The sequence below is a fragment of the Mustela erminea genome, chromosome 11 (assembly GCF_009829155.1).
Source record: "Mustela erminea isolate mMusErm1 chromosome 11, mMusErm1.Pri, whole genome shotgun sequence".
In the NCBI taxonomy this organism is placed as follows: domain Eukaryota; kingdom Metazoa; phylum Chordata; class Mammalia; order Carnivora; family Mustelidae; genus Mustela; species Mustela erminea.
The window spans coordinates 54,046,618-54,334,975 of NC_045624.1; the positions used below are offsets into that span (position 1 = coordinate 54,046,618).

The 288,358-nt window shown below is 35.9% G+C and overlaps 1 protein-coding gene and 1 long non-coding RNA gene across 3 annotated transcripts; one reads left to right on the forward strand and one right to left on the reverse strand.

Annotated features, from left to right (window-relative positions):
• Nucleotides 1-9,302: 9,302 nt before the first annotated feature.
• ABCB5 (ATP binding cassette subfamily B member 5) lies at nt 9,303-144,930 on the reverse strand. Its single transcript, XM_032304029.1, has 29 exons — nt 144,842-144,930; nt 122,238-122,352; nt 120,870-120,940; nt 118,444-118,498; nt 116,115-116,265; nt 111,795-111,849; nt 102,897-103,088; nt 102,640-102,811; nt 100,558-100,682; nt 100,300-100,477; nt 98,643-98,756; nt 98,228-98,338; nt 95,383-95,508; nt 93,793-93,996; nt 83,784-83,954; nt 66,003-66,164; nt 60,559-60,693; nt 56,191-56,334; nt 55,159-55,263; nt 54,686-54,763; nt 47,567-47,650; nt 38,091-38,294; nt 34,820-34,920; nt 33,801-33,941; nt 25,120-25,276; nt 22,023-22,220; nt 17,926-18,132; nt 11,787-11,933; nt 9,303-9,731 (listed from the first exon to the last, which is right to left on the reverse strand). Exons 3-29 carry the CDS (start codon nt 120,920-120,922, stop codon nt 9,534-9,536), a joined length of 3,768 nt encoding a protein of 1,255 aa, XP_032159920.1. The 5' UTR covers nt 120,923-120,940; nt 122,238-122,352; nt 144,842-144,930; the 3' UTR covers nt 9,303-9,533.
• Nucleotides 144,931-145,768: 838 nt separating this feature from the next.
• On the forward strand, nt 145,769-198,688 carry LOC116568570. Of its 2 annotated transcripts, XR_004276676.1 has the most exons (4): nt 145,769-145,875; nt 177,952-178,105; nt 181,631-181,756; nt 198,313-198,688. It is a non-coding gene; the product is annotated as an uncharacterized LOC116568570 (long non-coding RNA). The 2 variants fall into 2 exon arrangements; XR_004276677.1 differs by lacking the exon at nt 181,631-181,756.
• Nucleotides 198,689-288,358: the final 89,670 nt, after the last annotated feature.

A 288,358-nucleotide genomic window follows, 5' to 3' on the forward strand; every position in this document is an offset into this window, starting at 1 on the left:
AATTTAATTGGAATTTATACCTCTTTTTGTAGGTTTTCTGAGGATATGATGATGGATATTTTTCCCTTCCATTCCTAAGCTGCTGGCTAAGAGCATATTATATTTTTTATCATTTGAGTGGTTTCAAATATTTTTTTTTCTCTTTCTTTAGTTTTTTCTTTTTCTTTCTCACTTCCTTTTTTTCATTTTTGCTTCACAATTATCCAGAATGTTTTGGTAATCTAACAACTTCAGTCCTTTTCTGAGAGTCTTATCTTGACTTTGAAATGGTCAGAAAATATTTTAGCTGTGTATTATATTACTGTGATGTAGTAAAGTTGATCAAACAGAATACCTCCATTCAATAACAAACTTTACTTGGGTTATAAAGAATAGCATTCTATCATTTATACCTACAAAAACACAGATCAGTTTATTGGACTATTCTTTCCCTCAGTCTAATAATGTAACAGTAATTGCATTCATTATAATTTTTTTTTACATCTAATTATCTAACTTTTGCTTTTCTGAAATTTCAATGAACTTTAAATAGATCTTCAAGCAGTTAAAAAGAAAAACATTTTAGTATGATTAAACTGAACCTTGATAATTGACTATATGTCATTAAGAAAACATGCCCAACAAATTCAGTTACATTGGTGATTCAGTTAGCACATTTCCACATACATTATAATCAAAGATACTATGCTTTGTCCAAGAAGTGTGTCTCTTTAAAGTTTTTTTTTTTGTTTTGCTTAGAATTCTAGTATTTTTGCAATTTTGCCTATATAAAAAGCATCCAAATCCACAATACTTAGACATGTAAGTAAACACTAAAGAAAAAACAGATCTCATACCTTGGGCTGAATTCAGTGTTCTTCCAGTGGTGTGGATGTATAGAGTATTTTTAGGGTGTGGCTAGTTAGTTTTACTAGACTGTGTAACTCCTGCCCTAACTTTGGTTGGATCCTCACAATGACCCATTGTACTCCTGTGAGCAATGACTGCATATTCCATTCAGCTAGCCATCTTCCCAAATTAACAGTAGACAAAAGTCCTTGGGGCTGTGGTTGAGACTGTAGGCTCTATAGAGTTAGATAAGTGTATGAATCCTGGAGTCCAAGACTCAACAAGTTACTTATTTTCTTTAAACTTCAGTTTTCTTCTCTTTGAAGAGAGATAATATTAATAATAAATGCCATTATCATGTTGATACGAGGACTAATGAGATAATTAGTGCTTGTCCCGTACCTATGTGAAAAATTTAAAAAAATATTAGCTCATTAGAAGTAGTAGTTTAGAATGACTTTAGGAAAATTCAGAAGTGCACTGGGGCAGAAGTTTATGAAAGCTCATATATTGGCAGTATGAAGGATGCTGTTTTTATTTGCTAGCATTTAATGTTATTTAGTGGAAAGAGAATAAGGTTAAGAAAGTAGAACTTAGCATAAACTTCTATTTAATAAATCTAGTCTTAGGGTCAGAGGAAATAGCAGCAATAGCAGAATGCAGTAGCAAAAGAGAGAATGACAAACACATTGAAATCCTGGACTAGCAATGAGTAAAAGTAGTATGTTGTGATAGAAAAAGCACAGTGCTTGGAGGCCAGATATGTGAGTTTCTGCTCTCTCATCAATATATAATGATGATGATGTTGGACTGGATGTTTTTAGGGTCTTCTTTGAGCTGATAATGTAAATCTGAAAAATTGTCTTAGCTGTGGAATAAATGTTTATATAGGCTATTTAAATGTTTAAATAAATAGCCTCCCAAAGGTGACCACATCCTCATTCCTGTAACCTGTGAATGTCACAGTGGCTGGCTACCTTACATGTCAAAAGACTACCTACATGTCTGCAGATGTGATTAAGAATCTTGAGATGGGAACATTATCCTGGATTTTCTATGTGAGCCCAACAAAATCACAAGGGGCCTTATAAGAGAGGACGGTCAGAGATAAATGTGACAAAGGATGCCAGCGATCAGAGAGATGTAGGCAAATAACTTGGGAAGGTTCTAGAAGTTGGAAAAGAACAAGCGACAGATTTGTCCCCAGAGCCTACAGAGACTGATTTTAGACTTCTGACTGCAGAACTGTAAGATAGTAAATCTGTGTTGTTTTAACAACAGGTTTATGGTAATTTGTTATAGCAGCAATAGGAAACAAGCAATAGAAAAGTAATACAAGCTTTATCAGTGTGGTTTTGCTAAAACAAGGCAAATTGTATTACTTGAGGTACTATGTAGACGTATTTGGTGAACTATGGCAGCCTATGCCATATATATATATAAAACTACACCTTTTAGATGAGCTTGTTGGTTTATTTAATTTTGGAAATGTTTTGTTTTTTCAAAGATTTAATTCATTTGAGAGAGAGAGCACAGATGGGGGTGGGGAGGGGCAGAGGGAGAGGGTGAAGCAGACTCTCTGCTGAGCAGGGAGCTGGATATGGGGCTGGATCCTAAAACTCCGGGATCATGGCCTGAGCTAAAGGCATACACTTAACTGACTGAGCCACCCAGGTGCCCCAATAATTTGGTTCTTGAGTGTAAAATTCCAAATTCCTGTTCCTTGTGGGCCAGATTTCCCACAAGACTTTTATCTATGTTATAATACATTCCCTAGTCTTGAGGACTTCCTGGTCTTAGGAAAACACTGATTTCTGCTAGCCATGATTCATAGCCTAAACTTACTCAGACTGCCCTCAGTCCAAACCTGGCTAAGCATCCTTGCCCTCTGCTTGTCTTTTACCTTTGGGTTTGGATGCAGTTACAAGAGACAGGAATGAAGCACTAGTTTTGAAAGGGGTTGGGGAGTACCTATAAATACCTGGCCTAGAAAGTCCTAAATGCAGTGAAGGCAGCTGACCAGAGGTCAGGAGCCATCAGAGTCATTCTCTAAATGTTAGTATGTTACAGTAGCCCTGAGCCCTCATATTTTATCCTTTGTATCACCCTTCCTTCCTAGGAGAGAGAGCTAGCTGTTCAGTGAGTCTTAAAAAAAATGAAAGGTGGGGACACCTGGGTGGCTCAGTCGTTAAGCATCTGCTTTCAGCTCAGGTCATGATCCTAGGGTCCTGGGATCAAGTCCCGCATTGGGCTCCCTGCTTGGCGGGAGGCCTGCTTCTCCCTCTCCTACTCCCTCTGCTTGTGTTTTCTCTCTCGCTGTGTCTCTCTCTGTCAAATAAATAAATGAAATCTTAAAAAAAAAAAAAAAAGGAAGGTGAAGGTACCCATGGAATACAAACAAGTTAGCAAGGGTAAGGTATGGCACAGATGTTAGTGAAAAGAAAAAACACCATGTCACATCTGTTCTATAACTAACCCAACCGATCCACTTTATATCTTGCCTTTCCTCACAATAAGCTGTAGTGTGCTTTTATGTTAAGTCAACTTAGTTTTATGTTAAGTCAAATTAGGTCATAGCTAATAACCTGGTTTTTAGCTTACTGGATGTGTTAGTTTGTTTACACAGAATGCTTTGGATTTGACCTACTGTATGAAAGTATTTCCCATTACTGGCTACCTGTGTATTGTTTTAATTCTGAGCTCTTACTCCAAAAGGTTTGTGAGGTAGAATCATTGGTTGATTAGAAAGTTCACTCATAAGAACAAGACAAGGGAAGAAACTTGGAGAACTGACAGTGAAAGAATGAGGATAGAGGCATTGGGAGACAGTTTTCAAGCCTTTATTAATTTCTACCATTAATAATAATTACCAAATTATTTCAAAATTAAATAAATTAAAGCAACTCATGTACTATAATAAAAGACTAAAATTAATTAAAGTTAACTAAATTAAAATTAAAATTGTCATATGAATGGAAATAAAATATCTTTATGGACTTATACTAGCTTAAAGTAGAAGTAAACTATCCAGCAGGTCACCAATGCCTGAAAATACTCATGACAAGATGGCATGATGTGGTTGGTGAAGCAAAAACAATTTGCAGCCCACCAGGTCATCTTTTCAGTAAATGTGTGGGCCTCATTTTAGTACCAGTTATGTACACCTGCTTTGACAGTCTTCAAAAACTGAATCACGTAGTATTTATTGTACCTAAGGCACTGTAAGAAGATAATGCTTCTTAAATTTGCTGATTTGGTGCCTTGAATACTGGGGCATTCATTACTCAAAGCCCTTAAATCAAGTTGTGAACTATAAACCTAAACATATCATTATTTAATAATTAATTTATAAGAACTTTAATGAGTGATTTAAAATTTAGAATTATTTTTGAATTCTGAAGTACCTTTTTTTTTTAAAAGATAAAAGTCTCAATACCTAATTTAGCCTCTTTTTCAGATACAGAACACCTGCTTTAAGAAAAAAATGCTAGCCATCATCTGAGATTTTAGCAAAGCATAATCTCTTTGCTGGTGGAGAGTTCTGCCTGTATGTGGATGGCTGCTGACTGATCAGGCTGTGGTTGCTGAAGGTGGGGTGGCTGTGGCCATTTCTTAAAATAAGACAATAGTGATGTTTGCTGATTCAGTGGACTTCATTTTATGAACGATTTCTTTGTAGCACATGATGCTGTCTGATAGCATTTTACCCACAGAACTTCTTTCAGAATTGGAATCAATCCTCCCAAACCCTGATACTTTATCTAAAGCAATTCTTTAGTTTATGCAAAATATTTTAAAACTTTTCTTGTAATTTCAACAGTCTTTACAGCACTTTTACCAGGAGCGCTGGTACCTTTCAGGACCTTTACCTTCCATCTCAAGAAACTATTTTCTTTTCTTATCCAATTGAATAAATTCCTCATCCATTCAAGTTTTATCATAAGATTGCAGCAAATTCAATCCTATCTTCAGGATCCACGTCTAATTCTAGTTCTCTTTCTATTTCTACCACATCTGTAATTATTTCCTCCACTTAAGTCTTGAACCCCTCCACACCGTCCATGAGGGCTGGAATCAACTTCTGCCAAATTCCTGTTCATGTTGATATTTTGACCTCTTCCCATGTATCACAAATGTTCTTAATGGAAACTAGAATGGTGAGTTCTTTCCAGAAGATTTTCCATTTACTTTGCCCAGATTCATCAGAGGAATCACTATGTATGGCAGCTACAGCCTTATGAAATGTATTTCTTAAATAATTAGACTTGAAAGTTGAAATCACTCCTTGATCTATTGGGCTGCAGAGTAGATGCTATGTTAACAAACAAAAACAAATTCATCTTCTTGTACATCTCCATCAGAGCTCTTGGGTGGCTACGTGCATTGTCAGTGAGTGGTAATATTTTGAAAGGATTTTTTTTTTCCTGAGCAGTAGGTCTCAACAGTGGTCTTAAAATAGTCAGTAAACCATGTTTTAGATAGATGGTCTTGTCATCCAGGCTTTGCTATTCCACTTACGGAGCATAGGCAGAATAGATTTAGCATAATTCTTATGGGCCCTAGGATTTTCATAATGGCAGATGAGCACTAACTTCAACTTAAAGTCACCCATTAGCTTCATAAGCCTCTAACAAGGGGCAGTCTGTGAAGCCAGCCTGTGAAGACAGGCACTGACTTCTCTCTAGCCATGAAAGTCCTACATGGTGTGTTCTCGCAAAATAACACCGTTTCATTTACATTGAAAATCTGTTGTTTAGTAGATACTTTCATTAATTGTCTGAGCTAGATCTTCTAGTAGATAACTCGCTGCACAATCTTTATCAGCACAAGCTGTTTCACTTTGCCTTTTTTTTTTTTTTTTTTTTTTTTAGAGAGAGAGAGAGAAGGAGAGAGCAGGGGAAGGGTAGAAGGACAAGGAGAGAGAGAATCTTAAGCATGGAGCCCGGTGCAGGGCTTGATGTCATGACCCTGAAATCATGGCCTGAGCCAAAATCAAGAAGAGTCAGATGCTTAACTGACAGCCATCCAGACACCCCTCACGATGGAATTTTATGTTATAGAGATGGCTTCTTTTTCTTTAGTCTCATGAACCAATCTCTGCTAATTTCAAACTTCTTCTATAGCTTTGTTAGTCTTCATGAATTGAAGAGAGTTAGGATCTTGCTCTGGATTAGTCTTTGTTTTAAGGGAATATTGTAGCTGGTGTGATCTTCTATTCAGAATACTAAAATTAATTCCATAAGTCTGTTTCACTTTTCTTTTTTATCATCATTGGTGTGTTCATTGGAGTAGAACTTTTAATTGCCTTCAAGAACTTTTCCTTTGCATTCCCAGCTTGGCTAATTGGTGCAAGAGGCCCAACTTTTGGCCTATCTTAGCTTTCGACAAGTGTTCTTCACTAAGCTTAATCATTTCTAGCTTTTGGTTTAGAGTGAGACATGGGTGACTCTTCCTTTCACTTGACCACTTATGCCCATTGTAGGGTTATTGGCCCAATTTCAATATTGTATCTCAGGGAATAGAGGGGATTAAGGAGAGGGAAAGAGATGGGGGAATGGCCAGTAGGTGAGGCAGTTAGAACACACACACATCTATCAATAAATTCACCATCTTAATGCATGCAGTTTATGGTGATCCAAAACAATTACAATAGCAACATCGAAGATTACTGATCACAGATTATCATAACAAATATAATAATAGTAATGAAAAACTTTGAAATGTTTCAAGAGTTACAAAAATGTGATTCAGAGACAGGAAGTGGGCAAATGCTATTAAAAAGCGGTACCAAAAGACTTGCCAAATACAGGGGTGCCACAAATCTTCATCTTGTAAAAAATGCAATATCGAGGGGTGCCTGGCTAGTTCAGTTGGTAGAGCATATGACTCTTGATCTCAGGGTTATGAGTTCAAGGTCCACAGTAGGTGTGGAGCCTACTTTAAAAATTGAATTGTAGGGCGCCTGGGTGGCTCAGTGGGTTGAGCCTCTGCCTTCAACTCAGGTCATGATCTCAGGGTCTAGGATCGAGGCCCGCATCGGGCTCTCTGCTCAGTGGGGAGCCTGTTTCCCCCTCTCTCTCTGCCTGCCTCTCTGCCTACCTGTGACCTCGCTCTCTCTCTCTCTCAAATAAATAAATAAAATCTTTTAAAAAAAAATTGAATTGTAATACTGAAGTGCAGTAAAGCAAAACTCTATAAAATGAAGTATGCCTGTATTTGCTAATCCAGGAGGGATTACAGAATTGAAGCCAGAGGTTCTCTTGTTCTGAAGCTTTTAAGCATATCTATATAGTACTGTGCTTTTCCTCCTGCCCACCCTACTCTGGAAATGGAAACCACTAAGATCTCTATATCCATGTATAATAGCAAAGTAGGCATGACAGAAGACATCCCCAGGCATTTCTCTCCAAGAAAACATGCAAATGGCCAAGAGACACATGCAAAGATGCTCAATATCACCCAGCAACAGGGAAATACAAATTGAAACCAAAATGAGATACCACCTCACACTGGTCAGAATGGCTAAAGTTAACAACTCAGGAAACAACAGATGTTGGCAAGGATGTAGAGAAAGGGAAACCCTCTTACACTGTTGATAGGAATGCAAACTGGTGCAGACACTCTGGAAAACTATAGGCATGTTTCTCAAAGAGTTAAAAATAGAGCTACCCTATGACCCAGCAACCATGCTACTAGGTATTTACCCAAAGGATACAAGCATAATGATTTGAAGGGGCACATGCAACCCAATGTTTATAGCAGCAATATCCACAATAGCCAAAATATGGAAGAGTCCATATGTTCACTGACAGATGAATGATAAATGGATAAAGAAGAGGTGATCCTTGCGCGCGCGCGCACACACACACACACACACACACACACACACACACACACACACAGGAATATTACTCAGCCATCAAAAAGAATGAAATAGTGCCATTTGCTATGATGTGGATGGAACTAGAGGGTGTTATGCCAAGTAAAATAAGTCAGAGGAAGATAAATACAATCTGATTTCATTCATATGTGGAATTTAACAAACAAAACAGATGAATACAAGGGAAAGGAAGGAAAAGTAAGACAAAAACAGACAGGGAGGCAAATCATAAGAGACTCCTAACTGTAGGAAACAAACTGAGGGCTGCTGGAGGGGAGGGGATAGGCAGATGGGGTAACTGGGTGATGGGCATTAAGGAGGGCACTTGAAGTAATGATCACTGAGTGTTGTATGCAATTGATGAATCACTACATTCTACATCTAATTCTTCATCTAAATTCTGAAACTAATAATACAGGATACGTTAATTAAATTGAACTTAAAAAAAGGAGCCACAGGCTTTCATGCTAATGCTTCTAAATAATAAATCTGTTCTCAGTCCCCCGATTCCTATTTTTATTTTCCATTAAAAAAAAAGTGGCATAAGGGGTGCCGGGGTGGCTCAGGGGGTTAAGCCTCTGCCTTCAGTTCGGGTCATGGTCTTGGGGTCCTGGGATGGAGCCCTGCTTGGGCTCTCTGCTCAGTGGAGAGCCTGCTTCCCCCCTCTCTCTGCCTGCCTCTCTGTCTACTTGTGATTTCTGTCAAATAAATCAATAAAATCTTAAAAAAAAGTGGCATTAAAAAAGTGGCATATGCACAAATGGTTTTAGTTTTTTTCACAATATTTCTGATTATTGGTAGAATATACTTTAGAGAGGCTGGCTATGTCACTGTAAATGGAAGAAAATAAATTAAAAATAGAGATAATATCGCTAGGTGAAATTACATCTTTAAGTAAGTGGAAAATATGACTCAGTTTATCCATATTGTTTACACTGAAATTTTAGATAATATATTATATAAAGTACATGTAAGATTTAAACAAATTACTTGATTGAATAGAAGATGGCTTTTAAAGTTTTTCACCAGTAATAAAACCAGCTCTTATTTTAAGAAAGTGTTCATACACAAATATGCCTGTAATTTATTCTGCAAAACCTAAAGCTTAGAATAATGAGATATTCAGGATGGATCATGTGTAGCATTTTACCTATTGGTAAATTAGAAGATAACTATCTAATTCTGCCAGAAATTTTACATTGTAATCCTCTGTATCCTCCTAACAAAGGGATATAATAGAATTTTGGGAAACAGTGGATATTATATTAAAAGAAACATTGAGAGAGAGATTATGGGAGAAAGTCCTATGGTCTGAAGACTAGGATTTGCGCAAAATGGTTTGATATGTGTTACAAAATGCTGGAGGCTTCAAGTTAAAATCATTCTGCCTACAATGTCAGTCCAACTACATCTCTCTCTTTATTGAATCTTTCAATTTAGTTAATTGGATAATTTTTCTCTCTTGGAATATATCCCCAATTTTATTTTATTTATTTTTATTTTATTATTATTTTTTATTCCCAATTTATAGCCAAAGTTTACAGGAATATAGATTCATTTTGTAGTAAACTTCTTTACAAACACATGGGTCAGAACATTTTTACAAAGGAGGGATGCAGGCATTATCTCACATGAGTTCAGCAAATTTTGTTTCTTTTAAAAAAATCTGAAGAGAAGAAGTTGTGTACACAGAACATGTCTGTACTTGAATAGCATGATTCCAGGTATTGATACATGTAATAAAAGAGATCAAAGCATGCCAAATAATTACTAAGTATTTCTTTGCGTTACACAAAGATCAAAATATGTGCTAACTCCAACAGTATCACTGCACTGACTGTGCATTTACTAATTTAAAATACATATCTTGATTTCTCAGGAGTTCTTGATGAGTTCCCTTTTCCTTTATTTTCCCATTCTGCAGGACTACTATCAGATCAGCATTCTGTATTGTGGAGAGTCTGTGAGCAACCACTAGGCAAGTCCTTCCCTTTCTGGCATTATTGAGGGCATACTGAACCACCTGGAAGAGAAAAGGATCTGTGATTGCTAGCTTGACTTAGATGCAAATAAACTTACCCAAATGAAATTGATAAAAGTAACCTAATAACATTCTTTGTGTATTTGCTTATCCCCAAAGGCAACTGCTTTGCTTTGTGAAAAATTCACCATACTCAACAGAAATCTAGAAAAAGTAGTTATAGATATATTTAGACTTCTAATTAGAAAAGCTTTTGTGATAATGAATAAAAATGAGATGGTTGTCTGTATGTAAGTAGGTGGTTCCAAACTCAGAGTCAGAAAGTAGTATTTCCATATCTAAGTAGAATGCCTAATTTTTAAAAAATTTTTAAATTTTTTATTTTATTAACATATAATATATTATTAGCCCCAGGGGTACAGGTCTGTGAATCGCCAGGTTTACACACTTCACAGCATTCACCATAGCACATACCTTCCCCAGTGTCCATAACCCAACCACCCTCTCCCTTTCCCCCTCCCCCTGGCAACCCTCAGTTTGTTTTGTGAGATTAAGAATCTCTTATGGTTTGTCTCCCTCCCAATCCCATCTTGTTTCATTTATTCTTTTCCTGCCCCCCCAAACCCCCCATGTTGCTTCTCAACTTCCTCATATCAGGGAGATCATATGGTAGTTGTCTTCTCTGATTGACTTATTTCTAGAATGCCTAATTTACTTACTTCATTTCTTCTCATAGGATTTATTTATTTATTTTGGTAGAATTTGGCTTTAAAATTGTCCTGCCTAAAGTCTCAGCCATGATGGGTTATAATGTACAGAAGAAATGAGTGGAGGCTGAAAACCAGTATCTGTTGAATATATAAAATATTCATTCCAATGATTGATATCTAATATAAGTCCCTACAATAACCCCATAAGGTGGGGGATATTTTCATTTTTGTTTTGAATAAACTGAGATTTGAAAAGTCCAGGTCATTTGACCAAGGTCATAATGCTAATAATCAATGAATCCTGGATTACAGCTCAGGTATGCCTGATTCCAAAAATCATGTTTTTTTTCTTTTGTAACACACTGTCTACTTATAAGTCAAGAATGATAATCATCTACAAAAGCAATTGTGTGATGGTTAACCACATAAGCTCTTAGATCAGACACGCTCTATTAAAATTCAGAGAAGTTAGTTTTTTTCTAAGCCTTAGTGTGTTAACCTATAAAACACACATGGCTAATAAAATAAGCTAATTCATCAAGTTGTGAGGACTGAGATAATAGCATATGATGGACACTTAGTAAATTTTAAGTTACCATTCATTCAACCAATGTTCATTTAACAAGTAAGTGCTTACTGTGTGCAAGAAACTACTAGAGTACAAGGCATAACAAAACTAAACATCTGAAGGAGCTTGCAGTGTAGGTCTGTTGTCACATCTCTTTGCTTCCTTGTTTTCTTCTCAGAGCTGATTGTCTATAGAGGATGGAGTAACTAGCAGCCTCTCACATTGCAGTGTAGATTACTCTTTTTGTTGATTTTTTAAAAAAGATTTTATTTGTTTATTTGAAAGAGAGACAGTGAGAGAGAGCGCATGAGAGGGGAGAAGATCAGGGGGAGAAGCAGACTCCCTGTGGAGCTGGGAGCCCAATATGGGATTCGATCCCGGGATCCCGGGATCATGACCCGAGCTGAAGACAGTCGCCCAACCAACTGAGCCACCCAGACAGCCCTAGACTATTCTTTTATGCATGCAGATTGTCTTATTGATTTGTTTGGAATCATAAGAATAATAATAAAATGGGAGAGTTATTCTTCTTGGGCTTTTTCCTTGACTGCAGAAACATTTCAAGAATTGTGCCTTTACTGATAAATCATTTCAAATGAGAAAACCTTTCTAGAACATAAGACATCCTGTGCCCCAACTCCCTCCCACCTTCCCAACCAGTCTCTAACTTTTTTAAAAGGCCAAAACTTTAATTAGAACTTGTGACCCTCTGACTATAATTCTCTCCAGGTCTTTCTTGTCCCAAACTGACCTTGACTTCTTTCACAATACTCCACTCTCTTATTTGATATAATATTCTAAGAAATAAGAGAATGTTACCTTTTCACTCTCATTATCAAGGGCTGAAGTGGCCTCATCCAACAGTAAAATTTTTGGTTTCCGGAGAAGAGCCCTTGCAATAGCTAGTCTTTGTTTCTGGCCTCCAGAAAGCAGTGTTCCTTTCAGTCCAACTTGTGTGTTGTATTTCTATTACAGGAACATGCAATTAAGAAAGCAAGGCTTGGTTATTTAAATTAGCATGACAACTGTGGGCGAGAACCATCTAAATATTTCAAATTTTGCTACTCTAGAAAATTTGTGTCCCAACAAGTGCTGAAATCTATTCTTGGGCTTTGTTGCAAATAAATGCTAAACCAGCAGTAAACAGTACCATCTCATTTACATATCTACGCTGATCACAAACAGCAGACCTTTGCCATTATGCTTCTACAAAGAGATTGTTTGAATTAAAGCATAAGAAAAAAAATTACTGGCAAAGGAAAGTTCCCAGTAAACAGAAATCTTTTTGCATTAAATTCTATTACCTTCTATTTTCAGGTCAAAATGATTTAAAGTATATAAAAACAAGGAAATCACTGGGTTTCTTCACTCTGGCTCTCACCAGACCTCTATAGGCACATCTCTCTAGGGCCTGGGATTCTGTTCTCAGTCCTGCAGGTTATCTTCCTGGCAGTAAATTAAGCTAGCACCCAGAGACAGTCCGTTCATCTTTTCAGGCCATAATAGGGACATTTACCACTCCCAATGTTTCTACGGCCCTCCTACTTACTAATGACATTTTCTCCAGTGTTTTCCTCTACAGAAGAATAAAGAAACTGCTAGAGGAGTATCCTCAAGCTGTTGTAGTCTGCTATATCATGACCTGTCAGTTCAGTTTGTGCAAGCAGGCTCCCACTTGCTTTCTAGACTGTCCCATTGACTCTCTTCCCTCCAAGGTTTCACACTGCTTTCTAGTACCCCTTACCACTTGTCTAACAAATATATGCTACCGATATCCAGACAAGAATGTGTGGATGGATTGACTCCACTGGGAAAGCAAGTCTAATTATACAACCTTCTAAACGTGGATCCTTGTAGCAGCATCATAGCAAAGATGCAGCACGTGATTAATATACTGTTTATTTTGTCTTAGTGCCGTGCCTTAGAGAAGCTTGAATTAATTGCTTTTCCCTCCACATCTGACTGCCTTCAAGGGGCACCATTCGGGCAGAGTGGGTATCATGAGAGCCTGTGACACAGCCATATGATAAATGTGTCTACTTCATCTCAAAGTTCATTTTTCAATTCAAAATACACAGTTGTTACCTTTATATAAAACAATGGTGTCTGAGTTACTAAAGCCCAAGAGAAGTGTCTTCTCTGAGTGAATGCTCTCCAAAGAAAACAGACTTTATTTCCTCTGTGCTTTTATACAGGACTGCCAGCAAGCTGGGCCCCTGCCTTCTAACATACATTTTATTAAATTTGGACTCACAGGGCAGAATAATCAGGTAAAACTATTCCATTCATTTCCACATACCAAAAAGTTCCCATTCGAATGAGAGAATCCAACCTTAAACCAAAAATTGAGAGGATTGGGTGGAAATGATAATGGATTGTAACTCTTTCTGCCAGTCTACCTTCAATTGTACATGGATTATTCTAGTGTAGCTGAAGAAGACAACAATACTAGCTTATAAATCACTTTGCATTTCTTGGCCTTCTCTGGATTATAGGAAAATATTAGCACCAAGAATGAATCAGATGAAAATTAAGTCATTTTGTCCATCATTAAGCAGAACAGATTATAAATGTGAATATACACCTGTCTCAATACCAAATTAAAAACATTTGCAGGGGCGCCTGGGTGGCTCAGTGGGTTAGGCTGCTGCCTTCAGCTCGGGTCGTGATCTCAGGGTCCTGGGATCAAGTCCCGCATCGGGCTCTCTGCTCAGCAGGGGGCCTGCTTCCTTCCCCCTCTCTCTGCCTGCCTCTCTGCCTGCTTGTGATCTCTGTCTGTCAAATAAATAAATAAATAAAATCTTTAAAAAAGAAAAAAACAACATTTTCAGATACTTGAAGTAAAGGTTTTCATTTACTTTCATTTACTCTCTGCCTGAGGCAGGCAGAGAGGCAGGCTGAGGGAGAGGAAGGGAAGCAGGCTTCCTGCTGAGCAGAGAACCCCAAGTGGGGCTTGATCCCAGGACCTTGGGACCATGACTTGAGCCGAAGGCAGAGGTTTTAACCCACTGAGCCACCCAGGTGCCCCAAAGGTTTTCATTTTTTTAATTTAGAATTACAGGGACACCTGGGTGGTTCAGTTGGTTAAGCATCTGCCTTTGGCTCAGGTTATCATCAAACCTCACATCAGATTCCCTGCTCAGTGAAGAGCCTGCTTCTCTCTCTGCCCTCCCCTTGCTCATGCAGGCGCACTCATCTCTCAAATAAATAAATGAATAAAATATTTTTAAAAAAATGAACTACAGAGCTTCATTTTCGTGTTTAAAGAGTTTATTTATTTTTATGAGGGAGAGGGAAAAGCAGGCTCCTCACTACAGGGAGTCTGACTTGACTAACGGCTCAATCTCAGGCCCCTCAGACCCTGAGATCATGACCTGAGCCAATGCTTAACCAACTGAGCCACCCAGGCACTCCTCAGTCTCCTGTTTACTTATTTATTTTTAAGGATTTTAGTTATTTATTTGACAGAGAGAGAGAGCACAGCAGGGGCAGCTGCCGCAGAGGGAGAAGCAGACTCCCCTCTGAGCAGGGAGCCCGACATGGGGCTCAATCCTAGGACCCTGGGATTGTGACTCGAGCTGAAGGCAGACACCTAACTGCTGAACCATCCAGGTGCCCTCTCAGTCTCCTGTTTAAACTGAAAATCTAAATTAATTTTCTGACAAACACTGGGATGGATTGTGAGTGTCCTGAAATATGCAACCTATTTACAACATGCTCAGGGAACAATGGCTCTTCAATATGAACCTGGGGCTAAAAGCCAGTTGGGTTCTGGAAGGAACATCAAAGAGTCTCATCCTAAATCAACTGTATTCTAAGGAGTCCTTGAAGGCTCTGTGGAGGAATTTAGGATGGTTTCAGTGGTTGAAGTCTTATTCAAGGAGCCATGATATGGCTTGACTGAGACCTGAATCTACATCTGGTGAGTTTCTAAGAGGATCCTCAAGAGCAAGGCATGTTGCTGCAACTCCCTTCCTAGGTGGATATTTCTGGATGTCTGCGGATCACCTCCATGGCACATAGTATAGATGTGTTATCCAGAGCATACTCTAAATTAATGCCTTGCTATCACCTTCTGATATTGAGTTGCCAGGCAGGTCCAAAATCCCTTACCAGAAGCCCTCAGGGCTATATCTCTTCAAGAATTCTGTTTTGGGGGGACGCCTGCGTGGCTCAGTTGGTTAAGCAGCAGCCTTTGGCTCAGGTTGTGATCCCAGCGTCCTGGGATCGAGTCCCACATCGGGCTCCTTGCTTGGCAGGGAGTCTGCTTCTCCCTCTGCCTCTGCCTGCCACTCTGTCTGCCTGTGCTCGTTCCTGGATGGCTCACTTTGTTAAGCATCTGACTCCTGCTTTCAGCTCAGGTAATGATCTCAGTGTTGTGAGATCAAGCCCCTTGTTGGGCTCTGTGCTGGGCACAGAACCTGCTTAAGATTCTCTCTCCTGCTCTGCCCCTCCCTCCTGTTCTCTCTCTCTCTCTCAAAAAAAAAAAGCAAACAACCTTATTTATTTATTTAGTAATCTCTATATCCAGTATGGGTCTCGAACTTACAACCCTGAGATCAAGAGGCACATGCTCTACCAACTGAGCCAGCCAGGTGCCCCTCTTTGTTTGACTTTAGAAGAAAATTTACCACAAATTGTGTGTGCTATGTGTACTATATTTAGTATGTGGTAAATAATAACACCTTCAGAAGTTCTGGGGAAGCAAGTGGTAATCAAATATATGAATATTTGTGAAGAAATAGTTGATTACTCATTTTAAGTAGGATTAATAAAGACTACATATGGCTTTACATCATTTTGTTCACCAAATAAGTAAGCACAAAACATAACAAGATAAAGGATGTGTGTAAGGGATGGAGTTTAACAGCTTTTGGAAATTGGAACTGGACCTGCATTGCTCTCATCCAGAATGTTGTAAAACACCAAGGCTTGTCCTTTTAATGCGAATCTCTGCCATCACCACAAAGGCCACAGTGCCTCCTGGATGAGCAAAGAAAAGGCTGAGCTTCAGCAGCAGTTTTTTGTTTTAAAATCTGATCAGCTTATTTCTTTATCTAAAAAATATCTAGTGGTTTCCTATTTCCAATAAGACCGAGTCTAAACTCTTAGGCTAGTATATCAAAACCTTCACATTTAGTCTCTGCTCATGTTTTGGCCACTTCTCAATTCCTCAATTTATGCCTTATTTTCAGGATTTGAAATTTATTTCCTTCCAAACACCTAAAACTCTTTTACATGTGTATGTTTCCATGTGAGCTTATTTGTCTTCTAAATATGGATTTGTCTCCTCTCTGCCTGAGGAAATCCTACTCATTCTTCAAAACCTGGTTTAAAACAGCATCTTCTGTGTGATTTTCTCTGAGCTCCTAGAGAATTTGTCATTCTTTCCTTTGTATTCTCATCACACACTCTGTGTGCTTTTATTCCAGCGGGCTGACCAGTGTATCATACACTTTCTTGTTCACTTTTCATAGACAATCCTGAGCCATGTCTTGGCAATTCCACTTTTTCAATATCTTTTAAATCCTTTTCCTTGTTTTATTTCACATTATAATTACTAATCCAGGCATTCATAACACTGGAAATAGCTCCTAAGTCATCTCTCAACTTCCTGTCTTTTCCTCACTACAACAAATGGTCATTTACATTGCTGCTAGATGTGATGTCCAATGTCCTATTCCAAAATGATATTTTGGCGCCAGATTTCTTTATGGTTCTACATATATATATATATATATATATATATATATATATGTATACACACATATATATATGTAATGGTGATATGAAGGTAAACTACAGTTAAACTTAAGAACACTGAGAAACAAGTTATTCTTTCTTTCTTTTAGGAAATATCTTGGTTTTCAAAGTTTACTATAAAGTTAGCACAGTGAGTCTCTGCAAAATGTAGTTTGGGGTAAATTGGGAAATAGTACAACAAAAATAATGAAAGATCATAAACAATTTAAGAGTAAAAGTCAAATGGTATAAATATGTAGTAGGTGACAGGAGTGATGGGGACTCTTCTAAGTAAGATGGCCATGGAGGGTCTTAGCAAAGATGACATTACAATGAGCTTGAAATTTAAGGAGCTGGCTCTGCAAAGAGCCAGAGAAAGGGAGGTCCTGGCTGAAGAAACAGCAAGTGTAAATGTCCTGAGGTAGGGAAAAACTTAGTGTGTTCATGAGATAGGAAAAAGGACAACATGGCTGCAGCAGAATGAGTATATGGTGAGGAAGGAACTGCAGAGGCAAGCAGAACCAGATTGCAGAAAGCTTTGCCAGCCACATAAGACATCTGGACTTATTCTAAATGCAAAGGGATGCCATTAGGAAGTTTTAAGCAGGAAGGGACAGAATCTAATTTATGGGTTTTTTTTTTTAAGATTTTATTTATTTGACAGAGAGAGAGAGAGAGAGAGATCACAAGTAGGCAGAGAGGTAGGCAGAGAGAGGGGGAAGCAGGCTCCCTGCTGAGCAGAGAGCCTGATGCGGGGCTACATCCCAGGACCCTAGGATCATGACCTGAGCTGAAGCAGAGGCTTAATCCACTAAGCCACCCAGGCACCCCCTAATTTGTGTTTTTAAAAGCTCCCCCTAGTTACTGTGAGGAAGAAGCATTATAATGAGGCAGACTGGCAGCAGGAAGACAGACTAAGATGCTACCGGAGTTGTCCAGGGGCAGGGAGGATGATGGTGATATAGACAGGAGTAGAGTGTATATGTATATGGATAAAAGGTAAAGAATCAAAATAAGAAAACTAATTCAGTGAATAGTAATACAGTTTGGCTTGGAAAAAGTCATCACAGAAAAATGTCAATCTTTTTGCTTTTTACATATAACTTTATATTAGATGCTAGCAATAAATAAATAGTTTAATTTAAGTAGCACAAAATACAACAACTTAGGCTTACTTGGGAGCTTTGTAATTCAAGATTTCAGACATTTTTCTTACCTCAGGGAGACCTTCAATAAAAGAATGAATATTTGCTGCCTTTGCTACTTCTTTTATTTCTTCTAATGGCACAAAACGGCTGTTATCACCATAGGCAATGTTGTCGGCAATGCTACAGTTGAAGAGTACAGGCTCTTGAGAAACAATTGCTATTTGGGAACGGAGCCATTGTACATTCAATTCCTTCACATCAACACCATCAAATAGCTGTCAAAAGCAAAATGGAGAATGGTATGTGAAGATCCAACAACTATATCACGTTACAGTTCACTATATTCAAACATATACAAATTATAAGAAGGGTAGGAATTCAAACCACCTCACAATAAAATGCTATGCAGGGATGGATTGTAAATGATATTGTATAGAAGCAGAGTGTAACTGCCTAAAATGTCAACTCCTAAACTTACTTGACATTTCTACAAATGGCCACATAGTCTAGAGACTTGCCTGGGATCTACAGTAAAGCCTGGTGCTTTGTGTAACTTCTGCTGTAATAGGACCTCACTTTTTTTTTTTTTTTTTGAAGATTTTATTTATTTATTTAACACAGAGAGAGAGATCACAGTAGGCAGAGAGGCAGGCAGAGAGAGAGGGGGAAGCAGGCTCCCCATTAAGCAGAGAGCCTGATGCAGGGCTTGATCCCTGGACCCTGAGATCATGACCTAAGCTGAAGGCAGAGGCAGAGGCTTAACCCACTGAGCCACCCAGGTGCCCCAGGACCTCACTTTTTAAAGCCCAGAGAGAGAGAGAAGTTGTAGACTGATAGCAGTCCACATACAGAGAGGTATGTCATTTTGTACACAACTACGCCTATTCATGTGAACATGTAACAACATTCAGCTAGCATTTGATGAGCATACCTACTAGCTGATGGGGACTCTTCACGTACAAGGGAAATGGTACACACGATAAAACTCTTGCCCTCTTGCAGCTTATATTCTAGTGGAAACAGGCAGGCAAACACAGTAACAAATAACTCAAGAAAGAAAGTGTTGTGAAGACAGGGTAATGGAATTGAGATTGACTGAGGATGTGGGGGGATGTGGGAAGCAGGTTGGTAAATGCATTGTTTTCTACAGAGTAATCTAGGAAGGCCTACCTAAGGAAGAAGCATTTGGATTGAGACTTGAATGATAAGGAATCAGCAAAGTGATTAGAGCAAGAAAATTCCAAGCAGGGGAACAACAAGAACAAAGGCCATAAGTGAGTTTAAAGGACACAAAGAAGCCAGTGAGTCTGACACATAGTAGTCAAGGTGGGGAGTGACAGGAGAGGAGTTTGGAGAGAGGCAGAGACCAGATCATAAAGGACCAGGATTGATGGAATTGACTCTGTTTTATTCCAACTGTAGTAGGACATCATTGGAGGGTTTAAAGTAAGGGATGTGCTATATTATGTGTAAATAGATGATTGTTACCTAATTTTGGACTGTTAACTCATTGTTATCACTGGTAACAAGGGAACCATTCTGAATCATTTTATTTTGCAAAGAGTCATCGAGAATCTGTGATGGGAAAAAAAAAGTTACCTATAAATTGCAGAAGGAGGACTAATATGACAGTCTTTGACATTTAGGGGCTTAGGACTTTTTGTAGGGAGGAGGAGGCACAACAGGAAATTGTGTGTGTGTGTGTGTGTGTGTGTGTGTGTGTGTGTGTGTGTGAGATCTAGTGGTGGTTGCAGGGAGAGGATAATTGAAAAACTGAATTCAAGGAAGAGTAAGAAAGGTGCCAGGTGAGGAAAAGTCATTGGAATTCTAAGGAGAGAGAATTTGTGTTTTTTTTTTTTTTTTTTTTTTTTTGAGATCAGGATGCAGGACTTAATGGAGCTGATTTAAAAAGCTCTAAACATGCATAAAATTTTTGAGAGTTGGTGGGTGGAGAAGGCCGGTGGGAATAGTAGGAAGCCTGAATCAGGGTGGCAGAGGAAACTTATCTCTGTCTTAAACCAAGAGAATAAAGAAAGATTCTAGATAGAGATATTAGACCCCTCCTCCAACACCTGTATTCTAAAAGAATTCCATGTCTTGTAAGATCAAAATTTCTTTCTTTTTTAAAATTTCAAATTTGTAGACTTTTCATTTTTCTTCAATTTTAGAAAAAAAATTGAGTGTAGTTGACACACAATGTTACATTAGTTTCAGGTGTATAATCTAGTGATTCAACTTCTCTATACATTATGCTCTGCTCACCATAAGTGTGGCTACCATCTGTCACCATTCAAGTCTAGTACAATATTACTGGCCATATTTCCTATGTTGTGCTCTTTATTCTTGTGACTCATTCATTCCATAACTAGAAGTTTCTATCTCCCACTTACCCCCTTCATTCATTCTGTCCATTCCCCCCCTTCCCTCTGGCTACTATCAGTTTGTTCCTCTGTGTTTATAGGTCTAATCCTGCTAGTTTATTTGTTTATTCATTTGTTTTATTTTTTAGATTCTACATATGGGTGAACTCATATGGTGTTTGTCTTTCTCAGTCTGACTTATTTCCCTTGGCATAATAGCTTTAGGTCCATCTATGTTGTCACAAATGGCAAGATCTCATCCTTTTTTATGGCTGAGTAATATTCCATTACAGATAAATACACCACATCTTCCTTATCCATTTGTCTATCAAAGGATACTTAGTTTGCTTCCATATCTTGGTATTATAAATAATGCTGCAATAAACATAGTGGCACATATTTTCAAATTAGTGTTTTCATTTTCTTTGGATAAATATCCAGCAGTGGAATTTTTTGGATCATGTGGTATTTCTATTTATAATTATTTGAGGAAACTCCGTATTCTTTTCCACAGTGGTTGCACCAATTTATATCCCTACCAACAATGCATGAGGGTTCATTATTCTCCACATCCTTGCCAACATTTGTTATTTCTTGTCTTTTCAATTCTAGTCATTCTGACAGGTTTAAGGTGCTTTTGATTTTTATTTTCATGATGGTTAGTGATGTTGAACATCTTTTATGTGTCTCTTGGCCATCTGTATGCCTTCTTTGGAAAAATAGCTCTTCAGGTCCTCTTGCCCATTTTTAAATTGGATTTTTTTTTTCTTTTTGGTATTGAGTTGTAGAAATTCTTTATGTATTTTGGATATTAACCCTTTATTGAAGATACCATTTGCAAATATCTTCTCCCATTCAGTAGACTGCCTTTTTATTTTGTTGATGTTTTCCTTCACTGTGCAGAAGTATAATTTGATGTGGTCTCAAAGTTTATTTTTGCTTTCATTTCCCTTGCCTTAGGAGACATATTTAGAAAAATGTTGCTATAGCCAATGTCAGAGAAATTACTGCCTGTGTTCTCTTCTAGGACTGTTGTAGTTTCAGGTCTTACATGTATATATTTAATCTATTTTGAATTATTTTACATATGATATTAGAAAGTGGTCCAGTTTCATCCTTTTGCATGTAAATGCCCAATTTTCCTAGCACATTTATTGACTGTCTCTTCCCTATTGTATATTCTTTTCTCTTGTGTCGAAGGTTTGGCTTTATTTCGACTCTCTATTATCATCCATTGGTCTGTGTCTATTTTTGTGCCAATACCATACTGTTTTGATTATTATAACTTTGTAACATAACTTGAAACCTGGAATTGTGAGACCTCCAGCTTTGCTTTTCCTTTATAAGATTGTTTGGGCTATTCTGGGTCTTTTGTGGTTTCATATAAATTTTAAGATTGTTCTAGTTTTGTGAAAAATGCTGTTGGTGTTTTAATAGACATTGCATTAAATTCTTAGATTGTTTAGCGTAACACATATTTTAGCAATTTTTGGTCTTCCAATCCATGAGCATGGAATATCTTTCTACTTGTTTGTGTCGTCTTCAATTTAAGATCAAAATTTCTGCCACCATCATCACCGAAGAATCTTTGAGTCTTTGTATTTTGTATTTAGCTTCAAAGTCCTATCCATGATTTTTGTTATTGGTTTGCTTGCCCACTTAGTTAAGGGAGAGAGGTTTTTTTTCCCCCCTAAACTACTGCACTATTTGCCCTATTCAAACCAGTAAGAATGATTAAGCCCAAGAGAATGTTTAAAAATAGCATCACTAAACCCTAGATAAGCAGTATTTAAAATCAGTCTTACCACATGTCCTTTCACAGGGTCATAAAATCTCTGCAGAAGCTGGATAGAAGTGCTTTTTCCACAGCCACTGCTCCCAACAAATGCTACTGTCTTCCCTTTCTCAATATTGAGGGATAAGTCACAAAGGATGAGAACATCCTGGCGACATGGATAGAAAAAAGAGACTTCTCGAAACTCTATATTTCCTTCACATATATCCTGGGGAAAAAGTTGGCAGGGTTCAGAACTTAAAAAAAGATTGTAACACATTATAGCACATTGGCCAACTGTTTCCTGAAAATTACGCATGTTTCCATAACCATTTTATTTTAAACAATATTCCTCTCTATAGAGCTGCTGACTGCATAATCATTTCTGTCACTTTTGTTTAGATTTTTATATCTGTACTTCTTGTCATTTCTGGACCTCACTGAGTTCTAAAAAGCATTGGTTTCCTTTGGTTTCACTACATAGACATTGTCTAATCTGCAGACTAGCTGTTTGACCAAATGTTTTACATAACTGTATATATATATCTTTAAAATTTTAGTTTGTTTTACAGAACTTTAATGCTTAATTCAGAATAGCTGGGATCCTCATAAGCTATATGTATAAATGTTAATTTTGTAAGTTGGACATGGTTTTAGAGTTAATATACATTATGTTTTGAATTTGGGCTTATCTTTGTTTTCAATTTATCATTATTTGGCAGTGATGCCTAAACGTTAATTTTTCTCTCTATGCTTTAATTTCTTTTTTGTGTAAGTATTTGTAAACCAATATGTATATAAACCAGAGATGTTTATGAAAGACTTCCCAGAACTATTACTAAATGATTAACTTTCCCTGTATAGATTTGGCTCTAAGATTTTGGGGTTCTTTTTATCTTCATGTTTATCTGCCCTCATTCGGTTGAATTTTAAATAGGTTTAATAGTCACACTTAGCATCTTCTGAACCCAGCATACAGGTAGAAGGCAGGGGTAGGTGGAGGACAAGAGCATCAAAAAATGTTTGATAATGATACTCTGTTGTCAAAAGAAAGAAATGTTCGGATATACGCCAAAATGTTATGTGCTACAGTAGCTTATTTTTAGCTTATTCAGTGCTTTCTGCTTTTCCCCAAAATGAGTATTATTTATGCATAAATGTCTAACAAAATCAACCTGGAAGCTATAGTGCATTATTTTTGTGTATGCTCTGTGCCTTTGGAAAAGGCATAGAGAGATTTTACAGTAGTAGACTTTAATACACTTTAAAATTTATTTTTACTATTTTAAACATTTTTAAAAAAGATTATTTATTTGAGAGAGAAAAAGAGAGCATGAGCAAAGGGAGGGGGGAGAGGGAAAAGGAGAAAAAGACCCACCGCTGAGCAGGGAGCCTGACTTGGGGCTCAATCCCAAGATCACAACCTGAGCCGAAGGCAGACACTTAACTAAGCCACGCAGGCACCCTTATTTTAAACATTTATTATGGAAAATTTCAACCATCTACAAAAGTAGATAGAAAAATGTATTGATTACCTTCATATATTTTGTTTTCCCAGTTTTTAATTTTTAAAAGCACAGGGAATGATATTTAGAAATATTTGTATATTAAATAAAATGAGTAAATAAATTAATTTTACAGTTTTGGTAAGGAACATTTCCAATATTCCATGCCTTGTAATGTAATACAATGAAGACATTTATCTGTGAGATACTCAATCCCTTTACTATAATGCTCTGAAAGAAATGAGTTGCAATGTTATTATAGATCTAAATCTCAAGATTAAAAAAAAAAAAGTTTTCTATGTCCTTTACTTTCTAAAAGAAAATATGAAATCTTATTTTGACTATGATGCACCTTTGAGCATTGTATTTTGAGAATGTCAAGATCTGAGGCACCTGGGTGGCTCAGTGGGTTAAGCTACTGCCTTTGGCTCAGTTCATGATCCCAGGGTCCTGGGATCGAGCCCTGCATCGTGCTTTCTGCTCGGCAGGGAGCTTGTTTCCCTTCCTCTCTCTCTGCCTGCCTCTCTGCCTACTTGTGATCTCTGTCTGTCAAATAAATAAATCTTTAGAAAAAAAGAAGAGAGAGAATGTCAAGATCTTTTCAAAATCTGTAACTAAGGACTGGCATTCTTTTTAATAATTAGTAGCTTTAGAGATAACGTACTATTTTAGCTACCATACATATAAATCTACTGTTAAAATTTTAACAGGGAAATTATTTATTATTATTATTTTTAAAGATTTTATTTATTTATTTATTTGACAGAGAGAGAGAGAGAGAGATCACAAATAGACAGAGAGGCAGGCAGAGAGAGGAGGGAAGCAGGCTCCCTGCAGAGTGGAGAGCCCAACGGGGGGCTCAATCCCAGGACCTTGAGATTATGACCTGAGCCGAAGGCAAAGGCTTAACCCACTGAGCCACCCAGATGCCCCAAGAGGGAAATAATTTTAAATGAAAAGTTTCTTTTAACTATATACCTAATGGCTATTCTTCCTTTTAAATTTAAACGGTCTAGAAAAGTCTTAAAATTGGATATATATTTAATGCATAAGATACTATTAAGATGCTTGTTTTGAAATTACACAATCTCACTATTATTTATCTCTTAATATTCATGGTCTTTTAGAGTTAGTGGTTAAATATGTGTGTCTATGTATGTGTGAACTTAATAAATATAGTACCTTTTTCCCCCTCTTCTGATTGCAGATATATTTTCCATAAAATATGGTATCTGAAACAGCAGGCATTATTCATTTTGTATAAATTATCAAAGGAAAAAAAAGAATTAATGCCAATGCAAATCCTCATCCAAGACATCCAAGGCTGTCTCAATAAAATTAAATATATAAATAAATTCTTTGTTCAAGAACATTCTTAAGGCATCAGGCCAATAAACTAGAAGTATATTTTTTAATATAAAATATGTGTATGTTTTAGTAGCAGAGGTGAAAAGACCCCTTTCTCCCTTTGTAGCCATAACAGTTATTTTATACAAGTTTTTAATTCTTTAGAGCACTATCTTTTGCAAAGTTATCAAATAATGCCTTCATTTAAGTCTCTATATAAGAGTATTCATATGTATAATTAATAATTTGGACATTTAAAATCATAGTTGTGCTTACTGGTTTTTTCCCTTCTTGACTATAGCTGTCTATAGTTGGTTTCTTTTCCAGCAAAGCAAACAGATGTGCAGCCCCAGATTTGGCTCTCGAATATTCAGGTGCCAAAACAAGTGTTTCTCCAATGGCCATAGCTCCATATGCAATTGCAGTAAAAATTCTATCAAAAGATAAAGTATTTGAATTTTAGGTTCATTTCCAAACAATAGAACTCTAAAAAAGTAAAGGAAAAAGCAGGCACAGGAATATAAATAAACTTTTGGTCTAGACAACACCACTAATGTTGAAGTCCCAACAATGATATCTCTTTTGTTCGTTTGTTTGTAATTAATTAATTAATTTTAGAAAGAGAGACAGAGAGAGCGCAAGCAAGGGAAGGGGCAGAGGGAGAGAGAGAGGGAGAGAAATCTCAAGCTGATTCCTCAGTGGGTGCAGCGTCTGACCTGGGGCTCGATGCCATGACCCTGAAATCATGACTGGAACCAAAACCAAGAGTTGGATACTTAACTGAGCCACCCAGGTGCCCCAGTGATAATTTATAATTTTCTACCACACAGTGATAACCCCTAGCATTGTACACCAAAATAACCTTTGAAGCTCAGGTAATCTTAAAAGTTCCTCTTCCAATTAGAGACAAAGATCAAAGGCCCTAAACTAGTAATATAAAACTTAACCACCTTGATGTAAGGCTCACTTGCTTGGAGATCTGACAGAGAATTCAACAACCATAGGAAGGGTGAGTCTCTAGTAGTAAGATCTGAATTTACACAGGAAATATGAATAGGTATCCCTCCCTCTTTTTTGCATATAATGTAATTAGAACAGACAACTGATGCCAGATGATTGTTTATGTGCCTGAAGTGCTACATGATTTAAAGAGAGAGCAAAACATGGAGATTATATTTTGTTAAGGTCCTTGAAACAAAATCTGACTAAAATATACCTTAACAAGTCTGGAAGAAGAGCTTTGATCTTTTAGGTTTGCTATACAGATTATGCTCTCACTTTCAAAACATGTTTTAATTATAAAATAGTAAGTATGCAAATGATATCTGAAAGCACACTGAATATGCACAGATATGTGGCATATCATGTGGCCACGGTCAAATATTTTTCTCTCATTTTCATTTTAGCCATGGAAACATTTTAATAGAATAAAATATAATATATCTCCATAGCAGAACTAAAAGTATAATTCAGCTAAGACTGGACAAGTTCCAGTGGCAACATTTGTTTATTTATTATTGAAGTATAGCTAACATGCAATATTATATTAGTTTTAGGGATATAGCATAGTGATTCAACATTTTTTATACATTATAAAAGAATCACCACAGTAAATCTAGTTCCATCTGTCACCATATAAAGATGCTGTAATATTACTGGACTATATTCCCTGTGCTGTACTTTATATCCCCATGGCTTACTTACTTTATAACCAGCAGTTTGTATCTCATAGTCCTTTTTACCTATTTTGCCCATCCCCCTACCACTTTCCCCTTACTAACCAGTAAAAGGCTATCACAGATCCCAGTTGTTTGTTTGCCATGCTGGATCACAGCAAGGTAAACATGTCCTGGTCTCCTTGTGAGTTTCTCTGGAGATGGAACCTACCAATGGGTAGATGTTGATGCAATCTCTTCAGTGACCTAATCCTGAGTTGTCTTTTCAAAGGTCAAGCACAGTATAAAATATAAAAACCAGTTTACTTGTATGTCTGATGCTTTTTGTAGCCATTAGTTCTGTGATATCAAGACATTTTTATTACTAATGTTTATGAAAATAGTTTAAAGTCCAAAATGCCGTTCAAAATACTCAATATCCAATTATAAATATTAGAAGTGATTATTGAGTTTAGTAACACATCAGAAGTCTTTTTTTAAATACGAGTTAAAATCTAATTGAATTAGACTTAAGCCTCAGTCTGATCCAAGAGTCAGCAAGTGAGATGGGAAGATCATTGATTATGAGTCTGGAGACCTGGATTCTGGTCTCACAAAGATAGAGGCTTCTCAGAACAACAGAAAAAATACCTTCCTCCTCTGATTTCAGACATGACAAAATATCTACCTGTCCTAAACTTCCACCACAAAATTTATTTTGAATATTAAGGATAAATATACAGAGGACAATGTCTTTGTTAGGTCCCTCTCTTTTTAAAATAAGAGATTTTATTTATTTATTTATTTCAGAGAGAGAGAGAGAGAGAGAGAGAGATGGCAGAGGGAGGAGAAGAGGGAGAGGGAGAGAGAGAATCCCAAGCCTACTCTGTGCTCAACATGGAGCCCAATGTAGACCTCGGTCCCAGGACCCTGAGATCATGACCTAAGCTGAAATCAGGAGTTGAGTGCTCACCCGATGAGCCACCTGGGTGCCCCTCTTAAAATATCCTTCTCTTAAAATGGAAGTTTACTGAGATGGGGAGATGGGCCTTCCATGGAGAACTTGTATCTGTGAGAGATAAATGACTTTAAGGATGCACATTAGAGGAAGGAAAGTTTCGGTAGAGGAGGGAGAGTATTAGCTAAAAGCTCAGTGCTGTCTTTATTGTGTATGTGTTGAGGTGAGGGTAAGTCCAAAGGGGGATTGATACTAATGAGGATTATACCGAGGAATCTAATTTTGTGGTAAGGGAACTATCTGGGGGTTGAGTGAGGGACATTAATCTCTTACATATATAAATATATATATATTTTTTCCCAGGTGGGTTCTGTATAAACATAGGCTGATACTGGTCTGTTACAGAATGTGCCCTAGCTGATTCTGGTCCAATTACCTAAAATGAACTGAACTGCAGTTAATCTTTACTCAAAACCTATTTATTGCACAACAAATAGTACTGCAACTTTGTGGGTTGGCCAGGGTTGAGGCAGAATACTGGGCAGGAAGAGGTCTGGAAAGGATTTTCAGGTGCTGGGCTTTGATCTCCTTAGTTTTATGGGTTCTCTGTAGGTTCATGGGGCCATTGTCATTGGATCCTCACTACAATAATTCTTTCAAAGATGTCCAAGCAATGGGGGGAAATCCTCTTACCCTTCACTGCTGCTGAAATCGAACTGGAATTTTACAAATATTCTCTGTCTAGGAACAACACAAAAAAGTACAGAAACGAATGATCCTAGTTTTAACACAACTGATCCAAATAGGAATAGCCTGCATAGTTATTGGTTCACGTCTATTTGTCTTCCCTTAATCTTGCTTCCATACTCAGTTTGTATACCTTTGGTGACTTACTCTAAGAGTAAGTATACTGGGGGGTTCAGAGCTCTGAAGCCAGACCACTGGGACTACTTCCAAACTCCACTGTTTATTTACTAGCTGTGTGACCTTGGGCATGTTCTGTGCTTCTGTTTCCTTACTGGCAAACAGGAGATAAATAGGACTATCTATATCTTACAGACTGTTGTGAGAATTAAATATATTAATAATATAAAGTGCTTAGTACAGTGCTCAACAAATGTTTAAGTTATTATTATTACTCTTATGGAACTGAAAGTTAATGAGACACTTTCTGTTGGCAAATAAGCTCTCACACTTCTATAGAGATACATCAGCACACCAGGTCAGATCCCAACTTCTGAAGCCCACACTCAATAAGTTTCTTCTTTTTGACTAGAAAGCAGAGTATTTTTCCTCACAGAGGTGGCCATTATAACTGTACCCATACTCATACTCATACTCTTTTCCCCTAGAAAAGAGTGTTCCCCATAGAACACTCCAAAGATTCTTTTCTTCCCACCCTAAATCCTTTCCTCAACACATGAAAGAGAGAAAATACACAACTTATATTTATTTGGTACTTTGGGCTTTAGAGAATGTTTTCATATATATGAAACCACTTGATCGTCTAGGAGATAAGTAAGGCAGGAACTCTTATCCCTTCTTAATACAGCTTAGGGAAATTAAGCATTTGTTCAGGATCACACAGTTATAAACCTGCAGGACTGGGACCTGAACCTGCTTATTCACTGTACTTTCCTTACATGGTGTTCCTTCCAGTGGAAAGCTGGCCTGGACAATCTCCCCCTGCATGTCGGGCTTGTTACCACTTTGTTTCCCATTTTTAGAATCTTCGTAGAGCCCTCGATAATCAAATCCACCTTGTTTTTCTTCTTTAGATCCCTTCAGTGGTTGATCATTTATCTATTTCCTTATCTTGTCTCTTCTGGATAATCCTTGAGGTAGAGCTGGGCACAAATTGGGTGGCTGCCATGGCAGTGAACACTGAAAGAAGACTTTCCTGTTTTCCTTGTTTGGGCTAGTTAAGGCTTCTCTCCTAATTATAATGATGACACCCACAGTTCTTTCATGGCTGCTTGGCCTACCAGAGCATAAGATGGTGGTGGAGGCCTAGCTTGTCTCCTTCCATCCCTTAGCACTTCAAGGCATCAACCAACTATTAATATTCATTGAAAACCCACTTATGTTGAATATTATATGGCCAATAACCACATTTAATATTCAAAGTCCAAAGGATTTCTTGTCAAGAACTTTATTTTGATTTTTGGAGGACTAGGCCAAAACACATGAAATGTGTCATTCTGTCTCTCAGCAAGATTTCATTATTACTGTACTGAGGGTTGCCATGCCTGATTCTTTCTTACCTATCTGCTTCCTGCTAATGTATATAGCAAAGAAGGAAGAAACAGATAGAGGGAAGTTCTGAAGTGGAGGTATGGAAAGTTGCAAAAACCTCTGCTTGGACGCTAGTGGTTTCTGACCTGGATTGCAAAAGGCAAGTCAGCTGGAAAGTAACCTAAAGGTGCTAATGGAAAATCAGACAGGAGAAAATAAACTTATTTTGTATTTTTCAAAGTCTGTACATTTATAGTATACACTGAAATGTTTCCAGGGCTAATAGAGGCAGAGGGGGAGAATTTTACAACATACAGGTTTGTGAAAACTTAAAAGAAGAGAACTTCGGGGCACCTGGGTGGCTCAGTGGGTTAAAGCCTCTGCCTTCGGCTCAGGTCATGATCCCAGGGTCCTGGGATCCAGCCCCTAGTCTGGCTCTCTGCTCAGCAGGGAGCCTGCTTCCCCCTCTCTCTCTGCCTGACTCTCTGCCTACTTGTGATCTCTCTCTGTCAAATAAATAAATAAAATCTTGAAAAAAAAATTAAAAAAAAAGAAGAGATTTTCTAAATGCCTGCCCAGTACAGCAAGCCAGCAGAATGAAATGTTATCACCTTTTGAAATGCTTTATCTCAGAGAAACTCCTATAATAACAGAGATGAATAAAGACAGCTTCTACCAATATATGTTGCCTTTTTTTTTTTAAGAGGAAAAAAGCTAAGGCTGATAGTAGCCTTGCTGATAAACTGATATTATGAGCACATCAAAGGATTCTGCTGTTAAAATTGTGCATTTTCCTTTTCCAAAGCACACTGTCATTTCTGACAGAGACAGCCTACCCATTCCTGTAGCTATGAATCACGAAAATACATTCATATTTTTTTGGCTGAATAAAACACCTTTATTTTTTAAACAATAAATTAAAATATGACTTTGCCAATTTTAATATAATTCTGGGAAAGTTTCTGTTAGTGGCAAAAGAAAACCCTACGGTTTCAAGCGGGTATGGAGAGCAGCCTGGCATTTAGTTCCTATGCTCATATTTCTTAAAGTGTGATCCTCAGATTCTATGTCTCAGAATAATCTGGAGGTTTGTTAAAATGTAGATTCCTGGCCCTATATCAGATCTACAAATGTCTGGGTTAAGTTTGTGAGGTGAGACCTGGGTATTTGCACATTTAACCAGCTCTTTGATTGTTGAATTGGGAAACCACTGATTAGAGAACAGCACAAAGTTCTTTTTACCTAGAGAGGGTTCTAATAGAAGGAAGTTGTCTTTGTAAACGTCTTCCATTCGGCTAGTTGATTAGATAGAAAGCTGTCTATCACCCTAAATTCTGGAAGGCACCAAGTCTACTAGGCCAGGTATAATTGAGTGTGTCTAAAGGACCAATATAAAACATTCATGGTAGTTGGAGACTACAGTGAGCCTCTAGTTCAGACAGCTCCCGGTTTCTTCCTTTCCTCAGGGTACTGGGAAATACCAATGTGATATTGTTCATTAACCATTTAACCTTTGCCCTTATATTTATTAATAGTCCTACATATGTTTTCATAGCTAAAATGCTTATGTCTTCAGAAATAACTCTTTTTAATGAATTTAATGAAAAGAGATTCAGGAGGTATGGTAAGTTAGTAGGAAGAGTTTTTGTATTGGGGCCTTTTGATTCCCCTATATTTTAGGGTCATAAAATAACATTAGGCAAGTTACTTGTTTCATTTATGTTAAGATGATTCTTAACATAAATGAATCAGCCCAGCTCTGATGTTGGAAAACTAAGAAAGAATTGAAAAAAAATTTACAGAAGGTCTATGAAGGTTTTCTATAGAATAAATAATCATAATCATAATGACAATAATAATAAAAAAAGTCTGCTAACAAAGTGTCTGGCATCTTGAATTGTGACTGTGGGCAAGTTAGGTAACTTGAGTCTCAAATCTTTTTTATTTTTGTTTTTAAGTTTTTATTTAAGTAATCTCTACACCCAACATGGTGCTCGAACTCATGCTCCTAAGATCAAGAGTTGCATGCTCTTCCTTTTTTTTTTTTTTTTTTTTAAAGGCAGAGATCACAAGTAGGCAGAGAGGCAGGTGGGGGGAGGCAGGGAAGCAGGCTCTCCAGACAGACTCTTGCTGAGTGCAGAGCCCCTCATGATGTGGGGTTCCATCTCATGAGCCATGAGATCAGGACCTGAGCTGAAACCAAGTCAGATGTTTAACTGACTGAGCCACTCAGGTGCCCCATAAAGGTTTTTAAGTACGGTGAGAACTTATAAAATCATTAGACATCCTACATTAGTATAAATATATTTAATTGGCTAGCCTTCAACTAATACTAAAGACTAGTAACCCTGAAGAAACGAGACCCTAGAGTTTTAAAGATGGCTGCAGAAGGTTCAGAGCAAAATGAGGAAATTTGTTCTGAGTCAAACATTTGGCTTGCAAACAAACTTTTGGAATACAGTCAACTTGTAAGCTTGTGATTGCCTGTATCACATTAGAACCAAGGGAAAAAGTTGCTACTTTAGTGCAGGCTGGTGAGCTGAATAAATTACTATAAGTGATTCTACATTTGGCTTCTTGTTAATCTAAGTAGATTAGTTGTGTAATCAGAATGAAGCTCAGTACTACATGTCTTACTGTGGTTTATGTATTCATACAGGCAATACTGCACAATGTGTTAAGGTATAGGAAAACATAGAACAAGGAGCCTACAATTTCCGTTGAAATTTCAAATACAGATATTCCATTTTAGAAGGAAATCTGCTTCTAGGAAACTGCTAAGGGGACTTATAGTCAGATAAGATTCAGGAATACTGCATTGGTGAACTGTGGACTATTTTCTTCTGAGTGCCTAGCAAAAAACCTTCCCCCAGGAAGTTAATATTTAATAAATAAATAAATAATCACATGAATAGAAGCCAAAAATTATTGCAAGTTATTCTGAAATTAGTTGGCTTCAAATGACTTTAAAAAAAAAAAAATATTTTATGTATTTCTCTCAGAGAGAGCGAGTTAGCACGAGTGGGGAAGAGGGGCGGAGGGTGAAGTAGAAGTAGACTCCCCACTGAACAGAAAGCCCAATGTGGGGCTCTTTCCCAGGCCCCAGGATCATGACCTGAGCCAAAGGCAGATGCTCAACTGACTGAGCCATACAGGTGTCCAGGCTTCAAATGACTTTTTGTCATTTCCTCAAATTGAAAATATCCTCAAAGTACAACTGTGTGTCATCACTGAGGAATTCAAAAGAATGTGCCTGAGTCTTGGGAAGCAAACCCCAAAGGCGAATTCCCAACATATTTTGCCAAATGACAGCATGTTTGGAATAGGTGTAATCTCCCAAGTCAGTATTCTGAAGAGGCTGCTCCTTTCTTTGATGTGAATGTTTTAGTGGGCTTGTAAAAAAAAAACAAACATAGCATTACTTCTGGAGTCAAATATTGTATAGATTTCTCTAGCTCTAAATATTTAGCAGTGACATTTATGATACAGATTAGCAACGTTCTGTCATCTTAGAGGTTCAGAATTAACACTCAAAATTAATTTTTCTAATTTCAGAAGTTGAAGTTAGGTGTTTCTAGAAAGTAAGGCAACTTTCTACTATGCTCAAACTAATGCCTTAAGAAGAAACATCCTCTTTGGGATGCCATGACCAATTCCAAATGTGACTTTTCTAAAGGGAAGTACTCATTTGTATGTGTTTCTTCTGAAGCAATTTGCTTAGCAAAGAACTCAGCCTCACAAATGTATAGTCTTATATGATAATGCCATCTCCCCCCGTCCCCGGGGAGTTCCATGAAGTCTTAAAAATTCTTGAAGGAATGGATGACAATAAGGCATATTTTACCCCTACATTCCCACATTCTAGAAAACTGAAGTAGGGAGAAATTCATTTGCGAGTTTAACTCAGACTACTGATACTATATCAGTATTAGTTTACCAGATAGACGGCACTTAAAGATATTAAATACAAAATAATATTTAAAAACTTTCTCGGCATGTATTTCCCACATTATGTGATTTAAATGATCAATGAAGTATAAAGTAGGAATCTTTCTGGTTAATTTAAGTACATAACCCATTTACAGGATTTAAATATTTGCACAACTTACACGAACATGCCCTCTGGGGTCACTCGTCCAGCTTGAATTAAATAGCCTCCAAATCGAAAACCCACTGCATATGTGAAATATACAAAAGCATGGCTGAATGCATAACAGATTCCAAAGATCTGTGCTTTCTTCAAGGTATTTCTGAAATGCACAAAATTTACTAAGTAATGAGGCACAAGGTATAGCAAGTTCATTTAAATAAATGTAGAGTAATGAATACAGAAGACTAGACATATTATCATTTAAGGGATATACATTTTTCTAAGAAAAAAAGAGAAAGTGAGTGTTTTAAAATGAGAATTATTATAGAGAAAACAGATACTATGATGATTCTCTCTATAGTTCTATACTCTATAGTTCATTGCAACAAAATTTCCTCTGTGTAGGAATGGACAAGGTCTGTGAATGAACACCTAATGAAAGAGTTGAAGAGATTTGGTTTTGAAGTATTTAGAAATATTGTCTATTGTAACATTTCACTAGCACAATAAGTAGTGGAAATTAAAGGGTGGTACCAACCACAGGCATGAAAAGAGTACAAAGCTCTCTCTCTGATAAAGTAATGCAAATAGTATCACTAAGTAAATGTGATAAGGAGGACTGGTTTAAAATTAAAAGGAGTGATCACACTTGTCATATATACATTTATCTTAAAATGTGAACCATTTTAGCTATTCAATATAAAGGGCTAAGCAATCTTATTCTCTTTCTTGAATATGTTATATCCTCAATTTGGTTTCAGGAAAATAATAAAAATGTGCATAGTTAGTAGTAGTTCATACTACTAACTATAGTTAGTAGCAACATGGGAGGACTAAAATATTCTACCTGTGCTTGTTCTCAATTGCTTTTTCTAGTCTCCTCTTGATGAAGTCATATGAGAAATGATGATACACCATTATTAGGAAAGATTCCAGAGCAAATAAATTGGCAGGCAAACCACTGTAGTCATCCAGGAAGACTGCCTTTACAGGGACAGCTAAAGTTAGTTAATGAAGTCAGTATGAATCTACAATCACCTGTGTTGGATCTGAAGCGTCTTCTCATATGCTTGCTCAAAGGCTTTTTCTCTTGTTAATGACACTATAGTCCGAATATTTTCCACGGCTTCAGTTGCTATCTTATAAAATAGGATAGTAAAATAAAGAAATAAAATTAGTAATGGTTAAATTCTGGTTGTGAATTCCAGTCATTTATACAGGGGGCATATTAAGTATAGCATTAAGTCAATAAGTTTTCTTAGCTTCTTTTTTTCTTTACCAAAAACAAGATAGGAAAATAACATTTTAGGATAATAGGCTCAAGAAAAATTTATTTTGAAAAGATTTAGTCCACAGATCTAAATTCAGTCCCCTTGGAATCTTCACTGAATTTCTATTTAAACTGGTTCTGTAGGCAGAGAGATCAAACATTAGCATTATGTTCATATGTAATTATGCAAAGAAAGTACGAGATAATTCAAGAAGATAGTAGACAGAATCAAATAAATAATTGCACAAAATACAAAGAGCAACCAAAAAACCTCAGGAACACTGCAGTAAAGTAATATGGGTAAGGCTATTAAATGCTATATAAGTTACAGCCATTTCTCATTTTGATGTCTGTGAACTTAAAAAGATATTTAATTTAGGGTCACCTGGGTGGCTTAGTGGATTAAAGCCTCTGCCTTTGGCTCAGATCATGATCCTAGGGTCCTGGGATCGAGCCCCGTGTCAGGCTCTCTGCTCTGCAGGGAGCCTGCTTCCCCCTCTCTATTTGCCTCTATGCCTACTTGTGATCTCTGTCAAATAAATAAATAAAATCTTTAAAAAAAAAGATACTTAATTTAAATATAATTAATGCCTTTCTTTCTTCCTTCCCTTCTTTCTTTTTCTCTCTCTCTCCTTCCTTCCTTCCTCTTCTTTTCTTTCTTTCTGAGACAGAGAGAGAGCACGCACGAGTAGAGGGAAGGGCAAAGGGAGAGGGGGAGAGAGCAGATTCAAGCAGACTCCCTGCTGAGTGTCGAGCCTGACTTGGGCCTCAATCCTGGGATCCTAAGATCATGAGCTGAGCTGAAATCAAGAGTCGGCTACTTAACCGACTGAGCCACCCAGGTGCCCTAATGCTTTTCCATATTTCTATAATATTTGAAAAGACGGAATAATTACATGAGAAATGAAGGAGACTTTTGGCTTAGAATAACTTGTTGGACATGAGAACACATGTTGACTTGAAAGAGAAATTTCCTGCTTTCGCATTCTATTTCCATAGTGGCAGTGTAGACTGTGGGACAGAGGAAGACCTAGGTGGTCAACCAGTGTTATTTAAAGAATAACTTGGGTTACAGGAAAGAACCAGATTTCTGGATGGTGTGCAGGGCACCTGGATTCTGCTCTCAATTTTGACTGTGAGTTGTTCTAAATTCTCATTAATTTTAGAGTAAGCTCAAAGTAACCACCATTTGTAACATACACTGTAGTATGCAAGAAAAATGGGTAAAAATGCTAAAACCCTGAGAGAGAAAATGAGCAAAAAATCTTTGTGATCATTTTTCACAATGGAGAAAGGACTTAATATCATTATAGAATCTTAGAAAATAATCCTCTGTAAAAAACCAAAAAACTAATACAGTTATTTTAAGTATGAAAAGTAAAACAGTTGATGATTTGTCCAAATCTACACATGCAACTGAAGAAGGACCAATATGTTTTATTGGTCCTTATTCTAAGCTTTGGTGTTTGGTATGTAGATTAAAAGCTACTGAGAAAGAGACAGATTGTTTGATTACAGTTACTGACTGTATAGTCTGGGGTTATTCAAATAATCTAAAAAGGAAAAACTGAAGGACACATATAAAGGTTAAAGCTCATGATATAAAAATTAAGATGCATAAAAAATTAAGATGCATAAAATCCAATTAATCCCCATTAATTTGAAGGTTGTGATAATTTGCACCACAGGGAGGGCCAAACAACTTTTCACTGTCTCTGAGGCAAATATATGCTAAACAGTTCAGTCTGTAGTGCCCAAGCAGACATTCCAAGGGTCCTTATCTAGTCCAAGGAAGGTGGAAAGGTCCAAGGGTCACACAAACCAGATTTCAATGAGTCACATGCTTGGCATTCCAATTCCTGTCTAACTGTGATAGTCCCTGGATATAGATCAAAACTAGTAAAATCATTTTCAGACTCAGAGTGTGTTCACCCAAGTGATAAAAGTCTTTGAAAATATATCATGAGAGGAGCAGCTTAAAGACCTGTGGATGGATGGCTAAGAGAAGACTTGGCATTTACATGATGCAGTTTCCTCAAGGCTGCTAAAGGAAGGGGCTTTGGACCTCTACTGAGATGAAAGCCAAGAATGGTAGGATAGAAGGCCCCCAACAAACAGACAAACAGACAAACACCAGAACCAAAAATTGCCTACCATCCAAAGGCTATTCAAAGGTAGGGAGCCTGCTTGCCACTGAGGAAAAGGTTGGGTAAAAGATGGGACACTTGACAGGGATGTCATACAAGGGATTCCTTTTTTGGGTAACTGATTGGATCAAATGACACTTCTTTCAATTCTTAGATGTTATGAAACTACAACGCTAATGTTCCCTAAACTTCAAATATAATGATTATTTTTATAAATACGATTGTTCCTGAGAGACATTTTCCCAGTAATTAAAATGTTCATCTTGATCAGTATAAAGATGGTCCTTGTTTCTAAAATCTTATTTTAGGCACTATCAGAAACAGAAAATTGCCTTATATTCAATAACTCTTATTTCCTCTACATTTTGAGAAATAAAAATAACTAAAATTGTTTAAGAAAATTTAATTATTCAACAATCAGAGAATGTGGAATCATGATGTTAGCAATTTCCCTCCTGATAATGGCAATATGGCTGGCATTATTGAGTGCATACTATCTTCTAGACACTATTCTAAATGTCTTGCATATAAGAATGCTAAGTGTTTTGTGTAATACTTAGAAAAATCTGCAAGTGGTATTATTATTATTCCGACCTTACAGAGGAAGAAATTGAAGTCCAGAAAGGTTGACACAACTTGCTCATATCACACATTCGTTAGTGATAGAATCTAAAATGTAATTTCGCCAGTTTGACTCTAGAGCCTACACTCTAAATCACAAATCCTGTTATACTATAGCCTATTTACACCCCATCCTAAATTAGTCTGGATGCATTTCAATTCATATATACCTCTTTACAGGCACCTAAGAAAGTAAGTGCGCATACTATAAAAATGGCAACTCTTTGTTTTCCTCTTAAAATGTTATGATGGTAAAAAGTCTTTATTTTACCTTCCCAGCATGCTTAAGTTCTTGCTTATCCTTTTTGGCAAATCCAGTCATAGCTGTGGTTTCAATCATTCCTGTCAGAGCAAGTACTGGAGCAATACTCAAAATCAAGAGGGTCATCTCCCATCCATACATGAAGGAAATGATAACTGACAGTCCCATGTTAGTTGCATTTTGTGTTAAGACACCAATTCTTGAACCTGTTGCCTGTAACAAGACATATTTTGGGAAAAAAGTCAATTAATTTTAAATTTACAAGTATTCCTATTATAGTTTCTTACAAAACAAGGCAGGCTTTCTTTTTTAGGATTTATACTTACATTTTTTTTTAAATAGTGCTGCATATATATATTTTTTAAATTTTTCATTTTTTATAAGCATATATTTTTATCCCCAGGGGTACAGGTCTGTGAATCACCAGGTTTACACACTTCACAGCACTCACCAAAGCCCATACCCTCCCCAATGTCCATAATCCCACCCCCTTCTCCCAACCCTCCTCCCCCCATACTTACATTTTTACTTCGAACTTGTACTTAGAAATTAAATAATACCCATACTTAAAAAACTGTCCTCTACTAAGGAGTCATTATGCTTTTTCTATCTTATTTATTTTTTGAAAGATTATTTATTTGATACAGAGAGAAAGCACAGGAAGGGAGAGTGGCAAAGGGATAAGGGAGCCCGATGCAATGTGGGGCTTGATCCCAGGACTCTGTGATCATGACCTTAGTTGAAGGCAGACACTTACTGGACTGAGCCACCCAGGTGCCCTGCTTTGTCTGTCTATGTTGGATATTGTTTTTTGACATGTCCCTATCATTCTGTGAATATGTTCTTACTTTCTGACACAAAAAGATTCTCCGGGCTTTACTGCTGGAATCTATCATTTCTCCAAGGAGTCCTGGTTCCTTTTGGTGGATAATGGTATTTAAAAGTCAATATATGGTTTTAGTTGTGCTCATTATTAATGGCATATCAGTGGAAAAAACTGGGGAATGTGTGTGTGTGTATGTGTGTGTGTGTGCAGACGCAGACACAAACTGAAATCTGTATTTCTCTATTTATATGAATCATCAATTCACTTCGATACCTCCAATTCCAATCCAGCACCATGAAGTTATTTTCAGCTTTCTTCCTTCTCATATTTGTTATCCCCTTCTGCAACAGTGAGAAACTTGGCTCCCATTTTCTTTGATTTATTTATGTGATCAAACTCTCTGTGTGTAACCAATCTGATATCATGGCCCCTGCTTCTCCCCTGCATGGATACCTTTCTCCCTCTGCTCTGGCTAGGCTTTCCCACACCAGGCTGCCACCACACATGGACGTGCAACCCACCATATGTGGGCTCCAAAACCCAACATTCTACATTCTTTCTTCTACACTGATGGAGGGGCCGGCATTCTTAGTCACTATACCATAGTAGTGCTGAATCGAATGATTTATACGATTCATTAAGGTGTATACTTTGGATATCATTACTTTGTATTCCATTTTCTGCATTTTATTTGGTTTCACTAAGCAAAGATTTAAAGCATCATTATCAAGATTTATTGAAAAGGAGTTGGAAACATGGTATAAGGTAATTATATTTTGAAAAAAATCCCAAATAAGTAGAAATATCTTTATAACTATTTTATGAGAACTATATGTCTTATGAACCAACTTTCAGTGGGACACATGATAGTAATAAACTGAAATGTTAAATTCCTTTGGTGCTCAGATGAAAAAATGAGACTCCATTTACCTAGAAAAATAGCTATCATCAACAATATCAATTCACATTTTAAAAGATTTATTTTGTTATGATCATGAAAATATGACCATTGGAAAGGTTTAGATAATGTTAAAATTTACATCCTTCCAGACACTCAGATTAGGATTATTCTGTGTATGTAGCTTTGTATCCTGCTTTAATCCTTTTACATTACACTGCAAGCTTTTTCCTGGTGGTTAAATAGTCTTCAAAAAATACTTAGAATTTTTCACTTTTTCCAATTTTTCACTATTAAAAATAAAGATGTAATGAGCATCTTTGTGCAAAATCTTTATGCTTATCTTTTAATTCCTAATGTTAAATACCTAGACTAGAGTAATATGTTAAAGGGTACATACTCTTACATGCCTGATAGATATTATCAAATTGCTTCTCTAGAAGATTGTATCAGATTTCACTAAAGTACCCTCAAATTAGTATCATCATTAAAATAACAACAGTAGGGCACCTGGGTGGCTCAGTATGTTCAGTATCTGCCTTTGGTGTAGGTCATGATCCGGGGGTCCTGGGATCAAGTCTTGCCTATCAGGCTTCCTGCTGAATAGGGAGTCTGCTTCTCCCTCTACCCTTCCCCATCTGCTTGTAATCTCTCTCACACACTCTCTCTCAAATAAATAAGTAAAATTAAAACAACAACAACAACAATAAAAAGTCCTGTGTCCCCCAAGGCTCTGCCTTATTCCTAAAATATTTTTCTGGCTTCAGCTTCAAGACTCATTTGGTAATCTGTTATTTCCCTATTTCTCACTATTAAAGAAAATTCCAAAAAAGTAAAAACAAGTAGTAAGAGCAAAACCCAACAAACCATTAAATAATGACAACTAAGACAGGTAAACTATTTTAAGTGTCTAAGGGTATTATAAACTAATTCTAAGACCTGTGAGGCTGAAATAGGAATGTCATTTGCTACTTAATGCTGACTTACACTCTGACTCTTGAGAGCTGAAGGGTGATGCTGAAGAAACACGATATTGTATGTTATGGGATGAATTGTGTCTCTCCCTAACCCCAAATTCATATGTTGTGGTCCTGACTCCCAGCTCCTCAGAATGCCATTATATTTGGATATGAGGTCTTTAAAGATGTAATTAAGTTAAAATGAGGTCTCTGGTGTGAGCACTACTCCAATGTAACTTATGTCTTTAGGAGGAGGAGGTTTGAAGGCTCACGCATGGGAAAGACCATATGAGGACACAGCGAGAAGATAGCTGTTTATTTTATTATTATTATTATTTTTAATTTTTATTTATTTATTTGACAGAGAGAGAGATCACAAGTAGGCAGAGAGAGAGGAGGAAGCAGGGTCCCCACTGAGCAGAGAGCCTGATGTGGGGCTTGATCCCAGGACCCTGAGATCATGACCTGAGCTGAAGGCAGAGGCTTTAGCCCACTGAGCCACCCAGGCACCCCTATTATTATTATTTTTAAAGATATTATTTATTTATTTATTTATTTGACAGAGGTAACGAGAGAGGAAATATAAGCGGGGCAGTGACAGAGGGAGAAGTAGGCTAAATCCTGCTAAGCAGGGAGCCCGATGCAGGGCTTGATCCCAGGACCCTGGGATTATGACCTGAGCCAAAGGCAGATGCTACACAGACTGAGTCACCCAGGTGCCCTAGAGATAGCTATTTTTAAGTCAAGCATAGAGGACCCCAAATGAAACCAATCCTGCTGACACCTTGATCTAGGGATTCTCACAATCAGAACCTTGAGGAAATAAATTACTGTTGTGTAAGCCATCCAGTTTGTGATACTTTATTATGGCAGTCCTAGCAAATGAATATATTTACTTGTTCCTCTCTTCCCACCCCCTGCCTTTTGGTGATGGCAATAGGATAATAAGAATCTAAATATATTTTTCCTGTTCTAGGAAGAATTAACAGAAAATAATAAACATCTGGCCTTGAAAAATACTACAAGAACTAAAGGAAAACAGAAAATAGTCTTAAAGACCCGGAGGATAATGTACTTCTGGAAAGAATTTAGGACTGGAATCACAGGAAATTTTTTTTTAAAGATTTTGTTTATTTGACAGAATGAGAGAGAGAGAGAGAGAGAGAGAGAACGTAAGCAGGGGGAACAGTAGGCAGGGGGAGAGGGAGAAATAGGTTCCCTACTGAGTAAGGAGCCTGATGTGGGGCTTGATCCCAGGACCCTGGGATCATTACCTGAGCCAAAGGCAGCTGTTTAACCAACTGAGCCACCCAAGTGTCCTGGAATCACAGGAATTTTAAACTTCCTTAGATTCTTTAGCAACATGCACAAAGATATAAGTTTTTCTTGGAAACTAAGAGCAGACAGTCATGATTAAATAATTATTTAGATAACAATTTATGGATTATTATAGATTTAGGGATTATTATGGAGAGGAACTATGTCTTTGGCAATTTGCTAATGCAAATAATAAAACTTTTTTTAAAAAAGATTTTATTTATTTTATATAAAGAGAGAATGAGGTGGTGGGAGGGCACAGTGAGATGGAGAGTGTATTAAGCAGACTCCCTGCTAAGCGTGGAGCCCCATGCTGGGCTCAGTTCTCACAACACTGAAATCACGACCTGAGCTGAAACCAAGAGTCAGCCACTTAACCAACTGAGACACCTAAGCACTCCATGCATAAAAATTTTATAAGAAAATTATAGTGTACAAAGAGGAATGCCTAGTATTAAAAAATAAATGGAAGAGAACTCAGAATGCAACTGTAGAAATAAAATAAAATTCCATATGATAAGATTCCTGCTTATGGAGTAACAAGAAATGGATTTATCCTCCCACATAAAATCAGGGCAGAGATGGGAAACAAACAAGATGAGCCCAGTGACTGCTCCAGTTTGGCCCTTGAAAGAGCTCCCAGGCTGGAATATAGGGTGAGAAAACTGAGACAGAGCCCAACAGACTCCCTAAATTAAGTAGACAAAACAGAATCTGGGCCAGCTAAGGAAGCTAGAGTTTGTAGCACAGAACACCCGAGAAGGGAGATGCACACAGAAAGAGAAATCTGGATATCTGCAGAGGGTCTTCCTTGAATATTGAGCTGAGAGTGCTTGCTTGTGTGAGGGCTGGGAATGGTGCTCAGTCACACTGGAAAACTTAATTTCCAGCCAGGCTGGAAAACCTCATGCCCTCATGCCCTCAGGGCATTGGGTAGAGTATATAAGGGTCTTTCCTCAGTTGTAGACTCAGTCCTGCCTAACCAACTGTAAAATGAAGACCCAAATGATTGAACTGTTCCCAGGTAACTTAACTGAATCCCAGAACAAAACAAAAACATTTACACAAATGTAAAAATATCCAGCACCCAAAAATGTTATATTCACAATGTGCGATACCTCATCAAAATTTACTAGATACATAAAAAAGCAAAACAGGACCCATAATGGCATAAAAATCAATCAACTGAAACTGACCCAGAACTGACACAAAAGTTCAACTTAGTAAATGACAATAAAAGTTATCAATGGATAACATATATTCAAAAAGTTAAGAGAAAAGAACATATAGAAAAGACCCACATCAAAATTTTACAAATGCAAATTTCAGCGTCCATAAAGTTTTACTGGAGCATAGTCTCGCCCCTTTCTTTACGTAATATGAGTGGCTGTCTTAGAATTATGATAGAGTTGAGTAGTTGCTAGAGTTAGGGTTGCAATATAAAGACAGATCACTGGGGCGCCTGGGTGGCTCAGGGGCTTAAAGCCTCTGACTTTGGCTCTGGTCATAATCCCAGGGTCCTGGGATCAAGCCCTGCATTAGGCTCTCTGCTCGGCAGGGAGCCTGCTTCCTCCTCTCTCTCTGCCTGCCTCTCTGCCTACTTGTGTCTGTCAAATAAATAAACAAAATCTTAAAAAAAAAAAAATAAAGACAGATCACCTTTATATTGCTAACCCTAACCCTAACCCTACCCAACCCTAACTCTAACCCTAACCCATGTGCCACTGTCCTCACTTTATATTGCTGCTCAGTGTGCTACAAATCTGTGATGCAATTATAATTTGACAGCATTTAGTGCCACATGAATTGCTGTACTGTGACATTTTATCTTAGTTTTAAAAATTACCATTGTATATCCATCATCTAAAAATAAGAAAGGAAGAGAAAAGGAGACCTTGAATGTCCTGCTTTTAAGGCATAGTAGACCGTGGATAACTTTTTCTCATCAGATGCCACAGTGTTGTGTTTATTATAACCCTATATAGTACTACCAAATATACAAAATAGGTCAACATTTCCATAACAAGCACTTATCACAATATTCTTCATCCACAGGAAAGCAACATTCAGAAAACTTAGAAAATTTAAAATGGAATATCTCATTTAGTAGAATTTCTTCATAAAACTAAAAAGTGAAGATAAGTTGAAACCAAAGTAAGTTTCTGAGTGGCTCATTCATTAGCTAAGCAAAGAAAATCATTTATGAACAGTGAGTTTATTAAATCATGTTTAATTGGAGCAATGGAAGAAATGTGTTCAGCGAGCATAAACCTATATCAGACAATTAGCCCTTAGGTGAGAACAGTAGCTCAAAAAGTTGACAAGACTGCAGCAACACTGGTAGTCAATCAAAATCAGATATACTTTTTTGAATAGATTTCCCTGGCTCTTGATGGATTGATGTATGTTACTGATACTGCTCAATTGTTGGTTTTGAGGAGCCAATGCTGAATTTGAAGTGATTAAAAAATTGGCTGCTATAAATGGTCTGTGTGGATCAACTATAGGTTACAATATTTTCTAAGAAGTTAAATGAAAAGGAAGTCAGTATAACCAGAAGTGAAATCTGCTAAGATATATTACAACTAATGGTGATAAAAATAACTGTGGAGTAGAAAAAAAGGCTTACTTGGATAAATCTACAAAGTTTGTGAAAATGTAAAATGTTTATAACCTCAATTTAATCCTGTATTACTTACCAGCAAGTATTCTGTGGAAAATAATTTATCACACATTATTGGACCAGTATGGTCAGTGATGAAGTTCATTTAGTCCTATAGACTTAACCATCGTTGTTTCTATTTTTGTCAAAATTGGAAGCTGAATATCTTGACTTGTCTTACCACACAATAGTTTGAGGGTGTGTTTAATGGTGGTAATTTCACTGAAACATTCTGAGTTCAGGGCTGAAACTAAAATTTTCCTTTACAAATAGAATCACCTTTTACCATTATGGCTCTGGACATTACCTTTTGCTATAGACTTGATAATGTTTCTTAATGAATTCAACCTAAAATGGTAAGGCAAAACAGCAATTACATGCCAACCTTATAATGTGGTAGAGTCATTTTGACGATGACTAACATTGTTTGAATCACAAGTAATATCAAATTGTTTTATACACCTCCCATGTCAAAAAGTTAAATCAGGAAATGAAGTCACCACTATCTGGGCAATGATATTCTAGCTCTGGCTAGAATCCAATCAATTTATCTGGCTCTTGGAATTAAATGAAATTTTTATGATTTCTTGGGACAATATAATTATAGTTCTGATGAAAAGAGTTCTTGAAACTAACATTGTATCTGCCAGTGGTATAACAAGTGTACATCATGGCATGAATAACACAGTTTCTTGTGGGCAAAAATGAGGTAACACTTGTGGGTGATGAAAAAGGGTTGCTAAAATATACAGAACTAATACCTTATAGTTTTATGGAACCTAGTTTTCCAAAGAATCTAAAATGGCTTTGTATCCTTAATAACACTATATGTTACATAGAAAATAGTCTGTTGACAGATGTATGGCAATAAGCCATTACTTTGGGCTGAAATAATATCAGTTAAATCAGTTATATTCAATCAAGTATTTCAAGACTCATTTTGTTCTATGACTTTATTTCACTAACATGTTTTACTCATGACTCTCAAAGTTTCTTCTCTGAGTTTCTAAAAATGGCTAAATGTGTATATATTTTTTAGTCATTAGTAAAGGTTTTAAAGTAATATTTACTATTATTAAGGAGGTAAGTTATGAACATTTACCCTAATACATTTGATAAAATAAAATTTAACTGAAATTGCATGATGAAAAACTGAGATGGAATATGTCTTAAGTTGAAAAGATAGGAAATATGACCCTGAGTTATTATTTCCTAATTCATCTCTAGTGTGTTTTTGTGAGAAAATAAATAATGGACAAATAGGATTGGTAAATAACTCTTCCTTCAGTAGAAAGAGTATTCATTCAAGTTAGATATGAATCTGTCTTTATATTGCAAAGCAAGTGTTTATGTGAATTACATGCCAGTAAACATAGTCTCATTCATGGAAAATTTCTTTGCTTGTCCTGCTTTTTAAATCTGACAGCTTTAAAATCTCCCATTAGCATTTCAACCATTTGATCTTTAGCTATTATTTTTCATTCAATGAAAATGATCTGACTTGCCCAGAAATTATTATGAGACCAACATTTACAAATTCCAACAAGAAACTTTCTCCTGATCAAATGGTATTAGCCAGATGCTTGTAAGTAATCAGGCTGACAAATATTTTCATTCATTTTTCTCAATGAGAGACAACACTGTTTGTTAAAAACTGAATGTAAGGAGAGTGAGTTTGGTCTTTCAGTTCTATTTTTTTTTTTTTTTTTTGGCTGAAGTAAATACTTGCTAAAAGGGAAGATGTCATACAAGTCTAACATTGCTGCTAATAGGAATGCCTATTTACCTGGAATTTTTAAAAACTTAAATGATAGGTAGAAAGAGAAAAATATCAGCAAAGAAAATATTAGCAAAGAAAAAGTAGCACTACATCAAAAACTTAATATGTACTATATGCTGGCTAACGGAACATAATTTTAAAAAGTGGCAAATTTTGTGGAATGGAGATTCGACTGGAATTATAGGATTATTTCTCCATAAAGGAGTGAACCCCGTCATTCCTAAACCCAGAAATTATCATTCAGATAATTTTATTGTGCTATGGAAGATTAATGATATGCTCATTACTTGACTATTAAGTGAAATTTTATCCATCATTTTTTCCCAGTTATGCCAGTAAAATTGATCTCCTCAGCCCTATTTTAAAATTTAAATTAGGTCTAATAAATTTAGAACCTTGCCTTCCAAATAATGAAAAGGAGTTTTAGGAAGAAATGAAGATGAAGATCTCCTCCTGAGCCTTTTCTACATCGTAAAATTAGTTTTGCAAGCCATTATGGATGCTTGTGAATATTCACAAATGTAACCAACTTCTTCTATTCTCTGGTAAGACAAATCTATCCTTAGAAGGAAAAACTACACTTTCCTCTTTTATTAATACTTCTAAATTTTGTGTATGTTTTCATTTTGCTACCTTTTCATGTCTTACTATTCAGTTCTGAGCTCTTTAACTCATTCTTGGTATCTTCTTTGGTCCTCTGTTTATCCTATTATATGTGCCAAGTCTCCCCCCCCCTTTTTATTATTTTTTATGTGAGCATATAGTTGACATACAAAGTTACATTAGTTTCAGGGGTACAATGTGAAGATTCAATATTTTTTTTTGTTTTGTTAAAAACATCCAGAACTGAAAGCCTTCCTTATATCTTTCATTGAGAGCTGCCAGGTAGCCCTGAGACTTACCTGCTCTCCTTAAGGATGTGGGTCATCTTAGTATAGCTTACAAATATGCACAGATATCTGTGTGTTGCACACATACACACTACATGCATACACCACTTAAGAATAAAAGCAAAAAACTCCCCCAAGAAGCAATATACATACTCCTTGGATTTGTGCTATATCTATGGCTAATACTGTTGTCAAGGCTCCTGTGCTGTTTTCCTTATCATCAAACCAGGAAATATCCTAGAGAAAAAGGAGAATTAACATGTGGTTATCAAAAGAAACAAACCAAAACAAAAAAAATAAGTTATCAAAAAGGTTCTTTTCTGACTTGTGATTCTGTTGTAATAAGTCAGAAGGCATTTATCAGCCCCCACACCCCCACATACTTAATTCTTATAAATACCATGAATCAAATGACTTTTGTTTCTTACTTCATAAAGATTTGTAATTAGATACAATATGAAGAATGTAAGCCCAATAGCTTGGAACCATTACCAATGCTATAATATTGTACAATAATCAACATCAGAAATGGTCCTTTTGAACCATTTGTAGTTTGTAATTTTTACTCCATAAGTAATCTGTGAAGAGCAGACTATTTAAAAAGTTAATGCACAAAACAATTTAGAAATATTTCTAAACAAAACCAAATATTGTTAAAATGTCTATATTGTCCAAAGTAAGCTATACATTTAATGCAATCCCCAGCATTATTCATAGACCTGGAACAAACAATCCTAAAGTCTGTATGGAACTACAAAAGATTCCAAGTAGCCAAGGCAAACTTGAAAAATAAAAGCAAAGCTGGAGACATCACAATTCTGGACTTCAAGCTATATTATGGGATAATATAGTACTGGCATCAAGACAATATAGTACTGGCACAGAAACAGACATACAGATCAGTGGGACAGAACAGAAAAGCCCAGAAATGGACCCACAACTGTGTCAACTAATAATCTTTGACAAAGCAGAAAAGAATATCCAATGGAAAAAAATCTCTTCAACAAATGGTGTTAGAAAAACTGGACAGTGCCATGCAGAAGAATGAAACTGGAACACTTTATTACTGCATACACAAAAATAAATTCAAAATGGATGAAAGACCTAAATGTGAGACCAAAACCATCAAAATCTTAGAGAAGAATATAGGCAGCAACCTCTTTGACACTGACCATAGCAATTTCTTACCAGACACATCTCTGGAGACAAGGAAAACAAAAGCAAAAATGAATGATTGGGACTTCATCAAGATAAAAAGCTTCTGCACAGTGAAGGAAAAAACAAAACTAAAAGACAACTTATGGAATGAGAGAAGATATTTGCAAATAACAAATCTGATAAAGGGTTAATATCCAAAATCTATAAAGGATTGATCAAACTCAACACCCCCAAAATAAATAATCCAGTCAAGAAATGGGGAGAAGACATAAAGAGACATTTTTTTCCAAAGAAGACATACAGATGGCTAGCAAACACACAAAAAGATGCTCAGCATCACTCATCATCAGGGAAATACAAATCAAAATAATGATGAGATGCCTCCTCACACCTGTTGGAATGGCCAAAGTTAACAACGCAGGAGACAGCAGATATTGGTGAGGATGCAGAGGAAGGAGATACACACACACACACACACACACACACACACACACACACACAGGAATGTTACTAAGCCATCAAAAAGATGAAATCTTGGCATTTGCAATGATGGGGATGGAGCTATGGTGTATTATGCTAAGTGAAGTTAACAGAAAGACAAATACCACATAATTACACTTATATGTGAAATTTAAAAAACAAAACATATAAACATGGAGGGGAAAAAAAGAGAAGGAAGCAAACCATAAGAAACTCTTAAATATAAAGAACAAACTGAGTTGATGGAGGCTGGGGGATGGGCTAAATGGGTGATGGGTATTGGGGAGGGCACTTTCCATCTGCACTGGGAGTTATAAGTAAGGAATCATAAATTCTACACTGGAAACCAATTTTACCATACATGTTAACTAACAAATTTAAATAAAAACTTGAAATTAAAAAAAATATTTCCAAACCTTTCTGTCTAAACTGGAGATAAAATATATCTCCTCTTGAGGACCCACATAGGCAAGATTTCCTCTGACACTTCATATTACTTCCTAGATCTTATAAGCACTAGGCATTGTGAGAGGCTAAAGAGGCAAAGAGACCAATGTAAAACCCCTGTGGCCAAGAAGCATGCGATCTGAAGGAGGTAGTTTAAAAATATAAGCAATAAACCATAATGTGGTAGCCAATTTCATTTTCAATAGCAAATAGAGACAGCACTTCTTAGCCTCAGGAATTCTGATTTCCTTTTATTAGCTATTGAATGTTTCCTCCCACTCACTCAAACCCCTTATATCTCTTGTGGATTAAAATCATGTGGAGCCTGTCTCTGGAAAATGACTTATTTTTAGTAAATGAAGAACAAAAGAATTGTTGGCTTACAGCTCAGCCAGGGCCCTGACACTCAGGTTACGTGTTTCTGCCAACTAAGTAAACAGAAGCACAACAGAGAGAGGGCTGTGTTTGCATTAATCACACAGTTGTGTGAGAATAATTCTCCCATGGAGGAATATGGCAAGAGCAAGGGTGGGTACGACCCCAGTATGACAGCACTACTCTGTAAGCTCCTGCATTGGGAAGGTGGTCCAAAGAGTTGAAGATCCAAGATACCCGAAGGGCATCCTATAGAGATTTCAATTTGCACTACTAACCACCATTTTGAAAACACAACCCCACTCAAGAGCCTAAAATACTATGAATACACATCAGCAATGATAATAACTATAGCATTCTGGAACTGGAAGACATTACCTGTTTTTTTTTTATTGTATACTCAAAAAAATTAAGATAAACTTCATATTTTCCAATTATTTCTATTTTTCAACATGGCATGGAACACAAAGAAATTTTGGAACAATATAAAGTAAAAATCTAGAAAGAGTAATTTATTATGAAATATTACATTCTTGATTCTAGAGTAACTTGTATAATACACTAGGCATAGGATATATATGTGATGAGTCTTAGTCATTATCTGATGTTCAATCAGCAAGAGGTCCAAAATTACTTTCCAACAAGTCAGCAATGTGTACTCTAGGGACTGTATTCCAGCACAGACAATGTATGCTAAAACACTTAGGGTTTCTGGAGTATAGCTGGTGTTGAGTAAAAATTAGCTTCTTTTTTCCTTTCCTGATGGTAAAATGACTGTAAGATTATCAGTCTTCTGATACTATTAAATCCATTTTTCCCTGTCAATAATTATACTAGAAGCAAAAAAGAAAAAAAGAACAATAACACGTTGTGATGCATACATATTTGGTATGTATTTTCCCAATTAATCATAACTGTATGAGGTAGATATGACTATCCATATTTTTTTTTTTTAAAGATTTTATTTATTTATTTGACAGAGAGATCACAAGTCGGCGGAGAGTCAGGCAGAGAGAGAGAGAGAGAAACAGGCTCCCGCTGAGCAAAGAGCCCGATGCGGGACTCGATCCCAGGACACTGAGATCATGACCTGAGCCGAAGGCAGCGGCTTAATCCACTGAGCCACCCAGGCGCCCCGACTATCCATATTTTTAAAACAGATTCTATTATTTATTTGAGAGAGAGAGGTCAGCGGGAGAAGCCTGATGTAGGACTCGATCCTATGACTCCAGGATCATGACCTGAACCAAAGGCAGTCGCTTAACCAGCTGAGCCACCCAGGCACCCAACTATCCATATTTTATAAATGAGGATGCCAAGGTACAGAGGGATTAAATAACTTACCCAGGTCCATATAGCTTGCAAGTTCTGAGTCCAGGATTTGAACCTAGGCAACCAGATGCTAGAGTTTTTAATCCACTATTATGTTCTATCTCCCATTTAACTGAAGCATTATAGTTGAGTCTCATTACCTGTTTCTCTTGCATCAGGACTTGTTACCTCAAATCCTTTTGGAAGTAGCTTTTTGAGAGCCCCTTAGTGATCACCATTAATTCTATCATCTCTTAATTTAGAGACCCCCTGCAAAGAAGCCCTAGCCAATCTAATTTAAAGAGAAATAGGCAAAAATACTTATCTGTTCAGAAATCCAATCTTTAGGTCAATATTTATCATTAAGAAGTATAAACTTAGCTTTAAGAAATGAATTATTTACAACCACTGAAGTCAGCAACACTTAGGACATTCTTTTCAACTGGAAGGATGTCAAGTAATCAAATAAAATACAGATTTTATACCTACAAAAAGACCACACCTGATTCCATAAATACCTCTGCCTCAAATGAGGTTTCAAAATAGTTGTAAAAAAACAGTGCAAGTCTCAGCATGCTTTCTAAGCCTAAAAAGTCTTAGGACAAAAACCAGGTAATAAGAGTTAGGTATAAGTACGGATTAGGAGTCCCTTACTGTAGACAAAATTGAAACTGGGTAGGTATTTTTAAAGAAAAGGCCAAATACCCTACTCCTCTTTTCCTCCAGTTTGAAAAAGCAAAGATAAGCAAAAAGAATGCTAAAGCATGAAGAGAAAAAACAAACAATGAGATGACAGGGACTGAGTTGAATTTATAGGAATTTAATAACATATGCTAAATAGCACAGAGTCTCTGTGTGTGTGTGTTTCAATGTGTATGCTTTTTGAAGGATCAGAGTTTTTGGTTTATAAATTGGGGCATTCTTTTTTGTTGTTTTTTGTTTTTTTAGATTTTTTTGTAATTTATTTATTCGACAGAGAGGGGTCACAAGTAGGCAGAGAGACAGGCAGAAGGGAAGGGGGGGGAAGCAGGCTCCCCGCTGAGCAGAGAGGGCTACATCCCAGGACGCTGAGATTGTGACCCAAGTCAAAGGCAGAGGCCCAACCCACCGAGCCACTCAGGTGCCCCAAATTGGGGCATTCTTATGGGCAGAAGCTACTTTATCCAAGAATGTTACTGTCTAGCTATTCATGTGCCTAATGGTAGGCAGAGCATTAATGTCTAGTATTAACCCTAGGATATTGGATTCACAGTAATGACTGGTTAAACTGACTCCTGGACTTGGGACTCCACCAAAAGCACACTGTGAACCTTTAGAGACAAAGTTCAAAGCATGTTTGGAAAAGTTATATATATTCTTCTGTGCAAAACATTCAAACATTCAAGATACACTGTCAAAAGTCCCTGGAAATTGAAAAAAATAAATTTCCTTGAATGTAGAAAAACATAAATTCATACAGAAAAACAAAAATGAGCAGAAATTGTCAGTAAGTGTAAAATACAGTATTAATTATAATCCTACCCTAATTTCATCAAAGATTTGAGGAAAGAACATAAAGTATTCTAAAAAAAAAACCAAAATTAAAGTATAAGTTTAACTTGAGTGAGTCATACAGCCATTAAATGGTTTTATGATCCCTCGAGTATATTTTTGTTTTTCTCGATTAAGGAGAGTCTCCAATTATCTCTGACAGGCCTTTGAGCAGAGAATGCATCAAGTTGCTATGAGAAACCTAGCACTTGCTTTACTAAAGTTCCCTGAGAGCAAAAAGTCCTAGGAATTTTGTTACACAGCAGCCCTCTGAACATTACTGCTAAACATCATAAGATGTAAAAACTGGTTTTGACGACTCAGCTGGAGTGAGAGTAATTCTATTTTCTGACAAGAAATGACCTAGGCAGGAAGCTATTTGCTCCTGCACAAGGAGCTCTGGTGACATCAAGTGTGGTGAAGTTCCAAATGAAAACTGGTTTTCAGGGAACCCAATACACCTCACCCCCTTGAAAAAATTTTAGAAGTGCTGATCTGAGACATTCTTGCCATTTGCCCTCAAGATTTACTTCTCAAAGGGAGACAAACCATAGAAGGAAACAAACTGAGGGTTGGTGGAGGGGAGGCAGGTAGGAGGGATGGAGTGGCTGGGTGATAGTCACTGGGGAGGGCATGTGCTATAGTGAGTGCTATGAATTGTGTAAGCCTGATGAATCACAGAACTGTACTCCTGAAACAAATAATACATTATATGTTAATTAAAAAATAAAATTTACCCATTCAGAAACTATTAAAAACAAAAGATTCACTTCTCAAGATTATTACTTGATCTACCTAGTTTTAGTTATTTCACAGGTGTGATTGATCATCTGTGTGTGGCAGGCGAACCTGCCAGTGCCTGCTACCTGAATTCAGGACTTTTCTGATGAGGACAGGGACATTATTGGCTGCTTTCAGAAGCATGGGGTGAAAAAACTTAAGGTATGCACATGGATGAGCACTAGAGGAATTATCTCATCCTTTTAAAATATGTTCCCTGAGATACTGTAGCTCTTAATTCTTCTTCTCAGTTTTTATTTGGTCTTTCAATCTGATCCTAGAACACCACATCAAAAAAACCCACTACATTAAAAACAATAACAACAAAAAATGATTTGTCAGGGTGTCCGAGTGGCTCAGTGGGTTAAGCCTCTGCCTTTGGCTCAGGTCATGATCTCAAGGTCCTGGGATAGAGCCCCGCATTGGGCTCTCTGCTCAGCAGGGGGCCTGCTTCCTCCTCTCTCTGCCTGCCTCTCTGCCTACTTGTGATTTCTGTCGAATAAAAAGATAAAATCTTAAATAAAAAGATTTGTCAAGATAAATATAAGGAAAAAGGAATGGACTCTAAGTACTGTTTTCTATTATGTTATATTTTCTTTTTACTTTTTTTAAATAAGATTTTATATATTTATTTGATAGAGAGAGACATAGAGAGAGAGGGAACAGAAGCAGGGGGAGTGGGAGAGGAAGAAGCAGGTTTCCCACTGAGCAGAGAGCCTGATGAGGGGCTGGATCCCAGGACTCTGAGACCATGATCTGAGCCAAAGGCAGAGGCCCAACCCACTCAGCCACCCAGGCACCCCTGAAGTTGCTTCTATTAGAAAAATATACTGTAGGGACGCCTGGGTGGCTCAGTCAGTTAAGCCACTGCCTTTGGCTCAGGTCATGATCCCTGTGTCCTGGGACCGAGTCCCTCATCGGGCTCTCTGCTTGGCAGCCTGCTTCTCTCTCTGCCTCTGCCTGCTTGTGTGCTTGTGCTCGCTTGCTCTCTGACAAATAAATAAATAAAAATCTTTAAATATGTATATATATAGTAAGAACTTGATGTTAGATGCTGTTTAGAACACAAGAGGCACGCTCTTAGGGGTCAAAGAAAAGATTATGTCAAGAAATTGACTTGAAAAACTATAAGCTGGAATACTGAAAAATACATTTTAAATAAAATAAGGAAAAAATCAAATAAACACTGACCTGATATAACATGGCTTTAAATGCCAAATGTCTTAATCTCATGGTTAAAATTTCCCCTGCTCTGCCATAAAATAACCCCTGAAAAACAAAATCAAATTTATATTTATTCTTAATTCTCTTCTCTATTTCTTTGTAACATTTAGTCACTACATTACTTATTTATATTTTATTTATATTGCTGTTATTGTTATTATTTTTAACTCAGAGAGGATGACATAAAAAATAACCATGTTTGGGGTGCCTGGGTGGCTCAGTGGGTTAAAGCCTCTGCCTTCGGCTCAGGTCATGATCCCAGAGTCCTGGGATCGAGCCCCGCATCGGGCTCTCTGCTCAGCAGGGAGCCTGCTTCCTCCTCTCCTTCTCTCTGCCTGCCTCTCTGCCTACTTTTGATTTCTGTCTGTCAAATAAAATAAATAAAAAATCTTAAAAAAAAATAATCATGTTCAAGCTTGTTTAATTCATTAAAAACTTACCTGAATGAAATAACCGACAAAGCAAATAACACCCAAAATCACAAATATCATGGAATACATCTCAGCATCATGTTTTAATGAGGTTTTATCATCATTTTCAAATATCTGAAATGGAATAGATTTTTTATCAGGTGATTGGAAGAAAATATAAAAGAAAGAGAAAAAAACTGAAATATCTATCAGGAATTTTTGAATGGATTTCAACATAAGAATAAGATTATATATACATTTTTGGAATGTATAATGAAAAGAATGTATAATTAAAAGAAGTATACTATTATTCTATCCACTACATTCATTACATATGATAAAAAATGATTTGCTGTCAAATTTCTCACTTAAGCTATGTAAATATGAGATCAGGCAATGAGTCTTCTGCTATTATTATCACAATATATTTTCAAAGAAACCACCAGTTTGTTTGAATTACTATTTCTAATAATGGCTAATAATTTAGGTTTCTTAATATTCTTCTATTTAAGGTACTACCTACAATGTGAGACCTTTATATATGTCCCTAGAAATTGTTCCAAAAATCAGTAATTTTACATATACTGGCATCTATGTTGACAAAGCGTAGCTGTGCAAATCTGGGAGACTGAAGACTTAACATGACTGTGTTCTTGAATCCACCAACTCTCCTGAGTCCCTTGGCACAATCCTAAGCTCTTGTTATTTCCTTTCTTTGAGTTGGCTAGTAATAAAAAATGGCCATTGTTCGGACTAGTTGAAAGAAGAGTAGTTGTATTTGTCTATTTTATTGCTTCAGTGCTTTGGAATGCTGATACGGCACTGGAGTCAAAATTAGAAAACAAAGTAATTTCTTTACTGATTGCCCAGTCAAGACTTCACAATAGAGGCTGGCTTATCCCCTGAGAACATTAGTTAACCTTCCTATTGTGGATCCTACACTATGGGTGACACACTGCAAATCCCAGTTTCCCCATTACTAGGTCAAAGTACAACGGTTCTGTTCTCTTACGCTGTTTTGTTTAAAATTGTTAAAAATATTAGCAAATTAGCTTTACTTACAGTTACAATTTTTGCAAAGATGATGGAAAATACTGGATGAACAGCTCCATTTAGAACAGCAGCCAAGGTCCCCAGAACCACAGAAAGCCATTCAGACTTGATTAATTTAAAAATTCTGAATAGAGAAACTTCAGGAAGACTCGTCTATGAATAAAACACTTTGGTTAGAACTCCAGTTTGAGAGCATAATGAAACTTAGAGAGATTAACCAATTTTAAACAGATTTATAATGTAAAATATAAAATATAAAAATGGCAGAGTAAAAATATATTTTTAAAAGATTTCACTTTTTTATTTGACAGAGAGATCACAAGTAGGCAGAGAGGCAGGCAGAGAGAGAGGGGCAAGCAGGCTCCCCAGTGGCAGAGAGCCCAATGCAGGGCTTGATCCTAGGACCCTGAGATCATGACCTGAGTCAACGGCAGAGGCCTTAACCCACTGAGCCACCCAGGCACCCCTCCTACAGAATTTTGAATGCCATGTATTTTAGAGCTATAATGAGTTACTATAGTTTTCATACAATAGACTGTATATATTTAAAATGTACAACTTGGTAAGTTTAGATGTAACTATCCACCCATGAAACCATTATCACAGTTAAGATAATTAACATATGCATTATTTCCAGAAGTTTTCTACTGCCTTTTGTAATCCCCCTCTCCCACACCTCTCAGCTTCCAATCCTCTTCCCCTACAATCACTGACATGCTTTCTGTTACTACAGATTATTTTGGATTTTCTAAAATTTTATTTAAATGAAATCATGCTGTATGTATTCTTTTTCATCTGGCTTCTTTTGCTCAACATAATTACTTTGAGATTTATTCATAATATTGTATAAATTAACACTTCATTCATTTTTATTGCTGAGCAGTATTCCATTGTATGGCTATGCCAAAATTTATATATCCATTTACCTGTTGACATGTATTTGGATTTTGGGCTATTACAAATAAAACTGCTATGAATATTCATATTTAAGACTTTGTGTGCACATATGCTTTCATTTCTCTCAGGTAAAATACCCAGAGATAGAATAGCTGGATCAGGTAGTAAGTGTTTGTGTTCTTGAATTTTAAGAAATTGCCAAAGTGTTTTCCAAAGTGTTTAGCATTTCATATTACCCTCAGCAAAATGTGGAACAGTGGTAGCTTCACATCATTGCCAACACTTGCTACTGTCAGTCTTTTTAGATTTCACCATTCTAATAGGTGTGTCATGAAATCTCAATTACAAGTTTAATTTGCACTTCTCTAATGAATAACGACATTTGGCACTTTTTGTATGCTTGTTTCCTATATGTGCATCTTCTTTGGCAAAATGTATATTCAAATTTTTTGCCCATTTTTCATTTGGATTGCTAGTATTCTTTTTTTTTTTTTTTTAAGATTTTATTTATTTATTTGACAAAGAGAGAGAGATCACGAGTAAGCAGAGAAGCAGGCAGAGAGAGAGGGGGAAGCAGGCCCCCTGACGAGCAGAAAGCCCGATGTGGGGCTCGATCCCAAGACTCTGAGATCATGACCTGAGCCAAAGACAGAGGCTTAACCCACTGAGCCACCCAGGTACCCCAAGGATTGCTGGTATTCTTTTTGTGCTTTTGGAGTTCTTTTTATATTTCGGACACAGTTCTTTATCAGGTATGTGTCTTACAAATATTTTCTCCCAGATTTTGACCTATCTTTTCATCTCTTAAGAGTGTTTTACAAATAGCAAATGTCTTGGGGCACCTGGGTGGCTCAGTGGGTTAAGCCTCTGTCTTTGGCTCAGGTCATGATCTCAGAGTCTTGGGATCGAGCCCCACATCGGGCTTTCTGCTCGTCAGGGGGCCTGCTTGCCCCTCTCTCTCTGCCTGCTTCTCTGCTTACTCGTGATCTCTGTCAAATAAATAAATAAAGTCTTCAAAACAAAACAAATAGCAAAGGTCTTGATTTTGGTGAAGTCTAATCTATCACGTCTTTCTCTTTAAAGAATTGTGCTTTTGGTGTTGTATCTAGGAAATCTTTGCTAAATTCAAAGTCACAGAGATTTTCAACTGGATTTTCTTATGAAAGTTTTCTAACTTTAGGTTTTACAGTAAGGTCTGTAATCCATTTTGAGTTAGTTTTTATCTGTGATCTGAGGTATGGATTGAGGATGACTATTTTGCATATAGTTATATAGAGGTATAGCATCATTTCTTTTTTTTTTTTTTTTAAAGATTTTATTTATTTATTTGACAGACAAAGATCACAAGCAGGCAGAGAAGCAGGCAGAGAGAGAGGAGGAAGCAGGCTCCCTGCTGAGCAGAGAGACCGATGTGGGGCTCGATCCCAGGACTCTGGGATCATGACCTGAGCCGAAGGCAGAGGCTTTAACCCACTGAGCCACCCAGGTGCCCCGATAGCATCATTTCTTGAAAAGACTATACATTCACTATTGAATTGCCTTTGGACTTTTGTCTAACTACAATTAACCACTTATGTGTGGGTCTATTCTTAACTCTATTCTGTTCTATTGATCAAGTTGTTTATTTTTGTGCTAATAGCACATTATTTTGATTACTATAGCTGTATAAGGAATTGAAATTAGGTAGTATAAATCCTCAGATAGTACAAATCCTCCAACTTTGTTCTTTTTCAAAGTTGTTTTATTTTATCCTTTTGAATTTCCATTTAGAATTAGTTTGTCAAATTTTACACAAAAGCCTGCTGAAATATTGTTTGGTATTGCCTTGAACCTGTAGAACTGAAACTTCTTATTCACGTACATGGTATATTCCTCTATTTAGGTCTCCTTTCCTTTTCTTAGTGTGTATATATTTCCTTTCCTTTTCTTAGTGTGTATATATTTCAGTGTGTGGATCTTGTAATTTTTTAAATCAAATTTATCACCAAGTATTTCATATTTTATGATACTACTGTATATGATGTTATTTTTAAAATTTCAATTCCTATTTTTGATTTTTGCATATTGATCATATATTCTGCAACCTTGCTAAGCTCAGTTACATAAATAGTTGTTATTTCTGAATAAAGACTGTTTTATATCTTTCTTTCATATACAGATGCCTTTTATTTTTCTGGCCTTATTGCACAGGCTGGAACTTGGCACAATGTCGACTAGAAGTGGTGGAAGTGTACATCCTTGCCTTGCTCTTGATCTTAGTCTCTCACCATTGAGAATGATATTAGCTGTAATATTGCATATCAGTTAGGAACCTTAAAATAAAATATTTCCATTTATCACTGCTATATATATATCTATACACACACACATTATGGTCTACAAGGTGCTACAAATGTGGTCCCTGAATATCTCACACAGCTCTCTGCTCATCCCTTTCTTCTTAATCAATGTGACCCCCAACTCCAGGCCATTATATTAGCTATTCCCCTTATTTAAAATAATACCATCTCTGTTGTGGTTACTGATTTATTTCCTCTTGGGTCTAAATCCACCCTTTTGCCTTATAAACATTTTTCCTTTACCAGTTAGTAAGATGTCAAGCCTTGTATGTTAAGGGTACTGGAAAAATGTTGCACAAGGAGGGAATTTTTCTTCTCTTTCTGGTGGCTTTCTGAGAAGGCTCCTCCAGGATAAGCTTTTCTCTCTGCTGCTCTGCTTGCAGAGTTTTGTCAGAGTAGGTGCCTGCTGAGCACAGTTTTCTCCTATGTTTGGCCAGCAGATGCTTTCTCCAGCTCTTGGCTTGGCCAGGAGAGGTGTAACCAGGGGACCCAGGCAGCACTGGTCTGTGTTTTTGCCAAGTGACTAATGCTTGCACCTGCTTACACATGGAACTGTACTTGACTCCTGCAGAGGGCAACCTCTCCAGCTCCTGCTTCCAACAGTACCCTGTAGCTTCTCTTGTTACCCAGTAGGTTCTGGTATGCAACAGGACAGATTTCCAGCAAACTCCACCAGTGAGGTACCTTAGCAACTTCTCTGCTATCCACTGAACCAAAGCTGTGTCATCTGAACCAAGGCATGAATCTCAGCCTTGACAGGGGGAAAAAATGAGACTCTTCCTTGGATCTCTATTTTAACCTCAGTAGTGGTTGCTACTTTTATCTCCTACCTCTGCATTCCTTAAAGTTCTCTGAATTTTCACTAGCCAATTCCTGTTACACCTAAAGGAACTAGAAAAAGAAGAACAAGCCCATTCTTAAGAGTTTTCTTGACCCCAAAATGGCCTGTGACATATATGGTCTTGTTTGAGGGCCACTTTCTTAAAGCATCACAGTGATATTATAGTGAAATCTGGGAAAGACTTATGTTTTGTACACTTAGTGTTACAGTAACATTTTATCATAAATTCTAAATATTACAAGAATTAAATAAAAATTAATTGGAGAACATGTGAATAAAACTTAAACAATTACCCATTACCTCTTTATACTGGATGGATTCCTCAGACCTGTTAGGAAGGTCTGACTTGCTGCTCTTCACAGAGCACAGAGGAACGGAGTTGATACTTATTTCAGTAGACATTGATTCCATCTGTTCATCAGCTTTTTTAATATCCTTAAATGAAGAATATATGTTACTATTAGAACAATGTTTTCAAAATTCAGGACTTTTCTTAAGCACCCCTCTAAAACTGTATTGCCTTTGATACTGAAAGTGATATATTCTTGTGCAGCTCTCACTGAAGTTTTCAGGCTTGGTAGAGAGCTAGTAAGTCCAACTTTTACTAAAATATTAATGAATGACAAGAGCTTATTGTGGCTTCTTTTCCAAAGACCTGTACTTTAACTGGAAAAAACAATGCCTTAGTTCAAAACAATTATTCCATTAGTAGGGACAGATTTTAGTAAAAAGATCTTCATGAGGGAGATGACTCAAATGCTCTTTCTGACTCTGCTGCTACCTACAGCAGAGTAGCTACCTTTCCTACCCTTTTGTAGAACTTGTAAATCTATAACATATTGCTAGGCACTTAAATGTGATGCTAGCCCTGGGCCTGAGAGAGATCTCAGGAGGCAGGAACACTTTCCAGGCCAGCAACTCCTGCCCATTCCAAACTGTTCAGAAAGCAAAATCAGTAGGACCAGTTCCTAGAGAATAAAAATTCCCAGAGACATCAAGTTAACTTAAAAAGAAAACGAAACAAAACCCACCTACAACAAAAAACAACTGTTTAAATCACTGGATAGGATAAGTTCTTTTTTTTTTTTTTTTTTTTGATAAGTTGAAGTTCTAAATCAGATTGCTCTAAGTCTAGTTTTTGCTTTTCTTGCTATTTAGAGAAATGAGACCAAATTTAGTGAAATAAAGAAATTACACATTTCCTGCTCCTCTGAATGTGGTGTAAGTAAATCTGTGGCTTCTCCATGAAGAGACAGGATGGGAGACAAGACAGAAATGAGCAGATCGGTTTGGATGATGGTGTCCCAGACCGGGGTGGGGAGCGGAGACAAAAAGCCTTAGGTGGATTTAGATGCAAATGAGAATATGTACATGGAAGTCTTTTCAGTGACTGTGACTCTTTGACAAGCTTAACAACTGTTAATCAGGCATTTCAAAGTACAGTAAATTTTAACCAGCCTTATAGTATCCTAACATCTTTAATCAGACATTCTTCTATGCTATCACTTTCTCTTTTTTTCTATAAATTTCACTACCAAGAAATCCTTTATTTGGTTTTTTTTCAAGAGCTATTTCCTTTGTGGCAAGTTTAAAATAAAAATTTGACCTCTTCTCATAATAAATTTTTCTAAGAAGTTTCTTTAACAGGTCAAAGACAAGTTCTTTTCCTGCGAAGGCTGCTAGACAAAATAATGATGACAAGAAGTTTTGGTATGTATCTATCTCTACTTTGTTTTTATTTAATTTTCATGTGAAAAGTCACTAAAGGAATAGGTCTGAAAATAATCATGTATGACTAAAGGAGTAGGTCTGGAAATTATCATGTATGTTCAAGGTAAATAATTATAGCATTAATCTTCATGATTTCAACTTTCATAAAAAGTTTGACTGAATAATATTAGTATTAGTAATATAATAAAATTTAGTATGCCAACATAGATTCTAAGCACTTTACATGAATGACTCATTTAATATTCACTGTAATTCATAAATAACTTACTATTATTTTCCCCATGTTAAAGATTAGCAAACTGAGGCACAGAGAATTTAAATAACTCACCTAATGTCCTAAAACTGTTAAGTGGCAGAGTCATGATTTTCAAATTTATAATGTCTCCAGAGCCCATAATCCTAACCACTACTATTCTGTTTCCTGGAATTGATTCCCTTAGCAATATTAACTTCTTAGTACTTAGGTACACATGGATTCTAATAAACTGATTCATTTGGACACTATAGGCACAGCGGTAAATACGCACTTCTAGGGTTTCAGAAATGAGTTCCTGTCTATGGAGATATCATGGATGTTATATTTACTACGCAGTACCCAGAATATTGTAGTTGTTCATTGAATATTAAAATGGTATTGTTTTATCAGAATGAACATTATTTTAGGTAATGAGAGACTACTAATCCATTTAGAATAAGGCATTTTAAGTATTTATACATTTATATCACAAACACTCCATTTTTATTTTCCTTACACTGTGAAACTCTTTAATCTAAGACCTAATAATGGAGTTTTTGTTTAGTTATAATGAAAAATCAAGACATGTTACTTCAAAGAAAGATCTGAGTGTACTGGTTTTTTAAAAAAATTTCAAAATAGGGTTAATTTAACCATAGCTATTTTCTTCTATTATTATACTTTTTAGTTTGAAAATATTGAACTTCATAATTTCATAACTTATTAAGTCTACTCTGGAAAGAAAATCATGCAAATTCAACTGGCATATAACAGCTAACTTTAATTTTTAAAGTAAAATATGGCCTAATGTGAAATAAAATTAGAACTGGCAGTTTTTGAATCAATATAAGATTATATTTTCAAACTTTTTAAAGACTATTCCTGCTTTATAGCAGATGTTTAAAAATAACTTATTCTAGCATTGTGGAGAAAGCTAAGGTTTTAAATGTGAAGTTTTGAGTTTGATGATGAGAGGGAGGATCATAACTTTCTAAATTTTCTAATTTGTAAAAATTATTAAGTTTTAAATTTTAATTCCAGTATAGTTAACATACAGCTTTATATTAGTTTTACATGTACACTATTGTGAGTCAACAATTCTATACATTACTCAGTGTTGGTCATGATAAGTGTGTTCTTTAATCCCCATCACCTATTTAATTTACCCTCCCCTCCTCCCCCACCCACCTCCCCTTTGGTAACCATTAATTTGTTCTCTATAGTTGAAGACTCTCTTTCTTGGCTTCTCTTTCTCTCTTTTTCCCTTTGCTTATTTGTTTTGTTTCTTAAATTCCACATATAAGTGAAATGGTATTTGATTTTCTCTGACTGACCTATTTCACTGAGCATTATTCTCTCTATTTCCATCCATGTTGTTGCCAACGGCAAGATTTCATTATTTTTTATGGCTGAATAATATTCCACCACACACACACACACACACACACACACACACACACAACCCCACATTTTCTTTATCCATTTATCAATCAATGGACACTGGGTTTGCTTCCATAATTTGGCTATTGTAATAAAGCTGCAATAAACACAGGGGTGCATGTTTTCCTTTGAATTTGTGTTTTTTTTTTTTGTTTTGTTTTGTTTTTTTGCTAAATATTAAGTAGTGCAATTACTGGGTCAGAGGGTAATTCTATTTTTAACTTTCTGAGGACCTGCCATACAGTTTTCCACAGTGGCTCCACCAGTTTGCATTCTTATCAATAGTGCATGAAGTTTCCTTTTTCTCCACATTTTCACCAACATTTGTTTCTTGTGATTTTTATTTTAGCCATTCTGACACATGTGAGGTGATATCTTTTTTATAATCTTTTTTTTAAAGATTATTTATTTATTTATTTGAGAGAGAGAGTGAGAGAGAGAGAGAGAGAGCATGAGAGGGGAGAAGGTCAGAGGGAGAAGCAGACTCCCCGTGGAGCTGGGAGCCCGATGCGGGACTCGATCCCGGGACTCCGGGATCATGACCTGAGCCGAAGGCAGTCGCTCAACCAACTGAGCCACCCAGGCGCCCCTTTGTGAGGTGATATCTTATCATATTTTTGATTTGTATTTTCCTGATGATGAGTAATATTGAGCAGCTTTTCATGTTGGGCATCTGAATGTCTTCTTTGGATAAATGTCTACTTATATTTTCTGCCATTTTGAAATTGGATTTGTTTTTTTTCTCATGTTGAGTTATATAGGTCTTTTATATATGGAATAATAATATTAACATAAAAATGTAATCAGGGGGCGCCTGGGTGGCTCAGTGGGTTAAAACCTCTGCCTTTGGCTCGGGTCATGATCCCTGGGTCCTGGGATCGAGCCCCACATCGGGCTCTCTGCTCTGTGGGGAGCCTGCTTTCTCCTTTCTCTCTGCCTGCCTCTCTGCCTGCTTATGATCTCTGTCTGTCAAATAAATAATTAAAACCTTAAAAAAAATGTAATCAGAAAGTTGAAGAAGTAAAATAAACTGCAAAGTGGTGAGATTTGTTGTCTATACATGACCCCTTGAAAAGAAGACTGCCTTCCAGGTCAAGAGAAGACCTGGGCCAGAAAGAGGAAGTTAGCTACAGCCTAATTCCTACAATTTATATTAATGTGTCCTAATGAAAAAAGTATGTGAGATCACCCGGCATGCTGAAATGTGGATCTGAAAAAAAAGAATTTGCCAGAGTGCCTTCAGCTTTATCAGCATTATCATGCCTCCTTTTGATTGGCTAAATCTTTTGATTGATAAGCTTTCTAGTCTATCTGAGAGGGTGTGGTTTATATAACATACATTTTTATATATATCCTTTTATTCAGCAAACATTTATTGAATGCCTACTATGTGGCAGGCAATGCGTTAAGTGATTCTGATACAGTAAAGTAAGTCAGAGTAAAAAAAAAAAAAATAACTCTTCTGCCTGGTTTCTAAGAATCTCCATGATTTGGGGGTGCCTGGGTGGCTCAGTGGATTAAATCTTATGCCTCTGGCTCAGATCATGATCCCAGGGTCCTGGAATCAAGCCCTGCATCGGGCTCTCTGCTCAGCAGGGAGCCAGCTTCCCTTCCTTTCTCTCTGCCTACTTGTGATCTCTGTCAAATAAATAAATAAAATCTTAAAAAAAAAAAAAAAGAATTTCCATGATTTGCCTTTCTTTTTTTTTTTTTTTTTTGATTTGCCTTTCTAATACAACTGTTTTTGATTATGTTCCCAACATTCATTTTTACTTGTGGGAGGAAGGCTGGTTTTTCTGTTTGTTGCACACTAAGTTCCTTCTTACATCTGTGGTGCTTCTCCACCCAGAAAGACTTCTCTTTCTCTTCTAACTCCCACCTCTAGCCTTCAAGGCTTCTTCATGAAACCTTCCATGGGTAATGTAGCTTCCCTTCTCCCTACCAGTTTTGGTTATTTCTACATTTTGTAACATCCATATGCAGGATTCTGCATTTTGCCTCTGCAACTAAGTTTTCAGAGATTGTGTGTTAAATTTGTGTTCTAATGAGAAGATGACAGTATATAGAGTTAGACTGTTCTGGATCTGCCATGTACAAGCTTTGAAGCCTATTTGCAGTGCGCCCAGCAATTATTAGGTGCTATGTACCCATTAATTCTTTAATTTTCATATTATCTAGCACAATGCTGAAGATATTAATCACAGTGAATTTCTTCATTGAGGAATTCCTTGGTTGCTTTCTGAAAACCGAGATGATGATTCAGTAGTTCTGTGGTATGATCTCTGAAAAGTTAAAAAAAAAACCCCTGCTAACATAGCATTATATAACATAAACATACCTGTGACATTGCAAGTGAATAATATAGACCTTGGTTTGCTATTAGTTCAGCATGTGTTCCTTTTTCCACCACCATCCCATCTTTCAGAGTCACAATGAGATCTGCATTTCGAATAGTGGAAAGTCGGTGTGCTATGACAATTGTAGTCCGACGTTTGCTTGCCTACAAAAAAGTAAGTATAAAAAAATAAATAAGAAATTAATATAAATTACAAATTCTGCAATATTCAAGAAAGCCTATTGTAGTATATTTTTTTTAAAGATTTATTTATTTGAGAGAGAGAGAGAGAGAGAAAGGGTGCACACACAAGTAAGAGGGAGGGGCAGAGGAAGAAGGAGAGAGAAAATCTCAAGTAGACTCCCCACAGAGTGCAGAGCCTAACATGAGGCTTGATTTCACAACCCTGAGATCATGACTTGAGCCAACATCAACATCAGATGCTCAACCAGCTAAGCCACCCAGGTGCCCCTGTAGTATTATTTTCAATATCAAGGAAACTTATCTGTGCATATTGAAATTTGGACTTTAATAGATTAGGAAGGTGAATGAAAATGAGAATAAAAAGAAAATCTGAAAGTTAATTAGATTCTAATTTGGTGGACTTGTAAAATTACAGTATCTTGAACTAGACAGGAAACTAAAGATCATTTAATCTGAGCTATGTAATAATTGCCTGGCTATTAGTAACTAAAAGTGACTTAAACTCACTATTTTCTTCATCTCTAAAATGGGGCTATTACTTAACTAGTTGGGTATGAATTTAAGATAATACATATTTTTAACTTTTTCACAAGTTTCTTACAGATATGGAAAAGTACTTGTAAATGCATAGATCAGTGCATTTGACAAAAAAATACATCCAGATGCATAACATCCATTTTTTAAAAAGGTCATTACCAGTACTCTGAAACTCTCTTTAGGCTCTGTTCAATCACTGTCACTGTTTATCCACACCACTAGTGATAGGTAATCACTATCCTAACTTTAAACAGTATAGATTAGTTTTGATTTTCTGTTGTATTTTATGTAAGTGGGACCATGCAGTATATGCCCCTCTGTATCTGTGAATTTTTGTTCAACATTATGTTTTTTTGATATTCATCCATTTTGTTGTATTTAGTTGCAGATCATTCATTCATATTACTGAGCAAAATTCCATTTGTATATACCACAATTTATCCATACTATTGCTGATTGGCATTTGGGAAGTTCCAGGTTTTTTTCTGTTATGAATAGATTCCTATACACGTTTATTGGATGAAAATATATGCAGAGAATTCTACAAGTTACATACTAAGGAGAAGAACGGCCCAGTTTTTTTAGATTCTGCCAAACAGCTTTTTAAAGTGGTTGTCCCAATTTATAAACTCCCAAAATGCAGAAGAGTTATGGCTACTCTATTCTCACTAACACTTGGTACTTTTTGTCTTTGGTAGGTGTGTACTATCATATTGTGGCTTTATTTGGATTTCCCTGATGACTGATAAAGTTGAACAACTTTTTGTATGGCTGGTGATGATTTGGATATTCTCTGCTGTGAATTGTCAGGTTTTGCTTGGTTTTCTGTTGGAACTGTCTTATTCTTGTTAATTTTCAGGACTTATTTATATATTCTTTTTTGAGGACTTAGTCACATAATATTACAATGAAAAAATGCTCCACATCATTTGCCATCAGGGAACTACAAATCATAAACACAATGAGATACTACCTTATGCCAGTCAGAATGGCTAAAATTAACAAGGGAACAACAGGGAACAACAAATATTGGTGAGTATTTGGAGAAAGAAGCACCCTCTTACAAAAAATACTGATGTATTTATTACCTTGACTAATTGAATTTAAATTAAAAAAATAAAGAAAAGTTCCAGTGAAATCATATATATCATTCAGGTTCCAAATGGCAATAGAGAGGTGGTTAACTACCTCACTTAGGTACTCTACCTGGACTTTAATTTTTAAAATTATTTAGGGAAACAGGATTGGGGATAGAGATACTACAAATCATCAAAACTAGGCTTCTGGGGTGCCTGGGTGGCTCGGTGGGTTAAAAGCCTCTGCCTTTGGCCTGGGTCATGATCCCAGGATCCTGGAATCGAGCCCTGCGTCATGCTCTCTGCTCACTGGGGAGCCTGCTTCCCCCTGTCTCCCTCTGCCTGCCTCTTTGCCTACCTGCGATCTCTGTCAAGCAAATAAATAAAATCTTAAAAAAAACAAAACAAAACAACTAGACTTCTGCATTAAGCAGATATTGTTACTAATTTAGGTTTTTGAAATATAGTCATCTGTAAATATACATACACATGTAAAAATATATTTATGTCAAGAGTACATCCATGCATATATACATATTCAATGTAGGTATATACATTCCTGATGTGTCTGTGTATGTGTGTGTTTGTGTGTGTGTGTGTGTGTGTGCATGTATGCATGTTTTGTACTCAACCATGCCAACTAAGAATGTTATAATTTGGGTTAGTAAGGAGGAATGACACCTAAAGCTCAGAAGTGAGGGTAAGTCACTCTCAGTCAAAAGTTCCTCCTAGTCATGGTAGCAGTAGAGACCAGTTTCATGGTATATGAATTATTCAGTTGCTCAAGGCCCCATAGCTTAAAAGGGTCCCACTCTTGGTTTAGTGCTCTGCTGTTGTCATCTCGTAATTCCTGGTAATTTTTGATAAAGAGGCCCCACATTTTCATTTCTCACTGGGCTTCACAAACTACATATGTAGCTGGCCCTGACCACTGATAAAAGTAAAAAGATTTCCAAATAGGTGTACCTTTCCTGGTCTGTGTCAAGCATAGATATTAAGAGTCCTTAAAACAAGCAGATTTTAAAAAGGGGGAAAAAGGATAGTTTAACATCTTTCCAAGGTTGGATCTCTCCCTGTCATGACTCAATAACATTATAATAATGGGACTCTGTAATTATTATTCAAAGCATCTAAATGTGTATTATATTTAACCTACATCTCCTATCACACAGACTAGATAATACAGATAGTTGTTTCTACCTTCAGCAGCCCAATTTCATTCTTCTTTTCTAAAAGTATGAGATAATGAGATAATTTCATCAAATTTCCATTGATTTTTTAGATTGAAAGCAGAACATCACACTGCACGAATAGCTAAGGAAGTTTTATGAACTATAGACTAAGAAGACTCACGGTACAGGAACAGTCTACTGTTTCAATAACAATTCATACTATAGATACTCTGATATATATAATGATGCACATAACTATTGTATTACATGCTAATTAAGTACAAATAGTAAACAATCCCATATATAGTATATCATGTTTATAAAGGAAAACCCAATTTTTTCTTTTTTCTCTGGAGAGTTTACTTATTTATTTGACAGAGGGAAAGTCAGAGAACAAGAAGGAGGATCAGGAGATGGAAAGGGAGAAACCACACTGCCTGCTGAGTAGGGAGCCTGATGTGGGGCTCAATCCCACGACCCTGGGATCTTGACCTGAGCTGAAGGCAGATGCTTAAATGACTGAGCTACCCAGGCACAGCAGGAAAACCTAATTTTCAATAATTTCTTCATCATTTGTATTCTCTGGAATCACAAATCCTAGGTTTGAATCATTTTTCTGTCAATTTCTGGATTTGTGGTGTCAGACCAGATATTTAAACTCCGAGTCTTAGTTTCCTCATTTGTTAAATGGGGAAATATGTCACCTATATTTTAGGGTTATTGTGCAGATTAATGTTTTTAGTACCATGTCCCGCACATGGGAAGTTCTTAGGAAATAACTAATTTTTTTTTTTTTTTTTTAAAGGGAGAGATAGAGAGTACATGCACCTGGGGAGAAGGGGGAGTGGGAAGGGAAAGAGAGAATACTAAGCAGGCTCTACGATCAGCATGAAGTCCGATATGGGGCTCAATCTCATGACCCTGAGATCATGGCCCAAGACGAAATCAAGAGTCACACACTTAACAAACTGAGCCACCGAGGCACCCCATAAATAACTTATTTTAAATTATTAATCAAACATCTCCAAGCTGGAGACTCTTGAGTATTTATTGAGGGCAATTCCAAAGCCCTTGACAGAGAGAAGTAATGGGGGGGGGACAAAAAAAGAATTACAACATAAAGTAGTAAGTATACAACAGAAGCTATATAAAAATATTTAGCACAGACATAATTAACTGTTTAGTTGAATAGAGGAACATTGCCAAATAGATGATTTTTTGAGTAAAGTTTGGACAAAGGTTTGCCAAGTGGGAAAGAGAGAGGAGGGGCAATTATGACAGAGGCTATGGCAAGACCAGGCATTTGGGCCTAACAGAACATGGATTTCTGAAAAAATACTGAGGTTCAAATATAGCAGAGGTGTGTGAAGAATGGAAGGTCATGGGCCTAGGAATAGAATATTTGGGACTAGTTCATATAAAGCAATGCTAAGTAACATTTGTTCTCTTGTTGGAAGTTTCAGAATGGGGAAATTGTTTATATAAATAATATTTGCTCTTTACAAATTACCCAACACTCTGTATCTACATATGGATATAGGATTTTTAAGTCTTTCTCAGCACTTAAGATTCTATTTTTTTTTTCCCTAGAAGCCAATCTTACCATGTTTTTGAGATATAAGACATTGTAAAATGATCAAGGTAAAAATTATTATATGCTATAATGAATAAATATAGACATGATATTTTGAATTACTTTTGTTAATTTGTTTTTTTACTCAAGACAACTGAATATAAATATGTTAAATATTATATACATATATATGTGTATGTATATAATTTTAATTTCAGGTGACTCACACTAGCTTTATCTTTTTTTAGAAAAAGATTTATTTATTTATTTGAGAGGGAAAGAGCAAGTGAGCACAGAGGGAAAGGGAGAAGCAGACTCCCTGCTGAGCAGAGAGCCAAATGTGGGGCTCTATCTCAGAACCCTGAGATCCTGACCTGACCCAAAGGCAGACACTTAACCAACTGAGCCACCAGGCACCCCCAGTTTTGTTATCTTTAATAAAGAAATAGGAAGGCCATAAAATATCATCCATCAATGAGCTAAACAATATTACATATTAACTATTAACTACTGATGGCAAAAATAATTCTTTTGAAAATATATTTTAAAGAATGTTAGAGTGTAAATGTTCTATAACATTCCTCTGTTTGGTTTTGCTCACACAGTCCTATGAGCTGTCTGGGAAGATAGGTTTCTGAGAGATAGGAAAATTGGCACTCAGAGAAATTAATGGGTGCCAGTCCATATAGAGGGTAGGTGGCAATGCTACAACATAACTCAGGTTATTTTAATACTCTAAGTCCACAAACTCTGCTGCATCGTTGTGGCATGATGTGTTCCTATTAACGTGACTAAAGCCCTTTGCATTGACTGCTTACCATACCTTGCAAATTTTCTTTTCCCTGTATCTTGTACCAGCACTAAAGATAGGCCTTCATTTGGCAAGTGTATGTCTTTGTAACAGTTTTACACATGAACCAAGTATACCTATTTAAACTCCCTCTGTTGAAATGCAGATAATGATAAAAATTACTGATCTTTAAGAGTGGTCTTAGGGGCGCCTGGGTGGCTCAGTGGGTTAAGCCGCTGCCTTTGGCTCAGGTCATGATCTAAGGGTCCTGGGATCGAGCCCCACATTGGGCTCTCTGCTAAGCAGGGAGGCTGCTTCCCTCTCTCTCTGCCTACCTCTCTGTCTACTTGTGATCTCTCTCTGTCAAATAAATAAATAAAATCTTAAAAAAAAAGAGTGATCTTATAATATTGGGCATACATATCAAAAGAGCTATTTTTGATTATATAACATATACGTCATCTAAACAATATTTATTTATATACTTATTTTTGAAAGATTTTATTTATTTATTTGATAGAGATCACAAGTAGGCAGAGAGGCAGGCAGAGAGAGAAGGGGGGGAAGCAGGCTCCCTGCTGAGCAGAGAGCCCAATGTGGGGCTCCATCCCAGGACCCTGAGATCATGACCTGAGCTAAAGGCAGAGGCTTAATCCACTGAGCCACCCAGGCACCCTAAACAATATTTATAAATATACCCTCTGACAGTTTATTGTATATGATTTAAAAGATGGGTGGTTTCTAAATTTTATAAAAAATAAAAAAGTGATGTGCCTGGGTGGCTCAGTGGGTGAAGCCTCTGCCTTCGGTTCAGGTCGTGATCTCAGGTCCTGGGATGGAGCCCCACATTGGGCTCTCTGCTCAGCAGGGAGCCTGCTTCCATCCCCTCCCCCCCACCCCGTGTGCCTCTCTGCCTACTTGTGATCTGTATCTGTCAAATAAATAAATAAAATCTTAAAAAAAATTTTTTTTTTAAAAAGTGAGTATTTTGGAAAAGGATGATACCAAAGCAGTGCCTCAAAAAATGGAGTAAGTTGTATTAAAAAAAAAAAAAAAAGACAGACTTCTGTTTTCAACCCAAGAAGGACTATCAAGAATAAGATTTAAAAAATAAATAAAAATTTATTCCAATGGCTAACATTAAAATGCCTGGTTATCCCAAGTGCTGGCAAGTATGTGGACTAGCTGTAATTCTTATATATTACAGGAATATAAAAGGAAAATAATTTGGTAGTTCATTTGAAATTTAAACATACTCCTACCGTAAGGTCTGTCCATTTAAATCCTAGATATTTACCCAAGAGAAATAAAAGTGCATGCCCACAGAAGACTTACAAATGAATGTTCAGAGTAACTTTATATGTAATATCCAAAAACTGCAAACAAACTGAGTAACTTCAATGTGCATCAATACCAATCATTTCAAACAGTGGTACATCCATATAATGCAATACTATTCACCAATAAAGAGGAACTCTTGATACCTTTCACAAAATCAACAGGTCTGAAAACAAATATGCTGAGTGCAAGAAGTCAGGCAGGACAGAATTCATAATGTATGATTCTGTTTACACAAAGTTCTACAAAATACATGGTAATCTATACTGGCAGTTAACAAATTAGTAGTTGATAAGAGTGGGGCAGGGCGGGGAGAGGGAAGGTTGGAATGGAGTGTTTACAAAAGGCATGTGAAAATTTTGGGGAGTGATTTTTTCTCTATGTTGATTGTGGTGGTTTCATAGGTGTACATGTATGCCCAAACTTTTCTAATCATATACTTTCATATGTGCAGTTTAAGTCAGTTAAATCTCAAAAAAATCTGTTAAACAATGTCGAACAAAAGAAGCATCTGTATTTATAGCACCCAAGTTGGCCATTCTTGAAGTTCTCTAAGAATTCTGAATGGGATTGAGGCACTTTGATGAACATAATGCAAATGTAATGATAAAGTGGACTGAGGAGCAACTAACAGTATTGTAGGTAGGAAGATTTATTTTTCTTAATTGCTGCACGGTCTGATAATGTACACATAATTAATTGTTAATTGGCACTTACAAGCATATGTGAATTTCTCTAGGTTATATTTATGAGTAACATAGTCCTCAGAAAAGAGGTCAAAACACTAAAATGTTTAGTGCTTCCTTTATTTTTCAAATTGCCAAATATATAGACATTTTATTAAACTAACAAGTGAAAGATAATTGGGAAGAGAGTTTTCATTGTTTGCTTTTTGTTTTCCTCAGTTTCCTATTTACTTGTATGTGGTAATTCTAAGCCTTGCTATACAGAATCATCCTAATGAATGGTACAATAAAATTGGTAAAATGTTACTTTTTGGCTTTATTTTTATTTTTCCTATCTATCTATCTACTTATAAAATATTTTATTTGTTCACTTGACAGAGACAGAGATAGCGAGAGAGGGAACACAAACAGGACAAGTGGAGGAGGGAGAAGCTGCCTCCCAGGACCCTGGGATCATGACCCAAGTTGAAGGCAGATGCCCAATGACTGAGCAACCCAGGCGCCCCTGCTTTAGTTTTTTTTAAATAAACTTTATTTTAGAATAGTTTTAGATTTAGGGAAAATGTGCAAAGACTTCAGTATTCCTATATCCTGTACACAGTACCTCCCAGTGTCTACATCTGACATTTCTTTGATGCATTTGTTACAACAAATGAACCAGTATCAATACGTTAAACTCCATATGTTATTCAGATTTCCTTAATTTTTACTTATTATTCTTTTTCTGCTCTCAGATCCCCTTCTCAATACATTACATTTAACCATCTTGTCTCCTCAGGCTCCTCTTCGCTGTGACAATTTCTCAGATATTCCTTATTTTTTATGAACTTGATAGTTTTGAGGAATACCAGTCAGACACTCTAGAATGTCCCTCAGTCTGGATTTGTCTAATGTGCCTAGTTTTTAGAGATAACACATTCAGCCTATAGTAATCCCACTTTTCTCATTCAAACTTTAATTTTAACTGTATGCTGGGTCTTGGAGGCCCTAAGACTGGCCTCCAGAACCCTAAAGGGCAAGGAACATAGAATGGTGGTGTTGAGTAGGCAAGCATTAGGACTACTAGTACAAAGGTGAAAATACTCAGACACCCAGGCTCCTGGCTTATATCTCTCTCACTTATTCAATTACATTCCCTCAAGGTGACAAATGTTTTCTTTTCTTTTCTTTTTTTTTAAAGATTTTATTTATTTATTGACAGAGAGAGAGATCACAAGTAAGCAAAGAAGCAGGCAGAGAGAGAGGGGGAAGCAGGCTCCGCGGTAAGCAGATAGCCCGATGCAGGGCTTGATCCCAGGTCCCTGAGACCACGACCTGAGCTGAAGGCAGAGGCTTAACCCACTGAGCCCCTAAATGTTATTTTTCGAAAAGCAACCAGATCTCAAACCTTACTGATGAGGGTGTAAGATGTTGCAAATTAGCTGAATGATTTCACAATACTATTAAACACTTCTCAAAGCAAATTAATATGTATGAAATTTACTTAAAATATATAAAAGGGCACATATAACACAGATACTCTAAGGAGAATGTAGGGAAAAGGAAGTTGTAAAATCAATTAGGAGACTGCAATTAGAAAAGATTTGAGAATCATGTGCAGTCTTACAACATAATCAGAATTACAAAATTTCCTGATGCAGGTTGTATTTTCTAGACCTTCTTTTCTTCATGGGAGGCTCACTTCACAGGTATTTTTGTACACCTCAATTCTAATATTTCTTCACTTCTTAGCCATTACATATGGAACAAGTTTACTTATTTTGTAAAAGTTAATGCTATTGTCTGGCATCTGAAAACTGACAGTAAGGGATGACATTTCTGCAGTTGTGCCTTAGTGAGCACTGATGTTCCTGCAGACCGGAATGGACTGCATGTACCCATCTGTACCATCTTTACTCTGCCAGGCTTATGGTCCAAACTTAAATATTTGATTAATATATTTTATTACAGTTTAATATTTAATAATTTAATAATATTAATATATTTTATTATAGTTTAATCTATTATAGCATGAATTAGTGTCTGAGTCTTTCAAACCACAAAAAATGCCTAATACTTTAAAAGGTAAAAAACTAGGGGTCCCTGGCTGGCTCAGCCACTAGAGCATTTAACTCTTGATCTCGGGGTTGTAAATCTGAGTCCCACATTGGAAATAGAGGTTATTTTAAAAAATTACAAAATAAAAAGGGAAAAAACTATGCTTTGAAAAACTCATAACATGGGCTTCCAATTATCTTACACAATTAAGGTACTATGAAGTGCACTACAAAAATAGAGCTCCACTACCTCATCATAAATGAGACCTAAAACTGATGTACTAGCCATAGGAGACAACACTAATTGTTTCAGACTTAAAACATGGGAGAAATTTTGGAAATCAAGACTTTGTAGAAAACTTCTCAAAGAAATTTGAGCTGATGCTTTGGTTTTTGTTGTTGTTGTTGTTGTTTTAACAAGAAGTATTATAAAAATAAGGGAGGTAGTAGAATCCATTCCACTGATTTTTTCAGATGTCTCAGAGAAGATATAGTAGATTTTCAATATCTTTGTTGCTATTAGTTCTTCCAGAGAGTATCAAATTGAAAGAACTTCCTAGTATCTTCTCCCCTCCTTCATAGTTTAAACAAAGTTAAAAGCCAGACAATTAGGTATTTAACCAAAAAGAGGTCAACAGGAAGGTAGGTCTCTACTTGACACTTTGCTGGCATTTTTTTAGATTACTTTGTAATTCCATGCACAACAATAAATCACCAGGTAATTAGCTTGCACTTTGAAATAGAGGCTGTTTTAAAGCATCCCTCATGGAAATACTAGGGCAGAGATAAGGGCCTGAGGAGGCTAGCTAGGTTTTCACCAGTGGTGGTCATGTGCCTTGAGTAAAGGTTAGCAAGAGGAAAAGAAAGAACAATGTAAAACTGTGAGCATTTGAGAGGGTCTGAATTTGTGGGTCAATTAACAGGGGTAATATACTCTCTGTTGAAGCCTGTAAACTCAGAGTTCTCATGTCCCACAGTAAGCAAGGGGTGGGAAACCTATGGAAGGCAAGTTCCCACTGACTGCATCCTAGCAGGTTGGCTCAGGTGGATTTGGGGTCACTGATGACATATACTTCGTGACGTAATACAGTCTTGTCATCTTCAAATTCTTTTTTTTTTTTTTTAAGCTACAAAATCCTTTTATCAAATAAAAGCACATGTGGAAGCTTAACAGATTTAAATTAACCATACAAACTAATAGTTAGTTGCCATTTGAATTTTTGGAGTGGTGGTGCACAGCCTGCCCTGCTCAACCACCCTATGTCTCTACTTTCCTCCATTCCTCAAAAGGCTCCTGAAGGTGCGGCTGGGTGACTCAAGTAAGTTAGGCATCTGGCTTCGGCTGAGGTCATCACCTCAGGGTCCTGGGATTGAACCCTATGTTGGGCTCCCTGCTCAGTAGAGAGTCTGCTTCTCCCTCTGCCCTTCCCCTGCTTGTGCACTCTCTCTCTCTCTCTCTCTTAATTAATAAATAAAATCTTAAAAAAAAAAAAAAGAGGCTCCTGGAAAATGCTAGTACCCTAATACTCCAAGAACAGTCCAAAAAACCTCTTGTTACTGTTTTACAAATTTCTTCCCTTTGAGCTACTGAATTTTAATTGACCATCTGCTATAAAAAGGTCTTTATGGCAGTTTTAAGGAAACACAGCATTTTTGGTGTCTTAACTACCTTATGATGTTGAAAGTCAATTGGCTTGCCATTCTTCTGAGTCAACACTGGTTCCATAGTTGAACAATGTAGAATTACTGTAAGGCCACTTCACCTGTCTGAAATGCTTTCTCTTTTGTAAAACAGAGTGGGAAATAGCAAAATATCAGCCCCTTAGAAGCCATATTTAATAAGTGATTCACCTCCTACTCAAACCTCTTGTTTTCAGCTTGCAGGGATCTACTCATGTGAGAATATATATATATATACACACACACACACACACTAAGGTTAAGACTCTTTATGTAGAGTAAAACACATTCAAAATCTAAACTCTTTGATGAGATGAGGCCACATGTACTACTTAATTAGGAATATGGAACAGTACTCTATAGTACCATGTTTTCTTTTTATAACCTGAAATATCTCCATTCTCTCTTCTAAATAAGTTAACAAAGAAGTTAATAATTGATAATGATAAAATTATTCATAGCCATTTAATACCGTTCTCCTTCAGTTAACTTTATTAAGCAAATATCTGTGGAGAAATTACAACAAAAAATTAATGATAAAGTAGATGGTGGGCAAGAAGAGAAAATGCTACAATAATTAGCTCATCTTTCTTCCAGGAGGGAATAATATCTTATCTAGCCCAGAATACTGATGAACAAATAATATATTAGAAATATATTATTATATAACATAGATTATATATTAGAGATATATTATATAATATAGATATATTATGTAGATTATATGAGAGATATATTAGAGATATCTTATTTGGTAGCAATTAGAAAAATTAATATCTTATATAGAAGGTTTTCTTATTTATGGGGGAGGATGAGGCTTAGGAATAATTAAAATTTACAGAAATTACCAAGATAGTTATTGTATCATGGAAAAATATTTTGCTATATTTTTAAGACTTTTTATTATATTTTTTTAAGACTCTGAAATATCCTGCTGAGTAATAATGATTTAAAACCATTTGTGAAAGGAAAACCCATGAGCTATATACACAATAGGATCCAAATAAGCAGCTTAAGGGGACAATAGTGAGTCTATTATAAGCTGACATGGGAGCCTCAATTTGGGTATGGTTTGTTTCTTTCCCAAGGAGGCAATGTGGTTTCAGAAAAAGCCTAGTGTTTTCTTTTCCTGTTTTTTGTTTTGTTTTGTTTTTGTTTTTTTTTAACTCCAGTAAAATATATATAACATGAAATTTGCCATTCTAACTATTTTTAAGGGTTGGGTCCTCTTGGATCAGAGAGGTCAATTCCTTCTGTGTCATTATCCTTTTATATTCAGGCTTAGATTGCTATTCTTTTTCTTTTTCTAGTGGTAAAATACATATAAAATTTTAACCAGTTTCAACCATTTTAAAGTGTATAATTTATTGGTATTAAGTACATTCATATTGCTGTGCAACCATCACCACTATCTAACTCCAGAACTTTTCATCCCAGGGGGGAACTCTATACCTCTTTAAACAATAACTTCCCATTCCCCTCTTCCCTTAGACCCTGATAACCTCCATTTTACTTTCTGTCTATGAACATGCCTATTCTAAATATCTAATATAAATGTAATCACATAATATTTGTCCTTTTGCATCTGTTTTTCAGTTAGAATAGTATCTTTTAGGTTCATCCATGCTGCAGCATGTGTCAGAATTTCCTTCCCTTTTAAGACTGAGTACTATTCCATTGTATATACCTATATTTTGTTTATCCATTCATCTGTCAATGAGCATTTAAGTTGTTTCTACCTTTTGGCTATTGTGAATGATGCTGTTGTGAACACTAGTATATAAATATCTGTTTGAATTCCTTTTTTAAATTTTGTTGGGTATATACCCAGAGGTGGAATTGCTGGATCATATGGTAAGTCTATCTTTAATAAGGGGCTAGTTTTGGAGGGTGATCTGGATTAATATTTAGTTTAAGTTCCTAGCAGATGTATAATCTTGAGGCAATATAGCCCGGTGGCTATGTGAATGAGTTGAAGAAACATGTTTGGGTCCACATTTTGGCTTCATTGTTGCCTACCTGTTATTCAACCTCTCTGTGCTTCAGTGTGCAAATCTGTAAGATAGGAAAATAAGTGTTCATATCTTATTGGGGGCTCTTATAAGGATTATAAGGATTAGCTACTATCACCCATTTGTTCCTTTACTATACCTAAAATAATGACTCATGAATGGCCTCAGGGCACCTATAAACCCTTCAATATATACTATATGTAAATCTTGGTGTACAAGTGCATTTGTAGATTTTTCTGGGAGTTACAGTGATTTATTTTTCCCTTTCTTAGTCAGACTCAATGGGGACCTGAGCTCTCAAAGAGGAAGCACTATCCTAAAATAAATCAGTGGTCTATAATTTAACACCAAACCTAACAAATGTGAGCTTGATTAGGCAGGCTTATAAAGTGTTTCATGATGCTTTTAGAATGAGATAGTCTCTATGCTACCTTCATTCTTCTGGCTAAATTCTAGCCAAGGAAATCCCCTTGCAGAAATTCCCTTTCTGTTCTCAACTATTATAAAGTTGCTACAAATGGTTAAAGAAAGAAAGAAAGAGAGGAAGAAAGAAATGAATAAATCCCTAATTCTACATATAAAAAGATATTTAATTGAAAAAATGCACCAAATGCATAATAATTAACCTATTTTTAACTTTGGATGACCACTTCTTCGGGCTTAATTTAATAAAGTAGCCCACAGCTTAATGCAATATACCAATTTTCTTACTGTTCAGTTCTCCAAGTAATATAAATATGTTAAGGGGCCTCTGAGCAAGATCAGCAGAATGCATCACAGTGAGAAAGAACAGTAATGATAAAGAAAGCCCATGAGGGCAGCAACAAAGCAGCTCTGTCTCTTCAAAGAATAAAACTGTAATGGAAACCCTTCCCTCATAATTAGCAAAGGGTCTTTTTAAAGGTTCTCCATTGATGTGGTGTAGCTGACCCTCCCGTAGTAATAATTATCCCTAGATTTGCATACCACTTTTAACATTTCAAAGAGCTTTCACAGGCTTTATCCCAAAGTCAGTGTGGGCTTCCTCTGCTTCCCCAGGGGCCTACAGGTTTTTACTGCCATCCCTCCTCTACTGGGACTGAATGGAAGCCTGTTGCATTGGCATGCTGGGTCCAAACCAGTAGTAGAGTGGAACCACATAGCCTATAGCATAAATCTTTATTCACTGACTGCAGGTTCCCCTCATGAACAAGATAAGTGAAGCAAAACTACTTTGCAACAAGCCTAACTTAAGAAATCCAGAAAATAGGACTTCAGGCTTTGAAACTATTCTGTATCACACTCATACATTTAACAAATGCTTACTAGCTGTCTACCAAGGACCAGGCATCATTTTAGTGCTGGTGACACTGCAGTTAACCAGTCAAAGCCTTTGACACCACCGACTTTACATTCCAGTGATGAACAGAAAACAAAATAAACAAATACACACGCAGTTTGTTAGCTAATAAGTAGTGCTATGGCACTCTTTAAAGTTCAGGATGTGAGGTTCCAGAAGGAGTTTGGAAGCTGACTCCACAGAACCTTGTAGCTTATTATAAGGAATTTGGTTTTTACTCAGAGTCAGTCGTGAGTTAAGAAACCATAGGAGGATTTGAAACAGAACATGACATGTTCAGATTTACATTTTAGTAGCGTAACCTGAATGCTGTGTTAAAAACAGATTGCATGGGCATGGGCTGGGGCAAGAAGTTAGCTACTGCAATAATCTAAGTGAGGACAAGAGTGATAGATGCCTGATGCTCTTTTAGTCTAAACCCACCATCTGCTGCAGGAAACCACCGATTTGATTGATTTCTTTCTTTTTCCTTTTCTTTCTTTCTTTTAGATTTATTTGTTCTTATTTGGGAGAGAGAGAGTGCGTATGCAGGTGGTGGGGGGAATGGCACAGGGAGAGCAAGACAGAGAATCTTAAGCAGACTTTCCACTGGGTGGGGAGCCAATGTGGGGCTTGATCTCACACCTTGAGATCATGACCTGAACTGACAGCTTTTAGATCAGTGACTACTTTAGACTGCTTTAGATAAGATAACTAATCACTACAGATTAGTTTTACTGTTCTAGAACTTGATGTAAGTGAAAAGCAATGAGGGTAATGGGGAGGCTGGGTTGGGAGGAACAAGTGAAGGCTCCGTGTAGAGGGAGGTGGATACAGCATTCACCAACAAGAAGGGATACATTTTGTTGTTTCCTCTTTATTTGGTTAGTAGCTTACAAGATATTTGAGCTGTAAAAATCTGCTAACTATTGTAGTTTAGGCCATATTATGCAGCAGGTCTGAGGGTTCCTAGATGAGCAGAAATGAGATCTGCTGCAAGCCCTCCCTTGTTAAGTAGGGACCTCTCCAAAGGTTTGATTCCACAAGTGCGCTCTGTGTGGTATGTATACAGGACTCTCATGGCACTGGAGCTCTTGTTACCTTTACTATATTTTAATTCTTCTCTTTGCTATGAGTCATTTTCCAATCAACTGAGGCATATATAATTACTCAGTTTATTGTGCTACTTGTCACCCCATTTGTTACCATTTACCTCAAGACCAGCAAAACCTACTTAAAGAAGTTTCACACATACATCTCCACAATGTCAATAATCCCCTTACCTTTAAAAACTGAAAAACAATATAGTAAATGAATTTTTAAAAACTTAAATTCCCTCATAATTCTGCCATACAATTGGTATTTTTATACATGTTGTCTTCATTTTCGTGCACTGGTACACCTATTGTATATAACTGTATCATGGTTTACATTTTATGTTGCTCTCTTATTATGATATAGATTTCATTTTAACCAGTAGTAAAAAAAAATCTTTTATTAGTTTATAATGTTACCAAGCAACTATAATTTTAGAAGTTTGAGCAAGTTCTGATTGCCTGAAGTGATTAACACATTGGATGAAAAGGCAATGGGCACTTAACCTCTAAAAAACGGCTGGGGCCTATTATGATATGTTTTTAAAAATCTTATATATCTGTTAACTGTATCTCAATAAAATGTGACCCCTGGGTTTGCATGGCCTCCTCCCACCCCAGGCCGCGTCCTGTTAATAATAAAGCGAGCCTCAGAGACAGCAAAAAAAAAAAAAAAAAAAAAAAAAAAAAAAAAAAAAACTCTGAAGGGGACTCTTTCCAAGAGCAACCACAGCTGACCTCCTCACCTGAAACACCTGATGAGGAAACTGACCCAGCCAAATGAATGCAAAAACCCTTCTAATCCAGCCCATCCTACTAGTAGCTCTAACTCCATATCACACTCACTTGCAGTGGATCTGCTATCCTCTGTGTGTGTGTGTATGTGTGTGTGTGTGTGTGTGTGTGTGTGTGTGTGTGTGTGTTATTTTTAAGGAGAAAATAAAGTACAAATGTACTTTTTTTTTTCTTATAAAAATCTTATAAAAATCTTATATAAGTTAAAAGATGGTTATGTTAAGTATAATAAATTTTTGTACATTCAAGCCCTAAGGAACTAAACATCACCACTGAACACAATTTGAGTGCAACACACAAGCAACACACAGCACTCTTATTTTGGAGTGGAAACAAGGGTAAAAACTTACACAATCTGACTTGCAAGTAATAATAGTAACTAATAGATTATTTAATAAGCAGTGGAGACTCTGGTGGCCAGTATCCATTTCTGGTTGCACAAAGTTAACACTTAAAAAGAAAAAGCCTGTAATCTTTTTAGGCAGAAAAACACATTTTCAAACAAGCTCAAAGTAATATGTGTCATTAAGCCTTCTGAAGGGTCTGAAGGCCATGATTTTAAAAAGGGGTTGGAGACACCTGGGCAGCTCAGTCAGTTAAGAGTTTACTCTTAATTTCAGCTTGGGTCATGATCTCAGGGTCTTGAGATTGAGCCCTGTGTTGGGCTCCATGCTCAGCAGGAGTACCTGAGATTCTCTCTCTCCCTCTCCTGCCGCCTGTCCCCCTGCTCACTCTTTCTCTCTCAAGTGAATAAATAAATCTTTAAAAAAAAAAAAAAAAGTAAAAGTAGGGTTGCCCACTGCAAGTAGTATTCAATGGTTTTTCATATGGCAGTGATATGAAAAATTACTCCCCCAAATTTCTCTCCCAAATTACAATTACTCTCCCAAATGCAATGCAATTTGGTAAAGGACCATCCCTGCATTGTGGTCCTAAAGTATGTCAGCAGTAATCAGTAAGCAGGAGGTTAGTGTGAGGTTAGAAGGGTCCAGGGCTCTTAAAGGAGGATGGTTTAAGGGCAGGAAAACCAGACTGTATGCTTCTCCACTAGAGGTGAAATTAAGTTAAGAACTCTTTGGGGTTGTGCTAAAGAGGAAAAGTGGTCACAGAAGAGAACCCACAAGTGTGTAAAAAAGAGGCTAAGAGTTGAATTGGTTATAGCTCTGATGGTGGTAGTGGTGTGGGATCATTATGGGGAGGTGTAAAGTGCAGAGCTATTGGAAAAGAGGCATATATGGGATGACTGCTTGGATATCAGCTTCCTCTATGTTTTTAGCAGCAGCTATGGCATCTTCTTCTCTCGTCCAAATCACTTCCATCATGTAGAAGTTTTTACAAGGGTGAACACTCTGCATCAATATCTTAAAGATGGCTCTGAACTCAAGAAATAATCTACTGCAGAGCCATACTTTCTTGTGTTAAAAACAGTGTTGAACTAGGACTATGGATATAAGAAATGATCTGCTCACTTACCTTCTCCAGTGCAGCTTGAAAAACTGATTCACTTTCTGCATCTAGGGCAGATGTAGCCTCATCTAAAATGAGGATCTTTGGGTTTCGAACTAAAGCTCGAGCAATAGCGATTCTCTGTTTCTGTCCTCCACTCATTTGTGCTCCTTTTTCTCCTACCAAGGTATTAAATTTCTATTTGAAAAATCAGAAAAAGCACAAAACAAAAGACAGCATGATCAAGTCATTTGGACAGGAAATGATAATCACATATTATTACACATTATGTTTTAATATCAGCTTAATCACTACTTCAGCCTGGCTGCTTTTGACCTTTGATCTGTTCTTTGTAAAAACAAACAACTATTTGAAAAAAAGAGTCTAGTAAAGAGAGGACCTAAGAAAAATTTGGCTAGTACTAAAAGAAATGAGAATGGGACACCTGGAGGTTAAGTTTAAGTCTGCCTTTGGCTCAGGTCATGATCCCAGGGTCAAGGATCCCAGAATGGAGTTCCACATTGGGCTCCTTGCTCAGTGGGGAGCCTGCTTCTCTCTCTCTCCCTCTGCCTGCAGGTCTCCCTGCTTGTGCTCTCTCTCTGACAAATAAATAAAATCTAAAAAAAAAAAAAAAAAGGAAATGAGAATGTATGATTATGAAGGATTTTTAGGTGGATTAGTAATAATTTGAACCAATTTTCAAGTTTTTAAAGATAGTTTTAGAATGCACTGATATCTTTAAAAGAACCATAGTAATACAACTACATTCTTAACTATTTTTTTTTAAAGATTTTATTTAGTTATTTGACAGAGAGAGAGAAAGATCACAAGTAGGAAAGAGGCAGGTAGAGGGAGAGGGGGGAAGCAGGCTCCCCACTGAGCAGAGAGCCCCATGCAGGGCTCAATCTCAGGACCCTGAGATCATGACCCGAGCTGAAGATAGAGGCTTAACCCACTGAGCCACCCAGGGACCCCTACATTCATAACTATTATTTGAAAGGTTTACTAACAACTTAATATATTACCTACAATTTCCTTCCTGGATATTCTGAAAGAAGGTATGGGAAGATTAATGCAAAATCGAACTTCTCAAAATATTTTTCCATCTTGGAACACTTTTTAGGCCTTCTTTTGCTCATTTTTTTTTTTTCTGGGATATACATCTTTAACAGAGTAGATATCATTAGATATTTGAGGTTGGAGATAATTTCTAGAACTAACGAAACATAGTAATATTGTATTGGATTATGTCCATGACCCAAAGTTCATTTCTTCAAGGTTATAAATTTAAATAGTCTCTAAAACTTTGATTATTCTAGAGTCTGGCCTTCACATTAAAAAAAAAAACCACCATAAACCTTATTGAGAAATAATTTATACATAATAAAATGCACACATATAAGGATATGGTTCTATGAGATTTGACAAATGATTATAGCTATGTTATCACCACCCTAGTAAAGATACAGAATATTTCCATCACCTTAGAAGTTTCCCTCATTAATCTTTCCACTCCAAATCCTCACACTGGTTTGATTTTTATCACTATAAATTAATTTCACTAGTTCTAGAACTTCTAATGGATAGAATCATACAGTGCATGCCTTCTTTTGATTTATTTTTCAAGAACAATTTTAGGTTCAAAGTACAATTGGAAAGATGGTATAGAGATTTCCCATATACCTTTTACACACACATGCAATGTCCCCCATTCCACAGGATAGCCCCCCATCCAACATCCTCCACAAAAGTGGTACATTTGTTATAACTGATGAACCTACACTGACATATCATAATCACCCAAATCCATAGATAACATTAGTATTCACTCTTGGTGGTATACATTTTCTGAGTTTGGACAAATGCATAATGACATGTATCTGATTGTTGTAGTATCATACAGAGTATTTTCACTACCCTAAATATCTGTGCTCTGACTGTTCTTCTCCACCTCAAAGTCTGACAACCACTCATTTTTTTCACTATTTCCATAGTGTTGCCTTTTCAGGAACATCATATAATTGAAATCATACAGTATGTAGGTTTTTCAGACTGGTTTCTTCCACTTACACATTTAGGATTTTTCCATGACTTGACTGGTCATTCTTTTTTTTTTTTTTTAAAGATTTCATTTATTTATTTAACAGACAGAGATCACAAGTAGGCAGAGAGGCAGGCAGAGAGAGAAAAGCAGGCCCCCTGCCAAGCACAGAGCCCGATGTGGGGCTTCATCCCAGGACCCTGAGACTATGACCTGAGCTGAAGGCAGAGGCCTTAACCCACTGAGCCACCCAGGTGCCCCGACTGGTCATTCTTTTTAGCACTGAATAACATCCTATTGTCCGGACATATCACTGTTTATTTATCCATTCACCTACTGAAAGACATCTTGGTTGCTTCTAAGCTTTGGGGATACAAATAAAGGTGCCGTAAACATCTGTGTGTAGGTTTTTGTGTGAACCTAAGTTTTCAGCTCCTTTGGATGAATACCAAGGAGCATGATTAATAGGTAATATGATAAGACTATGTTTAGTTTTATAAGAAACCGACAAACTGTCTTTCTGAATCTCCATTCCATTTTATATTCCCACCGGCAATGAATGAAAGTTTTTGTTGCTCCACATCCTTGTCAGCATATGGTGTTGTCAGTGTTTTGGATTTTGGCTATTCTAAAAGGCATGTAGTTCTATCTCACTGTTTTATTTTGCATTTCCCTGATGACATTCGATGTGGTACATGTTTCACACACTTATTTGCCATCAGCATATCTCCTTTGGTGAAGCGTCTGTAAAGACGTTTGGTCAATTTTTAAATCAAGTTCGTTTCTTATTGAATTTTAAGATTTGTTTATATATTTTTGAATAGCAGTCCTTTATTGGATACATGTTTTGCAAATGCTTTCACCCAGTCTGTGGCTTATCTTCTCATGCTTTTAACATTGTCTTCTGCAGAACAGAAGTTTTAATTTTAATGAAGTTCAGCTTATCAAAGATTTCTTTCATGGTTTGTCCTTTTGATGTTGATTCTAAAAAGTCTTGCCATACCCAAGTCATCTTGGTTTTCTCCTCTGTTATCTCTAGAAGTTCTATGATTTTGCATTTCATATTTAGGTCTATGATTTATTTTGAGCTAATTTTTGTGAAAGGTATAAGGTCTCTTTCTATATTTATTTATTTATTTTTTACATGTGGATGTCCAGTTGTTCCATTTGGTCATTGAAATGAGCAATAACACATTATATGTGCTCTGTTCTATTGCTGTTGCTTTTTTGTCATATGCTAGTTGATTATGTTTATGTGAGTCTGTTTCTAAACTCTGTACTCTGTTCCGTTGATCGATTTGTTTAGTCTTTCACCAATACCACACTGTCTTGATTACTGTAACTTTATAGTAAGTTCTAAAGTTAGATAGTGTTGTCCTTTAACTTTGTTCTCTAATATTGTGTTGTTTGTTGTGGGTCTTTCATCTCTCCATATAGTTGTTAGAATTGGTCTGTTGATATCCACAGAATAACTTGCCAAGATTTTGATTGGAATTGCACTGAATCAATAGATCAAATTGGGATGAACTGACATCTAGGCAACATTGAGTCTTTCTCTCCACAAACATGGAATATCGCTCTATTTAAAAAATTCTTTGATTTCATTCATCAGTCATGTGGTTTTCTTTATATAGTTCTTATACATACTTTTTTAGATTTATACCTAAGTAATTCATTGTTTTGGATGCTAATATATATAGTATTTGTGCTTTTAATGTCATATTCCACTTGTTCATTGTTGATATATAGGAAAATCACATTTGTGTTTTAACCTTGTATCCTGCAACCATGCTATAATTGCAGTTTGTGCTTTTCAGTCTGTCTTACCTAGCATAATATTTCTGAGATTCATCCATAATGTACGGATCAGCAGTTCACTCCTATTTATTTCTGAGTAGTGCTTCCACAAAATTTGAATCTATCTTGGGTTACCAAATTCAACAGAAACAAAAACAAAAAATGATGGAGCTCAGTTAATTTTGATTTTCAGTTAACAGTGAATACCTCTTCTTTTTTGTCTTTGTTTTTTAAAGATGATTTATTTATTTATTTGACAGAGAGAGAAAGAGAGAGAGAGCGAGCACAAGTAAGCAGAGAGGCAGGCAGAGGGAGAGGGAGAAGCAGGCTCCCCAGTGAGCAGGAAGCCTGATGCGGGACTCGATCCCAGGACCCTGGGACCATGACCCGAGCCAAAGGCAGTTGCTTAACCAACTGAGCCACCCAGGCGCCCAACAGTGAATACTTCTTTAGCATAAGTATATCTCATACACTATTTAGGATATACTTATGCTAAAATAATTCATTGTTTATCTGAAATTCAAAATGTACTGAAAATCTTGTATTTCATCTAACTATCATATATCAATCACAATTTGCTTATCTATTCAACTGCTGATGAACATCTGAATTGTTTCCAACTTTTGAATAGTATGATAAAGCTCCTACAAACATTCATCTACATAATGTTCTTGTGGTCATATTTTCATTTCTTTTGGAAAAATATGTGGGAATTGAATGCTGAGTCATAAGTATATGTTTAACATTATAATAAAGTGGCAAATTTCTTTCTAAAATAACTGTACCAATTCATTTTATTCAGAATGAATGAGACTTAATTGCTTTACAGCCTCATCAAAAGTTATTACTGTTATTCTTTTTTAGTTTTGGCCATTCTAGCAAGTGTGGAATGGTATCTCACTGTGATTTTACTTTGAATTTCCCTGCTGACTAATGATGTTGAATATTTTTTGTCTGTATATTGTCTATTTCTTTTTGTGGGTGTTTGAGATATCTGTTCGAGTTTGTACATTTGTTTTATTATTGTGTTATAAGAGTTCTATCTATATCCTGGGTGTGTGTCCTTTGTCAGACTATGTATTGTGAATATTTTCTTTTACTCTCTCTTATCTTTTTACCTTCTAAATTGTGTATTTTAAAAGGTTTTAATTTCAATAAAGTCAATTTATTATTTTTTAGATACTAAATGCTCCCCTATCTAAAAATTCCTTGACTACTTCAAAATCGCAAAGGTTTTTCACCTAAGTTTTTATTTTTGAAGTTTGATACTTTAATTTTTTTTAAGATTAATTTATTTTTAGAGAGAGAATGTGAGTACAAGTGGGAAGAGGGGCAGAGGGAAAGAATCTCAAGCGGACTCCTTGCTGAGTGGTGAGCCTGACTTGGGGCTCAATTACATGCCCTGAGATAATGACCTCAGCTGAAATCAAGAGTTGGACACTCAACTGACTAAACCACCCAGACGCCCCTTGATAGTTTAAGTTTTTACATTTGACCTAAGATACATGTCAAATTAATAAGTGTTGGGGTGAGGTAAGGGCCACATTTAATTTGTTTTCCTCATATGGATATCCAATTTTTCCAGCACCATTTGTTAAAAAGACTTTCCTTTCCCCCAAACAAATTAATACTGGCCTTGTCAAAAATCATTTGGCTAGAGAAGTGTGGGTCTTTTTTCTGGGCACTATTCTCTTCTACTGATCTACATGTCCATTGCTGTGCCATTTCCAATGCCTTAATGGTTGTCTTAAAATTAGATATTTATGTCTTCCAGCTTTGCTGTTGTTGTTTTTTTTAAATAATTGTTTTCCCTTTCTGGGTCCTTTAAATTTTCAAATAAATTTTGGAATCAGCAGGTCAGTTTCTAGACACACAAAAAAAGACTACTGGGATTTTGACTTGTATAGCATCAAATTTTTCAGTTTTGGGAGAACACATATCTTTAAAAATACTGTATCTCTAAATCAATGAATAAGTTACATTCTCTTTATTTAGATCTTTAGTTTCTCTAAGAAATATTTTATATTTTTCATATAGATGATTTACACACACTTTAAATTTGTTCTATTTTTAATATTTTTTGATGTTATTCTGAATACCACTTTTATTTTCATTTGTAATTGTTGCCTCTATTTAGATATCTAGTCAACTTTTTTTATAGTTATAGGTCTTACTAAAATTATCTGCTTCTTTTTGAGTGAGCTTTGGTGGTGTCTTTCAATAAATTGACCCTCAACTAAGTTGTCAAATTCATAGGCATAGCTTTTCTCATACTAAACCTGTAATCTTTTAACCTCCTTGAGATCAATAATGGTACACTGTCTTTCATACCTGATATTGGGAATTTCTCTCCTCTATTTTGATTCTTTATCAGCCTTGCTATGGTTTTACTGATTTCATTAATCTTTTTAAGCAAACAAGTTTCGATTTTAATGATGTTTCTAATGTTTTTCTGTTTTTGCTTTCACGCAGTTTTGCTCTAATTTTAATTATTTCCCTTCCACTTGCTTTGGGTTCAACTTGCTCTTACTCTAGTTTCTCAAATTGGAAGCTTCACTTACAGATTTTGGATCTTTTTTTCTTTCTCAAAGAAGAATTAAGGCTATAAATTTCTCTTAAAGCAGTTCTTTAACTGTATTCTACAAGTACTGATAAATATCAGTTTCATTTTTATTTAGTTTAAAATAGTCATTAAGTTTCATTGAAACTTCCTCTTTCAGGGCGCCTGAGTGACTCAATGGGTTAAGCCTCTGCTTTCAGGTCATGGTCTCAGGGTCCTGGGACTGAGTCCTGCATTGGGCTCTCTGCTCAGCAGGGAGCCTACTTCCCCCTCTCTGTCTGTTTGCCTCTCTGCCTACTTGTAAACTCTTTCAAATAAAAAAACAAAATCTTTAAAAAACCCCAAAACTTCCTCTTTCAGTTCATAAATTATCTAAAAGTGAGTTATTTAATTTTCAAATACTTGTGATTTTCCAGCCTGTGGCCATACCACCCTGAATGTGCCCGATCTCATCAAATATCTGTGGATTTTCCATATATATTTCTGTTACTGATTTCTATACTTTATTTCTATTATGGTCTGAGAACATTTTTGTATGTTTTCTTTGAACTTGCGAAGTTTTTTTTTTTTTTTTTTTAATGGCCCAGAATATTGTTTATCTCAGTGAATCTTCCATGTGTACTTGAAAAGGACGTATTCTGCTGTTATTGGGTAGAGTGTCCTATAAATGTCAGTTAGAGCTAGCTGGTTGATAGCATTGTTCAGGTCATCTGATTACCTGAACTTACTGATTTTCTGCCTACTTGTTCTGTCAAGTACTGATGGCTTCAGTAAAATTGTGGGTTTTTCTTTTTCTCCTTTCAGGTCTAGCAGTTTTTGCTTCATGCATTTTGAAATTTTTAAGTGCATACACATTTAGAATATGATTTCTTGCTTATGGGTCATAGTTTCCTGTTTCTTTGGGTATCTATTTGTTGCAGAATATATACTGAATTCTGTGCACCTTATGTTGGAAAAACTATTGAATTTTATTTTCTTCTGAAAACAAAGTTGATTTTTGTTCTAGTAAGCAATTCAAATCCTGACTGATCATTTTGAACTTGTGTAATCCTGGTTTTATGCTTTGTTGGGTGAATCTGTAGAAAATCTTTAAACTTGGCAGGACCCAACCTGTAAGTTCTATCTCCTTTGGGGATCTTGTCATGGCTAGGTTTTAGAATTTGTTAGGGCAGGTCTAGAGTCAGCATACTCTAAGGTATGGTCTTTAATCTTAAGGTGTGACCTTTTTTGGTGTCTCAGCTATATGTCTGCGGTATTAAAAAGGTATAAATGTTATCGCTCCACTATGGCTGGGCTGTGCTTTCAAAATCCCCATCGCACTCCCTGACTTTTAGGATCTCTATTATACTCAAAGTTTTGTTGCAGTTGCTCTTTGATAATCCTTGGGAAGTCTTATCCTCAGCTAAGGATTGCCTACAGGGTGCCTACAGGGACTTCTATCCCCATACCTTAACTCTACAGCTCTTTCATTGCCTCTCCAGTTGCTTAAGCTGCTGTGAAATTCTATCTCTGCCTTCCAGTTTAGTGGAGTGCCCTGTTCTGTCTGGATTCTAGTTCACAGAGATGGGGTCAGAGATTTCTTCCTACGAGGAATGCTGCAACTTTATGGGCTTTCCTCATGAGTTTCCTTTCTCTCAGGGATCACGGTTTTGTGTTACCTCTTGTCCAATGCTTGGAAACAATTATCCTATGCCTAATATATTTTAACCAGTTTTATGGTTGATTATGGGAAAAGGCCTGGGAATATCAGTTAATCCTAATACATTAATTTAAAAATATGTGCATATCATAGAAGTAATGGCATTTATTTTTAGGCGCCAATTTCCCCAATTTTTCTATTGAGGACTTCTAGAAATCTTATTTATTACTGTGCTTATTATTTCTCTGGTCAATCATGGCTGTGTAATTTAGTTTCCATCATGATAAGCCAGTATCTTTAATTTGTTCTTTGGATTATTTCTTTAAGATTTACATAAAATTTATAGCAAGGGACATCTTTGTGTAAATACTGACCTTCTACTAAAGGCAAGTAGTAACTTACAGGGTATGAGTTAAGAGGTCCCAGAAAATTCCCTAATTCCAAGTGGGAAACTGAAGATCCTTGGTGTTTGAGGAAAGGAAGTCACTGAAAGTGCTAAAAGGTCAAAGAAAGGAAGTCTGTTTTCCCAAACTACAAGGCAAAGAATGATCTCAAGCCCTTAATGAGTTTGCTATTCCAATTATGACCCAAAATAATGGGGCATAAAAGATAATTAGTGACAAAAGTTTTTATTAAAAGAAAAAGAACAAAATTATTATGACTCATGGAGTATGGTTTGTAAAATATATCCACTGAAATAAACTTTTCTGTTACTGTTTCCTTTTGGTATAGTAGAATTTTATTCTGTATTTTATTTTTTAAAGATTTATTTATTTTAGTGAGAGAGAAAGGGAAATATGTACACGTGTAGGGCAAAGGAAGAGGGAGAGAGAGAGAGAGAGAAAATCTTTTTTTTTTTTTTTAAGATTTTATTTATTTATTTGACAGAGAGAGATTACAAGTAGGCAGAGAGAGAGAGGAGGAAGCAGGCTCCCTGCTGAGCAGAGAGCCCAATGCGGGACTCGATCCCAGGACCCTGAGATCATGACCTGAGCCGAAGGCAGCGGCTTAACCCACTGAGCCACCCAGCCGCCCGAGAGAGAGAAAATCTTAAGCAGACTCCCTGCTGAGCAGAGTCCACCACAGGGCTTGATCTCAGGACCCTGGGATCATGATTAGAGCTGTAATCAAGAGTTGGACGCTTACCTGACTGCACCACCCAGGCACCCCTTATTCTGTATTTTAATTTCAAATCTCATCCTTTTGTAATTTACAGAATGCTCCCCACAATAGTTTCAAGGTAATTTTGATGAATGAATACTTTGGGAAATGTAAATAAATGGTTTTATACCTATCAATTCTAAATACCCATTAGGATGTGATATAAACTAATATCAAGAGTTTTAGTTTATTATATCTCTTTCCAAATATGATTTACATCTGTTTTCCATTACTGGCTTCATGTGCCCCTTTTTTTTCTTTTTTAAAAATTTTTAATATATAATATATTACTTATAAAAAAAGTATAAAACTTATAAAACTGAGCAACCTTCAGTTTATTTTCTGAGCTTGTCTCTTATGGTCTGTCTCCCTCTCTGGTTTCAACCTATTTTATTTTTTCCTCTCCTACCCCATGATCCTCATGTGCTTCTAAAAAACAGTCGTAGTTTTTCTTTTGCCTCATCACAGAACCAATCTCCACACTGTCTGTGACATTCTCACTTTTAGCCACAAGATGGCCTTAAAAATCAACAATTTGCAGACACAGCAATTCTCAGTTTGGACTGATGATTTTGTCTCATATTTCTTTGTTATATATTCTTCATTTATTTTTCTTTTCCAGTTGCAGTGAGAACCAGTAAGAACTAAGTATGATTCAACGATGCATTTCTTCTGGTTGTTGCCATGCTTTCTCATTTTTAGATGTTTCATTTAGGACAATCCAACAGTTATTCACACTGCTCCTACTCTGTAGAAGTTATTGTTTTGTTATCTTATTTTTGGAATATTGCCCTGCTTTAGTTCTAAGTTAAGACCACAGGCTACATAGTGTACTTACATTGGGAAATGCCATTATAAAATCATAAGCATTTGCTTCTTTTGCTGCTTTCTCAACCTCTTCATCAGTCACTCCATTTCGTCCATATTTAATATTGTTATTAATGGTGGTTTCAAACAAAACAGGCTCTTGGCTGACAACTCCAATATGTTCTCGGTAATGGTGTACATTCAAAGTTCTGATATCATTCCCATCCACTGTGATCTGCCAAACCAAAGGAATGAATCATGTTGTGATGCCTTACACTGCATTGTGTTTAGAGTCTTTTTAGTAGTTCAAACCATAAGCTGAGGAGCAGGGTGTTTCAGGGATCAAAGACTTATTTTGATAAAATAATATAGTATGTATATTGTCAACACTTTTTCTGATAAATGGGAATGAATAAAATGTCAAAAACCTGGCTTAAAATCTTGTCAAACCACCTGAAAATCTTAACTCTAAGAAAAACAAATTAGTAGATACATGCTATAGGAGCCACAAATGTTATAATGTCAACACATGTAACAAACTTCAATTTTGTTATTTTAAGACTGATGTGATCTTTGCATATTTTTCTAAAACATGCACTTTTTCTAAAAAGTTTTATTTCCCATGTGGGGTTCAACTCACAACCCTGAGGCAAGAGTCACATGTTCTTCCAGGTGAGCCAGCCAGGTGACCCTAGGAAATTTCCTTTATTCTCTTTAACACCCCATTTCACTGCAAAAGGCAAAAATATCTTTTATTCATTTATATAAATAATAATAAATGAACACAGTCTTCCTCATAGATAGTATCATTACCCATTATTCCAAATATTCCAGTGGGAGGGTCAAGGTTTGATAATTAAAACTTACAGAGCCTATCTTTCTCACCAACTTTAGTATTCTCTCTGAGCATGGGTATTCTATGCTACTGTTTTGTGTATGGAATGCTTATCTAATAATCTAGTTATTTAATATTAGCATGAATACGTGAATCTAGTATGGTCCAAATTAAGACTTAGGAAGTCAAATTTAAATGAAACCAGGCTCTAGCAGGGTAGATTTTCTTTTAAATAGCCGAAAATTTTAAGAGAAGCATTAAGAATTATGCTTCCGTAACTATTGTAGTCTTATTCTCTATGCTATTTACAAGGGTAACAAAGCCAAGTGCAACATTATGGGTAATAGAAGAAAATGAGAGAGCATATTTTCTACAGATATTCTTCTGGGATATTTTGAGAAACTGATAATCTCATAAATTCTGAGTACTACAAATTATTTTTCTCCACAGCTTTCATCACCTTCTAACATACTATATGTTACTTATTTTATTTGTCAATCTCTTGTCATCAAGAGTGTAAACTTGATGAAGGCAGAGGATTTTATGCTTTGCTCATCAATATTCCCCAGGACCCAGAACACTGCCTAGCACACAGTAGGTGTTCAATAAATATTTTCTGAATGAATGGATATACAGGAAAGAAAATGAATTGGCTGAGAAAAGCCAATGTTAAAAATTAAAAACTGATATAGTTGTAAGCCCTCTGTTATAGGTGGTATTTCCTAATTTCATCATGTGATGAAATGATTGCTAGGTGCTACAAATGATTTTGCTAGGTGAACTTACAAAGCCATTGTCAGGATCATATAACCTTTGTAGAAGCTGGACTGTAGTACTCTTCCCACTGCCGCTGGGGCCAACCAAGGCCACAGTCTCTCCAGACTTGATTTTGAGATTCAGATCTTTCAGAATCTATTGGAAAGTAGGGAGAAAAATTCTATAAAAGTAGGTATGTGAAAACACGATTCCCATATTTTCAGAGATTTAATGTATAATTATAAACAGAAAATGAATTTTTCTGTGATACTTAAAAACAAATTTAGATCTTGTTTTCTTTCATGTACATGTATAATAAAAATTTACATAACTTTGAAAAATGATAAAAAAAACTGTTACCATCTCTATATAAAGAGGGGATCTAGATTAAGATTACTCATAGAATATTAACTAGCCACAGCAAACTGTTCATATTTTCAATTTATATCAATATAATAACTACCAAGTTAGTGAAAGCTTTTATCTTCTAATTTACAACAACTGAATGAAATCTTGCCAAATATTTTCATGAGCTACTTAAGGAAATTATTTCTTAAAAATGTGGGATGCCTGGGTGGCTCAGTGGGTTGAGCCGGTACCTTCGGCTCAGGTCATGATCCTGGGGTCCTGGGATTGAATCCCGCATTGGGCTCCATGTTCTGCGGGGAGTCTGCTTCTCTCTTTGCCTCTGCCTGCCACTCTGCCTGCTTGTGCACGCTCTCTCTCTCTCTCTCTGACTAATAAATGCATAAGTAAAATACTTTAAAAAAGATATATATATATATATATATTTAATATTACCACAAAATGTATTGCAATGTAAAACAACCAGGAAGATTCTCTAGGTGCTCCCATGAATGGGATTCCACCATTAGAAACCCTCCTTCTCTAGCAGATCTCATGGTGTAGCACTTTAAAATTTTTCTCAATCACTGAGAGTTGCTACCAGCTTTTAGTGTCCTACAGACCTTCAATGTGAGAGAAGCCTGACAAATAACTGCCCTATGAAAATGACAACAGCAAGCAAACCCTCACCTATTTTTGCTTGCATTTATATGTACTCAGCCAGAAAATATGGGAATCTCTCCTTGGACTCTCTCACTTTGATCTCCCCATTTGTAAAGAAACGGACCCTTTAAATAATCTAAACATAAAACTTTCAAAGGGCCAAGCAGGGAAGAATTGTGTAAAGGAGGTGAGAAACTGGGGACTCCTGGTGGGAGTACCTCCTCTGTATTTCAGTCTGGAGTTGGTTTCTGTTACTTTCCTTGGAAGAATCTGTGTTGTTGCTTTTTAAATATTTATTTATTTATTTATTTGTCAAGGAGACAGAGAGAGACACACAAGCAGGAGGAATGACGGGCAGAGGGAGAAGCAGGCTCCCTGCTGAGCCAGAAGCCTGAAGTGGAACTCCATCCCAGAAATCTGGGATCATAACCTGAACCAAAGGGAGCCACTTAACAGACTGAGCAGATCAGGCTTCCCAAGAATCTGTGTTTTGTTTATTTAAAAGTGGTAGACTCTTTCTTTAAAATTATTCATTCTTTAGCTTTAAAAAAGGGCTATATTTCAAAAAATTCACTTAAAAAGTTGTTTAAAACCCAGAGAGCACTTTACATTGCAATTTAATGGCAAACTGGTACTTAAGTCTTCAACAACCAACCCAAATGTAGTTGCAAATGCTGTGTTTATGTTAAGAAAAATGGTAGAAAACAACACTATTCCAGTAATGGTAATTAAGTAACAAAAATTTAAAAAAATAAAAAGCTTTGAAAAGAGAATTTCAATCAAAAAGAAAAATAAGAAAGTAAGGAGTAGACAGATCTTTTCTGGATGCAAATTTTGCAGGGGGTATGAGGGCATTTTAGACAGTATTAAAGGTTGATGGCATTAGTAATTTTTTATCAGTTTTACTTAAAATAGTCTCCTTCTTTTTTTTGAAGGTTTTATTTGTGAAATAATGAGCACAGAGGGAGGAGCAGAGAGGTAGAGGGACAAGGAGACTCCGTGCTGAGCATGGAGCCAACACGGGGGTCAATCTCAGAATCCTGAGATCATGATCTGAGCCAAAACCAAGAGTTGGACACTTAAAGGACTGAGTCACCCAATTGCCCTTGGTCTCCTTTTCCTACGACATAGGTATTTTGTTAGTAATTACTCTTTGCAATTTTTAGCTGTAACTACCTTTTTTGGATAAGTACACAAATAAAATGAAAAGAAAAAGAAAAGACTGATAAATATTTTCACAAGAACTTGTCAAAGTCTAAATGATGGAGGGTGGAAAAACTCTGTGCTGCAAGTGTGACTGCTCATACACGTGAGTGTGTATATGTATCTAAAAGTGAGGAAGAATTGTACCTGAAACACGAATGCTGGTGCAGTAGAGCTCTTAGGAAAGGGAGAAGGGAAAGGCACAACATGGGCATAGTTTCTTCAGGTTAGAGACTAGAAAGTTAATTTGAGTTATCTCTGTTGAATGTGATAATATTCAGGGATCACTGATAGGTGATGCCATCAATCCAAGACACTTTGGTGTGCTCCCAAATGCAGAGTAAAGGAATTTCAGGGAGTTGAAAATGTTTTAGTCAGTTGGATGTAGAAAAGAGGATGCAAAATATAACTAGCTCTTCAAGAGTTTTTGGTCCATTACTGATCCATCTTTCCTCCCCTTCCACTCTCTCCCTCTCCCGGCTTTGGCCTACTCTTTCCCTCCCTCCCTTCCTTTCTCTCTCTTTTTCTTTTTTCTTTATTTCTCTCTTTCTTTCCTGAAGTCTCAAAGAAAAGTAAAAATGATCCTAAATAATCTCTTAAGAAGAGATCTTGGCCAGGATAAGATAACATAAGACTGCACAATTCTATAATTAAATTAAGCTACCTTGACAGATGGTCTTGACGGATAACTGAAAGAGACATTGTTAAATTCCACAGTTCCTTCTATGCATTCTGGTTTATATCCTGTTGTTGAGAAGTTATCTATTGCAGGTTTCTTGGAAAAACAAGGAGAATGTTACAACTCTTCAATGGACTAATCTGACACTCTACATCCTAAAAACAGTGTAAAGACCGTTTTCTTTTACAATGTTTTCTTTTCTGCTTCAGAAGTATATTGAGTTAGACATGAAGATTTCAATAAAACACAATGTCATTTTAGAAAAGTTAAAACAATCTCTTTCCATAGCCAATTGTCCAACATGGATTTTGCCCATCTTTTAGTGAAATAAGTGTGTCAATTTTTTGGTTTCTTTCTTGTAGTAATGGTAGCTATCTTTCAAAGCAGTTTGAAGTCTTACCTTATCAATAACCTGGAAAATATGAAAGGCAGCTCCTCTGGCTATAGTGAAGGTTTCAAAATTAGGGGCTGCTGTTCCAATGCAGTAACTACTATGGATTACGCTAAAAAAAACCTATAGGAACAAGAAAATAATATTTACCCTCCTCAATTACATAAGAGAGACAACAGAATGAAATGTATATATGGTTGAGATCAAAGAGATATTAGAGAAGTAAGGTAGGAAGGAATGGAAGTTGTTGTCTAAATATAAAGGAAAGAATTTAATTCAAGTATGATAGCTTTTTCTTAAAGTGAAACAGCTTTTGATTATCCCATGAGTTTCTTATCACCTGCCAGGAAGTCTGAGTAGGAAAATCTGCTTACTATGGAGTGCTTACTGGTTGAGCGAGATGAGCTGCCTTTCCTCCTTGCTGACTGATCCCTTAAACTTTACAGAGAAGGATGTCACAGATTTCAGTAGCATAGAGGCATTATACTATTTCTGTTGAACTTCTCTGAATTCTTATATTATTGGACATCTTTCATTTTCAGACAGACACATATTTGCAAAAAATAAAATAAGGAAAGAACCTAAGTCAGGGCATTTTCCCTATCTTTCAAATGAGGAAGCTAAGGTTTAGCAAGTCATTTGCCCCAAGTCACACACAAATTGAGAAATAAGGATGTGCCCCAAATTCCTCATGCTCAAGTTTCATTTATATACAAGTTTTAATGATTAAAGTCTCAAATCCAAAAGGTAACTTTAGTTGACAGAAAAGAAATCTACATAGAATGGGAAGGCCAAATAAGAACTGAAGTATATAGACCAGATCAATTCAGTTCAGCAAGACAAATTGTTCTTAATCCTGAACTGAACTGTTTATTGTTGAAATTTGGGAGGATAAGTGAATAAATAAAAATTTAACATAAAACCCCTAAGAGTTAAAAAAAAAAAAACCCAACCCTCTAAATTGTGACATTGGACAGAGCTGCAGAGAGTCTGTCTTTAACATTACCATATGCTGAAGGACAGAGGAAGGGCAGGAGAGTTTAATCTACAAAATTTTTCAGAGGGAAGACATTCAACAAGGTTAATGTAGACTGCCATTTTACCTCAGCAAGTCTGAAAGGTAGAAGTCTCACTAGAGACTGGCCTTTTTAATTGCTGGATTAAGAAAACTCTGTATCCTAATAGGGAATTCATTAAGGATTCTTCTAAAAACATGGTGCTTTTAAAGATACACTGGATGAATAAATCCTGCCTTTAAAACTATAATTTAAAGCTATATACAAGTCTTTTTAAAAATATTTTTTAATTTTAATTTTTATTTATTTAATTTAATTTTTTTATTTTAAGACTTTATTTGTTTATTTAACAGAGAGAGAGATCACAACAGGCAGAGCAGCCGGTGGGGTGGTGGTGGGGAAACAGGCTCCTTGCTGAGCAGAGAGCCTGATGTGGGGCTCGATCCCAGGACCCTGAGATCATGACCTGAGCTGAAGGCGGAGGCTAACTCACTGAGCCACCCAGGCGCCCCTATACAAATCATTTGATGGAAACAAGTATTTATAAAAAACATTCATTTTTTGACATTCATTGTCATCCAAAGACAATTTTTACTAAGCTCTAGATAAGAAGACTATATAGGCCAGTTACCTTTGCTGTCAAGACTTACAGCAAGAACAGTTCCGATGGTATAATCAGATTCTCCACTAAGAATCAAAGAGGTTCCATACCAAAAACCAAGTCCATAGGTTCCATTCATAAAAAAGTACACGGCACCAAGAGAGAGTTTTGAAGCTATAGCTTTTCTTATGCCAATATCCTTTGCACATTTTAGATTCTGTGTATACCTTAAAAAGACAAAATGCAATGGAACAGACTTCGGGAAAACTAAAACCAAGCAAATATTGTCATAATTAAAGGAACAGACCTTTCAATTTCTTTTTCCTGGGCCCCAAAGGCTACAACTGTTCGGATTGATGACAAGACTTCTTCTGCCACAGCCCCAGCTTTGGAATAGGCATTTAATTCCTTAGTGGTCAATGAAATGATTATCTGTAATAAACCAGGACCACAGTTAACCAAAAAAATGATCCTGAGGCAGTAATGTACAGAGCATTTAATTCAGGTAGAATCTAGAACAGCAGACTTTTATTATTGAAAAGGTACTTAAGATCATTTGACCTAACTTCTCAGTTTACAAATTAGAAAAGCAACTGCCAGAGATATTAACTGACTTTTTAAAGTCTCACTGCAGGGAAAGAGTTTAGTCTGAAGTAATCTTCAATCTAAATTTCTACTCTGCCTTGTATAAGCAGAGCTTCACTGTTCTCTCCCTATATTTTTAAAACCTTAGAACCTGGGTACTTACATAAATAAAATTGGGAAAGACTTAATTTGGAGATGGGTATTAGGGACACAGTCCTTTTTGGGTGCACTTTGGAAACTAGTAAGCCTAATTCGACTTGATTTGTTATTACATAAAAAGCAAGTCTTCCGTAGGCTAAAGGTCACAGAGGCAGAAGAGGAAGATGATCCTGCGTATGTCTGGATTATGACCCCTGAAGCTATTACTGCATAATGCAGGCTACTAGTAAATCTTATATCTCTAACAGTAAGAGGTGAGATTTAAGAGACAGAGAAGAAGGAGTATATCATGCTTATTGATATTAGGCAGGTTTACCTGATTTTTAAAAATTTTTAAATCAGAATGTGCTTCTTTATTAAACATCTCACTTCCTACTCTTGTAATAGTAAAGGATTTCATTTAGTTTAGAACCACTGTTCAATGAAATGGAATAGAAGGAAAATTGACCTCTGAGCTATAAGTCTTTATTGCCTACTCACATAACAAATTTCATTTTCAAAACACATTCCATATAATTGGAGATGATTTTACATAAGACACACTTGGACAGTTGTTAAAGAAGTAGCATAAACTGAGTAATACTCATTATTTTCTGAATTCACGTGTATATCACTGGAAAGGAAGAAACACCTAGCAGTTCAGTTTAAGCTCTGAACACATAGTTGGCAATCTTCCTATTGAGAGGTTTCCTCATTTCAAATATGCTGGGGATGAAGATTTTTATAAGGGCTATAAGGTCAAGACTAGAAGTCTCATTAGATAAAGATTTCTTGCCTAAACATTGAAACCTGTTAGGGATTTATTCAGCCATAGAATTTTATTGCTGCAAATTCTTGTTTGGTTGAACTTGAATAGTGTTAGCAAATAAACTCAGTGAATTTTATAGCTTTGATTTCCATAAAGAACAATTAGCTTTGCAAAATAAAAACCTCATCCATCCCTAAGAATGCACTGTACCTCCAATCGAGATGATGGATATACACATTGGTAGAATTGCCAGACTTGATTTGGAGAGAGATACTGGGATATATTGGTTGTTTTTGTACTTAACAAAGAGCATTGGTTTCTAATCCAGGTTATAAATAGATTAATATTTTGTGATATACTCACAATAGTGCTAGAAATATAATTTAAAATGAAAATACATAATTTGTTTAAAAAATTGAAATAGATTTCTAAAGTACAAGAAGTAGACATTAGTAGACATTTGAATGTAATTTAAGAGCCTTATAAAAAATAAAAACTTGAAATGGCCGATATGAAAAACTGTTTATAATTTTAGGATTTTCTTATTTTGTTCTGATGAAATGAATTGCACACATTTATCTGGAAATTTAGAATGTGTAAGACTCTCTCATAATTCTCTATCTATGCTTTCATTTGAAGTTGCACTAGGCTACTAAATGAAGAGGAATTCTTTTAGTGTTAGTAAGATATTAAAATTAACCTCATTGTGGTCAAATAACTTGAAGGCAAAAAAAGTGATTAACAGTGAACAAAATCAAAAGTATTGGTGATGTTTAATATCCCTTTCCATTTTTAGATATAGGAAATGAATAGAAATGCCTTATTTAACAAATTTAGTAAATAACCTAGTTTATACTCCTGTTTCCAGTCAACGCTGCATTTAGCCATCTTGCCTACCCGAGAAAATATGGCTGCTGAAGCAATTATAAGTGGTGATGTGGAGAGAATCACCAGGGTGAGTTTCCAGCCCTTGACCAAACCAACTGCCAGGCCAATTGAAAAAGTAGATATGTTTTGAAACAACAGAGCAATCTTCTCTCCAATACCATCGCTGATTTTGTTGATGTCACTGAAACAAGTAAGTAAATGCAGTTAAGTCACTGATATAGAATATATGAAAACAAAGTCGATATACTACACATCAATCCTCTTACTTAGTCATGCGAGTGTTAAATTCACCAATGTCACAACCATCAAACCATTTGATGTCCTGTGCCAAAACTGAATGGAAAAATTGTTTTCGAATTCTTTTGGTCTGTCGTGCTGCTGTCATAACCCAAAAGGAAATCTGCATGTAGCCAAAAACCAAGGCAGTAACTCCTATTCCAGTATAATACAGAGTCAACCTGAAAAATGATTATTGGAAATATTAGTGAGACTCAAGTGCAGTTTTCCCCTTTGATAAAAAAAAATGAGATGTCATAATATTTGATTGAGAGAATTTGTGCTATAACCTATAAAATAAGTCAAAATAAATCTCCATGAGAAGTAAAGTACATTGAACACAAAATTCTAGGTTTCTCCAGTCTAGAGTGCGTCTCTCTTAATTAGTAGAAACTACTGTTTTATAACACTTGCTACTTATATCTTCTTTCAATAATTTTTAATACTTTCATTAGGAAAGTTACACTGAAGTAATTAAGATAGTTGTACATGGAATAGGTGGATGAAGAAATGATAGTAGTCTAGTACAAAATAGTTTAAAAAAAATATATATATATACTATTAAATACAAAATTCAACTTTAGGAATTTGCCCTAAGGAAATATGTAAAAAGATTAATCTAGCTGGATGGTCATGGTAGTTAGCAACAAAAAAGAAGAGCTGAAAACAATCTAACAGGAGACCAGATAAATGGAGTCATTTAAAAAATATATACTAGGTACCCACTATGTGTGGCATTTTAGAGATACAGTCATGAGCAAGATAAGGCCTTCCTTTATTTACATACTGGTGTAAGAATTTATATCCTGGTGGGAGGAGACAGACAATACACATAGAAAAATAATATTAGGTTGTTCTATGAGGGAAGTAAACAGAGCGATAAGTCACAGAATAACCAGTGAGTAAAAGGTGGGTTGGGAGAGCTAATATAGATAGAATGGTTAAGAAAAACTTTTTTGAGGAAGTAAAAGAGCTGGATTCCAAAAGGTAAAATGGAGCTAGCCATAAAAAGAGCAAGAAAAGCGAGAAAAATAATAGAGAAAAAGGAGAGAAAATAATAAGGTATCTGAGGCAGGAAAAACCTTAGCATATTACAGGAACAAAAGAACTCCAAAATGGTATGAAATGATTAGGTCAGAGAATTTAGCAAATATTGTAAGCAGCCGTGGTACATTGCATGTTTTAATTAATTAATTAATTTATTAAAAAGATTTTATTTATTTGACAGAGAGATCACAAGTAGGCAGAGAGGCAGGCAGAGAGAGAGAGAGGAGGAAGCAGGCTCCCTGCTGAGCAGAGAGCCCGATGTGGGACTCGATCCCAGGATCCTGTGATCATGACCTGAGCTAAAGGCAGAGGCTTTAATCCACTGAGCCACCCAGGTGCCCTGCACAGCTTTTATTTTAAGAAAAAAGGTAGACCATTGGAAAATTTAAGCATGGGATGCCCTTATCAGTTCAACTTTAAAAAAGATCAGTCTGGCTCCTCCATGAAGAATAAATGGAAGTGAAACAAACTGAAGCAGGAGTTTAGTTGGGAGGTTATTGCAATGGCCAGTGTGTGAGAAGGATAGGAATGTGGGCGAAAATGGTGGCAGCTGATGTACAGAGAAATGGACAGATTCTAATTTTGGAAATACAGCAAAATGAAATTGCCAATTTACTGACTGTGAGGAATGCAGGAAGGGGAGAAATTAAGGATAAGTCCTTAGATTTTGATTTGAGCGACTCGGTGAATGGTGTGCCATGTACAGCCATGGACAATGGGAAATGGAATAGATTTGTAAGAGCTATTATGTGTTTTGATTTAGATACATTAGGACCAAGGTGCCTATTAAACATCAAAGTGGGTTTTAAATAAGAAGCTGAAAATGAGAGGGGCGCCTGGGTGGCTCAGTGGGTTAAAGCCTTTGCCTTTGGCTCAGGTCATGATCCCAGAGTCCTGGGATCGAGCCCCACATCGGGCTCTCTGCTCTGCGGGGAGCCTACTTCCTCCTCTCTCTCTGCCTGCCTCTCTGCCTACTTGTGATCTCTGTCTGTCAAATAAATAAATAAAATCTTAAAAAAAAAAAGAAGCTGAAAATGAGAGTCTGAAATAGTTGGGCAGGGTCTAGGCTAGAGATGTAAATTTGAAAGTCATCAGCTTGTAGGTGGTAATTAAAACAAAGGGCGGACTGAGACTACCCACAGAGAAAGAAAATTAAGTGTAGATGAAAAAGATAGAGGACCAAGGAATCAGCTCAGGTACATGGTAGAGTTTGGGGTAAAGAGAAAGAATTGCAAAGCAAGCTGGAGAGTGGCCAACATGGTAGGTAGAAAGCCAGGAAAGTGAAGTATCAAGGAAAACACAGAAGAACATACAGTTGCTCCCCATTATTCCCAGTTTATGTGTTGGCAAATCTGCTTGGTCACTAAAGCTTATTTTAAACCCCCAAATAAATACTCAGATGTTTTCATTGTTACTCACGGACATGCATAGAGTATAAAAAATCTGAGCTGCCCAACAAAGATGTTCCCAGCTGAGGTTGAACAAGGCAACACTCAGCCTTCTTGTTTCAGCTTTCATACTGTGAACAAGTGCCATTTTTGTGGTCTATGTAGTGCCACATTTTTCTGATTTTTGTGTTTTTATTTAATTTTTGATGATTCCACTGTTTAAAGTGACTCCTAGGCAGCATGTTTAAGTGCTCTCTAGTATTCCTAAGTGTAAGAAAGCTGTGATGTGTCCTATGGAGAAAATATATGTGTTAGATAGGTGTCATTCTGGCATGAGTTATAGTGCTATTGACTCTGAATTCAATGTTAATGAATCAACAACATATATTAAATAAATTGTCTTTTTAAAAAATTATTTTATTAGCATATAATGTATCATTAGCCCCAGGGGTACAGGTCTGTGAATCATCAGGCTTACACATTTCACAGCACTCACCATAGTACATACCTTCCCCAATGTGCATAACCCAACCACCCTATACCTACCCCTCTACCCCCCAGCAACCCTCTGTTTTGTGAGATTACGAATCTCTTATGGTTTATCTCCCTCCAGATCCTATCTTGTTTCATTTTTTCCTTCCCTACTACCCCAACCCCCCCACCCTGCCTCTCAAATTCCTCATATCAGAGAGATCATATGATAATTGTTTTTTAAATAGGTTGTCTTTAAATGGAAATACACATAATTTGAGGTTTTGTGTTGAATGATGAAAATGTTGTGACCGACCATAGGGTCACTGGAACCTAACCCTGTATTTACCCTACTAACAATGGTTTAATATTTGCAAATTCAGTATTCATGACAACTTTAATAACTGTTGTAAATAATAAGAGTTGACTGTTTTCTAATGTTTACAATATTTTAAGAGGAAAATGGGTTATAAAAGCAAATCAAGAGAAGAAATGCAGGATCTGAACACTGAACTACATACACTGTTGATAGAAATTAAAGAAGATATAAATAAATGGAGAGGTAATCCATGTTCATGGAATGGAAGACTCAATGTTGTTAAGATGACAATATCCTCAAATTGATGTACAGATTCAACACAATCCCTATCAAAAGTCCCAGGAGATTTTTTGGCAGAAATTGGCAAGATGATCCCAAAACGTACATAGAAATGAAGAGAACTCAGAAGACCCAAGATAATTTTTAAGAACAAAGTTGGAGGACTTACAATTTCTGGTTTTATTTATTTATTTATTTCCTAAAATTGCACTAAGCCAGACAGTATGATACTGGCCTAAGAATAGATACAACAATAAATGTAGCAAAATTGAGAGAACAGAAACTAATCCTTATATTTGGACAATTGATTTTTAGCAAAGATGCCAATGAGAATAGGAGAAAGGAGAACAGACAATTTTTTCAAAGAACAGTGCCAGGACAAATGGATATAGCCATATTCAAAAAAAGTTAGAATCTTACCTCATAACAGTCACAAAAATAAACTCAAAATGGATCACAGACCTAAGTGTAAGAGCTAAAATATTCAAAGCCCTATAGAAACTGTAGGAGAAAATCTTCATGATCTTGGTTTAGACATAGAATTCTTAACATCCAAAGGCACAATCCATAAAAGAAAAACTTGATAAATTGTACATCACCATCAAAATTTAAAACTTCTGGGCTTCAAAAGAAACCTTTAATAAAATGAAAAGACTACCTACAGACTAGAAGAAAGTATCTGCCAATCACACGTAGGACAAAGAACTTACATCTAGAATTTATAAAATAGAATTCTCATAATTCTGTAATAAGACAAATGATGCAATTAAAAAATAGGCAAAATATTTAAACACATTTAACCAAAGAAAATATATGAATGCTTAAAAAGTAATGAAAATAGTGCTCACTATTAGTCACTGTAGAAATGCAAGTTAAAGCCATAATGTATCACTCCACCTACAACCATGATTATAATAAAAAAGACAGACAAAACCAAATGTTGACAAGGATATGGAGAAATTGGAATGCTTACACATTGTTGGTGAAAAAGCAAAATGGTATAGCCACTTTGGAAAACAGTTTGGTAGTTTCTTAAAAAGACGTTCATAACTTAACATATGACCTAGCAATTCCACCTCTAGGTATCTACCCAAGAGAAGTAGAAATGTATGCATACACAAAGACTTCTATATTGATGTTCACAGAAGCATTATTTATAAACAGCCCCAAACCAGAAACATTCAAATTTTCCATCAACTAGTGAACAGATAAATACTGCAGGTGTACCCCAGCAATGAATTACTACTAAGCAATTAAAGGAATAAATTACTGACACATGTTATAAAACGGATGAAACTCAAAAACATTATGCTAATAAGAAAAGAAGCCAGATACCCTACATTTTATGTGTTTCCACACACATACAAAGTCCAGGTGATGAAAATCTTTAGAGACAGAAAACAGGTAAATGGTTGCTTGGGGGCTGAGTGTGGGAATGGGGATTGACTACAAAAGAGGGATCTCTGCAGAGTAGTAGAAGTAGGCTAAAAATGGATTGTGGTGATGGTTGCACAACTCTGTCAGTTTACTGAAACTCATTGAATTGTACAGTTAAGACTTAGAGTTTTATGATAAGGAAATTATGCCTCAATAAAGCTATTAAAATCATGCAAACAGTATAATTCTAATTATATTAAAATTATATATGCATACACATACATGTAAAAAAGTTGTAATAATGTAAACTAAAACTAATGCTCATTATATATTAATGGCAGGATTATCAGTGATTTATTTTTCTTTGTGCCTTTTTACATGATTTACAATGAAACTATTAAGCATTTAATCAGAAAAAGTAGTTAAAATAATTTTACAGAAGAACTGATGCACTTTTTAAGAGATTATTTCTTAAAAACAAAGAAAGCAACACATTCAATTTATTTTGAAAGGAAGATACTATACTTACTAACCCTTCATTTATCCAGTAATCAGACATCCAAACTACCTGGGACCCAGGAAAAGAAACCTCAGTAGTCCCAAAAGAACAAACATCAGTAGTCCCAGAGCCCAAGTATTTTATTTTGCATCAGGAAATGAGACTACTTCACGGTCTAAGTCTTCTGATTCAAAACTGCTTGCAAATTAAGGCTGATTTGATGGCTTCACTTATTGAGCACTTATTTGTGTTAAATATTATGTCAAGCCCTTGACATCTGAGTTTTACTGAATCTTTAGGAAGTATTAACACCTCATGTCACATACGAAGAAACCAAAGCTTACAGAAGTTACCCAACAGCTTCTGTAGTTAAAAAGTGGCATAGCCCACGATCTGAATCCTGAATCCATGATCTGAATCCTGAATGTAAAATCTGAATCACTTTACCAGTATTTCTGAGGAAAAACATTTCTCAAGTAGATTTGGGAAACCCTGTATACCTAGCATCATTCTTCCTCGGAAACTGATAATATACAGGAACATAACAAAAAAAAATTTAAAAATGTAAGGAAATTGTTTAATTTTGTTCTTCAACTCAGTTCAATTGTCTCAGACCAATTAACTATGAACATCTATCTCCTTTTACAATATATCACCTATTAATAGTCCCACTGTACACAATTTGGGAATTATTCTAGGCCACTACATGGTGCAGCAGAAATTGGTATTGGCTGATATCCGATTTTATCTTCTTCCTAAATAACAGAACTTCCATTTTATTTGAAGTGGCAATATGCCCTGCTAAAACAGATGTGGTGATAGGACCAGTACAAAGACAGAGGGTGCCAAGTCCCCAGGTAGTCTGAACATAGACTACCTATGTTCAGATATTTTTAGGTGAGAGAAATAACTTCTATCATGGTTATACAACTATTATAATGGATTTTACATGAAATGCAACTGAACTAAATCTAATGCAACCATGGTCATATAGTTTGCCCCTTTAAAGTAGACTATGAAAGATGTATCAGAAGTAGTAGAAGGGAGGGAGCAAGTTGCTTAGAAGTTCATATGGATTTAATTAATTAACTCTTGAGGCAAGAGGAGGCATCATATTTACCAGCAATAATCTTGGTACTATTTAGTCATTATGATTTGGATTCAACAAGAAAATACTCAATTATTTTCAGAATTTTTGGTAAATAAAACAAGGACACAGGTTGAACATTAAAACGTTAAACTTAATGTTCAACCTGTATCCTTGCTTTATTTACCAAATACTCTGAAAATAGTTGAATATTTTCTTGTTGAATCCAAATCTGGGGGATTCAAAGGGGAGAAGGGTGGGGTGGGAGAGAAACAGGGTGATAGGTATTAAGGGCACATGCTGTGATAAACACTGGGTGTTATACTTAACTAATGAATCACTGAATACTATATCAAAAACGAATTATGTTCTATACAGTGGCTAACAGAACATAATAAAAAATAAAATAAAATGTTAAACTTACATAAAGCTATAAGTTATTGTCTTTGGAAAATAAAAGGTGGAATAAAATTCTTTGGTTCCTGATGATTATAGCTGAAAGAGGTATTACCTTTTCCTCATCAAAAAAAAAGATATAAAGCAATGATTCCCCAAAATGTTACATCAAAACATTAGTTTCACCAGCTGTTAGCAGGTGTTTGGGGAAAAAAATTGGGTTTTATACTCAAACAGGTTTAATAACTTGGAGTAAATGGAGTTTTACTACACTTATCTATACTGTATGTATCCAAGAGGAGGCTGTTATATACAGCATTTTCAAAACCCATTTGACCACGGAAACTTGTTTTCCTCATGTATTCCAAATATTGCAAAAAAGAACACCAGTTTGAGAAACAACAGCATAACAGATTTTATAGTATAAATGTTAAGAATTTTTTTGGTAGATTTTGTGACCTTCTAATAATTGTACATAGACATGCGTTTTCATTTTATTCTTTTTTTAATCTGTTTTTTTTTTAATGGATGTTCCTATATTTAAAAGTTCCAAACTTGGAACTTTGTAAGAAACTCAAAATTCATGATTATACATCAGAACCCCAGTTTGACATTGTAGAAACAGAATTCAGTGGAAGGAAATACACTGGATTTTAACCAGAAATTTTCAAAAGAGCCAATATAAGGAAATTCTATGTAAAGGTTGCTAAAAACCAGCTGTCTCTCAAAGAAAGCTGAGGCTCCAGCAAAGTACAACTGGAGAGGGCGCCGTTTACATTGCATAGAACAGTGCTGTACAATAAAACTTTCTGTGATGAAGAAAATGTTCTGTTATCAGTGATATACAAGATGGCACCAGCCAAATGTGACTACTGAACACTTGAAATGTGACTGGGAATGAGGAACTAAATACTTAGGTTTTATTGTTTTAATTGATTCAAATTTAAGTAACCATATGTAGCTGTGGCTAATATACTGGACAGTGCAGGTCAAGAATTATGGTCCAGAGAGCTTCACTGCAATGTTGTAAGTGTCCCTTGGGTTGTGCAACACGCAGGCTTCACTTTTTGGAGAAAAATGAGGGATCTCTTAGGTCTATAGCGAAAACTCTCATAATTTTAATGAGATATTATGAAAGTCCAGCGAATACAGTAATGCAGTTAAAGTGTTAATAAACTTAACACATGACAAAGGAAATGATACTGTTGAATACAGAAACTACAAAAACTGAATGTCCTTATAAATTACTTACTTCCGATTTTAAAATATTTATTTATTTATTTTACCTTAAAGATTTTATTTCTTTATTTAACAGAGAGAGAGAGAGAGACAGTGAGAGAGGTACTACAAGCAGGGGGAGAGGGAGAGGGAGAAGCAGGCTCCCCACTGAGCAGGGAGACCAATGCAGGGCTCAACCCCAGGACCCTGGGATCATGACCTGAGCCAAAGGCAGGCACTTAATGACTGAGCCACCAAGGCGCCCCCAGATTTTATCATTTTTAGTATGAATACAACATTACTTTAATAGTCTGAAAATTAGTCTCCAAAATTAGTCAATAAAACTTTATTATTTTAATTTTTAAAATTATTTTATTATTTTTAGTATTTGTTGCACATGACTCTTTGGTTTTTAAAGTGTATAGAAATAGCATTTTTCTATAAGGTTCATAAGGAAAATAATTTGGAAAAAAAGGAAAAACAAATTCTTTTGCCTTTAGGATATGTACCTTCAGTTCTAGAATGCAAAATTGGCCTAAAAATGCAAATTCCAAAATGAATTTTATTTTCATGAAAATTTTGTCAAATACAACTTAAAGCAAATGAGCCTACATATGAACCTTTCAAATTAAAGAAAAATTTATGTATATTTAATTTTTAAATAAAAATAATATATTTAAAGAAAAGGACTCATTTGCTTTAATCACTTACATGTGATATTCATCACCAAACCCCAGTTTCTTCCTTGTAAGTACTGAATAAAGCAGCATGCAATACACATGATATTAACATTTTTTTTGGACTTACTTAATCATATCTTCATTCAGCTTCTCTTGAGACTGAGTACAATTCTGGTAATTTGCTGTAAAACAGTGTTTTAAATTTTGAAAGCAATTAATTCATAATTGACCACACTGTTTCATACATAGCACTCCAAACCAAATATAATATATTCTCAAGAAAATGAACTTATTATCTTAGATTTATAATAATGTTAACTTTCTAATCTTTAAACTAAAATTTGAAATAGTAATCTCTGGTCTCTTTAATAATATGTCATGATATACCAATGATATCAATGTATTTATCTAAACCTTTACCAAACCTCTTTACATGTTTACCACATTTGACAGCCTACATAATGAAATTCAAAAAACCTGTTGAAGCCTTAAGCAAAATCAAAAATTATAATTCAAAGCAGTATCAGTTGCTATGTACTGACCATCCTATCTAAAGCTGGTAAGGGAATCTATTATAGAGCAGCTCTAACAAAAGGAATATTCCCAAGCATATTGACTTAGGGTTGCTAAGTTTCTTTTTCCTCCTCCTTTCACTCATTAATTTGGAGAGAAGGACATGGTTGGCAGTTAAGTATTTACTCAGTGAATTGGTGGCTCCATTTGTTTAATAAACAGAATCACGTCCTTAATCTTTCTATCATTAAAATATTAAAAATTAATAACTGGAGACAGGAGATCATCACATGAAGGATCCAGAGGTGGAAGTGATGGTTTTATTCTGCTCAAACAAGACTGGGACATTTGAAAGATTAGCCTTCAGGTGGAAAACAAGAGGATATAAATTAGTATTTAAAGTTAAATAGGACACAGAGGGGGTATAGTATATAAAAGCTAGGCTTATGTTTAAAAAAAAAAGAGTACAGGTTTAAAATTTTTTTTTATTAAATTCTATTTAATTAACATACAGTGTATTATTATTTTCAGGAGTAGAATTTAGAGATCATCAATTGCATATAACACCCAGTGCTCATTACATCAACTGCCCTCCTTTAATATCCATCACCCAGTTACCCCATTCCCCCACCCACCTCCTCTTCAGCAACCCTCAGTTTGTTTCCTATAGTTAAGAGTCTCTATGGGTTGTCTCCTTCTCTGTTTTTGTCTTATTTTTTCCTTCCCTTCCCCTATGTTTGTCTGTTTTTTTTTTTTTCCTTAAATTCCACATATGAGTGAAATCAGGTGGTATTTGTCTTTCTCTGACTGACTTATTTCACTTGGCATAACACCCTCTAGTTCCATCCATGTCATTGCAAATGGCAAGATTTCATTCTTTTTGATGATATATATATATTTATATATTTTTTTTCCCCCAATTCATCTGTTACTAGACATCTGGGCTCTTTCCATAGTTTGGCCTTTGTGGACATTACTGCTATAAACACTGGGATGCATGTACCCCTTTGAATCAGCACTTTTATATCCTTTGGGTAAATACCTAGTAGTGCAATTGCTGGGCCATAGGGTAGCTTTATTTTTAACTTTTTGAGGAACCTCCATGCTGTTTTCCACAGTGGCTGCACCAGATTGCGTTCCCACCTATAGTGTAAGAGAGTTCCAATTTCCTCCCCATTCTTGCCAACATCTGTTGTTTCCTGAATTGTTCATTTTAGCCATTCTGACCAGTGTGAGGGGGCATTAATGGTTTTGACTCATATTTCCCTGACTCCAAGTGATGTTGAGCATCTTTTCATGTGTCTGTTGGCCATTTGCATGTTTTCTATGGAGAAATCTCTCTTCATGTCTTCTGTCCCTTTCTTGACTGGATTTTTTAGTTTTGCGGTGTTGAATTTGATAAGTTCTTTATAGATTTTGGATACCAGCCCTTTATCTGATATGTCACTTTTGAGTATCTTCTCCCATTCAATAGATTGCCTTTTTGTTTTGTTGATTGTTTCCTTTGCTGTGCAAAAGCTTTTTATCCTGATGAAGTCCCAGTGGTTCATTTTTGCTTTTGTTTTCCTTGCTTCTGGAGACAGGTCTAGCAAGAAGTTGCTGCGAGTGAGGTCGAAGAGGCTGCTGCCTGTATCCTCCTCTAGGATTTTGATGGATTCTTGTCTCACATTTAGGTCTTTCATCCATTTTGAGTTTCTTTTTCTGTATGGTGTAAGAAAGTGGTCCAGTTTCATTCTTCTGCTTGTGACTGTCCAATTTTCCCAACACCGTTCGTTGAAGAGACCTTTTTCCATTGGACACTCTTTCCTGCTTTTCTGAAAGATTAGTTGACAATAGAGTTGAGGGTCCATTTCTTGGCTCTCTATTCTTTCCACTGATCTATGCATCTGTTTTTGTGCCAGTGCCCTACTGTCTTGATGGTTACAGCTTCGTAATATAGCTTGATGTCTAGAATTGTGATGCCTCCAGGTTTGGTTCTCTTTCATTTATTTATTTATTTATTTATTTATTCATTCATTCATTCATTCATTCATTCATTCATTTATTTATTTTCAGCATACCAGTATCATTATTTTTTCACGACACCCAGTGCTCCATGCAATCCGTGCCCTCTATAATACCCCCCACCTGGTACCCCGACCTCCCACCCCCCCGCCACTTCAAACCCCTCAGATTGTTTTTCAGAGGCCATAGTCTCTCATGATTCACCTCCCCTTCCAATTTACCCCAACCCCCTTCTCTCTAACGCCCCATGTCCTCCATGCTTTTTGTTATGCTCCACAAATAAGTGAAACCATATGATAATTGACTTTCTCTGCTTGACTTATTTCACTCAGTATAATCTCTTCCAGTCCCATCCATGTTGCTACAAAAGTTGGTTCTCTTTTTTTAACATTACTTTAGCTATTTGGGGTCTTTTCTAGTTCTACACAAATTTTAGGATTGTTTGTTCTAGGTCTGTGAAAAACACTGGTAGTATTTTGATAGGGATTATACTGAATATGTAGATTGTTCTAGGAAACAATGACATTTGAATAATATTTGTTCTTCAAATCCATGAGCATGGAATATTTTTTTATTTCTTTATGTATTCCCCAATTTCTTTCATAAGTGCTCTGTAGCATTTAGAGTACAGATATTTTACCTCCTTGGTTAGGTTTATTCCTAGGTATCTTACGGTTTTTGGTGCAATTGTATACACTGTCAGTGTATAGAAATACAACAGACTTCTGTGCAATGATTTTATATCCTTGACTTTGCTGAATTCTTCTATCAGTTCTAGAAATTTTTTGGTGAAGTCTTTCAGGTTTCCTACATGTCATCTGCAAAGAGTGAAAGTCTGATGTCTTCTCTGCTGATTTGGATACTTTTAATTTTTATTTATTTATTTATTTTGTCTGATTGCTGAGACTAGGACTTCCAGTGCTATGTTGAACAACAGTGGTGAGAGTGGACCATCCCAAGACAGTCCAGGTTTTAATGATACATTTACCTCAGTTATAATAAATAGCCACAGGGATTTTTCTACTGTGTTAATTGTGTTAATTTGGAGGAAAACATATAAAATCAGGGAGTTACTAAAATTTATAATATCCATCAGATAAAAAAAGACTATGGATACTTAGTATGTCAGTGCATAGAACTGCTGGGTTTACATCTAAAGAACGTTACCTTTAAGGACATGATCTTGAAATAGGATACAATGAAGGTAAGATATATGGAGGACGTTTATAATTATGGGAAAACAGAACCCCTTTTTCACCCACATCTGATTGCTAGATTTCCCTCCTATCTTTATTCAGGGTTTTTGTCTCCAGTACCATAATTTTCTGCATGTTCAGTTTGGCTTCCTTGCTGCATTACGTTCTACAATGCCATGCATATATACATACTATTAATGAAACTATTAATGACATACTATTAATGTCATTCTTGGCTGCTCCTTTTTAAAGGGTGAATTATAGATCAGTGCCCTGGAATGACCTGAGCTTTTGGTTAAATCATGTTATAATCATCACTTCTCATGAAAATTATTTTAATTTCCTAGAGAGAAAAGGTGAGGTATACTCAGTCTCAGATGATTTTTATATACCATGAGCAGTTCACTCCTGGGTCTCCAGCCTGCTGGCCCACCCTACAAATTCTGGACACGCAGCTGCCATAACGGCATGAACCAATTCCTTAAGATAAATTTCTTTTTCTCTGTCTCTATCTCTAGAAATATACACACACACACACACTCATATCTTACTGATTCTGTTTCTTTGACAAATTTTGGCTCTTTTGTCCCTAGTAACATAGAAGAATAAATGACTTATATACATATTATGTAGAAACTCTTTGATAATACAAAAATCTGTATTATGAGCTCTCTGTTTTATTTAAGGCTTTTATTTAAGGCCCAGAAATACAGAAAAGTAAATATTGTACTCACTTGTATTGGTTTTGCTTAGACACCCACTAATAAGGTCATCACTCATTTCTCCTAAAATCAGCGACATTAGAGGAAGACAGGCTCCATTCACCAGTGATGCCAGTAATCCCAAGATCATGAGTGTGATGTCCAGTCCATCAGCAAAGCGGAACTGAGGAAAACAAAACATGGTGGCATTATAGCTATGAAAAACAAAACCAAAATGAGCCTACGTTTTTGTCATCGAGTAAATGTTATTTTATAAATTAGGAGACTAAATAAATGTATAAAATTGTGGAAAGGTATTTGTAAATAAAGTAAAAAAAAAATCCCTGATCTTAAAGATTTACAATGCATTTTGAAGAAGTGTTGAAAAATATAAAGTAGCAAAATCAGTACAAATTATACATCTGTGACATCTCTGACACAGGTCAGATCAGATGTGGGTATGAATCAGAAACGTCCTTCCATTTGGCTGATTCTGAAAACACTGCACTGACAGTATCTTGGCTTATGGACAGCTGAACTTTAAACTCTCAACTCCTTAGGCGTATCAGCATCACAGCAATGATACAACTATGCGCAGTGAACAGTAACCATGTAGTAAAAATTAGTTCATCAAATGTAATATATCCTATTTTTCATTATTATTTTAAATTCATTGGATTTTTTTCTACCCAGGACAACATCTATTCTTTAAATAAGGGTTTATAACGATTTGCAAAGCTGTTTAGAATAGGAAGGAAATAACTGAAAGCCAAATACTTATTGCTTTATATTCTATTCTGTAGCAGATCCCAACAATTTCAAACGAAAACATGAACAAAATTTGAAAATATGGATTATTATCTTACTGAGAAGTCAAGATAAAACGTATAATGGTACTGAAATAAAATGAGATTTGTATAATAGCAAGACGAACTTAGTACATATTTTATGAGTTGAGACTGAAAAAAATTAATGTTTTTCCATTTATTCATGTGATTGCTAATAAATATTTACAAAGTAACTGCCAGAGTATTGTACTTGGTACTACAGAGAAGAGAGTATCTGCTTCTCTACCTTCCTCCAGAATAGTGTGTTATCTCTTTGATAAAGTTTGTCATGTTCTGCTATGTCCCACATTTTTTAGAACTTGATTTCTGAAAAAGCAGGTACTGTTTCATGTAAATTTCTAATGACACTGAGAGCCAGGCTAACACTGAGATTAGAGTAGGGAGAGGAGTTGTTTTGGGAACACATTCCTGAAAATGTTCCTTGAACATAATCCTGAAGAAATGCACTCATATACTTTTATATGTATAGGTTTTATAAAATATTTAGATAATTATTTTTATTTCAAAAGAATTTATACACTTCAAAAATAACAAAGCAACTTATATCAATGTATTCTCATTAGAAAATACTGAAATATAAACACAAAATAGTAAAAGTCACTCACAATTCCCCACCACTTGAAATAGCCTCTGACGGGTATTATGCTTAGCGAAATAAGTCAGTCGGAGAAAGAGAACTATCGTATGATCTCCCTGATATGAGGAAGTGGAGATGCAACATGGGGGTGTTTGGGGGATAGGAAAAGAATAAATGAAACAAGATGGGACTGGGAGGGAGACAAACCATAAGAGACTCTTAATCTCACAAAACAAACTGAGGGTTGCTGCGGGGGGGGGGGGGGGGGGGGTCGGGAGAGGGTGGAGGGGTTATGGACATTGGAGAGCGTATGTGCTATGGTGAGTGCTGTGAAATGTGTAAACCTGGCGATTCACAGACCTGTACCCCTGGGGCTAATAATACATTATATGTTTATAAAAAAATAAAAAAAATAGCTTCTGACAATACTTACGCATCACATACACGTACACACTTTTTTTGTTTTTTTGTTTTTTTTTTGCAAAATTGGGATCATTGTATAAATAAATACTGTGTTTCTTTTCTTATCTCTATTATGGGAATGTTGATTTGATTATATTTTTTCCTATTGGAAATCATATTTTGGTTAATAACTTTTTAAATTTCCCTTTACCCTCCAATAGATGTAAACTACCAATCATTTTAAGCACTACTGACAATTCCCTAAAGGTTTTGGATACACATGCTTTCTTTCTTTATTTTTTTTCTTTTATTTATTTTTTTCTTTTATTTATTTATTTGACAGATAGAGATCGCAAGTCGGCAGAGAGGCGGGCAGAGAGAGAGGATGAAGCAGGCTTCCTGCTCAGCAGAGAGCCTGAAGCGGGCTCCGTCCCAGAACACCCCGGATCATGACCTGAGCCAAAGGCAGCGGCTTAAACCCACCGAACCACCCAGGCGCCCAATACACATGCTTTCTTAAAGTGACTTTACTTACTATCTCAATAGGTCCAACAACTTGTTTTCTTACTTTGGGCAGTTCTTGTGGTTTTCTGGAAAATAAATGTTGAAAATGGAAAGGTTACAATGTGAATATAACTTCAAAATTTTCTAATTAAAATTGTTCTAAAGTATCAAATTTCACTCTTGATAGCAAATCTGCATAAACACTGAAATTTTAAAAATACACTTAATGATACATAGTACAAAGATTTGTATTATAATCAATGGGAAAGTAAGTTGTCACTGGCTGTCTCTACACTAGTTAGGGTAACAACTGAAGTCATACCTCTGAAGTAGAAATTTTTAAAATTGTGGTAAAATAAGGGTAACATAGAATTTACCCTCTTAACTAATTTTAAGTGTACAGTTCATTAGTATTAAGTACATTCATATTGTGCTACTATTACCACCATCCATCCACAGAACTCTTTTGAAAAACTGGCTCTGTATCATTAAACAATCCTCCTTCTTCTCTCTTGCCTTCAGCTTCAGGCAACTATCATTCTATTTTCTATCTCTGGGAATGTCTACCTTAGGTGCCTCATATAAGTGGAACCATACAGTATTTTTCTTCAATTCAATTCCATTAACATATAGTTAACATATAGCGTATTATTAATTTCAAGGGTAGAATTCAATGGTTCATCAGTTGCATACAACACTCAGTGCTCATTACATCAAGGGCCCTCCCTTAATGTCAATTACCAGTTGCCCCATCCCTTCACCCACCTCCCCTCCAGCAACCCTCAGTTTCTTATAGTTAAGAGTCTTTACGGATTGTCTCCTCCTCTGTTTTTGTCTTATATTATTTTTCCTTCCCTTCCCCTATGTTCATCTTTTTTGTTTCTTAAATTGCACATATGAGTGAAATCAGGTGGTATTTTTTCTTTCTCTGATTTATTTCACATAACACCCTCTAGTTCCATTCACCTCATTGCAACTGACAAGATTACATTCTTTTTGATGGATAAGTAATAGTCCAGTGTATGTGTGACACACATACACACAACCTCTTCTTTTTCCATTCATCTGCTGCTGGACTACTGGATTCTTTCCATAGTTAGGCTATTGTGGACATTACTGCTATAAACACTGGGGTACACATGCCCCTTCAAATCAGCACTTTCGTATTCTTTGGATAAATACCTAGTAGTGCAATTGCTGGGCCAAAAGGTAGCTCTGTTTTTAAGTTTTTGAGGAACCTCCATACTATCTTCCACAGTGGTTGCGCCAGCTTGCATTCCCATCAATAGCACATACACAAAAGATTCTTAAACATTAATGGAAGACTGGAGGTCATCAGATTAACTTTTATAAAAAATACATTATAGAAAGATGAACTTCTGACTCTTTTCTTCAGCTTTATAACATATTGTTCTGTCAGCTTTGGTAAATGACAAGTCACTTAATTTTATTCCTCTTGAGGTTAATAATTTACTTAAGTACTGGGCCAATCTGCTCTGAGATGTTTCATAGATGACAAGTGCTTTAAGATTGTATAGCTCTTCCATTATTCCAAATGCTGATTTTAAAGTTTTTTATTTTATTATTTAAGTAATCTCTACACCTGATGTAGCACTTGAACTCATGCACCCTGAGATCAAGAGTCACATGCTCCTCCAACTGAGCCAGCCATGTGTCTCCCAAATGCTGATTTTAAAGAGTAAGACTCAGTATGCTCTCTTTTGATACATTTTGTTTCAGGGAAACTTTTCTGTCACCCATTGACCTTCATGAAAAGCCTTTGAAGGAAGATTCAGGTAGTCTTTTGAAAGTCTCTCTTCTATCAGAGTTGAGAGTAGAGAAGAGTACATGGGCAGATACAGTGAGAACTCTCTTTCTGGTTATTTGTAGTCCTGCATTAATGAAACAGGAGATCAAAAGGAGGGCTCTTGGATTTTACAGCTCATCTATCTAAGTGTAACACAATTATTATGGTAAAAGTTAAATTAAAATAGACTTTAAACCATTTCAATTTTAAATCTATAAATTAATGGATTATAGGTATAGGAAATTTTTATAATATACACACATACATAGACACACAGACATCCATTTAGTGAAAAATAATCAGAATCCAGTATTTTCTTTCATTAACTGTACCACATGCAATAAAATTTCCATAGAGAATTGAATTGAAAATATTCAGGTATTTCTCCTCTTATATTGGTAAGGTACAAGAAATTCAGAAGAGAGATCTGAAGAACTAAAAGTACTAAATCAATAAATCCTATAGTTATTACACTTCCTAAAGTTGCTATTAAGCCAGTTGTAATAGTGATTAAGATGAGGTCCAGAAAAATGCAAATAGGCATTGCTCTTTTTAGAAAAAAATTATTAACATTTTTGCTATAGTTTTGAAAAGGATAAGATATATTTGAAGTTGCAGAACATTTTTTGTAGAATTTAGGCAAAGCTTACCCATTTCTCTGATAATTTTCATGCATCTCTTCAGCTCTTTCAGAATTTGCCATATTTATAACTCAATTCTTCTGAAATATTAAGAAATGTAGCATGACTGTGTAAAATGTCATCATTAGTTGATATAAAGCATTCTTCACATCCTTAAGAGCACCCCAAATGAAGTTTCTGGTTAGGAAGCTATTTTTTCAGATGTTACCACTGAATTTATAATTTTGTTGCTTCATCCTGGGCTTAGATTTGGAGCTAATAAAAATTCTAGAAATGAAATAAAAGGAAAGCCAGATTCCATAGATAATGTGTTTTTTCAGGACACTGGATTTTATTCCTATTCTGCCACTTATTTGATTGTAATTGATGAAACTTTTAAACTTCTCATGCTTACTTTTCTCTATAAAAAGTTGATGCAAATTTCTGTTAGTCAGCAGTTTTAGCGAGGAGGGCTTTCTAATTTACTAAGTATAAGCAAGTTTGAGCGTCTATCATGTATAAATAGCTGTCAAAAAAATCAGAATACTTTGAAAACCCATTGATCATTAAAATTATATTGAGAATAATTTATTCTTCCTTTGGATGACACTTCAGAATCCTAGCCTGTCTTAAGATTGTAATTATGTACATAAATTTTCATTTCATTGCAATGTATTTTGACTCAGTCTCACTTGTTAGGCAATGTAACATATTACTGATATTGAGATGATTATAAATAATATGGATTTAAACTCCATGAAGTATTAGTATTATTATATTAGTAGAGGGTACCTGGGTGGCTCAGTGGGTTAAGCTTCTGTCTTCAGCTTAAGTCATGATCTCAGGGTCCTGGGATCAAGCCCCATGTCGGGCTCTCTGCTCAGTGGGAAGCTTGCTTCCCCCTCTCTGCCTGCCTACTTGTGATCTCTCTCTTTGTCAAACAAATAAATAAAATCTTTAAAAAAATAAACTCTAGAGTAGAATTACTGACTAATGAAATACTATCCAAGTATCAAAACAAAAACAAAAACAAAAACAAAAACAAAAAACCAAAAAAAAAACCACCCAAAAACCAAAAACCAAAACCTCTACACTTTTAAATAGTAAGCTCCCCCATGAAGGAATGAATTTCAACGGGTCATTTTTTAGTGGCTGAAAAGTAAAATATGATACAAATACATTGGCATATTATTTCTTTTTCAGGGATCAATGGTCATAAGATTATAATATAAGAAATCTTTATAATTGCTATACTGACTTTACATTATCTCCAGTTATTTGGCATATTTGTAAGGAAAGTAATAATCAACTCTACTGATCATTTGTATTTTATAGAATTTAACAATTACATAATAAAACTCACAAATTCATAAAAAAATAAAAACAATTATGGCTTACCTCAGTCAGTGCATGGTATGTTCATTTACAACAAAATCATGTGTGGTTTCTCTCCTCAACAAATAACTAACTGTACTTTCACGCTGTGCTTTACCAAGCTTATTTTCTGACCATGCTGTAATATCAGATTAAAACAATGTTTAATTTCCAGGTAAAACACACTATGTTCTTCATGCAATACTGCACATGGGAAACAAAGTGAGCAAAAAAACTCAAGTGATTCAAAGAAACACTTTTTAAAGACCTGTAGTGTCCCTGATTTTCTTTTGGGCTTTTCTCATATTTGTATCATGTTCACTGACACATTCTTTCTTTTATTCCATTTCTTAGTTACCCTATTTGATTGTATTTCTTTACCTATCCCTTAAAAAATTCACTGAAAAAGGTATTGAGCTTGTACAACGTAGCAGCTGTCTACAAAAATAGAAAGACACAGTCCCTTCTCCTGAGAAACTCACACAAATCCTTCTTCCCCAACACTTTCCCTCTATATTAGTCTTGATACTCAATGTGGTTCCAAGACCAGCAGCACCAGCTAACACCTGAGATTTTATTAGACATGCAGAATCATTTGTTTTTAATTGTGGCAGAATATACATAAAATAAAATTAAACATTTTAACCATGCTTAAATTACCATTCAGTGGCATTAAGTACATAGATAATGTTGTGCAAAGATCACCAGTACAAAACTTTTTCATCATGCCAAATTGAAACTCCGTACCTATTAAATAATAACCTCCCATTCTTTCCTCTCCCAGTTTCTGGTGACTACCATTCTACCTTCCATCTCTATGAAGTTGTCTAATATACGTAACTCAGATAAGTAGAACAGTGTAATATTTGTCTTTTGTGTTAGGCTTGTTTCACTCAGCATGCTTTCAAGGTTCATCCATGATATGGCATGTATCAAAGTTCCATTCCTTTTTTAAGGCAATAGTATTTCATCAATTATATATACCACATTGTTTAACCATTCATCAGTTGATGGACATTCGGACTGTTTTCACCTATTGGTGACTGTGAATAATGCTACTATGAACATTGGTATATAAGTATTAGAGTCCTTCTCTCAATTGTTTTGGAATTGAAGTGGAAATTGTGGATCATATAGCAATTCTATGCTTACCTTTTCAAGTAACTGCCATATTGTTTGTTACAGTGGCTATACCATTTTACATTCCCACCAGCAATGCACAAGAGTTCCAATTTCTCCATATCCTCACTAAAACTTTTTATTTTCTGGTTTATTGATAACAGTATCTTGATAGGTGTGAAGTGGCATCTTATCATGGTTTTGATTTGTATTTCCCTAAATCATTACTGAAATTGAGCATCTTTTAATTTTTCATTGGCTATTTTTTTTTGTCTTCTGTACAGAAATGTCTGTTTAAGCTACCTGCCCATTAAAATGTTTTTATTTTGTAGTTAAGCTGTAATTCTTTATGTATTCTGGATATTAAACCATTATCAGATATAGGATGTGCAAATATTCTCTCCCATTTTGTGGGTGGTCTTTTTTTTTTTTTTAAAGATTTTATTTATTTACCCGACAGACAGAGATTACAAGTAGGCAGAGAGAGAGGAGGAAGCAGGCTCCCTGCTGAGCAGAGAGCCCAATGTGGGGCTCGATCCCAGGACTCTGAGATCATGACCTGAGCCAAAGGCAGAGGCTTTAACCCACTGAGCCACCCAGGTGCCCCTGTGGTCTTTTTAGTTTTGTGATTATATCCTTTGATGCACAAAGTTTTTTATTCTGCTGGAGTCAAATTTATCTATTTTTTATTTTGTTGCCTGGGCTTTTGGTGTCATAGTCAAGAAATTATTGTCAAATCCAATGTCAGAAAGCTTTCCCCCTATGTTTTCTTTTAAAAGTTTTATAGTTTTAGTCCTCACATTTAGATCTTTTATTCATTTTGAGTTAATATTTCCAAACAGTGTAAAGTGAAGGGTCTAACTTCATTCTCTTATATGTAGATATCCAGTTTTACCAGCAGCAGTTTCATTCTGTTCAAAATGCTATCTTTTCCATATTGAATGATCTTGACATCCTTGCTGAGTATCATTTCATCACATATGTGAGGGTTTATTTCTGAGCTCTCTATTCTATCCATTGGCTTGTATGTCTTCACAATAGTACTGCATTGTTTTGATTACTACAACTTTGTAATGTTTTAAAATCAGGAAGTGTGAGTCTTCCAAATTTCTTCTTCTTTTTCAAGATTATTTTTGCTATTTTTAAGATTGTCTTTGCTATTTATTATTTTTCTATTGTTTTGCTATTTGTTATTTGCTATCTTTTTCAAGATTGTTTTGTTATTTGCTACTAAAACTACATAGGAATTTTAGGATGAGTTTTCCTGTTTATGCAAAAAACATTACTGGGATTTTGATAAGGATTGTATTGAATCTGTAGATCACTTTCAGTTATACTGTCCTCTGACAATATAACTGACAATATTAAGTCTTTCAGTCCATGAACATAGGATGGATTCACATTTGTGCTTTCTTTTAGCAATGTTTTGTAGTTTTCAGTGTATGCATCTTTCAACTCCTCGACCAAGTTTATTCCTAATTCTTTTGTTTCTCGTGATGCTATTATAATGGGATGTTTTTTAAAAATTTTCTTTCTTGATCAATGTTAGTGTATAAAAAGGTAAATAATTTTTTTTAGATTCCACATATAAAGGAGATCATATGATACTTGTCTTTCTCTGATTTATTTCACCTAGAATAGTGCCCTCAAGATTCATCATAAATGGCAGGATTTCTTTTTTTATGGAAATAATATTCTTGGGGTGTGTGTGTGTGTGTGTGTGTCTATGTTTGTGTACACACCACATCTTCCTTATTCATTCTTCTGTTGATGGACACTTAGAGGTTGTTTCCATGTCTCTGCTATTATAAATAATGCTGTAATGAACATGGGGGAACAGATAACGTCTTCAAGATAGTGATTTGAGGGCGCCTGGGTGGCTCAGTGGGTTGGGCCTCTGCCCAACTACTTGTGATCTCTATCAAGTAAATAAATAAAATCTTAAAAAAAAAAATAGTGACTTGATTTCTTTCAAATATATACCCAGAAATGTAACTGCTGGATCATATGGTGGTTCCATTTTTCATATTTGAGAAATCCCCATGTTGTTTTTCACAGTTGCTGTACTGAATCATGCCTTTTAGAATCCATTCCTGAAAGGCAGAATTTTGGGTCCTGCCCTAAAACTACTGAATAGAATCTGCATTTTAACAAGATTCTCCAGGTGGTTTGTATGCACATCAAATTTTGAGAAGCACAATTCTATGGCATTTGATGCAAAGTCTTGAAAAATAGAAGGCGCTTTTTTTTTCTAAAACTAAGAATATAAAAATAAAGTTTAAAATACAGTGTAATGGCAACATACTGTTCTTATCTACTGTCCATAGCATAGTTTTAAAGTGTGAACAAAGGAACTCTGCTATCAGAATCTCATGGAGTGCATTTAAAAAAATGAGATTGTGTTAAGTTTTATTCATAGAATTAAAATAGGGCGATATCATAAAGAGTAATATGGCAATTAAACTCTCTCTCTCTCTATATATATATATAAAGTGATGGTTAATTTTATGTATCAACTCAGCTAGGCAATAGCATCCACTTTTTTTTTTTTTTATTAAATAGCCATCTAAATGTTGTTGGGAAGGTAATTTTTTAGATGTAATTAACACTTAAATCAGTAGATTCTGAGTAAAGCAGATTATCTTTCATAATGTAGGTAGGCCTTAAGTTGTATTCTACAACTTAACAATCAGTTAAAGGCCTTAAAAGAAAAGGCTGAGGTCCCCTCAAGGGGAAAGAGTTCTGTCTCCATAGTACCTTCAGACACAAGACATCATCAACTTCTTGCCAAAATTTCCATTCTTCTAGCCTGCCCTGAGGATTTCAGACTTGGCAGATAACATACTCATGTAAGTCAATTCCTTAAAATCAATCTCTCTCTTCCTCTCTCTCATTCTCTTTCCATACACATACATATACACATACACACACACCCATACACAGACACCTAAATATATAGATAAACCCAACAGGATATATATATCCTATTGGTTCTGTTTCTCTGTAGAATCTTGACTAATACACTTAGCAAAACAGAAAGTTATATGAAGACTAGTACTAGAGTGACTACTCCAGCAACTGAAAAGAACATAATGACCTAAAATGGTTTCACTCCACAGATGAGGAGGCCCCTGAGGCTAACCCTTAGAGGATGTTACGATTTCAATAAGTGAAGATGTGTGGAGGAGGAACAAGAACATAATTTTAGGAATGCAAAGGTAAACTGTATCATAATGGAGGAATGAGACCAGTCTGGTTAGAATGAATAGTTCGTGCAGAAATGGAGAAACAGATAAGGTAGATAAGATTGTAAAAGGCATTCAACCATTTAAGGGTAAATATTGTAATTTTCTGAGAGGGATAAGGCCACTGATATTTGGTATTATTAACCCGATGTCATGGGTAGATTGGAAGGACTTGTGGAAAAACAAGATTCAATACACCCATTAGGTCCAGTGTCATGGCAGTAGAAAAGTCATATTTCAGAGTCATATTTCATTTTCAGAAAAGTCATTTTTTTTAACCTTTAGAGAGACAAAACATTTGAGGGGGAGGGGCAAAGGGAGAGGGAGGACGTGAATCTTAAACAGGCTCCATGCTCAGTGAGGAGCCCCATGTGGTGCTTCATCTCATGACACTGAGATCATTGAGATCATGACCCGAGCCAAAATCAAAAGTCGAATGCTTAAGCAACTTAGCCACCCAGATATCCCTTGAAACGATAGTTTGATTGGATATAGATTCAGAGAACAAGCAAAAAGGAACAAAAAAATAAAAGTTCAGTGACTAACCTTACTATCTGGAAATAAAAAAGTAACAAAGATGGAATTGGGGAAGACAAGGGAAGCTGTTGGTTTTAGAGAAAAGGAGATATTCAATTTTAAAATATATTTGGATTGATATCAGACTGTCCAAGTGAATATATCTGGCATATAGATAGAAATGTGTCACTGATAATTAGGAAAATTGCCAAGCTACAGCTATAGTGGTCATCAGCACATGGAATAATTAAAACTGAGAATAAACTTGCTTTAATAATCTGACAATGGTATATAAAAGTACAGATGAAGTGATATAGTATAGAAAGGCCAAGAATTTTGTTTCTATAGTGGTGTCATCCAACCGAGCTTTCTGCAAAAATGGAAATATTCTCCTTACTATCCAATATGGTAGTCACAAGGCAAGTGTAGCTATTGACCACTTGCAATGTAGCTAGTGAGGGAACTGAATTTCTATTTTCATATCATTTAATTTAAATTTAAAGAGCCACATATGGCCAAAGGCCATCATACTACAAAGCACAGTTGTAGAGGCAAACTGCCTATCAGATTCTGGATTCCCCACTCACACTAGACTTATAACTTTGGGCAAGCCATTTAATCCTTACTGAACAGTAAAAGTATTCTACAACTTAACAATACCTGACTTCCTTATTTGAATTACATAACTATTTGCTTCATTTTTAAATTTTTTTAAAATTTATTTTTTATTTATTTTCAGCATAACAGTATTCATTATTTTTTCACCACACCCAGTGCTCCATGAAATCTGTGCCCTCTACAATACCCACCACCTGGTACCCCAACCTCCCACCCCCCCACCACTTCAGCCCCTCAGGTTGTTTTCTAGAGTCTATAGTCTCCCATGGTTCACCTCCCCTTCTAATTTCCCCCAACTCCCCTCTCCTCTCTAACTCCCCATGTCCTCCACGTTATTTGTCATGCTCCACAAATAAGTGAAACCATATGATAATTGACTCTCTCTGCTTGACTTATTTCACTCAGCATAATCTCTTCCAGTACCATCCGTGTTGCTACAAAAGTTGGGTATTCATCCTTTCTGATGGAGGCATAATACTCCATAGTGTATATGGACCACATCTTCCTTATCCATTCATCTGTTGAAGGGCATCTTGGTTCTTTCCATAGTTTGGCGACCGTGGCCATTGCTGCTATAAACATTGGGGTACAGATGGCCCTTCTTTTCACTACATCTGTATCTTTGGGGTAGTATATACCCCAAAGGGGTATATATACCCAGGAGTAAATACCCAGGAGTGCAATGGCAGGGTCATAGGGAAGTTCTATTTTTAATTTCTTGAGGAATCTCCACACTGTTCTCCAAAGAGGCTGCACCAACTTGCATTCCCACCAACAGTGTAAGAGGGTTCCCCTTTCTCCACATCCTCTCCAACACTTATTGTTTCCTATCCTATTAATTTTGGCCATTCTAACTTATGTAAGTGGTATCTCAATGTGGTTTTGGTTTGAATCTCCCTGATGGCTAGTGATGATGAACATTTTTTCATGCGTCTGATAGCCATTTGTATGTCTTCATTGGAGAAGTGTCTGTTCATATCTTCTGCCCAATTTTTGATATGATTGTCTGTTTTGTGTGTGTTGAGTTTAAGGAGTTCATTATAGATCCTGGATATCAACCTTTTGTCTGTACTGTCATTTGCAAATGTCTTCTCCCATTCCGTGGGTTGCCTCTTTGTTTTTCTGACTATTTCCCTTGCTGTGCAGAAGCTTCTGATTTTGATGAAGTCCCAAAAGTTTATTTTGGCTTTTGTTTCCTTTGCCTTTGGATACATATCTTGAAAGAAGTTGCTGTGGCTGATATCGAAGAGATTACTGCCTATGTTCTCCTCTAGGATTCTGATGGATTCCTGTCTCAAGTTGAGGTCTTTTATCCATTTTGAGTTTATCTTTGTGTACGGTGTAAGAGAATGGTCAAGTTTCATTCTTCTACATATAGCTGTCCAGTTTTCCCAGCACCATTTATTGAAGGGACTGTCTTTTTTCCACTGTATATTTTTTCCTGTTTTGTTGAAGATTAATTGACCATAGAGTTGAAGGTCCATATCTGGGCTCTCTACTCTGTTCCACGGGTCTATGTGTCTGTTTTTATGCCAGTACCATGCTGTCTTGGTGATCACAGCTTTGTAATAAAGCTTGAAATCAGGTAACATGATGCCCCCAGTTTTATTATTGTTTTTCAACATTTCCTTAGCGATTTGGGGTGGTTGCATACAACAATTCATATTTGCTTCATTTTGTCACTTTTGGGGAAAAAAAGCCATATCAATTAACACAAGTGGCTGTAACATCACTATTAAAAAAAAAAAAGAGCAAAGTCATAGTTAGACAGGGATCAAAATGATGAAATAGGAGCTTTCTACCATTTCTTTCCCAAAGCACACCAATTTAGACAATCATTTACAGGTAACGGTGTCTTCAGGGAAGTCTAGGAATCCAATGGAGAAGTTTCAGTATAGTGTTAGAGGAAAAAGTTGTAAGATAGGATGGATTGAAGAAGTAAAAGAAACAGCTTCACTTTCCAAGCTGGGTGGGAAGCTGCTAAAGATATCTATTCCTTTCTTACTCTATCCACAATATTGAGCCTTGCTATTTGACTGCAGGGCACGGAGTGGCTTATAGCATAGCAGCCAGGGTTTGGAACGTACAAAAGGAATGCAGATCCTATTAACTGTATGGCAGAAAGCCAACTCTTAAACTGCTAGGGACCTCTTGCCTGCAGCCCCGTCCCAAGCTGGCCTATGAACACCCCAACACTCTGCATGTCTCACCTGCCCCGGCCCTACCCACTGGGGGTTGTGGAACCAAGCCTTTGCAGATAGCTAGTGAGCATACATACACATGCATAAAAAACTTGCCTGATTCTGCGGGACTGGGAGATAACACACAAAATTGAGCAGCATTCTAGGGGGAAAAAAACCAAACAAGCTGTCAGCACCTGCTTGGTTTTGCAAAATCAAGAGAAGGCACACAATCTTAAGAATTTCCAAGGGAACAAGGATGGGGAGCAGGTATATCCATAGAAAAATCCTGAGAATGCCTCAGAATCCCTAACACTGCTGATGGAGGTATTCTTTATCCTGAAGCCAGTCAGTAGACAGGAGGAGGTGACTGCTTCTTTAAATGCAAAGACAGTACTGCAAGATTTTAAGGAGAATAAAAAAGAAGGAAGCAGGACACCACTAAAGGAACAGAATGATTTTCCATTTCTCAAAGAAATGGAAATCTGCAATTTGCCTGATTAAGCATTCAAAGTAGTTGTTTTAAGGAAGCTCAGCAAGCTAGTATTAGAAAATAGAAAGACAATTTAATAAAGTCAGGAAAAAATATATGAACAAAATGAGAAGTATAACAGAGATAGAAAAAAAAGAACAAATAGAAATTCTGGAGCTGAAGAATCAGAAAATAAAATAAAAAATGCAATAGCATCAACAGGTCACTAGATGAAGTAGAAGAGAGAATCTATGAAGTAGAGGATGGAACATTTGAAATTACAGGTCAGAGGAGAACAAAGGAAAAAAAAATGAAAAAGAGTGAAGAACGTCTATATGGACAATAGGATACTATTAAGAGAAACAATATATGAATTATTGGAGCCTTAGAAGGAAAAAAGAGGAAGAAAAGGGCAGAAAGCTGTTTTAAAGAAGTAATGACTGAGAACCTCTCCAAACCAGGGAAACATTTAGACATCAAAGTTCATCAAATAAGGAAGTTCAAATTCTTCACATGCAAGATAATCCCCATAAGGCTATCAGTGGATTTCTCAGCAGAAATCTTGCAGGTCAGGGGCACCTGAGTGGCTCAGTGGGTTAAGGCCTCTGCCTTCTGCTCAAGTCATGATCTCAGAGTCCTGGGATCGAGCCCCGCATCGGGCTCTCTGCTCAGCGGGGAGCCTCCTTTCTCCTCTCTCTCTGCCTGCCTCTTTGCCTACTCGTGATCCGTCTGTCAAATAAATAAATAAAATTAAAAAAAATAAAAAGAAATCTTGCAGGTCAGAAGAGCAGGATGATATATTCAAAGCATTGGAACAACAAAAAAAATCTGTCAACCCAGAATACTAGAGCTGGCAAAGGTGTTCTTCAGAAATAAAGAAGAGTTATCCTTTCTCAGACAAACAAAAGCTGAAGGAATTTTTCATCACTAGACCCGCATTACAAGGAATGCTGATAGGAGTTCTTAAAACTGAAATGAAAGGATGCAAATATACAAAATTAATGTAAAAATATAAAACACACTGATAAAATAAGTAATAGTCAAATTCAAAATACTCCAGTACCATAATATGATGATGTATTAAATAATTTACCTCTAGTATAAAGTTTAAGATCAGAATTAGTAAAAATAATTATAACTATAATAATTAATTATTGGATATACAATATAAAAAGAGATAAATCATGATACTAAAACAAAATGTTGGGGAAAGGAGTTTTTGTATATGATTAAAACTGTCATAAGTTTAAAACAGACTGTTAAATCCATAATATGTTTTATGTTGATTCTCCCTAATTGGAACACATTGTAACAACAAAGCAAAAGCTTATAAAAGATAAATAGAAGATGGGGTATCTGGGTGGTTCAGTCGGTTAAGCATCCAACTCTTGGTTACAGCTCAGATCATGATCTTGTGGTGGTGAGATTGAGCCCACCCCACAGTGGGCATCATGCTTAGCACAGAGTCTGCTTCAGATTCTCTCTCCCTCTCCTTTGCTACCACCCCCTTACATGCACACTCTCTCTGTCTCTAAAATACATAAATAAAAAGAAAATCTTTAAAAGAAGATAAAAGGCAATTAAAGTATACCACTATAGAAAATCATTAATTCACAAAGGAAGGCAGGAAGAGAGGAAGAAAGGAACAAAGGAACTAAAACACCACCAGCAAATAATTAAAAAGATGGCATTAGTTAGTACCTATTAAAAATTACTAATATATAAATGGGTTAAACTCTCTAATCAAAAGGCACAGAGTGGCTGGACGAAAAGACAGTAACAATAAAAACCACAATATATGTTTCCTACAAGAGATTCACTTCACCTCTAAGGATACATATACATTCAAAGTGAAGGGATGGAAAAAGATACTACACACATATAGAAATTACGGGTGGCTATACTTGCATCAGACAAAATAAACTTTGAGTCAAAAACTGCAATAAGAGATAAAGAAGATCATTATATAATGATAAAGGGGTCAATTCATTAAGAGGACATAACAAATGTAAATATTTATGCACCCAACAATGGAACACCTAAATATATTAAGTATTAATAGATATAAAGGGAAAAATAAACAATGACACAATAATAGTTGAAAGCTTCAATACTCTACTTTCAACAATGGATAGATTATTCAGACAGATATAAAATCAGATATGTAAGAGGAGATACTACCACTAACACAGAACACAAAAGATCAAAAGAGACAATTATGATATAATGAACTACAATTGTACACCAAGAAACTACATAACCTAGAATAAATGAATAAATGCCTAGAAAACAATATAACCTATTGAATAATGAGTAGAGGGATTAAATCAATAATCAAAAACCTCTCAACAAAGGCCCAGGACCAGATGGTTTCCCTGTAAATTCTACCACTTAAGAAGAATTAACGCCAATCCCTCTCAAACTATTTCAAAGAATTGGATACGAGGAACACTTACAAACTCATTTTATAGGACAGCATTAACATGATACCTAGATGAGGATACTACAAGAAAGAAAACTATAGGTTAATATCTATTTTGAATAGAGATGCAAAAATTCTCAACAAAACACTAGCAAGCCAAATTTAACAGCACATTAAAAGGATCATATACCATGAACAGGTGGGATCCATTCCTAGGATGCAAGGATGATTCAATATATTCCAATCAATAAATGTGATATATCCCATTAATAGAACAAATGATAAAAATTATATGATCAGCTCAATAGATACACAATAGAAAAAGCACTGGACAAAATGCAACCTATTTTATGATAAAGTTCTCAACAAATTGGGTACAGAAGGAATTACTTCAACATAATAAAATCTATGTATATTAAGCCCACAGGTAACATACTCAATGATAAGTTTGAAAGCTTTTCCTCTAAGGTCAGGAACAAGACAAGGGTGGGAATGGAAGTGGTTTAGTAACTATGGAAAACATTAGGAAGTTTCCTTAAAATATTGAAAATAGAACTACCATATGATCCAGTACTTGGGTATATATCCAAAGGAAACAAAAACAGTATATTGAAAAGATATCTGTACCCCCATGTTTACTGCAGCATTACTCACAATAGCCAAGACATGGAGACAATCTAAGTCTCCACAAAGAAGATATGGTAAATGTATACAACAGAATATTATCCAACCATGATAAAGAAGGAAATCCTGCCATTTGGGACAACATGGATGGACCCTGAAGGCATTATGCTAAGTGAGATAGAAAGACAAATACTGCATTGTCTCACTAACATATGTAACCTTAAAAAGTCAAACTCATAGAAAGAGAATAGAAAAGTTGTTCCCAGTGGCTGGAAGGTAGGGGAATCAGGGAGATGTTGGTTAAAGGGTATAAACTTACAGCTAGAAGATGAATAAATTCTCGAGGTTTAATGTACAGCATTGTGATTATAGTCAACAATACTGTAATCATACTTCAAAGTTGCTAAGAGACTTTTTTTTTGCTTACTAGAATAATTTTATTTGAATCCCAGATGGGATATTTAGCTTTTTTTAAAGTAAATATTTAATAAGAAAATACAACAAATTAGAATTATTAAACTGAAGAAACTAGCTCTTAAATGTTCTCAACACAAAATGAAATTATTGTTTTATGATATGACACAGGTATAAATGCTATATTGGTAATCATATTGCAATACATAAATGTATCAGATCAGCACCTTAAATATACCTTAAAATTAAACACCTTAAATGCTATATGTCAACTATTTTTCAATAGAAAAAGAACAGTTAACAAAATAAATTTGACTAAGGTGTTAATAGTAGAAAAGCTACTTTAGCTAGATAGATTTAAGATTATGAAAAATAGTTACTACATGATTAAAAAGATAGAGTACAATGGAAATCAAGGAGTATTATTTTAATCTTTATAGAATTATTGGATGCTAACATTTATTATAACATTAAACAATGTTACCATTATAAGACAGATTTAATTTTTAACCTTTAAACTATATTTAAAATGTGAGTTCTCTCAAGAAAAAGTCTCATTGGAAATTCTTCACAACTTATGAACAAGAATTAAAAGCAGAGTATCAGTTTGCCATCTCAAATATTCCTGAGGATAAAAAGTTCCAAAATCATACAGTTTTCAGACATAATAAATAATATAAAGACTATGGAGAAGAGAAAATGCCATTGTGAGAGAATATTTTTGTCTTTCACTTATCTCAGATAAATTTCTACAAAGTAAGATAAAAATGCTGCGTAGTCACTCTAGGACCTAGTAGCAGCTGACAGTGGAAAATTATGGCTCTTCACTGTCATGTTTATTGCAGCATTTACTATCATGACTAAAATTTTCACTTCAATTTTCCGTAAAAATTTTAATTATTCCTTTATACTGGAAGTTCATATTATGATTTGATTTTCAGCAAAGTATCAATTTTTACCACTCAACTTTTGGCATTGGTATAAAAAACATATATACGTGTGTTTATGTATACATGTATATCTATATATTCGAAACACCACCAATATTATGGAAGCATAAGAGTGGAAATTTTAAAAAAGCCTTTGTGAGAAAGTTTCTTTTAGTGACACCACGGTCTTGCTTCTGTTTTATAGTATCAAACCACAGTATCAGCTAAATTCTCAGTAGGTTTGCTTACCACATTTTCCCCTGAATTCTAACCCTTGGCCCTCTAAAATTCATGGGAATAAAATGGTCAGTTTACTTTGGTTTGAGCCTAAATGAACACTTTAAAGTGACTCTTTAAAGAAACCCATTAAAAATCCTCCTACTCTGGAAGTGTTCTGCCAAGACTAACTCAAAGCCACAAAAGATTTAGGGTTGGTGCCAAATTGGAACCTGTAAGAACTGTGTGGGCCTTTAACTCAGCAAAAATTCCATCTTTAACAGAAACTCAGAATATTAAACAGAAGATTACAAAGTAATTTTCCAGACCAAGAGCATGTGGGATAAAACCATGGAACTCTATAAGGGAATTCCCCAAGTGAAATTCTTTCCTTGGAGTAAAATGAAAGGATCATAGCAATCTCTAGAGAAGAAGAAAGGTCTTGCACAGAGCAGAAATCTGACCTTGCCATGGCGTCATTTTGTGATCTGGGTTTATCAACACAGTCTCTTCATGTTTACTCTGTATCCTAATAAAGTAAGTACTTATAATGGTGATTAATCTTTTGTCCATTAGCTATCTCTTCACATTAGAAAAAATTCATTTTTTCACTCTTGAGTTGGCAATAGTAATCAAGAGCTCCCAAATATCAGTAGTACTTGTAGGTTGCATGAGTGGGCAGGTATATATCATCTCTATTCTGAGCATTACTCTGCTATACTCTGAGATGGAAGCTTCAATAAATATTAGATATTATTACTACTATGCGATAGATCTTATTTAGTCACTGTTTTATTAGCCTTGTTTTTACAAGAGGAAATTGACGCTTAGAAGGCTTAAATAATATTGGTAACACAACCATTTTTTAAAAGATTTTTTAAAAATTTACTTGTGAGAGATACAGAGAGTACACCAGCAAGGGGAGGGGTGAGGGAGAGAAAGAGAGAGAGAGAAGCAGACTCACAGCTGAGTGCAGAGCTTCATGGGTCTCAACCCACAACCCTGAGATCATGATCTGAGCTGAAATCAAGAGTTGGACACTTAAATGACTGAGCTACCAGGCACCCCAACACAACTATTAAAGTGGTGGAACCAAATCTGTCTACTCTAAAACCTAAGCTCATAGCCACTGAGCTACTCTGCTTTGCCATTCTATAAATTTGAAACTCACTAGGAGCTCTGAAGTCTACAGGGGAATTTTGTGGCACACTAATTTCTTGGCTTCAAAAGGCAAAAGAAACTCCTACCCTTTACCCTTTCAACTACTCTGAGGCTCATTTTTCCCCCAACTAGTCTGTGAGCAAATGCTCATGACAGCGGACTTAAGTTGAATCTGACTTATAAATTGGAATAAAACCCTATACCTTCTATTTCACATACATATTGTGTGAGTATAATGACATGATGTATGTCAAAGAGCTCCAGAAACCATAAAGCAATTTCTTTATAAATGTAAGGCATCACTGGGTCATACTGCCTTTGCCCCGATCCTTTAACAGTAATACCTACTATTTACTGACCTCTTAACTCTTTGTTGTATATACATTTACTCATTCAATCCTCACCATAATTCTATGAAGCAGCATTGTAATCCCATTTTAAAGATGAGGAAACTGAGATTCAAAGTGTTTAATTTGCCTTAACTTGGTTTGACATTTAGTGATGACCTAAACACCTATTTATGTCTGGATCTGAAGAGGGAGTATTAATGATATAAATATATCTAGATACATGTAGGTATTTATCTACATATAAAATTAACATTATCAGCCCAACATGTAGAGAGGAAATGCTACTAAAAAATAACTTATGACCCAAAAGCTGATGGCTGATTGTAGACTGGCTGAACAATGAGTCTTTAGGAGGTAATGGTTTCTCTGGGATTATTAAACTGTGATTCTTGGAACACCTGTGTCAGGATGCAGACTTCTTGACAAAAACACAGATTCTTAAGCCTCTGCTCAGATTATTGCATCAGAATCTCTGGAGAGTATGAACCATGAATACAGATTTTTTTAACAAGCTCTACAAGTGATTTAATGCAAATTAGAGTTTGAGATCCATTGCATAAGATAATGAGCACTCTAGCTCTATCCCTGGTTGTTTTATATATAGAATTTTTGTAAAGTTTCTCTTTTAAATGAAGGAAAAGTAACTTCTCAAGGACACTTATGCTTTTATTTCAAAATATGAATTTATTACATAATGTGAATTATAGAAGATTATATTAATGTGGCTCTGGTGTATAAAATATCCCAGCCAGACAGCCAGGCGTTCATAAATGCATTTTTTTATCTACCAGTAGGCCATCAACTGCATTCTCATTTAAACATCAGTTAAAGAAAAGGTATAATTGATCACAAGATTAATTTCCTCCAAGCAAAGAAACACCAGCTAGTTACATGTGGAGGTCACTTGCTTGTTAATAGCTCCTTCTATAAATAAATTATAAAATTAGGGCGCCTGTGTGGCTCAGTTGGTTAGTCTTTGGCTCAGGTCATGATACTGAAGTCCCGGGGTCGAGTCCCACATCAGGCTCCCTGCTTGACAGGGAGTCTGCTTCTCCTGCTGACCTCTCTCCTCTTATGCTCTCTCTCTCTCAATCTCAAATAAATAAATACAATCTTTAAAAAAATTTTAAAAAAATAATATAATTAAATCATAGGCTCTAAATGAACAATTGAGCAAGTTGTTAGAAGCAATGCTTTTGCCCTCTGAGTTTTATAAAGCTTTCTGAAATAATTTTTAATTCACAAATCACTCAGCATGAGAAAGCCTAATAAAGGAGATGTTTGACGGTATGGGCTCTTGATATGTTTATTTATGAAAGGAGCATTCTAGGATGAATTGTTTGCTCTCTCTAGGAATTAGCTAACTCTGGGAGAAGCAGTCCCTCCAGGGTCAGCAAGGCCCCAAGATGTCAAAACATCAGAAAATGTGGAAAATTTTTTTTAAAAAGTACCTGACACAGTTAATTTCTTGTGTTGTTGATCTAAACTGGACAAGTTTCTGAATTCAAATGTTAGATATACTTATAGATGTGTGGGTGGGTGGTTTCCTACATACCAACCCTATTCTGAGGTCATGTGCTAATGTTCTATCACTTCTCAAAGAGTGAAAGGGCACTTTTTAAAACTTAGCTTTAAATTCTTAATAAACAGTTTTACAATGATATTTTAAATTTAGAGCAAGAAAAAAATTAAACTCTACAGCAGTATTTGGCATCCAAGTCCATCTGTTCTGAAATTCTGTGTGTGGCCAAAGAGAAATACTAATTGGTTTTTTTCCTTGCAACACCAAACACCTGAATATTATAATTAGGGATGGAGTAGACCTGAGAAAACTTATAAATCTGAGGAACTGCTACATCTCAACAGTATCTACTATTGGCATGGAGCCAGGGCATTAGCTAAGATTCCATTGGTTTCTTGATGAAAGGGATACAGAGCTCATTCTGTTGGAAGAACATGTGAGAAGTGGAGCTGGGTAAAGGACTCAGATGTGGAGTAGAAGTGATCAGAATGTTAGACAGAGACAGAAGGGAGGAGTCAGAGAAGGTTTAGAAAGGAAAGCTCTTTGACTACAGCATTACCCTATTTTCTAAATGTCCTTATCTGGCCAGAAAAGTGGTTTTCCTTTTATTGTACGGGAACACCTATGACAGATTTTATATTTCTTGGATGACTGGCTTCTAGTACCACAGAAACTTGTAGGTGACTGAAAAGCCTCAGCATGAGGAGCAAAAGTGGTATGGCATGAATTGTTTTAGCACTGATAGTCTGAACTGGGTTACCTACTTGATTTCTTCTTCAAATTTTATTTATTAAACAATAAGAACAACAACAAAACTGATTATTCCTGAGGGTGGTATATTAATTAGGGCTCTTTAGATTACAAGTGACAGAAATCCAACACCAAGTAAGTAAACGAAAACAGTTTTGGGAGTTTGCCAGCTTCAGGCACAGTCAGACTCAGGGACCAGAATTATGCTTAAATCTCACCCTACCAGAAGATGCAAAACTCTTGTAGGCCAAAGCTCATGTGCTGGAAACCTCCAAGTGCTCCCTGGATTAGGATGATCTCTTTTTAAAGGTTCTCCTGGGTGAGGATAAAGAGGCAGAATTCTTGAAATTTGTTGGAGAAGCAAAATGCTTCTAGGTGGACATTGGGATCATGAAAATCAATCAGGAAGCCCTGATTTTCTTTTTTAAGTTGTCTAACAAATTTTTATTGGCCACATAGTTTGTGTTACTTAACTGAGGACAGAATATATCAAGGAGAATATTTTTCTTTAAGGTGCTTTAAGGCTAGTACTAGATGTTAAGAACAAATATTCTACTTCATCTTAGCAAAGGTCCGAAAGGGATTATGGGGAAATAGAGTGGCTAGATGACCTTTAGCTGGAGGCTTTCCCTGAGCCTGGCAATGGCAGTAGGGGACAGGATAACATCTCTTGGATGAGTCTGCTATGAGTCTCCTCCTCCGGGGAGGACCATGACCTCTCCATTCTGAAAACACCCTTTTGCTTGATGGAGGTCCCTGGATTTTGTAAAGAAAGGTTCTTTAGCTAGTTTTTTCATTTTGTTTGCTATTAAATGGTCTGCTTATCAGCTGATTAAAAAGAAATCTTAGGTTAGAAATGCTCATCCATGGGGAGGGGGGAAGCTCATCCATGGGCATCTATGCCATTAACTTGCTATTCTAATTTGGTAATTCAATTGCCACTGTTAGACCCTGCCAAAAGTTTGGCATAGAGGGTGAAGAAGATTCAAGATACAAAGACTGGCATGACAGACACACTCTTTCGAGAAATGTGATGGGTAATGGATGTGGCCACAGGACAAGACGTGCTCTCATCATACAATGTGTATCAGTAATATGACTTCACAGGAATTTCAACAATCTTAAATTTATTTTTAATTGGCTTTGAGCCATAAAATTGTGATAGTCACCTTACATCTTTATGCTTTAGCTTGCTCACTGGTAAAATAAAGGCATCTCCTGGATGTCACTAAAACCTTCAGGCTCCAAAATTTTACATTTCTAGGGAGGCTTCAGGGATGCAATGGAATGTACACTAGTTTGTAGCCACACGATGTGGGTCAGAGAGTACTTTCTACCTGTTTGCTGCATCACTTTAGGCCAGTGATTCTGAACCAAGCATGATTTTGTCCTCTAGGGGGTATTTGGTAATGTCTGGAGACTTTTTTTGTTCTTAGAATTGGGGGTGGTGGTGCATCAAGTGGGTAGAAACCACAAATGTTGGTAACTATCATGCAATGCACAAGACAGAGCCCTACAACAAAAATTATCCAGTCCAATCATACTTATTTTTGGAAACCTGCTTTAGACCAATCACCTCAAGCTTTATGATCCTTGATTTCTACATTTCTTGAATACTATTTCTGATGACAGTTAAAGATAAAGCTGTGAAAACACTCAGTAAATGATAAAGTGAGGCTACATTGTGATCGTTAATCTGAGTGTTGACTTCACAGTGACAACAACAGAGAGGGAGGTATGCAAGTAGAGAAAAGGCATCTGGGACACAGCAATGAGAAGAGACCAGTGAACTGCTGCCACCTGGGAGGTGTAACAAAGTATAAAATATTGCTTACTTGACACTTCTGTTACTATTGACTTTCCCCCTTTTCTTTGGCAGCCTCTGATGGAATTTCCTGGAGGTTTGGGACACTGAGTGTGAATCCTGGTTTACTATTTCTAGTCTGTGTGACTTTACTTTTCTGGCACCCAGATTAAGATGGGTATATTTCCTATCTCATAAGGCAAATCCTGAGGCTTCATACAGAATATTGTATGTTAAGCCAGAGCCTGTGATCACAGAATAAATGGGAGCACTAAACATCATTATTTTCTGTGTCAGTACTATAATGCTCATTTTAAGCATCATTCCCTTTACTTTTCTGTCACATATCTCTTTCTCTTACTGAGAAAAATTCATTATGTTTTCTTATAAACAAATCAGTACCTGTTCTTTTTGCCTGGTTAAAATCAGCTGACTAAATCTGTATTAGATTGAGATAAAATAAAGTTTAAACAAAGTTACATAAACAATACAACAAAAATTGCCCTCCCTGCATAAAAGGGGAAGTTACTAACTATAGGCTGTGAATTTTGTTGCTAAAAAGGATCCTAGAGCTCAAGGGTTCCCTGCCTAGTCTTACATGAGAGTATGTTCTGGGGAGCTTTTAAAAATACAGAATCTGGAGCTCCATCTGAGCTCCACGGAATCAGAATCTTTGGCACAAGGCCCAGAAATGTGTATTTTCTAACAGCTCTCCAGTTTCTAAGATGTGTGGCTGGGTTTGGAGATGACTTATCAGAACTTTATTACCACAATTCTTCTCAATACTGGACCATTGAAAAAAAATAGAGACATCATGGTTCCACATGAAATCTACTAGACAGAATCTCTGGGTAAGGATATAACAACATATACATATTAACTTGTACACATACACACACACACACACACACACACATATTAGTTTTACTTGATGTTTACTGTAATCCTGAGCTTTGTGTGGAGAAAATGATCATTTCCAGTTTTTGGATTGACTGAAATAGGACTCGGAGACCATGCTGGTCTGTTTATGTTCACAAAAGGGAGTAAATTTCATTATTTGTTCAAAATATTTGCTGTCCTTCATTACTATGCCCTTCTCTCAAGTCCCTCCAAAGAAGTACAGAAGAGTACATTTCCTATTCCACTGACAGCAGCCTTGGTCCTGTAACTTGCCTTGACTGAGAAATGTGAGTGGAAGAGGCCTGAGCTACTTAAGAGAAGAAACTCTGAGCCATCTCAGTTGTCAATTTATTTTTTCCCTCTGCCACCAGACTAACATGTCTGTTAGTGGCTGCTACTTCAGCCTGCATCACAGAATAAAGACTTGAAACAGAGCTGTAGCCAACTTGCAATGGTTGTTGATTTGAGCACAAAACAGACCTTGCTTTAACCCCCTGGGGTTTTGGAATGACTACCCCTGACCTCTTACTCCCTCTTCCGTAACAGATGGAAGAATTAGAACCCAGGTCTTCTGCTCATGCCTAGCTGTTTGTCTAATACCCAATAGGAGAAGACAGCTGCATCTTTCCTAGATGGGGATGGGATTATTTACTCTCATTGCTAGAGCTGAAACTGGGGGAGAGGTGTGATTTGGTATACTCAAGTAGAATTTAGAATAGAGACCTCAAATTTTTTCCATCCTAGAAATTCTTTGACTTTCCCAAAGAAACATCATTGCCCATTGTTGTTAGTTGGTCTACCAATATTTGTGGAGTTATATAGTTGAGGCCTAACAGTGATAGTAACCTGTGGGTTTGGGAAATAAACCATGGTATAGAACATTCTTTATGTTGAAAACAGTCTGTACAAATTCCAAACAATGGGCAAAAGGCCAACTATTGAAATAAGCTCTTGCTTTTTACTTCAGACTTCAGATAAAACTGACAGTACTCAAGTGATGTTTTCTAACAAAATATACAGTTTAAAATGGCGATTGTGATTCACACTCTGCCCACAGGAGGGCCACACAAATCAGTATTTCACAACTTTTTTTTTTTTTTTGTGATGAATTGGTTTAAGTATTTATTCCTAGAGCTTTTTTCTCCCTCTACAAATCCAGATTATTTTTATAATTTATAACTTGAATTAAAATTTTTCAAGTTCCCTATATAAAGATAATCTCAGTCCATTCCAGTTTTTAAAACCTTTCATTGCCATTCAAATTTTGATGTCTATGGTAGATTAGAATTCCTATTTCATTTTCAGAGACTTATTTTCCCCAAATGCATTATTTTTCAGTTTAAGCATCTGAAACCAAGAGAGATGAGGTAATTTCAGTCAGAATCAAAGTTAGTTATTGATAATCCAAAATAAAGCCAGGATTTTTTTTTTTTTTTAAAATATCAAGTTGGAAACATGAGGACAATTATTCTTAGTAAAATGTAAATAAAATAATAACTATCATTTATTGACTACCTATTCTGGACCAGATTTTTTTAAAGATTTAGTCATTTGAGGGGTGCCTGGATGGCTCAGTTGGTTAAGCAACGGCCTTCAGCTCAGGTCATGATCCTGGAGTCCTGGGATTGAGTCTGCTTCTCCCTCGGACCCTCTTCCCTCTCATGCTCTCTCTCTCTCACTCTCTCAAGTAAATAAACAAAATCTCTAAAAAAAAATTTAGTCATTTGAGAGAGAGAAAGAAAACAAGTGCATGCATATGCAAACAAGCACAAGTGGGAGGAGGGGCAGAGGGAGAGAATATCCTCAAGCAGATTCCCAGCTGAGCAGGGAGCCTATTAAAGGGCTTGATCCCACGACCCTGAGATCATGACCTGAGCTGACATCAAGACTCACTGCTTGACTGAGCCACCCAGGTGCCCCTGGACCAGAATTGTTTTACATGATTCTAATCCTCCCAAAGCAGCATGGCATGGTATATGTCACTTCATTGTTTGGGATGAGGAAATTGAGTCCCAAGGATGTTAGTCTGACATAACTACTGTGTGACTTTAGTGGGAAGAACTGGCATCTGATCTCAAGTGCCTCAGAAGCCAAAGTCCACAAGCTTTCCTTTTCCACACTGCTTTTCTCCCATTTGGCTTTGAGATGAGTTTCCACTTGAGCTATCATATTTATCATCTCAAGTTTCTTCCTCAATTACATACTTTATTTCCAAAACAAATATTTATGCACATAAATCTCTATCCTAACAGGAAGCAGGGAATTAAAAATCACATAATCGCCATGAAAAGCTTCTCGGTCTTCCTACGGGAAAGGGAAATTGTGGTTTGTAAGAAGCACACTCAGGGACCCCTTACCAGCAGTTTGTGGGCCACTGGGTCACAGAAGGATAGGGGAAGGCACTGGGAAGGCAGAGAAAATAAATAAGCATTTAAAAATCCCTTCATAAGCAAGCACAAGTGATGGGAATAATTTGGATTCATTAAATAATCTGCAACTTTTTCTTTGTAAAATGTCTTGTCCAACTACTGAAAAGTCCGAAGAGGCCATGCAACGTTCTAACCACTAGATGTCACTGTTGCATATGATATAGAATTTCCCATTAGGCGCCTTCAAGTTTTTAAGAGCGGTTTGTTGACTGCCTCTGTTCCTCTTCCCTGAAGTTTACCCATCAATAGAGCTATTAGAGATATAAGAGATCCAACACAGCTCCTGACAAGGGACTTGTTTTTCTTAGAAAAGCGGCGACAAACCTAGGCAAATAGAGAGTATTACAAAACTGGCATTCATTTGTGACTAAGTTGCAAATATGCAGGGTGGAAGAAGCAAGGGCTCTAAAATGTCAGAGAAATAAATGTAAACAGGAGTGGCCGTGGGGGGTTCATAGACTTGGGACTTGGGTGATGTTCTAACATATGAGTAAGAGATGGCCTAGGTAAGGAAGTCATTCCGAGGAGGAGGAAAGACATGAGCACAAGCATGGAGGTGGAAATAAATATAGAGCTGGGGTGAAGTGGAAGACTCATTGGGGAAGAGTGGGAGTTGGCTGCGGAGGAGACATTGTATAGGACCAGAAATAACAAAGAGGAACACTGTAACTTACCCTCCCTCCCGAATTTGCCTCGAAAAGCTTCTGAGCAGAAGAGGGTTGTGAGGAACTGTAGGAACATCAACTGTTCGGGTATTGGGGTCAGGGAGAATCACAACAGCTCAGTCCCTTGTAAACCATTATCTGAGCCTCCTTCACTGTGTAATTACTTCTGTCACTGTCACTTTTGTCACTGTGTAATTACCCTTTGTCATTTGCTAAGGTTCCCCTCCCGACAAATCTTGGTCAGGGCATAGCAGATAGCACCCCCAACCTCATCCCAACATAAAACAGGTACCTGTTTGTCTTCATATAGAGCTGGGGCTTCTGCTTCTGGTCTGGTCTTATCTCCAGACTGGCCTTCCTTCGGCTGCCCGAAAATCACCTGAATTTGCTCTCAGAGATGTTCGGCCAGTCAGCTCCCCTTTAAAAACATCAAAGGTCCGGGCGCCTGGGTGGCTCAGTGGGTTAAGCCGCTGCCTTCGGCTCAGGTCATGATCTCAGGGTCCTGGGATCGAGTCCCACATCGGGCTCTCTGCTCAGCAGGGAGCCTGCTTCCCTCTCTCTCTCTGCCTGCCTCTCTGACTACTTGTGATTTCTCTCTGTCAAATAAATAAATAAAATCTTTAAAAAAAAAAAAAAAAATCAAAGGTCCGCTTTCGCTTCAGTGGGAGCACGTCTCCAAGCAAAGGCTCCTCTCTTCCAACTGTCCTAAAACAGTTGCTGACTGTTTCACAGATCTTCTGTGGTGGCAGACTGTTCCACAGATCTTCTCTTCTGCCAGGCCCCACATTATAAAGTTCTGAGAACATGACAGGCAAACCTTTCAGACTTTCGGTCTCTTTGATGAGGTGCTCTGAGGAGGGCGGAATGGCGGGCAGAGGCTGGGGGATGTGGCGCGGCGCTTCTCGGGGGTCAGCCCTCGTCTTCTGTCCGGCAGCTGGGTCTTCTTGGGGTCCAAGCTATTGGAATCCACGAGCTGGAGGCCACGGGCCTCTTGGTAACTCACGAGCCTCTCAGCCTCCTAGTGGTCCCATCCCGGCATCCTTCATCAAGCAGATACGCCAGAAAGGTGCTGCCAAAGACCAAGACGATGAAGCAGCCACAGACGACGACAAGCAGGGTCCTTGCCGTAAGGGCAGGAGTCCGGGTTCTTCCCCCAGAGGTTTGCGCCCTCTACATCCGGGTCCTCCCACCGGGCATCGTCGCTTCCGGCGGCGCCTGCTTTCCCGCCACAGCGGACGCAGAGGTGGCCTCTCAGGAGGAGCTGGCTTCCCGCTCTGTGGTGTAGAGGTTGGACGCGTCTGGGGGAGGCGTTGACGGCAAGAACAGGTATTGCTAAACAAAGTGGTCGGCAGCGGTAGAGGCCGAGTGCTAAGCCATGGCAGCAAACATGCACGGGTACCTCAAAAACGGCACTACCCTCGCTTGGTTTCCTCTAGTTGAGAATTATGTCATCTGGGATGGAATGAGCTTAAAAATATCGAGGCTTAAAACTTGTTAATGGCCTCTCCTTGTTCTCAGGACGAAGGGTCTTCCAATCTCGCCTGAGCCCACACCTCCAAGCGTCTTGTGTGCTGGGCCTTCTGTCCTTCTTCCACTTCCTTGAGTTCACCCTCCTGCACCCTGAGAGGGCCCTGCTCATTTGTTCTGTCAGGAGCTCTCCCTGCATCCCTTTGCCCCTCTCACCCCTGACTGCAAGTGAGCTCATACTCATTCTTCAGCTGCAGCTCAACTGTCACTTCTGCGGGGAGGCCTTCCTGGGCCAGCTTTATAATATGCGTTCACAGGTGCTTTTCCTTCATAGGATTTTCCCCTTCTCAATTACATACCTTTTTCAGTGACTATTTGATTAACCTTTGCCCTTCCTCCCAAAATGTAAATTCCATGGTTGTAGGGTCCCTGTCTGCATTTGTTCACCATTATTTGATTCTCACCTGTGGGAGGCAGTAGAAATGGTTGCTTCTCCACTCTGCGTCTCTGATGATCCCATCGAAGGGGGGAGGTGAGGTGGTTAAGAAGCTGAAAATGCAGAGTTAAATTTTTCTAGATAAGATAGGGCCCTATTCCAGCTTACATTTCATTGTGGAGCTACCTGCACTCTGGCCCCATAGGACCTGGAACCAATAACGTCTTAAAATCTGACTGTTAATTAAATGGCATGGGGCTATGATTGTTGTATCCAGTAAGTGAGATGAAGCTAAAAGCATCCAAGCCATTCTGAGAATATTTTCACAAACAAGAAGACCTTTCCTGAAATGTTTCTGGAAAACCGTTAGGGATTCTTTGTAAGGCTTACAGGTTATGACCTACAGAAGTAGAGGCTTCTGTAGCAACCTAGAAAATAAATAACTTTCAGTTGCAAGAATGAAATTCAAACCTTTGGACGTAATTTTTAGCTAAGTCTTTTGCACACATTTTGTGAATATATTTTTTGCCACGTGGCCAAGGTAACACAACAAGCATTATGTACACTGAGGATGGGATTTCCCTGTGCCCAATCTATTGTGTGGGTAAGCCATGCTGATGCCTTGTGAATGACTTACATTATTTTCTTGACTTTATGCTGGTAACCGCCTCCTGGTAAGCAACGAGTAAATTGATGACCTCATACAGCTAATGGTGTGATTAGATCAGGAATGAGCATTGTTACAGGAGATGACTATCTGCATTTTATATTGTTCTTTTATGTTTAGAGTTGTGTTGGATTGTATATTTTAAGAAAGATTACAGCCATATTTTTGAATGCTTTTTCCATATGCTTTTTGGAATATGGAATCTTTTGGAATATTTTCCAAAAAGATTCCATATGCTTTTTCAAAACCTTGCTATACCCACCTTAAGGTCTGAGGTCTTTGCTTCTGTCTTTGAACTTGCATGGCATTTTGTGGCTGTCTTGACAAAGAGAATGTGGTAGAAATGACACTGCATGATTTATGAGGCTCAGTCAAAAACTGTGATATGGCTTCCACCTTCTTTACTGTGTCTCAGTATGCTTACCCTTGCAACCCAGTGACCATGTTGTGAGAAAGCTCAAGCCACAGGGAAAAGCCAGGGGTATAGGTTTATCAGCTCATGGACCCAGCTAAGGTCTCAGCCTATTGCCATTTTCAATTCATGTAAGAGTGAGTTTTTCAGTTGATACTAGCCCATTCTTTGAGCTGTTCCAGATGATGCCAGGCAGAGCAGAGAGATGAGGTGTTTCCACAAAGCCCCATCCAAAATACAAGTTCATAGCAAAATAACTACTGTTAAAGACACTAAGTTTTCAGGTGTTTTGTTACACAGTAGTTGATAACTGGAGAAATAATTCTAAACAGGGAGCAAATCATTCTATTTCAGCTTGCCTCTGAGGTTTTGTAGAAGCTGTTTCTTGTGACTAATATACCCTTTCCTTTCCTTCCTCTCCCATTCCTTGTACTTGTCTAACCTTGAGTTAATTTTTTAGTAAGTCTTCCATAATCTTTGGTCAAATACCTCTTCTATATGTGTAAACCTTAGTAACAGTCCTGGTCACATGGGCTATAAGGATCCATTGAGATGTCTGATGTTTCTAAAGATGGTACATTCATCTTTATATTATTCATCCTTGTATCATTAGTTTTTGTACATCCAGGATCTAACATAGTGCCTGGCTGCACCATCTACCACCTGTGTGAACTTGGCTAAGTTGATAAATCTATCTAAGACTCCCTTTTATTATCTATGAAAGGAGATAAAAGCTCCAACTCATAGAGTTTTGTGGGGATTAGAAGATAAAGTCATCTAAGGTGCTGGCACTGAGTAAATGCTTCATACGTGTAGCTATGATGCTTATTAGACTAACCTCAAAATAGGATAAAACACTCAGCATTCTAGAAAGCATGTCTAGCAAGTAATATTCTGAGATACATTAGTGAGAGTTTTTAATCCCACTTTTCTGCTGTTTCACTGAGGAGCTCTCTATTATCTTTTCCTCACAATATAGTTTTCTTGTATACTGCTCACAGAGAGAGGGCAGGTATACAGCTTAGAAAGGGAATGTTAGTTGGACTGATAAATGGATTTTGAAACTCATAGCAGAAGCAAAAGTCTTGAAAACTAAGTTCTTGAAACAAGCTACTTTAAAGATCAAAAGTGTGGCTTTGGATATCAGAATCCAAATTCCTGAAGGTAATAAGGCATGAAGATTATGCCAAAATTGACAAAATGTATGATGATGTAAGAATTGATCAGAGATTCAAATCCTGCTTTGTATCCCCTCAGTCCCACCTCCCAAGCAGAAGGGAATTGGTGCATCCTATACCAGGCTTTCAGGTTATAGCCAAGGTAGACTGGAATCCTATTAGAAGGCCTTTAATTATCATGGGACTGGTTAGTAGACCAGCTTTGGCAAGATGAATAACCTGAGCTAATAGTGCTGAAGACCTCTTCACAGAGTCCTTTGTACCCTATGGGTGAAAGAAAGGATCCAATGGGCATACCTAGTGTTAAAAGAGATCAAGTGGACTTGAAGGAACCTGTGGCAAGACAAGAAAGATATGGAGTGTATATATATATATTTGTGTGTGTGTGTGTGTGTGTGTGTGTGTGTGTGTGTGTGTATGTGTGTGTGTGTGAGTGTGAGAGAGAGAGAGAGAGAGAGTGATCTGTGGTGGGAACAATGACTGGAGGTCATTTTCATCAGGGCCTATGAGCCCATGACAATTAGCACCTATAGAAGAGATTTGTAGCTCAGCAGATAACAGACACTAATAGTTACATTTTTTTCCCTGGTACGATATATAAACTCCCAGGGGTGGGTGAGTAATTTGAGAACATTTAGGCAGAGACTCCTTTTTCCTTCAATTATTCCACCTTTAGAATTCAAGTGAGTCGACAGCATGGTGATGTCCAGACTATTTCAGCAGCACCCCTCTGCAAACTCAGTGGGTTTAGGGCACTTTATTGACCATTTCCTGTTGATGGCCCTTCCAACAGCATGAATCTCATCAGTGTGGTTTGCCAGTACCCTCAGCCAGCTCCCCCCACCAAGAAGTCAATGCAGGCTTTTGTGGAGGCCAGCAAAAATATCCCTCTCCTGGAGATGTGCTGCCTCTTCAAGATTTGCAGGTGTCAGCAACATTGACCTTCTTATCACTACAGTCTGGAAAAGCACATGCTGTTCTCAACAGTCTTGGCAACAGGCTTTATGAGAAAATTTTGTGGAAGTTGTCTTTTCCAGTTATAGCTAAACCACCAGGGTCAAATTCTGTTTTGCACACAAGATCCACTGATGAATACTGTTTGCAAAACCTGCAATATCCAGGCATAAAGTGCTCTGAACTCTGAATTGTGAGCTATTCTGTAGAGAAGCACAATAGGGGAAATATTATAGAGGAGCAGTTTTAAGAGGGAATATTTATCAGATTGTCTAAATTCTTGTCCTAACTCCAACAGTTACTAGCTCTAAAAGCTCAGAAAGGTATCTTACTTCTCTGTTCTTCAGTTAACCTCTTTTGTAAAATAGACAGGAAAAAACCCCACTTATCTTGTGTGCTCTGGGGATTAAAAAATAAATGCACAATAAAAGCACAGTGCTGGGCATTTTGTGAGTTCTCAAACTCACAAAATGCTTATTATTTCCAGCATTGATGGTGACAGAAATGTTGGTTGCCTATCCTACAGCCATTTCCCACTGCCCCACCTTCCTTATAAATCAAGTATTGTTTTCTGTATTTATCTGGAAGCCATATACTGCTGAATCTTGACTGAAAACTTGCTTACTAACAAGTGATTCTCCTTTGTTTCTGGGCATGCAAGGGACTGGCACTTCTGCACCTGCTTGAGGCTGGGCATGGCATGTAACTTGTTGTGGCCAATGAAATAGGAGAGATGATGCTTGTCACCTCGACCAATGGCACTCTAGATGATGAAAGTCCCAAGAGAACACAATCAGTGCAGAAACCTCTGTCAGAATATGATAGACATGTAGCATGAATGAAAAATAAACTTTCCAGCTTCAAACCATTGAAATGAATGTAATTAGTTGTCATTGGTTACCACAGCTTTACTTAACCCACCTCAGCTGGTATAGAAGAGCAAACTTCATAAAACCTACTTTACTCTTTAATAACTATTTTGTACGGCATCCTTTATTTTATTTTTCAGAAATTATTTTCACTACAATGAACTATTTTTTGTACAGATTCCCAAATTATTAATTTATAGTTGTTTTATTCATATCATAGTGCACTGATTTTTAGCTTTTGTCATTGGGAGTTTTCTTTTGTGGCTACTATTTTTAACAAACTCAATATGCCTGGTCAAAATTTTCAGATCTAAATTCTAATAAGAGGTAAATATTCTATAACTTTCTTATTAGTAATAAAGGTTTATTAGAGAGGGAGCAGTACATGAAAGGGACTATAGGACTAAATTGATAGGTTCCAAACTTGCCTCTGTCACTGCCTTCTGTGTTGCTTAGGATAAGTTACTTAACTTTCTTATGCTTCACTGCTTTCCTCTATGCAAAAGGATGATATTAGCATATAACTCATAGTTTATTTTATAATAATGTACTATAATTCTGTGATTAATTCTCTGATGAGGGTTAATAAATAACTTTTTTATTAGAAGTATTAGAATGGTGCTAAACTTGTAAAAGGTATATGAATATTTTTAAGTGAATAAAATGTACAAGCTTAACTGCTGTCAATTTTATGTGACTTTTTTGTTTGTACAAAATATAATTCTTGCTTGCTATGTTTTTGTGGTTGTAAATTCTATCAACAAGATAAAAGTTTTTTTCAGTTTTTTTAAAAGATTTTATTTATTTATTTGACAGAGATCACAAGTAGGCAGAGAGGCAGGCAGAGAGAGAGGGGGAGGCAGGCTCCCTGCTGAGCAGAGAACCCGATGCGGGGCTAGATCCCAGGACCCTGGGATCATGACCTGAGCTGAAGGCAGAGGCTTAACCCACTGAGCCACCCAGGCACCCTTCTCAGTTTTTAGTCTATAAAAATTTCACTGAGAATAGAATATTTATGTTATTTTTACTAGTACTGTTTATTGTAAATAATTTAAGAAGTTACATTAAATTTTAGTTAACCTGTAAGAAAGCTGAGTAATTCTCTACAAATAGTTTAGGATTATTCTGTGTCCAGGATTGGTCTATTGTATTACAAGTATAATTTTCCATGTACTTTGAATCACTTTGTAGTCTGGGTCCTTTGAAGAAAATGCATCAGCAGGGTAAAAATTTCAGGTCACATAGCATGGGACTTAAAGGCAGGCTAGACAGAGTAGAATCACCATTTCTTCCCTTTTTCCACAGATGGATGAATCTTCTACACATTCATAAATCATTATTCAGTTGTCCAACAGATGATGATTGAATGCCTACTACATGCCAGTAACTGTCTAGGCACTGGAGATACAGAGGCAAACAAAAAAAATCAAAGCTTTTGTTTCCTGGAGCTTGCATTTAAAATGGTGGTAGCGGGAAATAGATGAAAGAAATAAATACATATTTAGGCAACAATAAGCACTCTGGAGAAAAATAAAGACTAGGGAAGATGGCAATATCTGTGTATGAAATAGGAAAGGCAAGAGAGCAAGCTAAAGGTGTGTATGGTAGCAGAGTTCTCTAGTGGAGGAATAGCTCAAAGACCTTGAGGTGGGAGACTGCTTGGTTTGTCCTGGGTAGATCAGTGTTATGTGGGGCATAGTAAGGCATTGTGGGAACTTAGACTTTTACTGTGTGAGATGCGAAGATAATGGATGTTTTCAAGCAGGGGAATGACACTGTCTGAGCTCATGAATCGTAGAGCTAGATTACCTCAGTGAAGTCTTGACTCCCTGACCTGTTACCTGGGTCATTTTGGGCAAATTATTTTTTTCTCTGTGTCTCTGGTTTCTTACCTGTAAAATGGGATGACCATGGTACCTGCAATGTGAGATTAAAGATCAAAATAATTAATATTTGTAACAAGCTTTGAATAGTTCCTGGTATATACAAAATACTGTGGAAATGTTTGCTATGTGAATTAAGATATTTAAAAAAGTATCACTTTGACTATGGTATGGATTATTTATCATGTATATGACTATTACCTGGAAAGTACTCTGTGACTAACATTCAACTCCAGTGTTTTTAAAATATGAACTGTATTCTGATTCATGAAGTATCAAGGAAATAATTAAGAAGACAAGAAGCACCGTAGAAAAAATGATGAACTTGCAAGCAGAAGACCTAAAGTTCTAATGTTACTTTTTCATTGAGATTATGAGTCTGACTTATTTAAAGCCACATAGTTGGGCTGTGTTTGGATTCTGTGATTTTCCTTTTTATAATTTAGTTTAGATAATGTAAGGTGTGTGTGTGTGTGTTTTTTTTTCCCCAAGAAATGATTTGAAATGGAGCAAAGGGCAGTCTATGGCAGTGGCATGGGGATGAAGGGTCTCATAGTAACATTCAGATGAATATCATGAAATTCGGGAAGATGTCTGGGCTGGTAGTCTGCATTCCCAAGGAGGGCCTCTAGGATACTCTACACACATACCACAGAGTTACATATTCTGATTCAGAACCAAAATGCTGCATTAGCAGAAAAGATTTCTAAATATATGAACTTGAGTTAAAAACTCCTGCTTCTTCATGGCTTACACTGGCATATAAGGGATTCAGAGGGAATGAGGGTATGAGAGAATCCTCATGAATCCTATGTCTGTGTGTGTGCACATGTGTGTGTGTGCATGTGCATGTATAACTTATATAACTATTCTTTTAAGCCAGAAGGAATTTAATACTTTTACTTGGAGAGATTCATGTCTTTTTTTCTGGTAACTGGTGGTGTACAGCTTAAGGACAATACCAAATCCATTATAGAGCAAATGAGTCCATCTTTTCTTTCTTTCTTTCTTTCTTTCTTTCTTTCTTTCTTTCTTTCTTTCTTTCTTTCTTTTTTTTAAAGATTTTATGATTTTATTTATTTATTTGACAGACAGAGATCACAAGTAGGCAAAGAGGCAGGCAGAGAGATTTTATTTATTTATTTGACAGACAGAGATCACAAGTAGGCAAAGAGGCAGGCAGAGAGAGATAGGAGGAAGCAGGCTCCCCACTGAGCAGAGAGCCTGATGTGGGACTCGATCCCAGGACCCTGAGATCATGACCTGAACTGAAGGCAGAGGCTTAACCCACTGAGCCATCCAGGCACCCCGAGTCCATCTTTTCTTTACACATGACATTATAAGAGAAAAAGTTTCTAGACATCTCCACATGTAGCCATTTGAACTTATAATATTGTTTTTCTCATTGAGATAGTTATTATATAAGCTTTCATCTGTGTGAAACATAGTTATTTGTTTACTTGCAAATCCCAAAAAAACATTTTCAACAACTTCATAAAGGTGTATGTATTTATCATATTTAAAGAGTCATATATAGTAAGTGCTGAGAAATATATATAGTAAGTACCAACACACTTGCAATTTGTGCAACATCTAAATTAGTGGCAGAAGATTTTATACATCTATATATATAGATAAACATATACATGTGTATACACATCTGTCGATTATTTATATTTGATTCCAAGCATTTAACTTGGAACTTCTCCAAAATGTATCTACCTTAGAAAGCTTGATTCTTAGGATTTAGGAGTCATTTAACTTGTTGAGAATCTGAGAAAAGCTAAGGGCTCTATTTCTAAAAATTAACATACCCACCAAATTTTTCATACATTTTTAGTGATCTTCTGAAATGCAGCTATATATTCACATGATACCTTTCTAGCAGCGATTGTTAGCTGACAATATTAGCTGTCACACATTTGTGTGTTAGCTGACTCACATTTGTGTCTGTTCTGCTACAAGTTTAAGTACAAAGAATCTCTTTTATCAGTAATGCTAAGAAATGTTTACCTTTTAGAAAGGTCATTGTCAGGAATAAAAAGATGAGCTTCAGAATAAGTCACGGAAAATGTGTGATCCCTTTTCAGAGATGAAGGCTTAGCAGCTTGGGACTGACCTTGACGATAGCATGTAACTGTGCAAAGTCCTGTGATTTGGGTCCCAAAGGGGCAAGGGAGGGGAATCTTCAGGTTTAGAGAGGCTTCTACAGAGTAAGATAATATATAGGAAACTCTGTTATAGTCTTTAAAACACTGATACATTTAAGATGTGTAGAATATTGATTTAAAAAGTGGTTTAATCTAAAAAGAAAGTATTTAAGAATGTGAGATTGTTAAGTGTTTTCTTTTAACATTATTTTAAGAAGCATATCTGACATCAGATTGTAAGCCCAGTTAACTGGTTAACTGGTTGAGCCCTATTATATATTCTTATTGGCTCATTCCTCTTACCCAGATACCAATGTCCACAAAAGAGAGCTCTTTAATGTCTTTTGTTCTTGACATATCTGTGTTGTTTCTATAATTTTTTTTTTTTTTAAGTGAGGGGGAAAGAGCAGTGGGGAAAGGGGCAGATAGAGAGGGAGAATCTTAAGCAGGCTCCATACCCATCATGGAAACTAATGCAGGGCTTGATCTCACATCTCTGAGATCATGACCTGAGCCGAAATCAAGAGGTGGACACCTAACTGACTGAGCCACCCAGAGCTGTGGTTCTATCATTTTTATGTATAGTTATCATCATGTTCCTCCTTATTTTATAAATGAGAATTTTGGATGTTTGTGAAAACAAAAGATGGATTTTATTGATGTCTTAGTTTTTATCAACTGCTGAATCAATTTGATCCACTCAAAATGGTCACTTTATGATGAGTGGTACAGAAGACCCAAAGTGTGGTGTTTAATAGCTAAAACAATCTTTTGAATCACTGATTTATTTTCTTATTTTATTTCCATTTAAATTTCTACAAGATAGAGTTTCTGAAATGTGCCACATCTTTCAAAGTAGAAAACAAGCCAATAGAAGATGTTTCTCAGTAAAGCCAGCCACTAATATGAGAAAAATTGATTTGAACATATTACTTTAAATTTGTTTTGAAGAGTGATCTCATAGTTAGCAAGGATAACTTTTAATGGAAATGGTTGAGGAAATCAATGCTGTTTAAAGAGTAGCCTAACTTTTAGAGGAATTTAAGTAATTTCCTGTTTGGGGAATACACAAAATACACAGGAAGGCTGTATTTTTTGTTGATGTTGGTTGAAAAATCTATTTGATTTTAAGGATCTTTTTAGTTGTTTGGATAATCCATTTTGAGGTCTACCATTAAGAAAGCATTAGGAAAATACTGAGGAAAGAGAAACTTGCTACTAACCCTGCAGCATTTGCCATCCCTCTATTTTTCTCTCTTTTAAAGTTAATTTATTAATCTTTAGATAATCATCTGTTGATAGTGAACACCCACCCACAAAGAACAGTAGCAGGATTTGTGAAATATATTTTTTATATATCAATGTGTTCATAGCATGAGGTCATGAATAGGCTTGTATTTAAATTGGACTAAACCAGATACTGTGAGCTTTCAGGGATAAGTACCTTTACTTAAGATATGTCACAGGATTTCTTATTGAGAAACACATATCATATCAACATTCTCCAGTCTGAGATTTCCATCACTGCCATTCTAAGGAAGTTACTGCTTCTTATTAACAGATATGAAAGTCTGTGATGTCCTGCATACACACACACATACATACATACATAATACCCCACTAAAGACAAATTTAAAGGGGTCTCTTGGGGTGACTTAGTCAGTTGAGTGTCTGACTTTTGATTTGGGCTCAGGTCCTGATCTCAGGGTCATGAGATCCAGCCCTGCATGGGGTTCTGTATTCAGCAGGGAATCTCCTTGAGATTCTCTCTCTCCCCCTCTTTCTCTGCCCCTCCTCCCATAGTCTCTCTCTCCCTAAAATTAAAAAAAAAAAAAAAAGTCAAATTTAAAGAACTGAGAGAAATAAGGTTATTGGCATGTTATTAAGATACCTGCAAGGAAAAATCACGTGTTCTCAAAGACTTAAAGTTATTCCAAGCAAATGTCAGGGTTCTAAAGTTGGTCTTAAATATAGCATTTTTTGTTACTTGGAAAGGTAAAAAATTAATCCATTAGTTCCTGTTATCTCAACAGCAAAAGTGCTTTGTCAGCTTAACTATACAACACCTAATCAGACAAGGGCACTGACAAAAAAGAACATGGAATGTGTGTGTTTATTTTTTATTTGTTTATTTTGAAAAATATTTATTTATTTGAGAGAGTGAGGAAGAGGAGGAAGAGGGTCCCAGGGAGAGGGAGAGAATCCTCAAGCACACTCTCCTCTGATTGTGGAGCCAGACATGGGGCTCGATCCGAGGACCCTGAGATCATGGCCTGAGCTAAAGTCAAGAGTCAAAAGCTTAACCAACTGAGCCACCTAGGTACCGTAGAATACATGCATTTATTTATCTATTTTCTGTTGGAGGTTAGGGGAAGCTTGGAGAGAAAAGAGTATCTGTGACAATCTGCATTTTGTAGCTCTGAGAGAGGATAAAGGCTGGGATGAGGATCCTGGAATAGAAATTCCAAGAGAAGAATGGGTGGTGCCCGTCAGCATCGTGATCTTTAATACTGTGCTGAGTCAGCCTGTAGAGAAGGTAGACCACAACAAAGGGTAAGTGGGACTTGACTGTGGTATCACAAGTTGTAGAACTATTTGGGGCCAGAGCAGCATCACTGCTGTTTTCTCTTCGCCAAGCAGATGGAAAAGACATTGTGAAAGAACAATTTAAATAAAAACAAAAATGGAGAGATGGTGACAGACTGAGAGAAAGAGGGCTTTTCATAGAAGATACTGAGAGAGGATATTTGAAGAAAGATCTTTATTATAGTCAAAGGGGGCAGTGACAATGTGTTAAGCACTTCTATAAGTGTTTGTCTCATGAAATCCTTAAAAAATAAACCTTATGAGATTTATTTTCATCTCCAAGTTATAGGGGAAAACTCTGAGGCTTAAAGATAGTAACTTTCACAGGATAATGTTTTTAAAGTCATTTAAAGTCAGAATGATACATACGGCTGGCAAGTAGTAGAGCTAGGATTGAAACCCAAGGAAGGGCAAGGTAATTTTAATCAAATATTTTAAAGGGGGCCATGGTGTGAAATGGTAATTTTTTCTTAATCATTTGTAGCCCTAGAGGATAGAAGTAAGAATGAATGAAAAGTTAGAAAAAAAAGTAAATTTCAGTACATCATAAGAAAGGGATTTCTTAAGTTTGAATTAATTCTAGGGAAAAGGACTTCTTTGTGAAATGGTGAGCTTCCTGATATTAGACATATTAAAGTGGAGATTAGATGGCCACATGTTAGAGTAGTTATAGAGGAATTTGGAGTAGGACTCCGAGACCAACAAAACCTTAAGTCCCTGTGACTGAAAATGAACACCTGTGAGTTTTTTAACATCAGCATTCTTATGTATTTTTGGGTCTAGAAAGTAAGAATTCAGTCTCAGGTAACTGATATTCCTAGGAGTGAAAATAAAAAGGGAAATGTAATCTCATTTCAATAAAATAGAAATTGAGCTTATTTAGGGGTGGGGAGAATAAATATTTGCTCTCATCTCAGGGCAATTGAATGCAAATATCTAGATTTAATTGTTAGGTTCAGTCATGATGCAGGGAGTTTAAAATGATATTAAATTATAAATATTGCCAGTCTTACTTGCATTTGTATCTTTCTGTCATTAATCATCACCATCTTTAATTGGCATCTAGAACCCAGTGTTTGACATGTGTCTGATTCTGTGGGCCTTAGAAACATAAATGGAGGGACGCCTGGGTGGCTCAGTCTGTTAAGCCACTGCCTTCGGCCCAGGTCATGATCCCAGAGCCCTGGAATCAAGTCCCACATCGGGTTCCTTGCTCAGCAGGAAACCTGCTTCTCTCTCTGTCTCTGGATGCTACTCTGCCTGCTTGTGTGCTCACTTGCTCCCTCTCTCTCTCTCTCTGAGAAATAAATAAATATTAAAAAAAAAAAGAAACATAAATGGATAATTTTTAAAAATTATGTATTTGTCACATATTTATAAGTTATCCAAATTGAATCAAATAGGGTAATAATTTTTCATTAGCGCTGTTTAAGTATGATCTTAACAGTAAAGTGATAAAATCCACAGTGGCTTACTTGTCGCAGCAGATGAAGACCAATGATGCTTCCTGTCTTATAATTATTTGTGAGCTGGATCTGCTTTGTTTTGTTTTGGGGGCTTTTAAAAATTAAAATTATTTATTTATTTGAGAGAGAAAGAAAATGAGAGAGCAAGCATGAGCAGTGGGTTGGGGGGGGCAGGGGGAGAGAGAGAAGCAGATTCCTTGCTGAACAGGAGCCTGATGTGGGGCTCCATCCCAGGACCCCAAAATCATGACTTGGGCTGAAGGCAGACGCTTAACCAGCTGAGCCACCCAAGTGCCCTTGCTCCATTTTGAATAAGGAAATACCACTTAGTTTCCTGAAAGACTTTTGTTATTATATACACTGAAGATGTTAGGGAAGTGAAGACCTATGCAATAAGGGAAAGACTAACTTTATAAGACAAAGAAAAGGAATCATTTTTAGCCCTGCTTGGTTGAGCAAAATGAAACAGTGAACATAGCTCTTATGGGTTATATATCTAATAACAATGGACTGTTATTCATCTCTTGGGGAAGTAAAGCAAATGGAATATGATGAAGACTGGAAATATAATTATTAATTCTAATTTTTTAGCAAGTAGCTAGAAAACAAAAAAATTTCTTATTATAGGGTTCCTAAGGAATAAGGAAAGCTTTTAACCATAAAAATCTAATGCATCCTTTTTTTTTTTTAAAGATTTTATTTATTTATTCGACAGAGAGAGATCACAAGTAGGCAGAGAGGCAGGCAGAGAGAGAGAGGAAGTAGGCTCCCTGCTGAGCAGAGAGCCCGATGTGGGACTCGATCCCAGGACCCTGAGATCATGACCTGAGCCGAAGGCAGCGGCTTAACCCACTGAGCCACCCAGGCGCCCCAATCTAATGCATCCTTATTGAGAATGAGACCAATGATTTAGTTCAATTAAATGAATTAAAAAAAATTATTCTGTATAAACCCTGGATTTGGTTTCATAGAAGACATAAAATTACCACCACATAATATCCACTTTAAGAAGTTTACCATGTGGTACAGGACCAATCAAATGAGCCAGTGACTAATAAAAGGCAGAATATTGCACTTTTTATAACTGAGGTATAAACAAAACTCAGTGGGGGTCAAAGGAAAGAATGCTCACTTTTTTATTTTAGGTGGGGAAGATATATGGCTTATTGGAAGAAATGACGTTTGAAAAATGGATGAGATATTTACAAGTGGAAAAAGGAGAAAGGATGTACCAGGCAGACAAATGATTAAAGTCAAGGTAATAGGCAAGTGTGAGTCAGTTTTGAGAAAGTGTGCCAGCTAGAGTGGAGTATAGGTATGTGAAGAGTTTAAGAAATAAGAGATAATATTGGAGGGGCTGACTGAAGCCAGCATGGTGAATTTCATGAATTAGGTAGATGAGTGCGCATTTTTCTTTTTATAGGTGATGAGGGGGTCATTAAAATGTGTGGAGTTGAAGGATGACAGGGTCACAGGCAGGGCTTCTCAGTGTTGCGTGAAGAGAATGCACTACAAATCTCAGAAGTTGTGATTCACATGGTAACTCTACATTTCTATATGTATTATTGTTGTATTTCTGTGTTTATTATGGTATTTATTACTTTTATCATGTTTACTTATATTACGTTATGACAGGTTCCCTGACAGATGGATGTCAAGTTCTTGAAGTTAGAGAGCCTTTTCTGATTTGTATAAAAGCACCATATGGGCTCATGATAGCCTGTGACAGCTGTGCCATAGATAGGCACATCTTTAAGCAGAAGAGAGGACCACTTGCTTCAGAGAAAGACTGGAGGTTTTGACAATAGTAGACAGACACTAAGGAGCTTAGCTTGGAAAAGATGGGCTGATTTAGAATCTGGTAGGGAGGAGGCAATGAAAGGACCCACACATGACTTCAAAGATTGGTGACATAGTGATGGCAAACAAGAAATAGAAAAGAAGGGAGATTTATCAGAGTAGGGGGAAGGGAGGTAGATGGAGGGCAGAGCTGAGAGGTTCCATTTTGAATACATTTGGAGCCAGATGTGTTAGTTGAATATCCAGGTCAAGTGTCAACCATTTCACTGAAATGTTGGTGTGGAAGGTAGGGGAGAAGTTGGGCTAGAGTCATCCACATAAATGTGATTGCTGAGGTAACAGGAGAGCCTGGAGACAGGCAGGCAGAACATAACTGGTGTCAGAAGGAATCGTCCTTCTTATCACATTTTGCTAAGTCCAAAAGAATTAAGAATAAATCCTGCAAAAGGAGCTTGCTTTCTTGGTAATGTGGTTGTTGGGTAGTGTTTCCTTTCCAGGTTCTGTCAGCCATCAAATGCAGTCTGAACACCAGCTTTTATATATAAACATGTCATTTTTTTTTTCATTATAAGATTAGATAAGAGTTCAGCAGAAGAGGCATTCTGACCAAAGGCAGAATCATTAATGTCTTGGTAATGTTTTAATGGAGAATTAGAAGCATAGAAATCAATTATAAAATACAGTTAACTCAAGAAATAAAGCAATGGCAAAAAAAATCCTAAAAGCATTTTTATTTTACCCTTTTATGGACCTTGTATTTGCCTCCATATTTTCATCTCATTCTGATATTTTCTTCTTAATCTGATTCTAATAGTAATTCACATTTCATAAAGTCATAAAATTAATCATAAAAGATAGTTCAGAAGTACCTTGGGTGGTGGAGAAGGAGTTAGGAGATGAAACTGTCTATATAGAGAATCAAAGCTTATTCCAGTGTCTGCCCTAAGCATTTCTTATGTTTTTAGGCTATCTGGCAGAAATATTTCCTGGTATTAGTGCTCTCATACTTACTTTGTTAGGAAGATCCTAGCAGCCAACAAGGTGTTGATGTTTCAAATGTTAGATGAAAGTTGACATTTAAACACAACTTATCTCCAACTTACCCTCTGTCCTATTTTATGTTATTTTAATGTACACAAGGGGGTCCCAGTCTAATCAGGGAGTCATAGAATATTGTTCTTCTGTGTTTTCAGGAAAGTTTATTTTTTTTTTTTAAAGATTTTATTTGTTTATTTGTCAGAGAGAGTGGGGACACTTGCGCATGCACAAGCAGGGAGAAAGGCAGGCAGAGGGAGAAGCAGGCTCCCCACTGAGCAAGGACCCTGACATAGGATTCTATCCCAGGACCTGGGATCATGATCTGAGTCAAAAGGTAGATGCTTAACTGACTGAATTACCCAGGTATCCCTCAGGAAAGTTTTTTTTTTTTTCTTTAAAAGAGCAACATGGGGCGCCTGGGTGGCTCAGTGGGTTAAGCCGCTGCCTTCGGCTCAGGTCATGATCCCAGGGTCCTGGGATCGAGTCCCGCATCGGGCTCTCTGCTCAGCAGGAAGCCTGCTTCCCTCTCTCTCTCTCTGCCTGGCTCTCCATCTACTTGTGATTTCTCTCTGTCAAATAAATAAATAAAATCTTTAAAAAAAAAAAATAAAAAAAAAATAAAAGAGCAACATGATGATGATGTTTCATCATCAGTATTTCCTTGATGTATCCTTTTAAATTCCTAGCATGATAATGCTTTGTTTTCTTAACATTTCAAGGAAGTAGAAAAGTATTATGTGCCAGCATCTTTAGGTTAGTTGGGGAAAATTTGGTATTATATCAATGTATTTGAAATTTAACATTCTCAGTCTCATTTGACTATTGTATGACTATTACTGATAATCATTCTCTGATATTCCCATTGAACTAGAGTGAGTTTTTTTTTAATGTAGTAAGCTGTATTTAAGCATGCTATCAGTACAGTAGGGAAATTAAATGAAATAATTAATCAGCACTTTGACTTACAAATAAAAATATGTAACTTTTTAAAAGTAGATCAGTAATTGTAAGATATAATCAAGGAAGAAAAAACTTGGGCCTTTATAAATAGTATTATCATATAAAGTTTCTGAATTTTTTTGTACTTTAAAATTATAATAGAGACTTTAAAATCTACATAAACAAAGATGTTCTTACTAGTATGGTGATGTTATTTAAATTTTAACAACTCAGTGACACCTGAGTTAGTTAAGTGGCTGCCTTCGGTTTAGGTCATGATCTCAGGGTCCTGGCATCTGGCTCCTAGCTCAGTGGGGAGTATGCTTCCTGTGATCCTAACCCCCCTCTTGTAGTCTCTTTCTCTCTCAAATAAATAAATAAATAGAATCTTCAAAAATTTTTATAAGAATTTTAGGTTTTATTCACAGTGGCAGGCAAATATAAGGATCTTTAAATTTGAACAATCTAATTTTCTTATCCATTTAGAAACAGTTCTAAACTATCTTACATTTTCTCTATTTATAGATTGAAAGATGTACTAGATCTCATACTATTGAAAAAGGAAAGTTTTTGGTGCATAGTTCTTCATAAATTATAGAAAACTGTGAGTTGGATTGTTTTCCTCAATTCCATTAATTCCTATTAAGAGAACCTATCCACATACCACCCCCCCACACCAATATGTACTTAAACACACCAATTAGGTCCTTGAATTAAAAGTAGTTCCTGAGCTGTTTTGTGTGTGTGTGTGTGTGTGTGTGTGTGTGTGTGTGTGTGAAGAATATAATAAGTGTATGTATTTAGTTAATACAGTTTATCCAGCTGGTCTTTTATAAATATTTACTGATGTTAGTGACAACTGAGAAAATTAGTCAGTGGGTGCAAGCATAGAGTTTTCACAAGAATTTAAATCAGATAAAAATGTGGAAGAGAAAGTAATGGCTGTTGAATGTATTACAGAAATGACTGTGAAATGAACCTGGAAAAAAAGAAAGGATATCTGGTTTCCAGAGACAAAATTAAATCACATTTTCATTTAGAATATTACAAAAAACTTTTGAGATATTTGTAGATTTATTTTAAATTTTATTTAAAAATACTTAGGGACTTACCAGTCTGGAGTAAGTCTGCAGGCCAGAATATTAAAACATTTTGAGGAAAGTTTTAATTTCAGACTTCCCCAAGGATGTTGTGAAATCTCTTGGGAACAAAATTGCAGAATTATAGAGATGTTCTTCCAAACTTTCACTTGGCCCTGATAGCCTGATTTTTTTTTTTTTTTTTTTTTTCCTGCTACTGAGTGAAATGCAGAACAGCTAACCAGTCAAACAAAAAAGGCTGGATCTGGAGAAATGTATAATTTGTGAAATTGCCTATAGTGAATTGCCTCAGAAAATATGGTTTGAAACATAAGTGGCTGGTGATGCTGAGAACATAAAAGAATTACATTCTCTTATATTCCCTGGTTTAACACATGACCTGAACTATTTGTCCACAGCTCTTCCATTTTTCTTTGGTAAAAACCACATGAGAAACTAACTAGGAAATTAAACTGTACGTGTGCTTGTTATAGACTAAATTGTGTTCCCCAGGTATTCATATGTTGAAGTCCTAATCCATTACCTCAGAACATGACTTTATTTGGAGATAGGTCTTTTAAAGAGGTAATTATAGTTAAATGAGGCCGTTAGGGTGAGCCCTAATCCATTTTGACTGGTGTCCTTATAAGAAGAGGAGATTTGGGGGTACCTGGGTGGCTCAGTGGGTTAAAGCCTCTGCTTTTGGCTCAGGTCATGGTCTCAAGGTCCTGGGATCAAGCCCCGCATCGGGCTCTCTGCTCAGCGGGGAGCCTGCTTCGTCTTCTCTCTCTGCCTGCCTCTCTGACTCCCTGTGATCTCTGTCTGTCAAATAAATAATTTCAAAAAAAAAAAAAAAAAGAAGAGGAGATTTGGAGATACAGAAAGAGAAATCAGGGATACATGTTCACCGAGAAAGGCCATCTGTAAGCCAAGGAAAGAGACCTCAAGAGAAACCAAACCTGTTGACACCTTGATCTTGGGCTTTCAGCCTCCAGAATTGTGAGAAAATTACCAATTTGTGGTTATTTTGTTATGGCAATCCTAGTAAACTAATATGGTGAAGTAAGTACTAAATCTTTGAAGAAAAAAAGGATTGTCATTTAAATCTTTTAAAAAGGTACATATCCTCGGGCGCCTGGGTGGCTCAGTGGGTTAAAGCCTCTGCCTTCCGCTCAGATCATGATCCCGGAGTCCGAGGATCGAGCCCCACATTGGGCCCTCTGCTTGGTGGGGAACCTGCTTTCTCCTCTCTCTCTGTCTGCCTCTCTGCCTGCTTGTGATCTCTGTCAAATAAATAAATAAAATCTTAAAAAAAAAAAAAAGGTACATATCCTGACATTCGAACAACCAGCTCCTGTATGTATTGGTACTTACTTAACAGTTTTGATTTCCTGTCATGTTACTTTCATTTAACAGATATAAATGTCAACACCTGCTCACCTAGCCATTTCCTTCTTTCCACCTGGAGTTGCTTACTGTTCCTTTCATTCACTTTTAGGTATATGTTGCAGGAAAACATCTGGGAAAAAACAAAAACAAAAACTGGATCTGAATACTCTCTCCACCTTTTAAAAATTGTGGTAAAAAACACATAACATAAAATGTACTGTCTTTACCGTTTTTAAGTGTATAGTTCAGTAGTGTTAAGTGTATTTACATTTTTGTGCAATGAATCTGAAGAACTTTTCATATATGACTTTTGTTATGTTGGGGTTGTTTTCTGTTTTAGTTTGTTGAATCATGAATGGGTGTTGAATTTTCTCAGATGCCTTTTCTACATCAGTTAAGATTATGTGGTTTTTGTCTTTCATTATGTTAAGGTGGTACATTATATTGATTGGTTTTTGCATGCTGAACCATCTTTGCATTGCAAGAATAGATCTTGCTTGGTCTTGATGATGTATTATCCTTTTAATGCATTGTTGAATTTAGTTTGCTGGTATTTTGTTGAGGATTTTTATGTCAACAGTAATCAGAGATACTGGTTTTCAGTTTTTCTTTCCTTGTAAGTGTGTTTTCTGGCTTTGGTATCAAGGTGAAATTGACTGTATAAAATACATTTGGAAGTGTTCCTTCTTTTATTTTTTTGAGTTTAAGAAGGGTTATATTAATTCTTCTAAAAAATTAATGTTTAAAAAAATGTTTTATAGAATCACCAGTGAAGCCTCTAGTCCTGGGTTTTTCCTCATTGGTAGGTTTTTGATTACTGATTAATTCTCCTTATTAGTTATAGGTCTGTTCATATTTTTATTTCTTCATAATTCAGTTTTAGTAGGTTATATGTTTCTAGGAATTTATCCATTTCTTCTATGTTTTGTGTTTTGTTAGTATATAATTACTCACAGATAGTCTCTTTTTATTTGTGCAGCATTGGTTATAATATCCTCTCTTTCATTCAAAGAAATTCACTTTTTAATAGTTGTGAGAACATGTTACTTAAACTCTTGGGGTTCTTATCTGTTCATCTGTAAAATGGGCATGTTACGTATGGTGCCAGATTACTGTTCCCTACTTAATGTTATTTTATTCAACTATTTATGGTCACATTGTTGGTGCTTAATATATAGTAGTTAGTACTATTTTTCATTATTGAGTCAGAGAAATTCCTCTCCCTTTATAGATCACAAATCCCTTTCTCATTCCTTTTCAAAAGAATCATGAGCTCTAAGCTTCATGTATATTATTAACATTCATTTCTTAGGAATTTTGAATCCTGCTGCTGTTTTGTCTCTTACTATTCTTATAGAGTTCTCGTTTTGATTGTATGGCCCTTCTGTGCACATGTTTAACTCAGTAAGAATATATTACTTACAGAAGTCTTTCATTATTCATTTCCTTATACATGACCATGGGCGGATATTTTACTAGTAGGATTTTTCTCTGAGGTAAGTATTTTTCCGACTGTATTTTCTATTAAGTGGAGTAATTCCATGGTCATTCCAGATACTATGGGATACTGTTTTCATATAACTATCCTGTAAATTTAAATAACTTGAGCCAAGTGAAAACCTATTAACTCCCTGTATACCTGTTTTTAGTAGACGTGGTTTCAGTTTTTAGGATGGAAGTGAATATAACTTTTTGGGTTTTGTTTTTTTTTTTCTTTCCTTTATGGACTGCTTTTCACGCATTGTTTGGGAAGGCTCTTGTTTGATTTACGGGTTGATTAAGCATAGTTGACTTTTAATTTTGAGCTGATTAAGCTGTCTGAAAACAGTCATAAGCCTGGATGATGTGTACACAAATTTTTCTTATTTAAATACCAACCCCAAAGTGGTATTTGGCTTTATGAACAAAGGGAAAATACTTTGATTCCCCTTGTGGAAAACTACATACAGTTGAGTTTTATTGGCATTGTTGTTAACTATTGATTGTCCTATAAATCGTAAAGGATAAAATATTTACCTTTGCAGGGTAAAGAATGGAATTTGGGTATAGAGAGAGGAAATACAGCATTACTATACTTTCTTAAAGTTATCCAGAGTAATTGGAAAACTATGAGTGAATTCAGCAACTCTTATCTTAAACCTAATAATGTAGTCTGAGACTATTCAAGGGTAGTATTGCGGACTCTTGATTTGGGATTAGATCAGCATAGATTTGATTGAGAACTTTATCTTTTGCATTGTCAACAAACAACCCCTTAATTTGAGAGGTTTACAATAATAAACATTAATTTCTTTCTTATGTTAGGTGAGGACTGTGTGTTGGCCATAGCTTTGTTGGTATCAACTGGGCTTCATGTGTCTCCTGATTCCTAGGCTTTGGCTGGTGAGCAGGTATTTTCTAGGGCATTCTCTTCTCTTGTTAAGTCAAGAGGGTTATAAGTAAACCACACAAGTATACTTAGACCCTCACATCCCCTTGACCAAAGCAGGTCAGAGGGCTCAACCCCAGTCAGTGAGGTAGGGAAGTGAATTCTGCCTCCAGGAAGGCACAGCAAGTGTAGGGAGGGTATGACATTAACAATAATTCAATGTATCGTAAGAACCTATCTTGGAAATACTGTGGACTCTCTCTAGGCATTCCCATAATAAACTCAACATGTCGATTCAGACTAGAAAGAAATTCTTTCTTTCTTTTTTTTAAAGATTTTATTTATTTATTTGACAGAGAGAGAGAGAGCACAAGAAGGGGAGCAGCAGAGCAAGAGGGAGAAACAGCTGTATGTACTTCTCCCTCAGCAGGGAACCCGACGGGGTGTGTGTGTGTGTGTGTGTGTGTGTGTGTGCTCAATCCCAAGACTCTAGGCTCATGACCTGAGCCAGAGACAGAAGCTTAACCGACTGAACCACTCAGATGTCCAGAAATAAATTATTTCTGAATCAGAGAATTTTAGAAACAAAAGATTTTTTTTTTTCAGTCATGGATTCCTTCAGAGTGATATTGTAAGTCAAGACCAAAGGTAAATAAGATTAAAGTGGGGGAGGGAAATCCAATGTACTCCCAGCTGACTGCTTCCTCTTTGCCTTCTTGGTTTCCCTTACTGTGGTTTCCTGGCAAATCCTAAGATGATTTTGCAGAACAGAATTTGAAAATCATCAGTGCAGCATTTCGCAGTGCAGGCTTTATAGATGTTTAGGGGTGTTAGGTTACAAGAAAATGTAAAACATTTGTGTAGGTTGCACAAAGTTAAGCAGAACTGCAGGAATTCTCAGAACCTTTACTATGTTAATGTTTCTTGTAAATCTCCAAGATGATTGTATAGCATTGCCAGAATCAGAATTGCCCAAAATTTTGTGAAGAAACTTAGTGTTTTGGAACACATCTTAGGGACAGTTGCATTAGGGAACCGCTTTTATTTTTTAAAAAATATATATATGGAGTAGGATGGAACAATTGGCTGATTTTTTTTTTTCAGCTTGTTAGTTGCAGTGAATGGATTAAAATTAAAATTCTCCTCACTTCCTCTCTGGGAGTCTTTGTTCATGTTGCTGAGTTTGTTCATATGACCAAGACATACTTTCACAATTATGTAGTGGTTCATGGAGTATTTTAACCTTTGAGAAAAGGGGGCCTCATGAATGCCTTTGTTAGGGTCCAATAAGAAGGAAATTGAGTTGAGTGACCATGAGTAACTGGTTTCACAAAGTGAATGAATGATTCTATGATCTCATCTAAGCAACTTAGGGGATAAACCACAGTATTAACACATGCCTAGGTTTTTGGTTTTTTTTTTTTTTTTCCCCAGTGAAATTAAGACTCCATTCATGAAGAAAATAATGGCTATTGACAACTATAATTTTCCATAATACAAATTCTACTCTTTACTTTTATTTTTTGTTCACAAGTAAATGTCTGTTGTGCATTTGTATCATTTATGTCCTAGGATACTGTTAATAGATAAATTTGACCCAATTCTTATCAAGAGCTGAATAGCTGTTACACATTCAGAGGGAGTGATCATCTTCAGTTTTATCTAAGGAAAACCCATGATATCTGGTGGTGGTGGAGGACAGAATGGAGGAGAGCCCATTCTTATATAATTACCTATGATTTGAAAATCCAAAATTTCCAGGGGATTAAGATCTTAAAAAAAATTGTATTAATAAGTGGGAAATAGCCAGAAAAATTAGGATGAACACTTGGTAGAATTTGTTTTATCTCTCAAAATAATTGTACAATACAAAAAGTAAAGAAATTGAGTCATAAGAAAATTGAGTCATAAGAAAGAGAAAGAGAAATACTTTTTAATTTAACTTAGATTCTTTCATAAATACTGAGTAAGTGCAACTTAAGATTTTCCTCCATTGTTTTTATAGAGTAAGCATTGTATTACTTTTATTTTTTACTTGATAGCTGTAAGAGGCAAGTGCAGTATTTATAATTTTATGAGCAGTTGCCTCAGGCATTAGTGATTGAAATTGTGAAAGAGCAAAATAAAACTTTCCAGGTGTATGTAAATGAAAGCCATATGTGAAGATAAAGTTCTGATTAGAATACAGATTAAAGGATGACATTGATTTTTCAAATGTACAGTTAAGGTCAAAATTTTTTTTAAGTGAGTACAAAGATCTTTGATTTCACTAAGTTGGTGCATCTCTTGAACGTTCCCCTGTTATTTAAGATAAGTAGCAGGTATGGGAATGTTTTACCAACTAATTTCCAATTTTGTAAAAGCTGTTCTAAGCTCTCCTTTAAAAAGATTTTGTTCTAGTGTCCCTCTTAAAAGGTTTCTGTATTTTTCTCCACTTGACTTTTTTCTCTCTCAAACTGAAAAAAACCCAAATAAACCATTTTAAGTTTGCATATTAAAAAACAGAAAAGTTTGTACAAGTCACAAGTATACACTTACTGAAATTTTCACAAATAAGTTACACCATATAACCTACACCCCACAGACCCCTTAGTATTCCCTTCTATATGCTTAAAAACTTTTGTATATATATAAAAGCAAAATTTGGGGGCCCATGAGCCTCTAGTTAGGTCATTTCACATTTTAGAATTTTTACCCTCCTTTGGGAATTGACATTTCAAATGTGATTATACATCATACCCCAGTGAGTTTGTCTGCTTATTCTCTAAATACTTGAAATTACTTTGATTTTTCCCAGAGCTAGTTGTATCTACTAATGCTTGGAATTCTTTTATCATCTTGGAAACCTCTATCTTGAAACCTCTATCTCTAATATGTGCCTAAATGAGTTTGTTTGCCCAGATTTCAACTATTATATTTGGATTACCTAAATAGTAACCAAGATTAAACATTGCTTTCTTAGAAGTAGATAGATCAATATGTAAGTAATATCTGGGATCTTCTCTTCCTTCTTATTAACTTCTAGCTCTCTATTGGTTTTGTGAATAGTTACCTGTTGTATCACATGGAGGGGAAGGTCATTATGTTATTTTTCATAGTAAAACCAAATAAAAAGAAGAATTGATTTTAGGTTTTTTTTTCCATTAGTGGTTGGACAATCACCCCTCCATAGTACTGTATGTTTATGTATTACTACAATATAATATATAAAACTAAAGTTTAAATTTGTATTTAAAAAGATTAAAAAAGAATTGCTTGTGTTTTTCATATATGTGTGTGTGTGTGTGTGTTTTCTTACAGATAGGGAGAGCACACACATTCACGCAAAGGGAACGGGACTAAGGTCCCCTGATTGGGGTGGGGGGCTCAATTTCCACCGTGAGATAATGACTTGAGCAGAGATCAAGAGTTAGATGCTTATCAGACTGAGCCACCCAGGCGCCGTGCTTGTATTTTTCTGTTACATGTTCTTGGAATACCTTCCTTATATAAGAAAGGTAATTTTTGGTCTCCTTACTTAAAGAAGTTGGCCAACTGGCCCTATCCATTTTTCTTAGAACTCTGTTCTTTTCCTTGTATAACCTACTACAATATGTAAGAAAAGATTTGGAATTGTTACTTAATGTCAGTTTTCCTCTGTAGACTTAAGCTCATAGTTTTAGACCAGACTATATCTATTTTGTTTGTGAGTTTATCTGTAGTGCTGACCCTATGCTTGTCATATGGTACAGGTTTAATAAGTATTTGTTGTATAAACAGATGACTTAAATACTAGGATTGTATTCTTTACAAAAAGGATACTGTAGCGATTGGGCCTTCTCTTGGCATAACAGGAGCCTTCTGCCTCCTATTTAGAGCTCAGCCACAACCCTGGGTCCCTCCCTAACCCTTCAAATCTGAGCTTTAAGTCCCTCTTCCTTCCTTCCCTCTGGCTCTGACCTTGGGCCCCATTCAGAGAACCTGGCTTGGGTCTTTCCTTTCTGTTGGAGCCTCCCATCTGGTTTGTGGAGATGGAATGTTACAGATGTGCTGAATGCCCAGGGCCAAGTCTGTGAGCAGCTATACCCATATTCTTTGTAAACCAAAAGGCAAGAAGGTTGAAATGTGCAGCCTTAAGTCTGTTTCCTGTCACAATAAATTTTTAAATCCTTAATAACTCTAGGTTTGAATATTTGTGCTACTTTTCATGGGCTTGATTCAGAGAACAGCATCTACTCTTGAGCCCTGGCTAAGGGGCTGGGGTGCTACATTCCGCTGATAGACTTTCCTAGTACTCACTGTCAGCCTCTCTGCCTGAAGTTTGACCACTGCTATCACTGGATTTCCCATGACTGTTCAGTCTGTCTTAGGGGATGGCCAATAAATTCAGATTCCTGAATGTGAGTTGCTTACAAACTGTGGTTGCCGTATTCCGTTGGCTGCTATACCTTGGCTGCCAAATTTTATCATTCTGTTTGTATTCACAGTTTGGCCTCTCTTTCCCCCAGACAATATCACCTTCAAATTATGGTTTGTTTGTGTCTACCTTTTGGGCAGCAGGGCTGTGCAGAGTGATGTTCAGAGGTGACATTTGTGTTATTCATGTATTATATACTTCATCCTGTACCCCATTCATGATCTATTATAATAAGAAAGCAATCCAAAGTTACTAATACTCAGCTGGAATTGATGGATATCATTATAAAAAATCATTCTTTTCAGTGGTACTCACCTTTCGACATGGTTCAGCCTTCTACCATTAACATGGAACCCTGATTCTGGAAATACAGCCTTCTCTTTTTTTTTATTTAAAAATTATTTATTTATTTTTATTTTTAAAATTTTTATTAACATATAATCTATTATTTGCCTTAGGGGTACAGGTCAGTGAATCATCAGGCTTACACATTTCATAGCACTCACCATAGCACATACCCTCCCCAATGTCTATAACCCAGCCACCCTCTCCCTCTCCCCAACCCCCTAGCAACCCTCAGTTTGTTTCATGAGATTAAGAGTCTCTTATGGTTTGTCTCCCTCCTGATCCCATCTTGTTTAATTTTTCCCTCCCTACCTCCCACAACCCCTGCCCTGCCTCTCAAATTCCTCATATCAGAGAGATCATATGATAATTGTCTTTCTCCAAGACTTATTTCACTCAGCATAATACCCTCTAGTTCCATAGACCTCGTTGCAAATGGCAAGATTTCATTTCTTTTCATGGCTGCATAGAATTCCATTATATATATATATATATATATATATATATATATCTATATATATATATGTATATGTGTATATATACATATATATATGTATATATATACCGCATCTTCTTTATCCAGTCATCTTTTGATGGACATCTAGGTTCTTTCCATAGTTTGGCTATTGTGGACATTGTTGCTATAAACATTTGGGTGCATGTGCCCCTTCAGATCACTACATTTGTATCTTTGGGGTAAATACCCAGTAATGTGATTGCTGGGTCATAGGGTAGCTCTATTTTCAACTTTTTGAGAAACCTCCATACTGTTTTCCAGAGTGACTGCACCAGAATGCATTCCCACCAACAGTGTAGGAAGGTTCCCCTTTCTTTTCATCTTTACCAAAATCTGTTGTTTCCTGCCTTGTTAATTTTAGCCATTCTGACTGGTGTGAGGTGGTATCTTACTGCGGTTTTGATTTGTTGGAAATACAGCCTTCTGCTTGTAAGTAGGGGTTGTTTTTCTGGGCAGGTGACTTTCTTGTTATTTCTTTTTTTTTTCTTTAAGATTTTATTTATTTATTTGAGAGAGGGTGAGAGAGAGAGAGAGTATAAGAGGGGAGAAGGTTAGAGGGAGAAGTAGACTCCCTCTGGAGCAGGGAGCTCGACGCAGGATTCGATCCCGGGACTCCAGGATCATGACCTGAGCCGAAGGCAGTTGCTTAACCAACTGAGCCACCCAGGCTCCCTCTTGTTATTTCTGAAGTGCTCTTTGAGGTATTCGCTTCCACGGCCCAGGTTAAGGTATTCTGTTTTAATGGCATATGACTTATTTTCTTTTCATTTGAGATACTCTAAAGGACCTGTGGTTCTAGGTCCCATTAAGAAAGGAGTTGTATTTGGGTACCTGGGTGGCTCAGTCAGTTAAGTGGCTGCCCTCTGCATAGGTAATGATCCCAGAATATAGGGATCGAGGCCCACATTAGGCTCCCTCCTCAGCCAGGAGTTTGCTTCTCCCTCTGACTCCCCTCTCTTGTACTCTATCTCTCTCACTCTCTCTTTCAAATAAATGAAGACAATCTTTTTTAAAAAAAGGTTTCTGCACAGTGAAGAAAACAATAAAAAAAATTACAGAATGGGAGAAAGTATTTGCAAATGACATATCTGATAAAGGGTTAGTATCCAAAAATAAATGAATAAATAAATAAATAAATAAGAAAGAAAAAAAGAAACGAGGTGTATTGGCCTGGTATTACCTATTAGCATATAAAAGTAAATCCTCCAGAAGCTGGCAGTAAAGGTTAAGCATGTGGGAACTAGCAGAATTAATATGCAAAGCACAGAGTCAGGTTTTACAGCCTCAGGCAGCACATCTTACCACATTCAACTAATTACAGATTAGTTATTTAAAGGAAAAACTGGATGTAAATTACTTCATTTAATAATTAAGTTATTAAAATTAAAATGTGAAGAATTTGCTTTAAATAAAATAATTGGTATATTTGTTTTTTTCTTCCATAGTGCGATCATGGAACATGCCCCCTCTGTTTTTTTAACAGCTGTGCCAGGTTTTACAGAAGGCAGATTTATCAGCTTTTGTGAAAAAACAGGCAGTCACTTGCTGCTGAGATCAGAGAGAGGGAGGCTTATGAGAGCTGATAAAATAATCAACCCCAGGACAAAAATAGATGTACACTATGTAGAGTAAAAACAAAATATTTTGTTATGGGGGACTATAATAATATTACTAACATACTGTATAAAGTTCTTCAAAGGAAATACGGTAGATCCTGTTGGTTATTATTCTCAATACCCTTTCCCACCCCTTTCTCCCTTGGGCACTTTAACTATAAAAGTTGCAGAAGTTAAATACAATTTATTTAGCTTCTCTTGAAGCTAAGCATGTGACGTATTTCTAGTTAATGAAACCTGGGAGTGGGGAGGTGGGAGTTGATCATAGAATGTTTCGTTCATTCTGCTTGTTAGGTCCCCTCAGTTTCTTCTCTAAGTAAATAACCATGGAGTAAAGCTATGGAAGATGCAATAAAGCTTTTTTTTTTTTTTTTTTTTTTAAATTTTTTATAAACATATATTTTTATCCCCACGGGTACAGGTCTGTGAATCGCCAGGTTTACACACTTCACAGCACTCACCAAAGCACATAACCCTCCCCAGATGCAATAAAGCTTTTAAATGGCACCAAAAATCATGGGTTTCTCTGACTCTTCTTAGAGACTTTTAGTGATTTTCCGACCCTGGAAAAAAACACAAAAAACTTCATCTGTGCCTAGCAGCTGTTACCATACTTTCATATATCTTATACCATTTCACATTCTAAGGAGTTTTGAATTTTTTTTTTTTTCTCCTAGGTGACCCTTCTTTTCAAAACTTTTGATATGGGGTTTAAATATTACTATTTAAAGGTATGGATTGGTTGAATGAGTGAGGCAGGGAGGATATATGTTGTGCTATTGAGAGGTAAGATGGCTCCAGGAATATTCAGCATTGGCCATAGCAGCACCACCAGAAAATATATTTTAATTAATTATTAATTAGTTTATTTATAGCAGATGATGTATTTTAAAGGAAGGCTTTGTCTTTTTTTTTTTTTTTAAGATTTTATTTATTTATTTGACAGACAGAGATCACAAGCAGAGAGAGAGAGAGAGGGAGGGGGAAGCAGGCTCACTGCTGAGCTGCTGAGCAGAGAGCCTGATGCGGGACTCGATCCCAGGACCCTGAGATCATGACCCGAGCCGTAGGCAGAGGCTTTAACCCACTGAGCCACCCAGGCGCCCCATCAGATGATGTATTTTAAGAGAAGTTTTTAAATTGAAACCTGGCTTCATTATCCTTAAAAATGAAACTAAGAATGAAGGAAGCATTAACATTTATTTTTTTTTTTATATTTTTTATTTTTTATTTTTTTATTTTTTATAAACATATATTTTTATCCCCAGGGGTACAGGTCTGTGAATCACCAGGTTTACACACTTTATGTACTATATTTAAATTTCTTCTTCCACATTTTTTATGTGACTATGATGCCCAGGTGAGATGTCACCATTTGACATGGTTTGGACATTTTGCTGTCTTGCTTTTTTCGTTCTTCTGTAAGAAGAACATTATAATTAAACTATCAACCAATTCTTCCTTTTACACTGTTTATCTTTATCTGTAACTTAGCTAAATGTACTGTCATTCAAAAAATATTTTCAATTAAATATATATAATGCAATTACACAAAATAAATAGAAAACTTCTTTACATATCCACACAGAGGGGATTGAGATGATTGTAAATATTGTTTGAGTAATTCCCAACTGGTAGTTTTTAAAAGAGATCTCTAAAGGAAAATAAAAACAAAAACAAAAAAACACTAACAACTTTAGTAATTGCTTAAATTAAGTCAGAAATAGGTAAGATCTTTTTTATTAAATTGAAAAAACTGGCTGAAATACATACATAGTCTCATTTTTAAGGGAGGGCATGAAATTTATTTTTAAAAATTACTCTTAAATTTTGAATTGGTAGAAATGTTTTTAAATAAATATACAATTTTAAAGTACAGTAGCAGTTGCAATTAAAGTTCCTTGGACGGATAAAAATACATGATGTGCATATGTTCTATAATTTTTTTTTTTTTTGGAAATATTTGGGAACTCCTTGAACATAAAGCTAATTAAGTCATACAACCTACATATTAACATATTATAGAATTCATTTATGATGCAGCTGATAAAGACTCAATTATTTTTCTTTATCAACATATAAGAGATTCCATTGCAGATATGAAGAAATTTGGTATTTTAGTGGCTGAAATTCTAAAAGCTTGACCAGAAATGAAAGATTTTATCTAGATTAAAAAGTAAGAGAATTGGGTGCCTGGGTGGCTTAGTCAGTTAAGTGTCTATCTTCGGATCATGTCATGATCCTGGAGTCCCAGGATCAAGTCCTGCATTGGGCTCCCAGCTTTGCAGGAAGTCTCCTTCTCCCCTCTCATGCTCTCTCTTATTTGCTCTGTCTCTTAAATAAATAAATAAAATCTTTAAAAAAAGTAAGAGAACTGATATTTCCTCATTTTGGGCCCTCACAGGGCTATGCCCTTCTTTGTCTTCTTGAGTTAAACCTTATTCTAGTATTATTTCTATTTGACTAGAATGCTTTAACTTTATTTATCAAATGTGGTATTTATGCATTTACAAAGGTAAATATTAAATTTTATTGAAAGCTGCTGGAATTTCCTCTTCTATTAGTCTGTTCAGAGAAGTGGCTATGATGTTTGCATTTTGTATAGATGCCCAGGAATCAGCCTTAACATTAGTACTTTTATCTCTTGGGACATATTCCAGAGTTTTCTAAACAGTCTGTACATCCATACAAAGATTATTGTGGTTTTTAATATTGCTCCCAGCAATTCCCTTGACTGAATTGTTAATCCAGTTTCTCCCACATTGGTGATACCATTGTAAACTGTGAAGGCCATGAAGGCTAAGTTTTAGGTTAAACCCTAAGAAAGCTTCAGAAGAAAGTCTTCTCCTACAAGTACTATACTCAGACTTTGAGAAAACAGTTGTTCTTTAGCCTTTGCTATACTACTAGCAGATGTTCACACTGTTAAATTTTGAAAAATGGCAATAGTTGAATTAACTTTATGAATCTGTGAGGTCAGATTCTATGGACTCTGAATTCATTCAATGAGGCTCCAAGAGACTCTTTCCACTTTTCTTCCATGATTAGAATATGGTAAAAGAGTTCATTAAATATTAATTTTATCAGTTATTTATATATTCTTTTAGTTACCCATTTCTAGTAGGTTGCTAGACTGTGTTAACCATAGTTTCAGATTTTATTTTTTTTCTTTGTAGATACCAGATGACATTTTATTACATTTGTTCAACACATTAGTTACATATCTATGTTGATGCCTAGTGCATTCTGGGAAATAAAATGACTTTTTGTAACTTCCAATTGTCTGTTGCCCTTAAAGAAAGTAGGATGTCCAGTTTATTTGTTAAGACTGCTTAGTAAGAGGTGACATGGCTAAATAATTGGTGAAATTTGAATATGAACTCTGATTAGTTGACAGCCTCAGTGTAAAATTTCCTAAAATTGTTTATCATACTGGGTCTGTGAAAGAGAATTCTTTTTCTGAAGAGATACGCATTGAGGTATTAAAGGGTTATGGTATTAAAGGTATTAAAGGGTACAGTGTCTATGATTCACTTTCAAATGGTTCTGGAAAATTTTTTCATATACATACACATACATATAAAAGAGAGTGAGAAAGATGAGGCAAATATGGCAGAAAATTAACAATTGATGAATCAGGGTGAAGGACACACAAGTACTTTGTGTAATTCTTGCAACATTTCTGTAGAACTTCTTTAGAACTAAAAGATAAAATGTGTTCTCAAATTAAAATTTCAGCAAAAATTAATGTATGTTTATGACCACCAGAGAGGCATACTCCTTTCTAATCAGTGTATTATATTTCTGTATTTTAAAATAATGAGAAAGCATATATATGACTTTTTAGGACATCTGAAAGCAAGAAGTGAGACTTCCATTATGGCTTTGGGGACTGCTGATAGTTGGTGCAGGAAATGAATTCCATGAGTACTTCCTTCCTGTCAGGACTGAGAACAAGCAGCCCTAGAGAGCTGCCTCTTCAACTCGACATTGTGGAGAAGGTAAGGATTTTATTTATTTCTAGGTTCTTCCTTCTAGTTAAGAAATCAATTATGTCAAAGTGCTAATCAAATTCCTTCATATACAATTATAATTTTAGGGTATAAATAAGTGGAATGCCTTAAACATGGAATACTCAAAAATCTTGATTTTTTTTCTAACAAAATATGAAAGCTTTGCATTTAAATTAGGGTTTTGTACATAATAATATGGAACACTTTTAGTCACTTATACAATTATTTGACTTCAAAGATTGGATTAACTGTGATTAACTATCTCAGTTTTTCCTAACCTTTATTTCATGTAGTTCATACTTTTCAATAATGATAATTTCTTACATGGTTATATGAATCATATTTAATATTTATGCTTTTGCAAGACTTTCAAAAATTAGGAAAGAAAATTCCCATCAGACTGTATGTTGGCAAATAGGACCTTTGTGTTATTAGCTCCTATGAATTAAGCCAGGTAAAGTGAGGATTAGTAATCAGCATTAGACAAATGGGGAAAAATGAGGTGCAGAGGACTGAAATAACTTTTTCAAAGTAAAATAATCTCTACCTGATTTTATGATGTAATTTATGGCATCAAGCAGTAGAATTCTTTATAAGACTTACAAATTCTCTTAATTATAATGAGTTTGTAGTTAGACATATAGTCATCTTTGGTCATTCTTTCTATTTGTTTATACTAAGTTGCAATTCAAAGGACATAGTATTTTTTGCAATTGAAACCTATAGAATCCATGCTGCTTTGTAATTGCCAATGGCAAAATATTCTGAAGTCAAATTGCGGAGTTTTAATAATATTGTGATATTTTGATTATGATATCTTGTGTGTATGTTTTTAGCAATATAGTTCGAGTCTTCTCATTTAGAAAAGCTTTAAAGATCATCACTTTGAATATCAACTTATTTCTAAAATCAAAGTATAATACTCACCTAATACTGGTACTGTCGTCTCATGTTGCAAGAAATGTTGGAAGTCCTACATGGCGTGCTAAGAAAAATCTGATTCTTCATATCTCTCTGGATGCAGGTCCTCAAGGTTCAATCTTGCCATATCTTTTTGAATATTTCCTTACTCTTGGTTACCCAAATATTCTTCTGAGTGTTGAAATCTACGGTTTCTATTCTGTACCCTCCTGTATCCTTTGAGTTGCCACTGTTCTATTGTATGGAACACTATTTCTCCTCAGTCTCCTTATTTCCTCCTTCTTCTTTTAAAATTGGGTTTAGAATGGCTTCCATCTTCACCTCCATAAGCAAAGTCCCAACTCATTGTGGGGATATTTTCTATTATTTCTCCATAATGGGAGGTAACACAGAATTAGAAATTTCATAATTAGGTATATAATGAAAAACATTTAGAAAGAGAAGGTTCTATGATGACTCAGGCCAATCTCAATGAAGCCATCAGTATTTTCAGCTTTAATCTTCCTCTTCAGTCTTTTCCTGGCTAAAAATCTTTCTAACATCCCCATATTTATTTTCTTATTCAATACTGTAGTCAAAGTGAATACCTAACTGGCAACATATGCAGTACACCTTTAGTCTCTTAATGTCAGTTTCAAGTATTGCGACACTTCCAAAAGGCAGCTTGAGAGGGAGGAAAAAGAAGAAGGAGAGAACAAAAGCTTGAGGAGGCAGTAGGGGCTGAATCACAAAGACCCTCACATGCTGTGTTCTAAGGAGTTTAAAAAAAGGTGTAAATGCTAAAAGGAGAAAAGTTCATAATGTCTAATGGAATTATAGAGAAGGTCAATATTTTGGATTGATCAAATGACACAACAGTTGAATTAAACATAAATATCAGATGATGCTTTTTAGACTTTGAACTGTATACAGATCACTTGGGAATCTTATTAAAAATGCAGATTCTAGGGCGCCTGGGTGGCTCAGTGGGTTAAGCCGCTGCCTTCGGCTCAGGTCATGATCTCAGAGTCCTGGGATCGAGTCCCGCATCGGGCTCTCTGCTCAGCGGAGAGCCTGCTTCCCTTTCTCTCTCTCTGCCTGCCTCTCCATCTACTTGTGATTTCTCTCTGTCAAATAAATAAATAAAATCTTTAAAAAAAAAATGCAGATTCTAAGTCCTGGGTTGAGTGTGGAGCCTGAAATTCTGTATTTCTAACCAGCTCTAAAGTGATGCTGGTTGCTGCTAGTCCATGGGCATACTTTGAGTAGCATGGTTTTAGAATACGCTAATCTATTTGCATTGAAATATACATTTTACATGAAGACCTTTTATGAAAAATTTTTAAATAACTTCAAATATACCTGATCTTAGTATGTAGATTAAAAAGAACGAAAGAAAGAAGTGCAATGGAGAATCAACCAATTAAGCATGAATTTTAAAGGATTCAAGTAAGATATCAAGAATCCAAAAGAAAGTAATTAGTTTTGAAGTACTAGAGAATATGGCTTTACATTTCCATCAGGGTAAACAGAAATAGCACACATCGTATTCATACATAGTTTTAAATTCTAGAGAAGAGGATCTGAATCATTTATTTGCTCATGTTGTTCTGCCAAGTTCATAAAGTTTCTTCAGCAGGTAAATCTATGTGCCCTTGTCATAATCATAACCTTCTGCTAACCCAAGTATTTTTTCTCTAGAAACTTGAAGGTTGGGCCCTGAAGAACATTTACAACTAGTCTTTTTAGGTTTCTAACATTGATATTTTTCAGTCCTATGTTTCTTTCAAATTTGATCTGTTAATTCTGAATGGTGATAATACATATTTACATATATATTTATATATGTTCATATATATTTAATCATTTATATTTGTATAATGCTTTAAAATTCTCTCCACATACTCTCATTTGATGCCCATGATGTTTCTGTGAGTTTGGCTATTTTGTCCCATTTTATTAAGAAGGAAACAAAGGCTAGAAGATGTCAGGAGACTTGTCCAGGATCAGGTAGTTACTAAGTGGCAAAGTCAGGATTCAGATTTAGGTATTTGGTTTAAAAATCTTATTTTCTTTCTACCAGGACTTATTTCTTTTTGTCATATAGAACATATAGAGAGATGAAATTCTTGTCAGGTTAAGAGAATAATTTCTAAGATAGCTTAAACAAAGACTGTAGAATGAGAACAGAAAAAAAAGCTTCCCGAAAACTCTGGCCAACAAGTCACCTCCAGAGTTGAGATATATTAACTCTGATAAAATAGCAAGTTTTGACATATAGTAGACAACAGACAACAGGAAGAGACCCAAAGCTTGTAGGTGTACAGACTGGAATTAAATTACTTTTGTCAGTGAAATCCTAGTTAACTGGGTTTTCCTTTAAAGTTCAATCTCCCTTAAAAATGAAAAAAAAAAAAAGAGAGAGAGAGGCAAATTTTATTTAAAAAATTATTTAAAATAAACAGTGTTGGCTGAGCTAAATAGCTGTTACTATTTGTGGTAGACTTTTTATATCTTGTTAAAAATTTGAATTTCTTTTTATGTATGTGTGGTTTCACAGTTTAATGTGTATGTATTATGTAAATTATAAATGCCATCTATTCCTCTAATTAGGTTCTTTTTCGTTTCCTGCTTGCTGAACTATTTTTAAGGAGACTTGGGCATTGTTCATCTTCACTTCCTTGTAAACATCTCTGCCACCTAGTGGACTATATGATATCTTTCAGGTTGACTCATTAGGTATGTGGTTAATCACCAATATATAAAGTGCTCCTATGTCATGCTAAGTGAATTAGGAAATAGAATTGGGATGTCTGTAAATCCTGGATTTATATGTTAAACTGTGCTAAGGTAAATTGAGAGGCTGGCCTGTACATAGCTATTTTGTACCTTGAGATCTCTACATACCGAGAGAAGTGGCTTCTGCACCCTAAATAGCTATTTTGGTTAGCTTACTGAAATGAGCTATGAAGGAAAGGTCCCATGAGAAGTGGGAGGAAAGACTCTTAGGACCAGGGATAAGTGTTTGAGGAAGTAGTTCTGATCCTTGGTGTTGCCAGTAAGAGATGATGGAACTCTGGAAATTTGATTTTATCTGGGAAACCAGCTGGAAAACTTGTTTGAAGAGCCAGCCCTTGGGTCTGGTCATATTTTTGTCACAGGTATAATGAAATAAAACTATGTTATTACTATTACCACTTAATAAATAACATTATTATTAGTTGAAATTATCATCTAGTTTGCATGTTCTGTTTTATCTTTGTAACTACAACACAAGTTGTTCTCAAAGTTTTTGCCTGTGGGTGTGTGGGTGGCTCAGTCGGTTAACTTGGTTCTGGCTCAGGTCATGATCTCATGGGTCGTGAGATAGAACTCTGCATTGGGCTCAATGGTCAATTAGGAGTCAGATCGAAGATTCTCTCCCTCTGCCCCTCTACCTACTTGTGCTCTCTCACACTCTAAAAATAAAAAATATTAAAAATTTTTTGCCAAATGTAATCTAAGATTAATTATTATGAAAGTGCTGGGAATGGAATCCTTGTGGTATTGAATGTATTAGTGCTAGGGGTTCACTTTTGGACATCTGATTTTCAGAAAAATTGGCAAATTCAGAGGTAACCCCCCCCAACCAAAACCATTTGCCAGCCAATGCAGAAAATGTAATTGAATTGAGATTATTTTGATGTAGAGGTAAGGATTTAAAATGAAGTAATTATCTCCCATTATAGCTATAGTAATATTGGAAGAATCTTCATAGTTTGGGGAGCACATTAGCAAGGATGTTCTTGAGCATTGTACGATCTCATCTGCTTCTTATAATATGCACACCAAAACCATTCCGAAATTAGAGAACGAAGTTTTGGTTTGGAGTTTAGAATTCAAATTCAAATAAGGTATTTATTTTAAAGTTGTCTTTCCTAATATAATGTCAGAAAAATTTAAGTTCTCTAGAACTCTGTTAAAATCTGACACACACGTGCACATGCATCTATGGACACACAAACACTTTAACATGAAAGATGGAGCTAGGCAACAAACAGTTGCCTTTCACTGCTTGGGTTTCAGTTCCTGGCCCTTTGATCTGTGGGATAACCTGTGTAATGTTTTCTGGGTCCTCTGGATTCTGACTTTGCTCTAGTTTCCTAGTTCCTAACTTACTTTTGACCTTTGTTGAATTTTCTTCCTTGACTCAAGACTTGGCTCTTCAGTTGATTTAATTGGGTCGGACGCACAAGAATACCATGACATGAGCTTGGAAACAGAAATGTCAATAGAGAAGTGATCTACTTATTTGTAAAAATGCAGTTGCTACTACTTAGTTATAGTTTTTCCATGTTTAATTATTATTATAATAAATACTTTCTTATCACAAATTATTATTATAATAAGTACTTTCTTATATATATTGCTAGAAACATTAGAAAATACTTTAAATTTCAAAGCAAAAAAAATGTAAGTCTATATCACATGGAGAAACATGGACAAGTAAAACTAAAAACCCGTTTTCAGCACATAAGCACAAATTTTTATTTATTTTATTTTATTTATTTATTTTAAAAATATTTTATTTATTTATTTGACAGAGACACAGCAAGAGAGGGAACACAAGCAGGGAGAGTGGGAGAGGGAGAAGCAGGCTTCCTGCATGCAGAGAGCCTGATGTGGGCTCCATCCCAGGACCCTGGATCATGACCTGAGCTGAAGGCAGTCACTTAATGACTGAGCCACCCAAGCACCCCAAGCACAAATTTTTAAAACAAAAATAGGATGATACTATTTATTTTTTTTTACTTATGACCAGATGCACGTTTCCCCATGTCCTTTTATTTCCTACAAAATCATTTTTCAATGGCTATAGAATAAACCACTGTGAATATAATGTATTACTTTCTTACTTTAGACAAATCTAGTTATTTGAATATTTTTTCTATTTTAATAATATTGTGTGAACATCTTTGTGTATATATAGATTTGGTAGACTTAGAATATTTCTGTAAGATATATTTTCAAAGTATACATTCAGAGGTGGACACATAGTATTAACAGTAGTTCCAAAGTGTAGCTATTTTCCATTTAAGAGTAAACTTAGGGATTTTGAATCTTTTGTAGGGAAGACCACCCTGTTCGATTATATTCAGAATGAGCAGAAAACTTATTATATGGTTTCTTTTTCCACTTAACATGCAAGTCATTATTCTGATTTTTATTGTTTTATGCCTTCTTTGGTTTGGTCTTTGTTTACTTTTGGATTTTGGTTTGTTTATGGTCCCAAAAATAAAAATTCTTGGGGCAGGATTTTTTTTTTTTTGCCGAAATCTGGTGCAAAATTGATGATATATGAAACAAAGAGCAAGTAAAATATCTTGTTCTTACATGGAAAATGTTTCTAGTTTGCCTCATTTGATCATTTTCCTATAAAATGTTTATTAAAACCTTCTCAAGCATATCTGGAATTGAAACTAAAACAGCAACCTCAGCATGTACAGTGAGGGTATAGACTTGTTCAGCCTTCCCATAAAGGCACCAGATAAAATCCATCTTGTAAAACAAGGTAACAGTTAAAATTATTCCATAGCAAATGTACTGTGCCAGGTCTCCGTGCCAACTCATAAATATTTCCATCCACATAGACTTTCCAAAGGATAGTTTTCCAGTTGCAATTAAACTCCAAGCTGTTGCATATTTTGGGGCTTCAGTAATTTTGCCTATATACAATTAAAATTTTGAAAATGGTATTCTTAATTTATTATCACTATAATAAATTCTTCTTAAAGAAATGTGCCTTCAAGTCTTAGTTATCCCTATGTAGTAAGCTATATACCAAATCTGAAGACCTCCATTTTAATAAGGTAGTAGACACTTTCCATAAGTTAGTAGATACTTTCCATTTTTCCATAGATAAACCCATAGAGGAGAGCTTCAGACACAATGATTATAGTAAAAAACACTGATAAATTCATTAAAACCAAAGAGTAATATGATGATCCCAATGTCAAAATAGCAAAAGCTCAGACATTTGGTTCTAAAGAAATGCACATTTTGACTTCCTAAGTTTCCTATGGCAACTAAGTTTTTATGATTTTATGCCTTGAAACAACTAGATGTCTTGGGAAATGCCCTGCCTGTCTTTCTTTGTAGATCTATTTTATCTTTATGGTTATTTCTTTAAAATGTTCATAGCATATTAAAAATTCTTTTTTATTGAATGCCCACTATGTTCCAGGATCAGTCCTAGATGCTTACTTAATTTAATCCTCACAATAATTCTAAGAGAGAACTAATGTTATTGTTGTATTACACATAAGAAAATGGAGGGTCAGAGAAGTTGAGTAACATCACCAGTGTCACACAGCTTAGAAACAGAAAAGCTAAGTTTCAGACTTAGTTCTGGAAGAAATAAATGCTACAAATTAGATTCTTGAGAGTAGGCTATTGTCTGAAAGGAACAAAGTATAAAATAAAGTACTGATAAATACCATTTTATCTCATTTTTGTTTCCATATATTTATGTTTTGTTTGTAGGAAAACTGTAAATGAAAATGGCAAAATAAATCCTGCATCAAGGCTACTTTTCATATATTTTTTTGTTGGTGCTGATGAAATCTAAATTTGGAGAGAATCAGAGCTGTAAAGATACTTAAAGTTTAAAGATTCTTTCTGGCTATGCAAGTAGTTTGTTCAAAAAGTACTTCATATTCTTTCAATAATGTTTTAATGATTATACCATTCTATCTTAAAGTTTACTACCATTTGCTTTCTATTAGAAAATCATTTTAAATTAAGGGCCCCTTTAAGATGAAAAGTCCGTAGACAGTAAGAAGTTAATAAATGAGAGAATATTCTTTTGTATTTCACCAACCTGAAGCTATAGCAAGGATCTATATTTGTGAAGATTAAAGTATAAATTACTCAACTTTTTACATTTCTTTTTTGTATTCTTCCATGGCACAGCTATTACCCAGTGTAGAGAATGTATTCTTCTAGCTTCTTCCAAAGTACTTATGTCTACTGAAGTGTGTCCAGTAATAGAAGGTAATTTACTTCTTTTTGAAGCTAAAGTAAAAGCTGATCAGGCCAGTATGACTAAAGCTACCTGCCAGTCACATTCAGAGGAACCAAAGAAACAGTAAGTCTCCACAAAGTCCAGGTGAATTCTTGCTGCCCTGGAACACAGTACTTTATAAACTGTTTTGTAAAGTGTTGAGTTTCTATATTTATTCTGTTTTTTCTAAACAAATGGCATTATTACCCAAAGAAGGCTTAAAATGCCAAAATTAACTGGTGTCAGTGGAAAATTCAACTAGCGATGAGTAGAAGATTAATCACCAAGGAAATAATTAGCCTTGGTTTAATGCATCGGAGTTTAAGAAGACAGGCAGCATTTTTGAGCTGCAACATTGCTAGCAGGCAGCATTTTGCTCTTTCTTAGTAATGTTGTGGAGAAAGAAAACTGGATTTGGAGTATGAAGATTTGAGCTTTTTATTTATTTATTTATTTATTTATTTATTTATTTTTAAAGATTTTATTTATTTATCAGAGAGAGAGAGGGCGAGAGCAAGCACAGGCAGACAGAATGGCAGGCAGAGGCAGAGGGAGAAGCAGGCTCCCTGCCGAGCAAGGAGCCCGATGCGGGACTCGATCCCAGGACGCTGGGATCATGACCTGAGCCGAAGGCAGCTGCTTAACCAACTGAGCCACCCAGGCGCCCCAAGATTTGAGCTTTAAAAGGGAAGAGGGAAAGGGAGAAAAAGGTTTTTTGAAGACTTTGGTGAGCAATAGGCACGGAGTTAAGAGTGTTCATATTTTGTCTCGTTAAATCTTCACAACACTGAAACTCAGAGAGGTTAGGAGATTTGTTCTAGGTCAGAGCTAGAAAGCAGCAGCTGTAGAATATAACTCTATGGACCTCATCTTCTACTCTTCTTATTTGAATATAATTATATACAGTTGATCAAGGAGAAGGATAAAATCTATTCATTTTTCTGAGTGTCATCCTGAGTGTCACCTACTTCAAAATCATTTGGAAATTCCCAGTCTCATTCCAGACTTAGGAACCAGAATCTTGGGGAAGGGCCTGGAATGTGGCAATTATAACAAGTCCCATGGTGTGCTTTATTATGCACATTAAAATATGAGAGCTGCTGTTCTAGAAGAGGGCATGAAGACTGGAAAAATGTAGATTGAAAAATGATACTTGAACACTTTCATCTCTCAAAGTTACTCAAAACCAATTGTAATACACAGGTTCCTGTGAAAGGGAAGCAATATGAAAATAAACCAACAGCCCCAATGACATAAAGGAAGCCTGGGGTAATACATGGATATTCTTTGGTAGGTACAGTCAGCCAAAAGCCAGACAGGAAATCTTCTGCTCAAGGTCATGACAATTCTTGTTGTCTGAAAAACTCTAACTATATATTATATTTTTCACACACTGGAGGATAGACACATCCATTTGGATTTTAGTTTGTAACTGGCTGATCAACAGGGAGATGCAAATGAAATCATGGAATAGAGGAAAGATCCTGGATTTTCAAGAACTACAGACTTGGGATTGAATGTTTACTGGATGCTTGATGTAGTTAAAATTTTGTGTCCTCAGATTTTTATTTTTAAAAAGAAATAATAATAATATCTAGAACTTATTATGTTGCTATGATGATTAGAGAGAAAACGTGAAACATATGACACCAAGTCTGGTACAAAGAAAATAGTTAATGGTAACCGATGTCATCATCATTAGTACCATTTGTTATAAAAAGTAAATAGGAGTTAAATGTGTTCATTACATACAAGTATGATATTTAAGAGAATCAACTGTAGTGTGTATGATGGTTAAGCCCTTGAATAGAGGGATATTATCTGGTCTTGAATTGTCTAGAAGAAGCCAATCCATTCTATAAATAATATCTGTTCTTCATCATATGTCTTGAAAGATTACTGAGAATCTTGAAATTGTAGCTTAATATTGTCAAAACTTTTCTTAAATCTTTGTTGCATATAACACTTCATATTTCTGACATATGTCTAGAACAAAAATTCTACCATGCTCCATGTCTCAGTTTTAGTATTTAGCTTTTAGTTTTGTTCTAAATGTCAAAAGACAATTTAGACTCTAGAAATCTTAGTTTGGTAGCTTAACCAACTTGACTTAGTTTGGTAGTTGTATCTGTCAGATATATGATTGACATATTTTAGCCAATCACTTTTGTTCTAAAAACAACTTGAAAGTTATAGGTGTGTAACTTAAAAAAAAGGAATATTTTAACTTGATGGTATTCCTAACTACCTGTACTTAAATTACTAATTCTCTACAATGTTTCTTGTATGTAACACACCATTTACTCAGGGAAAACCTATTTTAAGTTGGGTCAAAAAATATCAAGAGCATTTATATAATTATCATATCACTAGTGCCTCATGAAACAAAATTGTGGGTATGATTTGCTTGTTGAAGTTATGATGTTGTTTCTGGGAGGCCTATTAAAATGGGTGTACTAAAACTTTGAATGAATTAAGTAGGGAAAGGAACATCTTAGGAAAAATCCTTGTATATAAAGCCCTGTTTATTCAGACTCTTCATATCTGTATATCTTTTTAATACAAATAATTGTTGCTGAGAGAGTGATAGTAAAAATCAGGAACTCTCTGACACTTCTCCCATGGAAGTGGATACTGAAAATTGTGTATTTATTGAAAAAGAGCTTAAAAAGTCTGACCTTGTTAGTTTTTTACTCATAAAGCCAATCATAGGGGAGGCTTCCAGCAGTATTCAATTTTTTGTATATAGCTGAGTAATCTCTCTAATCTGTTAAGTAGAAATTTATTTTTACTCATTGCTTTGGTACTAATTATATAAGCCAAACAGTCCATGGGAAATTGCAAGGCTTATTTGCAATCTGCTTATTTGTGATATTTTAAAATTACGTTATAGGTGGCATTTATTATACTTCTATCACATTTCAGATTTCTTAAAAATGGATAAAAATATGTGAAAATATTTTAAAAATTTCTATTATGATTTCTTCTTTGACCAATTAGTTAGTTTCTAAATACACAGAATTAAATTTTTTTTGTTAGTAATTTCTAACTTAGTTGCTTTCTTGTTGCAGAGTGGGATTTTATGTGACACATTCAACTTTGGGGAATTGTTTTATGGCCTTATACATAACTGATTTTGTAAATGTTCCATGTGTGCTTGAGAAAAATTGAACTCTAATATTTGGTTCTATTTATTCAGTATTAGTTATATCATTAAAATTTTCTATAGTAGGGGCACCTGGGTGGCTCAGTGGGTTAAGCCTCTGCCTTTGGCTCAGGTCGTGATCTCAGGGTCCTGGGATCCAGCCCTGCATCGGGCTCTCTGCTTGGCGGGGAGCCTGCTTCCCCCTCTCTCTCTGCCTGCCTTGCTGCCTACTTGTGAGCTCTGTCTGTCAAATAAATTAATAAAATCTTTAAAAAAATTTTTTTTCTACAGTAGCTGATTTTTTATCTGCTCAATCCATTAACTGTTGGAAGAGATGTTAAAATCTCTTATGCTGGCAAAATACTCTAATTCTTCTATTGTTACTTTTTTTTGTATATTATCTATTTCTATCTCTTTACTATAATATCAACTTTTTTGTTATATTATCAATTTTTAAATAGCTTTCTTGAAGTATAATTCACATATATAGTCCATCCATTTAAAGTATACAATTCAATGGTCTTTAGTATATTTACAAATAAATACAACCCTCACCACTATCAATTTTAGAGCATTTTCTTCTCAAAAAGAAACACCATACCTTTTACTATCACCTTCCTATCTCCCATTCCTCCAGCTGGTCCTAAGCAGCCTTTAATTTGCTTTCTATTTCTATGGGATTTCCTGTTCTGAACTTTCATGTAAATGAAATCATATAATATGTGGACTTCTATCACTATTTTCTTTCATTTAGCATAGTGTTTTCAAGGTTTATTATCCATATTGTAGCATGTGTAAGTATTCATTCCTTTTTAGGGATTGATAATATTCCATTATATGGAATTACTACATTTTGTTTATCCATTTGTTCACTGATGAAGATGTGGATTGTTTCTACCTTTTAGCTATTATGACTAATGCTGCTTTAAATATTAATGTATAGTTCTTGTGTGTGGATATATGTTTTCCTTTCTTGGGTGTATATATTTAGGAGTAGAATTGCCAAGTCATCTGATGCCTCTTTGTTTAATCATTTGAGCAAATGCCTAACTGTTTTCCAAAGTGGTTACATCATTTTACATTCCCTCTACCAGTATATGAGGATTCCAATTTTTTAAAAGTCTTGTATCAACACTTGTTATTCTATAACTTTGATTTTAGCCATCCTAGTAGGTATGAAGTGGTATCTCATTGTGGTTTTTATTTGTATTTTTCTGATACCTAATGATGCTGAGCATCTTCTCAAGTGCTTATTGGCCATTTTTTTGGTGAGACTCAATATCTTGTTTATTTGGCTTGCTGTTACAGATCCAATGCCTGACACAGAGTTGGAGCTTAATAAATATTTGTTGAATCAAGCAGTAAATTTAAAATAAGTTTAAAATACCAACTAATTTATGTAAAATTCCTGATATATAGTAAACACTAAAATGATGGCTGACACTGAATTTTTTTAATGTTTCAAGTTGTTAAATTCTCTATATAAATTCTAACATATAGTATAATATTAGTTTCAGGAGTAAAATTTAGTGATTGATCACTTGTACATAATACCCAGTGTTCATGACAAGTGCTCTTCTCAATATCCATTGTACATTTAGCCCATTCCCTTGCCCACCTCCCCTCCAGCAACCCTGTCTTGTTTTTCTTTTTTAAGATTGCTTTAGTTATTTGGGTTTTATTGTGGTTCCATCCAAATCTTAAGATTGTTTATTCTAGTTCTATGAAAAACGCTATTCATATATTGATAGGTTTCATTAAATTTGTAGATTGCTTTGGGTAGTATAGACGTTTTAACAGTACTTGTTTTTCCAGTCCATGAACATGGAATGTTTTTCCATTTCATTGTGTTGTCTTCAATTTCTTTCATCAGTGTTTTATAGTTTTTAGTTTACAGTTTTTTACCTCTTTGATTAAGTTTATTCCTAGGTATCTTATTATTTTTGATGCAAATTTGACTTGTGGTTGCCATTAGATTTGCATATAACATCTTATGTTGTGGTTGTGGTTGCCATTACATTTAAATATAACGTCTTATGCATATACTAGTCTATATTAAGTTGATGGCCACTATATTAAGTTGATGGTTGCATTCTAAAAGCACTAAATTTTTGCTCATTTCTCCCCACATTTTAGGTACATGGTATCATAGTTTACATCCTTTTCTTTTGTGAATCTTTTCTTTTCTTTTCTTTTGTGAATCTCTTGACTCATTTATACACACACACACACACACACACACACACACACACATATACGTATACATACATACATTATATATATACATATATATGGTTTATGTATATGTATAAAAACTGTAACCTAAAAATATATATATATATGGTTTATGTATATATATAAATTTTAATTATATATTTTAATTTTACTGCTTTTGTCCTTCCTGCTTTTCTTCTGCTTCCAGTCTTTCCACTCACAGAGTTGCCTCTTTAACATTTCTTAGTGGTGATGAATTCGTTAATTTTTTTTGGTCTGGGAAATTCTATCTTTTCTTCTATTCTAAGTGGTAGCCTTACTGGATAGAGTATTCTTAGCTGCAGGGTTGTTTTTTTTTTTTTTTTCTGTCAGCACTTTCATTATATTATGCCACTCTCTTCTGGCCTACAAATTTCTGCTGAAAAATCAGCTGATAACTTTATGAGGTTTCCCTTGTATGTAACTTTTCTTTTGTCTTGTTTTTAAAATTCTCTCTTTATCACTACATTTTGCCATTTTAATTACTGTGTGTCTTGGTGTGGACCTCCTTGGGTTTCCTTTTTGGGGCTCTCTCTGCCTCATGGATCTGGATTTCTGTTTCCTTCTTCAGATTCAGAAAGTTTTCAGCTACTATTTCTTAAAAACTTTTTCTTCAGGGTGCCTGGGTGGCTCAGTGGGTTAAAGCCTCTGTCTTCAGCTCAGGTCATGGTCTCAGGGACCTGGGATCGAGGCCTGCATCAGGCAGCATGATCCCGGGGTCCTGGGATTGAGCCCCACATCGGGCTCTCTGCTCAGCACAGAGCCTGCTTCCTCTTCTCTCTCTCTGCCTGTCTCTCTGCCTACTTGTGATCTATCTGTTAAAAATAAATAAATAAATAAATCTTAAAAAAAAAAACAAAAAAAAACTTTTTCTTCATCTTTTATTTATTTTTTTCTCTTTTGATCTTCTCCCTCTGGGATCTCTATAATGAGAATGTTGTTATACTTGCTGGTGGCACTATGTTCTCTTAATCTAGTCATTTTTTAAAAATTCTTTTTTTATTTCTCCTGTTCAGTCTTATTGCTTTCCTTTACTCTGTCTTACAGGTTGCTGATCCATTCTTCTGGTTTCTTTTTTTTTCCTCTAGAGTACTTTAAATTTCAGTTATTGAGTTCTTCATCTCTGATTGTTTTTTTCTTATATTTCCTATCTGTTTGTTGAGGGTCTCACTGAGGGCCTCCACTCTTCTCTACCTAAAGAAGGTATCTTTATGACCATTACTTTAAAATCTCTATCAGGCATATTGCTTGTCTTCATTTTGTTTAGCTCTCTTGCTGTGAATTTGCCTTGTTCTTTTGTTTGGGACATAGTCCTCTGTCTCTTCATTTTGTTTAAATCTATATGTCTGTTTCTCTGTGTTAGGAAAGTCAGCTATGTCTCCTGCTCTTGAAAATAATGGCCTTATGAAGAAGTCCTGTGGTGCCCTGTAATGCAATGTCCCCTGTTCACCAGAACCTGGTACTTGGGGAATGTCTCCTATGTGTTGCACCCTACTGTTGTGGCTGAGTCCTGTTTGTCTTCAGTCTGGTTGTCTGCAGTGGGTCTCTTTGCCTGATGTGGGCAGATTTTGGTTTCTGTGCTGTTAGTGACTAGTCTGAGCTGCGACAGACCAAGTATTTGTCATAGTTGTGGTCACACCATACTGGAGAGCACTGTCCTTGAGAACCTTTTATTGGTGAGTGGGGCCTGAAGTTAGACCAGATGTCAACTCACATTCCATTGCTGGGACCCACAGTCAAATTGGGGCACCTGGGTGGCTCAGTTGGTTGAGTGTCTGCCTTTGGCTTGGGTCATGATCCCAGGGTCCTGGGATTGAGTCCTGCATCAGGCTCCCTGCTCAGCAGGGAGCCTGCTTCTCCCTCTCCCACTCCCTGTTTGTATTCCTCTCTCTCTCCTCTGTGTGTGTGTGTGTCAAATAAATAAATAAAATCTTTTAAAAATAGGTAACCCCCACCCACAAAACTGGTGTGTTTGGTTTTCTTCCTTTACCACAGGACAGAATTCACTTTGGGGTCATGCTGAGCCCTATTGGGGCTGCTTGCACACAGCCACACTTTTCAGTTTATCTGTTTTTAAGATTATGCTTTTGCTGTCAAATCTAAGAATCCATTGCCAAATCAAATGTCCTGAAAATTTACCCCATTTTTTTCCTAACCATTTTATAGTGTTAGCTCTTATGTTTTCAAATCAAGTGTCCTGAAAATTTACCTCAATTTTATTCCAACAGTTTTATAGTGTTAGCTCTTATATTTTGGTGTTTGATCCATTTTGAGTTAATTTTTGTGAATATGTGTGGTAAGGGTCCAACTCTCTAATTTTGCATGTAGCTGGCCAGTTGTCTCAGCACCATTTGATAAAAAGACTATTCTTTCCTCATTGAATGACCTTGGCACCCTTGTCAAAAAATCAGTTGACCATAGATGTATAGGTTTATTTCAGCACTTTCTGTTTTATTCCATTAATTTATATGTCTGCCCTTATAGTACCACATTGTCTTGATTACTGTTAATCGTAATATTTCAAAATCAGAAAGTGTGAATCCTTCTACTTTGTTCTTTGTTCTTCTCTTTCAGATTGTTTTTGCTATTCTAGGTCCGTGCAATTTATAAACAGCTTGTGAAATTGTTTAAAGAATTCAGCTCAGTTTCTGATTGTGTTGAATTTGTAGATCAGTTTGGGGAGTGTTGCCTTTTTAATAGTGTTCAGTCTTCTGATCCTTGAGTTTGGTATGTTTTCCCATTTATTTTTATTGTCTATAATTTCTTTCAACAATGTTTAGTGCTCTTCAGTGTAGTCTTTTTTTAAAAAGATTTTATTTACTTATATAAGAAAGAGAGAGAGTACAAGTAGGGGGGAGGGTTAGAGGGGGAGAGAGAGGGACAAGCAGACTCCCCACTGAGCACAGAGCATGACACTGGGCTTGATCTGAGGACCCTGAGATTGTGACCTGAGCTGAAGTTAGACATGTAACCAACTGAGCCACTCAGGTATGCCCAGTGTAGTCTCCTTTAGTTAATTTTGTTTGTGTCTTTCTAGGAATGTGTCCATTTCCTTTTAAGTTGTTTACTTTGTTGGTGTGTAATTGTTGGTAGTACTTCTTTATTATCCTTTTTATTTGTCTAAAGTCAGCAGTAATATCCCTCTTTTATTACTCACTCTAGTTATTTGAGTATTATTTCTTTTTTTCTGGGTGTACAAAATTAAACATTTTCCAATTTTGTAGACTTTTCAAAGAACAAACTTCTGGTTTCATTGATGCTCTTTATTGTTTTTCCATTTTCTATTTCATTTGTTTCTGCTGTAGTCTTTATTATTTTCTTCCTTTTGCTTGCTTTAGGTTTCATTTGTGTCTTATGGAGGAAAGCTAGAATTTTCACTGGAATTCTTTATAATTTCTTAATATAGGCATAAACAGAAATTTCCCTCTAGGTTCCAGTTTAACTGCTTCCCATAAATTTTGGTATTTTTTTCCATCTCAATGTATTACCTGATTTCCCTTTTGATTTATTTGACCAATGGGTTATTCAAGAGTGTTTTAATTTCAATGTATTTGTGATTTTTCCTGAATATTTTCCTGCTAAAAGATTGTGATTTCATTCCATTCTAGTCAAAGAACATACTTTAACTTCTTTTTATCTTTTCAGATATTCTGAGGTTTGCTTTTTGACTTAGCATATGGTCTGTTCTAGAGAATGTTCCATGTATACTTGAGAAGAACATATATTCTATTGTTGTGTTGAATGTTCTATAGATGTCTGTTATGTCTAGTTTGTAGCTTTATTCAAGTTTCCTGTTTCTGATCTTCTGTCTAGCTATTATTTCCAGTATTAATAGTGGGATGTTAAAGTTTCTGACTATTATTGTTGACTGTCATTTTTGCCCTTCACTGCTATCATTTTTGCTTCATGTATTTTGGTACTTTGTTATTTGGTGCATATATGTAGATTAATGACTTTGCATCATGAGCCCATGTATAACGTTAATCCAATTTTGTTCAAAACATTTCTAAAGAGAAAAAATATTAATGGAACTCTCTTTCTTTGATTTTAAGATGTCATGAGTTATGAGATTTACTGCTGATAAAAAGAAATATAAAATGTTAAATATTCAAGAATCTGGAACCGGCAATCAAAAATATATCAGGAGTCACAGGAATAAAAGACACGGCATGAAGAAAGTAGTTTGTGGTATTGTAATGGGGTTGTTGGTGACAGATTGGAGCTACATGAGTGGTGAGCATAGAATAGTGTATAGACTTGCCAAATCACTGTATTGTGCACCTGAAACTAATACAACATTATGTGTCAACTCTACTTAAATAAAAAATTTAAAACAAAAAAAAAAAAAAAAAAAAAAAAATGTTAAATATTCATGTTTATAAGTGGCACAATTTCTAAAAAAGAGTAAAAAATAATAGTATTGTATTTAATAGTTAGAATTAATTGGACCTTTAATAATCACATTACTTGTTCTCAGTGATAATATGATATGAGAGAATTTGAAGATGATTTGGTTGTATTCAATGGAGTGGTATTGAGACATGTTTATCAAAAAATGGGCCAGACTCATTTTGTCACTGAACCCTTTGAAAACTTCATGTAAACAACAGTGGTAGATGACTCATTTGCCTATGAATCTTTGGAGTTAATTGAGTTGATAAAGCAATTTGGTCTTTGCCAGGCAGAAACTGTAAGCATTCATATACTCCATTGTGATGAAACACCCTGGGTATATTTTCCAGCTTTGACAATACCTATTTTTTTTTTTTTTTAGATTAATGTGAATAAATGTCTGAAAGCCAGTTTCTTTTAAAAAGTGCAAGCTAGGAGTACAGAGGTGGCTCAGTTGGTTAAGGTTGTAACTCTTGGTTTAGGCTCAGGTCATGATCTCAGGGTCATGGGATTGAGCCCCATGTCAGGCTCTGTGCTAAGTGTAGAGTCTGCTTAGATTCACTCCCTTTCTCTTTCCCTCTACCTCTATCCCTCCCCCTGCTCATGCTATCTATAGCTCTCTAAAATAAATAAATAAATAAATAAAATCTTTTAAAAATGTTGGCTAAATATTTTTAAATTAAACAAAATGAACACAGTATTAATTTCATATCTCAGACATATCTTCTACACTTTAGAGTGAAGGCTGGTAGGAAAATATACCACGTAAAACTGCAAAACTATCAACTTATTTGAAAAGGTTAACTCCTTTCTTGACTTCATACCATTTTGGATAACTTTTTTTTTTTTTTTTTCTGTCTGAAATGTGTACAGTTTAGGCTGATTGTTTTTGGCATAAACAGTCACAAAGTAAAAATGGTTGCCAAGGGATTGGGGCCAAATCTTTCTGAGTCAGTCATCTTTTTGACAGATATTACATAGAACTACTTAGCTTTTTCAATGAGGAGTAATTGGAGTCAAGTCACGCTTACAGAATTTCCTTTTTGTTCTTCATGTTGCCTCTTAACCTAGTTCACAAGGCCATTACTTCTCTATAGATAAATGCTGAACATTCTTTGGAAATAAATAGAATATACATTTGTGTATGTGTTGTAACATGTAGTATGGCATGTATGTGTGTATATATATATATATGTATATATCTATATCTATAGATATATATCTCCAGATAAATTCTAAGAAGAGGTATATTAGATTGTCTAAGATAAATATGTTGCTTTGCTCAAAACAACTAAATATTATTAAGATAAGGGAATTTTAATTCCTTTGATATTATCATTGTGGCATATATATCTGTTATATGTATATGTTATATATATATATAACTGGCATATATATCTGTTATATATATATGTTATATACATATATACATAACATATATATATAAATAAATTATTTATTCATGATATCATATTTTGATATCATATTTTAATTCCTTTGACATTATCATTGTGGCATATATATTGTGGCATATATATCTGTTCTATATATATAAATAAATAATTTATTCATGATATCATATTTTGATACCATATTTTAATTCCTTAGACATTATCATTGTGGCATATATATCTGTTATATATGCCACAATGATAATGTCAAAGGAATTAAAATATGGTATCAAAATATATCATGAATAAATAATTTATTTATTTCATAATTCATTCATAATTTATTTATGAATTAAAATATGATATCAAAGGATGCTATGACATACAGTTTGGGACTACAGTTTTGAACAGAGAGTCATGAAGAAACCCTGCTATATATATATAAAATATATAATACATAATATATAATTATATAATTATAATATATGTAATTATAATTATTTTATATATATATATAATATATATAGCAGGGTTTCTTCATGACTTCATGACTCTCTGTTCAAAACTGTAGTCCCAAACTGTATGTCATAGCATGCTTGCTAATAATTCTAATAAGGGTTTCTTGGTCAGATAGGTTTGAGAAATGATGGGTTTCACAGAATTAAATTGCTGTGTTTTTTAGTATAGTTGGTTTTTTTTTTTAACTGATAGGATTTCTTAGGACCTTTTATGTACTTATGCAATTGTGAATCCCTAAGTTGATAGAGAATGCAATATTTTCAAAATTCATTTGGTAATGAAGCCCTTGTAATGAAGCCTCTATCCCTAAGTTGGTAGAGAATGCAATATTTCCAAAATTCATTTGGTCATGAAGCCCTTGTAATCCACTGAAGCTAGTGTTCCAAGAGGATCACTCTGGGAAAAACTGCTGTGGTCCTCAAGAACATATTATATTGTCTTCTGTTCAAGACTTATTCTTTTTTTATGGTATTTCAGTAGATAAGATAAATCTTTCTTCTTAGGGGACGAAGATTCAGACTTTCCCAACCACCTGTTTTTCCTCTTTCTCTAGTCACACTGAACACCATCGTTTACCAAATTGTGCTTCGGAACATTTTGTCTCCCTGAGAAGCAGTCTCTTAGGAGAATTCTGCAAATGGGTGGGATCCTAGCTAAGACCATATGGACCCAAGTATACTCTGAAATCAAGCCCCCTCAAGAGAAGTGGCTACTGGTATAAAGGCTTTCCAAGTGAGAATTTTTTTCTTATGTTTTAGAGTCTGCCCTAGAGAACTGATTCTGCATTGAGGTTAGAAGAATGTCATCTTAATTGGGAAACTGTGGGCCCCACCATAAACTATTTATAATCCTGATTTATCTCTGAGCCGCTGGAGGTGGTGGTGGTGGGGGGAAGTTCCCTTGGATAGTTTGACTATCTTGGTTCACAATAAATTTCCTCAATCCATTTTTTAAAAAAGAGTTTATTTATTTATTTCACACACACACACACACACACAGATCCAAGTAGGCAGAGAGTCAGGCAGAGAGAGAGGAGGAAGTAGGCTCCCTGCTGAGCAGAGAGCCTAATGCAGGGCTGGATCCCAGGACCCTGAGATCATGACCTGAGCTGAAGGCAGAGGCTTAACCCACTGAGCCACCCAGGCACCCCCCCTAAATCCATTTTTTAAAAGACTTTAATTAATTAGTTAATTAAGATTTTATTTATTTGAGAGAGAGAGAGAGAGAAAGAAAGTGGGAGTGGGGGGCAGGGGAAGGCAGGGGGAGAAGCAGACTCCCCACTGAGCAAGGAGCGAGATACAGGGCTCCATCCCAGGACCCTGGGATCATGCCTTGAGCCAAAGGCAGACATTGAACTGACTGAGCCACCCAGGTGCTCCTATTTATTTATTTCAGAGAGAGAGAGAGAAGGGAGAGTAGGGAGAGGGGCACAGGGAGAGGGAGAGAATCTTCAAGCAGACTTCCTGTTGAGCACAGAGCCCTAAGTGGGGCTCAGTCCCTGGACCTGAGATCATGACCTGAGCCAAAACTAAGAGTTAGACACTCAGCCGACTGAGGCAGGAACCCCTTCCTAGTCCATTTTAGAGAAAACCAAAATTTTCTCAAGAATTGGGAGAGCATGTGTTTGAAAACACTGAAGTGCAAGATTTTAATAAACATGGTGTGTATTAGGTTGTAGGGATGCCATAATGAATAGCAGAGACTGGGTGGTTTAAATGACAGAGATTTATTTTTTTACAGTTCTGCAGGCTAGAAGTCTGAAATCAGTGTTTTGGCAGGGCTAGCTTCTTCTGAGATCTCTCTCCTTAGCTTGTAGGTGGCTGTCTTCTCTTTTCATCTTCACATGGTCTTCTCTCTGTGCATATCTGTGCTCTAATCACTTATAAGGACACCAGTCATATGAAATTACTGCCCACTTTAATAACTTTATTTCATCCTAATTAGTTAATTTAACCACTTAAAGACCTGTCCTCAAATACAGTCACATTGTGTGGTCACATTCAAGTTCAACATGTGAATTAGGGGAGACAGTTTAGCCCATAACAATGAATAGCCCTTGACCAACAATCTTCTAAGTGTATGCCATGAGGCCAAACATTAAGAACATCTCAGAGACAAGCACAATTTCATAGCAAAAATATTGGAAAGTTTTATGGTCCTGGAATATTTAGGATGTTTAAGCCTCACTTTGCTTTTCTATGAATTTCTCTGGATTTTTGCAAATATTATGATCTGTAAAAGGAACTGTGTGACCTATCTTACAGTGTGAGCTTCACTGTAAGATACTCTAAAAAATCAAGTCTAAGGATTGTTTGTATACTGATCTTAGTATTTCTCATTATTTTCAGGTCAGAGCATGGGTAAGAAATGGTAATATTAGTCCCTCACACTGGGATCAATGTAAAGGTGCTTGTGACTATTAAAGCCTGAAGGAATCTTTATCTCAACATACCCATAACTTTTTCTGGAGCAGAAACATGGTTCATGCACCATGACTTAACTATAAATAGCTTACTTGAAACAGAGGAACTTGAGGGACATCGGACTCATGTAATAAAGTAATAAGAGTTTTAACTTGGAAGGGTCCTTTAGTATCACATTTCAGTCATTCAAAAACCTTTCAATTGTTTTTACCATATCAGTGAAATACAATGCTGGTATTGTTAATTATTTAATGTCTCTCTTTATACTGACTTTATAAAAAACTTTTAGATTTAGCCACATCTTAGGAAAAAAGATATTTTGAATTAGAATTCAAAGAATTTTGAAACCATAAGAGACTTAAAAAAATTTTTTTTAAAGATTTTTTAACATATTTATTTGATAGAGAGAAAGACACAGTGAAGGAGGGAACGCAAGCAGGGGGAATGGGAGAGGGAGAAACAGGCTTCCTGCCAATCAGGGAGTCAGATGTAGGGCTCGATCCTAGGACCCTAGAATCATGACCTGAGCCAAAGGCAGCTGCTTAGCCAACTGAGCCCACCCAGGCACCCTCCATAAGAGACTCTTAACACTAGAGTTAAGGAACAAATTGAGGGTTGATGGAGGGATGTGGGTGGGGGATGAGCAAGATGGATAATGGGCATTAAAGAGGACACTTGTTATGAAGAGCACTGGGTGTCTGTTTTTTATTTCAATTCAGTTAATTAACTTACAGTATATTATTAGTTTCAGATGTAGAGTTCAGTGATTCATCAGTCTTATAAATACCCAGAGCACTGGGTGTTGTAAGTGATGAATCACTGAATTCAACTGAAACCAATATTGCCCTGTATGTTAGCTAACTAGAATTTAAATAAAAATTTGAAGAAAAAAATAGTATATTGAAAATACCTTCTGACCCTCAAAAATACATGATATATATTATACATAAATATATATGTAATATATATTAAATAATATATAATACCTATATATAATACTAATTGTTATATTATTTATATGATATTTAATTATTATATTTTATATATATCATATTCCACATTTGCTCTCTTTGATCATTTTGCAGCAGAGAGGCAATTGGGAATGGTGGAGTCACTAACTGGAAGAAATCTGGGTCCTTTCATGACTGCAAAAGAATGTGACATTAGCAAGAAATAAATCTTATGTTAAGCCTCAGAGATTACCACCATTTGCCAACCCTAACTCATGTATCAGTTCTGTAAGACTTTAGATATTTCAACTTCCAATGATCTTTTCTTGCATTCAAATTTTAGAAACTTCTTTTTTTTTAATTTATTTTCAAATATTTTTCCTTATGTCAGTACTTTTTATGAAACCACTAAAATTATATTTTTGGTTGTGAACCTACATTAAAGGTAATAATTGAAGTAAGTATATTCTCAGTCTCATCATTCTTTTGCATATTATAGTAGCTTTCCTATTTAAATATTTTAATATATACATATCTATATTTTATTTATTTATTTATTTATTTTAGAAATTTAACATCCAAATAGGAAAAAAGTAAGTGTCATTATATGGAAGGTTATATAACAAACTGCAATTGTCCTTGCCCATGCTCCACTTAGAAATTCCAGAATCCTACATTTGGTTGAATTCTCACTGCCTCTAGCCACTCAGAGTTAACACTTAGTACATGAAAATTGAGAATAGGTAAGAATTGTTTCTTATCAAGAATTTAGGCCAATTCAAAATCACTGTTACAGATGAAAAGTAAAATTAAAATATAAATACATAACTATGTAATACAGAGAGGATTGACTAACTTGAAATACAAGATTCATTCTGTTTAGCAGTTATTAAAATGATTTTTTTTAAAGATTTTATTTATTTATTTTGGAGAGAGGAAAAGAGAGCATGAGCAGGGAGAGGGAGAGAGAAAATCTCAAGCAGACTCCACACTGAGTGCTGAGTCTAAGGCAGGGCCTGAGCTTGTCCCTGAAATCAAGAGTTGACACTTAGCTAACTTAACCACCCATGTGCCCCTTAAAATGATTTTTAACTTTATTTCCTTTACTGGGCTTGGAGCTTGACAGGGCTATTTTAGGGATACGTGTGATGAGGTAGATAGGTGTATTTGCTTCCAGGTGCCACTTGCAGATGAATGCCAGATATAGCCATCCTGGGAATGGGAATGCACAAAGAGATATGAACCAATGTAAATATTCTAGATATTATTTTATTTTGTTTTGTCTTAGTTTTTAAATATTCTTTTATTTATTCAAGAGATAGAGAAAATGAAGGGCAAAGAGAGAGGGAGAGAATCTCAAGCAGACTTCCTGCAAAGCGCAGAGTCTGACACAGGGCTTCATCCCATGACTCCTGAGATCATGACCCAAGCTGAAATCCAGAGTCTGATGCTAACCAACTGAGCCACCCACATGTCTCTACATTCTAGATTGTAAAACAAATACAGTGACAGAATATTAAATGAAGTGGAATCAATTTGCTTGATAATATTGTTGAGTTCTAGTAGAGTAGTGGCCACCTCAGTAGGTTATACTGTAACTCAGGTTTATACACCAGAAATCACCACAGCCTCTCCTTCCATGGGTCTTAAAGACTATGTGTTGAAGTGTAAATAACACAGGTAATGGACCCCTTACCCAACACTTGCTTGTGTCAGAACTGCTCCTGTGTATCACAGTTTAGCATGTTCCTTCAACACTACACTAAAGCATCCTGTCAAGACTCATAGGAGTTTATCTCCTACTAGTGTCCCTGCCTTTGCTTAGTCCTTAATATTTCAACAAGCTCTTGGAACTTGCCTCTCTTCCCAGAGTTGTGTTTTACTCCTGCTTTGGGCTTCAAGATCTCAGTGACTTGCTTAAAAGTTGAACATCATTTTTGCCAAACTTATGATCATGGTTGGTTAATCCTGAAAACTATTGGATTTGCATTAAATAAACCCCAAATGTTGGTTATATATAAAAAATATTTAAAAATGCCATCTGGCAGAGGAATCTATGCGATTCCTTAAGAAGTCGTAAACATTTAATTAAATCAAATAATAAAATCATACTTTTTTATACAAAGGAAAATTCCACTTTAAAATATGACTAAAATGTCCTTATAATAAATCTTAATGACAAAAAGTCCAAACTAGGATACGAGGGAGTTTCAGAGATAGAGATAAAGACTGCAAAAAAGAATTATATATATTTGGTTGATTATAATAATAATAAGCAAGCAAACTCTGGAAAGAGAATCTTAAATCTAGTGAGAATTTCCAATATATATAAACATTGGATTATAAATCACCTCACTTTTATAATCTAGAAAATTTAACTCTATAACTCTCTATTTAGTTTTATTAGAAGATTCTTATCTTGGTCTCAAATACTTTATGCCATAATTATTATTCCACTACTTAGTATTTTCAGTCTTCAGCAGAAATAATTATTAATCATATTCTAATGTGTTCTTCCTTGATTTACTTGAAAAAGAACATAAGTGTAATTTTATCAGTTTATTAAAAATATAAATTAAGAAAAAGATCATAATAAACTAATATTTATCATTAGATATTTATAATCTACAGCAGTTTCTAACATATAAAAATTGATTTAAATCAGTTTGGCCCTGAAAACTCTGATGAAAAAAACTGAACATGACACAAAGAAATGGAAAAACATTCCACACTCATAGAAGAACATTGTTAAAATATTTATACTACCCCAAAAAATCTACACATTTAATACAGTCTCTATCAAAATACCAACAGCATTTTTGGCATAGCTAGACCAAACAGTCCTAAAATTTGTATGGAACAACAGAATATCCTGAATAACCAAAGCAATCTTGAATAAAAAGCAAAGCTGAAGGCATCAGAATTCTAGACTTCAAGTTATATTACAAAGTTGTAATGATCAAGACAGTATGGTACTGGTATAAATACAGACAGATGGATTAGTGGAACATGATAGAAAACCCAGAAATAAACCCACAATTATATGGTTAATTAATCTTTGACGATGCAGGAAAGATTATCCAATGGAAAGAAGACATTCACTTTAACAGATGGTGTTGGGAAAACTGGACAACAGCATGCAGTAGAATGAAACTGGACCACTTTCTTACACCATCCACAAAAATGAATTCAAAATGGATTAAAGACCTAAATGTGAGACCTGACACCATAAGAATCCTAGAGGAGAACACAGGCAATAACCTCTTTGACATTGGCTGTAGAAACTTCTTACTAGATCTGTCCCCTGAGGCAAGGGAAACAAAACAAAAATGAATTACTTAAACTACATCAAGATAAAAAGCTTCTGCACAACGAAGGAGACAACAGAACTAAAAGGCAACCTTCGGAATGGGAGAAGATATTTGCAAATGATATATTTGATAAAGGGTTAGTATCCAAAATCTATAAAGAAATTATCAAGCTCAGAACCCTCAAAACAAATAATCAAATTAAGAAATGGGCAGAAGACATGAATAGACATTTTTCCAAAGAAGATATACAGATGAATGACAGTTCTGCAATGATCATCTTTATGTATAAATTGTCCAACTTTTATTTCTCATTTGGAGGATTCAAGGTCAATGCATATAAATCTTTTTTGAGACTCTTGATAAATTTTGTCAGTTTGGGGGTGCTTGGATGGCTCAGTCATTTGAGTGAGTGTCTGACTTGGTTTCAACTCAGGTCATGTTTTGAGGGACAGGAGATTGAGACCTACATTGGGCTCCGTGCTCAGCTTGGAGCTGCTTGAGATTCTTTCTTTCCCCTCTCCCCCTGCTCCTCCTCCCACTCATGCTCTAAATAAATAAATAAATAAATAAATAAATAAATGCATGTTAAAATAATGAAATATTGTCGATTTATTTTTAATAAGAGGATTGGACAAAATTAAATTCCCACCGGTATATGTGAGAACAGTTGGTTTGTCATGTTGTCACTAGAATTGGAAATTACCTGATTTTTGTTGTTGTTGTTGCTGATTTGAAGTTAAAAACATCTCACTTCGGTCTGCCCATAGCACTTTGTATTTCCATTGCATTAATCATTTTTAAATAACTTTTGTTTGTTCTTGTTAATTTTATTAAGAAGAAAACTATTTTCAGAAGCTATATGTAATATACATTATTTGGAATTTTCAATTACTTATAATTCAAAAACATAGCAAAATAAAATATGCTCTTTCCTGGAATAAGTGTTTAATTTGTCTTTTTGACATAAATGCTGTTTTTTGGCAGTATTTAACTTTTGGTAGAAAATCTATTTGATTTATATGAAACCTTTTAACCATTGTAGAAATGGATTTTTCATTTTAAAATTTAAAGTCAGTTTTCTCTTAAGACTAGAAGCAACTATTGCCTAAAAAGAGTCCATCTGTAATTTCAGTTGAGCATAGGATGGTATTACGCAGGATGTGGCACAATTCAATGAGTTGTTTTATGAGAGCAAAATTATTAAAACTTTACTAAATATTCAACTTCAACACTTAGATGCATACTGTAATTCCCAGTATTAAAATATTCATCTAGGGATGCCTTGGTGGCTCAGGGTGCTGAGTGTCTGACTTGGAGTCTGCTCCAGATTCTCTCTCTCTTTCTCTCTGCCTGTCTCCCTCTGCCCCTTCCTCTGTTTGTGTGCGCTCTCTCTCTCTGAAATAAATAAACAAACAAACAAACAAACAAACAAATAAATAAAATCTTTGAAAAAAATAAAATATTTCATCTATTTTGTGCTTTCCTCAGTTCTTTCTCTCTTTTGAGACAGGTATAGATTATACTAGGAATTCTCCTATACACTCATATTTGTTCATTCTAAATATTCCCTGAGGATTTTGGTATTCCTGGATTTTTATCAGCCAGGTAGGGTTACGTCAGCATATGTTATTGTGATTAGTTGCTCTTCCAAATCACTCAGTGCTTGTCAGAGCTCTAAGGAAGATTAAAGAGGCCAATCTGCCAAAATGCTATACTTGCTAGCTCTTGAGATCTTCTCTTACATGGTCAGATTTCCTCCATTAGAGTCATGGCTTTGGGTAGAACACAGAGTAGGGATGATCTGTATCCAACATCCTGATAATAAAAATTAATTGTTCACCGGGGAGTGGAAGAGAGTGCTAACACATCCATTGCCTAAGTTATCAAATCATCTTTTGGGGGTATACTGTCTTTTAAAAATAATTATAGATTGTTTCAGGTAGTAGATAAAACTTTTTCCATTATATTATATGATTAAAAAATATTTTTTGTAGGTTTTTTATTTACTGTGATATAGGAGAAGGGATTGAGAATGCTTTTTATTTAGAAATGGTTAAAAAAAAATGACAGAGAGTAGGGACTTTGGAAGTCTGTTTTTGCCATTTACAGGTTGTTTTACCCTAGGACTAAATATATTTTCTCTAGGAGCTTTTATGATCTTCTTTGTAAAATGAAAAAGGTTACACTCCACCTGCTTTGACAGGATTTTGTGGTGGCCAAATGACATACTGAGAGTAAGAATACTCCATAGATAGTTCTATTTTATTTCTAAGGGCAAATATTTTGAATTTATATTTAAATAATTTTTTACAATTTAAATTAGAAAAATATTTCTTAACATCCTTGTTCTGTGTTATCATAGGTATTTTAAAACTTGCTTTTTTGGAAGGAGATTGCAATAACTCTTTTTCTACCTTGTAGATTATTCTTTATAAAAGAAATGAATGTTCATTGTGGAAAACAGAGATAAGAAAAACTTTATTAAAAAATTACTTATAGGGGCACCTGGGTGGCTCAGTGGGTTAAAGCCTCTGCCTTCTGCTCAGGTCATGATCCCAGGGTTCTGGGATCGAGTCCCACATCAGGCTCTGTGCTCATCAGGGAGCCTGCTTCCTCCTCTTTCTCTGCCTGCCTCTCTGCCTACTTGTGATCTCTGTCAAATAAATAAATAAAATATTAAAAAAAAATTACTTATATGGGACGCCTGGGTGGCTCAGTTGGTTAAGCAGCTGCCTTCGGCTCAGGTCATGATCCCAGCGTCCTGGGATCGAGTCCCGCATCGGGCTCCTTGCTCGGCAGGGAGCCTGTTTCTCCCTCTGCCTCTGCCTGCCATTCTGTCTGCCTGTGCTCACTCTCTCTCCCTCTCTCTCTGATAAATAAATTAAAAAAAAATTACTTATAGCCACACTATTTAGAATTATAATAACCTCATGATTTTACTTAAGGTAGTAGTGGGGATTGGGGTGTTTGAAACATATTCTCCATGGTGCTGACATGTAAACATTATGGAAGGTTTTTTGAGTTATTTTTAATCTGAATTTTTGGATCTCTTGTTTGAAGACAGTAGAAAATGTCTGCAAAATTTTAATCTAGACGTTTCTAATCCGTGTTTTTGGTTTTAAGTATGATTCGTCTGCCCTTGTGGGAATGAGACTAGCTGCCTATGTTTTATAAAAGAAAAATTCAATTTATCACTATGACTACATCCAGTAATCCATCTGGTTCATTGCCAGCTCTTTACCACTTAACTGAGGCTGAATTAGACTAATAGTTTTGTGCACTGAACAGTGAGACTTTTAGCTCCTTATAATGATTCATGTGTTACAGCTGCAGTCCATGCTCGTTAATAACATCTGACTTCTCATTGAACCACAGAGCTTCCTTTCCTCTCAGCTAATCTTTTGATAAAATTTCAGCTTTTCAGTTTTCTGGATGAACATTTGAAAGTTAACAAAATTCATGGACTTGAAGAAATCATTATTTAGAGTAGATTAGATTGTGAGAAAATTAACTTTTTAGAAAATGTTTACTAAGATTCACAGTTAGGAAATATTATATATTTTCCCTGGGAAAATACTTTTTTTTGTATTTTCAGAGAAATGTTCGTGTTTAAAACAATTTTTTTGTGCAGAATAGAAACTTTCCCAATATGTCATATCCTAGAGTTTTTGCTCTACATAAGCCAAAATTGACTTTTACTATTTTAGGGGTATTTATGGCTATTATTTCATCTTTCATTTACCCAATTTACTCTATATTATGTGAGCCTGATATGAAAGAAAATGGCAATTCGTTCCAACTGAAAAGGAAGAAACTTGAAATACTCTATTATCTCTGAAATAGTCTATCTTAAAACAGTAAGTTATATTATCAAAATATGTAATACGTATGTGATACATATACATTAATTAAAGTTAGGGACTGAAAAATAGTATCAGCAAGCAAAAGTTTTAGTATTTCTCTGGCAAACACCTAGCAGAATAAACTCAGATTTTATAACAGAAAGAAATTTGATTAAACATGGATGAGGAAATGATTGAAGCATTGTATTAGTTTTAAAGAAGTATAATGTGGGGTGCCTGGGTGGCTCAGTCGGTTAAGCACCTGCGTTTGCCTAGGTTATGATCTCAGGGTCCTGGGATCAAGTCCCACATCCGGCTCCCGGCTCATTGCGGAGTCTGCTTCTCCCTCTACCCTTCCCCTCTGCTCATAATGTCTGTGACACCCAAATAAATAAGTAATATCTAAAAAAAAAAAAAAAGAAGAAGAAGTATAATGTGTGTTTGTATAAATATTTTCAAGAATTATGTTCATACTTTTTTAACAAATGATTTTGACTTAAATAAATTAAAAGTATATTTCCCTTGATTCTAGTAGTTTGGATATGGGTCCCACATATGATCTTCACTAACAACAGCAGATAAATCAATCTGACCTTCTCAATGTTCATGATTGAGTGAGGAAAGTATAACTTCTTCAGTTTGCACGTTGACTTCTTTATTTGGTAAAAATCACAGTAAGCCTTTCTGGTAGATCCTATGGATTGTTTTCTTAAACATGCATTAAAAAAAAATACATTCCAGCTTCTTATTCCTATGACTTCCTGTACTGCAGTAACTGGAAGTTAAAATAAAACAAAATGTTCCACGTATATCCTTGTTGCTAAGTTTCCAGGTATGATTTGGGTTCTTCTAGTCTGGTACACTCATGGGAGACTTGAATTTGTTACTAAGTTGGTTGGAATAGAGGCCACAGTTCTGCTGTTCAGATGATGGCAGTGGCAACATGGGTCCAAGCCACCAGCTTCCTGATTCAGCAAACTTCCCCAGTGGCAGGTACAGCATCCCCAAGCTTTCTTAGACATTATACCGAGTGCTTGCTTCTCCAGATCATCCAGCAATTTTTAAGCCACAGAGTATCTAGTAATATGTCCCTTTCTCTATAGGTTTTTGTGGTTTGTATGGGAGCCCTTAACACAAAAGAATCTGCCTAGATTTTAAGCTGTTCAAGGGAATTTTGATTACCCATTTCTGATGATGGATGAATAGATGTTCCAGGTTTTCATTTGTTATTTGACCCATGATTTAGGTGAAAGTTACTAGCAGATGAGTTTCTGCTTTCTGAATAGGTTTTTGACAACAGAAATATTGAGGATATGAGGGGGAAATATTGTTCTTTTAATGTTCTTTTCATAGAAAATAATAGATTTATTCAATGATGAAGGTAAATGTACACACATACATTCTTAGAATCATGCATTATCTGTAATATCAGAGGGAATTAATGTTGCAAATAATCCAAAGGGTATACATTTAAATAAAGTATGATAGTGAATTTATATCATATCGTCATTGCCTTTGTCTATCTAGTATGTAATTTATGATGATGTTCAGATGCCAGTTCCTTTGTAAAGTCTCTGCTCCTTTCAGGGTTGCCTCTCTATCCACACACATGCACATATATACTATTCCTGTATACTAGTTCTGTATGTAATTTTATTTGTATTTTGATCAAAGTTTATGACATTTTTTTAGCCAGTCTTCCATTCTTGATCATGAGGTCATTGAGGGTGAGAATATGTTTTTTTTTTTTTTTTTAAAGATTTTTATTTATTTATTTGACAGACAGAGATCACAAGTGGGCAGAGAGGCAGGCGGGGGCAGGGGAAGCAGAGCAGAGAGCCCAATGCAGGGCTCGATTTTAGGACCCTGGGATCAGGACCTGAGCCTAAGGCAGAAGCTTTAACCCACGGAGCCACCCAGGCACCCCGAGAATATGTTTTTATTGTAATCCCTGAATCCATGTATCTAGAGTATTGTAGGTGTTTAAAAATTGATGGCTGAACTAAACAGATGAGGGAGTAGGGGAAGGACTATGTGAAGAGGACAGCATAGGGAACTACAGAGATTAATGGATGAGGAGTGTGGAGACTTATTGTTGCAATTATCTATCACTATAAAACAAAACACCTCACAATTCAATGGCTCTGAACAACAATTGATTATTTCTCATAATTCTATAGGTTGATGCATACATAGTTCCTCTATTTCACTGTTGTTGGTTGGGCCTAGGAATAGCTGGAAGATCCAAAATAACTTCACTCACATGGTCGTCAATTGGTGTTGGGTTTTAGCTTGGTAAAAGATAAAGGTAAACACTGATGATCTCTTAAGACTCTGTCTTGGAAGTTGTGCAGCCTTACTTCCAATGCCCTTTACCAGTCAAAACAAGTCTCCCAGTCAGCCCAGAATCAAAGTGAAGGTAAATAGATATCACCTCTTAAGTGTGTAGTAGTAAAGTCACATTGCACAAGTGGGATGGGAAGTACTGTTACTGCCATCTTTGAAAACACTCTCTACTCCATCTTTATTTTATTTCTGTCTGTCCTTAGATGTGAAACATTTTTCATGGGTTTCAGTTTTCTCAGCTTTATGATGATAGTCCTAGATTTTGATAATCACTAAATTTCCTTGAAACTGTAGGACTTTGTGATGGAAAATGTTTTTGTTAAAAAGTTCATTATTGAAAATGGAACCAGATTTTATCATGTCTTTATTTCAATTAAAATCAAACTTCTTAAGTTTCTTATGAGGTTTAAGATGCTTTGTATACTAGTGGTACTCGAAATGTGGTCTGCGTACCACCATCATCAATATATTCTGAGAGCTTTTTTGAAGAAATACAGTAATTGCCCTTTATTCTTGTTTTGCTTTCCATGGTTTAAATTACTTGCAGTCAACTATGATCCAAAAGCAGATGATCATCTTTCTGAAGGAGGATGGTCAGAAGGTCAATAGCAGCCTAATGCTATATCATAACACCTATATCATTCACCTCATTTCATCTCATCATGTAGGCATTTTATTTTTAAAAAAATTTTTTAATTTTTTAAAAAGAATTTATTTATTTATTTGACAGAGAGATAGATAGCACAAGTAGGCAGAGTGGCAGGCAGAGGGAGAGGGAAAAGCAGGCTCCCTGCCAAGAAGGGAGCCTAATGTGGGCCTTGATCCCAGGACCCTGGGATCATGACCCAAACCAAAGGCAGCCACTTAATCGACTGAGCCACCCAGGTGCCCCATGTAGGCATTTTATCTTACATCACAAGAAGAAGAAGAGCAGGAACAACAAGAAGGGTGACTATAATATAGTAAGATATTTTGAGAGAGAGACCACATTCATATAACTTTTATTATACCATATTGTTATAATTGTTCTATTATATAATCAGTTATTGTTAATCTCTTACTGTGCCTAATTTAGAAATTAAACTTTATCATAAGTGTGTATGTATAGGAAAAAGTATAGTATATATAGGATTTTGTACAATCTGCAGTCTCAGGAACCCTCTGGGTATCTGCGATCTTGTCTCAGTAGATGGGGAGAACTACTGTAAATATTAATGGACTTCATTCACCTTAGAACTACTGAATCAGAATTTGTGGAGTTGGCCCAGAAATCTGCATCTTAACTAGTTTTCCATGAAATTTTAATGCATACAAAAGGTTGAGAAGCATTGGCATATAATACATCAGAAGTAAGCAATAATATAAAACAAAGTAATAGTGCTTACTTGTCATACATTTAGTCAGAAAAATTGGGTAGAAGTATAATCAACTTGCCCAAATTCTCATCTCAGCAAACCACATTGTAGTTCTATTACAAATTTGTTATTTGGGTTCAAATCTGAGAGTTTAGTCTTAGAGGATAACCCTTCTAAAGGAAAAACATAAGCAAACATTAAAACTATGGCAGAGGTAAGTTTACTTCATTGTCTTTCTGAGACAAGTCTCTCTGGAAAGAAGGAAGATCCCCAATGGGACCTCTGGGAGTAGGGAAAAATGTGTCAGGTGGTCTTGATAACTTGAGAGAGGAGTAAGGTGGTATGACATAGATAGGTGAGATAAAAAGAGTAGAAAATAAAAGATAAAAGCTATTTTTTCCCCTCATTTGGCTCTGGGGCAGCCTTAATGACTACTACCATGGAGGTGGATTATGAAGTTGCTCAGGAACAGTAGAAAAGATGAAGAGAGAAAGAGATGAGAAAGGAAAAGGAAAGGAATGTGAGAGACAGAGAATATGAAGAAAAGTGTTTGCAGCTCTTTACAACAGCCAAGAAAAATGAAGACAGAAGCAAATTATCCTAAGAAAATAGGACCTTCTACTTCTAACACTTTCTATCAATGGCCTAAATATAATTTGAAAGCAGGAAAAAGATTCAAGTTTGGAAAATTCCCACATCTTTTTATTTTGAACTCAGTTACTTGTGCTCACAAGAGAGGCTGGAACAAATTCCTTGAGAGCTCTCTGCCTGCAAAGAAAAAGAAAGGTGATTTAATTAATATGCAGCTGCCTCTACCACAGATACAAGTAACATATGGTTAAAAAAATGATTTATTTCAAGTCTACCCTCAGAGCAAAGATGAGCAATTTTAATAAAGTTAAAAGAACAGATATAACTGAAATTTATAAAAGATTATGAATTTATCTGTGGTCACTTTGATATAAAATAAATGCATTGGTTTTCCTAGAAACTTGCTTAATTTCAGCTTTAGTTGCATTTACTTTTCTAAGTGGAATATTATCAACTGTTGACATAACAAATTATGTAGACCAATAGCCTATAATAAGTTATTTTCTTTAGCTGTTTTATATTAAATGTTCAAATATCATAGCCATCTAGGTAATCTCAAACAAAGAATGTTGGTGGGAGCAAAAATTATTTAACAAAATATAATAATTTGACTTAAATTTGGGTATTATTAAAATTTTAAAACATGGTGTTGGAAAATTGGAGAAAGATAACACAACACTGCTAAGCAGATATTAAATATATTATGAATGTTTATTAAGAGAATGGTGAGATGTTCAAGAGGCACCTCACACTTTCCAGTTGTTTAACTCTGAGTAAGTCACTTAGTATTCTAGAACTCAGTTTCCATGTCTGTAAAATATTGAGAGGGTTGCAAATTTGGAGTAATTTATTTCTAAAACCCTTTCTCACTCTAAAGGTTTAAAAGGCATGTTAGAATAACAGAAATCTTTTAGTGTTTTGTGCATGTGAAAGTGTAGCAAAGAACTCCCTTTCATTAGGAATAAACCAAAACATTTCAGATACATTGGTATCTGTAGAATTCCCTTTTGGGGAAAGGAAGTAGAGTTACTGGCAGCAACTGTAAAGCTGTAAAGCTCTTAGGATAGTTCTTGATACAAAAAGAGAGCTGAATAAGTTAGTTAACTTTAGCCATTATAAAACCATCTCAGAATACTTCACGGGCCTTACGTCCAAAAGATTCTTTCTCCTTATCCTATCACATGAAAAATACTTCCAGATCACTTACAGCTTGGACTATAACTTTACATATAAATATATCCCAAGGGGTTAGGTTGCCAGGAAGTGAAGAAGAAAATTTTGTGTTTATTAACTATCCTTTTTCTCATTACTTACTCGTTTCCCCTTTTCTCTTTCCATCTTTCTGTCCTGTAAATCCATGATTATGAATTAAACCTGGGTAGTCTAATTTCAGAGCCCAAATTCCAAACTTCTTCTATGCTGACTTTTTCTACCACTTTTAACAGTTCTTTGCACATGGACATTGTATAAGGAGGTTTTTGCTATACTTTTCCCACCTTAGGATCTTTACACAAGCTGTTTCCTCGGTCTCATAAGTTCTTGGCATCTTCTCATTTCATTAAAATTTAATCATCTTTCAGAGCTTAGCTCAAAAGACATGCCTTAGGAAAGTCTTACCTAATTCACCATACTAAGTCAGATCCTTGTGAAATATGTCTGATTGCATCCTGCTTTTTTGTAATTAATTTTTATTTTATTAAATAAAATAAATTAAACTCGAATTTAATATTTATATTAATAAAATATTAATTTATTGATTTAATTATTTGATATTAAATAAAAATAAAATTTTATTTTAATTTCATGTAATTAAATAACAATTTATTAATTAAGAGAATCTTTGTATTTCTGGATACGAACACAAAGATTTTGTCTTTCTTGTTTGCCACTGATTTCCCAGTGCCTTGCTCAGCATTTTGCATATGGTAAGCAGCCAATAAATACCGGATGATTAAATGAATGAACAAATGAATGAATATTTTTCACGATTTATCCAAAAGTGCAAAAATTTCATGTGTATCTATTTAACTTAGTACAAAAGCACATATGAAATAGCATGGAGAAAGAGTAAGCTTGAGCTGGTTTTCTTCTGTTGTAGTTATTACTGTTGTGTTCTGTATGTAGAAGACTGAAAATACAAAAAAGCGACTTGCATTTAATATCATACTCCGTTCCTGACTTTTAGGATAGATGGGATGATTACTTTTTGTAAAGTCGAATGTAGCAGAATGTTTGTGAGGTTAGTATTTACAAGAGCAAGCTTGCAATAGAATGCGCTCTAGATACCCTTATTGTACCTTTCCCAACTCCTCACTATTGTGTTATGTGCATTCCCCTCTCAGAATGTAGCAGAGGATCTTTAAGCCATTCTCATTCATCCCTTGCCTCATCCCTGCTACTCACCTTCTCCAGAAGATCATTTGTAACTACAAATTAGTGAAGAAAGGTAGGGCTTTCTTGGGTAGAGGTACACTGCAAGTGTGTTGCTTTTCAACATAGTGAGTGCATCAGGCAAGAATTTTAATATCTTATGTTGAGTGCAAATATTAAACATGGTTATTCTTCTGCTAAATCTGTTGTAGATACATTTGATAGCCATTTAAAGTACAATAGTGAAATGATTCTCTCAATGTCACCACAAAGTGAATGCATTAATATTCCTACATTGCATATAAAATAGCCAAAGTATGAATCTGTTAAGTCCCTTGAATATTGGGGCTCCTCAGACTTCTTTTCTTGGATGTTTTCTCTTGTTTGCCATAATTACTGGACTTAACCTTATCTGCTCTCATGGCTGCTTGTATATATATGTATGTATGTATGTATGCATGTATCTATCTATCTACCTATGTATGACCCTTGAACAACACAGGAATTAGGGGCACTGAACCTCCACACAGTTGAAAACCTGCATGTAGCTTTTTTTTTTTTTCATGAAACTTCTTTCTCTTCAAAAACTTAATTACTAATAGTCTGCTGGTGACCAGAAGCCTTACTGATAACATCAATAGTTGATTAACACATATTTTCTATGTTATACATATTACATGTGTATATGTAATATATTGTATTCTTACAGTAAAGTAAACTAGGGAAGAGAAAATGTTATTAAGAAAATCATAAGGAAGAGAAAATAAATTTATTGTACTATATCAAAACAATCTGTGTAGAAGTGGACCCACACTGTTTAAACCCAGGTTGTTCAAGGGTCAACTGTATATATATATATACATATATATATGTGTGTATATATATATATGTATACACACACATGCAATATACATATATACACATATAGCATATGTGCTATATATAGCTATATATATAATATATAATATATATATAGCTATATATAGCACATATGCTATATGTGTATATATATGTGCATATATATGCTAATGACTTCTAAGTCTTTTTTTTTTTTTAAATTTTATTTATTTATGAGAGAGACAGAGAGCACAAGCAGCAGGACAGAGGAAGAGGGAGAAGCAGGCTCCCCACTGAACAGGAAGCCCAATGCGGGGCTTGATCCCAGGACACTTGGGATCATGACCTGAGCCGAAGGCAGCTGCTTAACCAACCAAGCCACCCAGGCACCCCGACTTCTATGTCTTTTTTTTTTTTTTTAAGGATTTTATTTATTTATTTCTCAGAGAGAGAGAGAGAGAGAGAGCACACAAGCAGGCAGAGTGGAAGGCGGATGCATAGAGAGAAGCAGGCTCTCTGCCGAGCAAGGAGCCCGATGTGGGACTCCATCCCAGGACCCAGGGATCATGACCTGAGCCGAAGGCAGTGGCTTAACCAACTGAGCCATCCAGGTGTCTCCCGACTTCTAAGTCTTTATCCTGGCCCCAAGTCTTCTCTTTGGCTCCAGGTTCACATTCCCAGGTGCCTTTTTCCCTTTTCTCCCAACACCATACCTGTTAAACTTCTTGATTTTCAATCTTAGTTAGTGGATCACCACTTCAGTAATTTCTCAAATCTTGTTTCTTAGACTCATTTTTTGACTTCTCTTTCCATACCTAACCATTCACCAAGTCCTTTCAATTCTAACTCCAAAATGTTCCATTAACCTAGTTTCAACATTTTCTCCCCATTGCTATTCCATTAGGTCATTTTCTCAGTATTCTAATATAATATTTTTCTGTGGTCTTCTTGCCCCATTTTCCCTCTTCATCATGGTCTGTCTTCTGGATAGAGATAGCCACCTACAAAAACAAGATTTATATTACTTTTGCTCAGAAGTATTTATTGTACCTTAAGCTTCTCTTTGCTTACTACTCAGCTTTACATAAGAAGTTCTTTGAAGTATGAGCCATGTGAATCCTCTCTACCATTCTATTTTAACTTATCACTCGCTATCTCCTATCTCACTGAAGGATTCTGTATCGACATCTTGATGACATTAGTTACCATGTGATTTCTGTAACTTTGTTTAGTGATGGAAGAGCTAAGAAGTCCTTTGAAAGTTTGCATTTCCGTGCTTATCTGCAAGGCAGCTTAATGACTAATTCTTGGCATGTTCCAGACCCCATCTTATTCCATCCACTATTTGGTATTTTAAGAGCCAGTGATAATGAGAATTATGCCAAAATTACTCACACTTTGTCCTACTTCATTTATAAGGCAAATTATTTAACCATTTATTCAATTATTCAGTAAACTTTTATTGAATACCTACTATGTGCCAGGCACTGAATGTAGAGTTAAAGACCTCATCATCTAGGAATATAGTCTAGTAGAAGAGATGAAAATGTAGATAATTGTAGGAATTGATATCACCTTATCTAAGATATAGATGTGTTTGTAAATGTATGGCAAATAAGTAGGGCTGGCTTCTCATAAGGAAAATGAATATGTAAATTACTGCTAATTTTTCAGTCTTTAAAAAATTATTATTTAAAGGAAAAACTATTGCAAGAGTTTATTTTTGGTCCAAGCCCTTACATTCTCAAAATATGTTTTAAAATTTCAAATATTTGGGATGCCTGGGTGGCTCAGTTGGTTAAGCGACTGCCTTCGGCTCAGGTCATGATCCTGGAGTCTGGGGATTGAGTCCCAAATTGGGCTCCCTGTTTGGCAGGGAGTCTGCTTCTCCCTCTGACCCTCCCACTTCTCACGCTCTCTCTCTGTCTCATTCTTTCTCTCTCAAATAAATAAATAAAATCTTTTTAAAAAATTTCAAATGTTTTGCTTGTAAATAATCTTAGAAGTTCTCAAATCACAAGTGAGATGTATTGAATGTAAGTTTTACAGTTTTATTTTTTTCATGAGTGTTCCCTGGCATAGGTGCTACTGAACAATTAAATACTGAATGATACAACTCAGTACAATGAAAACCCAAATAATCCGGTTAAAACATGGTCAGAGGATCTTAATAGAAATTTTCCCAAAGAAAACACACTGAGGGCCAACAAACACATGAAAAGATGCCCAACCTCACTTATCAGGGAAATGCAAATGCAAACACAATGAGATATCACCTTACACCTGGCTAGTATAAAAAAGATAAGGAATAATAAGTACTGGCCGGGATGTGGAGAAAAGGGAATCATGGGGTACTGTTTGTGGGAATATAAATTGATTCAGCCATTGTGGAAAACAGTGTGGGAGTTCCTCAAAAAATTAAAAATAAAAATACCATATGTTCCAATAATTCCACTACTGGGTATTTACCCAAAGAAAACAAAAACACTGATTTTAAAAGATCTATGCACACCTATGTATATTGCAGCATTATTTGCAATAGCCATGATATGAAAGTGTTCACTGATAGATGAGTGAATAAAGAAGAAGTGGGGTGTATATACAATGGAGTGTTACTCAGCTGTAAAAAAGAAAGGAAGGATGAGATCTTGCCATTTATGACAACATGGATGGAACTAAAGGGTATTATGCTAAGTGAAATAAGTCATAATATGCTTATTATGAAATAAGCATAAGGGTATTATGCTAAGTGAAATGAGAAAGGCTCATACCATATGATTTCACTTATATATGAAATCTAAAAAACAAAGCAAATGAATAAACAAACAAACAAAATGCAGAAACAGACTCATAAATACAAATAGTCAACTGATGGTTGCCAGAGGGGAGAGAGATCGGGCAATGGGCAAAAGGGGTGAAGGGGAGTGGGAGATATAGGCTTCCAGTTATGGAATTATGGAATGAATAAGATGGGAATAAAAGGTACAGCATAGGGAATATGGTCAGTGGTATTGTAATATCATTATATGATGACAGCTGCTAGCTACACTTGTGGTGAGCATAGCATAATGAATAAACTTGTCAAATTCTGTATTGTACTCCTGAAACTACTATAACATTGTGTGCCAACTATACTTAAAAAAAATCTTGACTAAAATGGATAAGAACCAACATATTTTTTATTAAACTTATAAATATGTATACTAATGCTTAATTATAATTAAACTTATAAATATGTATACTAATACTTATAAATATGTATACTATTTATTATATAGCACATATTATAAATAGTATAATATGGTTAATTAGCATGGTCATGTGTGTATGTACAAGGTGTTCTGGTACATTTATAGAAATAATGAGTTGTGTTAAGAACTTAATTATTTTGGGGCGCCTAGGTGGCTCAGTGGGTTAAGCCTCTGCCTTCGGCTCAGGTCATGATCTCGGGGTTCTGGGATCGAGTCCCGCATCGGGCTCTCTGCTCGGCGGGGAGCCTGCTTCCTCCTTCCTCTCTCTCTGCTTGCCTCTCTGCCTACTTGTGATCTCTCTCTGTCGAATAATAATAAAAAAAAAAATCTTTAAAAAAAAAAAAGAGCTTAATTATTTCTAAAAAAAAAAAAGAATTATTCTCTTGGAGATTGTGTCTAAAAATACTGACAAATTCTGTCTACAACCATTTGCTTTTCATACCACAAGTTTTTTCATTATGATTCCAACTTGGACAGGCAGCCTGGGACTACACATAACCCTATATACTTTTTTCTTTTTTTTTTAAGATTTCATTTATTTTTTTGACAGACAGAGATCGCAAGTTGAGAGAGAGGCAGGCAGAAAGGGGGTGGGGGAAGCAGACTCCCTGCCGAGCAGAGAGCCGGACACAGGGCTGGATCCAAGGACCCTGAGATCATGACCTGAGCCGGAGGCAGAGGCTTGACCCACTGAGCCACCCAGATGCCCCTACATGTTTTTTTCTATTAATCTTTTTACAAATAATTTTTTGAGATACTTTCATTAACCAGAACCATGATTTCAATAAAGCCCAGGAAAAATCTAAATGTGCTGTCCACTTCAAAGTTGCTATAATTTTTTGATGTGTAGTTTGTGGCTTCAAATGTATTCTCTAAGGGTAAGTTATGAATCAAAAAGCTGAAAGGGACTTTATGGGGTTCATTGTTTCTACTGTTGCTTACGCATGCATGAGACAAACTTATCTAAATTGACATTCTTATTTGAAACTCTTGAGGAAAGAGGGGCCACAGTCTTGCCTGAGTGAAGTACTTAATCACTCTTAGAATGGGGATGATGTTCTTTCTTAGAGTGTGAACACCATTTGGCTCCTTCATTGAACATTAAGCCAAGTTTCTTTTTAGTTTTTGGTAGGTACTTATTGGTCACACTATCTTTCATTAACTTGAAAGCATTTATAGAACCCTTTGGTCTTCTCTTTGCAAGAATAAAGAGGAAGGAAAAAAACAAAACCAAAGACTTCTTTACACTTTACTTATAGTACCTGTTTTCCTATTTCTTTTTTGGGGGGGTCTTTTTAAAAGGTTTCACCATGATTTAAAATACTAAAAGAAAATCTGAAGATGTTTCTCTTAAGCAAGGTCAAGAAGAGTAGGCTTCTTCCTTCCAGTACATTTGGCAAAAATCTGTTGAACACACATTTCATTCCAAGCCAGTATTCTGGATGTTTAAAGGACAGTGCTTCACAAGAGGGAGCCTCTGACCTCTAGGAGCTAAACATCCGGTCAGGACAGCAAAGAAGGAAGCAGGCATTGCAGAGTCTGGAATGCTAAGTATGTTAATGTGAGCATTCAGAAAGGGGTAGCCAATGGTGGCCTTAGGCTACTACAGCAGTGAAGCACCTGTGGTAACTTGATGCCATACTTAAGAATTTTGTATGTTTTAGCAATGTAAAAAAAAAAAAAAGGCTTGAAACAGGTAGTAACTGCAGCTTTAGTTTGATGTGTACTTGAAACAGACAGATGAAACATTGACTTGTGTTGTGGCATTGTCCATAAGCAGCCTTTTAATCTAGAGAAATTTTCAGTTTTCTGATTCCTTGCCCAACCCCTTACAAACTTTTGGGAGACAAAAACAAAACAAAATTGTTTTTATTCTAGTACAAATGCAAATATAATCCCTAAAATATTTTTTAAGAAAATTGTAATAATAAATTTTAAAACAATATTTACTCTTGACAAAAGATGAATGCAGTTGGTTTTCTTCTTTCCCCCATGACTCATTCAACTATATATGATTATATGTATACGTACATACATAGATACCTACTTTGTTGATGGAGTTAACAGTTCACTGCCATTTGGTCACTATATTTTCAACTTTCACTTTGAGAACATAATCCTTAAATTTATTCTATTCTTTTTTTTAATTGAGAGAGAGAGAAAGAGATCACAAGTAGGCAGGCAGAGAGAGAGTGGGGGGAAGTAGGCTCTCTGCCGAGCAGAGAGCCCGATGCAGGGCTCGATCCAAGGACCCTGAGACCATGACCTGAGACGAAGGCTGAGGCTTAACCCACTGAGCCACCCAGGTGCTCCTAAATTTATTCTATTCTTGAACAGAAAACCAAATTTTTAGCCCTTCCTTAAGTGCTAAGTGGTTACTAGGACACTATATACCCTTTAGGTATATAAATAAATGTGACCATATATATCTTAATTTTTCCAGAATGGGTCTGATTTTCACTTGCAGTTCTAACATAATTATTCACTGAGTATTTTTCATACTCAAAAGTATACTAGATTGAATGATAAATTACATAGTTGGCCTACATATGGTAAACTTTAGGTCAATTGCAGTAATGAGAAGATAAGGAAATCATTGGCATGAAGCAATATGAAAACATATAAAGCTACCTCTTGAAATTAGTAAAAATCACACATTTATTCCTTTTTCTTGAAGAGGTCTGATATTTTTCTTGGCTTGGGACTTATTCCTAATTGTATTTAGGGGACAGGAGGGAGGTAAGGATATTTTTGAGAGTCTGGGTTACTATACATAATTCACATAAAAGATAATCAACAGTTGATCTCCATTTGGCTATATTTGAGTAGAATAGCTTAGAATGAGAAAGATCCAACCAATTGTTTATGAAATTTATTCCTCTATCCTAATTACTTATTTGTATTTCTGTATTATCAATGTCGTATTTCTGAATTATATATAATTAGGTTTGTCTTCTATCAAAATATCAGCACAGAGGTTTCTAATGTTATAGAATAATTACACTATATTAATGTTTTAAGTACAAAGATTTTCTGCATATTGGTGTGTCTTATATTCTCCAAGTTATTATTGTATCTGTACAGGCCTGAAATTACTTTTGTTTTAGATATACATTAACTTTTAATTGACATGTTTACATATTTATGCATTCTATATGGAGTTATAATCATGGCATAAATTAAAAAGTTCACATGGAGATGAATTGGGGATGTTAAGTTTCTTGAGTTGGAGAGAGGAAGGGATGATATAGGCAGAGTCAGTGGTACCATATGTTTTATTATTTTGGAGAAATAGAATGATTGGAGAGCTACCTGTGAAAACACGGTGTTTTAGTTTTCTATGGCTGCCATAACAAAATACTATGGACTGAGTGACTTAATCAACAGAATTGTATTTTCTCACAGCTCTGGAGGCTAAAAGTCCATGATCAGTGTATTGGCATGGTAGTTTCTTCTGCGTTCTCTCTCCCTGACTTGCAAGTGACCGTCTTCTTGCTGTGTTCTTCACAAGGTCATTGCTCTGTTCATGTGCACCCCTATTGTCTCTGTGTGCCCAAATATCCTCTTCTTATAAGCACCCCAGTCAGAATAGATGATGGCTTACCCAAATGACCCCATTTAACCTTAATTTCCTCTTGTCTCCAACTAATGTTACATTCAGAGTCACAGGGGGTTGGGCCTTGAATGTATGACTTCTGAGGGAGCACAGTTCAGTCCATAATCCCTGGAAGAAGAAATTTCACTTACTAGATAGAGTTTGTGAAGCCAAATCCTATAGCGTAAAAATTTGAAGGCAATGATGAGACAAGGTCTGAACTAGTCCAAGAAAATTCTGGGAAGTTGTATTATAGTTTAGATGGCATATATTGTTGAAATGAAATTTTCTTTTTACTGTTTATGCTCTGAAAAATTCTGTTGTCCTTGAATAATTATGTTACCTGAATACATGAATAACTCATGTGGTAGTGGTTTCCATTTGGTTTGTTTTATGCCTTCACAAGATACCTTGTTTAAATGATAAAATAAAGAGGCTAAAACTCAGAATAAATGAGTTGAAATCCTTATGAACAATTAATTAGTTCTGTAGTCCTAAGGAAAAATGTTAAATTCTTCATTTTAGTTTTATTACTGTTTTAGAAGTAATGTTCCTCTTCTCATACCATACCCCTCACTTCTAATACAAAAAGATTAAGTTAATGGGATACATAAAATGATTAGATCACTTAGAGAAATGCAGAGGGAGATCTTGAAATTCACTGATCATTAGAATATGAATTAATATTACAGATGATCTCCTTCAGGTTTTTTGAATTTCCATGTGAAGAATGTGAAGCCCTTGAACACTTGTTTATTAAGAGTTAAAGCTCTGGAGTTAGACCAGCCTGGGGTTGAATTAGTCTTTGCCACTTTTTAACAATGTGGCTTGGGGTAAATTACTTAACCTCTCTAAACCTTAGCTCCTTTAACTACAAAATGAAGAGAATAATAGTACCTTCTTCATAGGATTACTGCATGTTTCAAATGAAATAATAATTGCAAAGCCCTTAGCACAGTGTTTGGCCCCTGTTAAGTGTTCAATAAATCTTAATTCTAATAATTACTTCGTATACTATTGCCCAGGAAACCCTGATATTTCTCAGTTTTAAAGCAGTGTTTCAAATTCAGCAAGAAAACCATTTCTACTTTTGAAGTTTTGTAAGTACTATTTATTTCTATTCATGCCTACTTTTGATGGCTTCCACCAACCATTAAGTGAAATAACTTTCTTTAAACTGCTTTAGCTTTCACTCTTGTTTTGGCATAGGTGGACAGTTTTATAGCAGTTAGGATTATCAGAATTCTAGAAATAAATTCAGAATTCCAATTCTAGAAATAAAAACACATTTACCTTTTGATAGTTTATTAAATGCAGTTATTTAGGGTTGAGGGTTTGTTGGCTTTTAGAATGTTTCTCAGATTCGGGAATAAATTTACAGTCTAACAAATAGAAACTCTTTTGAACTATTTCAGTGGATTTGTGTTTTATTCAAAAATTGACAAGAACTGGCAAGAAACTTGATGAATTATTTTGAAAAGTCCTAGAGATACAGGTTTCTTAAAAATTAATTTACTATGATAAACATAAGAATATGCAATTATATATGTATCATTATAAACTGACCATACAAAAGTTTAATGAAAAGTGCAGTTTAGGGCTGTGTTTTCCATATAGAGGGATAAGGTAGGGAGAACTGGGGGCAAAAGTGCATGTATTAGAATGTTGGGGGTATGTGGGTTGGTGGCTCAATAGTGTGAAAACACCTACAGTATGTTCCTCACTTGCTTTTAGTCATGCATAGTATTCAATGTATAATCAAGCAGGAAATGAGATCTTTGTTTATCAAATGAGGGCATTGGTTATAAAAGGTTGAGAAAGCTTGGTTTGGGTCAGAGAGATAATGATCACCAAGGTAATTCTCCTGTTTGTGCTCCCTGTCTCGCTGTCTCTGTCAAATAAATAAATAAAGTCCTTAAGAAAAAAAAAAAAAAAGAAGGGGTTGTTCATGGTACTGTGAGGGAACATAACAGGAAGAATTGTCTTGGAGACTTAGAGAAGGCTTTTCTGAAGAAGTTATGATTGTAACGAAATATTGGTTTCTGATCTTTAACACAAGTAAGATTTGTGGGGTGTAATTATTAAGCCTCTCCACTGGGCATTTCACAACATGAAAGTTGGCTTCTCTTGGAATGAGGAAGGGAGAAATTCTAGAAGTGTCTCTAAACCAGAAGCCACAGATTTTTAGTAAATTTTTAAAAAGATTTTATTAATTTATTTGAGAGAGAGAGTGAGCAAGAGAGCACAAACAGGGTGAGCAGCAGAGGGAGAGGGAGAAACAGGCTCCCAGATGAGCAGTGAGCCCAATACGGGGCTTGATCCCAGAACCCTGAGATCAGGACCTGAGCTGGTCTGAACTGATCTGAACTGATCTGAACAGATGCTGAACCAAGCCAACCAGGTGCACCTGCGAGCTTGTTAATTTTATTAATTTTTTCAGGAGGCACATTTTGTTTCTTTCATTTATTAATTCTGTTTGCTTTGTGTTTATTTTACTCTTCTTTTCCTAGATTCTTAAGGTAGGAGTTTAGATTGTTGATTTAAGAGTTTCCTCATTTTAACATAGCATTTAATTCTCTAAATTTCCCTTTCAGCATCATATTAGCTATGTCCTAAAAATTTAGATATGTATTTTCATTTTCATTCAGTTCAATGACACCACCAAGGGAAGATGAATATCCTGACTCCCAACTTGGTCTTCTGTTGACACCAACCCAGTACAGGATGGGTAGAAGTGTTTGTTTGGGGTACCTTTTTACAACTTGGCAGGACTCTAGGCTCTCTCCTCAGCCTTTGCTGGTGGGGAAGGCGGTGGAGCCACAGTTTTTAATGGGTGTTTGGCTGGAGTAGAGAAGTTATTGCCTAAAGGTTTTCTGACTTGCTAGGTATCTAGGTGTATCTTATCTTTTACCTGGTCTTTTAACTTGAAGAAGAAGGCTTTTGTTGGGTATTTTTGGTCTGTGCCCAATGGCATTTCCTAATTATCAGTTATGCAATATTCAGTCTGTGATACATGTAGCAAAAAGAAAACCCAGGGAACTCATAGTATTATTTCTTGTGTTCTGAGGTTCTGGCCAGACTCCTTTGGAGTCTTATGTTTATTTCATATTTAATGTCCTAGGATCTTACCTGTGCTTGGTGAGAGGATTAGGGAAAAGTACATCTATTTCATCTTTCCAAAAGCAGAAGTCTTCCACCTGTCTTATTTTAAATGTATAGTATTTTAAATATTGTTTAGTTCTAAGTATTTTATAATGTTTATTATTCCTTCTTTGATCAACAAATCATTTGGAATTGCTTTTTAAAACGTCACAACATATTGTTTTCAGGGAACAGTTTTGTAATTGCTTTCTTACTCTTGCATTTTGTTGGATCATATGGTTTATATGATATCAAACTTTAAAATTATTAGGAAGGTTCAGAAACTCAGTGTGTTTGAAGAAGACATGAAGTCTTCATTTGTTGGGTGGAACATTCAGTATGATTAGATCAACTTTGTTACTTTCGTTTTCAAGTCTCTTTCTTTCTTTCCTGCTGGTTATATTGTTTACTAAGATAGATACATTAAAATATCAAATAGTAGTGGATAATTTATCAAATTCTTCTTATACTTCTGTAAATTTTTCTTTAAAGTTATATCAGTAGGTACATATTAATTAAAAATTGTTATAATTTTCAAATTCAATATTCAATTTTATAGTGACCATCTTTATCTTTAATAATTTTTGCCTTCTTAGTTATTTTATCTGGTTTTAGTATACTTACTCCAGCTTTCTCTTGCTTAGTATTTGCTTGGTTTATATCTTTTCTATTCTTTTGGCCTTCAATATTTTGTTTCTTTCTGATATATTGGTCACATAAACAAAATTAACAGGGCTTTAAGTATTTTTTATTTAGTGCAAAGAACTTTGGGTTTTTTTTTTTAACTTTATTTTTTTATTTTATTTTATTTTATTTTTTATTTTATTTACTCATTTGACAGAGAGAGATCACAAGCAGGCAGAGAGGCAGGCAGAGAGAGAGGAGGAAGCAGGCTCCCCGCTGAGCAGAGAGCCCGATGTGGGGCTCGATCCCAGGACCCTGAGATCATGACCCGAGCCGAAGGCAGAGGCTTTAACCCACTGAGCCACCCAGGCGCCCCTTAAACTTTATTTTTAATGAAGAATTAGTTTAGTCTTAAAATGATCACTGATAATCTTTTGATTGGTTGTATCATTTTATTAGGACTGTCCATTTTCCTCACCTTTTCTCTCTCTCCCTACCTTCTTTCTTGCCACTCAGTGCTTTTTTACTCCCCCCCACTTTTTTTTGGTCTGTGCGGAAGTCTTTAATTTTTATTGATTAAGTTTAATAATTTTTGGAATTGCATCTGGATTTTGAATTAATAATTGCTGTTTCTCTTTCCGTAATTAGTGTGTTTTAACATTTCTGCAAAACTTCACTTTTACCTCCTTTAATAATGTCCTATCCAAATTCTATTATTTTCTTTGGAGCTCTTACATATGTGCCATCTACTTTTTTTTAAAGATGTTATTTATTTATTTTAGAGAGAGAGAGAGCACCCAAGAGTAGTGGAAGGGGCAGAAGGAGAGGGAGAGAGAATCTCAAGCAGACTCTGGATTGAGTGTGGAGGCCGATATGGTCTCAATTTCATGACCCATGAGATCATGAACTGAGCTGAAATCAAGAGTTGGTTGCACAACCAATTTAGCCACCCAGGCTTCCAGATATGTCCCATCTTAACTTCTCATTTTTATTTACCATAGTTGTTTTTCTATTTACAATATTCTGGATAATTTCTTTGAATTTATCCTACATTTTGCCAATTCTCTACTTAGATTTTCATTTGCTTCTTTCAGTTACCCTGGCCTTTAATTAAGTTTTTAAAATTTTATTCTCCTTCGAAGCTTTTTCAGACAACAGAGGCTTTAATAATTGAACTGTAAATCCATGAGGGCAACTTTGTGGTTATGAATTCTCTGGAGAGAGTCTCTGCTCCTCCCACCCCCACTATATCCTTATCTATGTTTTGATGTGAGACAGGCGAATTTCCTTGTTATATCCATACAGGTAGCAGGTTTTATTTTTTCTTCACCTTTATACTACTTGATAGGAAATCTTACTAGATTTCTCCCTTTGAGCAAGTGCTAAATATTATCACCTGTCTCCCTGTATGCTATGTGGGCTTTAGAGAGAACTCACTTGTCCAGGGTTGGGCAGAAGCTCTCACAGGGAAAAGCTACCTTAGAAACTGGCTTATTTCCCAAGTCTCCTATGCAGCCGTGGAGGGCTCCACAAATTCTTTTGTTGGTTTCTTAGCTTTTAAATCAACAAATCATTTAAAATTAAAACGGTACATACAAAGTGTGTAAACCTGGTGATTTATAGACCTGTACCCCTGGGGCTAATAATACGTAATATGTTAATTAAAAAAAAAAAACTGTACGTACATATTTACCATTTTAGTTGATTTCATCTAGAGAGTAATTCAGAGTATCTGATGCTGCTAGAAATGAAAGTTTAGACCTAAACCTTTTTATTTATAATTTCACTTCCTCTGCAAAGTCATTATTCCTTACTAATTTCTGTGTTAGTGGGTGGCTCTATAACAAGCTGACATCACTGTAACCTTCAGGCGGTTACTTCAGGCGATGAGTCAGCTGTTTGGAGGTTAAAAGAAGAATTAAACTTGCATCTATTTGTCACTTAGGTTTTAAAGTAGATAATTTCATCTCCTGGCTTAAGAAAAAATCTATTCCTATATTTCACAAACAGATGATAGCTGTGGAAAGATTCTATTTCTATTTTTTCTTATATTTTTTAAGCATGGTCAATATTTTGGCTGGGAAGGTGATCAGATATCCCTTGATATCAGATATGGCTTGTTTCCCATTATTGTACTGACTTGTTACCATTTGAGTACCAGATGTGGAGATCATTTTAGGATTTGATGTAAGAGCACTGGATCTGGCCACTCTGTAAAAGAGAAAGTGTCTGTGAGAAAAAAAAAAAAAAAATCCTGTCCACATAGAGTCACAGATTGGATTCTTTCAGAGTCACAGATCAGATTCCTGCAGATCAGTCCAAGATTCTTCTGCTTTCCAGTCTCAGCTTTTACTTGAACATCTGTGTTGATGGCTATGGTTACTTTTCTAATTAAAAGTGGAAGGAAGCGGGGCGCCTGGGTGGCTCAGTGAGTTAAGCCGCTGTCTTTGGCTCAGGTCATGATCTCAGGGTCCTGGGATTGAGCCCCGCATCGGGCTCTCTGCTCAGCAGGGAGCCTGCTTCCTCCTCTCTCTCTCTCTCTGCCTGCCTCTCTGCCTGCTTGTGGTCTCTCTCTGTCAAATAAATAAATAAAATCTTTAAAAAAAAAAAAAAGTGGAAGGAAGAAAGAGAAGGAGGGTAGAAGAATGAAAGAAAAAGTTTTCCTAAAATTTTTGGTTATTCTTGTTTAATTTTTGAATATTTGTTGATTACTTACAAAAAAGCTGCATCAAGGCTTCTTTTTTTTTTTTTTTTAAGATTTTATTTATTTATTTGACAGAGAGAGATCACAAGTAGGCAGAGAGGCAGGCAGAGAGAGAGGAGGAAGCAGGCTCCCTGCTGAGCAGAGAGCCCAATGCAGGACTCCATCCCAGGACCCTGAGATCATGACCCGAGCCGAAGGCAGTGGCTTAACCCACTGAGCCACCCAGGCGCCCAGCATCAAGGCTTCTATAGAAATTTGTTATCCTCAGCTTGAAATATTTTCCCACATGTACCCATTCTACCCACATACCCAAATGAAACAATCATCCTGGTTCTCATTTCATGAGTAGATAGTGAAATCATGGAGGGTGAGAACCATATTTTCTTTCTTCCTTCCATCTTCTCTTTCCTCTCCTTTTCTTATTTTTCTTAAAGCTTGAGGGCTTAGGAATTAGAAGGACTTCAATTAAGTTTTAATTCAAGCCCTGCTTCAGTGCTATCTCTTCTGGTTATACTCTCTGTGAGAAAATTTACCCTGAATACTATACTACAAGATAAGTACAAGTTACTTATAGTTGATACATTAGGGAATTTTATTTATAGATACTTCCTTATTCTACATAAATGCCTTCAGGTTAATTAATAAAATGATGTTATTGGTGCAATTGAAATAAATGGGATTTAGATTATGAGGCTGATTGGAATGGTGACACAGGACCCATCATTCTGGACTGAACTAATATACAGCAGAAGACCCCCAACCTAGCTAGCAGTGTGTGTCAGTGAAGCAGAACTCCAGTTTTGCATCTGGTGGGTTTGCAGACTCCTTGCCCCAGTGATGGGGATCAGACTACAGGATCCAACACTGGGTTCCCTTTGAAGTCGGCATTCTAGACAAAAGGCTGCTGGTTATTTTTTAGATCAGAGAGAGGAACTCTGTACTTCAGAGAGATCACACTAGCTTACTAATAAATGTCTTTGTATTTGGCCAAAGGTGGTCTGAGATTTCTTTTATTGAAAGAGATCCCTTGGAAATGAGGCATAGGGGTGGAGACTACTGTCTCTGCTTTTTCAGGTATATTAGAGGTTCCAAAAAGGACTGGACATTTGTTAGAGAAGTGGCTGACTGGTTTGTAAAACTTTAGTTTTATGGTTATTTTCATTCCTGTCTACTTCCTTAGGTATCAGAAATTCTCTGAGCCAGATTCCAGAATATACTGTGAGCAGGCATGATATTAGGGTGCTGCTTTGATACAGTGCATAGTAAGCTTTCAAAAAAATCCAGTGGAGTCTTTTGAACTCTTTAAGTGATAGTGGTAATACTTTTCTGAGAAAGCATTGAAAAAAGAAAAGAAACAGTGCATTACTCTCCTACCTTTTCGAGGTTGCATTCCCCTTGGGTTTATCTTTGTTTCCAGTCCTTTTCTTTGACCAACTAGCAGCACTATCTTCAGACTAACAAAAAATGATCACATGTCTATATTCACATGCAAAATGGTGACACTGTTTGGTGTTACATGAAACAAAAAGCCAAGTATTTGCAAATCAGGTATCATTCATTGTTCTTTGGAAATTAGTTATACATGAATTATATTATAGCCAATCCAGCCTGTATGTGTGTGTATGTGTGTTTGTGTTTCTTCTGTAAGTTGCCGTATTAATTTTTCTGCATAGGCATCCTGCTCAACTGTCACATATTCTTTCCCTGAGATCTTGCTGTGCTTTGTAGCAAATATGTTAAAAAGCTTTTGTTCTGAAAAAAGCCACCATTGAGTAGGAGTGTGAATTCAGATGTTAAGGTCACTATGACATCCCACAGTTATTCAGCTCAATAATATCTGTGTGACATCACACTTTTTGTGAAATATCTTAGGGAAAAAAAGAGAGCGAGAGAGAGACTAACAGTTGCTGACTCTAAGTGCTGAAAGAACTTTTGTTTCTTGTCTAAATTCTCTCTCTCTCAACTCTAACCAAGGCAAAGGAGCATTTCCCAGCATTTTAAACTTATGTTATATAAAAATGGGATTGATTAATCTATCTCTGGAGTATGAAACACTGACTGTTTCACTGAGTGGCTACTTGTATAGATCTTCCTCTCTTTCATGCGCTTTTTCTGGAACAATATTGGGGCAGATGTTAACTTTACTCCTAGGAAAGATCTTGTGGAAGATCTTGAAATTCATTGATCATTAGAATAGGAATGTTTTTCTTTTTACTATTATAAAAAATACATAACATAAAATCTACCATCTTAACCATTTTTAAGTGCCTATCTCAGTAGTGTTAAGTATAATTATATTGTTATGCAATCAATCTCCAGAACTTTCTCATCTTGCAAAACTAAATTAAATAACAATTCTCCATTTCACTCCCTCCCAGTTCCTGGTAATGACCATTCTGCTGTCTACCTCTATAAATTTGACTACTCTAGATATCTCATTTAAATGGACTGACCTTAACAGTATGAAGGTTTCTCAAAAAGTTGGAAACAGAGCTACCATACGACCCAGCAATTGCACTACTGAGTATTCACCCCAAAGATGAAAATATAGTGATCTGAAGGGGCACGTGCACCCCAATGTTTACAGCAGCAATGTCTACAATAGCCAGACTATTGAAAGAACCTAAATATCCATCAACAGATGGATAAAGAAGATGTGGTACACACACAGTGGAATATTATGCAGCCATCAAAAATGAAATGTTGGGGCACCTGGGTGGCTCAGAGGGTTAAGCTTCTGCCTTCGGCTCGGGTCATGATCTCAGGGTCCTGGGATCGAGTCCCGCATCCGGCTCTCTGCTCAGCAGGGAGCCTGCTTCCTCCTCTCTCTCTCTGCCTGCCTCTCTACCTGCTTGTGATCTCTGTCTGTCAAATAAATAAATAAAATCTTTAAAAAAAAATGAAATGTTGCCATTTGCAATGACGTGGATGGAACTAGAGGGTATTACATTAAGTGAAATAAGTCAGTCAGAGAAAGGCAATTATCATATGATCTCACTGGTATGAGGAATTTGAGAAACAAGATAGAGGATCATAGGGGAAGGGAGGGAAAAATGAAACCAGATGAAAGCAGAGAGGGAGACAAACCATAGGTTTGTTTGAGACAAACCATAGGTTTTTAATCTCAGGAGACAAACTGGGGGTTGTTGTAGGGGAGGGGGTTGGGAGGGTTGGGGTGGCTGGGTGATGGACATTGAGGAGGGTATGTGCTATGGTGAGTGCTGTGAATTGTGTTAAGACTGAGGAATCACAGAACTGTGCCCCTGAAACAAATAATACATTATATGTTAATAAATTTAAAAATTAAAAATGAATAGACTTATCACGATCAGCCCTGACAAAAAATATCCCCCCAAAAAAGTAAAAAAAAAAAATAATAATAATAAGTGGAATGACCTATTATTTCTCTTTTATGGCTGGCTTACTTTACTTAGCAGAAGGTCTTCAACATTCTTCCATATTATAACATGTATCAGAATTTCCTTGTTTTGTTTTTGTTTTTAAAGATTTTATTTATTTATTTGACAGACAGAGATCACAAGTAGGCAGAGAGGCAGGCAGAGAAAGAGGAGGAAGCAGGCTCCCTGCTGAGCAGAGAGCCTGATGCGGGGCTCGATTCCAGGACCCTGAGATCATGACCTGATATGAAGGCTGAGGCTTTAACCCACTGAGCCACCCAAGTGCCCCAGAGCTTCCTTGTTTTTAAAGGCTGAATAATATTCCATTGCATACCACATTTTATTTACCCATTCATCTGTCACTGGACACTTGGGTTGCTTTTACCTGTTGGCTGTTATGAATAGTGATGCTATGAACATGGGGATGCAAATATCTCTGTGAGATTCTGATTTCAATTATTTTGGGTATACACTGAGAAGTAGAATTGCTGGATTATGATAATTCTAATTTTAACTTTTGAGGCACTGACATACTGTTTTCTGTAGCAGCTACACCATTTTATATTCCTACCAACAATTCATAAGGGTTCCGATTTCTGCATATCCTTGCCCACACTTTTTATTTTCTGTTTGTTTGTTTTTTATGAGTTTAAGCTGAGATCAAATTATGGTTTTGATTTGGATTTAACTAATGATTAGTGTTTGTTAGCTCTTAATATATCATCTTTCATATGTTTGTTAGCTATTAATTTATCATTTTTGGAGAAATGTCTATTTAAGCCCTTTGCCCTTTTTTCAGCCATGTTATTTTGTTGTTGTTGTGCTGTAAGACTTCTTTATAGATAATAACCCCTTATCAGATATATGATTTCTGAATAATTTCTCTCATTCTGTAGGTTGCTTTTTCATTCTGTTGATTTGTGTCCTTTGATGAACAGAAGTTTTTAAGTTTGATATAAAATAGCTTATCTGTTTTTACTTTTTAGCCTATGATTTGGGTGTCATATCCAGGACATCCTTGACGAATCCAATGTTATGAAGCTTTCCCCTTATATTTTCTTATAAGAGTTTTATAGTTTTAGGATTTATGTTTAAGTCTTTGATTCATTGTGCATTAGTTTTTGCAGATGATGTAATATAAAGGTACAATCTCATTCTTTTGCTTGTGGTTATCTAATTTTTCCAGCACCATTTGTTGAAGAGACTGTTCTTTGGTTTTGGAGCCTACATTAGTTGGCTTGGTCTACCATAACAAAATACCATAGTCTGAGTGGCTTCAACAACAGAAATTAATTTTGTTACAGTTTTGGATACTGGAAGTCCGGGTTCTCTATTTTATTAGTCTCATTCCTTGCATTTTTGCTTTTGTTATCATAACTAAATTTCAGTGCCTGTTTTTTATATCTGAAAAAGGAATAAAAGTTTACTTGGAAATTTAAAAATATCTGATAAACAGATACTATGAAAATTTTTAGTAACTGGTTTAATTTCAAAGTGTATTTTCTTGATAATATTGCAATATATATATGTGACTTCTCAGGAATGGCTGTTACTAAATGATAAGTTCTGCTTTATTTTATCAAATTATATCTTTGGATTAATTTATTCAAACTTCATAACTATATTAACTGTGTTCTAGCATAATTCCCACTTTGACTTAGTTATTTTTATGTTAGTCTTGTTTCTAAGTATTATAGAAAGCACATTATATGTTTTTAAAATTAGATCTACTTAAAATTTTAAGCATTTCTTTAGATAGTACTTCCATTTTCTCAGTATTTAAATTTTAGTTTACCTATAGCTTGTAAACTTACAACCATTGCTTTTACCTCATGTGGAAGAGAATTGTATGAACTTAAAGTAAATATGAGCTAAGTCACACAATAGCTAAGTATGAAATGTCATTAGGCTCCTTTTCTTCTAGCCACCTGATACCTGATAGTTCATAATCAAAGAACTATCAAAACAGAAAACATTGAACAAATGTGGGAGTGAAGGAGAGAAAACAAAGGAGCTCGCTCTGAAAGAAACTTTTGATTCTAAGAAATAAGGCACAAGTTTATGGAGTACATATCCAAATTCTCTTTGTAATTTCTAATAAAGAGAACATCTTTCCATGTCATAAACCAGTATTAGTAAACTAGAAGGACATAGAATATCAAATGGAACCAGGAAAATGCTAAGTGCACTATAAAATTTTTTTCAAAAATATATAACGTAGTTATAGCTATATTTAAAGTTATGAAATGTATACACAACTCAACCTATGTGCTAAAGCAGACCCCAGTCACAATGCTGACTTTTCAAGCCTCTGTGTCTTTATTCAGGTTTTCTCTTGAGAAAGTCGAGGATGAAAGTAGCATTGTCATTTGAGCACAGCATAAACAGCACAGGCTGGGGTATGAATCCTTGCCCTGCCTTTCATTAAAGGTAGTGCATTAGACTAGGTATCTCCTCCCTCTGAGCTTCCATTTCCTTAACTGCTTGCAGCCTTATAACAAAGAGATTATTTTCTTAAAGAAGTTAGCAAATGATAAGAATTAAAAATGAATAGCTATTATGGCTGATGCAAAAACCTAAAACTCTATACTTATGCTAAATATGGAGATATGTCACTGGGCAGGGACTGTGATTAACCCTCTATCTGTAGAGTTTGTACAGTTGCTCATGGCCTTTAAAAAAATACATTTTCTTGGTATGTAAGCTTGTAATATGTTAGAAATCTTTAAAAGTTGTTTTAACAATGTAGAGGCAAATGCAATTTGTCTAGAATTCCTTTCTCTTGCTAGGCATCCCTCACTTAATATGAAGTAGGGGATATAGCTTAGTTATTTCTTAATCTCTGATGTACTTATCCAGCTGGGAAAATTTCAAGGTTGTTTGAGTCTCGATGTATTACAGAGTTGTGTATGTTTGGGACCAACACTAAGAGTTACTGTTCACTATGGAGGTGAGGTATTGTAATTGTTTCTCTGTGACCCAAACAGATTTTTATTTCAAGAGGCCCTTAGCGTATTTGCCTAGTACTCCACTTTAGGGACTTCTTTTTTGTTTTGGCTAGAGAAGAACAAGCAGACCTCAGAAATTCCCTGTATACGTATCCAAATCACTGGAGATTTCTCGGTATTGAATGTAAGAAGCATAAAAATATAAAAATAGTACTTTCAATAAGACTGTAGCCTGTACACATTTCCCTCACTTTCTGCTAGTGGTAGAACCAAGTTAGAAACATTTCAGTAGGATATGTTTTACAAATGGTACCTCTGTTTTTCTTTAGTATGGCTTCTTGAAAAAATATATGGAGACAGAAGAGATCAATTTAAATATTTAGTTTATTTTTGATGGAAAGAAAGAGAATCATTCCTTTAAAATTTTCTTTTCTTGGGCTCCTAGGTGGGCTCAGTAGGTTGAATGTCTGCCTTCAGCTCGGATCATGGCCCCAGGGTCCTGGAACAGAGCCCCACATCGGACTCCCTGCTCAGCAGGGAACCTGCTTCTCCCTCTCTTTTTTCTGCTCTCTTGTTCTGTCTCTCTCTCAAATAAATTAAATCTTAAAGATTTTTTTCTTTTCTCTGTCATCTAAAGTTCCATGTAAATGTCAGTGGCTACACACATAGTAATTTGAGAACCTTGAGGGTAGGCTATTGACTACACATTAAATCTATCACTTTTATTGGTACAAAATAAAATGTGTATTCATATCTGAAATATAATTGAGCCTTTCCCCCCCTTAATCCCCTCAGGGTATATTGTTTCAATATCTTCTAAGGAAATTATAAAAAGAGTGAGGAGTAAAGTAAGTGGCTGGCCATTAAATGTTCCTATAGATGCCAGTAATTTCATTTTACTAGCTTAAGTGCTTTAAAAAGGGAAAGTCAAAGTAAAATCTCTTTTTCCACTCATTGCTCCTTTGGGACACAATTGTCATTTCTTAAGCATTTTTATATTTCATTGTAAAAAAAAAGATCTGATAAGAAATCATTTATTCATTTAGAGGAGGGCATGTACCCTGGGTTGTTTTTCTGGTCATAATGATAGATTTCTGCTGATCCTTGCATACCCTCCTGCCCTGTTCCCATTATGAAATAATGGCTTTTATTTATAATGTGACTAATGAGGGTTCGGGTACATTCTGCAACCACAGAACAAAATGAAGCCATTGGCCTCAGTATGGATTGAACCTTTGACATTGATCATATTAGTAATTTAATCAACGTGGAAACTGCCAGAAGTTTGTACTTAGAATAGTCTTAAACCACGTAATGTAGCAGATAACACTAAACATCATTATGATTAAAATGCCCCATTTGTGAAATAAAATATAAAAAAAAGCCTACTGTTAAATCAGTATTGATGCCTTACTTCCTTTTGATATTAATAAATTATTTGATTAACTATTATAAGAATAACAATAATAACAATAGCTGCCTCAGCAGCAATGATAGCTAACATTTATTTATTAATGTTTTTATTAGGCCAGTTTTATGGGTTGAATTGTGTCTTCTACTTCCCACTCCCCAGTTCATATGTTAAAGTCTTAACCCCAGTATTTCCTCATGTCACTGTATTTAAAGAGCCTTTCAGGAAGTAATGGAAGTTAAATGAAATCGTTGGGGTGAGCCTTAATTCAGTATAACTGGTGCCCTAATAAGAGGAGATTGTGACAGGACAAAAAGGGAAGAGTACAGAAATAGACTGGGAGAAGATGGCTGTCTACAAGTCAAGGAGAGAGGCTTCAGAAGGAACCAGCTCTGCCAACACCTTGATTTTGGACTCTTCACCTCTTGGAGAAAATAATTGTGAGAAAATAAACCAATGTTGTTTAAGGTACCCAGTCAATAGAATTTTATTATGGCAGCCCTAGCAGACTGACGAAGAAAACACTTTGCTAAATGTTTTACATTCCTTTTCTCTGTTAGTTTTCATAATCATCTTTGGAATACATGCTATTATTATCCCTACTTTGCAAATGAAGGATCTTAGGATAAAATCATTTTTTAAGAGCTAATGAGTAGTAGAAAAACCAAGGTGAGAACCATTTGCAACTGCATTCTAGCATCTACAGATTTATCCATGTGGATGTATTACCCCTCCCCTACCATATCTCAGGTGATATAGGCAGTAGCACAGATGAGGAATTTGAGTCTCATCTGAAACTCATGAGTTTCTTGTCTAAAGTCACTCTACCATCAAATGCCTGAGTCAGAATCCCATGTCAGATGTGTCTGATTCCATGATTGTAAATCATAACCATCAAACTATCCTGCCTTTATTTCGTTTTGTTGAGAAAAAGAGCTATTTCTTAATTTACTTTTGGATCTTTAGAGCCTGGTGTAATGCTTAAACAAAATTAAAATTGATGCAAATAACCTACTTTGTTCTGATGACTTTAGTGCAGCATTTGAAATTTTAATAATTATCCATTATTACTTAGAACTAAGGGGATGAAAAAGGTCTGAAAGGAAATCACAAACAGCATAGTCACTTCCTTCTGACAGAAGCAATAGTTTATGACTTTGACCAGCTATTTTGTGTTTTAGTAATATTCACAAAATGATCAGACTGTTAAATGGTAGTACATGGTTGAATGATTGTCCTTGAGCTATTTGGTTATTTTATCTTCCACCCCATTAGGCTTCTATTTCTTGTGTTCACAAAAAGGCAATAGCATTTTATTTTAGCTTGCTCAGTAGAGGTTTTATGGAAATTACTGAGTAAAATGGGAGTTGGAAAACAATTTTAATTTAATTGAAGAAACATAATGGGGGAAAAATTCAAATAACCTAAGAGCAATTGTATTCAATTATTAAGTGACCCATTTAAACCCAGTACGTTTACATAGCATATCTTGAAAAGTATCACCTTTTTAAACCATTCTGTCATATTTTAAAGTACATTATCATAAACAACAACAAAATTCATGAAAATTCCAGGCAAATCTAGAGAGATCTAAAGGTAGATATTATAAATGCCTGAAATTTGCTTTTCTGGTAAACTCCACTCTTCAGAACTTGTCTTAAAACACGAGTTTGCAAATACAAGACTCACGCTTCAAAAATAGACTTCAGAGTCCATGTGTTAAGACTCCTGTGCTCACAGTCAGGTATATTAGCTCCTCGACCAGAACAAATTTCCGCTAACACATCTAACAAATTGTTTATTTCTCACTACTTGTTGGAAGCAGCAAATTAAAAAGGAAGGCTAGTAATACATTATATATTAATTAAGAAAAAAGGAAGGCTTGGGGTATTATTAAACACAAATAAGTTGTTAGCAAGAGAAAGGTAAATTAAGGACATTAAAAAAAGATAAATTTAAAACATTATTTAATGTCAAATGGCAAGAAGGTAACAGCGTAGAAAGAGTATAGCTTTCGCACACAAATAGTCATGTGTAAGGAATCTCCATGTACTACCTGTTTAAAATCTCAGTGTCCATTTTATCAACTGTAAGTTGAAATAATATAATCTAATTTCTAGAGTGGTGCAGGGACTAAATGAAATAATGTGTGCAAAATGCCCGATTAATCTTTGTTTCATTCTCGGGCCCAAAAGCACATCTCTGGATTCACTTCAATAGCTTTCAGAACTCAATATCCTAAAGTAGTTCATGCTTGTAATAATGACTGATACTGGATTGTTATGAAAATAGTAAAGTGATATTCAGTATATTCTACTTAAGAAGTTATCCCAGTATGTAGTTAATGTTAAAAAAACACATCAGAATAATTATTATTGGAGTCATCTATAGAATGGGCTACTTGTCCATTTTTCTTCTTGGTTACTGACACCTATTTGGAGATACTGAGTACACAGTCCTCCTTCCAGAACTCAAAATGACAGGGCAGTTTCTATCTCAAATGTTGCCAAACCACCAACACTAGGGAAACAAGCTCTGGAAAGTCTCACACCAACAACTGATGCTCTCACTCAGAAGTGACACATGGCTTCCACTCACGAATGCATCATTGTCATATGGCCTCATTCAACCACAAGGGAACAAGATACGGAGTTTTGCTCTCTGCCCAGAAGGTGGAGGACTGGGAATATTTGGGGAACAGCCATATGACTAAACTGAAAAGAGACTGATGGATAAACCAAGTTTCTAGTATATTTATTTGAAGAAGAGATGGCACAATGGATCAGAATGGATGCTAACATTCATCTATGAAAAAAACCTATCCCATTGCCATCTTATTTGTTTAAAATGGGGGATATCTATTTTTAGTTTTTGGATTATTGCTGCCAGCCTCCCAAAGAACACTTAACTGTGTCCAAGCTGAGAAGCAGTAATTAGAAAGTTGCTTGGTGGTTGCCAAGCCAGATCAGATCACAACTGTTAGATAATTTAGAAGAATGATTCATCCATGTTCTGATAAAGCCTAATGAACTATCCTTGCCTCCTGACTGAGAATACTTCTCTAGGAGTAGTAATGGTAGATCCAGGGTCTCTTCTTATTAGATCATGGTAAATATTCATCAGCAAACTTTTTATTTCTGACTTCTATTTTTACTTTACTCAACCTGCTTCATCTTTTTTAGGCAGGTTTCCTTCAAGTATATTAATATCATTGCTGAGACCCTATTCCAACCGTTTTATTTCTGCCTTTTTTCAGTTTATTGGACTATAATTGACAAAACTGTAATATGTTTAAAGCATACATGTGATTATTTGGTATATGTATACATCATAAAAGGCTTCCCACTGTTGAGATAAAGAAAGACTAATACCACAGCTAAGTTATACTCTCTTTGCAAATTTTAACACAGTACAACACAGTGTTACCAGCTATCGTCATGGTGTTATGCATCTGATCTTCAAGTCTTACTCGTCTTATAACTGAAAGTTTGTACCCTTTACCAACTTCTTCCTGTTTCCCCCACCAAACCCTCATTGCCCATCCAGGCCCCAGAACCACCAAACTCTGTTTCTGAGTTTGACTCTTCTATTTTTTTTTTTTTTTTTAAGATTCCACGTATATGTGATGCTATGCACTATTAGTTTTTCTTTGTCTGACATTTAGTATAATTCCCTTCTGATTGATCCATGTCATTGCAAATGGTGATTTCCTTCTTTTCTAAGGTTAAGTAACATTTCATTGTATATAAATGAATAGCTAGATATCAAATTTTCTTCATCTGTTCTTCTGTTGACAGAGACTGAGGTCTCTGAGGTTTCTTGGCTGTTGTGAATAATGCTGTAATGAATATATGGGTACAGATATCTCTTTGAGATAATGATTTCATTTCTCTTGATTATAGACCCAGAAGTGGGATTGCTGAGTCATATGGTAGTTCTATTTTTAATTTTTTGAGGAACTTCATTACTGTTTTCCATAGTGGCTGTACCAGTTTATGTTCCCATCAACAGAGTATAGGGGTTTCTTTTCTCCACATTTTTGGTAGCACATGTCTTTTTGATAATAGACATCCTAAAAAGTATTGAGGTGGTATCTCATTGTGGTTTTGATTTGCATTTCCTTGATGATTAGTGATGTTGAGTACTTTTTCATGTACCTGTTGGCTATTTGTATGCCTTCTTTATAAAAAGTCTATGCTGGTCCTTTTCTTATTTTTATATTGGGTTATTTGTGTTTTTGTCATTTTGTTGTATGAGTTCCTTGTATATTTTAGATGATATTACTTCCTTATCACAATATGATTTACAAATATTTTCTTTCATTCTATAGGTTACCTTCTCATTTTGTTGATGGGTTTTTTGCTGTGCAGAAGCTTTTAAGTTTGAGGTAGTCCGATTTGTTTATTTTAGCTTCTGGTGTCAATTAAAAAAAAAAATTGCCAAGACCAATGTCAAAGGGCTTATCCCCTCCTGTTTTTGTGTTTTAATTGTTGGTTGCTTTGTTTGGTCAAAGTATATTTTACTTAAAGTTGGATCCTGTGTATAGCTGATCTCATTCTTCATGTTTTACTTACCAGCTTTATTTTAGGGTTAGGAGGTGTTTGAGATAAATGGAAATATTAAATACATTTTTAAAAAGCTCATGTGCTAGATCTGTTTACTAGGTTATGGATACTAAAAGCATTTGTTAAAAAGGATTTCTGAGTCTAATCTGGGTCTAGTGGGGAAGAATGGTGAGATGGATTAGCAATGAGACCATGAATTCAAGGGAGGCTGATAAATATATATGAACCTCATATTTGCCGTATCAGAACTACAGTAATAATGGGAAGAGATGAACAGTGTGCACATATCACGTCTCCAGATAATGGTGGTATTATTAGTCACTATAATTGTCTTCTCAGAAAGGGGAGAGACAGTATAATTTTAGAGCAGAAAGGGCCTTATTGGCATTACTCAGTATTATTCAGAACATTTTTCATCCCTGACTGATCAATAAATGCTAAAAGATGAGCTGACTAAATACATTTTCTTTAGAAGAACAAATCATATTTAACTTACCACATTTAATTATATGCTTGCTGAAGAAATATAGAACGAATGTTCCTTCTTTTATAACTCCAGAGATAAAGTCAGAGCCAAAAAGGAACTCAGTACTTACAAGGTCAATACTAGTTGGTATGCTTCCAAAATTGTTCTCAACATTAGTGTACACGAGAAAAGTTTTGACATTTCATTGAGCAAAAATACACAAGCTGCTCTCTTGGGAGCCAATAGTCCTTGACTAGGGAAAAATATTCAAGGGTAGAATGATCTGTAGTCAGCTCCCCTGCTAACACAAGTTCTAGAGATAAGGGATATGACAGAATATCACCAGTAGGAGTGTGTTTCTTGAGGCCCACCAGCTGGAGCACCTTATACAGGGCAAGCTTCTACTTCTAATGGTGGAAATGATGTAGAGTAAGTGGTCAAGATATTTGACCCACTCTCTGTAAAAATGTCTTGATAGGGGGTTATAAGAAATGTTATTTTGTGGTGGGAACTAAAACAGTGTCAATATAAGTTCTTATGCTTCTAAAGATGTTCTCAAGATCAATGTATAAGAAGGAAACCTTCAGTATTTCTTTGAGCAAAAACATATATACTTCTTCAGGTATTTGATTGTCCTTGACTAGGGAAAAAAATTTCTGGGGAAGAATTGTTTATTTACTTAGGAATCTCTTGTTTCCAGCAATTCTAGAGATAATTTAATGTGAGCAGATAGAGGATCAAGTAATCACTGGCTATAGTTACCACCTTCAGACATTTAAAGTTCATTACCCTGACACACCCTGTGAAGTGTGAAGGAACACAACCTCTCAGATTTTCCTGCAGTTTCTTATTTGTGTTTATAGCAAATCACATTCTTAGTAGTTAATGTTTGTGAACTGGCCTCCTGGTGAGGCTGCCTAAAAGGAGGAAACCTAAAGCTTTAAAACCAAATGACAGAAACCTCAGGTTATATTATCTCTCCAGCTCTCTTTGTTCATAACATCTGAATCCAGTCTGGTTTTGGGTCTGGAATTGTTCTGGGATGTAGTGAGCTTCACTGAGTCACTAAATCTATTATAAAACTGATTCCTCCCAAATCTGTATTTGGGACTGTTCATTCAACCAACGTTTATTTAACGTATACTTTACGCTAAGCAATGCTTGTAATGTGGTAGACACATTTTTTAAAAGAAAAGACACAAGGAGATAATTGTTAGTACATTGGACAGACACATCAGGAAACAATTATAATAAAACTATTTAACTGGGTTCAAAATTCTGAGGAAATACAGAGTAAATATGTTGGGCAAGTTTCCAGTGGAGAGGTGATGTAAATGCTGGATCTTGAACATGGGCTGGAGTTTTTTCATCCAAGAAGGTGTAAGGTGCAAATTATATCAAACAGCCTGGAGCATTTAGTGATGTAGAAAACAAGAGTGGGGTCAATGTACATTGGAAGCAAGATTTGTGGGTTGGGAGGGGCATAGTTGGAGAGGAACAGGGGGAGGAAAGGGAGATTCAGATCATGTTGTGAAGGCTCTGAATTCCATGGTGAGTTTGGGATGTTATTTTATTGGCAGAAAGGGAGCCACTAAAGTTCTGAAGCAGAGAAATACTATGATCAAACCTCTTCTTCAGAAATAACCCTCAGATTTACATGGAAAGTAAGCTTGAGGTGGGGAAAGCCTGAACAAGAAAGATGGGTTAGGAGGCTGTTTCAGTATCCCTGTGAGACTTCATGGAAATATGGTAATTGGCTCTTAGAATACTGCAGGGCCTGGTAACAAAGGAAGAAGAAGACACATTCTTATATTCATTCAGAATTAATCATAGAACTCTTATTCTGTGCCAGACACTGTTGTAGATGCTTAGGATACTGAGGTAAAAAGATAAAGCCCCTGTTCTCACCAAGTTTCATTCTAGTGTGTGAGAGAGAAATAATTAAGTCCAGTAATTACATTCTCAAATTATGCAATGTGATGTTAAGTGCTATGAAGAAAAATAAAACACATTGTGGAATTGATGTCACATGACCTCTGAGCTTGAAGCTTTTACTTTTAGCCCAAGAAACACTCTCTGAGATCGCCAGGTAAAGAAGCCAGTTTAGCAGATAGGAGGATCAGGGGAAATGGAGATCCCAGGCACCTAGCTGATAGCCAGCATTGTCTGATGGAGTAAAGAACATTCTCTGAAAGCTGCCTCATTAGTGAGCTCAGAAGAAATCACTAGAGGAACTGCCCAACTAACCCAAAGAGTCATGAGAAATCATAGATCCTCTGTTACTTCTAGCCACTAACTTTTGGGGCAGTTTTAATACACAGGAGTAGATAACAGAAACAAGGAAGAATAAGAAAGAGTTATCATTCAAGAATGATTTCTGCATCACTGACATAAAATAATGAGCTGGCTTCGTGGTGCCATTGGCTAAGAGAGTCAGAACTTGAAAAAAAGGAAATTCAGAATTGCCCCAGGATGGAAATTCTTTGGCCGTTCCAGATGAGGGCAAAATTTAATATTTTTTTGGTATTAACTTTGAAAGCCAGATTTAAGGAGAACCTGTTTTTTTTCTTTTAAAAACTTGAAAAAGTAAATTCCTTAATGAGATATTTCATCAGTTTGGATGTGTTTTTAATTAAAGAGTGTCAATATGATGAACTGTAACTGTTCATCATATCTTTTCAGGTTTTGTTCTGATTATTTACATAGGACAGAGGGAAAGTGAGGAGAACAACAGGGCTCCAGAAATGGGTAGAAATAAGTAGGGATACTAATACTAAGAGAAGAAAAGATGGAAACAGAAGCCCCTAGGGAGAAGACAAAGTTTTCCTTTGTTAACTTCTATGCACTTTTATAAAAGGCAGTTGACCACAGAACAGTGTTTTGTCATCCAGTCTGTTTTGCATGATTGATGAATTTTTTTTTTAAAGATTGAATTTTGAGGGTGCCTGGGTGGCTCAGTTGTTAAGTGTCTGCTTTCAGCTCAGTTCATGATCCTGGGGGTCCTGGGATCAAGCCCTGCATTGGGCTCCCTACTCAGTGGGAAGCCTGCTTCTCTCTCTCCCACTCCCTCTGCTTGTGTTCTCTCTCTCACTGTCTCTGTCTGTGTCAAATAAATAAAATCTTTAAAAAAAGAAAAGATTGAATTTTTATAAAATAGCCTTTATTCTAATGAAGTATATTAATCCTACAGTTACTATCATGTATTTTGTAAATGAGAAGAACCTTTGTGTTTTTCTGGGTTACAGTATACCATATTGGTTAATAAATAAGTAATAAAAAGTCTTTGCCAAATATCTTAATTTTTTCTCCAGAAGTTTCAATCTAATTGATATTAGTTGTAATGTAGTTGTAGTCATTGATTATAGATACCAGTAAGGATATTTCATCCTTTTATTGGCAACAGAATTCAAAGAAATGGCTTATAATAGATTAATAGATCATCTTTGTTAAGTTCCGTTAGTCTGGAAATTGCTGCTCAGTGTTCTTGCTATACACATTTCCTCAATCTCCATGAGACACAGTACAGAAAGAGGTCATTTTTATATGCTTTTTAATAGATCATTTATAGATCATTTTTATATGCTTTTATTATGAGAACATTTGTGTTTCAAGAAGAGAAAAAAGTAACTTTAGCTTACCCATCTACCCTGTGTGAAATGTACCTAACTTGGGCTGGGTATTGATTTTAATGTTCAAGGTGCACAGTTTATACTATAGTTTGACCACCTGACCTAACAAACAAAATCAAGATCAATCCAAAACTTTTATGCAGCCCCCCTCTTCCACACTAAATTTGTATGGGAACTCTTCCAAAAAGGGGAAAATAAAAAAAAAATTGAGGGGAAATAATGAAATAATTAAATCTATTGATTAGTGCTCTCGACTAAATATATTGTGTCCCCCAAAATTCATATGTTGAAGTCCTAATTTTCAGTGTGATGGTATTAGGAGATAGGGCCTTTGGAAGGTAATTAGGTCATGAGTGGGAATAGTACCCTTATAAGAAGTGTCGGTGGAGTGTTTTCTTCCATTCTCTCTCCCATGCTGCCATGTGAGGACACAATGAGAAGATGGCTATCTGCAAAAGAGTTAGAGGGCCTTCACCGAAAGCCCAACCATGCTGACACTCTGATCTTGAACTTCTAGCTTCCAAAAGTCTGAGAAATAAATGTCTATTGTTTAAGCCACACAGGCTACACTGTATTATAGCAGCCCAAACTAAGACAATAAGATTTTCAAATAGGAGGAAGCAATGACATAACCTCAGTTTTTAAAAATTACTTTTAACATATACATTTAAGCCATGGAATTCTCAGTAGCAAACTATTAACCTTGTCAGAAGAGTTCTTTTAACACCTGTTGAATAAATACTAAAAGGAATGTGAATTTCTGTTTTCCTCACAAAGGACAAATGAAGTACTCTGGTATAAAGAAGAAGCTACATTTCTTGGCACAAATGGACACAAGAGTGTCTGCATTATAGCCTAACATAATTGGCCTTATTTCATAATTATTTATGCCCATGTAAGTCTTCCTTATGAGGTCATAAGTCCTCTAAAAGCAAGGATTACTTTTTCCTCATTTTTATATATCTGACGTTACCTAGTACAGAACCACATACAAATAATGAGATGAATGAATAAGCTGAAGTCATGCATTTTGCTTCTCAGGTCTTAGCTCATAGCACTTGTAAGAGTTAGAATTATTGTTAGTAAATGTGAGGTTTGCTACTTAATGCCTAAGCCCCCAGTAGACTGGGAGCTTTGTTAGGGCATGGACAGTGTTTATTTAGTTCATCACGTTATTTCTAGGACAAGCATCTGCTGGAGTATGGTGGCTTCCCAGTAAGTATAAAATCTAGCATGACTGAATGTACAAATGAATAAAGAAACACAGCTTCAGTGTGCCATCTGTCTCAGAGAAGGAGGACCCCCACAATGCCTCCTCTCTATAGATACTAAATCTCATTTTATAGCCTTTCTTTCATAGTGGCAGTTCTAGAAATGTCTGAGGATTCTACTGTTCCATAGTCTTTCAGGACTGTAGAGTAGAGTTGCCTGATAAAAATACAGGGTACACAGTAAAGCTGGATTTTCAGCAAAACAATGAGTAAGTATACTAGGAAATGTAGTTATGTTCCACTTAAATACAAAATATTAGTTATTTATTGGAAATTGAAATATCACTAAGTATACTGTATTTTTATTTGCTGAAGGTGGTAACTCTAGTATAAAGCCACTTCCTATATACAACTAAGAAGGCTGTATCTGGTCTGGAAGTTCATCTCCAAGGTCAGGGCTCTATTCTTGCTTGAGAGTTTTGCTTCCTCAGGGAGGGAGAGCCTTAGAGAGCCAAATACTACCTTTCTACCTGGCTCTTTTTCTTGCAGAGAGCTTATTTGCATGGCTTTTTTTTTCTTCGGCATATTTTGTCTCATTAAATATTATCACATAAAGTCATTCTTACTGAGGTATAAATGACAGATAAGTTTAATGTGTTATTTCCATCAGGGACATTTATACTATCCATAGGTACCATAAACATGATTAATAAAAAATCAATTTCAAATTGTGGAATTTTAAGATTTCTCTGAGTTGTTTTTGGAGGTGGTTTTAGAAGTAGAAATTGTTTTGTTCTCTTGAAATTAAACATTTGGTGTCTGACTATTATAGCCTCTTTTTAAGTAAGTGCACATAAATCTGAGGTTCAGTCTAAAGAATCTGGAAGGGGGAGGGTTATCAGGGAGAAGGGATTACTCTAAATTATTCAAATCTCTTTATCCCATGATCACAGAGGAAAACATACTGTATAACTTAAAAAGAAACAACTTCATGGAGTGCCTTCCCTTTGTTAGTGTTTCTTTGGCTAAGTATTCTCACATGTCATTCTTAGAAAAAGTTTTGTGAGGTAGACTGTATTATGTCCAGGATTTAGATGGAGCAACTGAAGTTCAGAGAGGTTAAGTGACTTGCCCCGAGTCAGAGAGATGGTAAATGGCAGAGCTGTGATTCAAACTAAGGGTTTTTTGACTTTGAGGCCAGTGATCTTTCTGTTTTGCCACGGTGACCACCCACCCCCACAGCCCCCTCTTGGGAAGCCCCAGGATCCCCCTGAAGCTGTTTGGGGTATGGACCTAGGGTGTGGTTGTTGGGTAATAAATGCCCCGTGGTTAAATGACTTTTGCTTGCAAAGTTTTGAAAAAAAAAAAAAAAAAAGCAATAATGCCAGATTATTTCAGTGTCAGAGATGGGAAAATGATTCAGAATCATATGCTATTAGGCAACAAAATTTGGTTAGAAGTTTTTCTTTTTAAGAAGTTAAATCGCTCTTTATTCCTGAATAAAGCAATGGTGGAGGATAAACCGATCATGATACCACCATTGAGATCCATTTTCAAGGCGATTGGGCAGTTAAAGTTTGGAGAAGTGAAGCAAAATTGTGATGTAAGGGAACTTCGTCGTTGGTGCCCTCTCACTGACCCTCTAAGGCAGCTTTGTTCTCCTTTCTTAGTTCTACAGAGCCTGACAGTTTAGAAAGAATCTGGAAAATTGCTCTACTGTCATGTTAGCTTATGAATACTCAAAATGGAAACTCTCCTTAGGATATGAGAACTTTAATAGGGATATATGAAAAAGAAACAAGGAGTTGAATTTCTAAATGGTAGCATCCTTGTAGGTCAGTAAATGGGGAGTGGGGGTGTTTTGAAGTTGGAAAATGACTGGAACCTTGCTTCCTATGCAGTACCAGAGAAGAGTGAGTATGAATTAGAAATAGACACTTTATGTTAACTATTGGTTAGTGTTATTTAATTAGTAAGTTGAGGGCAGGACCCCCATGACTTAAAAGTTGTAGAAATATGGTGAAAATCAACAGCAAATTTTAAAATATGGACTTAAATGCTATGGAAACTTAATGGGTATTGGGATCAGCATTTGGTCTGTGGGAAAGAAAAATAAGACATAATCCCATATAAAGTGGGAATTAAGGGATTTGGTTTGATATCCTTCATCTTTATGAAATAGGAAATAAGAAAAGATAAAAATGAATAGGATTTGGTACAGAAAGAATCAATGATGCATTTTAATGTTGGATTTTTTTTTTAAAGATTTTATTTATTTATTTGAAAGACAGAGATCACAAGTAGGCAGAGAGACGGGCAGAGGGAGAGGAAGGGAAGCAGGCTCCCTGCTGAGCAGAGAGCCCGATGCAGCGGGGCTCAATCCCAGGACCCTGGGACCATGACCTGAGCCAAAGGCAGAGGCTTTAACATACTGAGCCACCCAGACGCCCCAGTGTTGGATTTCTTAATGGAAAATTATTTGGAGATACTGGAATTTGCTACTGTAGACTTAATTGCTAGACTAGGAGGTGGTATGATACAGCACAAACAACCTGGTTTTGGAGTCAGACAGAGCTGGATCTTGTTCTGATCTATGTCAATTTCTTACTTTTTTAAACCTCAATTTCCTCCTCTATAAAATGAGAACAATAATATGGAATAGAGTTATTTTAAGAATATTCTGAAAACTAATGAGATGTTGTGTGTAAGATACCTAGTAAATTTATATAAGACTTCAGTGATATTCTTATATTTCTCTTTTATTTTAATAAATAACACACATAATTATGCATAGATATAATAAACTGGCTATAGTTCCTAGATCAAAGCCATGCCTTCTAGCAATGAAATAACAGTAAGAAGGCTTAGAAATCAAGAGCAATGTTCACATAAAGTTAGATGTGTCCAGTTGGTGTTTTTATCTTAATTTGTGTCCAGTGGGGTTTTTAATCTTAATTTGATCACACTGTGCTTTCACACTGAGTTAGAAAATAGGCATGTCAATAGGCATATTCCCTCCTAAGTTCTTCAGAAGAATAAATTCCTTGGACCTTAAGTCAATAATGAGTAGACCAAGCTGTTTATATTCAAACGTCATAAGCATGCTTTTATTGTGGAATTCATTAAATATTAAAAGTAATGATGATAACCTATTATGGAATTGGCAAATCACTTTTGGAATTTGAAAGTTTGCCAAGGACTTGATACTTAAATTTATGCAAATGCAAATAAAAGGGAAAGGGCAGGGAGAAGATGCTGCATCTGTTATAATAGATCAGGAGTACATGGCAAGGACTCTTGTGTGGTTCAGTTGGTTAAGCCATCTGCCTTTGGCTCAGGTTATGATCCCAGAGTCCTGGGATCAAGTCCCTCATCAGGATCCTTGTTCAGTGGGGAGCCTGCTTCTCCCTCTGCCTGCTGCTCTCCCTGCTTGTGCTCTCCCTGTCAAATAAATAAACAAAATCTTAAAAAAAGAAGTACATGGCAAATTATTATAATTTGTGAAATATATTGTTATATATTTTAACCATTTAGTAAGAACCACTGAACTTGAACTTAAGGGCCTTATCTTTTGTTCATAATCTGACATGTTTTAAAATAGTCATTTGGGGCACTGTTGAGAATAGACTATAAGGAACAAGAACTAAAGTAAATAGAGTTAGGAGGATCTCATAGTAATCAGGGCCACTTACAATGGTAAGTGCTTAGATCAGGATAGTGGCATTTGAAGTTGTAACAGATCCTGAATTTATGTTGAAGTTGGAGCCAATAGGTACCCAAAAGACACATGAGAAGATGCTCAATATCAATAATCATCATGATAATGCAAATTAAAACCAAAATGAGATATTATCTATCAGAATGGCTAAAATCAATAATAAAAGAAATAAGTGTTGGTGAAGATGTAATCCTTGTACACTGTTGATGGGAATGAAAGCAATTTGGTGCAGTCTCTGTGGAAAACAATGTGGAGGTTCCTCAAAAAAATAAAAACAGAATTACCATATGATCTAGTAATTCCTCTACTGGGTACTTATTTACCCAAGGAAAACCAAAACACTAATTGGAAAAGATATATGCACCCCTATGTTTACTGCAGCATTATTTAAAACAGCACGATGTGGAAGCAACCTGTGTCCACCAATAGATGAATGGATAAAGAAGATGTTGTGTATATATGCAGTGGACTATTACTCAGCTACAAAGAAGAATGAAATCTTACCATTTGTAACAAATGGTTGGATCTAGAGGGTGTAATGCTGAGGCAAAGTAAGTCAGTCAAAAAAAGATGAAACCGTATGATTTCACTTGTATGTAGAATTTAATGAACAGAACAAGAACAAATAAAGACAAAACCTAAGACTCTTAAATATAGTGAAAAAAATGAGTGGTTGCCATAGGGGGGTAAGTAGGAAGATGGGTGAATTAGTTAAAGGGGGTTAAGAGTACACTTATCTTGATAAGCACTGAGAAATATATAGAATTGTTGAATCATTATATTGTGCACCTGCAACTAATATGATTGTATGTTAATTATATTTGGATAATAATAATAATAATAAAGAAATAATAAAGAAAAGCTAGACCCATAGGTTTCTTAATTGCCTGAATTAGAGAGAGATTAAAAGAGAAATCAAGGTTTACCACCCATTTCTGCTTTGAGTAACTCTACAAAGGATATTGCCACTATTATGGGGAAGTATGTGGAGGAGCAGGATTTTAAAAGAAAGGCTTGAGGTAAAAGGAGTTCGGTTTTACTCATATTAAGTTTGAGATGATAAAGTATCAACTGGGAAGTCAAGAGGTCAATGGATAAATAAATCTAGGTTTCAAGAAATGGAGAGAGAAATTTAAAATTGTCAATGAAATAAGTTATAAAACTTAATGAGATCATGCAAAGAATGAGAAAAGTTCTTAGGACTGGGTCTTTGGGCCCTCTAGCATTCAGAAGCTGGAAAGATTAGTAGGGTGCTCCAAAGGAGATTGGAAAGAGGTGGCCAATGAGGAAGGAGAAGAATCAAAGAAGAGTTTTATCCTAGAAACCAAGTGAAATAAAGTGTTTCAAAAAACAGAGAGACAGGTGCCTGGGTGGCTCAGTGGGTTAAAGCCTCTGCCTTCAGCTCGGGTCATGGTCCCAGGGTCCTGGGATGGAACCCCGCATCAGGCTCTCTGCTCGGTGGGGAGCCTGCTTCCCTCTCTCACTCTCTGCCTGTTTCTCTGCCCTCTTGTGATCTCTGTCAAATAAATTAATAAAATCTTAAAAAAATAATACAGAGAGAGATTGGGGTGCCTAGGTGGCTCAGTCAGGTGAGTGGCTGCCTTCAGCTCTAGTCATGATCTCAGGGTCCTCAGATTGAGCGCTGCATCAGGCTCCCTGATCAGCAGAGAGCCTGCTTCTACTCTCCCTCTGCCTGCCACTTTGCCTACTTGTACTCTCTCTCTTTCTTTCTACCAAATAAAGAAATAAAATCTTAAAAAACAAAAAACAAAACAAAACCAGAGAGAGACTGACTGTGTCAAGTATTGCTGGTCAGCGGAAGTGAAGACTGAATTATTCGGTTTAGCAATGTGGAAATCATTTGTTGGCTTGATAAATTATTTCAAATGGAGGGACAAGTAGGCTTACTCTTAACCTTTACAGGCTCCATAGCAAGAGTACTATTTGAAGTCTATGCACCATATATCTACATTTTAAAGTTTACGAATAAAAATAACAAATAGCAGGTATCTTGTAACCACAATGCAATAAGCATGAGAAAAAGCCAAGACAACAGCTGAAACATCATTGGGCCTGATGTAGTTTAGCCCCTGAACTAATGCCAGCACCCACCCCACCAACCCCTCTGCCACCACACCCAATCTTGGCAAGAGAAGGACCAGTCCCCATCTTCCCATCATCATGCTGGGAAACTTGCAGGGCCCTAGCAGTCTTTGGAACATTCAGTGTGGGTCTGTCTCTGCTCTTCCTCTCCTTAGAGTGCAAGCATTGAGAATAGCCTAGTCAGTGGGATAATACATATGCTGCTTAGCTTTGGGGTTACCATGTGTCACAGGAGTCCTCTGGGAACAGAGTTGGAGGTCCATGAGATGGAGGAAGCCATGAGTCCTGTGATGGGGGAGTATGCCAAGGTGAGGCATAGCCTCCCTGCTGAAAGAAAGGGGATCCCCAATCTCAGATACTTTGTTTACAGTGAGATTCCAGTTATTTGGGGGCAAGCCTGGTCTTGCACTATGAGATTTTCTGTTACTTATAGCTGAATGAATTGTAACTGATTTATAGGCATTCAATAAATATTCATTAAGTAGTTGAATGAATAAGAAAACATTATTATGACATAGTATATAGTCATTAATAGGGGTGAATCACAGCTATAAAATGATATTTATTATGATTTCATGTATGTATGTGTTTATGTGTATTTATTTTGTATGTACATACATTTAGTACATGTTTAGAATAGGTGCACAGAGAAATATACATGAACTTATGCACATAAGTCTTCTTTATCCCTTTTCAGTGAGCAGAGTTCTTTGCTACTTGCAAATATTTGAATGCTTATGGAATGATTAAGCACTAAAATAATGGTTTAGAGTCTTAATCTAAGAAGGAGAGGGAGAATAGGATCAGATCCTCATATCAACTATTGGGTTCACTCTAAATTTCAAGTCATCCAGCCTGCCAAAGACACCTTTCCTGTTAAGTCTGCAAATATTTATCTCAAGGTCCCTTTCTAAATTCCTGCTCAAATCTGTTACTTTATTTTGCATTCTGTCTACCAGTGTTCATTAAATGCTTCAGGAAATACTTGTTTTTCAAATCCATTGAGATCTGTGCTTGATAGGACCATTTCCAGTGATGTCTCTGGATTACTTTATTTACTTTCTACATTCTGCTGCTGCTGAATAGCCCCTCCATGCTGTTGTGGCCTCCATACCCAGACGTTAGTTCTCTTTTTTTAGAAGTTTATATTTTAATTCCAGTTAGTTAACAACAGTGTTTATCACAAGTGCACTCCTTAATCCCCATCACCTGTTTGATCCATCCCTCAGACCCATCTCCACTCTGGTAACTATCAATTTGTTCTCTCTAGTTAAAAGTCTATTTCTGGTTTGCCTCCCTCTTTCTTTCTTTTTTCCCACCATTTGACCATTTGTTTTGTTTCTTAAATTCAATGTATGAGTGAAATAATATAGTACTTGTCTTTCTCTGACTTGTTTCACTTAGCATTATACTTGGAAATGGCAAGATTTCATTCTTTTTTATGGCTAAGTAATATTCCATGGTATGTGTATATATATATACACATACCATGGAATATTACTTAGCCATAAAAAAGAATGAAATATATATATATATATATATATATGCAACATCTCTTTTTATCCTTTTATTCACTGGTGGACATTTGCGCTGTTTCCATAGTTTGGCTATTGTCAATAATGCTGCTATAAACATAAGGGTGCATGTATCCCTTTGATTTAGTGTTTTTGTATTTTTTGGGTAGCCGGTAGTGTGATTGCTGGGTCATAGGGTAGTTCTATTCTTAATTTTAAGGAATCTCCATACCGTTTTCTCCAGTGGCTACACTGGTTTGCATTCCCACCACCAGTGTAAGAGGGTTCCACTTTCCTCCCCATTCTCTCCAACATCTGTTTTTTCCTGAGTTGTTCATTTTGGCCATTCTGACCGTTGTGAGGTGGTGTCTCATTATGGTTTTGACTTGCATTTCCCTGATGGAAGTGATGTTGACCATCTTTTTATGTGTCTGTTGACCATCTGTATGTCTTCTTTGGTGAAATGTCTGTTCATGTAAGACCTTAATTTTCATTGCCAATGGACATTGGCTTATCATTTTAACATAGGTTTCATTAAGGCTTAGGACACCCAAAGAATTACAATGTAGACAAGAACTTAAGACTGCCTCCGTAGTCACTGTTCTAGTTCAGGCTTCTTAGAGAGTGCCCCCTACTGGCCACACTTCTCCTGAGGTCCAGCAGGTTGCTTGGTTGGGGGGCAGCGGGGGCAGGGAGGGAGCTAGGCTGAGACAACTCCTTTTCCCCAAATTGGACAGTGCCCTTCAGATTTCCTTTTCTTTCTCTTTTTCTGTGGGCCACATCAAAACTCCAAAATTTTCCTTCTAAAGCCTAATCTAAAGGAATAGCCAACACAAATAGCCAAACTAACTACAACAAACAACCCCACAATTATCCCCAGGCCCTTAGGCCTCAAATGAAGATTACTTTTTATATCATAACATAGATGGCTTATGGATTTAGTCTGGAACATCTGCTTTTAGACATTTTAGACATTTCATTGCTACTGGGCTTTTCTGAGAACAAAGTCTACCTCTGCATTCTGTCTCCTTTGCCCTGAACAAATATTTGTTGAGTGCATACTATGTGCCAGATATTGCACCAAGTATTTGGTGGTCTATAATAGAAACATCCCCTGTACTCACAGAACTTACATTCTTACAATTAAAAGTATGAACACAGTAATTCTTTCTAGAAAAAGTGAGAGAGTTAGCTCCAAGAATCAAGACCAATTTCTACTCTAAAATACAGAAGTTACTTACTCTCCTCTTAATACATTTACCAGCTTCTCTGCTCAAGTCCAGACACCATCTCTAGCAGTAGAAAATGGTGCCTTAATACATTAATAATGAAGAATGTTTGTGGGGTAAATCTCAGAATTGTGTCAATAATGTATAGCCAAGTAAAGTATTTTTCTAATCCAAGCTCCAGGAGAGAATGTGTCACAAACACTTGTGAACTTACAAGCACACACAGAACACACACCACATTTACAGCATATACACACACACAAACCATCCCTCTTCCACCCGATCCCCACCTCCTGTGCAAAAGGGCCATATTGCTGAAGTTTCAAAAGTGGGTATTTGACTTGGGGTGGAGGTGGGGGAGTAGAGGCAGGGTATCAGTTATGTTAAAAAAGTGACTGGAAGTCCTAATCATCTATCAGATTTGGACTCTAATCCAGTAGAAAGATCAGTTGACTGAAAATTTGGAGAACTTGTTTAGAGGACTGGTGACCATGTTCTCTGTAGTAATCTACATGGCATGGGGAAGCCATCCCCCCTTGATATGGCATCTTTCCATAATTTTACTGCTCTTCCTACCATGACCTGCAGTTGAATTTTAATTACAATTGCTTTCCCAAGTACAGAACCTTGCCTGTATTCCCCAGACCACCTTCACATGAGCTGTGGTGGAGGTCAATGTCCTTTCACTGAAAGTCCTTGAAAATCTTACGTACAGAACAGGAACACCAGCATAGGAATTCCAGAGACTGTGATTTTATGTAAATTGCATAGTCCTGCATTTGCTAGAATGTAAGCTCCTATAGACTTCTTCACATCTTCGGAAGGTCAACTCTGGCTATAGGAAGAGAAGTTTCTATCCCTTGATACCTTCTCTTTGTCAAGCAAATTCCAAGTCCTGGGGATTTATCTGGATTCTAGTGAGTCTCACCTCTCCTCAGAATCTGGTCCCAAAAGCAAGAGAGAGTTGGATTCAGACCTTTTCTATCTCCGACAAGAGCCTAAAAAGCAGGCACACATTGCCAAAAGTAGGGCAACATATTAATAAGTAAGTGCAGTCCTCTTGTATATATGTATTGGATCAAATTATTGGCCGAAAAATAACCCTGGCATGAATAGGTTATGGAGCATCTGATTCCTTTCTGGGCCTGGCTTATTTTAAGAATCACCTTATTAGCTGTCCATGACTCTATCTTAGCCATCTTGATGATATCAGCTTCACTTTAATTACTTTTTATTTTTTAATTAAAAATATTTTAATTACAATTATAGAAGATGATATAACAGATGGTTATTTTTCCATCACCCAGATCTAACAGTTCTTTCAGTCTACCCTCTTTTTTCACCCAGATCTAACAGTTCTTTCAGTCTACCCTCTTTTTTGGTGAAAAAAAATTGCAGATACAGCTAAAGAAACCTCCATCCAAAACCCTTTCCACTCCCTGAGTCTCAGCAAGAGTCGCTATCCCCATAATGTTGTGAATGCACAAGTTTATTATTTATACTATGTGTGTTATGTATCTTAATAAACAATATCTAAAGTTGTTTTGTGTCTTAAAGTTTACATAAATACAAATAAACGAAGTTAAATTTGATGAGATCTTCATGAAATGTGATTAATATATTTCTTAAAGCGTGTTTAATTAAAAAAAAATTTCTCCTTATTAGAAGCAGCAGGAGAATGTCTTGATTTTTTTCATCATATGGAGTGCTGTTCATTCAGTTAAATGGGACCAAACAATAGTAATGAAGACCATTTTTTCGAACAAATGAAGGGACACCTGGGTGGTCAGTTGGTTAAGAGTACTAGGATTGAGTCCCACATTGGGCTCTCTGCTCAGTAGGGAGCCTGCTTCTCCCTCTCCCTCTGCCTGCTGCTCCCTCTGCTTCTGCTCTCTCTCTCTGTCAAATAAATGAATACAATCTTTAAAAAAAGAAAACAAATGAATTCACACCCAATATTATATTTGTATATTTAAAAACTATTGGATTCAAGGGGGGAAAATCTATCCTTAAACAACAGCAAAGAAGAGAAATGTGCTTTTTCTTGTTGTCAAAGAACTGATGACATGGTTAAGACCCAATGACAGCTGTAAACAATTGGTAAAGCGCTTCAGCAGAAAGTACCTCAGGGGGCGCCTGGGTGGCTCAGTGGGTTAAGCCGCTGCCTTCGGCTCAGGTCATGATCTCAGGGTCCTGGGATCGAGGCCCGCATCGGGCTCTCTGCTCAGCAGGGAGCCTGCTTCCCTCTCTCTCTCTCTCTGCCTGCCTCTCCATTTACTTGTGATTTCTCTCTGTCAAATAAATAAAATTAAAATTAAAAAAAAAAAAAGAAAGTACCTCAGAAGATAGCAAATATGGACTTGAGTTTAGGAAATCCAAAACACATATTTGGAAAAAATCTGTCATCATGGAGCAGTTTACAGTTGTCTTCTGATCTTATCAGATTACAAAACATGAAGCAGAATAGATTAACAAATTAAGCCTTTACTTGGCCGCTGAGAAAACTTTACAGAAATTTAGACAGTGAGCATTTTTGTAATGTAAGATGTAGTTGAAATAATGCAGCAGGGCGCCTGGGTGGCTCAGTGGGTTAAAGCCTCCGCCTTCAGTTCAGGTCACAATCCCAGGGTCTTGGGATTGAGCCCCACATCGGGCTCTCTGCTCAGTGGCGAGTCTGCTTCCCTCTCTCTCTCTGTGCCTGCCTCTCTGCCTACTTGTGATCTCTCTCTCTCTGTCAAATAAATAAATAGAATTTTAAAAAATGCTGCAATAATTTAGAAATACTTGCATGAGATATAAGAAAGACTTGACTAATGGTTTGAGTTCATTCTGTTTCATTTTTTAAATTTCAAAATCTGTGTGTATTTCTCATAGAAAATCATGAAGAAGAAATAAATTACTCACAATCCTTCATCCTAAATTAATCACCACTAACATTTTTTCAATTTACATGTGAGAGCATTTACTTAAGGTAATTACTCTTGGGTAACCTCATTTTCTTTCATAATTTTAAAATTATAAAATATATGCTTATTGTAAAATACTCAACAACACACATATACTTGCATTAAAAAGTCTGTTCTTGGCTATCACTTGCCTTGCAAATTTCACTCCACTGTTTCAAATACTGTTTATGTTTCTATGCAAACATTTTTAAAACAATGGTTTTCCTATTACACTCTTCTGTTTTTCATTTGTTTACTTAATGATTGTGGCAGACTGTTATAGTAGTGACCCCCAGTAAACCATACTTCCTGTAATCCACACCTTTGTGTAGTCCTCTCCCACATTGTGTCTAGGTTTGGCTGTATGCCTGGCTTTGGCTAATGGGACATTAACAAGCTTGAAGCAAGCAGAGGAGTAATAAGAATTTCCACAGTGGGGCTTGACCTCTTAGATCACTTCCTCTTTGAACCCAATTATATGTGCTGTAAGGAAGCTGGCCTAGCCTTATAGAAGAAGAGAAGTAGTTTTATGGAAGAAGCTTTATGGAAGAGAATTGAGGTACTCTAGGTGATAGCCAGCAGCAAATGACAGATGTGTGAGTGAGGTCTTGAATGTTTCAGCCCCAGTTTACCTGCGAGCTAAATGCAGCACTATAAGAGTGGCCCCAATCAACACCGGAAGGAACAGGTGAATACCTCCAGTCAATCCACATCATCTTGAAAAATAATAAGTAATTGCTTTATATTTGAGTGTTTTCTTAGGTATCAATCAATAACTGAAACAATAATATATCAGTTCATTTTCATTCATCTCCTTTTTCATTTCTACCTAGTACGTAATTATATGAATATATAACCATTTATTTCGTCCTTACTTGATAGAGTTTTTGCTTGTTTGTACTAACAATATGGCAATGGACATCATATTTAACAATAAGGCAAATATCTTGATGTACAAACTTTCATGTGTACCTCTGAATATGTCGTTAGAATAAATTCCTAGATACCTCTGCAGCTAGTCTGACTAATCTGTTTTTAAGGCTGTTGACAGATTTTGCCAAATTGCTCTCAAGAAGAGGTGAGATATCTTTATTTTTTGGAAAAAATGAAGATAAGAAAGGCCACATTTAATCACTGACAATCAGCTTGGAATCTGGCCTGTTTGCCTTAATTAATTACTTCGATTGAGGGGGTAGAACATAATTGTGGATAAACATACTTCTTTTAATGTGTGTTGGAATGAGGATCCAGCCAGATTCAAGCGTTGTTGGAGTTGAATTTTCTGTTTGGTAATGTCTGTTTAAAAAGTTGAAAGGAGAGAAGGGCTATGAATTTGACCTCTTTCAAAACAATCTTTTTGGTATCTAGTTTAGTTGAAGATGTATATACCTTTTATTTCAGAAATTATGCTTCTAAGTATAGCCTCAGGAAATTATCATGTCTGAATACACATGAATTTTGAAAAGTAATTTTTGTAATGGCAAAGTTATCCTGTTTGTCAGTAGGAAAATGGCTATATGGATGTATTTTGATACAACAGAATTATGCAGTACAAATACTATTACAGAGCCTTCTATATCAACATAAGTGAATCTCACAAATAAAATGATCATGAAAAGAGAAAGAGAGAAAGAAAAAGCAAGTTGCAGAAGTATTCATACTATATGAATGATTTACCTTTAGTTTTGGAGACATGAAGAACTATGATATATGTTATCTAGGAATGTGTACAGATGGAGTGAAAGTATAAAACATATATGGGACTAAGCATCAAATAGAGAGTAGTAGTTGCTATTCTATGAGGGAGTAAGGGTCATATGATTAGAGATCAGTTCTCAGATGCTTCTAAAGTTTTGATAATGTGCTATTTCTTTTTTTATGAATAAGATATTAATATTTTATAATACAGCATGGCCAATCTAGACTTCAGATAAAAGGAAAACTTTACACAGCCCAGGGTCTTCAGCATGTTCTATGCAAATACTTGTTAAGAGTAAAAATTCTACTTTCAAATGAAGAAGATCCATGATGTGCATCTATTTTGGTTTAATCCCTGTATACCCCAGGAGCTATCCACAGTTGTCTCACAGAAGCTATTAAAGTTGCTGTCCAAGGTTAAATGAAAATTTCAGTTTATCAGAGTAGCATTGAGGAAATAAGGGAATTTGTTCATGGTTCTTGATTAATGCCAAGTATGGTCCACACAAGGGGGTTCATTAAGCTATACATCATGTGGGTAATTTCACAAGTCATTGTGCTTGCTGTCTGCCTTGAGTGTTTATGGCCTTGAGTTTCAAAATTGTATCTCTGATGCCACTGAGGTCTGAACAAAAACATCCCTCTTCTTTTGTTGTGTATTTTCTGTTAAGCATACTTTTTAAAGACATGTTAAGCATTTTATATAAATTATTTAATGTGTTTTGGGACAAAAACTATGTCTGGCTTTTTAATGGGTTCTCCTCACACTACACAAAATAAAATTTATTAGGCAACACTTTTCCTTTTGAATTTTTCTTTTCCCTTAATCATATTTATGTCTTAAAATCTGATGTGACTGAGGCTATTTCTCAAGATGGTAGGTAGGTACCTGGCTACATATTTTATTATTTTAAACTCATTTTTATGTGTTTTAAATGTTCTGTATGTACACATTTTAAAGACTGTGTTGGGGGATGGACAATGCAGAGGTGGCAGGTGTCTCCTCTGTGGTGTAGTATTTCTTCACGCTGAGATGGGGATAACAGGTGATGGCTGGGGAATTTCCAGTCATATGTACAATCAATCCTTTGGTGGGTGGACCCTGCTCACTGGCAGAAGAATCCCTAGTATTTTGGGAATATTTAGAATATCGAGAAAGTTTTCCAGTGGATAGGGCCTTTTCTCACTTCCTTTAAAGTACTTTGAACTATCTCGGTATCATGTCTCAATTGGGAAGATAATCTATTGTTGACATCTTTACCCATTGAAGGGTCAGTCCTTCACTTTCCCAGATAAGGAAGTGATAGACGGTAGTATGGTGTAATGGACATGGAACATGGATTGTGAAAACAGACCATCTTAAAAATCAGATCCTGACTTCTCATGCTGCAAGCTGTATCAACTTGGGAAAGGGTTAAGTTACTCAATTTTGCTGATTTGTTGTGAAAATCAAATGGGATGTCCTCTATAAAGTGCCTGACACACAGGGGCTCAGTCATCTCCTATACATATAATAAAATATGTAGCGAGGTACCTACCTACCATTTTGAGAAATAGTCTACAGTTTCGGGGCTCAGTTGGTTAAGCATCTGCCTTTGGCTCAGGTAATGATCTCAGGGTCCTGGGATCAAGCCCCATATCTGCTCCCTGAGGGGTGTCTGCTACTTCCTCTCTCTTTGCTGCTCCCTACTCGCCCCCCCCCCACCTCATGCATGCTCTCTCTCTCTCTCAAATAAGCAAATAAGATCTTAAAAAAAAAAAAAAAGACATCTACAATTTCTGCATCATTTTAATGATACCTGAACCATAGAATTGAATGATTATATTAAGAAAACATTGAAATTCATACCCTGAAACTAAACCAGGGATTCTCAGGGTACTTGTTTTTTTCTGGCTAAACATTAAAATAGTATGCTCAAAGAGGCAATTAAGCTACTCTTTGTTGAGTGAGCTATTACGTACCAAAGCTAAGGACTTTCCCCTTATATGTAATTGTACAATAGAGTTCTTTATTTATATTAGAATAGATGAGGACATGTTTTGATATTTGTACTTTCTATTTGCAAATTGGTGTTTATAATGAAAATCTCTTTTAACTGGAAAAATTACGGCATTTAAATCCATTAGAATTTTATATTTTAAGTGGTCTTTAGAGGCCATTCTGAGCCTGTCATGGACCTAGGAGGAGGAGGAGCCTCCTCACAAAAAGGTTTGATTGATTCATCATCAACAGCATCCTTTTCCTGCCTTCCCTCTCCTAACTGAGGGACTCCTAGAGATTTCATTCTCTAGTCTGTACACTTGCTGTCCTCTTCCTCATCTTGCTGTGGTTTTGAGATTCGAGGAAAGAAAAGTTACTCTTCTTTGGGAGGAACTTAGACTCTTTACCTCATCTAAGGCCCCTCAATTTCTGTATCACAGTTTGGTCATTGTGTTTCACCCTTCACAGCTGCTGTTCTGCTTTGACCCATATTACAAACTTGTTGGATTTTAATTAATTGTCTCTTCTAGGAAGAACTGGATTAATAGAAGTTTAAAAGAACCCAAAGAAGGTTAAGCTTCTTTTGTCTCGACAAATTTGAATAACAATAAAGTAGAATTAACTGACATTTTACATGCACAAGGTACATACCAACAGAATTATTATAGTACTAATGTAAACTGAGATAAGGTAGAAGAGAAAGCACCAAAACAAGACACTAATCAGCCACAGATACACAAAATTCCATTATTTTGATTTTCTTTCCAAAAATTCTGGAAGGCTAGTTCAATCCTACCTGGCTTTATAAGCAAAAGAAATATATGTTAACATCTCGTAGTACACACTTTTTCCATTTCTGTATCCGCTGGTTAGAGTATCATTTGTAATCTTTGTTTTCATTCTTTCTTGTTATTCTTTAAATTTTATTTGATTAGCGAATGCTGTGTTTTCCATTTATGATAAAAATTCCAGAGAAGGAAACTAATCATCAGATGAAATGAAAGCAAAATGGAAAGAAGGAATGACATATGTAGCTCATTCAGTAAACTAATAACCAAAAGTTCCACATATTTAATGTCAGAAAACAGTTGGTTCCACATAAATACCTTTTTTAAAAAAAAATGAAGATAACTATTTAAAGTACATTATTAGGAATATCTGTTAAATATATCTTGAATAAATGCATCTCTTTCACAAAATAAACTTCAATAAAATGTTTTCTTTCTTTTTTAAGATTTTATTTATTTGAGAGAGAGAGAAAGCATGAGCAGGGGAAGGGGCAGAGGGAGAGAGATAAGCAGATTCCCTGCTGAGTGGGGAGCCCCACTTGGAACTCAGTCCTAGGACCCTGAGATTATGACTCGAGCAGAAATCAAGGGTTGGATACTTAACTGACTGAGCCACCCAGGAACCCCTCAATGAAATGTTTTCTTGATGACTCCAGGGAATATTTCTTAATAAATATTTCCCAATTTGCAGAGACTAAAGAGTCATATAACATTTATGATAATTTATGATACAAACATATGATGGAATATTATTAAAATTGAATAGTTTCAGGCTCCTATTTGCTAAGTAGAAATGCTCATGATGAAATAAAAAATAGAAAAATTATATAAAAATAATGTATGGACTTGGATATCAGTTGAAGACAACAAAAATACATATATGATAGGAAAACAGAAAACAAAGTAAAAAGTATATAACACTTAATGTTGGTATTACTGGAGATTTCAGTAGTTTCTTTACTTTCATTTTTTTCAAATTTTCTAATATATATTATATGTCTACTGTATCTGTCTAATATATCTGTCCTGAGATATGTATACATATACTTTAAAGAAACAGGTAGCTTGCATCCACATACTGCTGCTGCTGCTACTAACACTGACACAGTTATTATTTTATTTAGCACCTTGCATATGTTAACTCAACAGCATGTTGGAGATAGTTCTCCATAGGTGTCTTGTACTGCTAACCATCTTGCTGGAAATGCCAAGAATGCAAGTCCCTGACAGCTCTTTACCTGGGTCACTTTTCAGGATTGTGTTTGCAGTGACAATCTTGGGAATGAAATAATATCCTGCTCTTGGGACAAAGAGTAGGCTTGCTTACAACTCATAGAGCAGCAGCTCCCCCAGACGAGCATTCCTCTCCTGTAACATAGTACATGTGTGCAGGCATCAATCTAGGCAAACCTTCAGTGCCACTGAGAACTTGTATTCAGGGAACTGACCAAGCAGTGCTGACCCTCTTGCTATAGGTAAAAAAGCCTTTTGTCTCTGATCCAGGAATCTGTATGTCTTGTCAGTAAAAACGAAATTGTGACAAGTTAATTTGTTAGGTTGCAAGTAATGTAAAATCTAAGAGTTTTTATAATTCTTGAAAAAAATTGCATTATTATTCCCATTAGATAGACGAGGAAAGAGAGACACAGAGGTTAAGTGACTGGTCTGAGTTTATATTGCTAGTAATTGGTGGAGTTAGATATGAAACCTGGTAGACAAGCTCCAGGGTCCAGGTTCTGAATTACTACCATATACTGTTACTGTATAGCAGCTGAAGCTAGGTACCTTGGGTGTTCAAATGTCTACTACCTGCCCTACATGGTCAACAATCCTGCAAAATTCAGATTCCTAAAATTTGCCATATGATAATGTTTCTTTATCTGCGAATGTATAAATGTGGCAAATTGTCACCAAGAAAACCTGGGATGGCAAGTCCTAAGGTCCCTCTATTCCTTTAAGATAAACTAAATGTAAAAACAAAGAGGTGGGATAAAATCAGAAACTACTATCACTGTCATATTCTGTATTATATTATTGCATGCTTGCCATTTTGTAATATCTCTGGTAGTGACTAAAAGGAACCCTCCTGGGATGCCTGGGTGGCTCAGTTGGCTAAGCAGCTGCCTTTGGCTCAGGTGGTGATCCCAGAGTCCTGGGATCGAGTCCCACATCAGGCTTCTTGCTCAGCAGGGAGCCTGCTTCTCTTTCTGTCTCTGCCTGCCACTCTGTCTGCCTGTGCTCGCCCTCTCTCTCTCTCTGACAAATAAATAAAATCTTTAAACAAAAATAAAAATAAATAAAAGGATGCCTCCTCAAAAAAAGGAAAAGTTATGTCTGGATCTTATTGTCCGTTATCTTGGTTATCAAATATGGAGGTGGTTCTCTTTATCACTTCAAAGCAGTCACTACTAGGTTGAATTTCAGAGCTTGGCTCTGCATGAATCTCCAGTTGTGCTTGGATCCAGAGCTGCTGTATTATATAGTTCTTAAATGTGCCATTGGTAGGCACATAATATAAATAGTCCCTTCTAGAGTTGTGTGATAATGGAGTTATGTGAACTTTGGTGCAGTCCACAATGAGGGACATCACTGACCTTAAAAAAGACAAAACCAGTGTAAGCAATATATAATTTTTAATGTTTCTTGACTCTGAAATAAAAGAATTTTGTTTGAAAGCACTTCTAAGTGACCTTTTAGATTTCTTTCTCCCTGCATGTGATTTTCAGATTAAAAATTTCATACAATACTAGCTATTCCTAGGCAGATCCTGATTTATTGAGTCTAGGGAGGGGTTGAGATGTTACTTAGGTAAATTCCCAGGTGGTATCACTGTCACTGGTCCAAGGATCAATAGTGACTAGTAACATCAGCTCTTGACAGACTTATCCTATGGTAAAAGTCATTTAGGCAACTAATGTTTAAAAAAGCTTTCAGGCCCCATCCTTAGAAATTCTAATTAGGTGGCTCTGGAAGATACCCTAAGCTTTTTAAAATAAGCAACCCAGGTGAGTTATCATTAGGAAAGTTTGGGTGTGCTGTACTAAATCAGGGACTACCAGATCTGGCTGTGCTTTACTGTCATAATAAGGCTTGTTTAAAAAAATGAAGAGCCAAAAAAAAAAAAAGAAGAGCCTAAATAATTGGTAATTAGGCTTAAGTATCTGTTAGAGGCCTAAGAAACTGCTACTTCCTTCAGGGCAGGAACCAAAGTTTTTTTTGTTCCTTGCAATATCTAAAGAATTTAGCAACATATCTGACAAAGTGAATACTCATAAAATATTTTCCAATTCCATAATTGGCTCGCCACAATCTAGCCCTGGATTTGTCAGTGGTCTTGTGATTTCAAGGGACAGAAACTCATCCTAGACCAGATTATGCCAAACAAGGGAATTTGGGGGATTAACAATACAGAACAATCTAGAGTTGTTCTGATTCCAGGCATAGTTGGATTCAGATGTTTAAACAATATTATCAGGTATCAAATTTTGCCCTCCCTCTTCCTCCCTCCCTCCCTCCCTTTTTCCTTCTCTTCCTTCCTTCCTTCCTTCCTTCCATCCATCCATCTTTCTCTCTCTCTCTTTCCTCTCTCTCTCCCTTCCATCTCTCTTCTGTCTCTTTCCTTCTCTGTCTTTATGTCTTTCCTCCACCCTGTGTCTTTTTTTTTTTTTTTTTTCCTATTCTGATGTTAGTTTCTTCTGTATTTTCAGTAGGATTCTCTACATGGAAGATGTCCAGGCGCATCTCCAGGTCTACATGCTCCTTAGATCTTTGTTTTTTTTTTTTTTTTAAGATTTTAATTTATTTATGTGACAGATCACAAGTCAGCAGAGAGGCAGGCAGGGAGAGAGAGTGGGGGAAGCAGGCTCTCCGCAGAGCCGGGAGCCTGATGTGGGGCTCAATTCCAAGACCCTGGGATCATGACCTGAGCCAAAGGCAGAGGCTTTAACTCACTGAGCCACCCAGGTGCCCCGCTCCTTAAATCTTAAATGTCAATGAAGAAGGAGTCTCTTTCCCTGATAGTGCCAACAAAATGCTAGAGAGGAATCTAACTATCCTATTCCCATATGTATATGTGTACATTCCTAAATTATTTTATATATATTTATATACATAAATATATTTCTATATATTATATATTTAATTATATAATTAATATATTTATATATTATATATTTATATATATATTTGGGGAAGGGGATACTTTCCTTACTGAAAGTAGGGAGTTAATTCTGCCCAAACCATATGGGTTGAGCATGATGAATGGAAAAGGCATGGTGGGGGAGTCACTCAAAGCTGGGAGGTGGTATTGTGCAGGGGAATAGATGTCCACTATAGGCTAACATTTGTATTTCCAGCCTAATTCTTTATAATTATTTAGAATATTACTCAGTGGTATATGACATACCCTTATGTCACCTCATCTGTGACTATTCAGCATCTATCCTGTTTCCTAAGGTATTCTCTTAGTTCAAGATACCCTAACATTGTCCCCTATTCTTGCCAACTTATTGTGGTTATTCATATTATTGTTCAGTTAAAATGATCTTTCTCTCTAAATACTTCTTTGGAAGTTGTGGTAAAAAAAATACATAACATGAAATGTATCATCTTAATATTTCTAAGTATATAGTCCTATAGAGATAAATATATTCACAGTGCTATGAAACAATCTCCAGAACTTTTTCATCTTGCAAAACTAAAATTCTATACCCATTAAATAATTCCCCATTTTCCCCTCCCCTCCCTTCTCTGGCAACAACCATTTTTTCTGTTTCTATGAGTCAGACTGCTATAGATACTTCATATATGTGGAATCATATGGTATTTGTGTTTTTATAACTGACATGTTTTGTTTAGCATAATGTCTTCAAGCTTCATCAATGTTGTAGCTTGTGGCAGAATTTCTTTCCATTTCAAGACAAATAATTTTCCATTATTTGTATATACCACATTTTGCTTATTTATTCATCTGTTGATGGACACTTGGATTGCTTCCCCCTCCTGGCTTTTGTGAATAGTGCTGCTATAGCATGGATGTACATGAAACCTTCTTAAATCTCTCCTTCATCTTCTCTTTCCTCCAAGGAATGAATTTCTCCCATTCTTATAAAAATGCTGGTCTTCCCATGCCATAATCCCACCCTACCCAAGCAACTCTGCACTCCATGGTACATTAATAGCTTTCAAGGTGAGGCAGGTATGGGATTTGAATACTTTCTGTATTGTTCTTGATGTATACATGGGCATCCATTCTTTTTTTAAAATTATTTTTATTAACATATAATGTATTATTTGCCCTAGGGGTACAGGTCTATGAATCATCAGGCTTACACATTTCATAGCACTCACCACAGCACATACCCTACCCAGTGTCCATAACCCGACTACACTATCCCTATCCCCCCAACCCCCAGAAACCCTCAGTTTGTTTCATGAGATTGAGTCTCTTATGGTTTGTCTCCCTCACAATCCCATCTTGTTTCACTTTTTCCTTCCCTACCCCCATAATCCCCTGCCCTGCCTCTCAAATTCCTCATATCAAAGAGATCATATGATAATTGTCTTTCTCTGATTGACTAATTTTGCATAGCATAATACCCTCTAGTTCCATCCATGTCATTGAAAATGGCAAGATTTCATTTCTTTTGATGGCTGCATAGTATCATGGACATCCACTCTTATAGATGCCTCACTAGTTGCAAGATTCCAGAGAAGAGCACTGCTCCAATTATGTAAAAGGACAAATGTTTAAGACTGTCACAATTACTTCTCCGTGATGCATGTTAAAGTAGAACATCTGATGAGTGAGATTTTGCTTGAAAAGGATATGCATGAAAAGGCATATCCTTTTGTGTGGGAATTAAGGTTTTTTTTAAAAATAATTTTGGTGCTAATGACTCCATTTGAAAGTTTTGACAGCTATCTGAAATGGCACATAAGGTAAATCCTTAGGATGTAGTAATTACCTCTCCAGTCTTTCTTGCTTTCAAAGGCTTTAGCCCACCGAGCCACCCAGCCGTCCCTCTTTCTTGCTTTCAAAATTTTGATATTTTTCCATAAATGTGTTATTATAAAGGAAAGAAGCAAAAATAATTATGCTTGAGATTCTCTCTTTCCCTCTGGACTTTCCCCCCTTATTTCTCTCCTTCTCTTGAAAAAAAAAATCATTACTTACAATAGCCAAGTTATGGAAACAACCTAAATGTCCATCCATAGATGTGTGAATAAAGATGTGGTTTATATATACCATGGAATATTACTTAACCATAAAAAGAATACTTTGCTATTTATGACAACAAATGGATGGAGCTAGAGGATATTATGCTAAATGAAATAAGTCAGACTGAGAAAGAAAAATACCACATGATTTTACTTATTTGTGGAATCTAAAAAACAAAACAAATGAACAAACAAAGCAGAAACAGACCCATAAAGGACAAACTGGTGGTTGCCAGAGATGAGGTGCTTGGAGGGATGGGAAAAATGGGTGAAGGGGAGTGGAAGGTACAGCCTTCCAGTTATGGAATGAAGGTAATGGGAATGAAAGGTACAGCATAGGGAATATAGTCAATGGTATTGTAATTGCATTGTGTGATGATAGATGGTAGCTACCTTTGTAGTGAGCATAGCATAACGTATCTGAATCACTCTGTTGGATACCTGAAACTAATGTAATGTGTCTAAACTATACTCCAGTAAAATGAAATTCAGATAGCCTGTGTTAGCAACTGATAGAGAACATAGGGTAAGGCTTCAGTCTTATCCACATCAGAAAGGACTGTCTGCCTGAGAAAAAGGATATGTATAGATAATCATTCTTGGCATAAGCAACTCACATTCAGATAAGCCCCGTAAAGGCAGGGGCTTTTATGAATTACTCAGTGCTCTATCCCCAGAAACTAGAACAGCAGCTGTTCAGAAAATATCTGAACATAAAGAAGTATTAAATAAATAAATACATTCAAGGGTCCTGTATTGCTCCTTAGATAGGTATCACTCCAACGACAACCAAGATCTAGTCCTTTCAGTTTTAGTTCCTGAGTGATTCCCAGATGTGTCCACAGCTCTTCATATTGACAACTGCCAACTCCCATAGCCTCTCTACTTGTTTTTTCCTCTACTCTGCTTCCCATTGTGGTGACCAGACCTCAAAGATGTCTGTGTCCTAATCTCTGGAACTTGACTATGTTAGGATATAAGGCAAAGTTGAATTAAGGTTTCAGATGGAATTGTGTTTTTTTTTTCCTTTAAGATTTTATTTATTTATTTGGCAGAGAGAAAGATCATAAGTAGGCAGAGAGGCAGGCAGAGAGAGAGGAGGAAGCAGGCTCCCTGCCGAGCAGAGAGCCTGACGTGGGGCTCGATCCCAGGACCCTGGGATCATGATCTGAGCCAAAAGCAGAGGCTTTAACCCACTGAGCCACCCAGGCGCCCAGAATTACGGTTTTTAATTAGCTGACCTTGAGATGGGGAGATTATCCTGGATGATCTGGTTGGGCACACTGTAATCAAAAGGATCTTTTGGTGTGGAAGAGGGATGCAGAAGAATCAGTAACAGAGGGTTGTGATATGAGAAAGACTAGATTGGCCACCGATAGCTTTGAAGATGGAAGGGGGCCATGAGCCAAGAAAAGTGGACAGCTTTTCTAGAGGACTCTAAGTGGAAAAAAATAAGGAAATAGATTCTATCGTAGAGCCTTCAGAAAAGAATATGCCCCCATCAGCAACTTGATTTTGTCCCAGTGAGACCCATTTTGGACTTCAGATCAACAGAATTTTAAGGTAATGTTGCATGGTTTAAGTCACTAAGTTTGTGGTACTTTGTTATATCAGTGCTAGAGAACTAATACATCCTCCAAATGAATCTCATTAGCAGTACCTTCTCATTCAGCGCCTTGTGTAAAACACTTGATTTTCCTATTTCTCTTAAGATGAAGACCATGTTGCTTAATATAATCTACAAAACCTTGCCTGGGTTGACTTTCCCTAACTCTATAGTCTCATTTCTTCCAAATTTGCCCTTAGCATTTGTCTAGCACTAGCCTTCTTGGCTTTCTGTGGTAGCTCTAGTTCTGTTGCCTCTGCCTCCTTGGTTGGCTAGCTCTTACTCTCCCTTCAGAGAGTAAGAGCTTAGAAAAATAATCGCTTTCTCAAGAAGTGTCTCTTTTCTCTATAACCAGATCAGTTTCCACTATTAGGTGTTTTGGTAATGCTGGAGTGAGCCTCTCATATGCAATGATCAAAAATGTGATTTCACATTTGTTCATGAGATTCTTTGATTAAAGTCTGTGATCTCTGTAGGGTCTGTACTCCCATGTCATAATATTTCTAATGTCTAGCATAATGCCTGGCACACAGTAGGGACTTAGTAAATACTTGCTGAATAAAGCAATAAATAAAAGAATGAAGTTGGACCACCAGAAAACTGGGTCCCATGTTAGTTGTCCTAACTCTTTAAGGAATCACTCTAATGGAAAGAGGCATGTTAATATTATCTCTTATCAAGGATGCTGTTCATGAAATCTGTTAACTCTTTCCTATAGGGCTATTGGTGAGGATTTTTTTTCCATCATATTAATCAGTTTTCTATTATCAAATAATGAAAATAATTTATTTTTCATCCTGTTTTGGAATAACTTTGCTTTCCCAGGGAGAGTAATCTGTTTTCTTTCTTTTGTAAGTGAACAGGAGGGGTGCAGATTAAATGCATGCACACATAACAAAGCTCCTGGGACAGTTGACAGCTGATGACTTGCAGCAAAAGCCCTTCCTGCTCACCCTCGATTGCCCTCTGCTGAAGAGAGCCACCTGGCTCAACATTACTCTACTTACCAGGAATAGCCTGCATCAATGATGGCCCAGTCAGCGGTGGGGGGTTAGAGGTGTAAAGGCTGTGTTATCTAATTGGGAGAACTCTGCAGAGCTGCCTCAGCTTCATTGCTCCCCAAAGGGGAGACTTTGTTTGATGTTTCATAGTTCAACTCCTCTCTTCCCATTGAACTGATACTAATCTCACGAGCCGTTCCTTAGTAAAACTTCCTAAATACAAAGCTGTCTCCTTCCTAAAACCTGACTTAAAGCTTTCTCTTTCTCCAGAATGAGAATTGAATGATTTTACTTCACTTGGAAACTCAGAAATCCAACTAAAGTAGCTACGGTGACTTATATAATCTACATATTAACAGATTTGGTCTACATTGTTTATTTCCATGCCTGTTTGTCCAATCTCTTTATTCATATTATAATTATTTTCATGGGTATACTACGATTTTAAAGTGTCCCAACTTTAAAGTGGTGAATAAGACAGGATTTCAATGAGTAAACAAACCAAATAAATAAGAATAATAGTGTGTTTAGGAGATAAAATAAACACTAAGCACAGAAATTTAGGTTTACCTAAGATTTGTTGAAATTTCTTGCACTAAAGGGAGATAGATATGCCCAAATATTGGGCATATTCGTTGTTTTTCCTCCAGTGTGCTTCCATTAGGGTACATTTATGATCATTTGAAATAAAAGTTAGCAGGACAGAAAAAGGAACTGTGAGTGTATTTGTCTTTTCTGTAAAATTTACTTTATGCCTAAGAAGCAAGCTGGGAGAAAAGAAAATGGGATAATCAGGAGGCAGGTTGTTACTGGTTCAGTCGATCTTTTACAGTTTCCTCCTTTTAATTGTCCTTAAATAACCTTTATCATGTCTTGATTCTGTACTACTTCAAGCCATTTATCTACTGGGAAATGAAACAACATGCAAATGTTAAATTTCTCCTATAAAATGGGTATGACTCTGCTTCTCAGTTCCTCATTTTCCAAACCCTTGTAACCAAAGTTACCAAACACAGAAATAGCATGAGAATTAAATAACAGAGACATTTCCAGATATAGTCGTTCAGTTCATTTACATGCATCTCATAGGTTCGTCATTTTTAAGGAGTAGAAAGCAAAGCTTTTGATGTTGTGTTTTGGCTTGGGTAAGTGAACTATGTGCTCTGCTGACATCCCTGATATACAACTCCTTGTATCCATATCAAAGAAATTTACATTTTCTGATCCTATTTCCTCATTTGAAATTTATCTCAAAAAATGAAATCAGGGGGTGCCTGGGTGGCTCAGTGTGGGGAAGCCTCTGCCTTCAGCTCAGGTCAGGATCTCAGGGTCCTGGGATCGAGCCGCGCATCGGGCTCTCTGCTCAGCAGGGAGCTTGCTTCTCCCTACCCCAACCCCTCCACCCCGGCCTCCATCTCTGTCTACTTGTGATCTCTCTCTCTCTGTCAAATAAATAAATAAAAATCTTGAAAAAAAAAAAAAAAAGAAATCAGAAACATGAACTTTCTTGATAATGTTGGGGGAAATGCCAGGATCTCTTTTTTACTTGTAAAGGTCTTCCTTAGGAACACTGCATCCCTTAACAAGGGAACACTTTTCATAACTTAAGGAACATTGAATCTAGTTCATTTCCCATTAATGGCAAATTACTTCTTGCATTCAGGGGTCTGTATATGATGTTTAATGTACACCTCAGAGACTATTATAACTTGAATGTTAACCTTGGTAATATCTGATTCCTAGCAGAGAAAAGAGATGGAGTGATTCTAGAGGTTTATTAGACTATTTGCTAATCTGTTTACTCCGTATTATGAATACCAATTAAGATCAACTTATAAAAATAATAGAAAACACAATTAAAAATAGAGGGAAAACTGCAAAGCAGTTAAAGAATTCTTCTTTTAAAATATAACTGAGGGCCATCTGGGTGGCTCAGTTAGTTAAGTGTCCACCTTCAGCTCAGGTCATGATCCCAGAGTCCTGGGATGGAGTCCTATGGCGGGCTCCCTGCTCAGCGGGGAGCCTACTTCTTCCTGTCCCTCTGCTGCTCCCCCTGCTTGTGCTCTCTTGCTCGCTCTCTCTTTCTCTTTTTCAAATCAATAAATAAAAATCCTTAAAATAGAAGATCTAAGAGGGCACCTGGGTGGCTCAGTCAGTTAAGCCTTGGATTCTTGGTTTTGGCTCAGGTGTCATGGGACTGAACCCTGCATTGGGTTCTGCACTCAGGATGGTGTCTGCTTGAGATTATCTCTCTTCCTTCTTCCTCTGCTAATGTGGCTGCACTCTTTCTCTAAAATAAATGGGTAAATCTTTAAAAAAATAAAAATAAAATAGAACTGACTAATAAGCTAACAAAAGAGTGCTAAGTCATAAGAAAAATCTGCTTTTCAAATCATTTTATTCTGATAATCATCCTAAAGTATGTAGCTTCTTTTAGCAGTAAAGTCTTCATAAAAAGAAATAAATTTGGGGGAGATTAAGATAGTTACTTAGCAAAGTTAAGATGGTGTTTAGAAACATGACTTGGAGAAATGTAAGAACATCCTTCCAACCCCTAGGAAGATAACAGGGAAAAGTGACAGTAAAAGATGTGGCCTCCTTAACCTAATTATATTTCTTGAAAAACACTATCTCAGTCTTACAATTTGGCTATAAAACCACTAAGTGGACTCAATAATGGAGGATGGAAAACAAAAAAGAAAAGATTAGAGGAACTTAGAAGAATGTCATTAGAATGTGATGTGACTTCAGTTTAAAAAGGACTGCAGTGGATTCTGACCTTAACTAGGCCCAGCATCACAGATTAGGAGCACAGGTCTCCATTAGACTGCCCTCATTTCAGACATCAACTGCAAATAGATCCTAGGCCACCCCTCACACCCAGGTGTGATAATTTACTAGAATGACTCACAGAACTCAGGAAAATGCTATACTAATGATTATAGTTTTAATATGGCAAAGAATACCAATCACATTCAGCCAAAGGGAGAGATGCATGGAGTAAGGTTTGGGAGGGTTCCAAACACAAAGCTTCAATTGTCCTCTTCCTGTAGAGTGAGGACAGGTTACTTTCCCAGCACATCAGTGTATGATAGTGTGTATATTGCCAATAAGGAAGTTCAACTCAGCTTTGGTCTCCAGAGTTTTCCACATATTTGAACTCAATCTCTAGTCCTTCTCTCCTTCTCAGAAATTGAGCTGCTATCATCTTACTCAAAGCCTTAACCCTGTAATGACATGGTTGGTCTTTTTGGCATTGCCAGCCTCCATCCTGAATTATCTGGTTAGCATAAATCATCAAAAGGATTACTGTGTTAACCTTATTTCAGTCACCTAGTTAGTGTAAACTCAGGTGTGGTTCCAGAGGCCCACTATGAATAGCAAAGACACTGTTACCATTATGGAAATTCAAGGGTTTAGAGGATACCTCTCAGTAACAAGGGACAAAGGCCAGCCAAATTCATTATTAAATAAAAGGGAAGTAAAATATTGTAGGGGTGTGTCATTGTAAAGAAAAAAAGATAAAAATGAAATTTTACTTTATTTGTGTAATTACTATTACATAACTTATTCTGGGGTGCAAATGCTATTTGTGCTTAATGAGTCCAACTACAAGGTGAAGATATTGCTGGGCATTTATTGCACTGACTAGTAGCAGAATGCATTTTTAAGAGCTCTTTAATTTTTGAGACTTTTAAGTATCCAATGTCCATTTTCATTATGCAGAAAATGACATGAATTACCAGGACAGCACAAAATATTAAAGGTGTTCGATGACTTTATGTGAAAGAGAACATGGCAATTTTTTAGTAAAATATAAAAAAGGCTTTCATTTTGATTTAAAATATGCCTTATTTTATAAGTTAATTTATTTATTTTAGAGAGGGACAGAGCAGGGAGGGCAGGAGTAGAGGTAGAGAGGGAGAGGGAGACAGAGAATCCTAAAAATCTTAAACTGGGCCTGGAGCCTGATGTGGGGCTCAATCTCACATTCCTGATATCACCATCTGAGCCAAAATATAAAGTCAAACGCTTAAGTGACTGAGCCACACAGGTACCCTAATCTGACTTTTTTTTAAAAGGATTTTATTTTATTTTATTTTATTTATTTTATTTTATTTGAGAGAGAGAGATTGCAAGTAAGAAAGCAGAAGGAGCAGCAAAGGGAGGGGGAGAAGCAGGCTCCCCACTGAGTAGGGAGCCCTGATGCAGGGCTCAGTCCCGGGACCCTGGAATCATGACGTGAGCCAAAGGCAGTCATTTAACAGACTGAGCCAACCAGGCACCCCACCTAATCTAACTGTTTTTAAAGCAAGGCAAGATAAAAATTCTGACTTATTTTGTGTTAAGCAACATTTTGCTTAAGAACTATGGTTCATTGAAAATTACTCAAAAACTAATATATTCCAGCTTATGATTGAGACTTAGTGATATTTATTCACTGAATTTTGTATTTAAATGTTTATAATTAAGTATTTGTGTCATGTTAACTTATTTTTTTTTCTAATAACCCATCCTACAATATATGAGATTTTAAGGGTTGACTTTGTTGGATAAGAAAATAACACATGGTGTTCATTTGGTTGGGATTCACAAACATGTGCTTCTAGCTTTACATTTTAGGATTTTTCATTTTCTACTTCATGATTTCTACAACACCGTACTGTGGTAATCTTATTTTATTTATCAAAACTATAATAATGAGAACTACTATTTTGTCAAGTTTTAGCTCATTGGGTCTGAAAACAAGTTTTGAAATTCAGTCGTTTCATATCCAAAGGTTTTATATTTTCTAAAGGTAATTTTCTTAGGCTTTCCTAATTTTCAGAAAGGTACTTATATCTGGAGAACCTCCAAATAATTTATACTCAAAAATATTCAGGAAGATGATTTGTAGAATGATTTGTATACTGATTAAAGAAAAATAAGATACAGAAATGACAATTCAATCCGATTCTTTCTTTGGACAAATCACTTGAATTACTAGCTGCATAAAAGTTTCCTCCACTTGGGGCACTTGGGTGGCTCAGTGGGTTAAGGCCTCTGCTCAGGTCGTGATTCCAGGGTCCTGGGATTGAGCCTCACATCGGGCTCTCTGCTTAGTGGGGAGCCTGCTTTCTCCTCTCTCTCTCTGCCTGCCTCTCTGCCTACTTGTGATCTCCGTCTATCAAAAAAATAAATAAAATCTTGAAAAAAAAAGTTTCCTCCACTTTTTTTTTTCCCCTTCCCCCCTACCTCCTTTCCTTCCTTCCTTATTTTCATTCATATGGTGTTTGGTGAGAGAGAAATTTTGAATTTGCAGATAGAGACTTTCTTCCTTCCTAGCATATTTAAAATGCTTCTAATGTTCTACCAAATCTCATCTCCTTGTAATGTTAAATTACGGTACTTTTTGAAAAAATAGTTAATGTCCTAGGATCCTAGCATAAAAGGTAATAAAGCTCCATATTTGTGTGTGTGTGTGCTAACATACTTCCAGAAACTTAGCAAAATATTTCATAATCCATCTGTGTAATAATCAAATCCAGAATATTCTACTATTCATATCCCAAGCATGTAGCCCTAGGCAATTCAGAAAATGTGTGGGTATTGAGCCAAACTTCTTGTGAAAACATTTCTCACTCTGTTTTTGTTGTCATCAAGTGGAGTGGAAGCAGTAGCTAGAAGGAGACCTGGAAAAGGGCCGGGTTGATAAGTGGGAAGGCCGCTGGAGATCAAGACCTTCCCTAAGCATCATTGCTGACGACAGACCAGTCTTCTTTGGTATTTCCCCAGCTGGTATTAATAATTTTGTTCATATCCTACCTCCTCAGGCCTAGAAACAGTCCCTAGCCTTTCCTTTGTACCAGTACATTCTTTCACCTGTTAAACAAAAGTTTAATGACAGAATTTTATGAAGGCAGAAGAGATGATGATATTTTGTAGATAACTTGGTTATCACCTAACCAGCACAAGAAAATTATGAAAAATGCTTAGAATTAAAAAATATAAATTAATATACTAAGAGAAATTTACAGAAGTCAATAATTTCTTATATGCAATTTATATCTATCTAAAAGATATATGGAAGAGAGGGCATGAGATATTCTTTATTGAATAACAAAAAAGAAAGCCTTATAATGTATCAAATATTAACCCTCCAAAATATTTTTGTGGCTTATGAGTAAAATTACAATAGCTATTGAGAGATATGAAAGAAGAGTTGAATTTACAGTTTTATACAGGAATACTGCTTTTGTTTCTAAAGAGATCAGTTCTTTTTTTAATTTTCAAGTAGTTGACAAATATGACTATAATAGTTTCAGGTGTACAGCACAATGATTCAACAGTTCTATGCATTATGAAATGCTCACTAGAATAAGTATAGTTACCTTTTGTCACCATACAAGTTACTATAATCTTATTGACTATATTCCCTATGCTATATTTATGGTCCCTGTGACTTATTTACTATATAACTAGAAGTTTATGCCCCTTAATCTCTTTTACCTATTTCTCTATCCTCATGCCCCTCTCCCCTCTGGCAACTACCAGTTTGTTCCTTGTATTTATTAGTCAGTTACAGGTTTTGTTTTTGTTTTATTTGTTTGTTTTGTTATTTAGATTCCACTGTAAATGAAGTCATACGATGCTTGGCTTTCTTTGTCTGGTTTATTTCACTTAACATAATACCCTCTAGGTCCATCCATGTTGTTCCAAATGGCAAGATTACATTCTTTTAAATGGCTGAATAATATTCCATTGTGTGTATACATATGCATGTATATGTGTGTGTGTGTATGTGTTATATATATAACACATACACACACATTATATATTATATATATACACATTATATATTATATATAATATATATATTATACTGCTGCCTTCTCCCTACTATATATATATTTGTGTGTGTGTGTATATATATATATATATATATATATATATCTTCTCTTCTACTATATATATATAATATATATATACTATATATATATAGATATACATAGATAGATAGATATCTATCTATATATAGATAGATAGATATCTATCTATCTATCTATCTATATCTACTATATATATATAATATATATATACTATATATATATAATATATATGGTATACTGCTGTCTTCTCCCCCCACAAACCTATGCTCCCTCATCTGGCTGCTAAAGCCAGGTCTGCCTCCTGAGGCTTCTGGAAGTGCTGGAAAGTAAGCACCACAGCTAGTAGCTTTCAACCATACACTGACTGAGGTTGCTGCATAAAATTTCCAGTTCCCTCCTCCCTAGTATGGACACCTTAGAGGAAGGAGGTCTACACTAACTCAGGCTTAAATTCCAGTTGCCTACAGTGGTAAAGAGTTTGGTACAAACTCTTTATTGAATTGGTCATTTGCCATTTCTGTTTGTACTTACCATTTCCCTATCAGTGTTTTCTCAGATCACATCCCAAATAAATTACTTTCACTTGAATCTTTGGAGGTGGAGGCAGTAGCTTCTGGGGGAGTCCAAATTAATCCACCAGCTAAGATTACAGGTCTTCTCAGACCACGGTTGCATAGACCAAAGGTATAATGTTCTAGAATATACAATGCTATGTTATAAGTGCTACCATCATATTGCACAACATGAGGACATGGATGGCTTATTATTTTTCTCATTTTTCTTTTTGGAATTACTATATCCTTGAGAGATTTTTAATTTAGAATGCAGGTATTAACATGCTTTACTAACTTTATCATAATAGAGTGTGTTTTCAAATTCCCATAATTTAAATTTATAAGCAAGAATGAATCTTCAGTTTGTGTGTTTTGCAATGAATTCACATATTAGTAAAAGAAGAAATTATGCAATAAATGGTGCCAGTAAAATTAGTATGGGGTGCAATTCAAGTTATCCCTAGTCTCATAATAAAAACAAAAATAAATACCAAATTCATCAATAAGTTTAATGTAAATAAAAGAAAAAAATACTGTAAGCAACTAGAAAATACTGCAGAATATCTTGTCTTGGGGTGGGAAATGGCTTTCTAACCAAAAAAAATGGAAGGAAACTGCATTGTTAAATATTACTACATAAAACTGAAATATTTCTGTGTTGTAATTAATACAAATAAAACTAAGAGACAAATTATAGAGTGCGGAGATATTTTAAGAAGTTTTGGCAAGGGGTACTAAAACACAATGTTAACAAAATGGACTTTAGGAAGCCAGAAATGGATAAATTCACTGGTTCAAGATTTGGCTCTGTTTTCTAGCTTTATGATATCAGGCAAACAAATTAATCTTGATCAGTCTCTATTTTCTTATCTGCTAAAGGGAGATAACAATATATCTACTCATAAGGTTGTTTTGAGTATTAAATGAGATTATCTAGATAAAGTATTTGCAGAATTCCTGAAATATGGTAAGAGTTCAATGAAGTCTAATTCTAAGTATTACTATCTTTAAAATAGGTCTACATTTTTTTGGTAAATAGTGAATACTTACAATACAATTTTTTTAAAAAGTTGAATGTAACAGAGAGGAAAAAAGAGGACATGAACAATTTACAAAATATATTGAAATGAGTTAAGTGCCAGGCATCTAGTCTAAGCACTTTACATATAATTGCTATTTTAATACAATAACCTTATAAGATAGGCACTATTGTTATTTTCATTTTTATGAGATGAGGAAACTGAAGCACAGAGGGGTTGAGGAACTTGCCAGTGGCCATGCATCTAGTATTATATATATTTCTCAAGGAATTTCAGTGATTATAAAAAAAAAGTAACTTGAAAATTCCTTTACCTAATTTAGAGTACCAAAAACCTTTTAATTATTTTTATAGTCACTTTATTATTGATGATATGTTAAATATTTTTCAATGGAAATTGGTTATTTCCTTTTGCCCTCACCAGACATGGGCAGAGTGTGAAAATTAAATTTGGTTGAGTGACTTGAGTCATTCTATCTGCTTTCTCCTACTCAAAAAGCTGAAAGTATCTGGTGTTTGTGGAGAAGGGACTGGGTGGCTGGGACAGGAGAGGGAGGAAAACTCTCAATAACTTCATAAAATTTTTCAAATAACAGTCTTGAGTAGAAAAATTATTAATGATTAAACTCATAATATAGAAAGCTGACAACTTAAAGATCAGAAAAAATAGAGAGAAATTATTTAAGGAAAATTGATCTACTCACAGAAACCTTCAGTATAGGGAGGCACTTTGTTTAGGTGTAGATGATAGCAAAAGGCTTTAAATCTTGGGAGCTCAACAGCATTGAGAGCCTTCTGGAATCCTTAAATACCTGTCATTATTCTCACCAGCCAGGACAGCATAGTGGAGAATCAACATTGGAGGTGGTGGGAATGGGTTGTCAAATGGGAAATTACCTCGAAATAATGGAAGTCTACAAGTATCCAATCAGAGAATCTTTACCAGAGGTCACAGAACAGAAAGACTCAGAGACTAAACTAAAATCATTAAAGCTAATGGTTTTTTGAATCAACATAAAGAGTAAGAAACAAGAGGAAGGAGATGGGGTGGGTTAACTTACTGCACTTATGAAAGGGTAGAGAGTAAGAAAGACCACACTGTGTGACTTCTATGTTGTAAAGTGCTACTATGTCTTATTTTTCTCTCTCCCATATCAGCTATCCCCACTGTCAGTGTGATTAAAAGGACCAGACTTGAGAGTGAACAAGGAACTCAGGTGATGGAAAGTGCCTGGAGTCAAATTCTTGTGCTTTAAGAGAGACACAGGGGCAAGGATGCCTTGCCACAGCTATAGCTTGTCCATTAGTTTGACTAAGCAGTGGTAGATTTTATCTGCATGTCTCAGGCAGAGGACAAATGAGTCAGAATGAGTGTTGCCAATAGATGGAGGATAATTAAAAATCTCATGAATATTTAGTATCTCTTTTGCCTCATAAATATTCAGTAGAACGTTAAGATTTGGTGTTTCATGTGCCATACTAATAATTGATCACTTTCATTTTTCCATTTCCACCTATGTGACTAGTGGTCTTTTTACTAGTGGTAAAAAGTGGTCTTTTTATTTATGTCTAACATATTTCACATATTATTTTACTATTTGTGCTTAACAAATTATGAGTTTTCCTTGTGTCTTGCAAGCTATTTCATACTCACCATCTATATTTAGTGTTCCTTATGAGTTTTATTGATTCCATTTGCTTTTCCTGTTTTCTATAGGAGAGCTGAATATTCTCAAATAATACAGAAAACACACCTTACCAAGGGGAGGGTGTGATTAGGGACAAGGAAGGATCAGGGTTTATAGAGAAGGAAGACTTCTGTGTGTTTGTGGAGATAGTTCCTTGGCATGGTATGGCTCTACAGAACCTGGCAAAAAGAAAACAAGGTACTCTTCTTCTCTTTGGGTATTTACTGCATTCCCTCTTAGCTCAAATACTCCAGACTATTTATACTGCAGTCCCCCCCTTATCTGTGGTTTTGCCTTCTGTGGTTTCAGTTACCTGTGGTCAACCACAGTCCAGAAGATGATTCTTCTTTTGACTTATCCTCAGAAGGTCAGTAGTACCTAGTGCTGTGTCACAGTGCCTACATCATTCATTTCACTTAGTCTAATCATGTAGGTGTTTTATCATCTGGCATTATCACTAGAAGAAGAATGAATGCAGTACAAGAGATTTTGAGAGAGAGAGAGAGAGAGACCACATTCACAGAATTTTGATTAGGATATATTATTACAATGATTCTATTTCATTATTATCATTGTTGTTTATCTATTACTGTGCCAGAATTTAGAAATTAAACTTTATCATAGATGTGTATATATAGGGAAAACAGTGTATATATAGGGTTCAGTACTATCCCCCATCTCTGGCATCCACTGGGGATCTTTGTGACCTGAGGGTGAGGCGAGGGTGGGGAGGACTGATGATTTATAAACAGGCGCTGAAGGATACTCTTCATATAGCTGTATACTTTGAAAGCATTCCTTTTATAAACTGTCTTATGCTGTTTATTCTTCTACCATCACATCTTTACTAAAACTAATAAATTGTTTATTTTAGGTTGATAAGGCTTAACTAGAAAAACATACCAAAAATCAAAGTATCAAAGGAGAGAAGAAAGGGGAATATGCAAACATTCTCAGGCAGATGGCTCCTAAATTATTCAAGATAGAATTAAGACTTGCACACAGAATTTGATTGTGGGTAACATATACAGTTGGGATTCACTAAGTATCCGACTCTACTTTTCCTATTGCATTCAACTTATGTTTGTAGTTCAAGGCATACATTTGGTTTTGACCACTGAGTACTGTAAATTCCAACTGAATTTTGATTAGCTGAGTTCTAATACAAGGGAGAAAAATCCCCACTATCATTTACAGTATAAGACTTTCTTCTTTGTTTTTCATCTAGGATCATGGAAATCACCAAAGTTTTACTGTTGTCTCTTAAGATTCTGATCTGAGTGGGGGTAGTAATTGTCCAGTATTTGGCAGTTTGTTTTCCCAGGCAATTACACTGTACTCTCTCTGTCACACTAAGACAAATAAACTTTAGAAAGGAATATTTAACAGTCTGCAATTCCTTACTCAGGTAATTTAATCATCATATGGAGACTGTTATTAAGACCCAAACTGAAAATGTCCACGTACCCATAGGTGGTTAACTACATCTATGAAAACAGGTGCCAGTTTCATCACGGGAAATCTTGACTGAGCCAAAACTTGCACTGTTCTGCACACCCATATGGCTTTAATACTAAAAGCTGGCTTTAACCAAGGTATTTTTCATTTTTAATTTTTATGAAAACCATTCGGCTGCATTTTAAATGGGTTTAGGTTTTCTATTCAAAGATTACAAGAAAATATTCAAAATGATTTTTACAAATTAAGGATTGTATTTCACACTTGTTGGATAATGAAACAAGCTGTATAAAACTATTCAAGATAGCATTAAAAATTGATGTTAATAATATTTATATGACCATATATTTTAGTATTTCTCTATTGAATAGTACTTTTCCATGGGTAGAAGAAAGCAGAGTGTGTGTCTGAGGTGGGGGACTATAAAGAAATAGAGATTTTAAAATAAGAAAGAATAAATATGTAGAGGACATTATATGTAATTAAATTTAGATATGTCAAATAGGTTTTATTTTTATATCCCCTACAAAGATTAATACAGTGTTTCTCACATGGTACTGCTGAGCATATACTGAGTGAATGTAATATTTTGTCTCATTCTTTACACACACTTTTACAAAGGATTTTCAGTAAAACAGGAGGTTCTTTTTACTTTTGCAGTTCCACCAAAAATAAAGGAGCACAGTCTTCCAGAATTGTTCCAAGAGCAAAGGGTGGGCGGAGGATTAACTATGAGCGTAACATTACTGGAATCTCCCCAAAACTAGGACTAGAAATTCCCTGTATTATTGTACTAGGAGAAAAGTACCAATTGTAATACTCAAATATTATGGCACCCTGCTTCTCCTACTCTCCCCCACTGACTCTTGTCTCTATTCCCTGATCCCCAGCAGTTTCTCCTTCTTTTTTTTTTTTTTATATTAACTAGTGATGTTAATGCACGTAGCTGTTCAATTTTTCTCAACACCATTTGTTGAAGAGACTGTCTTTTTTCCATTGGACATTCTTTCTGTGTCATCAAAGATTAGTTGACTATAGAGTTGAAGGTCCAGTTCTGGGCTCTTTATTCTGTTCCTTTGATCTATGTGTCTCTTTTTGTGCTGGTACCATACTGTCTTGATGATTACAGCTTTATAATAGAGCTTGAAGTCTGGAATTGTGATGCTGCCAGCTTTGCTTTTCATTTTCAATATTCCTCTGGCTATATCGGGGTCTTTTCCAGTTCCATACAAATTTTAGGATTATTTGTTCAATTTCTTTGAAAAAACTATTTTGATAGGTATTGCATTAAATATATAGATTGCTCTAGGTAGCATAGACATTTTCACAATGTTCTTTCTTCCAATCCATGAGCATGGAACGTTTTTCCATTTTTTTGTGTGTGTCTTCCTCAATTTCTTCCATGAGTATTCTATAGTTTTTTGAGTATAGATTCTTTGCCTCTTTGGTTAGATTTATTCTTAGGTATCATATGTTTTGCGGTGAAATTGTAAATGGGATCAACTCCTTAATTTCTCTTTCTTTTGTCTTGTTATTGATCTATAGAAATGCAACCGATTTCTATTCATTGATTTTAAATCCTGCCACTTTATTGGATTCCTGTATGAATTCTAGCAGTTTTGTGGTGGAGTCTTTTGGGTTTTCCACATAAAGTATCATATGATCTGCAAAGAGTGAGAGTTTGACTTCTTCTTTGCCGATTTGGATGCCTTTTATTTCTTTTTGTTGTCTGATTGTTGAGGCTAGGAAATCTAGCATTATGTTGAATAACAGTGTTGTAGTAGACATCCCTGATGTGTTCCTGACCTTAGAAAAACTCTGTTTTTCTAAGCCATTTAGGATGATATTTGCTATGGGTTTTTCATAGATGGCTTTTATGATATTGAGGTATATACCCTCTATCCGTACACTTGAAGAGTTTTGATCAAGAAATGATGCTTTACTGGGGTGCCTCAGTGGCTCAGTGGGTTAAGACCTCTGCCTTCGGCTCGGGTCATGGTCTCAGGGTCCTGGGATCGAGCCCCGAATCGGGATCTCTGCTCAGCGGGGAACCTGCTTCCTCCTCTCTCTTTGCCTGCCTCTCTGACTCCTTGTAATCTCTGTCTGTCAAATAAATAAATAAAATCTAAAAAAAAATGTTGCTGTACTTTGTTAAATGCTTTTCAGCATCTATTGAGATTATCATAGGTTCTTGCTCTTTCTTTTATTAATTTATTGTATTAATTGATTGATTTGTGGATGTTGAACCAACCTTGCAGCCTAGGAATAAATCCCACTTGGTCATGGTGAATAATCCTTTTAATGTACTATTGAATCCTCTTGGCTAGTGTTTTCATGAAAACTTAGGCATTTGTGTTGATCAGGGATATTGGTCTTTAATGGGGTCTTTGTCTGGTTTTGGGGAACAAAGATTATAATGCTGGCTTTGTAAAATGAGTTTGGAGGGTTTTTTTTCCACTTTCATTTTTTGGAACAGTTTCAGGAGAACAGGTATTCATTTTTCTTTAAATGTTTGATAGAATTCCTCTGGGAAACTATCTGGCCCTGGGCTCTTGTTTGTTGGGAGATGTTTGATTACCGTTTCAATTTCCTTACTGGTTATGGGTCTGTTCAAGTTTTCTATTTCTTTCTGGTTCAATTTTGGTAGTTTATACATTCTCTAGGAATGTATCCATTTCTTCCAGATTGTCTAATTTGAGGGCTTATATTTGCTCATAATATGTTCTTATAATTGTTTGTATTTCTTTGGTGTTGGTTGTGATCTCTCCCCTTTCATTCTTGATTTAATTAATATGGGTCCTTTCTGTCTTCTTTTTGGTAAGTCTGGCTAGGGGTTTATTAAACTTATTCATTCTTTCAGAGAAGCTCCTAGTTTCATTGATCTATTCTGCTGTTCTTTTGGTTTCTATTTCATTGATTTCTGCTCTGATTTTTATTATTTCTATTCTTCTTCTGGGTTTAGGCCTTACTTACTATTCTTTCTCCAGCTCCTTTAGGTGTAGTTAGGTTGTGTATTTGAGACCTTTCTTATTTCTTGAGAAAGGCTTGTATTGCTATATACTGTCCTCTTAGGATTGCTTTTGCTGCTTCCCAAAGAATTTGAACAGTTGTGTTTTCATTTTCATTTGTTTTCTTGAATTTTTCAATTCTTCTTTAATTTCCTGGTTGACCTTCAGTAGGATGCTCTCTATCCTCCATGTATCTGAGTTCTTTCTAACTTTCCTCATGTGATTGAGTTCTAGTTTCAAAGCATTGTGGTCTGAAAATAATGCAGGGAATGATCCCAACCTTTTGGTACTGGTTGAAACCTGACTTTTGACCTAGGGTGTGATCTATTCTGGAGAATGTTCCATGGGCACTAGAGAAGAATATGTATTGTGTTGCTTTGGGATAGAATGTTCTGACTATATCTGTGATGTCCATCTGGTCCAGTGTGTCATTTAAAGTCTTTATTTCCTTGTTGATCTTTTGCTTAGGTGATCTGTCCATTTCAGTGAGGGGGGTTATTAAAGTCCCCTACTATTATTGTTCTACTGTCAATGTGTTTCTTTGATTTTGTTATTAATTGGCTTATATAATTGGCAGCTCTCATGTTATGGGCATAGATATTTAAAATGGTTAGATCTTCTTGTTGGACACACCCTTTAAATATGATATAGTGTCCTTCCTCATCTCTTATTATGGTCTTTGGTTTAAAAACCTAATTTATCTGATATAAGGATTGCCACCCTAGCTTTCTTTTGATGTCCATAAGCATGGCAAATTGTTTTCCACCCCTTCACTTTAAATCTAGAGGTGTCTTTGCATCTATGAGTCTCTTGTAGACAGTATATCAATGGGTCTTGGTGTTTTTAACCATTCTGATACCCTGTGTCTTTTGATTGGGGCATTTAGCCCATTTACATTCAGAATCATTATTGATTATATTGGTTATATAAAGATATAAATTTAGTGCCATTGTATTACCTGTAAGCTGACTGTCACTGTATATTGTCTCTGTTCCTTTCTGTCTATGTTACTTTTAGGCTCTCTCTTTGCTTAGAGGACCCCTTTCAGTATTTCCTGTAGGGCTGGTTTGGTGTTTGCAAATTCTTTTAGTTTTTGCTTGTCCTGGAAGCTTTTTATTTCTCCTTCTATTTTCAGTGACAGCACAGCCTGATATAATATTCTTGGCTGCATAAATATCTCATTTAGTGCTCTGCATATATCATGCCAGTCGTTTCTGGCCTGTCAGGTCTCTGTGCGTAGGTCTGCTACCAATCTAATATCTCTACCATTGTAGGTTACAGACCTCTTGTGCTGAGCTGCTTTCAGGATTTTCTCTTTGTCTTTGAAACTTGTAAGTTTTACTATTAGATGATGGGGTGTTGACATATTTTTATTGATTTTGAGGGAGGTTCCCTGTGCCTCATGGATTTTGATGCCTGTTTCCTTTCCCAAATTAGGGAAGTTCTCTGTTATAATTTGCTCCAATATATCTTCTGCCCCTCTCTCTCCTTCTTCTTCTGGGATTACAATTATTCTAATATTGTTTCATCTTATGGTATCACTTATCTCTCGAATTCTCCTCTTGTGATCCAGTAGTTGTTTATCTCTCTTTTTCTCAGGTTCTTCATTCGCCATCGTTTGGTCTTCTCTATCACTGATTCTGTCTTCTGCCTCTTTTGTCCTAACAGTAAGAGTCTCCATTTTCTATTGCACCTCATTAATAGCTTTTTAAAATTTCAACTTGGTTAGATTTTAGTTCTTTTATTTCTAGAGAAAGGGATACTCTAGTATCTTCTATGATTTTTTCAAGCCCAGCTAGTATCTTTATAATCATCATTCTGAACTCTAGTTCTGACATATTACTAATGTCTATATGGGTTAGTTCCCTTGCAGTCAGTACTGCCTCTTGTTCTTTTTAAGAGGTGAATTTTTCCATTTTGTCATTTTGTCCAGAGAAGAATAGATGATGGGAGAACAAAATGTAAAGGATAACATGATCCTCCAAAAATATACACTACACAAATGAGAAGAGACCTAAAACCAGGGGGAAAATAATGGAGGGGGGAGAATATCGTCAAGCTAGTAAATAGAGCAGAGCCACACACCAGATTTTGGGTGTATTTTTGTCTGTTAGAAGAAACTGCCTCTCAAATTTTAAAGAAAGAAAAAATATATATACACAAAAATAAAGGTAAATACAATGAATGGATCAAATATGATTGAAAGATGAAAA

What these genes read in the sequence shown, in the direction of transcription:
- ABCB5 (XM_032304029.1), bottom strand. Translation starts at nt 120,922, where the DNA reads ATGGCAAATTCTGAAAGAGCTGAAGAGATGCATGAAAATTATCAGAGA. An exon ending in AACTTAAGCATGCTGGGAAG is followed by an intron (nt 34,921 to 38,090) that starts GTAAAATAAAGA and finishes CTATTTTATAAG; the next exon opens with ATAGCAACTGAAGCCGTGGA. An exon ending in ACCCCAGAGGGCATGTTCGT is followed by an intron (nt 25,277 to 33,800) that starts GTAAGTTGTGCA and finishes ATCTTTTGATAG; the next exon opens with AATTTTTACTGCAATTGCAT.